At 57.0% G+C, this 272314-nt stretch overlaps 18 protein-coding genes across 30 annotated transcripts in view; 7 read left to right on the top strand and 11 right to left on the bottom strand.

Moving 5' to 3' along the window:
* The first annotated feature begins 186 nt into the window (after positions 1-186).
* On the top strand, positions 187-3107 carry TMEM134 (transmembrane protein 134). 2 transcript variants are annotated; one of them, XM_004598211.2, is made up of 7 exons: positions 187-443; positions 1032-1096; positions 1229-1318; positions 1406-1482; positions 2669-2713; positions 2864-2917; positions 2989-3107. In XM_004598211.2, the coding sequence occupies exons 1-7, from the start codon at positions 270-272 to the stop codon at positions 3069-3071; spliced, it is 588 nt and encodes a 195-aa protein (XP_004598268.1). In that variant the 5' UTR covers positions 187-269; the 3' UTR covers positions 3072-3107. The 2 variants fall into 2 exon arrangements, with proteins under 2 accessions (XP_004598268.1, XP_004598269.1); XM_004598212.2 differs by lacking the exon at positions 2669-2713.
* A 6796-nt stretch (positions 3108-9903) lies between these two features.
* On the bottom strand, positions 9904-13339 carry LOC101535656 (calcium-binding protein 4). The gene is made up of 6 exons (XM_004598250.2): positions 13013-13339; positions 12768-12798; positions 12542-12685; positions 11724-11833; positions 11333-11480; positions 9904-11240 (listed from the first exon to the last, which is right to left on the bottom strand). The coding sequence occupies exons 1-6, from the start codon at positions 13337-13339 to the stop codon at positions 11212-11214; spliced, it is 789 nt and encodes a 262-aa protein (XP_004598307.2). The 3' UTR covers positions 9904-11211.
* Positions 13340-14984: 1645 nt separating this feature from the next.
* On the top strand, positions 14985-16625 carry GPR152 (G protein-coupled receptor 152). Its single transcript, XM_036493236.2, has one exon. The coding sequence runs from the start codon at positions 15006-15008 to the stop codon at positions 16596-16598; it is 1593 nt and encodes a 530-aa protein (XP_036349129.2). The 5' UTR covers positions 14985-15005; the 3' UTR covers positions 16599-16625.
* A 3590-nt stretch (positions 16626-20215) lies between these two features.
* Positions 20216-24953, top strand: CORO1B (coronin 1B). Of its 5 annotated transcripts, none has more exons than XM_058662740.1 (11): positions 20216-20334; positions 20903-21105; positions 21391-21513; positions 21613-21742; positions 21835-22016; positions 22099-22218; positions 22522-22626; positions 22709-22854; positions 23043-23100; positions 24124-24402; positions 24484-24953. In XM_058662740.1, exons 2-11 carry the CDS (start codon positions 20905-20907, stop codon positions 24610-24612), a joined length of 1473 nt encoding a protein of 490 aa, XP_058518723.1. In that variant the 5' UTR covers positions 20216-20334; positions 20903-20904; the 3' UTR covers positions 24613-24953. The 5 variants fall into 5 exon arrangements, with proteins under 5 accessions (XP_058518723.1, XP_058518725.1, XP_058518724.1 ...); XM_058662742.1 differs by having other exon boundaries at positions 20222-20327; XM_058662741.1 differs by having other exon boundaries at positions 20230-20334; positions 20861-21105.
* A 284-nt stretch (positions 24954-25237) lies between these two features.
* On the top strand, positions 25238-26977 carry PTPRCAP (protein tyrosine phosphatase receptor type C associated protein). Its single transcript, XM_058662743.1, has 2 exons — positions 25238-25359; positions 26173-26977. Exons 1-2 carry the CDS (start codon positions 25357-25359, stop codon positions 26800-26802), a joined length of 633 nt encoding a protein of 210 aa, XP_058518726.1. The 5' UTR covers positions 25238-25356; the 3' UTR covers positions 26803-26977.
* A 54-nt stretch (positions 26978-27031) lies between these two features.
* RPS6KB2 (ribosomal protein S6 kinase B2) lies at positions 27032-31731 on the bottom strand. The gene is made up of 15 exons (XM_004598209.3): positions 31480-31731; positions 31134-31174; positions 30924-31044; positions 30646-30714; positions 30317-30464; positions 29189-29246; positions 29001-29101; positions 28807-28897; positions 28629-28719; positions 28404-28511; positions 28095-28157; positions 27925-28002; positions 27730-27837; positions 27510-27622; positions 27032-27385 (listed from the first exon to the last, which is right to left on the bottom strand). Exons 1-15 carry the CDS (start codon positions 31555-31557, stop codon positions 27202-27204), a joined length of 1452 nt encoding a protein of 483 aa, XP_004598266.1. The 5' UTR covers positions 31558-31731; the 3' UTR covers positions 27032-27201.
* Positions 31732-32558: 827 nt separating this feature from the next.
* On the bottom strand, positions 32559-37924 carry CARNS1 (carnosine synthase 1). 3 transcript variants are annotated; one of them, XM_004598208.2, is made up of 9 exons: positions 37875-37924; positions 37390-37663; positions 36599-36688; positions 35877-36364; positions 35585-35759; positions 35418-35503; positions 34983-35214; positions 34631-34911; positions 32559-34167 (listed from the first exon to the last, which is right to left on the bottom strand). In XM_004598208.2, exons 4-9 carry the CDS (start codon positions 36357-36359, stop codon positions 32941-32943), a joined length of 2484 nt encoding a protein of 827 aa, XP_004598265.2. In that variant the 5' UTR covers positions 36360-36364; positions 36599-36688; positions 37390-37663; positions 37875-37924; the 3' UTR covers positions 32559-32940. The 3 variants fall into 3 exon arrangements, with proteins under 3 accessions (XP_004598265.2, XP_058518727.1, XP_058518728.1); XM_058662744.1 differs by lacking the exon at positions 37875-37924 and having other exon boundaries at positions 37403-37525; XM_058662745.1 differs by lacking the exons at positions 36599-36688; positions 37390-37663; positions 37875-37924 and adding an exon at positions 36477-36500.
* Positions 37925-41580: 3656 nt separating this feature from the next.
* Positions 41581-46684, bottom strand: TBC1D10C (TBC1 domain family member 10C). 2 transcript variants are annotated; one of them, XM_004598207.2, is made up of 10 exons: positions 46451-46684; positions 46028-46273; positions 45628-45727; positions 45386-45493; positions 45186-45292; positions 44954-45068; positions 44678-44743; positions 44379-44568; positions 42191-42345; positions 41581-42022 (listed from the first exon to the last, which is right to left on the bottom strand). In XM_004598207.2, the coding sequence occupies exons 2-10, from the start codon at positions 46177-46179 to the stop codon at positions 41681-41683; spliced, it is 1335 nt and encodes a 444-aa protein (XP_004598264.2). In that variant the 5' UTR covers positions 46180-46273; positions 46451-46684; the 3' UTR covers positions 41581-41680. The 2 variants fall into 2 exon arrangements, with proteins under 2 accessions (XP_004598264.2, XP_058518729.1); XM_058662746.1 differs by having other exon boundaries at positions 46434-46684.
* Positions 46685-47505: 821 nt separating this feature from the next.
* Positions 47506-50955, top strand: PPP1CA (protein phosphatase 1 catalytic subunit alpha). The gene is made up of 7 exons (XM_004598205.3): positions 47506-47664; positions 48731-48862; positions 48949-49179; positions 49453-49557; positions 49981-50204; positions 50290-50424; positions 50499-50955. Exons 1-7 carry the CDS (start codon positions 47610-47612, stop codon positions 50607-50609), a joined length of 993 nt encoding a protein of 330 aa, XP_004598262.1. The 5' UTR covers positions 47506-47609; the 3' UTR covers positions 50610-50955.
* On the bottom strand, positions 50674-56243 carry RAD9A (RAD9 checkpoint clamp component A). The gene is made up of 11 exons (XM_004598203.2): positions 56093-56243; positions 55940-56010; positions 55534-55662; positions 55307-55421; positions 55117-55216; positions 52810-52922; positions 52615-52724; positions 52465-52529; positions 52264-52377; positions 51422-51632; positions 50674-51340 (listed from the first exon to the last, which is right to left on the bottom strand). Exons 1-11 carry the CDS (start codon positions 56124-56126, stop codon positions 51245-51247), a joined length of 1158 nt encoding a protein of 385 aa, XP_004598260.1. The 5' UTR covers positions 56127-56243; the 3' UTR covers positions 50674-51244.
* Positions 56244-64497: 8254 nt separating this feature from the next.
* Positions 64498-72536, top strand: CLCF1 (cardiotrophin like cytokine factor 1). 2 transcript variants are annotated; one of them, XM_004598202.2, is made up of 3 exons: positions 64498-64700; positions 69680-69846; positions 71531-72535. In XM_004598202.2, exons 1-3 carry the CDS (start codon positions 64685-64687, stop codon positions 72023-72025), a joined length of 678 nt encoding a protein of 225 aa, XP_004598259.1. In that variant the 5' UTR covers positions 64498-64684; the 3' UTR covers positions 72026-72535. The 2 variants fall into 2 exon arrangements, with proteins under 2 accessions (XP_004598259.1, XP_058518730.1); XM_058662747.1 differs by lacking the exon at positions 64498-64700 and adding an exon at positions 65167-65306 and having other exon boundaries at positions 71531-72536.
* A 5854-nt stretch (positions 72537-78390) lies between these two features.
* Positions 78391-79661, top strand: POLD4 (DNA polymerase delta 4, accessory subunit). Its single transcript, XM_004598201.2, has 4 exons — positions 78391-78637; positions 78788-78877; positions 78969-79080; positions 79245-79661. Exons 1-4 carry the CDS (start codon positions 78541-78543, stop codon positions 79267-79269), a joined length of 324 nt encoding a protein of 107 aa, XP_004598258.1. The 5' UTR covers positions 78391-78540; the 3' UTR covers positions 79270-79661.
* Positions 79662-90235: 10574 nt separating this feature from the next.
* SSH3 (slingshot protein phosphatase 3) lies at positions 90236-95908 on the bottom strand. The gene is made up of 14 exons (XM_004598247.2): positions 95704-95908; positions 95239-95276; positions 94605-94821; positions 94070-94188; positions 93918-93989; positions 93693-93758; positions 93422-93610; positions 93252-93345; positions 92905-93033; positions 92766-92812; positions 92028-92174; positions 91668-91868; positions 91305-91566; positions 90236-90689 (listed from the first exon to the last, which is right to left on the bottom strand). The coding sequence occupies exons 1-14, from the start codon at positions 95767-95769 to the stop codon at positions 90423-90425; spliced, it is 1914 nt and encodes a 637-aa protein (XP_004598304.2). The 5' UTR covers positions 95770-95908; the 3' UTR covers positions 90236-90422.
* A 1231-nt stretch (positions 95909-97139) lies between these two features.
* On the bottom strand, positions 97140-103368 carry ANKRD13D (ankyrin repeat domain 13D). The gene is given in 12 exon segments (XM_058664146.1): positions 97140-97335; positions 97399-97532; positions 97632-97759; positions 97810-97967; positions 98683-98775; positions 98832-98930; positions 99059-99138; positions 99421-99485; positions 102050-102095; positions 102665-102738; positions 102814-102949; positions 103279-103368. Coding segments are annotated over 12 exon segments (1299 nt in total).
* A 2591-nt stretch (positions 103369-105959) lies between these two features.
* GRK2 (G protein-coupled receptor kinase 2) lies at positions 105960-120149 on the bottom strand. Of its 2 annotated transcripts, none has more exons than XM_058662748.1 (21): positions 119786-120149; positions 111974-112050; positions 110644-110717; positions 110434-110535; positions 110278-110352; positions 110134-110195; positions 109563-109614; positions 109342-109433; positions 109030-109129; positions 108857-108935; positions 108636-108766; positions 108106-108200; positions 107919-108026; positions 107735-107801; positions 107436-107536; positions 107233-107299; positions 107052-107147; positions 106719-106881; positions 106490-106626; positions 106266-106376; positions 105960-106182 (listed from the first exon to the last, which is right to left on the bottom strand). In XM_058662748.1, the coding sequence occupies exons 1-21, from the start codon at positions 119896-119898 to the stop codon at positions 106018-106020; spliced, it is 2067 nt and encodes a 688-aa protein (XP_058518731.1). In that variant the 5' UTR covers positions 119899-120149; the 3' UTR covers positions 105960-106017. The 2 variants fall into 2 exon arrangements, with proteins under 2 accessions (XP_058518731.1, XP_004598257.1); XM_004598200.3 differs by having other exon boundaries at positions 106266-106379; positions 119786-120147.
* A 6765-nt stretch (positions 120150-126914) lies between these two features.
* On the bottom strand, positions 126915-220859 carry KDM2A (lysine demethylase 2A). Of its 3 annotated transcripts, XM_004598199.2 has the most exons (22): positions 220605-220859; positions 219586-219681; positions 214157-214278; positions 184616-184754; positions 183873-183951; positions 183417-183463; positions 170759-170937; positions 165787-165893; positions 165370-165463; positions 163528-163681; positions 161901-162016; positions 157551-157677; positions 153613-154007; positions 137798-137881; positions 135733-136002; positions 135102-135233; positions 134075-134164; positions 130591-131300; positions 129103-129266; positions 128526-128684; positions 127578-127793; positions 126915-127277 (listed from the first exon to the last, which is right to left on the bottom strand). In XM_004598199.2, the coding sequence occupies exons 4-22, from the start codon at positions 184743-184745 to the stop codon at positions 127096-127098; spliced, it is 3435 nt and encodes a 1144-aa protein (XP_004598256.2). In that variant the 5' UTR covers positions 184746-184754; positions 214157-214278; positions 219586-219681; positions 220605-220859; the 3' UTR covers positions 126915-127095. The 3 variants fall into 3 exon arrangements, with proteins under 3 accessions (XP_004598256.2, XP_004598255.2, XP_058518732.1); XM_004598198.2 differs by lacking the exon at positions 214157-214278; XM_058662749.1 differs by lacking the exons at positions 214157-214278; positions 219586-219681; positions 220605-220859 and adding exons at positions 192500-192645; positions 197384-197556.
* A 30802-nt stretch (positions 220860-251661) lies between these two features.
* On the bottom strand, positions 251662-260135 carry RHOD (ras homolog family member D). Its single transcript, XM_004598197.2, has 5 exons — positions 259929-260135; positions 254847-254934; positions 254295-254404; positions 252457-252591; positions 251662-252220 (listed from the first exon to the last, which is right to left on the bottom strand). Exons 1-5 carry the CDS (start codon positions 260058-260060, stop codon positions 252053-252055), a joined length of 633 nt encoding a protein of 210 aa, XP_004598254.2. The 5' UTR covers positions 260061-260135; the 3' UTR covers positions 251662-252052.
* Positions 260136-263721: 3586 nt separating this feature from the next.
* SYT12 (synaptotagmin 12) overlaps positions 263722-272314 on the bottom strand; it is an 11102-nt gene continuing 2509 nt past the window's right edge. Inside the window, exons 2-7 of the mRNA XM_058662375.1 lie at positions 271015-271208; positions 267540-267932; positions 266259-266474; positions 265540-265660; positions 264736-264869; positions 263722-264145 (exon numbers count right to left, since the gene is read on the bottom strand). Of these exons, the coding sequence (XP_058518358.1) occupies positions 263972-264145; positions 264736-264869; positions 265540-265660; positions 266259-266474; positions 267540-267932; positions 271015-271208 (1232 nt within the window). The 3' untranslated portion in view covers positions 263722-263971. The remainder of the gene's footprint in view (positions 264146-264735; positions 264870-265539; positions 265661-266258; positions 266475-267539; positions 267933-271014; positions 271209-272314) is intronic.

Genomic DNA, 272314 nt, shown 5'->3' on the forward strand with positions numbered 1-272314 from the left:
CGTCGTCGGCTCGGCGCTCGGCAGTTCTGGTCTGCTGGGGCGGGGCTTCGGTAATGTACCCGCCCCCGGAGGCGGGAAGGGGTGGGGTCTGCTGGCAGGGGCGGGGCCCCGTGTGGGGGCGGCCTGTGACGGTGGGGCGGGGCCTGCTGGAAGGGCGGGGCCTCTCGGCGGGACGGCCCACGGGGGCGGGGCCTCGTGGGGCGGGGCCGGCGGGCGCGGATGGCGGCGGCGCGGCGCGCTTGAGCGGGCGCCCTGGGGTTGGGGGGGCCATGAGCACCTCCCGGCCCCAGTTCAGCATCGATGACGCCTTCGAGCTCTCCCTGGAGGACACGGGTCCCGGACCCGAGTCCAGCGGGGTCGCCCGCTTCGGGCCGCTGCACTTCGAGCGCCGGGCCCGCTTCGACGTGGCCGACGAGGACAAGCAGTCCCGCCTGCGCTACCAGGTGAACGGCCCGGCGGGCGGCCCACCTCACCCTCCCCGGTCCGGGCCGAGCCCTGGAGGACTCCCCACACACCGGTTCCCGACTGGTTGAGGGAGCCGCCCCCACACGTCCAGTCCGGACCTTGATTTCAGAAGCCCCAGATGGGACAACAGCTGCTCTCGGACAGGGCACCCAGTGCCTGTCCACCCTGGCCCCGTGCCTTACCTGGCCCCGGCCCAGCACACTCCCACCTGCCTAGCTAAGGGTTCTCCAGGCAGGCAAGGCCCCCATTCACATGACTGGTCCTCAACCACAGGTTGGTTTTTAGTTGGAGACCACCTCCTGTGTCCCTGGGAGGGTCCTTTCTCGGGGTTGGGCCCCTGACCTTCCCTCCATGCTGGGAGCCCCCACCAGGGACCTCTGCCTCTCCTGCTCCCCGAAGCCCCCAGCTCCCCTTACTCACCCACCCAGCCCTCGCAGGGTTTCAGTTTCTGCGACTCATCAAACCCGTTCTGCTGGGAGGGCGGAGGGCCGGGGCCAGGGAGCTGTGGCAGGCCGCCTGCCGCAGCCTGGACCGCGCCCCCTCTGAGCCCCTCTGTCCTGGACCAGAACCTAGAGAGCAGTGTGGACGGAGCCCAGGCCCCACCTCAGCTGGACAGCCGAGTCAGCACCAGGTCAGGGCTCCAGGCAGGGTGGGGTGGGGAGTGGGCACCCCTCACCGGTGCATCTAGCCGCGGCACCTACAAGGCCCCACCCGAGGCCCGGCCTTGCCCCACCTCCCCATCCCCACCCGCCTGCACCTGCAGGGATTCTGGCCGGACATCCGTGCGAGGCTCCCAGTGGTCCTTCAGCACGGGCAGCACCAGCACCCAACGCTCCTATAATGCCTGCTGCAGGTGAGGCCCCCTCCCCGCCAGCCACCCGCAGTCCCGCCTCACCCCTGCCTGCCTGGACCCCTCTCACTGGGCTTTCCTGCCTTCCAGCTGGACCCTACACCCTCTAATCCAGAAGAACCGTCGTGTTGTGCTGGCCTCCTTCCTGCTCTTGCTGCTGGGGCTGGGTGAGTGGCCCCCGGGGGAGTGCCCTGTCAGGGGCCACTGGCTGTCGTCACTTCGCCCCCATTGGACAAGCCAGGCAGCTGAGGCCAGAGGGGTGGGCTTGTGCACCTGGCAATCCTACAGGCTCAGCGCCCGAGCAGCTTGCCCTTTTACTCCATCCGGGGGCCAAGGAGTGAGTGTCAGCCACCACTCACCCTGGGACTGCTTCAGGCAGTCAGGGCAAGTTCATTGTCAGGGTAGTCATATGGTTGGTGAGGCTGGGCTGGAACCTGGGTGCCAGGGCAGGCATTCATGATGTAGTGGCCCTCTGCCTGCCGCCAGGCTTCAGCCTTGAGTGTTGGAGCGTAGGGAGGGACAGCCGCTATGCCCAGCTCCACGGCTGGCCTGGCCCTCTGCCCCCGCTGTCTCCACACTCGGGCACGCAGGCTGGGGCAGGCAGGCCCATCAGTGGTCCTCGTGGAAATCAGGGTGCTTGGCCCCTGTGAGCATGCAGGGTGTGCTGCAGCCCCCAGGTGGCCTTTTGCTGGGCCTGGTGGGCCCTGAAGCCCCCAGGCTGCCTGGCAGCCCCCAGCACTTCCCCACTGGGGTGGAAGAGTGGACGTGACCATGGCTGTACCTGCCCCACTGCCCACTGCCCACTGCCCTCTGCCAGAGTCCCCATCCGTCCCCAGGGTCCCAGGCCCCTCTACTCAGCCCCCAGCCACTCCTGGGAAGCTCCAGACCCTGGGCTGAAGCAGGCCAGCTGCCTTGGGCCACAGTCCTCCTTCTGCCAGGACTGTGCCCATGACACAGCGTGGTGGGTGGCTGCCCCCCTGGGCCCCACGTTCACCTTCAGTGAATTGGGGGCAGTCAGGATTCTGGGTCAGTAGGGCAGCTGGTTAGGGCAGTTCCCCAGGCCTGCACGTTGCCCGTCTGATGCCCGCTGTGCCCTAATGACCAAGCATTGGGCCCTGGCTGGGTGCTCCACCAAAGCCAAGCCAGGCATGCGGTGGGCCTTCCACAGGTGTTGGTATCTCCTGGGGCCTGCCAAGTGCCCTGCTCTGCACACAGAGCTTGGTGAGGCAGCCGGCAGGCCTCAGGGTCCAGGGGCGCCCTGGCAGCGGAGACCTGGCTCCTGCTGGTGTGGTGGGTAGAAGGCCCTGCCTCGGTGGGCCTGCCCTAATTCCCCGCGGCCCCATCTGTGTGCAGTGCTGATCCTGGTTGGTGTAGGACTGCAGGTGGCACCCTCTCCAGGTGAGTGCCCCTCTTCCCGCCCACGCTGCACCCCTGAGTCACCTCACACCTGGAAGCGGCCCCTTTTTCAGCTGAGAGCCAGGCTTGCCCAGACGGGACCCAACCGGGTTACCCCGCACCCTGACCCGGCCCCGCCTCTCCCTCCCACAGGTGTCTCCAGTGCCATCTTCTTCGTTCCTGGCTTCCTGTTGTTGGTCCCAGGAGGTGAGAATGGGTGCCGTGGGCGGGGCCTGGGCAGGGGGTGGGGCCTGACGCTGACAAGCTCCGCCCCACAGTCTACCACGTGATCTTCATCTACTGCGCTGTCAAGGGCCACCAGGGCTTCCAGTTCTTCTACCTGCCCTACTTTGAGAAGTGACGCGGGGAGCCTCGCACCCGGGATCCGGGCTCGGAGCAGCCCTGTCGCCCACCCAGTATCTGCAGCCTCCAGCCTCAGGAGAGCACTTGGCTGCGGAACTAGGCCGCCGGCGGCCTGCCCTGTGCCTTACCCTAGTCTCCGGCCCCAGGGCCGCCCCCGGACAGTGAGTTTGCACTAATAAAAGGAGACTTCACAAGCAGGAACGCGGTTGCTTTTTGCTGTCCCGGTTCCTGAGGGTGGCAGAAAGAGCTCCCAGGGCTGCAGACCGCCCCACAGCACATGCCCTCACACAGCACAGCCCTAGGTCCCAGCACGCTGGGGACAGAGCTGACCCCGGCCCTCCCCTGCCCCATCAGCCTGGAAAAGGCTTTCCAGGCCGCCCAGAGTCCTGGTGCCTGCCTCGTAGCCTGGCCACAGGCCTGGGCCCTAGAGCCTGGCTCTCTGCTTGCTCCCAAACTGGCTTGGGGCCCCTGGGCAGCCACTGCAAGGCAACCACCCAGCCCTGTCCAGCTACCACCCTGCTGCCCAGGCCTGAAGGTGAGGCGGGGCGGGGTGAAAACGGGGCCTCTGAGATCCAAGATAGAGACCCCAGAACTGCCACCTGGGAGGTGCATCTCAGAACCCTAGAATGTTGAAGAAGCCTGGGATCTGAGCTGTCAGAAGACTGCACTGCAGAGGCTCTTAGAAGGGTGAAGCCTTTCGGGGACTGTGTCCATGGGCTGCTTGCCAGCTCAGGGCCCCAGACCTGGGCCCAGGCCGAAGGAGAGACAGGGTTCCCAGGCCCATTGAGGAGGAGGAGGGATCACCCTGGCATGGTCCCCTGGTGGCTGCACAAGTACCGGCTGCCCTTCCCTTGTCTGCTGTCTGGTGTTTTTTTTTCCAATTTTTTATTATAGTTTTGATAGTCGTTACATAATTTAAAAGGTTCAAGGGCTACAGAAAAGTGGATAAGACTATTATTTCTATATTGTTGTAGGCTGAGGAGTTGATTTACATTCCTTTAGATGAGCACTCACCTGGCCTTTCCAGACTCTTTGGCGTCCTATTGTCCTGTTAATGGGCTTGGGGGAAAAAGCATAAATTAGGGTAATAAAGAGGCCTGAGAGAAGGCTACTCCCACCACCATCATGGTCTCCGCGTGTCGGTGCTGGACGCTCGGACATTCACCGTGCCTACTATGCCGCCTCAGCTGGCCGCGACACGATATTGTTTCCTTCATGTATCTGAGATAAAGGGGGATGTTGAGGGAGAAGCCCCACCCAGTCTCCCACCCTCCCCAGGTCCCAGATGTGGGGCATGCTCTGAGGGTCCTGCTCAAGTGGTTTTCATAGTTCATCAGTTATGAATCGCTGCCAGTCTCTCCATTCCAAGCACAATGAGGTCGTTGAAGAATCCCCTGATTGACACAGTCCATCTTAGAGTCTCTGTTTGCCCAGTATTTCACTGCCAACATATGGCTGGGGTAGTTGGTTGACTTGTTCTGTCCTCTGTCCTTTCTTGGTTAGGGTTCTGAGTCCGGCAGTTCAGTCGGGGAGATCCCAAAAGAAACTTTGTCTGAAGTGTTCCCAGCCCAGATTCTTGTGTGTACTTGCAAGTACAGGGCCCAGCACGGTCCATCACCACGATCAGCTAGCTGGTGGTTGCAATTGCTGGGTTGGTTCTGTTTTCAGCCCTGTCTTCCACTGGAACCAATGGGTGTTGCAGTCCAGCCTGGTTCTGCCCAGCACATACTCGGCCCTCGCATAAACCAGTGGGAGCTGCAGCCTGTCAGAGCGACCCACAATAACCCCCACCAGGCCTGCCCCCTGCCCTGATCTACCAGTATGTGCAGCAGACTAGTCCAGTCTGTCCCATATCCCATTTGGCTCTCGTACATGTCAATGGGTATTAAAGCCTAGTTCCATCTAACCAGCTCCACTATCCAGCCCACACAGATGTTGTTGGGTGCCTCTCTGTCTAGCCACCCCTGCCCCTGTCCTGGTTTTCGTGCCCTCCAGTGGGAGTGGTAGCCAGAGAAGGAGGAGCCCACTATTTCCCTTCTAGGCCACTCCCACTGCCAGATTATGCACTCTCCAGGTGGTTCTGCAGTTTAACTTGGTCTGCTGTCTATTTTTACTGACCGCATGCTGCCCCCCACTGCCCCGACCACTCTGATCTCCAGCCCAGGTGCTTTGATGGCCCCTGCTGGGTGCAGGGCCCCCCTCCAACAGTGGTCTCCAAACCCGCTGTGACAAAGTCCCATTTCTGTGGACTGATGCAGTGTGCGATAAATCCTGTCTCAGGTGAGAAGGACATAATGGGTACACGGGCTGTGAGCCCCCAGTTTGTACTGTCAGGTGAACAAGCCCTGGAATTCCATCCCAAGACATGGGACGGGAACACGCATGGCGGGGGAGCAGGCACATCCCACACCCCGTCCCTGGCGGCGCACGGATGAGCAGTGGATGTGGGCACTGCGTACAGCCGTCGGTGACATCACAGTCTTCAGCAGATGCTTGGAATCCCTGTCAAAAGGCAGGGAGACAGAACCACAGAGCCAGGGTGGAACACCCATGGGTGGCAGGGACCCAGGGACCTGAGCCAGTTGCCTCTTGAGGTGTGGGGTGCGGGCATCCTCAGCTGCACCCCAACCTGGGCAGTTTTTTTTTTTTAAAGATTTATTTTTATTTTTATTACAAAGTCAGATATACAGAGAGGAGGAGAGACAGAGAGGAAGATCTTCCGTCCGATGATTCACTCCCCAAGTGAGCCGCAACGGGCCGATGCGCGCCGATCCGAAGCCGGGAACCAGGAACCTCTTCCGGGTCTCCCACGCGGGTGCAGGGTCCCAAAGCTTTGGGCCGTCCTCGACTGCTTTCCCAGGCCACAAGCAGGGAGCTGGATGGGAAGTGGAGCTGCCGGGATTAGAACCGGTGCCCATATGGGCTCCCGGGGCGTTGAAGGCGAGGACTTTAGCGGCTAGGCCACGCCGCCGGGCCCTACCTGGGCAGTTTTCACAGGGCCACAAAGCTGGTGGTTTTCCTGGCCACTCGGAGTTGGATTGAGAGCAGATTTGGGCAATAAAGACCTAGGCTCTAGGTTCACAGATGTGATGTTAACGTGAAGGTACATTAGTAAAACATGGAGATTCCCTCAGGGCATCGTGACTCGGTCATCAGAGGCTTTCGCCTCATAGTCCACCTGTCCACTCTCTAAAAAATAAAAGACTTATTTATTTTTATTACAAAGTCAGATATACGGAGAGGAGGAGCGATAGAGAGGAAGATCTTCCATCCGATGATTCATTTCCCAAGTGAGCGCAATGGCTGGTGCTGTGCCAATCCGAAGCCAGGAGCCAGGAACCTCCTCCAGGTCTCCCACACGGGTGCAGGATCCCAAGGCATTGGGATGCCCCCCAGTCCACAACTGCTTTCCCAGGCCACAAGCAGGGAGCTGGACGGGAAGTGGAGTTGCCAGGATTAGAACCGGCGCCCATATGGGATCCTGGCGCGTTCAAGGCGAGGACTTTAGCCGCTAGGCCATGCCGCCGGGCCCCACCTGCCCACTCTTGTGGTTACACTAGCCGCCTTCTGGCTTAGGCCTCTCCCAGAAGGCCTTGTTCCCAAGTCATTGCCTGCAGCCTGCTGCTGGGGGCCCGCCATGTCTTGCCATGTCTTCTGCACCCGTCACTCAGCTGTGAGCGACACCCAGCCCTCCTCTGTTGTACCCCCACTCTGGTCTCAAAGTTTAAGCACCTGATAGTGTTTCTCCTTCTCTTTCTCCTTCTTGTATTTATTTACTTATTTGAAAGGAAGAATGGAAGAGATCTTCATTGCGGGTTCACTCCACAAATGCCTGCACTGGCTGACGCGGGGTCTGGCCAGAGCCAGGAGCTCCAATCCGGGTCTCCCCGTGGGTGGCAGGGGACCTGGGGGCTGGAGTCAACACCTGCTGCCTCCCAGGGAGCTTTGGCAGGGAACTAGACAGGAAGTGAAGCACCCGGGACTAGAACCAGCACTCAGTGTTACAGGGGGAGTCTTAGCCCACGGCACCAGCACAGGCCCCGGTAATATGTCTAACCCTGTCGACTGCTACGCTTGCTGGTCGGTGTCGGCAGGCAGCTGCGTAGGGGTGTGGGTGTTCCACGTGGACTGCGGGCATTGCGAGTGGTGGCTTAACTTGAGCCCTGGTGCCCTCACCCGAGGTCATGAGTTAGTACACACACTTCCTTCTGATCTGTGCACTGAAGCCACGCACCCCTTCAACAAGGGTGTGTGCAGGGCCACCCCCGTCGCTTCTTGTGAAAAACAACCATCTCTCTCTTCGCTCCCCAGCAACGAGCTGAGTCATTTCCTGGCATTTGCTGCAGCTGAGCAAAATCCTCAGGTCGGACCACTGCCCCCACGGCACCAGCATCCCATGTAGGTGTCTGTGTAAATCCTGGCTGCTCCGCTTCCCATCCAGCTCCCTGCTACTGTGCCTGGGAAAGCAGCAGAGAGGATGGTCCAAGTCCCTGAGCCCCCTGCACCCACAGGGGAGACCAGATGAAGCTCCCAGCTCCTGGCTTTGAGTAGGCCCAGTTCTGGACACTGAGGCCACTTGGGGAATAAACAACAGATGGAAGATATCTCTCTAACACTCTGTTATCTCATTCTTTCAAGTAAATAAACCTCTAAAAAGAAGTCTCTCATTGGCACGGAGACCCTTGAGCTGCTGACAAGAGCTGGGTTTTGTATCCTGCGCCCTCCCTCGCGGGGTGCAGGTGAGCGGGGGGCAGGGCTTCATGGACGCCCTCTCTTCCTGTCTTACCTGAACCTCACCCCCCACACCGCCAGCCCTACAACTGTTCCCCTCAAGGTTGCTCACGACCCTTAACTGAAGTTTCTAGTCTTTCTGACACCCATCCTCCCCTAACGGTTGTTAAAAATCCCGTCTCATCTGCGGCTGAAAGGACCCATCTGACCTGCGGCTATTTTAAGTCTTCCGGTTCCATTTTTCACCGCCGTCCCTGGGGACTCGTCTCCCGTCCTTCTCACTTTCTCGCTCTCACGCTCTCTCGTTCTTCTCTGGCTCGCCACCCACCCCACCCCCACCCCGCTCCATTTTGGGCTGTTTTGTAATGTTCCGATTTGCATGTGCCCTGTCCCCTCGCGGCGGGCAGTCCCTGCTGTGGTCTCTGTCATTTTCTCCTGGGTTCATCTTGGGGCACAACCGAGGTTTCTCTTTATAGAAGTTCCATCAGCCTCTCTCTCTCTCTTTTTTTTTTTTTTTACCAACTCAGTGGTTTTTTTTAAGTTCCTTTTTCCTAAATTGTTTTACTTTTTATTTATCTGAAAGCCAGAGAGAGAGAGAGAGATCTTCATGCACTGGTTCACTCCCCAGGTGCCTGCAACAACAAGGAATTCAATCCCTGTGGCCCGCCGGGATAAGTGTCGGCAGGCAGCTGCACGGGAGTGTGGGTGCTCCACGTGGACTGGGGGCATTGCGAGTGGTGGCTTATCTTGAACCACGGTCCCCTCACCCAAGTAACTGTTGCTTCCTTTTTAAATATTTATTTTTATTGGAAAGGCAGATTTTACATAAAGAGACACAGAGATGTTTCATTCACTGGTTTACTCCCCAAAGGGCCACAAAGACCAGAGCTGAGCTGATGTGAATACAGGAGCCAGGAGCCTTCTCCTGGTCTGCCTTGTGGGTGCAGGGTCCCAAGCCTTTGGGTCATCCTCTACTGCTTTCCCTCTTCTCAGCCTCTTCCTTTTGTTGTTGTTGTTTGTTTATTGTTACGGTTTTTTAAATTGTATAAATTTTATTTTTGATCACGTTTACGTATTTGATTCGGGTGCAGGGGTCAAGGGCTAGAGGGGAGTGGGTGAGACCATTGTTTCCCCATTCTCTTTTTCCTTCCTGTGTCTGGTGGGAGGAGAAGTGGGGAGGTAAGGAGAGAAACCACACCCAGTACTGCAGTTTAACTTGACAGAGTTTCCCCCGATGCCAGCATCTGCCAGTTGATGCTGTGACAAAGCTCAACTAACTCTCACCCACTCTGGCTTATACATGTACCAGCAGTACAGTCTGCCCAGCCTGGCATTTCCCTAATCCAGCTTGCATGTGGGTCAACAGGTGTTATAGCTATGCCCAGCCTAATCTGCCCCCAATCCCAGCTCTCAGACTCACAAGTGGGAGTAGTGGCCCAGCAGGGGAGCTCCCTGCAGCCCCTCTACCAGGTTCACTCACTTTGCCCAAGGTCTTAAGCGTGCTGGTTGGGCACTGCGGCCCAATCTGGAATGGCCTGCCTCGCCTCGGCATTTGCCAATGAGTGCTATAGGCTGGTAGGGATACAGCTTAGCCAACCCAGCCAGCCCCCAGTTTCAGCCCTAATGTGAACTGGCTGGTATTGCAGCCCAACCTGGCATGACCCACACACCATCTGGCTCTCGAATTTACCAGCGGGTGATATGAACTGACCCAGCCCGTGGGTACTGTAACCTGGCCTGGTCTGGGCTGCTCCTTTACTTATTTCTTGTGCTCACCTGCAGGGATTGTGTCCCAACAGAGGCGTTCCCCAAGCTCCTCCATCAGAACCCTTCCCAATGCCGATCTCACACCCACAGGTGGGTCCATAGGCCAGCCCTACTTAGTCCACCTCCAGTCCTAGTAGGAACAGTAGCCTTTCTTGACTGGCCCTCACCCATTCTGTTGGTTGCTACAGCCCAGCCAAGCCTAGTCCACACCCAGACACAGTTCACACATGATTCAGCAGTGGCAGAGACCTAGCCCAGCCCATCCTGGTTCTCACGATCACCAGTGGGTACCAGAGTCTAGCCCAAAAAGGCACACCCCAGACCTAGTCCACACCCATGCCGAGGGAGACTGTAGCCATCTCCAGACCACACCACAACCCCTATTCCAGCCCCCGCACTCACCAGTAGGACCCACTACCCACCCAGGGCATCCCCTTATCTCCCCAGCCAGGCCTGATCCCAGCCACAGATCTCACATATGCCAGTGGTTGCTCTGACCTAGCTTGGCATAGCCCCTCCCCTGTCTTGGTCTTTGCCTTCAGATACTGCAGCCTGGCCTGGCCCAGCCAGTCCCCAGTCCTAACTCTCACTGGCAGGTGCTGCAACCTGGCCCTACTCAATCTACTCTCATCCCTGGTTCATGCAAACCAGTAGGTATAGCAGCCTATCCTGGCATGACCTTCACTCCATCCTGGTTTCTGCACTTCTCAGTGGACTGTGGTTTGCTCAGCCCTGCCCAGTCTGCCCCCTTCCAAAACCAACTTACATACTTGCTGACAGATGGAGCTACCCTGCCCAGCCTGCCCAACACGCAGGCCTGGACCACATGCTCATCAGCGAGAGCTATGACCCACTAGGGGAGTTTCCCAGGTTCCCCCACTCAGGCCACTCCCAGACCCAGGTCTCACACATGCCAGCTAGTCCTTGGCCTTACCCAACATGGCCTGCCCCATCTGTCCCGACCTTTGTACAAGCTGGTGCGGCCCAGTCTGCCCCACACCCTGTTTTAGAGTGCTCATGCGGGTGCTGCAGCCTGGACCTGCCCTGCTTGTTCCCAGCCCCAGTACCAGTGAGCATCTGAGTTCCATGGTCACACCTAGCTCAGCCCATCACCATCCCAACTCTCAAGCTAACCAGCGGGACTTGTAGTTCCATAGGGTTGGGCCCACATATCCCCCACAGAATCTACCCTGGACCTAGTTGTTTTGCATGGTGGTTGGTGTCATAGCCCGGTCTAATGCTGGGTCAGCCTCTTCTCCTGAGTTCATTTTTTCAGGTAGCAGTTTTATGCAGCCTCAGAAGTGCTGGGGGCTGGCCACCCTGCCAATACACTGTGTCTCCAGGATGCCCAGCACAGTCCCGGTCTCAGCTGTTATTGCTGTCGGTGTTGGGGAGTTCCAAGGGCCTCAAGAGTCCTGGATCTCACTCTCATGGGCCGGCAGGCAGCAGGGCCCAGGGTTCCTCCAGGAAGCTGGAGGTGAGGATGAGGATGGTGGGTATCCTCACAGGCTCACTCTGCCAGATGATGTTCCCAGGTAAGAAGTCTGAGCCTCGGCTCCATCCAGGGGCCCAGAGGGGGCAAGGAAGTGTAGCCTGGGTCCGGGATCCCACAGCAGGTGACAGGTGGCCCTGCTGATGCCTCATGGGCTGAAGAGCATCATGACAAACTCTGCAGGCAAGCAGAGGGTGGGCTCAGCCCAGGGCCGGCTTCCAGCAGGTGCTGGGCACTCAGGGAAGGGACGGGGGAAGGGGGGGACTCACCATCAAAGTCCACTGTGCCGTCACCATTGAGGTCCACTTCTCGCAGCATCTCATCCAGCTCCGAGCCCTCCAATGGCTCCCCGAGCAGGGCCGGGGCCACCTGCCGCAGCTCTGCCACTGTGATTCGTCCATCCCTGTCCCTGTCAAACTGAGGCCCAGCAAACCTGCTGCCTCGGCCACCGTCCCCACCCCTCCCGTCCTCACCCCTCCTGAGCCACCTGCTCTGCGGAGGCTCTGAGATGGATTCTCTTGCTGGAATAAGCCCAACCTTCTAGGATCTGTCCCTGTTCCCTGTGCCTCTGGCCCTGCCCCCAGCACCTATGACCCAACACCTGCACCCTGGCCCACTCCCTGAACCCCTGACCCCGCCTCCCCGGCCCACACCTCACACCTCTTGGAAGGCCACGCGCAGCTCCCGCACCCCAAGCATGTGCGCCGTCTCCTCCCGCAGCTTTGGACCTATCAGTTCCACAAACTCCTCGAAGTCCACGCGGCCGCCCACTGCAGACCAGGGCCAGAGAGGCACAGTGGCGAGGGCCACACAACACGTTCCCTGTCCACACCCGCAGGCGCCAGCAGGTGGAACCCCCATCCCACATTGCTGAGGTCTGGGCTGTTCTGGGCTCAGCTAGGGCCTCCACGGTAGGAGGAGGAGGCCAGGTTTGCCACAAGCGTGTGTCCACACAGGGCCCGAGGTGACTGTCCTACCACGGGGTGCTCCCACAGTTAAAAGTCAGGACTACAAATCCACTTTCAGACTCTGGGCCCCACACAGGCCCAGCACAAGACACAGGCAGCAGCTGCAGGCCGGAAGCCCCAGCCACATCCCCTCACAGTAGGGCCTGGGGCAGGGATCCCAGGACAGAGGAGAGGTGAGCACAAACGGGCGGCACCACACATGATCGCCCATCCTTGGTCACAGGAAGCAGCCCAGAGCACCCCAGAGGGCTGGGGGCTCAGGGTGGGGGCCAAGCCACAGACAGCGGGAGAGTAAGGGAACCAGGGAGCCGGCACTTGGCTGCACAGGCCACTGGGTCTCCAAAGGCCAGGCCAGGACAGCAGGAAGGGCTGGGGGGCAGGGCAGGGTGCAGAGAGCCAGCATCCTGTGGCATCTCCAGAGCCAGTGTGGGTCTGCCCGTCTCTCCCCGGAGATGGTCCCCCTCCCCCACTCCCCATAGACCCTCCCTGTTCCCAGTGAGCATCACTGACTGCGCATCTTGACATGTTGTGAGAGTTCTAGAAGCTCCATCTCCGTGGGCATGTAGCCCAACGTCCGCAGGCATTCACCCAGCTCACGGTGGCCCATGTAGCCGTCACGGTCAGTGTCGAACTCCTCAAAGGCAGCCTGCAGCTCTGTAAGGAAGGGCAATCAGCAGGGTGGGGGCAGGGAGGGGAGGCTCAGGAGCCCTGCCCCCCCTCCCCCCCCCCCACTCACCTTCCAGCTCCTCTGCACCCAGCTCCCGGTCCTACAGGTGGAGAGCGAGAGGTGAGGCCGGCATGTGCCCAGGACCTCACTGGGGCTCCACCAGTCCATCCTGCCTCCTCCAAGCCCTGCCCACGTTGGGCACTGGGCAGGGCCTCCAGACTGACCGCCCAGATCACAAGGGTGCTATAGGGCCAGGGTGGGCTGCCCCTGAGCCCGGGAACCTGCACCTCACCCTGGCCCCTGGCCCCCCTGACCTTCCCGAAGATCCGGTTGAGCAGCGGCCCATATGTCCTCTGAGCGGCAATGTCACAGTGGTCCAGGCGGTGTCGGGAGCGGCGCCGCAAGGCCGACCCAGGGACAGCTCCAGCAGATCCCGGGTGGCCCTCTCCCGGCTTGCCACTCCCAGTAGGCTTGGGGCCCTGGGCGGAGGGCGGCTCCTTGGGGCTGCTGACGCCTTTGCGAGACCTGCCGAGTCCTTTCTTTTTCTTGCTACTCCTGCTGGTGGCCAGGGGGCCCTCAGCCTGACTCTCCACAGGGGGCTGCTGGGGGCCTGACTGCCCACTGCACTGCTCCGCAGCCATGTGGGGAGGGCTGGCAAGCACCCTGAGCCGCTCAGCTCTCCCAGGACCCTGAAACTGCTTTAGACACCTGCCCCCTTAGCACCTGGGCCTGGGCCCTGAGTGGGATTAGGGTAAGTGAGGGTGGCAGCCCAGGCCCTAATCCTAGGGAAGCCAGGGAAGGGCCCCCAGCAGATCAAGAGAAGTGTCCTTAGTAGCAGGATCCGCACATCCTTCAAGGCCATTCCTTATGAAGCAGAGGGGATGCAGCTGTGGGCCACGGGTGCAGAGCCAGACAGAGAGGAACCAGGGAGGAGTGTGGACAAAGGCTGGAGCACAGGAACAGATGTGACGGGTGTCATGCCAATGAGGCTGAAGCCCAGACCGCAGGGGCCTTGAGTGCCCAAGTGAGGGCCAGGAGTGACCTGCAAGGATTCTGCTGTCCCGCAGTAGCTGAGGGGCGCCCCAGGTGGAAGAGGGCTGCATGGCCTGGCCCTGGTGGCAAGAGTGCAGTGTGCCGGTCACTCGGCCTCAGCGGGCAGGGGTTAGAGTTTCCTGGACAGCAGCCCCATGAATGATTGATGTGCCCACAGCTTGGGTTTCCTGCCTGTCCGCCACAGTGTCGCCGGGCGCCATGCAGCAGCAGGCCTCAGGCTGGGGCCGTGGACGGCCGCCGGACCCCCAGGCACGCAGGTGCACCCCACTCCTTCCGGCTTTGGCTCTGTGCCTCAAGGGTAAGCCGGGTCTCCCGGACGGAGTCCTTGGAGGGGAGGGAGGGACATCCCCCAGGCTCTGGCCCCACAGCAGCTGGAGCTTGCACAGGGAGGGGAAGGACACCGAAGAGGCCTGCACTGTCCCAGGCTGCCAGGACCCGAGCTCAGGCCTCCCTGCCTCGCCCCCAGTCCAGGAATGGCACTGGCTTGGGGGGACCCTCGGCCTCCCGCGGGCCCATGGGCCTGGAGCCCGCCTCTTTTGGGCCCTTCACATGAGCCCCAGGTTTCACCTTGTTCCCGAGAGCCCTGGGGTCCCGCCCTCCCCCCTTCCATTGGAGTCGCCCCTCTTAGGCATAGGAGAGCCTCACTCTTTATTTATTTATTTATTTTTAAAAATATCTATTTTTATTCAAAAGGCAGAGTTACAGAGAGAGAAGTCTTCCATCTGCTGGTTCACTCCCCAAGCGGCCACAGCAGCCAGAGCTGGGCCGGTCCCAAGCCGGGAGCCTCTTTGTGGGTGCAGAGCATAAATACCTGAGCCACCCTCTGCTGCTTTGCCAGGCACCTAACAGGGGCATGGACTGGAAATGGGCAACTGGGACTCGAACGGGCTCCTTGTGGATTGCTGGCACTGTGGGCAACAGCCCTAAGTGGGCCAGGGTCCCCATCTTAATATTCAGTTTAAAAGTGCAAGTGAACAGCTTTTTCTATCAGTGGGAGCCTCCTGGCTGGGCATATCTGGACACATGGGCATTTCCGAGGCAGGACTGGTCAGCTGGGTGTGAGCTCCAGTGCTCTAGCGTGTCTGTGAGTGACTGAGACACCCCCAGAACCTTCCTCTCCTCCCCCATCAAAGGCACGGGGGGAGGGTTCATGCTTAGGCACACGCTGAGGACTCCAAAGCCAGTGACGACAGCCCAGAGAGGACGGTGAGTTGCCGGCAGAGGCACAGCCCCCTCCCTCACACCACACCACTCATGCATCGCTTGGTTCAACAGGTGCGCATGCTACATCCAGCTGTTCCCTGGAGACCCCAACTGGACACTGCTATGGAGGCCTACTTGGGGGCCGCTGACTATGACCCTCACACACAGGTGGACGACGATGAGGACAACTCCCCCCAGGGTGGCTGGGACACGGTCTTCCTGGTGGCCCTGCTGCTGCTGGGGCTGCCCGCCAACGGGTTGATGGCATGGCTGGCTGGCTCGCAGGCCCGGCACGGGGCGGGCACGCGGCTGGCATTGCTCCTGCTCAGCCTGGCCCTTTCTGACTTCCTGTTCCTGGCGGCAGCCGCCTTCCAGATCCTGGAGCTCCAGCACGGAGGCCACTGGCCGCTGGGGACAGCCGCCTGCCGTTTCTATTACTTCCTGTGGGGCGTGTCCTACTCGTCAGGCCTCTTCCTGCTGGCGGCCCTCAGTCTAGACCGCTGCCTGCTGGCCTTGTGTCCGCGCTGGTACCTGGGGCGCCGACCAGCCCGTCTGCCCCTGTGGGTGAGCGCTGGAGTCTGGGTGCTGGCCACGCTCTTCAGCGTGCCCTGGCTGGTCTTCCCTGAGGCCACCGTGTGGTGGTACGACCTGGTCATCTGCCTGGACTTCTGGGACAGCGAGGAGCTGCCGCTGCGCATGCTCGAGGTCCTGGGCGGTTTCCTGCCCTTCCTGCTGCTGCTGGTGTGCCATGTGCTCACGCAGGCCAAGGCCTGCCGCCCCTGCCGCCGCTGCTGCTGCTGCCGCCGCCAACCCCAGCCCCCCGTGGGCCACGGCTTCGCCCGCGTGGCCGAGACCATCTTGTCGGCCTATGTAGTCCTCCGTTTGCCCTACCAGCTGGCGCAGCTGTTCTACCTGGCCTTCCTGTGGGACCTGTACCCCGGCTACCTGCTCTGGGAGGCCCTGGTCTACTCCGACTACCTGATCCTGCTGGACAGCTGCCTAAGTCCGTTTCTTTGCGTCGTGGCCAGCGCCGACCTGCGGGCCCTGTTGCGTGCACTGCTGTCCTCCTTCGCCGCAGCGCTCTGCGAGGAGCAGCCGGGCAGTTTCACGCTGCCGCAGGACCCGCACAGCCAGGAGGCCACGGGGGCTGTGACTCCACCAGGGCCAGAGGCTGGTACCCAGCTATCATCAGACTCCGTGGCCCAACCTCCAGTGAACCCCACGGCCCAGCCTCCTGCAAACACCAGTGCCCAGGTGTACATGGATTCCACTGCCCAGCCACCAACAGACTCCGTGGTCCAGACCCAGATAAACCCCGTGGATCGGCTTTCTGTGAACACCACAGCTCAACTACACGTGAATGCCACGGCCCAGCCACATGTGGACCCCCCAGCCCAGGCACACGTGGATCCCACGGCCCAGCCACCATCAGACTCTGTGGTCCAGCCTCAGCCCAACACCCAGGCTCAGACTTCTGAACCCATGGCGGGCTCAGCCCCTGGCCCCGATGCCCCAGCCTCCCCTATCCCTTCCTCAGACCCTATCCTGGGGACCCCCGAGGCCCCCGCTGAACCAGCAGCCCCTGAGGGACACAGCCTCAGCAGTGTCCCACTGGACGAAGCTCCCAGCGCAGGCCCCACGTGAGGCCCAGCCAGGCCCAGGCCCACGGGGCAGAGGGCCAGGAGCATGGAGGATGATGCGGAGGAAGACTCCAGGGCTGCGTCCCCTCCCTCCACCCCTCTCTCCCTCCCTTCTTCCCTGCTCTGTCCTCCAGTCCGGACAGCTGGACACCAAACCAAATGTCTCCGCAGAAAGAGGGGACTTCAAGGAGCCAGCCACCCCAGCTCGATTCCAAGGCCCTAGTGGCCCGCCAGCTGGCCTCGGCATGGCCCAGCCCTGTTCGCCAGGCCCCCGTGGGCAGTGGGGGCTCGGCAGGACTTACCCCAGCAGGGTGGTAGGAGAGGAGGCAAGAGCTATGCCCACAGGCTGCTGCCAGCCCAGCTCAGCTGCATCCTGGCTGGGTGCCTTGGACAAGCTCTTGGCTTCTGAGCTCATGACCGTGGACGTTGAGGGTGATGTCGTGGGGTGGGGTGGGGTGCAGATGTGAGGCACCCATAAGGGCCTGGCAGTAGTAGGCATCTGCTTCCTTCTCTAGGAGGCAGCAGCAGGAGAGAGGCGAGGAGAGGCAGGCAGGCGTGCCACCTGGCAGCTCTGGGACCTGGTAAAGCCACGCGACCTGTGTATTTTATGCAGAGGTTCCATGTGTCTGCCTGCGTGACACCCCAGCCCCTCAGCCGTACCCCCCGACACAGAGCGCAGCCAAAATGCTACGCGGGGGCTGTGGGAACAGAGTATCCTGGGCCCAACCTCCCAGACCCAAGCCAAGGTCAGCAGTGGGAGCTGGGCAGGCACAGAGAGCTCCGGGCACTGGAGGTGCCAGGAAGGGCAGTTGGGGCCACACGGCCACCCAGGCTGCCTGCCCTCACCCATGGCCCTTTCCACACCCCACCCTCTCCCACCAGCTCCCAATGACCATGTCCCAGACACTCCTCGCTCCTCTTTTCCCGCCGCCCCCAGCCTTTCTCATTGACTCCCGACAAGCCCAGCAGGTGTGACTGACCCTGACACATGGGCTGCCCCTCCCTGGGCGAGCTTGTATTTTCCCAGGTGGCAGAGGTGGTCAGCCAGTCCTGGAGTTTGCCCCTCTCACCTTAGCTTGCTCAGGGCTGCCGGCTGTGACCCTTAGCTGACCCCAGGGCTGGGGATAGCACTGGGGACCCCAGAAATGTGACTGCAGCATTTATCAGGGATGGGATAGTGGGTACCAAGCAGGTGGCAGAGAGATTTCTGGGCAGGTATGGGCTTGTAGAACACAGTCACCTGGCACTTTTCTGGCCAGCCTTCTGTTGCAGGGACCCATGGGTGGACTTTAGAGATCCCCTATCGTGACCCACCACTCACTAGGTGTGAGGCCCTCAGTAAGGCTCTGCAGACTCGGTTTGCCTGTCTGTAAAATGAGCTTCATAAACACACTTGATCTCCATGCCATGGTTGAATCCTTGCCGGGCACAGTGGAAGTCCTACCTGCCCATTCATCAGATCATAACTAGAGGTGAGGACCAGACTACATGACAGGCAGCCCAGCCATCTGGCATTGTCCCTGTTGGATTCTCAGGACTTTAGGTCCCAATAAGGCCAAACAAAGGCCATTGGGCAAGCTGGGAGAGTTTTGTTGAAAATAGTATCCCAAAGGGGCAGGGAGGGTAAGATATGGGCCTAGACAACAGATGGCACACAGGACCACTGGAAACCCAGAACCCACCGGGGATGGTGGGAACGCGTCCTCTTACACACATGGCCTGGAAAAGGGTCATGGATACTGACAAAGACCCCCTCCCATACACACACGCAGCCTCCAGGTGGGCCTGACAGGCGTTTATCCATGCAAGCAGTTGACAGTGTGGGGCCAGCTATCCTGAGCCAGGCTGTGGGAGCCCCAGGGTGGAGGCTGAGTTCCATGAGGCACCTCATCCCTTTAGACCTCTCCTCTTGGAGGCAGTGGCCTGGCACCCTAGAGGGCAGCAGGGAAGGAGGCCTCGGCCACCTGCCTTAGGCTGTCCTCCACGCAGCAGCTGCCTGCCCCCAGCTGTTTGACCCCTGCCACCCTCGGGGAGCCTCACCCCTTCCACAGACAGCAACCCCCATCCTGGTCCCAACCTTAACTCCAAACACCGTGAACATGAACATTTTTTAAAAAGTCCTGGGCCCAGCGCTGGAGCTTAGCACATGCCTTGCACGTACCGGGATCCCATAAGGACTCCAGTTCTAATCCCGACAGCCCCACTTCCCATCCGGCTCCCTGCCCATGGCCTGGGAAAGCAGTCGAGAACGGCCTGCACCCGTGTGGGAGACCCAGAAGAAGCTCCTGGCTCCTGGCTTCAGATCAGCTCAGATTTGGCTGTTGTGGCCACTTAGGGAGTGAATCATCAGACAGATCTTCCTCTCTGCTTAAAAAAAAAAAAAAAAAAAAGCTCTTCAGAACTGCCTGCTGTCCATTCATTCATATGGGCGCACCACACACTGGGCAGTCCCAGAGGAGGGGGCACAGGCACGGAGAGCGACAGAGGGGCATCAGGCGGTGACCGACACTTGACAAAGCAATGAGAGCAAGCCGGGGCCAGGGCGGGGTGGGGCGTCCCAGGAGGAGGTGACCAGGGGCCAGGGCGGGGTGGGGCGTCCCAGGAGGAGGTGACCAGGGGCCAGGGCGGGGTGGATCGTCCCAGGAGGAGGTGAGGAGGAGGTGACCAGGGGCCAGGGCGGGGTGGGGGCGTCCCAGGAGGAGGTGACCAGGGGCCAGGGCGGGGTGGGGCGTCCCAGGAGGAGGTGACCAGGCGCCAGGGTGGAGTGGGGGCGTCCCAGAAGGAGGTGAGGAGGAGGTGACCAGGCGCCAGGGCGGGGTGGGAGCATCTGAGGAGGAGGTGACCTTGGAGGAAGTGAGGATGGATCCTTTGGGAGAACTTGGAGAAGAATGTCCAGAGAGGACACAGGATGTGCCCACATTCAGGTGGGCATGAAGATGGCCTGTTTATGGGCCTTGAGGGCCAGTGTCCCCAGAACACATGCAGGGAGAGGGCAGGGGTGGGACTGTGAAGAGCCAGAGAGTGGGAGGCACTTTAGACAGGTGGGGTCCACCAGCCCCAAGTGCTGCAGTGGCACAGGGGGGAATTCTGGCTGGGTGCCTTCCGGCAGGCAGAGCCAGACATCTCAGTGCAGCCCAGCCCTGTGCACAGCCAGGCTGCCTGCAGGCCTGGGCGGGGTCCCTTTAGACTTCTCTCCCACTCCCCATCGTGTCCTCCTCTTTTTGAAAAAGGGACTCTGCTGTTACCCCTTGGTCACCCGATGCGGGGGAGAAGGGGCACGGCCTGAGGGGGAAGCGGACAGCCCCTGCTGTGCCACCTGTTCCCTGGGCTTTCTCATTTAACCTCGGACAGTTTCTTTTTATCTTATATGGGAAGAGCACCCCAATAACTCCAAAGATTGCTATGGAAAAGTAGATCAGATCATGAAAAGCTATGCATGACTTTGAAACGGCCTTTGCAACACCCGCAACAGTCTGACCTTTTCCAGCCGCTTCCCGCGCCCCTTTTGAAGCCCCTGCCACATTCGGGAGCGGAGTGAGGGCGTTGGTAGTGGGCCTCCGGGGGTGCCGGCTCCCCCGGCCCCGCCCCGCTCCGCCCCTCCGCGCGTGACCGCGGCCCCCGCCCCGCCCCCGCCCCGGCTCCTCTGTCACTTCCTGATTCCCGCTTCCTGCTTCCCTGAGGAGGCCGGGATCGGAGCCGCCCCAGGCCGGTGCCGCAGCCCCCGGCGCCCCCGGTGAGCGGTGAGCGCGCAGGGAGGGAGCTGGGGGCGCGGGGGGCCCTCGGGAGCCTTCCCTCGCTGCGCCCCTCCTGCGGCCCCCCGCCTTCCCTGGCTCTAGCCTCGTCCCCTCCCAGCCCGGGGTCCCTGGAAGTTGGGCCGCGGTTCTCCTCGGACGCAGCGACATCCTCCTGGCCCCCACCCTGTCCTGCTGAGCGGCCAAGCGCCCCTGGGCCGCTCGAGGCTGCACAGTGCCGGCCACTCAGAACTGGGGCGCAGCGCGGGAGACTTGCCCTGCCTTTTCTTTCCTTTGAGTGGCTGGCCCCCATCCGCCAGTGTTCCAGCAAAGAGCTTGCTAAGCTTTCTCCAGCAGGGACACTTCCCACCAGTCCCTCTCCCCAACACACACACACCCACCTGCCCAGAGCTGGGCAGGGGCCTGGGGGAGGTGCACGGGCGGGGGTGTGGGGGAGGGGGTGCCCCTGTGACTCCCCACTGTGTACCTGGGGGTTAGAATGTCCAGTGTCTAGTTTCCCCATTTCCCCTCCTAGCCCAGCAGGTTCCGTGGTGGACCCCTAGTCTCTGGCCTGCAGACATGTCATTCCGCAAGGTGGTCCGGCAGAGCAAATTCCGGCACGTGTTCGGGCAGCCGGTCAAGAATGACCAATGCTACGAGGACATCCGAGTGTCCCGCGTCACCTGGGACAGCACTTTCTGCGCTGTCAACCCCAAGTTTCTGGCAGTGATTGTAGAGGCCAGCGGCGGGGGTGCCTTCCTGGTGCTCCCCCTACACAAGGTGGGCCCTTGGGCGTGAGGGAAGAGGTGGGGAAAGGAAGGCCGAGGCTCCTGGGCCACACCTGCTGGCCCAGCCCTTCACCTGCCTCCTGCCTACACGACAGGTGTCTGAAGCCAGCTTTACTGCCCAGAGGTGTCAGCACAGGTGGAAAAGTGTTTTATTGCCCCTAGAGTCAGAGCCAAAGAGTGGGTGGGCCCGGTCCCACAGGTGCCAGTCCCAGGACAAAGGGTGGCCCCTGGCCTACCGTGGACCTGAGCGCCCCGTGCCCGCCCCTCCTACCTGCAGACAGGCCGCATCGACAAGGCCCACCCAACAGTGTGTGGGCACACGGGACCCGTCCTGGACATTGACTGGTGTCCCCACAATGATGAGGTCATTGCCAGCGGCTCAGAGGACTGCACGGTCATGGTAAGGCACGGGGACCAGTTGGGCAGGGCGGTGGTCGGCAGTGGGTGGCAGCAGGGGCCAGCTCCAGGCCTCAGCATGTTGCCCCCACCCCACTTGTAGGTGTGGCAGATCCCCGAGAACGGGCTGGTCTCCCCGCTCACCGAGCCCGTGGTAGTGCTTGAGGGTCACACCAAACGAGTGGGCATCATCACCTGGCACCCTACTGCCCGGAACGTGCTACTCAGCGCAGGTCTGTGCTGCCCACCACCCACCCTGGCCACCCTCATCACCTCCCCCGTCCAGGAGCCAAGGGGCCTGAGCAGCTAGTTCCCCCCACCACAGGCTGCGACAACGTGGTGCTCATTTGGAACGTGGGCACAGCCGAGGAGCTGTACCGCCTGGACAGCCTGCACCCCGACCTCATCTACAACGTCAGCTGGAACCGCGATGGCAGCCTCTTCTGCTCTGCCTGCAAAGACAAGAGCGTGCGCATCATCGACCCCCGCCGCGGCACCCTCGTGGCAGTACGTGTCCCTCCCCGCTCGGTCCCTCCACCCCACCCGGAGGGCCCAGGTGGCCACGCACTGACCACTCTGTTGCCCACAGGAGCGGGAGAAGGCCCATGAGGGTGCCCGGCCCATGCGGGCCATCTTCTTGGCTGATGGCAAGGTGTTCACCACGGGCTTCAGCCGCATGAGTGAGAGGCAGCTGGCGCTCTGGGACCCGGTGAGTGGCCGGAGTGGGGGCCAGGGGAAGGAGCAGGAGTGGCTGGTGGCTCCCGGGTTCCCAGATGCTGTCCTTGGCAGCCCACTGGCCCTCCCCCGCACACCACGGTAGCCTCCTGTCGTCTCCCTCTGTGACTGGGCCTTACCTAGTCTGTGGCGCTGGGCTGTCCCACAAGGCAGGGGGCACAGGCAGGTCCAGTGAGCACCTGGACTGGTGAGAAGTGTCCCCCGTGGTAGCTGGCCAGAAGCAGGAGGCCTTGGCGTGTGTGGCCTGATCTGTCCCCTCCCCTCTGCCTGGCACTAGGGCAACCTTGAGGAGCCCATGGCCCTACAGGAGCTGGACTCGAGCAACGGGGCCCTGCTGCCTTTCTATGACCCCGACACTGGTGTGGTCTACGTGTGTGGCAAGGTGGAGTGGCTGGAAGGGTGAGGTGGGGGGCAGAGGGGTAGGGGCTGGCTGGTGCTCAAGGCCCTGACCCGTCTACCAACAGGGCGACTCCAGTATCCGGTACTTTGAGATCACGGATGAGCCCCCCTACATCCACTTCCTGAACACCTTCACCAGCAAGGAACCCCAGAGAGGCATGGGCAGCATGCCCAAGAGGGGCCTGGAGGTCAGCAAATGCGAGATTGCCCGGTAAGGGAGCCCCACCCACCTTGGGACAGCGTGTGGACGAGGGCATGCAAGGGAGAGGTCAGACTGCAGGAGGGGTGACTCAGGATGGGGGAGCCTGGGGAAGGGTCCAAGTCAAGGATTGGCGGGGGAGGGGTGTGCTGAGAGCCCAAAGGGAGTTCAAGTTGCGGCTCTACCCTGTCTCACCCCAGGTTCTACAAACTCCATGAGCGCAAGTGTGAGCCCATTGTCATGACCGTGCCAAGAAAGGTGAGGACGCCTCGTGTTGCCACCCACTGCTAGCACAAGACTCAGAGTAGGGTGTGGCCAATGGGCTGGACACAGGCCAGCGTGTACCCAGACACAGCTAAGTGTGGTGCCCTGCTGGGCGGGGGCAGCTGTGCTCTGGGCAAGCCTGAGAGGGAGAGACCAGCCACTCTGGAGGGCTTCCCATAGGAGGTGGGACCCACAGCACAGCTGGGATGGTGGTGTAAGCCTGATGGGGAGGGAAGTGGAGAGACAGCCAGGGAAGTCCCATCTGGAGGGTCCCATCTGGAGTGGCCTGGCCTCAGCTGCCCAGCCAGGCGCTATGGACATATTTCTTTTTTTTTTAAATATTTATTCATTTTATTACAGCCAGATATACACAGTGGAGGAGAGACAGAGAGGAAGATCTTCCGTCCGATGATTCACTCCCCAAGTGAGCCGCAACGGGCCAGTGCGCGCTGATCCGAAGCCGGGAACCTGGAACCTCTTCCGGGTCTCCCACGCGGGTGCAGGGTCCCAATGCATTGGTCCGTCCTCAACTGCTTTCCTAGGCCACAAGCAGGGAGCTGGATGGGAAGCGGAGCTGCCGGGACTAGACCCAGCGCCCATATGGGATCCCGGGCGTTCAAGGCGAGGACTTTAGCCGCTAGGCCATGCCGCCGGGCCCGGACATATTTCTATTTTTCTCCAGCCAGAACTGGCCGAGCACTCTGGTCAGCATGGCAGGCACTTCTCAGAGTAGAGCCGGGAGCCTGGTTGGTAGGGGCTGCCCCTGGAGCCCATACACGTGGCCCCTGGATGCCATGGAGCCCTGCCACGGTCAGGGAAGGTGGAGCCAGGGGCTCATGCAGTGTGGCTGGGTCAACTTCAGAAGATGCTGGCCGTGGGGTCCAGAAAGGGGGAGAGAGAAAGGGTAGGCATGGGCTGGGGACTGCTGGGGGAGGTGCTAGCAGACCCCATGCCTGGAGGCCAGGAGGGGTCCTCCTCCCACTCCCGCAAGCTCATCTTGACCTCCAATCTGTGCAGTCGGACCTCTTCCAGGACGATCTCTACCCAGACACAGCTGGGCCCGAGGCAGCCCTGGAGGCCGAGGAGTGGGTGAGCGGGCGGGACGCTGGTCCTGTCCTCATCTCTCTGCGAGAAGCCTACGTGCCCAGCAAACAGCGGGACCTGAAGGTTAGCCGGCGCAACGTGCTGTCCGACAGCCGGCCCACCAGCACCGGCCGCCCAGGGGCCTCCGCAGCCGCAGCCGCCCCTGCCCCCGTGGCCGAGGCCACGCCCAGCAGCATGCTCACGGGAGCCGGGGTAAGTTCCTGCCCACTGGCGACCCTCGCTGGACCCCAGGCCTCTCTCTGATGGCCCTTCTTACCCCTCGCCGTGTCCCAGCAGGAGGCTGGGAAGCTGGACGAGGTGATGCAGGAGCTACGGGCTCTGCGGGCGCTGGTGCGGGAGCAGGGTGAGCGCATCAGCCGCCTGGAGGAGCAGCTGGGCCGCATGGAGAACGGGGACGCCTAGTGAGCGTGGCCCACGCCTACTGACCCGCTGCCGCAGTCCCCCTCACCCGTCACTCAGCTTCTGCTGGCAGGTCACACCAGGCTGCTGGCCACGCGGGGCATGGAGGGGGTGCCTGGAGCAGGGCAGGGGCTGCTCTGTGCCCACCCACCCCCTTACCCACCGCTGCCGGGGGCCTGGGCTGGGCTGGAGGGTTTTGTGACCAAGGAACCAGCTCATTGCACCCCTAGGATCCCCTTCCCCTGCCCACCCAGCCCTGAGCGCCCTCCCTCAGGGGGTGGGGGTGGGGTGGGAGCTGGCTGGTCTCTCTATTTTCATTCCAAATAAAACTTTTCTTTCTAGAAGCTGCGTCTGAGTGTGGGGCTGGGAGAGGAAGTCGAGAGAGCTGGGGGTAGACAAGGGAGGCCACAGCATTGCAGGCGGGCAAGGTCCTGAGCAGTGCACAGCCCGGGTCGCCCTCCTCCGAATCCTGCCAGACAGGGAAACCAAGGCAGGGGCCCACAGGGCTGCATCCTCTCCTGAACCGGGCTACAAGTCCCCAGCCCAGCTTCATCCCCAGAGGATGTGTGTGTGGTGTGGGTCGGGTGGTCCTGAGAGACCAAGGGCCCCATGCAGGGCTCCGGGGCCAGGGAGCAGAGGGAGGGGTCTGTGGCAGGAAACGGAAGTGCCCCACTGCAGCTAAGCTCACTTCTCACTTGACGCGGCCCGAGCTGGAGGTGGGCGCCCTGCGCAGCAGCCAGCACACCGATGGTGAGCCTCAGAAGCTGGGGTACTGGGGTGGGGCCCTAGGAAGTCGGGGATGGCATTTTCTGGGCTCTGAACCATCCCTCCCCCTAATAACCTTGGAGAGAGACCAAGACTTAGCATGAGCGCCAGGCCGGCGGGGGCGGGAGGGGGGTGCTGGCCACTGAACCAGCCTCCTTCCCAGCAGCCCAAGCTCCAGACCGGGCCTCTGTGAGACCCTCAGAGGGGACCCCTCTGCTGTTCCTCCCCGGGGGCCTGCCCTGGGCACAGCTTCTGTCGGCAGTCCCACAGCTGGGGTGGAAACCTGCGCCCCCAGCTCCCCTCCCCCTCCCCACCTGCCCGACCGCAGGCTTCCTCTGGCAGCGCTGCCTGTGCGCCTGAAGCCCGCCAGAGACCAGAGAGTGGGATGGAAAGCTTGCAACTGGGGCAGCCCCGGGGCTGGGAGGAAGGAGGACCTGGGGACCCTCCTGCAAGGACCCTGCCTCTGTCTGGCTCCTCGCCTGGTCGCTCAGGGCACTTGCTAGGCACCCCCTCATCCCTGCCTCCCCACAGCTTTTTCCTGGTGGCAGAATTAGTCCAGTGTTGGGTGTTACGGGTGAGCCTGGTCTGCCATGCAGTTCCTAGCAGCATCTGGGATTCCCACCGGAGGGAGCAGCCATGCCCCGGACAGACTGCCTGCCCACAGGAGGGATCAATCGGAGGGCCAGGACCCCATGGCCCCTGCTTGGCTGTCCTCATCTTGCACGGAGAGCCCACTGGAGAGGGGAGAAGTCAGGGCGTCTCTGGCTGGCAAGTCCTCCACCTGCCTGTCTCCTGCAGGCTCTGCCCTGCGCCCTGGGGCTCGGGTCGCTGTTGTTCCTGCCGGGAGCCATGGGCAGTGGGACGGAGGACAGCATGGGCTCCAGCTCCATCACCGTGGTCCTACTGCTGCTGCTGCTGTTGCTGCTGGCCACCAGCCTGGCCCTGGCCTGGCGCCGCCTCAGCCGTGACTCAGGGGGCTATTACCACCCAGCCCGCCTGGGCGCTGCACTCTGGGGCCGCACCCGCCGCCTGCTCTGGGCCAGCCCCCCAGGCCGCTGGCTGCAGGCTTGGGCCGAGTCAGGCCCGCAAGACACCGACCCTGAACAGCGACCAGAGGAGGATGAAGAAGATGCTGATCCTGAAGATGCTGAAGATGCCATAGACGGTGGCCCAGACAGAGCCGGCCCCTGGGAGGGCGGGCAGCAGCCAGGAGCAGGGCCCTGCCCTGAGCAGGTCCCAGAGCAGGCCGAGGAAGCCCAGGACAGCGACACTGAAGGTAGCCTGGCCCTCGGCTCCCAGGGGCCAGCGGGCGCAGGGGGCAGTGCCGAGGCCCTGCTGAGTGACCTGCACGCCTTCTCGGGCAGCGCAGCCTGGGATGACGGCACCGGGGCGGTCGCGGGCCAAGGCCTGCATGTGACTGCGCTGTAGTGTCCCACCCATCATAGCCGCCCTCACTGGGTCTCCGTTTCCAAGCTAGACACTGCCTGTCCCGGACTCATTATCACCCACACCCCCACTGTGGAGCCCCTGTGACCATCACCACCCCCACTTTCCAAAGCTCTGGGTACCCCCTGCACTGGAAATAAATGCCAACACATCCTCACAGTGCTGTGGTCCCGCCCCCAGCCCCAGGTTCAGCAGGAGAGCCAGCGGAGGCCATGATGAAGGGCTTTAATTCAGGGCACAGGCCTAGAGCCAGTCACGGCCTGAAGCCCTTTTGTGCTCATGATTTGAGTCCGGGGGACAGCCACACTCACCCCCAACAGTGACATCCTGGAAGCTGGCCCAGGATCTGGAGGGGCCTCGACAGCCTGCCTCCTCCCCCTCCTAGCGCCCAGGCCTTCCCCGGCCCCTCTTAGACTTCTTGGTCCCTGAGGGGGGGCGGATAGGGAGGGGGGCCGTGCTGGAGGAGGGTGGAGGTGGCGGCAGGAGCGGGGGCAGAGGCAGCTCCGCGGGCTCTGGGGGGCCAGGGCTAGGCCGAAAGCCCTCGAAGGGGGAGAACTTGAGAGGACTGTGGGGGAAACCAAGGCAGAGTCAGTCTCCCTAGCACGCCCCCCAGCCAAGGGGGGCACAGCTGTGGGGTCCACACCCTCCCATCGTGCAGGGAGAGGGGGCGCTCCTCTGGCCTGGGTTACCTGACGGGGGTTCGTGGACTGCTGTGGAGGCGTCGGGGTGAACGCAGCTTGGGCTGGAAGGAGAAGCCTTCCTTGATGCTGTCCAGGACAGAAGGTGCCACGTAGGTGAAGCCCTGGGGGCAGCAGGGCCAGCTGGCTCAGTCTCCATCACTGCCCATGCACCTCCACCACCAGCACACCTGCCAGCCTGCCCAGGGGCCCCCAAGCCTCCAGGCCTTACCAGGAAGGCCTGGTTGGCGCTCTCGCTGAGGGCCGTGTCATCTGGGCTGTCCACTGGCGTCTGGCGCGTGAAACGGGTGTCAAAGTGACTCACATCTTCCTCAGATTGCTGCGGAGGTGGGACAGGGTCAGGTGGCACCACCCGAGATGGGGTCCCCCCTCCCCCACTGCTGGGTCCTGGGGGGCCTCAGCTCACCAGACAAGGCCTGAAAGGGGGGTCCACGCGGCAGGCCAGGAGGTCGTCCCAGTTGATGTGCCGGAAGAAGGGGTGCCTCTGTGTGGGAAACAGAGCACCCCAGACATGCCCACGGCCATCTTCCACGGCTGCCCCGGGCCCCCAGCCCTCCACGGGGGTCCCAGACCCACCTGCACATCAGCAGCGTCCCCGGGGCCACCCCCAATCCGTTGGCTGGGATTTCGCTTCAGAAACTGCGGGACCAGGGTGGAGGTGAGGGCTGGGGCGAGTGTGACCTCCACCTGCTGATGGGGCCGAGGACGCCCCCTGCAGGAAGCCCTTGGAAGCCACTGCCTGGTTTAACACACGGCTCCTCCCTCCCCCACCCCCTGGGGAGCTGCTGCTGTTTGGGACTGGGACATGGGGCGTGTCCAGGGACAGCACCACTCTGGGTGTCGAGCTCAGGGTCCTGAACCCCAAAGCACCCCTCCAGCCCCTACCTTCTTGACAAGGTCCCGGGCGTCGGGGGTGAGGTAGGGGGGCAGCCCCAGCTTCCCCCGGATGATCTTATCCATGGTCTTCTTGCGGTTCTCTGCGGTGAAGGGCGGCTGGAGGAGGAAGAGGGTGAGAGAAGCCTGGTGGGCCTCCCCCACCCCCCTGGCCTGCCCCGTAGGGTCTCTCACCCCCACACTCCCCCACCCTCCTCCCCAGGAGGCGGGACTTGCCGATCCAGTGAGCATGTCATACATCAGCGCCCCCAGACTCCACCAGTCCACCGCCCGGTTGTGGCCGCTGCGCACCAGGATCTCGGGGGCCCTGGGAGGCAGGAGGCGGGGCAGGGGGCACGGTCAGTCCCACCACAGCCCTCCCTAGCTGTGTCCTGCGCCCTCAGGGGCCACTCACATATACTCAATGGTGCCGCAGAAGGTGTGGGTCACAGCATCCTCATGGATGGACTCCTTGCAGAGACCAAAGTCTGTGAGTTTGATGTGGCCTGGGAGAAACCATGCAGAAGCGGGGACGCGGTGGCATCAGGGCCGGCCTCGGCACCATCCTCCCCTCAACCCCACCCCGTCCACACTATGGCACCTGCGTACCCTGGCTGCTAAGCATAATGTTCTCTGGCTTCAGGTCCCGGTAGATGATGCCCTGGGCATGCAGGTGGCCCAGGGCCAGCGTGATCTCAGCCAAGTAGAAGCTGCAGAGATAGGACAGGGTGACGACACAGCCGGGACTGCCCCCATGGGGCCAGGGGGATGCCAGGGAGGACAAGGGTAACACCCACCAGGCCGTGTCTTCCAGAAAGATGCCCTCTCGCTCCAGCTGCATGAAGAGCTCGCCACCTGTGACACAAGCCGGTCAGCGGCCGTGGCGCCCAGGCCTGGCCCCTCGGTTCTCTGCATCTCTGTTTCCTCTTGGGGTTCAGGGATTGGGGGACGCAGGGCTCCTCATTCCCATACCACCTGCCTCAGAGCTGCCATGAGGATTCTATTTGGCAAACATCTGCTGATGCCTATGCAGGGCACAGCAAGAGGACCAGGGCAGGGCAGCAGAGACCCTAGCCACTGCCCTCAAGGAGACAGGCTGTGAGGGCTGCCCCCCACCCCCTGGAGATTCACAGAGGAGGAGGCGGGGAGACATGGTAAGTGCTACCCAGCAGCAACAGAGCTCGGGGCATGGCAAAGGAGGCAGAGCGGGGCCCAGCAGGGAGGAGGCAGAGCGGGTTGCTGGCAGGGTCCCGTGGGTACAGGCGAGGAGGCAGAGCAGGGCGCTGGCAGGGCCCCGTGGGTACAGAGGACGAGGCGCTGGTGGGAGAAGCGGCCCAGACGAAGCCAAGTGGGCCAGGAAACCGGTGGCTCTGAGCGCAAAGCTGGGCACAGATGCCTTCTAGAAAGATGACCCAGCGGCCACTGGAGGAGATGCCAGAAAGCAGGTGAGCCAGAGGCCTGGAGCCCGGTGGGGAGACAGCCGTGCCACCACCACCCCCCGCCAGAGGACAGACACAGCCGCTGGATGTGGGTCCTCCGGGGACCAGGACAGCATGGGAAAGAAGGAGCAGAGAAACCCACTAAGCCACCCTGGGGGGCCCCCACAAGGCCCCGCCCCCACCCCACAGCCAGCCACCCAGACACAGGGGCGGGAAATGTAGGTATTGGACAGTCGGCTGCTGAGTGAATGGAGGGGCAGGGGGATGCAGTGGTGGGTGGGTGGGTGGGTAAGTGCATGTGGGCTCCCACAAGGCCCCGCCCCCACCCCACAGCCAGCCACCCAGACACAGGGGAGGGACATGTAGGTACTGGACAGACAGCTGCTGAGTGAATGGAGGGGCAGGGGGATGGAGCGGTGGGTGGGTCTGGGCTCCCTGTGCTGGTGCCCCGGCCCCATTCCCTGCCCAGCACCCCCACACCCATACCACTGAGGCACTCAAGAATAAGATAGAGTTTGCCCCCCGTCTGGAAGGCGTAGGCCAGTTCCACAATGAAGGGGTGCTTCACTAATTCCAGAATGTTCCTCTCGGCACGCGTGTGGGCCGTGTCCTTGGCATTGCGCACGATTTTGGCCTGGAGATTCACGTGGGGGCGGGGTGGGAGGAAGAAGTTAAAGGTAGGGCTCCCGCAAGCCAGGAGTCACCTGCATCCCGCAGCGAATAGCTCCTGGCCACATCACGGTCAGAGCCTTGGCCAGGGTGGGACGGCCACTGGGAGTGCGGGGGAACCCAGGCCGGCCCAGCCCATGCCTCACCTTCCTCAACACCTTCATGGCGTATATTTTACCCGAGTTGCTGCCTTGCACCTTTCGCACCTGGAACACCTGTAGGGCAGGGACGACAGGCTCAACCTCCCTCCTGTGCCCGGCCCACCCCAGGGAGGGGCTGTTGTTTGATTCAGGGCAGGGCACAGGGCCCTCCCTTCCTATCTCCCAGCTCCAAAGCCTATCCCAGGGGCCAGTTGACAAATCTCGTCTGTTTTGAGGGTTGCTGCTCCGTGTCCCCCACTCCTGCCCTAGGGGAGGGCCACTACCTTGCCATAGCCTCCCTTGCCCAGCACTCGGAGCAGCTCAAAGCAGTGCGGCCCAATGCGCTCGGGGCCCGGGTTCACGCTCCTCTCGCCCAGCTCCACCTCCTCGTAGTGTCCCACGGGCCTAGGAACGCCAGAGTTCACCAGTCGGCGAGCTGCTCCCTGACTCCGCGCCCCATCCTCACTCCCAGCCTCAGCACGACCCTCACTCACTCCAGGCCAGCAGCCTTCAGCTCAGCAAGGGGACACACGTCCTGTGGGAAACCGGGGGGGGAGGTCAGAGCCCTGGGAGGTTCAGGTGCCTCCCCACCCCCACGCCCCCTTGTCCCCACCAGCTGGGTCAGCTCGGCCCAGGAGGGCTCCCGGCTGAGGCCGTTGGCGGTGGAACCGGCCCCGGCCGGGACGTAAGACCGCGATGCCCAGGACAGGGGAAGGAATGGAGTGAGCTTGATGGGCGCGGGGAGCTGGCAAGGATCGGGAACCGCGCGCGGGGCTCCGGCGGCGGCTGGGTAGTCGGCATCAGCTCCGGGATCCTGACGCGCCCGGGAGCAGCACTCACCGCGGGACTCAAGTCTGGCTCGCCCTCGCCTTCGCTGCCTTCCTCCGTCTCCAAGTCCAGGTCGAAAACGGCCGCCATGGCCGCGCCGGCCCCGCGGGCCCCTCGGGCCGCGTACCTGCAGTGCTTTGACTGACAGCTGCCGGGCCGGCTCTGTACCTTCTTACTTCGCGACCGCCGCCGGGCGCGCGCGAATGACGTTCAGAAGCTTTGCCCTCTCTCGGGCAAGCCGCAAAGCCTCTCGGGAGTTGTAGTCCCAGAGTGCCCGGGCGCTCTTCTTAAAGCCTGCAGAACCCGCTGCTGCCCCAGGGTTGGCACTGGACAGGAGGGACCTGAAAGGTGCCCATTTTGGCCTTGGGAGAGAGTTGGGGTTTTGATGGAGCAGAGATGGAAGTGCTGCGTGGCCAGAGGCAGGTGATCCCCTCTCTCTTGGGCCCACCATACGCCCTGGCTGGGCTTTGAGACCAAGCTCCTGCCTGCAAGGTGTTTTGGGCTCACCCCAAAGCCAGGCAAAGAGTTTAAACTGGAAGGACACTGTCGCTGGATGGAGCTCTGCTGGGGTGAACTGGGGCCAGACCTTGGTGTGAGTCTGCCAGCAAGTGCCCCCACCCCACCCTGTTGCTGAAGGGAAACTGGGGGTGAGCTGGGATGGACAGCTGGCAGACGGCCATCCAGCTGGACACAGCCCCCCAGGTGCAGGCGTAGGACAGGCTGATCCGTGGGGTCATTCCCCTTCTTTTTAGCAGAGCCTGGGAGTGGTCTGGGTGACAGAACCTTCTGGAGACTTCACTATGTCAGCATTTATTGGGGGAGGGAGGTTTGGGGCACTGCACACCGCAGTATTTCTGAACTCACGGGGCTGGGGAGGGTAGCATGGCCTCCTCTGACAATGCTAGTTAAACCTGGACTTGGCATCGTGACCTATGACTCCAGTCCACCATGGCGTCATCTGAGGGCAGTGTATTCCCTATCAGGATGGGGGCAGCCGTGGTCAGCTGGCCACAGTCGGGACATACATGAGCACTACCGGGTGCCCTTGGAGGACCCTACCAGAAGTTTCCAGCGTATTCTAGAACCAGAGGGACTTTTAGCCACAGATTCTCCTGAGATTTGTGCAAAGCCAGGAAGCCAGGCAGGTTCTGTCTTCCCATAGGTTGCAGGGAGAGATGGCCCTGGAGGGGTGGGGAGGAGAGGCAGGGGGTGGGTCTGTGGGCACCTAGGGCAGAGGACAGTAGCAGTGTGTGTCCATATAGCTGTTTTCTTTGCAAGGCTAGGGTTCTGGGGCAGCTGTGGGCTAGATGGGGCCTCTGGCTTTGGCTAGCCCTCCAGCTGCAGGGCCCAGGTCAGAATAGCAGGCTGGCCTGGGGCAGGGACAGGGGCAGGGGTGGGGCCCAGGGGAGAGACAGAGGGAGCTGTCCTAGCGCCCCTCCCCCAGCACTTGGTCCCTGCCCCCTGGCCCCAGTGCTATTTGAAGTGAGACAGGAAGTGGTCGACAGGGTAACTGGGCTTGTGGATGCCCAGGCCCTGGCAGAGGCCCAGTAGGCGGAGGCGGGCTTCGGTGGGGTTGGGCCCAGCACAGGCCACACTGCAATAGGGCTCCTCATATTCACCAGGCACCAGGGCCTCCTCCAGCAAGTTGAGGCGCAGCAGGCCCTGGTCGTGCAGCGCCTGCAGGGTCTCACGGCTGGCAGTGGAACTCAGCGTCTTCAGGTGCTGGGACACCAGGCACATGACCCCCACGAGGTGGCCCCGGGCACGGGGGTGGGTGGGCAGTGCCGGCCGCAGGCCGCAGGCCACCATGGCAGCAGCCAGCAGCAGATCCACCCCGTACAGCTCCAGGATCCAGTCGCGCAGGTAGAAGCCTCCCATGCGAGGGTTGATCTCGATGAGTCGAGGCCCGGCCCTGGTCAGCTTCAGCTCCACGTTGAAGACGCCGTCCAGCAGCCCGCAGCCCAGGCAGCAGCGGAAGGCAGCCTGCACCAGCTGGGCCTCCTGCTCTGGCGCCAGCCCCGTGGGCATGCAGGCCGCCGTCTCTGTGAAGCCAGGCAGCCGGGTGGGGCCGTTGTCGGAGACGAAGGCGGCCAGAAGGCGACCGCCGAACAGCACGAGGTCCACATCATGCTCGGTGCCCTCGACGAACTCCATCAGCAACATGGCGTTGCCCCAGCCCAGCCCGATGCCTGGGTGGTCGGCCTCGCCCTGCAGGTCGCGGGCGATGCGGGAAAAGTGCTCGTGGCACTGGGGGGCATCCTCCACCAGCCGCACGCCCACCGCGCCTGCCCCGAACTCCAGCTTCATGACGCCAGGCAGGGGCACCTGGTGGACGGCTCTCTCCACGTCAGCCTCGCTCTCCAGCGGGCAGCAGGGCACGGCGTGGAGGGCGGGCGCGGGCCAGGGCGGGCCGCGGCAGCGCAGCAGGTGCAGCTGGGTCTGGCTTTTCTGTTTGGCCAGGCGCATGGCGGCCGGGGGGCTGCCAGGCAGGCCCAGCTCCTGGCAGAGCAGGGCTGTGAGGACCAGGCAGTCGTCCCAGTAGGAGAAGCAGCCGTCCAGCTGCAGGCCACGCGCCCGCACCAGCTCAGCCAGCAGCCGGGCGTTCTCCTCATCCCTGCGGTGCTCGGTCACGTCGAAGTGGATGAAGGTGTGCACCAGCTGGGACGCAAAATGGTTGGGGTCCGACTCCACCAGGTGCAGCTGCAGAACCACATTCCGGGTCAGCAGGAAGCACGGGGCGGGGCCTCAGGGAGAGACCCCTCCCCGGTGCCCAAGAAGTAATTGCTGCTGATGCACGGAATAGTTGGGAAGCGGGGAGTTGGCAGGGGAAGGGAGGAGTCCTAGGGGAGTCGGTGGTGCTTAAGCTGGGAGCTGAAGTGTGAGCGTGAGAAGCCATTGGAAGCCAGGCCCCGCCCCCGGGGCAACTGACCACGCCCCGCAAGGTCCCGGCCCCAGGACTGCTGTCTCCGCCCCCAACGACGGCTCCGCCCCTAGAGCCCGCCAGGACTGATGGAGGCGCCCCGCATAGGCTCCGCCCCCAGGGCTGCTGGCCCCGCCCCCGACGACGGCCCCGTCCCTAGAGCCCCCAGGACTGAAGGAGGTGCTCCGCAAGGCTCCGCCTCCAGGGATGCCGGCCCCGCCCCCGGCGCTCGGGTCCGCCCACCTTGAGTCCGTAGTCGCGCGCCGCCTCCCACACGAACTTCTTGCTGACGCCGCCCGCGCCCACCAGCAGCAGCTGCTTGCCCTCCATGAGGCAGCGCGCCGAGCGCCGCAGCATGGTCTCCACGAGCGGCGCGGCCGCCGGCTCCTCCGCCGCCGGGCCCAGGCGCGGCGCTGCCCACAGCCCCTCGAGCGCCCCGCACGCCTCCAGACAGCGGCCCCCGTTCAGCTTCAGGATCACGGGGGTCAACGCGCCGCCGGCCACCGTCAGGGCAAAGTCCACGCCTGGCACAGACAGCGGGCTCAGCGCGGGGCGGCTGGCCTGCAGCGCTCGCGCCCTCCCTCCGCGCACTCACCCAGGACGTCCGTGCGGGCCCAGCGCCCGCCGCGCTGCTCGGCGCTCAGGCCGGCCTCCAGAGCCAGCACGGCGGCCATGGCGGCCTCGGCCGCCGCCTTGACGCGCTGCCGCACGGCTTCCACCTGGGCCGCCTCGCCCAGACCGCACTGGGCCAGGGCCACCTCCAGCTTCCTGGGCAGGGAGCTCTGGTGCCGCGGGGGCCTGTCCCCGCGGCCCACACCACACACCACCTGGGCAGGGAGCTGCTCAAGGGGCTGGCCGGGGAGGGGCGCTCCCAGGACCACCCCGACCCGGGATTCAACAGCCACAAATAAACTTGTGTCTTTCACCCAGAGACAACCCAGGGGACCCGCCCCCAACGAATGGGGGGCAGGGTGGGGCTGGGGTGTGACAGGCAGGGTCACTCCCTGGACCCCTCCCGGGCCACACTCACTTTGCTCAGGAGGGGCCTGTCCCCCTGGGTCCGACACACCACGGTGCAGATGCGCAGGGTCATCGCGGGACCCGGCAAGGGGCCGCCTGAGGGAAGACCAGGGGCTGCAGGCCTAAGCCCAGCCCAGCCCAGCCCAGAGCAGGGCGGCCACCGGCCGGATTATTCACCTGGGCAGGGCAGCCGGGCGGGCGGGCACATGGCCTCCACCAGGACGCTCTCCTCTTCCTCGAGTTTCTCCAGCAGCACCAGCACCGTGCCCACCACAGCGCCCTGCTCTGCCCGCGGGTGCACGCACGAGGCCTGCTGCCCGCCCCAGCGCCAGCCGCTGAGCCTCACGACCACCTGCAGCAGGGAGAGGAAGGTGTGGTGGGGGGCACTCCTCAACACCAGCCCGAGTAAACCAAGGTCGGGGGATGGCGGCACAGCAGGGCAACCGCAGGGGCTCCTCGAACTTGTTACCTGCTGGGCATCGCCCAGGGCCTCGGAGCGGAGAAAAGCCCCTACTTCTTCATTCACCAAGGCATCCTGGCCCTCTTTGCCACTCAGCTCCACCAGCCTCAGGCCCGGACTGGCATCCCCTCCCCTCAGCAGACCTGGCGGCTTGTAGGTGAAAGCTAGGGTGGCGGGTACAGCCACGCCACCCTGCTGGGCCAACAGGCACCTCATGAGCAGCCGGTCCTCCAGCAGTTGGGTCAGCTCTGCCGAAGCGCCTGTGGGGCATGCCAGGTTGCGGGCAAGCTCAGCTGCCTCCCGGCCCAGGCCTGGCCCCAGCCCCAGGCCCGCCAGGAAGTAGGTGGCCCGCCGAGGGGGGACAAAGTCCTCCAGAAATGTCAGGCCCCCCGGATGGAAGCTCACAGCCTTGGACACCAGCAGGGCTGCCTCCCCCGGGGACCCAGGGGCCGGCACCTTCGCCAGCCAAGCGGGGGACAGGCAAAGGAGCATGTTTCCTGTGGGCAAAAAGAGGAGGGGGTGATTTGCCAAGAAGGACTTCATGCCCCAAGCCCTGGCACCAGCCCCGGGGGCCTCTGTAGTGTCAGGGGAGCTGCTCCCGGCACCTACCCTCCGAGGAGGGTGGCAGCTGGTCCCCTGGAATGCCGGCAGTTGCCAGGGTTGGTGGGTATTTTGGGACGTGGCTGCCCTTTGCTAGGAGGTGGGGGTGGGGACACTTGGGCCACACTCACCCGGACTCTGCACCCCGCCCTGTAGCAGCACTGAGAGAAAGGTGCTGGGGGATCCCAGGACGCACAGGGTAACTTCTGCCCCCGGGCAGCCTCGGGGAAAGAAAAATATGGCCCAGTTCACTGGGGGTTCCTCTTGCATTTGCCTGCCCACCTCCCTGCCTGGACATCCTTGTCCCCGGGGGCTCCAGGGCCTCTGTGGATGGGGATCCAGTGCATAAGGGGACACACGGGAAACTGAATGAGCTAGGGAGCTGTCGCCCACCTTGCCTCACCGGGTAGGCCCCCTGTTCCCTGCAGCTGACCCCCGGAGGCACTGCAGGCTGGGTGACCCAAGGCCTGGGTTCTGCCCAGAAAAGGGTTTATCTCTCTATGCCTCAGGTTTCCAGTCAGTGCAATGGGTCTGGAGCTGTGATGCTGTGAGCACTCTGCCCAAAGAAAACGCTCCACTAGATCTGTGACCCAAAGCAAAAAACGGAGAGAGTCTAGCTCAGCTACCTCCCCGGCAGCCCCTGAGGCATTTTCCTAACAGCTTCCACTCCTGCAAATCCTGGGGCTGGATCGTGCATGTGTGTATTGGGTGGCGGGAGGGGCGTATAGCCCTGTCCTCTGACCTCCCTGCTGCTAGTTATCTTTGGAAAGCTGCCTGCCAGTGTACCCTGGGCTGACCTGGTTTCACCTCCAGCCAGCCAGAGCGTGGGAGGAGGAGCCCACTTGGGCAAGGTGGGGACGCAGCTCACCTGGCTGCAAGGTGCCCACCTCCCCTGCCTGCCCTCCGCGGAGTCCTTGGGCACCTGTGCGTGGCACCTGGCTGCGGTCCTGGGTCTCCGGCAGGCCGGCCTGCTGCAGACAGCTCTGCAGGAGGCTGTAGTGGTAGGCGGTCCAGGCCCGGGCCTCAGCCCCCTCCGGCGAGCCCTTGCACTCCAGGCCCACGTCCCGTCGCCAGGAGCCTGCCAGGCAGCTGGTGGGCGGCAGGCTGCAGCCCCCTCCCCACGGACCCTCGTCTTCCTCCAAGTCTTTGGAACCCAGTGGGCGGTCCCACTCAGGACCCAGCGAATCCAGGGAGAGCTGAGGGGGGACAGAAGCAGTGGGTCTTGGGGCATCGTGGCGGGGGGTGTGCATTAAGTCAAAGAAGGGGTCTAAGCCCTGACCCCCACCCCTTGCAGCCTGGGGAGTAGGGGAGTGAGGGCACGTGGGTGAGAGTGCTTTCTAAACTGTTGGGTGTGCCGTCCAACAGGCACTGTCCTCCTGGCCCTGCCACAGTCAGCTCCCATCTCACGAGGTCTAGCCGGGCTGGGCTCACAAGGGCGCTGTTTTTTCTTTTCTTCTTCTTTTTTTTTTTTTTTTTTTTTTTTGGCTGTTCTGTTCATCGGGACATCGCCCATGTGACTGGCGGTGGACCCACAGGCAGCCCAAGCCATCACTGTCTGCCTGGTTCTGCCTCCCTGGGCCTCCTTGCCCCTGCCATGGAGGTGCCTGTTTCACTGTCACCCTCGAGTAGGCCCTGAAGACCCACCATGCATGGGGGACGGGCAGGGGAAAGCTGGTGTGGCTGGCTTTCTCCGTATGAAACCCAACACCCCCACCCCCTCTGGGGCTGGCTGGCTCCTGACCTGGACAAGGCCTGCCCTCCAGGGGACAGCATAGGCCATCTTGGGCACCCTGCAAAGTCCCCCTGTGCCCTGTGGGTGACACCACCTCAGGGCTTTGAAACCAGCTGCGGGGGCAAACTCCGATCCCCATCATGATCTACCTTAGAAGGACCTGCTGTAGGGCCGGGAGATGGTGAGCCCCTGAGTTCAGGGACTAAGGAGGGGCAATCTCTGAGTGAGTGACAAGGGACTGGCAGTGCAGCCTCCCCCAATGGGGCATACACTTGGTGCCTGACATGCAGGAGTCGCTTCTCTATGGCACAAAGGTGAAGGTGGGGCATGGGGCACACCAGTCATACATTCAAGAACTTGGGCTTTGGGGGGACAGAGGCCACAGGGGACTCACCATTAGGCAGATGGAGAGGCTGCAAGACTGATGGCAGAGGCAAGGACCAAGAGAGACAAGTTAGGAAGTCAGTACCCTCTAGCCCCCAGAGACTTGGGTACCCAGAGCACCTCCCTCCCACTGCCACCACCTCTGTACCCCTCCGGCCAGCAGCAAGCCAAGGCTCCTCACCCCCTACCAGCACCCCAGGAGCTGGAAAAAGGTTTGGAGCTGCGGGGGACCTGACCCCGTGGGGACCTGCTGCAGCCCTGTGCACGCACACACTCCAGGCTCGCTCCCCGCTGGCCTCAGCTACGCTGGTACGCGAGGGAGAGGAACATCCCAGCTTAGCATCTCTGAGTGGAGGGTGCCCCGGGTCCCCGTGAATGGAGTCGGGGTACCTGGACGGCGGCAGCGGCTCTGCCGGGCTCTGCGGGTGGACGAGCAGCGGTCGAGGCGCGGCGGTGGCTGCGGTGGGGGCTCCCGCCGGGGCAGCACTGCTTTATATAGAAGCGCCCGGGGCATGCCCAGTGCGGGCCTGGGGCGGCGCTGGGCGGACCCGTAGCCACCACCAGGGACCCGTCGCCAGCGGCCCGCCCCGTCCCTCCCCACCAAAACTGTCCCTGACCTGGGGACACGACGGGGGACGGTCGGACCCGCCGGAGTTGGGGACACGGACAGCCCCGGGTACGGGCGGAAAGCTGCGGAGCCGCCGACCTGCCAGGGGCCAGGTATCCACGGCTAGGAGCTGTCCGCATGGCTGCTGCACCGCGCTGCGCCCGGAGAACCCGAGTCACGAAGGGAGAGCTGCAGTGGAACTGGCACGGAGAGCCTGGTACTGCGGGCGCCCTGGGGGTGGGGTAACCACAGGCCTGGAGCGGGGCCCTGCAGCTGTCGACCCGTCTGCAGCCCTTTGCCCTGTAGCGCACTACCCCCAAAGGCCAGCCTGGGTCAGGGTCTCTGTGCCTCGGTGCGCCCAGCCCCGCCTCATCACCCCCCGCTGACCGCACCAGAGTGCAGCTGCCCCAGGAGGGGGTGCAGGCGTTCCTGGGAGCAGGGAGGGGATCCCCCTGCTCTTCCCGAGAGAGGGGGTACCCTGTGCATCCGCATGTACAAGTCAGTCCCTGCCCACACCTGCACACCCGGTCCTGGCTGTGCCCCAAGTCTTGGAGTTCCCACACCTCCCAGCCTTACTTTGCTCTTCCTCACGCCTGGCTGAGCTAGCAGCCCTATGAGGCACAAGTTCAAAATGGTCCAGGGTCCCCCAACCTGGCCTCCACGCCACACCCAGCTCTCCTGGCCTCCCTGCTGCTGGCCCAACTCCTTGGAATAGGGTGCAGTGCCCGGGACAACCACACCCTCTTGCACAGTGGCCTCAGCTGCTGCATGACTGCCTGGGGGTGGCGGAGCGTGGACACCACCCAGAGTGTGTGGGCTCACCTACTTCCTGAGTTACTCAGCTCCCTGGACTGTTTGCTGGGCATTCATTGGTAGCATAGGTCTCTTTCTCTCTCCCTCTTTTTTTTTTTTTCCTAAATAGCCACTTTATTTTTATTTGAAAGGCAGGCTTAGAGAGCAGGCAGAGAGACATCTTTCATCCACTGATTCACACCTCAAATGGCCACGACAGCCAGAACTGAACCAATTCAAAAGCCAGGAGCCAGGAACTTCTCTGGGTCTCCCACATAAATGCAGGGGCCCGAGGACTTGAGCCAACTTTCACTGCTTTCCCAGGTCAGAAGTAGGGAGCTAGATAGGAAGTGGAGCAGCCAGTACTTGAACCGGTGCCAGTGCAGGGATGCCAGCATGGCAGGCCAAGGATTAGCATGCTACACCACTGTGCCGGCTCTTGGTGGGCACACTCTGGGGTAGGTGACAGTGCAAGGCGAAAATGCGAGGTAGAGATCTCTTTGCCCTTTGTGGACCCCCCACTTGGGCCCTCTTGGTTGATGGAGGCCAGCGGGGGAGGTGCTGGTGCCACCCCAGCTTGGGCCAGGATCAACTCTGGGGTTGCCACGGAGCCCTGAGGCTTTCGCCAAATTCCCACCACTGCTGAAACCCCTCCCACCCCCATGCCTGGCCAGGCGTGGAGTCAGGGTCACTGAGTAGGTTTAGGGCCGGCATGTTTACTGCTCACAGCCCCGTCACCAGAACATTCCGAGTCTGGGCTCTGACGGTGGCCATATCAACATTCCACCACCACCCTTGGGATGTGTGAATGGAGCACCCCACCGTGTAGGCCCCCGTGTCCTGGTGCCCTCCTGCATGCCAGCCCCGGGTTCCCATGTGCCGGGCAGTGGCCAGCAGGCAGGACGCAGAGGCAGGAGCTGCAGGGGCACAGGAGCCAGTCCTGTTGTGACAATGGCTTGTGGCCCGGCACCCACAGGGGGCAATTAGTGAGTGTGGGAGGGGGTTTCCATGGTGGCTGCCCCGAGGGGGCACACAGGGGCTCAGGGGGCCAGGGCTGGCGGGACCTTTCTCCTTTGTTCTGGGCACAGTGGGCTTTTGTTCTTGCTGGGCTCCCTTTTGCAGACGGGACCAGAACCAGGGGTGCGGGGTGCAAAGGGGGGAGCCCCCACCCAGGGTCTCCTGGAACAGCCTGGGAAAAGGGAGAGGTGGGGCTGGGTAAGGGGGGAGGGAAAGAGGCGGGCCCAGCACCCTTCCGGGAGCCTCACCTGCCCCCAGAGGCTGTCGCCAGTAAACAACGCCCCCAGCAGCCAATGGGCCGACTCGGGCATGTCTCCAGGGCAGGACCAGGGCTGGGAGGGTGTGGAGGACGGGGTGGGGGGGGAGGCGGGGGGGGGAACCAGGGGGCAGTCCTGAGGAGGGGGCGGTGGGGGAGGTTGAAAGTGAAGGGCATTGGACTCACATCCATCCAAAGTATCTGCTCGGCCCAACTTTATTCCAGGTGTCCTAGCAGCGCTTTCGGGACGCCTCACTGCCCCTCCCTTGGTGTTGGCTTTGACCCTGGACAAGCCCCCGGGAGGGAGAGAGAGGAGCCAGTCTGGGTTCCCACCCGAGAGAAACACCTTGACCAGGGTCCCCGTTTGCGGCGGCTGGCATCAGCTTGGCCCTGGGTGGGTGGGGAGGATGGGGTCCGTGGCACCCTCAGAAGCGGGTGTCCAGGAAGGAGGTGGAGCCACGGTGGGCCCTAGGCGGGCCTTCGATGGGCGGGCCCCGGGCCCGCATCAGGAGCCCGTGGAAAGTCTTACCCCGCGTCTGGGGTTTGCGCCGGTTGGGCGTAGGCTCCTCAGGGGGCTGTACCACAATGCGGGGCACCTCAGGCTGGGAGCCTCCTTGTGCACCTGCCAGCTGCTGGGCCTCGAAGATGGCTCGGGCCCCAGGGAGACGTGGCCTGGGGGGCGGTCCCGGTGCTGCCTCGGCCAGCTGGGCCAGCTGGACCCGCGTCTCCCGCTGCAGGTCCCGCTCAGACAGGGCCACACCATGCACCTGTCAGGGAGCGACCGCAGATGAGCTTGAAGGAGGCAGGAAGTGGTGACATCAGGGTGGGGGGGGGCACACAGCCCCAGGAAGTGGCTGAGGGCGCAGGGGTGCACACACACACACACACACAGAGGCTCTCTGCAGGCCAATGCGAGGGGAAGGCATGTTACCCACCTGTGCCATGAAGCCCTCCTCCTGCAGCTGCGAAGGCGGGATGGCTCTGAGGGCACCAAGTGTCTCCAGGAGCCCAGGGCAGGCAGTGCGCTGCTCTGCTGTGCCCAGCGCCAGGCGCACCAGTGTTAGCCCCACTCGGAACAGGACCTTGGCACCTGTCAGCCAAGAGGGGCAGGGAAGGGGGGCATCATTCACTCACAGGACCAGCCCAGCCCCTCCTCGGGTCTACACCTGGACCCAGTCCTATTTCTGTACCCTCCAGGTTGGAGCAGGGCAGATGGGTGTCCACTAAGGTCAGGCCATCTTCTCTGCCCTACCCCAACAGCATAATGTTTGTGTGTGTGTGTGTGTGTGTGACTGTGGACCTATCCTGCACTCTCAAGACCCCTTCCTGGTGACCTCTGGCCTGCTAAAAAGCAGCCAGGGGATCTCCAAGGCCTGGGGCGTGTGTAATCTGTGTGAGGAGCGACTCCCTCAGCCACGTGGTCAGGCCCCTCCCTGAGTCTGAAGCTGGAAGGCAGGTGACATAGGGCTGGTGACCTGGCCCGTGGCCCTGGCTCTAACAGTCGGGAAGAAGCAAATTTCAGAAAACCAAGGGCTGGCGTTGTTGCAAAATGGGTTAGGTCACTGCCTATGACACCAGCTTCCCATACAAGTCCTAACTGCACCACTCCCCATCCAGCTCCCTGCTGATAGCCTGGGTATGCAGTGGAGGACAGCCCAAGTTCTTGGGCCCCAGCATCCATATGGGAGACTCAGATGGAGTTCCTGGCTCCTGACTGTGGCCATTGGGGGGTGTTGGATGGGGGGTGAAATAGTAGATAAAAAATTTTTCTGGAACCCAACACAGTAGCTTAGCGGCTAAAGTCCTCACCTTGCATGCATCGGGATCCCGTATGGGTGCCAGTTCTAATCCCGGCAGCCCCACTTCCCATCCAGCTCCCTGCTTGTGTCCTGGGAAAGAGGTCAGCCCAAAAGCCTTGGGGCCCTGCACCTGCATGGGAGTCCTGGAAGAGGCTCCGAGCCCCTGGCTTCGGATCGGCACAGCTCCAGCCATTGTGGCCGCTTGGGGAGTGAATCAAACGGATGGAGGATTTTCCTGTCTCTCCTCCTCTCTGACTTTCCAATAAAAATTTTCAAATAAATCTTTAAAAAAAGATTTCTCTGTCTCTCTTTGCAACTCTGCCTTTCAAATCATCATCATGATAAAATCATTCTAATAAATAATAATAATAAGCCCCAGTAAGTCCTAGAGTCTAAAGCTTGGCTCTGTTCCCCACCATGCCTCCCCCTACACACACACACAGCGCACCAGACCCTGTCATCGCATTTGCTTTACCGTCTCCATGGCACATGTAAAATCCAGTCTCAAGATGGAGTCACTTTGGTTCAGGCCTGCATAAGTTTGCTAACCTGCTCTTTATGCTGCTGTACAAAACGCTTTGCCAGTTTCCTGCTTTGTGGGCCAGATCACTGGGCTAACATGCCCTGCCAGCAACCCACAGCTCCAGGAATCTATGCTGCATGATTTATTCACCCATTGTTCCTATGGCTGCCTCCTGTGGCTGCCCGAGGCCACCCACTGTCCCCCAGGGCAGCCTCCTGTGGCTGTCCAACTCACCTGCCTCCCGGGCTGTATAACTCACTCTTTATAAAAACCCACCTAACCCTCAGCTCAGGGTCACTCTTTGAAGGAAAGGAGAGCTGGCCCCAGCTGGTTGGTTTGCCTGCCTCCTCAATGAACTTTGCTGCCCAGCAGAGCTGTCTGGGCTGCACTTCTTGAGCAGAGGCTCAGGCTGGATGCAACACACAGACCCCACGGATTTGGATCCAGCCCCCCACACTCCATAAGAACAGAGGTGTCAGTCACCCAGGTTTTCCTGGGAAAGCAGAATCGTGCCCCTCCTGGCCGGGCAGCCACAGCCTCACCCAGTCTCCCCGCCACATGGGCCTCCATGCATCCCACATGTCCACTTTCAGCCCAAAGCTGCCTGACTGCAGCCCTCCTAAGGGGAAGGGGAGGGCAGTCGTTCCCCTGGTGACGAGCCAGAGCCAGGGGCTGGGCTGCTTCTCCTGAGCCAGGCCACACATGCCTGCAGCTCACCCGAGGGCCACACGAGAGCCACAGGGGACAGTTGCCCGGCAGAGTGAGCTGGCGTCCACCCCCCAACACGCACACACCACTCACCCTCACTGAGAAAGGCATCCCAGACGCGCAGCACGGTGGGGAAAGGCAGGGAGCGAGCGAAGACACACAGGAACCACTCGGGCAGGTAGAGCAGGGGTCCGACGCCCACCTGCTGCAGGTGCTTGTACACACGTGGAAGCAGCCGGCGCAGCAGGGCTGTGAACACCTCAGCATCCAGGTGCACGGCCTCCTGCGGCCAGGGCCGTCAGCATGGCTGGCAGGTGCCCCAGGACCTCTGCTCCCACGCCTTTGCCTCCACACCCCCTCACTGCCCCGCCCTACCAGCCCCAGCCCCTTACCATTTGGGGCCCGTAGTAGCCAGGGAGGTAGACCTCACATATCTGTACCAGGCACCAGAAGGCCTCCTGGGGGGGCAGGGCACAGGCCTGAGAGTTCTCCCAACCTCAACACAGGGACCAGGCAGGGGGTGACAGGGAGGGGACACTGCACAGTGTCTGCCCGAGAGAAAAAGGGTCTGCAGGGGGGGTGGGGGAGGTGGGCTTGAGGGTTTCTGGGGTCACTAGGGTCAGGGGTCACGGTCATGCCAGGGCTTCCTGGGTCACCAGTCTACTCACCTCCGGGGGCAAGTGCATGAGTAGCACAGCGGCCACGGGGCCCTGGGCCTGGCAGTAGCCCAGGTCAGGCCGGTACAGGGTGTAGGCCTTGAGCACCTGCAGGAGCCCCTGCTGCCTGTGCCAGGAGACCCCATCAGGGCCAGCTCCCAGACACTGGCACGCCCCATCCCGCCCTCGGTGACCCTCGGAGATCGGGCATAACGAGCGTCCCTGGGCATTGCCGGCCTCGTACCCGTGCCCCTGGGGTGACACAAACATCTCGTGCAAGGGGAACTGGCGGTGCAGGTCCCTGCCAATGGTCTCCATCCACTGTGGGTCGCCGGGGGCCTCCACCAGCTTCTGCAGGGCCGGCAGGAAGGTGGCGTAAGGGCTCGGTGTGGCCAGGCTCTCCGGGAGAGGCAGGTGGTGGTGGCAGACCTGCCCACCCCTCACCTGGTAGGTGCCGGGTTGCTCCCTCTGACACACGTGGGCCCCGCACAGCAGGGGCCAGCAGCGGGCCCGTAGGGCCGATGGGATGCCCTTACGACACTGCAGCTTCACCTAGAGGAGAGGCGGGTCCCTGGGTGTGGCTTCTCAGCAGCTGGGGGGGGCACTGTGGGTGCAGGGGGCCAGCAACAAAGCCAGCAGGTGCCTGGTGTGGAGGGGCGGGCAGAGGGGAAGGCCTCTCCCCTTACCTTCTTATAGCGCCGGGACATGGTTTTCTCCCAGTGCAAGGTCATCTCCACCCACTGCATCTCCCGCTGCCGGATCAGCTCTGCTGGGGGGTGGTCTGTCCTGGGGGCACAGGGCACAGGTGTCCAGGCTCCAGGCAGCCACACCTGCGCCCCCTCCTGGCCACCCAGGTGAGCCCCGCCCAGGGCTCACAGTTCTAGGGGAATCTCTGGCAAGCCCCCTCCCAGAGACAAGAAGAGCCATGGCCTGTATGGAGGGCAGAGACAGAGGCTGAGGGCTGAGTGGGTGTGGCTGGGGGAGATGCTGGGAGCGGTCACCTCTTGGGACAGGGAACATGAATGCCCAGGCAGCTGGCTGGACAGAGCCCAGCCTTCTACCCTGACTCCCCCGAGCCTCACTTACCCTGCCTCTGCTGAGCTGCCCCCGATGAAGCCATAGCGGTCAGCCTGGCGGTATGGGCCGGGTCCGCTCAGCTCCGAGTCAGACCCCAAGGAGCTCGAGTCGTCTTGCACCTCGGAAGGCTGCCCCAGCTCCTCTCCAAGGGCTCGGGCCATGGCGAGCCCAGCACCCCCAAGGCCACAGGCTGCAAAGACTGGAGGACAGACAGCGGGAGGGGCCCCTCCCCAGGTCCCCAGTGCTGGGGCCCAGCTGTTGGGTGGGGGAAGGGAAAGTTTCAGGGTCTGTCACCAACCCTCCCACTGGTGGATGGGAGATGGTGGTGGGCAGAGGGGCGCCCTAAAGCCCCAACAGGCCAGGCCTGGGCATTCAGCCCCAGGCCCGGCCCCGTCCCCACCACGACCCAGCTCACCTCCAGCGGCACCTCACCTCCTCCTCCCACTTCCTCCTCACAGCGGCGGCTGGGGGCCCCTCCCAAGTGTGCGTGTGTGTTGGGGGGAGTGTCACCCCTTCCTCTCAGAGGTTCTTCCTGCCTGCCCTGGTGCCCCAGAACCACCAGCTCCTCCCATCCTCTCCCAGGCCAGTGGTTGCCATGGAGATGCTGTGATGGATGTGTTGACAGTTCTAAGCTGCCTCAACCCAGGGTACCAGCCTAAGAATTCTTAAGGATTCAACACTTCCTCTTTACAACATGCAGCCAGGGCCCGGCGGTGTGGCCTAGCGGCTAAAGTCCTCCTCGCCTTGAACACCCCGGGATTCCATATGGGCACCAGTTCTAATCCCAGCAGCTCAACTCCCCATCCAGCTCCCTGCTTGTGGACTGGGAAAGCAGTTGTAGACAGCCCAAAACCTTGGGATCCTGCACCCGTGTGGGAGACCTGGAGGAGGTTCCAAGCTCCTAACTTCGGATTGCCACAGCACCGGCCGTTGCGCTCACTTGGGGAGTGAATCATCGGATGGAAAATCTTCCTCTCTGTCTCTCCTCTCTGTATATCTGACTTTGTAATAAAAATAAATAAGTCTTATAAAAAAAAAACAACAACGTGCAGCCAGGCACAGCAGTACCTTGTGCCTTCCAAGGCCCTGCTGGGACTCAGGGCCATTGTGCACTAGGGACAGGTGTCCCGGGGGCCTCTGAGCTGCCTGAGCATGGGGGGTGGCAGTCCCTTGCTAGCTGAGTCCCCAGGGTCCGGGGAGATGGTTGTGGCCGTGTTTTCTGCAGCACCCTCCCACCCAGGGCAGGGGTGGGCAAGGCAGAAACCGCCTTGCGGAGAAAAACAACTTCCACTCTGCTTCCGGTCCCGTGTGAGCCGAAACGAAGTGGGCGGGACCTCCGGGAGAGGCGGGTCCAGAATCTGCCCCGCCCCGGCAGCTCCGCCCCGTCGGCCGAAGCTCCGCCTCCCGCGCCGCTGCGCCGCTCGTCCGGAGGGGGCGCCCGAGCGCGGGGTGCGGCGGGAAGGCGGGGCGCTCGGCCGGCCGGGGGCGGCCCGGGGCGGCGGAAGCAGAGCCTGGCCGGAAGGAGGCGGCTGCGGGCGGGCGGGAGGCCGGAGTGGGCCCGGAGCTGCTGGGCCGGAGCGGCGGCGCCGCCATGTCCGACAGCGAGAAGCTCAACCTGGACTCGATCATCGGGCGCCTGCTGGAAGGTAGGCGGAGGCGGAGGGAGGGCCGCTCCCGCCGCGTCCCGGGGACCTTCCAATTCGCGGGGTCCCCAGGGGCCCCCGGCCCGGAAGTGGCGCGCGGGCGAGCCTGCCCCTCCCGGGGCCAGCTTGCACTGGGCGGGGACGGGGTGCCGCGAGGTCCCGCGGCCATAGCCGCCCCCGGGAGGCGGGGGGCCCGCTCCGGGCTTTGGGGCGCGCCCTCGGGGGTTGGGTGACGGCCGCCGTCCCCGTGCGCACCGCCGTCCCCCCGTGAGGGGCTGGGGTCCCGCTTGGGGAGACTCGAGGCGGCGCCCATGGAAAGCGCCGTGCCGGCTGCCTGCCTCCAGCCCCCAATCCCAGGAGGCCCGGGCGCCCCCGCAGGTGCCTGTGTGTGAGCAGGGGCGAGGGTTGCCCGAGTCACCTGCCTCCTGTCTTGGGGTTGGGGTGCTTAACCCCATACTGGGGTCCCCCAGTGCAGGGTTCACGGTCACCTCCCTCCTCATCTCCTGTCCTGGGGTTGGGGTGCTCAACCCCATGCCAGCCCCCCCCAGGTGCAGGGTTCGTGGTCACCCCCCTCACCTCCTGTCCTGGGATTGGGGTGCACAACCCCATGCCAGCCCCCCCAGTGCAGGGTTCATGGTCACCCCCTCCTCATCTCCTGTCTTGGGGTTGGGGTGCTCAACCCCATGCCAGCCCTCCCCAGGTGCAGGGTTCGTGGTCACCCCCTCACCTCCTGTCCTGGGATTGGGGTGCACAACCCCATGCCAGCCCCCCCAGTGCAGGGTTCATGGTCACCCCCTCATCTCCTGTCCTGGGGTTGGGGTGCGCAACCCTATGCTTCCCCCACAGTGCAGGGTTCGTGGTCACCCCCCTCACCTCCTGTCTTGGGGTTGGGGTGCTCAACCCCATGCCAGCCCCCCCCAGGTGCAGGGTTCGTGGTCACCCCCTCACCTCCTGTCTTGGGGTTCGGGTGCGCAACCCCATGCCAGTCCCCCCCAGTGCAGGGTTCATGGTCACCCCCCTCACCTCCTGTCTTAAGGTTGGGGTGCTCAACCCTATGCCGCCCCCCTAGTGCAGGGCTCACGGCCTGGAAAGAATGTGCAGCTGACAGAGAACGAGATCCGGGGTCTGTGCCTCAAATCCCGAGAGATCTTCCTGAGCCAACCCATTCTGCTGGAGCTGGAGGCGCCCCTCAAGATCTGTGGTGAGCGCCTTCCCCCGTCCCTGCATCTCCTCCTGCGCCACGCCCGGGCCCCCACACTGCCACTCACTGGGGTCTCCTGCCCACAGGTGACATCCACGGGCAGTACTACGACCTCCTGCGACTCTTCGAGTACGGAGGCTTTCCCCCTGAGAGCAACTACCTGTTCCTGGGCGACTACGTGGACCGGGGTAAACAGTCACTGGAGACCATCTGCCTGCTGCTGGCCTACAAAATCAAGTACCCCGAGAACTTCTTCCTTCTGCGCGGCAACCACGAATGTGCCAGCATCAACCGCATCTACGGCTTCTACGATGAGTGTGAGTAGCCTTGGGGCACCTGCGTCCCCCCTCCCTGGGATCCCCACCTTGCCAAGCCACCTGTCCTTGCTGCCAGTGCTCCCCCTCTGCCCAGGCAATGCCTGTCTGTCCAGCCTGCCCTGGCATAGGGAGATGGGCGGACACCTCCCGCAAGGCCTCTGTGCATCCATAGCTTGGGGGCTCCGATCCCAGGGTGTGGGGACCTGGGGTTAGGTGCTGTGGCAGGTAGACTGCTGTGCTGAGGACAGGGCCATGACTGCGTCCCTCTGACAGGCAAGCGGCGCTACAACATCAAGCTGTGGAAGACCTTCACTGACTGCTTCAACTGCCTGCCCATCGCGGCCATCGTGGACGAGAAGATCTTCTGCTGCCATGGAGGTGAGGCAGAGGGGCCAAGACTGCCAGCTGTGGGCTGTGTCCTCTTGTCCCTGCTGGGCCCTGCCTTTGGCATCCTGCATGGAGCACACTAGCCCTGCGAGGGTGGCCACTGGGACCAGGACATGCTGTGTTGCCCCGGGAAGGGCAAGGCTGACAGCCTCCCAAGAGGAGCAGGCCTTGTTTGCTTATTTGTAAAAGATGGATTCCTTGGGAAGGCTGAGTTACAAAGAAATCTTCCATCTGCTGGTTTACTTCCGACAGCCACGATGGCTGGGCCAGCCAGGCCTAGCCAAAGGTGGGAGCCGGAACTTCTTCCAGGTCTCATACTTGGGCCTCCTTCAGCAGGAGTTGGGTGGAGCAGCAGCGGGGACCCCAGCCCTGGGAAGGGAGGGGCCTGAGGTCCTGACTCTGTCCACCCCCTAGGCTTGTCCCCCGACCTGCAGTCCATGGAGCAGATCCGGCGCATCATGCGGCCCACGGACGTGCCTGACCAGGGCCTGCTCTGCGACTTGCTGTGGTCTGACCCGGACAAGGATGTGCAGGGCTGGGGCGAGAATGACCGCGGGGTCTCCTTTACCTTCGGTGCCGAGGTGGTGGCCAAGTTCCTGCACAAGCATGACCTAGACCTCATCTGCCGCGCACATCAGGTGGATGGGAGTGTGTAGGGTTCAGGGCGGGCTGGAGCGGAGCGGCAAGCACCACAGCCGTGGGACTGACCACCCGCATCCACAGGTGGTAGAGGACGGCTATGAGTTCTTTGCCAAGCGGCAGCTGGTGACCCTGTTCTCAGCTCCCAACTACTGCGGCGAGTTTGACAACGCAGGCGCCATGATGAGTGTGGACGAGACCCTCATGTGCTCCTTCCAGGTATGAGTGAGCAAGGAGGGGCCCCGGGCCCAGGCTGGGAGCGGCCCGCAAGCCTGACCTGTTGTGTCTTGCAGATCCTCAAGCCCGCAGACAAGAACAAGGGCAAGTATGGGCAGTTCAGTGGCCTGAACCCCGGAGGCCGGCCCATCACCCCACCACGCAACTCTGCCAAAGCCAAGAAGTAGCCTCTGCGTGCGGCCCCCGCCCCCGATGGCCTCCAAGCACGGCCCCGCCCCTGACAATGGATGGATTGTACAGGAAGTAGGCAGCCCAGGGCTGCCCACCATGGGGAGCACGGAACCCTGGTGTTTTTTGTTTGTTTTTTTAATGAATCAATAGCAGCATCCGATCCCCAGGGTTCCTTTGCCTGCACCTGCAGAGGCTGCAAGCAGGGTCCCGGGGCTAAGGCTGCAGCTCAGGGCAACAGTAGGCCAGGTCACAGGGCTCCAGTCTTGCTGGGCTGCCGGGCTGGTGGCCGCATCCTGGGGCAACCTGTCTGGTCTCTTGAATAAAGGTCGAAGCTGGATTCTCGCCACGGCCTCCGTCTCCCTTGTTCCAAACTAAGCCTGGCAGCTGCCAGGAAACCCAACTCCACCAGATGCAGGTCCGGCCACAACAGCCTCTGTCACACACTTGGGTTCAGAGGTTCTTAGAATTCCAACCCAGAGCTGGAGTATTAGGGAAAGCCCTGGACACCCCCGAGGTGTGGCTGGGATGCGGTGGGACCCACTGGGCTTTTGTCTAAGGAGTTCCAGCTCAATGCAGGCAGGCAGCGGCTTGGTGCCCAGCCCGGCTCCGGCACAGCCGCTCACTGCCCTGGTCAGCCCTCCCCATCGCTGTCTTCTGCCAGCACAGGGCTGGGGCCCTGGGGCGAGTGTGCAGGGGTCAGGATGGAGCCGAAGAACAGGGAGCGGAACTGGAAGAACAGGAAGCTGTGTGAGCCCCGGAACCTGTTCCCTCCCCTGCCCCTGCCTCTGCCACCAGCCCCTGCCCCTACCTTCTTGGGTGGTGGGGTCCCAGGTATAGTACTAGGCTCAGCTTCATCACCGTCCTCCTCGGAGGACCACACAGGGCTGTCAGAGCGCTGAGGACCAGGGGAAACAGAGATGGAGGGCAGCACCCGTGAGCCCTCACTGCCTACAGTGGTTTCCATGGCGATCATGTAGGCGTCCATGTCATCACTGGTGAAGTCCTCCTGGTGGGGAGTGCTGTGGGCAGAGGCGGCATCCACAAGTGATGGAGGGGGAGGGCAGGTGTGGGCACAGTCCTCCCCTGGGAGCTTCCCAGAGCACTTTGGGGACCTCAGGGTCGCTAAGGTGGGAGACAGGAAGGGATGCAGGCACGGCTAAGTGGCCACTTCCTGAGGAGGTGGGTCGGGCATCTGTCAGGTGGGTGGGTGTTGGGGAGGTGCACAGGAGGCATTCCAGGTGCTAGCTTAGCCCTGCAGGAGGAGAGGAGCAGCAAGCTGGTCACCAGGGGCCACTCCCCCCACCTCCTCCCTGTGGGACAGGAACTGGAAAGTAGGGGTGCCCAGGGACTTGCTGGGCGGGGGGCCAGCCCCAACTTCCTCTACTTCAGCTCTGCTGGGTCCCTCCTCCCAAAGCCACCTGCTGCCTCCCCACATCCTTTCCTGGCGGGCCTGGGAGGAGGCTCTGAGGGGAGGCCCCAGCCAGCTTTGAAGCCAGCCCACAGGGCCTGGGGGAGGCTTCCCTGGCTGGGAGGGGTCACCAATACAGCTGAGCAGGAAGGCTGAGCCTGTGGGGGCCTGGGAGCCCAACAGGAAGTGTGCTGGGGGGAGGTGCAGAAGCTGCAAGCAGCCAGCTGGGGGGATACCCTCACCTGTGAGCCTGGAGCGGGGGTCTGCGGGGCTCCAGTTCTGCCTCCGCCTCTGACAGAGTGGCCAGGACAAAGTGGCCATCTAGTGTGGAATCCTCGACAGTGAAGATGGCCGGTCTGGGTACGGGATGGGGCCCATCAGTCACGCTGGGGGGCTCCAGCCAGTCTCCTGCACCCCCCCCCCCAGTCAAGGCTGGGCATTACCTGCCTGGAGCATCAAAGTGCACACTCAGGGGCAGGTTAGCTGACTCAGCAAAGCTCAGGAGCCCCTGGAAGGAAGAGGCGGGCAGTGAGGTCCCCTGGCTGGCAGCCAGTAACATGCAGGGGGCTCTTGGGGAAGGGATAGGGGCTCACCCGGAATTCCTTGAGGCAGAAGGTAACAGCCACCCCTTCTCGGGCCTGCAGCTCCTGGAAGTCAGCCTCACCCAGACTCATCTCGGTCACCATGGTTTTGGTGTTGCTGTCTGTGGGGAGCAGGGAGGAGGACTCCAGGAACCTGGGATCCTGGCCCAGCCCCCCCATCGCAACCAGGCTGGGACCCGACCTCACCTGCCTCGTCTTCCTCCTGGTAGCTGCGCAGCACGACTCTGCGCCCCTGAGCAATGCCCAGCGTTACCTCTGACAGCGCCTGAGGAAAGGGCAGTACGGCCTCCCCCAGGACCCTGCAAGGAAGGCGGTGTGTGACTCCTACACTGCATTCTGCCTGACCTTGGGGAAGGCAGGCCTGGTATGGCCTGGGCAGCAGAGGGCGACATGTGGAGCCCAGCGTGAGAACAAGCCAGACACTACAGGAGAGCAACTTACCCGCCCTTAGAAGCCGCAATTTATTCTTTCTTTTTAAAGCTTATTTATTTGAAAATCAGGGTTACACAGAGGAGAAAAACAGATCTTCCATCTGCTGGTTCACTCCCCAAACGGCCACACCAGCCAGAGGAGGACTGTTCTGAAGCCCGGAGCCAGCAGGACCCAGCAGCCTCGCCCAGGTCTCCCATGTGGGTGCAGCGGGACAAGGACTCGGGCTGTCCTCCCCTGCCATCACAGGTGCATTAGCAGGGAGCTGGATAGGAAGGGGAGCAGCTGGCACTCACACAGAATGCCAGCACCACAGGAGGAGGCTTAGCCTAAACCACCTAAGGACACACATCAGCTACAACGGCTAAACCAGAGCTGAGCCCATCTGAAGCCAGGAGCTCCTTCCGGGTCTCCCACATGGGTGCAGGGTCCCAGGGCCTTGGGCCATCCTCTACTGCTTTCCCAGGTCACAAACAAGGAGCTGGATGGGAAATGGAGCAGCCAGGACACAAACCAGTGTCCATATGGTATCCCAGTGCATGCAAGAAAAGGATTTAGCCATCGAGCCGTTGTGTCGGGATCAGGTATTTGCTTTAAGACAACTGTGCGGAGCCGACACTACGGCAGTTAAGCTGCAACCTGCAGCACCAGCATCCCACACAAGCAGTCCAGCCGTCCCACATGGGTGCAGCTCCCTAGGTCCCTGCACCCGCGTGGGAGATGGAAGGAAGCCCCTGGGCTGGGCCTGACTCAGCCTCGGCTGTGGCAGCCATCCAGGGAGTGAGCCAGTGGATGGAAGAGCTCTTTCCCAGCCCAGCTCCTGCCATTACTTATTTATTAGACAACAGGGAGCAGGAGCTGGACGCTGCTTCTCTATGGACTTGAAATTAGTTGCCCATGCTAAATAGCTACTGGGATCAGGCATTGTGGCACAGAAGTCAAATTGCCTACTGTGACAGCAGCATCCCTTTTGAGCACTGGTTCTAATCCCGGCGGCCCCACTTCCCATCCAGCTCCCTGCCTGTGGCCTGGGAAAACAGTCGAGGACGGCCCAAAGCCTTGGGCCCCTGCAGCTGCATGGGAGACCCGGAAGAAGCTCCTGGCTTCTGATCTGCTCAGCTCTGGCTGTTGTGGCCGTGTGGGGAGTGAACCAGCGGATGGAAGGTCTTTTCTCTATTGCTCTCCTTTTCTCTGTAAATCTTGAAAGTAAAAATCTTGAAAATAAAAAACAAATAAGTTAATCTTAAAAAAAAAAAAGGAAGAAACAGTGCTAGAACGGAGACTGAGGGGACAGCCTGCGCTCTCTGCCGCGCCAGCCCCACAGAGCCCAGGAAAGCGCTGTTGACACCTGAAGGGCCCATCTTGCATTCACAGGACATGGAGGGGCCGGGGCTGCCGGACGCCAGCCCGTGCCAGGGCAGGGGTGGGAGTCACCCGAGCTGCTCCTCCTGTTGGACCTCCTACCTCCAGCAGAGCCCACTTTCCTGTCTTACATGCCCCGTGGAGTGCCACCCTCACAGACCATCTTTCTGGGCACGACCTTTGGGCCCTTCAGCAGAGACTGGGCCTCCCTCAGGTGCAAGATGCCTGCAGTTCGAACAAACCAGAGAGGGGCCGGACCTTCACAGTTGCTTGAGCCAGCAGTGCTGGGGGGGTCTGAGGGCCAGACCAGCGGAGGGGGCAGAGGCCGGCCCCCTAGAGACCCAGTCAAGGACCTGGGGCTGGGGACATCCTGAAGGTCCACAGAAAGCCTGCAGCCAAGGTGGAGGCGGTACAGTAAGCTTAAACCACCATCAGATCCAGGGCCTGGCTGCTCCACTTCTCCCACTCCCTGCCAAGGTGCCTGGGAAAGCAGCGGGGGTGGTCTAGAAGCTCTGGCCCCTGTGCCCTGTGGGAGACCCAGAAGGTCCTGGGTTTGGCTCAGTCCCCATCGTTGCAACCATTTCGGTGAACCAGCCGATGAGAGCACCCCCAGCCCCAATTCTGCTTTTCAAATAAATCTTTTTTTTTTTTTTTTTTTAAGAAAAGGAGGCCTAAGAGGAAGCTGGCCAGTCCCGAGCTCACCGAGCGGGGGCGCAGAGCTTGTAGGGGCATGAGGCTGGGTCGAAGACGGCCTGCAGGGACTCACAGTCCTGGAAGGACAGGTTGTGGGTCTTCCGCACCCCTGCACGGGCAGACAGGGTCTCAGCAGCCATCCCCCAGTCCCACTGCCTCCCGCAGGGCGCCCTCCGCCGGCCTGCCGCCGCCCACGCACCAAACCGGCAGTGCAGCTGGACCACCAGGCGGCTGCTCAGGCCATTGAGGGTGATGCAGCACCTCTCCACCGTCTTCTCCAGCATCGCCAGCGAGCGGAAGACGGACAGGAAGGACTGCAGGGGGTGAGGGAGACGCATCAGCCAGCCACCCGGCACGCAGGAAGCCCAGCTCGCCCCCTCAGCACCCACCGTCGAGCCCTTCTGGGCAGGGAGTGTCCGGCCTCACCTTCATCAGGATCTTACAGCGCAGAAGGCCCTGGCCCGGGGCGGCCGCCTGGTACTGCTGGAAGAAGAGTGGGGCGAACAGAAAGCAGGCATAGGCCGAGCGCGAGGAGTTCACCGTGCGCAGGGAGAGCTGCGGGAGGCAGGACAGCGAGGCGCCGGCGCCATCAGTCCGCGCTGCTGCCCACTCCCCCACCTGGGACCCTGCCGGCGGCCGGCACCTGTGACCCATGAGGCCCCCACCCCAGCTTATCCCGCCCTTACAGCTGAGAGGCGCACCCCCTGCCCCTCCTCCTGGTTCTAACTCAGACCTCCCAACCGACACTGGACACTACTCCCGGGACCTGCCCACCGCCATCCCGCCTGTGCGAGGAGCCCAAGCCACCCCCCCTCACGCCCGCACCCCTCACCCCGTCCTCCAGGGGCTCCAGGTAGAGTTCGTCCCCAATGCGGGACAGGGAGTGGACGGCCTTGCCCAGCACTGCGGAGTGGAGAGCAGGGCGGATCAGCCGCGCGCCTCTGGCGGGCTCGCGTGCCCCGCCGCCAGCTCGGCCCCGACTCACCCTTGATGTTGCCGCCCGTGATCAGGCACCTCATGCTGCCCGCCGCCCCGACCCCAGGCCTGGCCGGCCCGCCGCGCGTCCCCGGAACAGCCGTCGCCCCGCGCTTCCCGCGCCCGCCCCCCGCCAGCACTGCTCCCGCCTCCTCATTGGCCACCGCGGGGCGCCTTCGTCACGTGAGAAAACGCTCGCCGGCGCCGCCGTCACGTGACGCGGCCGTGGCTGGGGGCCGTCTCCGCCACGTGACCCGAAGGCACCCCGGCGGGCAGATGGGATGCGGGCAGATGAGGAGGGGCGCTAGCGGGCAGAGGATCCCCAATTCTGCAAGGCTGGGGCCTCCTGTGGAAGGAGTTGCTGGTGCCTGGTTCCCTAGGTGCAGCAGACCGGCCCTGGGCGCTGTGCCCTCCCGCCACCCTCTGCCTCTGATGGGGGGAGTCCCTTCCACCTCCCACACGCTGGCTCGTCCCTCCCCTGTCCCCCAGTTCTCTCTGGCCAAGCCCTCACCCTGGCTGGGCCCTAATGAGGCTCACAGTTGACCAACCCCATGTGCCTGGGGACCATCGTGGTGGTTATAGCCTTGTGGTTCGCACAAGGCCTGACCCTCCGTGGGTGACCAGTAAGTCAGCAGGCATGAAGTTCATGAACGTGTTGAGGACTGTGGGGAGAGGAACAGGTGGCTTGCAGCGCCCCACCACCACCACCACCACCCACACAGGGCAGCCCTCTCTCTCAGGACAGCACAGCGTTAGCCATCTCCTCCCTCTCGGCCCGGTGCGCAGGTGGTGCCGCTTCGCATCCATCCATCCCCCCTCCCTGGCTGCGTCCTCTGTGTCACACAAGGAATGCGGGTACTGCAGCTACTGCTTCGGAGTCCCTCCCTGCTGTGCCAGGGGCCATGGTCTGCTCTTCTGGCTGGGACTGCTCCAGTCCTGGGGAGGGGTGCTTGGCTGCGTGGGGAGGAGGATCCCTTGGCATTGGGCCAGGCGTGGGTCCAGGGGTCCCCAAGAGGCCTGGAGGTGGCTAGAGCAAAAGAGGTGGGGGCGTGTGTGCGTGGTGGGGATGCAAGGCGCAGGAGAGGTCTTCCCGACGACTAGGCAGGTGGCAAGGTGCCCAAAGCGTGGATGGTGCTTGGTGCCTGGTATGGAACTGGCCATGGCAGGGACGTCTCCTTGACAGGGGCAATGGCTAGAGGCCAGCCCGGAGAGGGAGACAGTGTCAAGGGAGAAGTGTTGCTGCTCAGAACAGCACAGCAGGTAGGCTGCACTAGGACGTGGGCATGGAAGCCAGTGCCAAGGGAAGTGGGTGTGCCAGGTCAGCCGGCTGGGGCAGCGCCGAGTGGCAGGACCCGGCCAACTCCAAGGCCAAGAGCAGAAGCTGACCTGGCCAGTGGAGGCAGCTGCAGGCCCGGCTCCTGAGCACACCTTTGAGAAGGGCTGGGTTATGGAGACCACACCACTGGGCACACCTGGACAGGGCATTGGGGTGGACTTCCTGGAGGAGGGAACAGGTGGAGTGAGGCAGGGGGACTGAGTGGACACTTGCTAAGGAGCTGTGGGTGAGAATGTGTGAGGCACCGTTCTGTCTCCCCAGTGTGGCCATGTGGCCCGTGGGGACATAGGAGTACGGCTCAGGAGTTTATTCTGGTTTGCCCTGCCCTAGTCTGTGCACACACAGAGGAAATGGTACCCTAGGCTTACTTGTGGGTGGGGAGGGGGCACTCAGCAGGCCAGGGGGCTGAGCCTGTGAAGGTGTGTGCCACCCCCGGTGCATACCCCAGCCCCTCTGCCCTTGCCAGCACATGGCACAGGCTGGGGAAGTCTGTGTCAAATGAAACAAGACCTGAACCCAGGATTGTCTGTCACGACCAAGACCAGGTTGCTGGGTGCCAGCTGCTTTCTGAACCCGGGCTCCATCACCGAGGGCTCATGGGAAAGTAGACCTGCTGTGAGTCGGGGTCAGGTATAGAGCCCACGGCACAGTGGCGCCTTGTCTCTCCCCAGCTGCACAGGGCCAGAACATCCAGCCCTGGAAGGAACAGACGGACAGGGCAGCTTGTAGGGCACCCGCGCACAAGGCTGGCATGGGCTGCTGGGCACCACTGAGGGCCCAGGGTGTCCCTGGCTCCGGGATTGGCTGCGTGGAGTGGAGCTGGGCTGGAGTCTGTTAAAGCTGGCGGGGTGGGGAAGGGGGGGTGCTGAGGCTTGTTCACCACAACCTGGCGCACGGGTGTTACAGGCCCCTTGGAGCGCGCGCGAGGTAAGTTCAGGGCGAATCAAAGGCAGTATGCCGTACCCAGCGGGGGGCCCCGATGGAACTCATTACCCCAAGATGTGGTCTTGGCTGGAAATATAAATAGCTTCACAAAAGGTTTAGATAAATCCATGGATGACAGCTCCATTCATGGGTTAGGAGGAGGGGGCTGCTCGGGCCTGCCGTCTCCTGGGGAGCCATTGGGAGGCGACCCGGGCTCTGAGAGACCACCCCTCAGGGCCCCAGTGGGAGGCAGTTTCTGGTGGCGGGGAGCCTCTGGCCCTTTCCCCCACCTGCCCAGGGGGCGACACACGGGCCGCACGCTCGACGCATCCTGGCGGGCTGTCCCCTGAGGGACCGGCAGAGGGAGACAGACACCGCATTCAGCCGCAGCTCCCAGGCCAGTCTGCAGGCTTTTACGTATCAAACAGATTCAGGGAGCCCCGAGGGGGCCCGTGTAGTACCTGATCCTGGGCTAGGCTGCTCTGGGCTCTCTGCTGGAGGAGGGGCAGGAGGAGAACTGGGAAGGGGCTACTGACCAAGAACAGGGTAGCCAGAGCCTGGCTGCCCGCTGCTAGGAGACCTGGCATGACTCCATGCCTCAATTTCTCTGCAGTGAAGGGTGGTCCATGTGGAGTTGGCAGTACTCGCCCATGGTGCCAGGCATTGGGGTACCTAGCATACTGTGGCCGGATCCTCCATAGGAGCACCAGAGGTTGACACATCCCCTAGGGTGCCATGGCTCTGGCCTTTCGGGTCCCTCAGAGTTCCCTGCTGGGCTAGTCCAGCAGGCTGTACTCCCTCACCCCCAGCCCTGAGGCCCTGGCAGGAAGCAGGGTGCCAGTGCCTGTCTGGGTCCACAGTGTTGGACCCCACAAGTCTGAGTGTCAGCCCCTCAGCTTTGCACCCATGTGGCTCTGTCATCTTCCAGCTTCTCCCTGCTCTCCTGGTCGCCCCCTGCCCCGTCCTGCTGTGACCCCCTCCTTTCCCGCACCATCTCAGGTCCCCATTTCAGTGACTTCGGTCTGGTGGTCAACAATGAACCCGCACCGTGGGCAGAGTGTCTGTACAGACCCCGGGGCGGGGGGGGAGTCTGTTGTCCCTGGTTCCATTCTGTGGAGGGAATACAGCCATGGAGCCAAGCAGGGAAGTGAGGGGCCCAGGGTTCACATGGCTGGTCCGACAGCAGGAGGGGCAGAGCACTGACCTCCAGCCCCCCCGAGATGCCTGAGGGAGGGGTGCAGCCATGAGTCAGCAGAGCAGGATAAGGATCTCCCGGTCCAGGGAGAGGTAACCCCAAGCCTGTGCCAGGGGAGACGGAGTCACAGGCCTGCGGCACGGGTGGGTCGGGGCAGCGGAACAGCCTGGGAGGAGGGGAGCCCTGGGGCGTGGGGGAGGGGGCTGTTCTTGCCTTCTTCATACACCCGGCACCCAGACGCCCTGACAGGTGGGGAGACAGAGCCCCGGGTATGGGTGTGGTGGGTGGGGCAGGTGGAAGGGCCTGGCTCCTCCTGCCTCCCCTGCTCTGGCTCGTAGGCTGGGGTGGGGTGTCCTCAGGGAGGCCAGAGTGAGGCCAGGTATGGGCTGGGGCAGAGGTAAGAGAGGCCTGTGCTCCGGGGTTTCCGCTGGCATCAGGGCCAGCTCCGGGTGAGGCCCGGCCCTGGAGCAGAGGAAGCGCTCGGCTGCCATCTCTCCCGCCTGCTGGCTCCAGCATGTGCACGCAGGCAAGATGGGGGGGTCCTAGAGATCTGGGGCTCCTGAGCCTACAGCACCAGCACCTGGCCCTTAAAAAGCAAAGGGCAGCCCTGGCCCTGTCAGCTGGTGTCCATGGTGGGTACTGGGCAGGATCTTCCAGGCACACAAGGGCACTCTGTAAGTCTCAGGGAACATCTACCTGGGTGACCTGAAGAGACCAGGCAAGGGAAAGGCACGCAGCCTCTCCTCCAGGGCCCGTGCTCCTGGATGGTTCTAAGGGAATCTGGCTGAAGCTGGCCACTGACTTCCCATCCTGGTTCTCCCATTCCTAGGACGCAGGGATCTGTCACAAGGGGTTCGGTGTGCTCCTGTACAAACGAGGCTGAGCTGGCTCCTGCCACCCAGAGCCTCGGAAGTTAAGGGAAGGCCCGTTGTCAGCCTGCAATGCGCTGGGACACAGCCCGCATTAGGGCTGGCCATTGCCCAGCGCCGTGGCCCCTCGTGGCTCCTCTCTGCAGTGTCCCTGTCCCTGACGTCAGGCATACCAGAGGGACCGATTGGGGAAGGTCCCTGCTGACCTCTCTGAGCCCTCTGCCAGGAGGGGACCACTATCCTGCAGTTGTGGGAACATGGTGTCCTTGGGACCCCACGGCTGCCTTTCCTGGGTCAGGCAGCAAACTGTGGATAGGTGGTAAGCGCAGTGTGGGGCATTTGCCAGCCCGGGAGCCAACACTGTCTCCCCCAGCCATGGCTCTCGGGGCCTTGAGCGCCAGCCAGCAAACCAGCACTCCCCTCAGCAGCTTGCTCCGCGCCCACGGTGCCAGGAGGAAGCAGGCAGAGGACAGACAGGCTGGTCCCCGGCCACACTGGCCACCTGGAATTGGGCTTCAGGCTCCTATGTGGCCTCAGCCAGCTCCTGGTGGCCAGTGGGCCAAGCCGGTGCTGTTCTTGCGGTCTGCCCTCACAGCGCACCCCTTCAGAGCTGCTGTCCCATTCCTAGCCTTGGACATGCTTACTACCACCTACAGCTGGGCTTGGTCAGAGCGAGTGGCCAAGACTGCCAAGTTTCGTTCTTTTTTTTTTTTTTTTTAAAGATTTATTTTATTTTTATTACAAAGTCAGGTATACTGAGAGGAGGAGAGATAGAGAGGAAGTGGAGCTGCCGGGATTAGAACCAGCGGCCATATGGGATCAAGGCGAGGACCTTAGCCACTAGGCCACGCCACCGAGCCCCTCGTTCTTTTTTTTAATGTAAAAAATATATATATTCGGGCCCGGCGGCGTGGTCTAGCGGCTAAAGTCCTCGCCTTGAAAGCCCCGGGATCCCATATGGGCGCCGGTTCTAATCCCGGCAGCTCCACTTCCCATCCAGCTCCCTGCTTGTGGCCTGGGAAAGCAGTTGAGGACGGCCCAATGCTTTGGGACACTGCACCCGCGTGGGAGACCCGGAAGAGGTTCCAGGTTCCCGGCATCGGATCGGCGCGCATCGGCCCGTTGCGGCTCACTTGGGGAGTGAATCATCGGACGGAAGATCTTCCTCTCTGTCTCTCCTCCTCTGTGTATATCTGGCTGTAATAAAATGAATAAATCTTTAAAAAATATATATATATATATATATATTCACTGGAAAGCCAGACTTGCACAGAGGAGAGAGAGAAGGAAATCTTCCAGTTTTCCATCCACTGATTCACTCCCCAAAGGCCACAGTGCCCAGGGCTGGGCCAGGCTGACACCAGGAGACTCGGGGTTTCCCACTTGGGCCATCCTCCACTGTTTTTCCCAGGCACATCAGCAGGGAGCTCTATCGGAAGCGGAGCTGCCGGGACACCCACAGGCATCCACACTGGATGCTGGCGTCACGGGTGGTGACTGAACCCCAAGACCGTGGAGGCCTTCTGAAGGCAGGGCGTTTTCCTTGTCCTGTTCCCTGCAGTGTGGGCTGCTGAGCGTGCTGGCTCAGTGCACAGGGGCCAACAGGATACTCTCTCCCCTTCCCTGGGGTATGCACCTGGGCCTGGGACCCACACAGCCCCTGGCCTCTGCCCTCCCCAGGGTGCTGGGTTCCCGAGCTGGGAATCGGAGGACGCCACCTGTCCTACCCCATGGCACAGAAGCCCTGCTTGGCTACCCCTGCTCTGCCCCGCCCTTCTCCCGCAGTTCCAGCAGCCCCCTCCCATGGAGCCTTGGCAGAGGCCTGGCAGCCTGGACTCCAGCCCCCACCCCACCCCAGCTGGCAGCTCCTGGCCTGCTGCCGTCTTTGCCCAGACATGGCAGAGGGCACGGGCGGCTTGGGGAAGGCGTGGACTCTCCCTTTGGCAGTGTGAAAAGGGGGAAGGGAAAAGATGGCCCCTACCTGGGGAGGGGGGGTGAGGGATACAAGTCCAGACAAGAGCGCGGGGTGAACAGGTCCTCCCTGGCTGGTGGGGTCCCTCCCTCAGCATCCGAGGCAGAGCAGGGGGGCCAGAGCTGCTGTGTGCAAGACAAGTGTCCCTGCACCCACCGGCACTCGGTTCTCCTAGAGCCACACTTCCTGGCCTGGGGAGGCCCAGCCTCTCCCCCTCTCTCTTCCTCACTCCCACCACTCCTACCTCTTTGTGTCTCCTTTCCTCCCTGGTCCCTTCCCTCTTCTCACCACCCCCCAGCTTCCCGGACTCCCCCTCCCTCCTCCCGCCCTCCCCCGGCCCCTTCCTCCGCTCAGCTTTGGGGCTGTTTTCTCCCTGACTCAGCAAGGTGCTTTATAAGGTGCTGAGGGGGCTCAGCCAAATCCAAACCACATTGTCTGAGCAGGCACGGGCTCTGGGCGAGGAGCCGGCCTTGGGCTGCTCCCCTCTGCCGGGGCGCCTCCTCGCTCCATACCGGCCTCTGGGCCAGGCACCCAGGGGCATCTGCCGCCGTGACCCTGGCATGGGCATAAAAGGCGGTTGGGCTCCCCAGCCAAGAATGTCATTGGAACTCCAGAGTCTTGGCTGGTGGGGGGTGGGGAGGAGGTGGGGGGTTGGGAGGCCCCTCCAAGTTGTTACCAATGCATCATTAAGCCCCTCGACCCCCCACTCCAGCCCGGTCCTCCATCCCCCAGCTCTTTTCCTCCTGGTTTGGGGGGAGCGGAAGAGAAAGGAAGGAAGAAAGGAGAGAGAGAGGGGAAAAAAACCCAACCCAACAACAAAGTCTGTCCCACTCCAGTGAGGTAATTGAAAACAAACTTCTTCCCCACCCCCCCACCCCCCCACCTCAGCTCTCGCGGTGCAGAAAAGGGGAAGAGCTGCCCAGGGAGCCGAGCCCCGGCCACGGCTGACCGACCCTTGGGTTGCGGGAGCTGGGGCGCAGCTGGCAGGGTGCCCTGGTACTGGGGTGCAGGGTGGCCATCACCTTCCAGGTTGGGCCCACCACCGGCCCCTCCTGCTCTGCAGCAGCTGCACACACAACACAAAGCCGCTGACTGCCATGGAGCCACCAGGCGGCCCAGCTCCCACGCTTAGGGAACCGAGGGGCTGCGCCCCCAGGAGCCCCACAGGACAGCTGCGTCCATGCGCATCTCCCTGGCAGAAGGTGTGGAGAGCTGTTTAGTCCCCCTGGGCAACCCGCCCATCCCACCAGCCCCAGCCCAAGCCTAAGGGCAGGAACGACAGAGCGAGAGTGCTCCACGGCCAAACCAACAGCCCCAAGCCCCAAAGGACAGAGGGTGCCAAATGTCCTCGGGCGGGGGACGGGCACGCGCTGCCCAAGTGGGGCCCTCGGTCTGTCCGGAGCCCGGAGTCGGAGCGTTCCCCCGCTGAGTCACCCACAGCCTCTGGTGTTGAAACTGGTCTGGTGCCGCCTGCTGATTAATGAATTACAAGTCCCCCACCCCTCGCACTCGGCCTGGTCACTGGGAGGAATGGAGGACCTTGTGAACTTGAGGGGGCGCTGGGCAGTGGGCCCTGCCTTGGCTCCTGCCCCACCCGGGGGAGGGGGGCACTGTCAGCCGGTCAGTCACCTGTCGGGGCGCCGCGCCTCCTGGGGCTCGCAGCCCGTTGGAAATGGGACAGGCAGCGGCGGGACAATAGGCAAAGGGGGCGGTCAGCGCAGACAAAGGGCAGCAGGAAAAAAGCCATCACTTGCTCCGAGGCCAGTTCGCTGGCATTTGGGAGAATGTGTCACTGCATTTACTCAAGGGGGAGGGGGAAGGTCAGGGATGAGGAGCAGAGGTAGTCTGGCACCAGGGACCCCCGCAGCCGGCCGGGGCAGCAGGAAGCCCACCCCAGGCCACGCACGGCCCCGGGCCGCGGGGAGGGGGGGCTGTGCAGGGACCGGCGCCCGCCCCGCCCCCGGGAGGCCCGGGTGGTACCCCGGCAGCCTCGCCTCACCTCACCCCCCCCTCGGTGCTGTGGGAGGGAGACGAGCCCCAGAAGCCCTCCCTTCCCTCCTCCCCCCCGCCTCCCCCACCCCGGGGAGGGCCGCTACAATTTGTGGTTACAGCTTTACACGTCAGAAAAAAAAAAGTTTGCAGAATGTCCCACACCGAAAAAAAAAAAATCCGAAACCGAGTGAAAAAAACCTGCGAGTGGGCCTGGCGGATGGGATTATTCCAGCCTCGCCGGAGCCGCGGCTCGCCCTCCCGCTCCGCCAGCCTCCGGGAGAGCAGCCGCGCCCGCCGGCCCGGCCCCCAGCCCCATGGACCTCCGAGCAGGTAGGAAACCAGGCGTCCGAGGCCCCGGCCCCCCGCCCCCGCCGAGTAGCCGCGAGATCCGGTTCCCGTCCTCCCGCCCGCCCCCGGGGAGCCCCGCGCCGGGGCCGGGCCGGGGAGCAGGGCTTGGGCCGGGGGAGGCACTGCCGGGCGCCCTCGAGAGGGGCCGGGCGGGGACGCGGCATTCCTGGGCTCCGCTCGGCAGCGCAGGAGGTGGCGGCGAGCGCGGCGGGCAGCCCGGACGGCCTGCAGACCTGGGGAGGCGGCCACCTGGAGGGGACCCCGCGGGGCGAGCCGGGCGCGCCGGTCGGGGGGGACGCAGCGCGCGGCGAGGAGGGGGCTGGGCGGGGAAGGGGGCCGAGGCCGGCCGGCGGGCGGCGAGGGGAGGCCGACACCTCGGGCCGCGCAGCGCTCCCTCCCCGGCCCGCCGAGAGGCAGAGGCGAAGGCGGGCGGGGAGGAGGGCGGGCGAGAGGCGCGAGGAGGGCGGAGGGCAGCGCCGAGCCTGGCCGCGCCGGGCCGGGCCGGCCGGGCCGCGCCGCGGGACACTTGGCTGCACGTTGCGCGGCCGGAGCCCTGCGTGCTGTCCAGGGCCGGGGCGACGGCGGCAGGTAGGGGCCGGGCGGCGGCCGTGAGCCCCCGGCCCGCGGGGGCCTGGGAGTGATTACCGCGGGGAGTGGGGTGGGGGCGGGCGCAGCCCGGCCGGACCCGGCAGGAAAAAGTCCGTCACCGGCCGGCGGAGCGTCGGCAGCGGCAGGAGAGCCGCTCGGCCCCGCGCTCCGCGGGAGGGAGGCGGGCAGGGCAGGGAGTTGTTGCGCGGGAAAGGGCAGCGCCGGGCCGAGCCCCGGAGCCCCGTGCCCCGGACCCGCCCCCGCCTCCGCCGCCGGGAAGGGAGCGACCGGGCGGGAGCGGGCGGGGGGCGGGGCCGGGGGCGCCGGGGCCACACAGGGGGAAGGCGCCGGCGGCGGGAGGTCACCGGCGAGGAGGAAGCGCGGGCGAGCGGCCACTGCCGCCGCCCAGTCCCGCGAAACAAACCCGAGTCCCCCCTGGCTGCGCCCAAGTCGCCTCGCCTCTGCTCTCCCCACTTTCCTTAGCTGCTCCACCCGCTTCGGGAGCCTTCCCCGAAGGCGACCCCTGCTTCCTCCCGGGCCGGCCTGGCCCACGGCCTTCGGGTGGGAAGGGGCTGCCAGCAGAGGAGGAGGGAAGCCTGGCTGGTGCTGGCCCAGCTCCGGTCTGGGCGGCGGAGAGGGGCTGCGGCTGGGGGGTGCGGGACACACCTCTCCGGATGGGGTGGGCAGGGCACACAGCCCAGGGACATCACGGGGTTCACTGGCCCCAGCACATGCTGCTGCCCTCCGGGGACACAGGGACTTAAACGCCTTGAGATCGAGATCAGAAGCGCTGCCCCCCACCTCCCGCCCGTCGTCCCGTGCCGCACGCTGCAGCTGGGGAACAGGCAGGCAGAAGAGGCAGCAGCTTGGTCAGCCTGCCCTCCCCGCACTCGGTCCCCCGCGCGCAGCCACTTCACATTCCTCGGCGCAGGTGGCTGTCCCACCTGCCGGCCGCTCCGCCCCGCCGGCCCTCCCGCCCTGTGCCACACACTCCAGACACCAGCGCTCACCCACACACTGGCCTGGGCAGTTCCCTGCTCGTCCGCCCCTGCCTCCGGCTTTCAGCTGGCTGCCCCCCCACAGCACACCCAGGGCCCTCTTGTGGCACAATCGAGAACCCACTCCCTACTCCCTCCGTTGGAGAGCCGGTCACAGCTTTCCAGGGTAGGGCTGGCCCGCCCTCTGCGACCTGCCCTGGTCCTAGTTGGCTCCCTTCACTTGGGCTTGGCTGTCACGGAGCGGCGCGAGGAGATGCTGCAGCGGACAGCACAGCTGAGCCAGGGCCTCAGGCATCCCTGCTGGGGAGGGACTTTAGCCTGCAGCCTCCTCAGGCAAGCCCTGTCACCAGATGGGTTGACAGGGAAGCTGGGTCTCCTGCCTTCCAGACCATGTGTCCTCACTTCTGTGGGGCCGGGGAAAGGAGAGGAGGGAGGGGTGGGAGCTGACCACGAGGCGGGGGAGAGATGGGGGAAGCAGGGCAGGAGGTACCCCTGGTCGTCCCCTGTACTCCCAGGGCTGGGGTCCTACCTCCCCCAAGCCTCTCCAGTCCTCCAGTTCCCACAGCAGAGACGCGCCCCCATGATTCCCACCCTCAGATGTCAGTGCCAGTCGAGCTTGAGGACACACAGCCTTTGCTGTGGCTCTCATATTGGGCCCAGCCTGCGGTCCCTGTGCCCCACCTCCAGAGCCCCCAGGCCCAGTGTAGTCAGTGATCACTGTTCTACCCAAGCCCACCACCTTGGACACCCCTGCCTTGTGCCCAAGTGAGGTCAGCTTGGTGTTAAAGAGGCCTGGACAAAGGGCAGCCAGCTAACTTAGGACATGTGCAAGGGTGTGCCTGCCTGTGCAGCCGTGTCAGGGTGGCCCTGCGCCCACATAGGCTGAGACTGTGTGTGTGTGTGTGTGTGTGTGTGTGTGTGTGCGTGCACGAGGGGGGCCTCGGTTCCCAGGGCCCAGGGATCTGGATGGAATTAGGGCCTGGCCCGGGTGGGGGCCGGGGTGGGGGGCTGCAGCAGGAAACGTGAGCTGCGCTCATTAGCTCCTCACGTGCTCTGCCGGATTTATAAACACAAGGAGACCAGGGATGTAAACAATCAATGGAGCCGGGCTGGGGGCTGGGCCTGGGCCAGGGCTGGGGGAGGGGCCCACGGCGGGTCCACCTGCACACCCCAGCCTGGGCAGGAGGCTGGACCAGGCTCCAGAGAGCCCACAATGCACTCCCTTGACGCTCACCCCAACCACAGGTGTTCCCTGTGGGGGCAGCTTTGCCTGTGGTGCCCTGCGACATGGGCATGCTTTCCCAGAGTGGCAGCTATCACAGCCCTATCCTGGGGTGTCACTTTCTCCTCTCCCTGGGGATTCCAGAGCTTCCTTCCTCCTTTGGGGTTCTCCAGGGCCTGCTCCCTCCTCTGCCCCCTCCCCCCACCACCCTCCAGCCCTGCGGCCTGCAGTGACACAGTTACCTCAGAACTGAAATATTCCTGGAAACACCGGCCTCCCTCTCGTCTGGTTAATTTCATGAGCCGTTTTTCTGCCCAGATGACTTAGCTCGTGTTTATCCAAAGGCTTCTCCCTCTGCTGTCCCGGTGCAGGGAGCTGGTCTCCCCAGGGGTGTCCTGCAGCGCCCAGGAGGGGCAGCAGGAAGCACAGCTCAGTCAAGCTGGGGTCCTGGCCCCACTTCCCAGCTCCTGTGTTAGCTAGGATGCCTCACCAGGCCCCTGGCCTAGCAGGGCCACACTGGCTGCTGCTGCCCCTCTTAAGCCGATTTGCCAGTGTTCAAAGCTCCCAGGGTCCCGGGGGCTCGAGGAGCCCCAGCTGAGGGGTGGAGGGCCTGGGACAGCCCCTCAAGAGCTGGCGACAGGGGGGAGGGGATGGAGGTGGGGGACAGAGATGAGGAGCTGCAGCAGGGAACTGAGCGCAGCCCATTTCCTGGGACAGCAGAGTCCCTGACCTGCCCTGTCCCCCAGCCTCGAGGCCAATACCTTCTTCCCAAAGAACAGGAGCCTTGTGACTGCTGGGTACCTGCTGAACAACCATCCAGTCCTGCACCTGAGGGCTAAGACTGGCCTGTGAAATGTCTGGTGCCTACTGAGCTCTCAGGGCCCCTAGTGCAGAGCAAGGCCCATGCCCAGCCCTACCTCACTGTTAGCTGGCGCTTCACTCTGACATCGGCCTGCTGCCCCGGCATAACCCATTTCTTCCCATCGAAACCTACAGGATAACCCAGAGGAATGGGGCCACTCCTGACTCCACACCTCTCCAAGCTGAACTCCCAAACCAACCAACCCTGCGCTCCACCTCCTGACAGCGACATCAACAAACTCACAGACCCGTAGCCCCAGCACACCCCCTGCCAGCCCACACCTAACCACATCCCTCGGCTGGACTCAAACCTCAACCACACTTAATCGAGCAGATCCCAAGTCTAAACTAATCCCAAACTTTAAAAGTAACCCAGTCCTTAAGCCTAACTTAGACAACCGCCAATCATGTGCTTCCCCACCCTGACCCGTGAGGCAGAGAATCTTGACTTGGGATCGCACCGAAAACCTGGAAGGTGGTGTTCCCCAACCATCAGTGTCAGAAACAGCCACCTGCTCAGACTGGGTGGGCGAGGCCATTCTCTCCTTCCTGTGTCAACGTCCACGCCCCCAGTGCCACACTGACCGGAAGGCCTCACAGAGATGAAGCCACTAACACTCGCCAGAACCCAGGTGCTGCCCACCGAGCCAGACAGAGCCAATGCTAACCTGCCTTCATTCTACACACCCCACGGGGCCCACGCCCACCAGTGATATCCAAGGGCAACCCACTGCTGGCTCCAGCCACCAGCCTGTGTCCTTGTCACCCCCCTGCCGCCTCCTGTAGCCTCTCCATAGCACCCCTAGCTCCAGGCTGCTACTGGCAGCATGCCAGTTCCGCTGCAGGCTAACTCTCACCCATGGGGGCGAAGGGAGGGCCGAGGGACGGCTGGTGTCCAGCTGGAACCCCAGCTCACTGATTGACGGCCCTGGGCCTAGCCCGCTGCTCTGTGTACACACATATTCATGTTGGCACACATATAGTGACACATGTGCCAAACACTCAGTGGACACCGATCCACGTGCCACTATCTACTGACAGACACACACCGGTGCCAGATCCTGTCCTCAGACAGACATGCCTACACACACACACACACACACACACGCTCCCGTCCTCCCGCTCTCTGGCCAGGAGCGTTTCCCCTCCTCCACACCCTCTTCCTCCCATCTGGTGTCCCACCCTCACCCCCCTTCCCAGCCCAAGGTGGGGACAGACACCTGAGGGCCTGCCAGCTGCTTCCCCACTCCGGCCTGGGCCCGCCCTCACGTGCTTTGCCTGTCTGTCCACAGGGGACTCGTGGGGGATGCTGGCTTGCCTGTGTACCGTGCTCTGGCACCTTCCTGCGGTGCCAGCTCTAAATCGCACAGGGGACCCAGGGCCTGGGCCCTCCATCCAGAAGACCTACGACCTCACCCGCTACCTGGAGCACCAACTCCGCAGCTTGGCTGGGACCTACGTGAGTACCCCGCTTGGAAGTCAGGGTGTCGGGCAGAGTGAGCAGAGGGGTTAGGGGGAGGACAGAGATGGTGGAGGGTATAGCAGGCTTGGGGCAGGGGTTGCTTGAGCTCCAAGCAGCCTTCCTGCTGGCTTGTCTCCTGCCCTCCCCTCAGAGGTGCCCCCTCCCCATCTCTGGCCTCAGGACTAGGCATGTGGGCAGGACTTGCACCCGCCTTGGCCCACTGCCCCACTGGCTGCCAGCCCAGGCACCCGCCTCCCCCTGGGGGCTGGGGAAGTCTCTTCTGTTTACATGGTGTTGTGGTGTCTCTTGCCCGGGTGGGGCTGGGTGGGGCTGGAGGGGCCCCACCTCCCATGCCTGTGTTCCAGCTCGCCTCTGCCCCCAGACCTGGGGCCCTGCTGCGTGGACCCATGGACCTCCCCCTGCCTCTCCCATCCTAACTGGGCCTCCTAAAGGGGTCGGGGGAAGGGGCTGCAGGGTGCGGGGTGGTTATGCCGTAAGGATTTGGGGGCAGTCCAGAGGTGTTCAGGGAGCCCAGGAGGGAAGGAGGAGGGTCAGAGGAGCTGAGGACCATGGGGAACAGGCCCTTCTTCCCGTGTTCCTCTCCCACATCCCAGACCCTACTCTGGAGCCAGGGAAGGAAGAGGGAGGAGGTGGCGGGGGAGCTGGCTCCAGCCCCGGGATACACCGAGGAAATTAGTTTGTCTCTGTGCTTGTCAGCGTGTGAACCTCCCCCTGGGCCCTTGCCTCTCCCAGGCCTCGCCTCTCCACTTACTCTCCCATCACACTGCTCCCAGCCTTCTCCCTGGGCCCCGGGGGCTCCCCGGAGGGCTGCCAAGAGCCTCGACTTCTTCCCTGCCCCACAGCTCTTTACCCCCTTGCTGCTGGCCTCCCTCCCAAGACTGCCTCAGTTTCTTCCCTCTGTAGCCAGGTCCTTCTCTAGGGTTGTGAGCAGGACCCTCTGCCACCCATGGCCCACTCAGCCACTTGTGGCCCCCTCTGCCAGTCGTGCCCCACTCTGCCACCCGTGGCCCACTCTGCCTGCTTCTCTGCCTTGGCTCCTCTGTACAGAAAACCTTTGCTTCACTCACTTGCTACCTCCTGGAGTTCCCGACCCTTCTTGCCTGGCTTCCCCTGCCAAATTTCTTGAAGGAGTGGTCTACACCCTCTGCTTCCTCTCCACCCACTCACTGCTTAACCCCCTGCGATCTGGCTCCTAAGCGGGCCTGCTGTGTTCCCTCCCCAGCTGGTCAGCTGGCTGGTCGGTTGGCAGACACCTCTGTCCTGCAGACCCAGGCCCACGGCACTCCTAAGCTCGGTCTCCGTGTTGTTTTGCAGCCATGCTGACCAGGCTTCTCCATCTGCCCCTGGCCTCTGCACTCTCCTGGGTCCCTCCTGCTCCTGCAGCCTCCTGGCTCTTTGGACTCCTCTTCCTCTCTGCTCTGCCTGCTGCCCACTGGCCAGCGGGCCTGCATGAACAGGCCAGTGCTCTGTGTGGTCTCTACACTTCTCTGTGTCTCAGGAGGGGAGCTCAGCATTCCCACTGCTTCAGCTGTCACCTCTGTGCAAACGGCAGCCCTGGCAGAGAAGCCTGGGGGAGCCCAGGGTCAGGGAGACTGGGACAGCTTGGGGGCTGGCTGGCTACCCTGCCCCCTCCTTCCCCATCACCCTCTCCTTCTCACAGCTGAACTACCTGGGGCCCCCTTTCAACGAGCCTGACTTCAACCCCCCTCGGCTGGGGGCAGAGACGCTGCCCAGGGCCACCGTCAACCTGGAAGTGTGGCGAAGCCTCAATGACAAACTGCGGCTGACCCAGAACTACGAGGCCTACAGTCACCTCCTGTGTTACCTGCGGGGCCTCAACCGCCAGGCCACCACGGCTGAGCTGCGGCGCAGCCTCGCCCACTTCTGCACCAGCCTCCAGGGCCTGCTGGGCAGCATTGCAGGTGTCATGGCAGCCTTGGGCTACCCTCTGCCCCAGCCCCTGCCTGGGACTGAGCCCACCTGGGCCCCTGGCCCTGCTCACAGTGACTTCCTCCAGAAGATGGACGACTTCTGGCTGCTGAAGGAGCTGCAGACCTGGCTGTGGCGCTCAGCCAAGGACTTCAACCGGCTCAAGAAGAAGGTGCAGCCTGTGGCGGCTGCAGTCACCCTGCACCTGGAGGCCCGTGGCTTCTGACCCCTGACTTTAACCACCTCCTCTCCGTTCCCTCCAGAGGAGAGGGAGCCCCGTGTGCCCACGCTCGTGAGTCCGTAGACAGACCCACGAGCCTCTGGCCTTCTCCTGGTCTGGGGAAGCTGGGATGCACTGGGCCCCATCCCCTCCCCATTGCCCAGAGTCCTTTGGGGCTGGGGAAGAGGTGCAATAGGCCTGTTCCCACAGGAGGTCAGGCTCAAGGGATTCCAGAGGGCTTCAAGTTGGTGCCCCAGCTCTCATGGCCTCTTATCTCCGGCCTACCACTTGCCTGTGCCAACCTGGCTCCTGCGGCAGGTCTTCCAGAAGCACATATGGAGGGCAGGGTTGGGGATACCCTAGCATGTACCTTCTTGGGGTGAAGCCCTTTGGCTGCCTCACTTCCTTGGGTTGCTCCCTAGCTCCCAATAACGATACCTGCACGTTAGGAGACATACACGGCTGTGCGTCTAACAAGAGACAGGATTCCTGGGGGAGAGGAGAGGCTGCCCTGCAGGTGGGCTGAGGGCTGAGGGCAGTCGGGCACAGGGGGACACCCAGATCCTGCCTCTGGTTCTCTTGCCAGTATCATGGTGCCTCCCCGACCCTCTTCCAGGGTGTCTGTGGGCTGTCCAGGCTGGGGAAGGCAACGAGGGCCACGGCCACAGATTTCCTGAAAGTTTACATTGCAGTAGCATTTTGGGGTTTGGGGTGGCAGCTCCCTCAGGCCTACCCCCTAGCCCACCCACTCATGACTCTTTAAGTTTGTTGTATTAATATTTATTTATTTGGAGATGTTATTTATTAGATTATATTTATTGCAGAATTTCTATTCTTGTATTAACAAATAAAATGCTTGCCCCAGAACGTGGCATCCGTGCTTGGCTTTCCCCTTCGCCCGCCCTCCCGACCCAGTCAGTGTCCATCACTGTCCAGGGTCTTTGTCGGCCCGGCCCTCCTCTGCCCTGGGTCAGGGTGGGGTACGGAGGGCGTGCCCTCCACATGCACCTGCAGCAGGTCCCGGCCCGCTCCCACCCCTGCCTCTGCTCAGGCCGCCCCACCTCAGGACTGCTTTGCTGCGCTCAGGTCTGGCTCCTGCCTTGACTGTCTCCCCGGTAGCCGGTCCATCAGCCCCCTCGGGGTGGGGGTGGGAGGATCTCCCAACGTGGCCTCTCCTGCCTGGGGGGCTCAGAAACATGCACTTCGTCTCAATCTCCTTCGCAGAGCGGGCAGGGAGGACTGTGCTGGACGGCTGGGGGGCCGGCTGGGTATAATTCAGGGCGACCAAGCTCCAGCCAAAGCCTCCTCACCTTGCGTCCCCCAACCTGCACGGCGGTGCAGGTGCGTGTCTCTCGGGAGCTTGTGCGAAAGTAAGACAGAAGTGGCAAAAGAGCTGGTCGCAGTGGCAAGATGTGTAGCTGACTGGCTGGAAAATTGGGGGTCGAGACCTTCTAATTGTGGGGCACTCGGGAAGTAGATGGGGCAACTGCTCTAAGCTAACATGGATTTATTTGAAAGAGTTACAGAATCAGCGAAATCTCCCATCCACTGGTTCACTCCTCTGGGCCGGGAGCTCCACCCTGGTCTCTGCCAGGGCTGGCACAGGCTGAATCCCTGGGCTCCCCACTGCCATCCCAGGTGTATTAGTAGGGAGCTGAATCAGGAGCAGAGCTGTGTTCTGGTACGGGACGGTGGCATCGCTGCACCAGGGCTGTTTTCTGAGAGCTGGAGGCGTGCCTCAACCAGGAGGTAACACACAACAGTGACACTGAGTGAGGAGCAAGCGGCCCGTCCCAGGGCTCAGGGGAGAAGTGTAAGATCCAATCCAGCGTCCAACCTTCCTGAGGAGGAAGCAGCCCTCTCTCCTGAACCCCCAAGGGAGGAGCCGACAGGGAGGGGCAGCCAGTGCGGGGACACAGGCAGGGAGTGTGCAGGTGCGACCAGCCCAGACTGGGGGACGTGAGCCCCTCTCTAAGAGGCCACGTTGGAGGGCACCTGGGTCACCCCAAGCCTGAACAGGAGTAGTGGCCTGTGGTTGTGGTGCTAGAGGCTGTCAAGGACAGACGGTGGAGGATCGCATAGCAAAGCACTGGGTGCTTTGCCACAAGCATTCCAAACTCTCAGGGCCGTGTTTTTTACTCTGGAAGTAGAGGAGAGCTTGAAGAGGAGTCTGATCAGCTAGTTCAGTTGGCCTGGTGGAGCAGAGCTGACAGCGGGAGAGAAGCCCTGGGGAAGCCACGGGGACCTGAGAGTGGGGGCAGACGCCAAGTGGGGAGAGAAAAGGAGACAGGGCGGGGCTTGCTCCTGCTACTCAGGGTCTGCTGGGGCAGAGGTGGTGCAGGGGTGGGGTGGGGCTGCTACCGCCCAGAGGAGGCCAGCAGAGACCCTGAAGGCGGCAGGTGACATCAGCAGACACACGTGGGTCAGGGGCAGCAATGGAGTGAGGAGAGGGCATTTCCCGAGGTGCGGGCTGGCCAGGCAGGGACGACAGACTATCACAGGAGGTAAGGGGTTTTAGGGCATTAGAATCCCTACTGTTGGGGGGGTACTGGGGGGGGCAGGGACGGGGAGGGGAGGGCAGGCAGAGGGCGTGGTTGGGGGCTTACCCCAAGGGGCAACTCCTCCAGGTGGCCTGTAGGGTGTTTGTTGCTGCTGTGAGTCCACTTCAAGGTGGCCTGGCCTTGGAGTCCAGGGCCCAGGTAGCCAGAAGACTGTGACATGAGGGCCATCATCTCTCCTAGTCTCGTGTCCCCAGGAACGCCAAGAAGTATAGGAGGGACAGAGAGAAGGGCTTGTTCCCCATCATGTCAGATCAACACGTGTGGGACAGAGATCTTGCCACCTTGCGTGCTCGGAACCAGCCCAAGATGGAGAGCGGTCAGACTGGAGGGGGCCACTCCCGAGAGGGCCCATGTGGGCACAGAGACGGCTCTGAGCAGGCCTTGTCAGCCCGTCACTGGCCAAGTCACCCCGGGGGGGGGGGGTGGGCACTCATCCCAGCCACCCTGCGCCCACCCATGGCTGCCCTTGCCCATGGCCACCCTGTGCCCACCCTCCGCCGTGGCCGCCTCAGTATAAGTGTGGGCGGGTAGGGGGCCTCTTCCCCAGCCAAGCATGCGAGGGCCGGTGACTCAAGCCTGGCTGGGGCCCTGAAGGGCAGCTCCCAAAAGAGAGTCCCCCTTCTCCTCCAGAGCCACAACTGTCCCTGCCTTTGTCCCTTCAATTCTTGAATCCCCTGACTCAGCCGGGTACCCACATTTCCCAGCAGGGGACAAAGCCCTTGGTGGAGGGTGGAGTGGGGGTCTGAGGAAGTAACTGAGAAAGCTTTGAGCCCAACTTACAGTCCTTGCCCCAGTGTCACCCTTTGGGGTCCCCCAGGCTCTTGGTCCAAGGTCACCTCTAGGGCGCTCCCCAACTTGCCCCATCTCCTGGGCCTGGCTGGTGGGGGAGGGTTAACCAGGGCCTTCTTCCCGGTTGGACAAAGTCTGACACCTGGTGGCCAAGGTGAGCAATGGCTATAGGGAGCCTTTTCAAATCTCCCTGCAACTTTTTCTGCAAGGGCTCCAATGACCAAGGTGAAAGAGGGGTGATGGGGGGATGCCTGGCGGGAGAGAAATAGGATTAGGGGAGCCTCTTCCTCCCCCCAGGTCTCAGCCCCCTTAGCCAGCTAAGCCAAGAACCTGGCCCAATGGGAGGGAGAGGTTTGGGAGTGGGGTCCTGAACTGGCCCCATCCTGGCTCAGAATGAATAGCCAGGTCCAGGGCCTGGAGCGGGGAGGAGGGCTGGACATGAACCACAGCCAACCAAGCGCCGGGCAGCAGCGGCCCTCCCACTGTCTGACCCCAAGCCCCACTGTGAGCTGGGGAGGTGATAGTGGGAGGGGTTCTTGGGACCCCAGCACAGTGCTGAGCCCCTTATGAGCGAGGATGGGCCTAAGCCCCTTCTGCCCCACAACAGGCAGCCTTGGGCTTCGGCTCTCAGCAAAGAGCTAGCTTCCCAGTCCAGTTTGCCTATGGGGCTTCCAGAATTTAGCTCCCAGCCCAGAAGCAAGGGCCTTGGATGCTCCCAGGTTTACAGGCCACCCTGCAAGTGCCCATGTCCCCTTCCCCCAAAACACAAACTCAGCACCTTGGCATCAGGGCCAGCACAAGGAACATGCCTGAGTCTCAGGCAACCTCAGGGAGTTCAGTCCCCATTACAGCCCTCTAGACTGACCGTGCTACCCAAGCCCCAAGCTCAGAAGGCTCCATTAACAGCAGTGGAGGGCGGGGACATGAGGCCATCTCCATAGTCCAGGGGTTTGAGGCCCGATGGTCACAGGAGGCAGATTGGGCTAGGGAGTGCAGGCCAAGGTCCAGTCCACCTGCCAGTGCCCTTTAGGGAGTCAGACGTGGGACAAGATAAGGACGTCAGTGGGACAAGGTTGGTTCAAAATGCCAGGGCATTGCTTCCCTTGGGGTCCGGCCCTGCTGTCCCCAGAGCCTCCTGTAGGGGCGTCCCTGCAGCCTCTGCCGTGCTTGCCCTTAGCTTGACCACTCTGATCTTGTTCCTGCAGCTGAGAGGTGCCAGAGCCCAAGGGCGACCCCTTCCCTTCCTGCCCAGGTGGATGAGGCTGGCAGGGCCTGAGCCAGGCAGGGCTGGGGGCAGCCAGCAGGAGCCGCTCACAGGGAAGGAAGGACAGGGCCTGGGCACAGGAGAAGCCGCTGTGGCCTCCCAGCGGCACACCCCATTTCACGCTCCCTGGGCGGCGGCGGGCCCACGGCTATCATCTTTCAGGGGTGGGAGGGCCCAGGAATGAGGAGGGGTCTGCCCCACCCAGGACTTCCCGATCCCTCAGGGCGTGTGGAGGCGGATGACACATGCCAGCCTCTCACAACAGCCCAGAGCCCCTTGGAAAGGTCCCTCCACAGGGCCCCAGGTGACATTTCCCCACAGGAGTGCTCTAGGCCCCACCATCCCACACCTGAGGCCTCCCCTGCACCGGAAGGGCCCCTGATTCCACCACCTCCTCCGCTCAGCAGGGCCCTACTCTCAGCCTGTGACAGAGGGAGACATTTGGGCCAAGCCCAGTGCCAGCAGAAAGGCAGGGCCGGCCCTCCAGCCCTCTGGCTTGCCCCAGCATCTCCCTGCTTAGCCTCAAAGGGAGGTGATGGTGAGGACGCAGGGAGGAGGCCTCAGGAGATGTGGCCTGTCCTTTCTCCTCCCGTGAGGTGCACACTAGTCTGCCATGTGGCCTCCTTTGGGGTTCCCATGCAGAGCCGGGTTCCAGGGCCCAGGGCAGTGAGGCCTGCAGAGGCCGCTGGCAGCATCACCCTCATGGCCCTGGAAGCAAGGACCGGATGGGCGCTCTGGAGGGTGATTAGGGCTGGGCCGTGCCTGTGCTGGTTCCCAGACTCCCACTGGCCAGTACTCGCGCCTGCTGCCAGGAAATTGGTGAGGGGGAGGCAGGCTAGGGTGAGTCAGCCGTGACAGGAGCCCAAGGGACAAAGGTCACACACACGGGTGGAGAACGGGGAGACACCTCCCGCAGGAGGCCTCTGGGTGCAGTCTGACCACCCCCACCACCCACCTGCTGCTGCCAAGGAGTCAGTCTCCACCTCACAAGGGCATCTCCTCCATGCCCCCCATCAGCGGCCAGTGGGTATTTTCTAGACCTCCTGCTTGAAGGTCCCTGAACCTGCTTTCATTGCCTTAGGATGTGGGGAAAGGCCTAGGGCGGTACTGGCCCCACCCCACACCGACCTGTGTGTGAGGGTGCACCGTTTACAGCACACTACTGCAAGCCAGAAGACAGAGATCTGGGGCGCCCCGGCCGTGTGCACCCCTATCGGCAGGGTGAGCAGGGCCAGGCTTCCAGTGCCCTGGAGAGCGCACAGGCCAAGGCCTGCCTCTGCGGACAGTGTGGGCAGCGGTTGGGCACAGACTGTGAGAAAGGAACCTGCGGAGCGCACGTCCCCCGCAGGCTCTCCTGGGGCCGCCTTAGCCCCAGCTCCCCTCGGCCCTGTCCAGACCTGCCCCCACGACGCCGGGGGCCAAGCGCCCACAGAGGCCGGTTCCAGTTGGGCTCTGGGGAGTTACAAACCCGACACGGGGATTAATGAGGCAGAAAAGAACATTTGCCTAGGAAGGGAAAACGGGAAGTGAGAGGCCCAGGATAACGCTCGGCGGGTCCCCCGGGAGGCGCAGCAGACCAATGGAGGGCAGGGGGAGGTGGTGAAGCCGGGGCGCCCTGACACCCCCTTTCCAGCACAGCTGCGGCAACCGTCCCCCATTGGCCCGGACCCGGGTCCCGCCCCGCCGCGGTGGCCGGCCATTGGCCGAGGTCCGGGCCCTGTCGTGTTTGTGGGGGAGGGGGACAGGCGTCATCCTCTGGAACCGCGCGACTTCCTCTCCGCTCGTCTGGGTCGCCGTGTCTGCCCGTCGCTGGCCCGTCTCTCTCTCCTAGCAGCTGTCCCGCGCGCGCCCGCTGGCCCGGCTCTCCTACCCTGCTGTCACCTTCTCCACCCGCCTGGGTGGCCGCCATGAGCCGGAAGGGGCGCATCACCGACTCCTACCCTGCTGTGAAACGGAGGGAGGGGCCTGCCGGGCATGGCAAGGGGGAGCTGGCACTCGAGCTAGGTCTCTGAGGCGCGGGGGAGGCCGGAGGATGGACTCGCAGGACCGGACAGGCTGTGGGCGGGGGCAGATGGCAGGGGAAGGGTGGCAGGCCCTCTCCTTCCGGCCGCCGCAGGCTGGCTGCCGCCTGAGGAGCAGTGTCGCTCGTTGCAGGGGAGGAGCCCCAGCCGGCCGGGGAGGAGGACGCCGCGCTGGAGCTGCTGCGGCAGTTTGACCTGGCCTGGCAGTACGGGCCCTGCACAGGTGAGCGCCACCCTACCTCCCACTGGCGGGAGGACTGCGAGGCTCCGCGCACAGTCTCAGGGTTGGGGGGGTTCCTCTGCCTGCCCCGCAGGGATCACCCGCCTGCAGCGATGGCACCGAGCTGAGCAGATGGGCTTGCAGCCCCCGCCCGAGGTGTACCGGCTGCTGAAGGCTCACCCCGGAGATCCCCGCTTCCAGTACAGGTCAGAGACAGGCCGCAGGGTTCTGGGCCCAGCGAGGAGGGCTAACTGGGATGGGGGTGGGGGTAGGAGGACCCAGGGCCCAGAGCGGGGTCTGGGCAGCAGTAGGGTTGCCAAGAGCCCATCGAGGGCCTTCAGCAACTCTGGCGTGTCCCCATTTTCCACAGCCTCTGGCATCTGTACCCGCTCTGAGGCGTCACCGAGTCCTGCCGCCAGCCAGCTGAGAGCCTCACACCAGGAGCCAGCGCCGGGCCCCTGTTGAGCTCCGCTGCAGAGGGAAACTCTGCAGCCGGCCTGGGGCTGTCTGGCTTAGTGCCTCGGCCTCCGTCCACTCTGACTGGCCCCTCAGGCCTGCACAGTGCAAGCTGAGCTCCTTCTGCACAAAGTGTGATTTGTGGGGCCAAGGACCTGGCCAGGGCTCTGGCTCTCCCTTCCTGACTGGCACGACGGTCATTCAGGCTGGGTGAGACACAGGCAGATGGCCTTGAGGCTGAGCAGGGGACCCGTGGGCAGGACTGGCTGAGGTCTTGGGGTGACAGGATGCACTCCTGCTGACCAATAAAAAAACAACTGCACTCCTTGAACGTGGCCCTGCTGTGGCAGGCAGCCCCAGCGCGTGAGGAGACCACCAGCACCAGGCTCTGCCTTTCCTGCAAGGAGCCCTCGGCCTTAGACAGGGAAGGAACCTGGAGACCAAACTGTGGTCCTCCAACGGCTGAAGGTCCTCCCCAGGCTGGCGGTCCTCCCGGGGCTGAGGGTCCTCCCAGGGCTGGCGGACCTTTAGTGCCCTCTGGGGGCGCACAAGAACTACTCTAGTCATTCCCTGGGCCCAACCCCCAAAGCTTGCCTCGATGATCTGCTGCTGGCTGGCTCCACATTGCCACAGGCCCACCCAGTCCAGACAGACCTACAAGTTCCCACCAAGCACCTGTACTTCCCACACCAGCAGCAACCCGGAGCCAGGGCAAGGCTGGAAGGTCTCAACCTGCAGGATCTGCTCACACATGGCCATGTGGGGCTGGGGATGAGGGGGAACTGGCTGGAGACGGCATAAGGCACGGGAGACCCTGGGTCACTGTGTGACACCCTGTGACAGGATACAACATACTGGGTCTGTGTGTGACACTGAGGGTGCAACCTGTTGAGTCTGGGTGTGGACACACTGGGTTTGTCTGTGACAGGCTGAATCTGGGTGTGACACTGGGCCTGGTGTGAAACAATGGGTCCGTGTATGACACGCCAGGTCCCAGTGTGACCTGGAGAATGCAGGGTGTAACTCCTCCGGCAGCCCTGCCCCAGGGCTGCAGTGCCCCTTCCCTAGACCTGCTCTGTAGCTCCCATCTTGCTGAGCACTGGCCCTGCCTCCAAAGGCTCGCGGCAGGAACATGGCTGAGTGGGCCCTGAGCCAGCCCTATGCCTGGCGCCCAAGGTCCCTTGGATGTTTATGAACCAGTCATTGCAGGTGCTGGTTAGTGGTTAGCAAGAGGAAGACTAGATGAGGCCCACAGGGGTCAGAGAACACCAGGCATGCCCTCCTAGAGAGCCCCATGGCAGTGCCACACAGGAACCGTAAGGCAGTCAGGGCACAAGGCTTGCACATACGGGAGTGTTCCAGACGGAAGGCACAAAAGACAGAAAAGCTCCATGAGCCAGCACGTGGCAGAGCATGCTAAGCTGCCTCTTGCAGCACTGGTGATCCCCATGGGCACCAGTTTGTGTCCTGGCTGCTCCACTTCCCATCCAATGTCCCGCTAACCTGGGAAAGCAGTGAAAATGGCACAGGTCCCCGGGCCCTTGCACCCATGTAAGAGACCCAGAAGAGGCTCCTGGGTCCTGGTTTTGGCCTGGGCCAGCCCAGCTGTTGTACCCATTTGAAGAATCAGCGGTTGGAGGAGCCTTTTATCTCTCTAACTCTGTATTTCAAATCAATAAAATCCATCTTAGAAAAGAGAAAGCCCCATGCAGGGGTTCAAGGAATAGGATAAGGAGTCTGGATCTTATTCTGAGAGAAGGAACTGGAGGGTTTCAAGCCAGTAAGTCAAGTGAAACTTAGGCTGTGGACTCATCTCTCGGCTGCTGGCGGAGAGCAGGTGCCAGAGAACAGAGGCAGGGTGATGGGGGCTGCTGGGGTCCCCCTCATGAGCACCAGTGGTGACGTGGACCCAGGCAGGGGGGCAGAGCTGGTACAAAGAGGCCAGATGACGGGACTGTCTTAGCAGCTGGCCGTGGGAGCATGGAGGGCCGCCGAGTCCCAGCATGTGTGACGGGGCAGAGTTGCCCTCACAGACGGCACAAGATGGCGGGCATATGGCGTGGGGCGGGAGTGGAGGGGCAGCTGTGGACAGGGTGGACTGGAGGTGTCTGACACACTCCAGTAGAGAGTTAGGGTTCTGAGCATCTCAGAGACTAGAAGATCTACATTTGAGAGAAAGTGGCACTGGAAGCCATGAGTGGATAAGCTAGCCCTGTGGCCTCCATACTCGGGGGTCGGAGAGAGGGGCCTGCAGCAGAGGGGAGTGAGGAGTGACGGGAAGGATGCATGGAAAGCAGGAGAGGGGAGGGCAGGCAGGAGGTGGACAGGGAAGGGAAGGGCAGCCTGTGGGGTTGGCCATGCCTAGGGCTGCCCCTATACCTTGACACGGGCAGAGCTGCTGGGGTCGGGCCACAAAACCGCATGCAGGGTGCCCCAGGGTTGTGGGGAGCTTGTGCCAAGGCAGCAGAGGAGGGGTCCTAGGGCAGATGCAGCCTTCCGAAGGGGCCGTGATGCCATGGGAGTCTTGGGTGGGGGAGCAAGCAAACGAAGGCAGGAGCCTCCACTGGGACAGGGAGTGTGGGAGGGATTATGCCCAGGGACGGGGGTATTTGAGAAGCAGATGTCTGTCACCCCTGTTAGCTGCCTCACTCCCCAAATGGCTGCAATGGCTGGAGATGAGCCAATCCAAAGCCAGGAGCCAGGAGCTTCTTCCAGGTCTCCCACGCAGGTACAGGGTCCCAAGGCCTTGGGCCGTCCTCGACTGCTTTCCCAGGCCACAGGCAGGGAGCTGGATGGGAAGTGGGGCCGCCAGGACACAAACCGGGGCCCATATGAGATGGCGGAGTTTGCAGACAGAGGATTAGCTTATAGTGCAAATCCAGCAGAGGGACTACAGGGGAGTGCCTCACACAGCTGCCCTCACACCTGGGAGAACAGAGAGGTGGTAGGAGGTGCTCCAGAAAGATCTGTTGAGGGGGCTAGCCCCGGTCAAAGGTCTGCCTGTCTCACCTCTGCCCCGTCCCAGGCCTGTCCATCCCATTTCTGCCTGGTGCCAGGCCTGCCCAACTCACCTCTGTCCTGGTCCCAGGCCTGCCCGTCCTGCCTCTGCCCCAGTGCCAGGCCTGCCATCCCCTCTGCCCCACTGGCTGCTCTGGGCACTCCAGCTGTTAGGCGCTGCTGGCCCCACTGTTCCTGATAGGTGTGGCACGTTTCCCCACTCTCAGAAACCCTTCCCAGTGGCCTGAAGTTCCATGTGCTAACTGATCAGGAAAACACACAGGGAAAGAGGGTACTTCTGAAGCAACTCAGAATCAAAGGAAAGGGACAACAGAGCCAGCTCACAGGAGAGGTGGTTGGCATTATGCCCTGGACTGGGGGCATTGCAAGGATTCCAAGCTACCCCTGCAGGTTGGCCCTGAACAGGGCACAGCTGCTGTGTGCCAGCCACGGTCAACACAATGATCAGCCCAGAGCTTCCTGTGGCAGCAGAGACAAGCAGGTATGGGACGATGACTCAAGCACTTGGGCCCCTGCCACCCACAGGAGGGAGCTGGAGGAGCGCTGGGCTTGCAGCCTCACACTGGCCCAGCTGTAGCTGCTGCCGGCATCTGAGGGGGGTGAACCAGTGGACGGGCTGCGTCTGTCTCCCTCTGTCATTCTGCCTTTCAGATAAATAAATTGAGAAACCTTTTTTTTTTTAAATGGATACAGTTCTACTTGGGTGAGGGCCGCTATGCCACCTAGCGAAGGACACTTGGTCCTTGCAGGCCATGCTCTGCCATCCAGGCTCCAGTCCCCTGGGAAGCCGCCTCTCCTGGTACAGGCTCACCGTCAGGCACCTGTCGGGTAACAAAAAGCTTCGCAGGAGTGCGAGCCCAGCATCAGTGCCACCTACTAATGGGAGGAGTTTGTGGCAATGTTTGGCTTGGGTTCCAACTCTTAAGCAGCTTCAGCCTACACCTCCATATAGGAAAAGACGTTCAACTTCACTCTAATCAAGACTGGTAAAAGTCAGGAGACAGAAACGGCGTTGGCAGGGCTTGGGGCAAACAGGTGAGGGTGCGGAACAGCACGGCTTCCGCAGAGGAGAACCTGGCCTAGTCCTTACCAAGACATAGCACTGACTGACCCACAGGCTCTCTTCCAGTAATCGGCCTGGAAGATGTGTTTGGGCAAACATAAAGCATCATCTAGCATATTCGGTGCCTCTTGTGAAGTGTTTTTGTGGCCCAGCTCCTCCCCCAGCTATCCGGCTTCTAGATGTATATCCTGGGGGGGCAGGCGTTGGCCCAAGTGCTTGGGTCCCTACACCCATGGGGCAGACTGGGATGGAGTGCCAGGCCTCTGGCTTTGGCCTGCACCAGCCCTGGCCATCACAGCCAGGTGAGGCGTGAGCCAGTGGGCAGAAGACGATTCTCTATCATGCTGACTTTCAAATAACTAAGTCTTTTCAGAAAGGTTGATATTATGGACCTGGCGCTGTGGCCTAGCGGCTAAAGTCCTCGCCCTGAAAGCACCAGGATCCCATATGGGCGCCGGTTCTAATCCCGGCAGCTCCACTTCCCATCTAGCTCCCTGCCTGTGGCCTGGGAAAGCAGTCGAGGACGGCCCAAAGCCTTGGGACCCTGCACCGCATGGGAGACCTGGAGGAAGTTCCTAGTCCTTGCTTTGGATTGGTTCAGCGTCAGTGGCCACTTTGGAACTGAACCAGTGGATAGAAGACCTTCTGTATTTCCTTTTCTCTGTAAAACTGCCTTTCCAATCAAAACAAATAAATCTTGAAAGAAAATAGAAGATGTATAGGAAACATGCAGCAATGGGAAGTGGCGGATTCTCGGGATGCGGAGCCGAGCAGCTGGGCCGGCGTGAGGGAGCCCTTGCTGGAGCGCCAAAGCAAGCCACGGGGCCGGTGCCGTGGTGCGGCAGGTGCGCTGCGCCCGGGACAGCCGGCGTGAGTGCCTTCACTGCCCCAGCCTCCTGTCGGTGCCCGGGTGTCTTGGGGTGTGAGAGAGATCACACTGGACCCAAGTGTAGGATGTCAGGAGTCTCTATTGCCCAAGCTTGCCGACAGCAGCTCCGGCTACATTCCAGGAGCCCCTGCATCACACAGCAAGTCATCCTCCAATCAGATTGAGAGCCACGCAGTACAGTTAGCACGTGCAGGAAGGGCGCTACCAGAGCCCAAAGCTTTCCTGTAGTTATTAACCTGATCCAGTATAATAGGAGGCAGGAGGGGCCCGGGTCGTTTCTGTGCTGTCAGCTGACCTGAATGGTGCAGAAGGCAGGAGGGGCCCGGCAGCGGAGCCGCTGGAGCCGTTTCCGCACCTGCCAGAGGAGCAGCAAGGGCAGTGTGCAGGGTCCGTGCTGGCCGCTGTCAATTAGCCCACAAAGCGGGTGTGAGCCATCAACGGCTGCGCCTCATCACAGGAGCGCTGTCAGGGCACGGGCCCCACTGCCCACCTGTGAGACGTGGATGGAACTTCCGACCCTGGCTTCAGCTTGAACCAGCCTGGGCTGTGGTGGGTACTCGGCAGTGAACCAGCAGAGGGAAGGTCTGGCTCTCTCTCTTCCCTCCATCTGTCTTCCTCCTCTCCCATCCTCCATTGCAATTTCAAGTAAAAATGAATCAACTTCACAACAGAGAATAATCATTTCAACGATTTATAACACGCTGAATAAACAAGATGAATCACAAAGTGTTACTCACAAAAGGAGACCAGAAAACTTTCTCTTCAGTGCAGAGGAACTTGAGGGAAGGATTCAAAGAGTGACACAAGCAGGAGTCACACACTTCCAGGGACACGGCGAGGCAGCTCATCTAGGGAATGACTTCTATCACACCAGGGGTTCACAGGCCTGGGGGAGAGACAGCGTGAGGGCTCAGCGTCCACCCTGATGTCCTGAGACTCCCAAGGGACAAGGGACAGCTGGCATGTGAGCCAGCTGTAACAAAATACAGTACCAGTAGAGAAAAGTTAACAGCACACACTACAGATGCCACAACAGGAAAGACACGCTCTAGGTTATTCTGGTATCATCTAGTATTCCTGTAGGAAGGCCTAACCTGACTAATTACAAGGAAACGTTCCAACAAACCCAAAGTCAAGGCCGTTCTGCATGACAATGAATCCGGACTCAGAAAGGTCGGCATCACGGAGACAGGCAGGAAGAATCAAGAGACGTGACAACCAAGTGCAATCTGTTATCCCTGATTGGACCCTGAACCACATTTTTTTGAAAAGCTGTAATGGAAAATGTAGGGATATTTAGAGAAACGCAATTATGGTCCGTTGTCTAGATAGTGATGTTGCATCATTATTTCCTGGTCACTATGGAGAGCAGTTTAGCAGTTCCCTGGAACATCAAACACACAATTGCCATATTGGGGCAGGCTCTGCGGCACAGTCAGAGACCCCCATCTCGCAGGAGACTGCGGGTTTGAGCTGCAGCTGCTTCCTGCTAATGTACCTGGCAAGCAGGGGCTGACGTCCAAGGACACGGATCCTCATGGCCCAGGCGGGAGGCGCAGCTGGAGCTCCCGGCTCCTGGCTCCCGGCTCCCGGCTTCCAGTTCCCGGCTCCTGGCTTGGCCCTGCCCTGGCTGTCGCAGACTGAACAGGCAAAAGATCTCTGTCTCTCCCTGTCTCTGTCACTGTGCCTTTCAAACAAATCCTTAAAATCATAATTTAAAAAATACTATATGATATAGCAATTCCACTCTAGGTATGGAAGGTAGATAAAAATGTACCTGGTGTATGGGTGAAGTGGTCATTTTTTCATTCAATTATAGTTTGTAGCCATTAGCTATACTCCCAATAAACTAGTGTCTTTTTTTTTTCTTGCTTTTGTACTCATTAAACCTCTTTTTTGGTAAAGTACTAAGCCTTTTTAATGTATTGTAAATTTAAAAGATGTTATCTAAAAACTGAAAAAAAAAAAAAAAAAGGAAAGAGGGGAGGGAGGGAGAGAATGCCTTAGAATTGTAGCTCCAGCACCGCACACGCTGGCAGGCGCGGGAAGCAGGGCTGCAGGGCGGCCGGCGGAGGCTGCTGGGGTTCCCTGACTGGCCCGGCGGAGGCTGCTGGGGTTCCCTGACTGGCCCGGTGGAGGCTGCTGGGGTTCGCTCAGACTGAGCTGCAGCTCCTGCCGGTACACGTGAGAGCCGAGTGTGTGGTGGACAGGGTTGGGCTGGGCCGAGGCACCCAATGGGTTCCACAGTACACGGGGCTGCGGAGATTCAACCTAGCAATGGCCCACTCTAGGGGAGAAGCCCCAGTCCAGCGTATGCTACACTAGGAGAGGGGGTTCCCCCACCTGCTCCCAGTCTGTCCACCCTAGGGGAGAAGCCCCCAGTACAGAGTATTCTACGCTAAGGGAGGGTCCCTCCACAAGAACCCAGACAGCGCACCCTAGGGGAGAAGTCCCACACCCACACCCAGTTGGCCCACCTTAGTGGAGGGTCCCCCCACCCACCCCCAGATGGCCCACCCTAGGGGAGAAGCCCCAGTCTAGGGTATTGTGCCCTAAGGGAGAGTCCACCACGTGCCCCCAGACAGCCCACCCTAAGGGAGGGTCTTCCCACCCTCCCCAGACGGACCAGCATAGAGGAGTGTCCCCCACCAACTCCCAGACGACCCACCCTAGAAGAGGGTCCTGCCCCCACCCCCAGACAGCCCACCCCTGGGGAGAAGCCCAGTCCATCCTATCTTGCCTTAGGGGAGGGTCCCTCACCTTCCCCCAGACGCCCCACCCTAGTGGAGAAGCCCCTGTCCAGGGTATCCTGCCTAGGAGAGGGTCCAGTACCTGCCCCGAAACAGCCCACCCTAGGGGAGGGTCCACCCACACGTACCCTGATGGCTGACCCTATGGGAGCGTCCCCCACCCACACCCAGACAGCCCACTCTAGGGGAGAAGCCACATTCCAGGGTATCCTGGATAGGGGACAAACCCTACCCACCCCCAGACAGTCTATCCTAGCGGATGGTCCTGCACCTGACCCCCGACGGCTGGCCCACCCTAGGGGAGAAGCCCCAGTACAGGGTATCTTGCCCTAGAGGAGTGTCACCCACTCACCCCCAGACTGTCCACCCTAGTGGTGGGTCCCCAACGCGCCCCCACATTAGGGGAGGGTCCCCCTCCACCCCAGACGGCCCACCCTAGGGTAGAAGCCCCAGTCCAGGGCATTCTATCCTAGGAAAGGGTCCCCCACCCAACCCCAAATGGCCAACCCTAGGGCAGGGTCCCCCACCCACCCCCAAGACGGCCCACCCTAGGGGAAGGTTCCAAACCTGCCCCCAGAAAGCCTACCCTAGCGGAGGGCCCCTCATCCGTCCCCAGACAGCGCTACCCTAGGGGGAAGACCCAATTCCATGGTATCTTGCTCTAAGAAAGGGTCTCCCACTTGCCCCCAGAAGGCCTACCCTAGGGGAGAAGCCCCAGTCCAGGGTATCCTGCCCTAGGGGAGTGTTCCCTACCAGCCCCCGAACGGGCCACTCTAGGGGAGAGTCCCCACACTCATCCCCAGAAGGTCCACCCTAGGGGAGTGTCCCCCACCAGCCCCCAAACAGCCCACTCTAGGGGAGAAGCCCCAGTCCAGGGTATTCTGCCCTAGCGGAGGGTCACCCACGCACCCCGGACGGCCCACGTGCCCCCAGACGGCCCACCCTAGGGGAGAAGCTCCAGTCCAGGGTACAGTCCAGACCCAGTCCACGCACCCCAGACGGCCCACCCTCGCGGAGCAGCCCCAAGTTTCCTCGTCGGATTGGGCGTACAAAAGAAGCCTGCCTAAGAAGCTGGGTTTGACCAAAAATAAAGGAAGTGATCTCAAAAATTAGAAACAGAGCTAAGGAATTTTTTAAATGATCAGAAATGATAGCTGGGATTAGGAAACATGTACAATATCATAAGCACACTCTGGACTAAAAATTTACATTAGGGCAGGGCCTGAAGGCGTGGCCTAGCGGCTAAAGTCCTCGCCTTGAACGCCCCGGGATCCCATATGGGTGCCGGTTCTAATCCCGGCAGCTCCACTTCCCATCCAGTTCCCTGCTTGTGGCCTGGGAAAGCAGTGGAGGACGGCCCAAAGCCTTAAGACCCTGCACCAGCTTGGGAGACCCAGATGAAGCTCCTGGCTCCTGGCTTCAGGTATATCTCTATGTATTTGACTTTGCAATAAAAGTAAATAAATCTTAAACACACACACACACAGATACACACACATACACACACATACAGAAACACAGAAACAATTGCGTTTTAAAGTCACAAATCCAAGTTTCTCCGCCCTGGATCCCTGCCACTCAATTCGCCCTCTCCCCTCCTGCCCGCGGCTGCAGCGAGGGACACTGACCTCGGCCTGAAGCGACTCAGTGGTCAGGGGTCCCTGCGGCCAGGGGCTGGGGGTGCCCCGCCGCGGGAGGCCCGAATCCATACCCCTGCGACGCCCCCTCACCCGCGTCCACCTGTTCCCGGAGCTCCTGTCGGCCTCCCCGTAGCCGCAGCAAGCCCTCAGGCCGCCCTGTACCCCCTCAGCCGCCTGCGACCCCGACCCCACTGAACCCACCTCAGCCCGCCTCAGGGCGCCAGGTTCCCATGGAAACCAGGCAAGGCTGCTGCGCAGGCTCGGAAGCGCGGGGCACCCTGGGAAGTGTGGTTTCCGCGTCGTCGGCCGCATTCTGAAGGAGCGGACGGACGCAAGATGGCGCCCGAGCTTCGCCGTTGGCGCCGCTGCCACCACCCCGGCCTCTCCCTCGGGGTGGGGGGCCCAGCTCTGGAGCTAACTGGCCAGGAACCAGTCCGTCCCCACTCCAGGACTCTGCACCTGGAAGCCTGGGGTGGGTGTGGTTCAACCGTGACTTCCCGGAGCCGCCCTTCCTCAAGTTATAAAAACCGTGCAAAGTATCGGAAGGAAATTAAACAGATTTAAAAATGCACACAAGAGCCGACATGATAGCTTAAGTGGCTAATCCTCCACCTGCTAGAGTCAGCATCCCATATAGGTGCCGGTTCGTGTCCCAGCTGCTCCACTTCCCATCCAGCTCCCTGTTTGTGACCTGGGAAAGCAGTCGAGGACGGCCCAAAGCCTTGGGACCCTGAACTCGTGAGGTGAGGGAGACCTGGAAGAGGCTCCTGGCTTCCGACTGTGTCTCAGCTTTGGCCGTGTGGCTGTCTGGGGAGTGAACCAGCAGAAAAAAGATTGTGTCTCCTCCTCTCTATAAATCTGCCTTTCAAATAAAAATAAATAATTTTTTTTTCCTTCCGGAGGCAGAGTTTTACATACACGTCTATGTTGGGACCACTGACTCTTGGTGGTGGACGCTGCGTTGGGCAGATGGGCACCTCGCAAAGCCAGGCTCTCCGCGTTCAGCCCAGAGGAGGCGCTCCCGAGGCCCCCAAACTGGCAGGGGCGCCAGCGCCACTGGCCTCCACGCACTCCCGACTTGAGGGCAGGTTCAGTCTTGTCCAGATAGGCCGCCGCAGCCATGCCAGGGTCTGCTGCCTGGCATGCTGGCTCCCTGCCAGCCTGGGAGAGGTGGGGGCCAGCAGGCATGGGGCCTGGCCACGAGATAGCACCAGGCTGGCCCTCTGCCCTTCCCGCTTCTCCTGCCCACGGTGCTCCCCCAAACGGTTCCATCAGAGACACCTGACAAGCACAGGTATGGGAGGGCCGACTCCTCCCCGGAATACAGGGAGTCAGATGGCCGACATACTAACTCCTACAGTCACTTAGTGTGAAAATGTTTATTTCCCAGTACAAAGCCATGAAGACAGAAAGACTGTCCAGAGGCCAAGGAGACCCTTTGCCTGGTGCCCTGTGACCCAGCGCAGGGCTGCTGCTAGGAGAGATGGGTGCCGGCCAGTCCCTGCAGAGCCACCGGGGGCCGGGGCGTGAGGAGGCCAATTCTGCGGCTGGTGGATGGGCCAGGCTGAACACCTGAAAGCCCTGTGATTGGCGGCTGTTGGTGAGTGAGGGCAGGGGCTGAGGGCATGGCCACGTAGTCCGTTATGGCTGCAGGAGGTGAGGCTACAGTGCCAGGTCAAGCACCCGCTGGAGAAAGTGGCTGCCAGGGCCAGGGGTGCTCGAGCCGCCATGCTTAGTTCTCGCTCTCCCCTCTGCTGTCGTCCACGCTGGCCTGCCTCACCACCTTCCGCGGTCTGGGTGCAGGGGATGGGCTGGCCTCACCCTGACCCTGCTCCTTGAAGGCCTGGGTCCGGGCAGCCACCAGGGCGGCGCTCTGCAAGGCAACCACTGACTGGCGGGACTTGAGGGCAGGCCACGGCCTCCGGGGGGTGCGTCGGACTCCTTTGGCCCTCGAGGGCTGCGGGGGCTCTTCGTCTGAAGACTCGTGGGTGGAAAAAACCTAGGCACATGAAAAGGTGAGGGAGAAGAGTTCTCCAGGCAGGGGCGATCGGCATCCAGCCAGAAGGGGAGGTGCGGAGCAGTGTTCGTGGACTGAATACCCGAAGGCAGAGCTCCCTCAAGAGGGAGGACAACCCCCAGCCTGGAGTGCTCCAAACGCCCCTCACCTGCCATTCCCATCCTCTGCTCCTCCCCGTCCTCTGCCTGGTCAGCCCAGCGAGCCACAGCTGAAGTACCCATAGCAGCCAGCCAGAACGGTGGGGTGCTGGGTGGCACATGGGGGCTTGGCTGTGTGTGCCCCATGGCTGCCACATACCCCCCCAGGCTCGGCAGGAGCTGGAAGGGTCCCTGCAGAGCTGGCCGCCCCACTCTTAGGAGAGCAGGTTATTGGCCAGAGTGGAGGGGTGTGGCTGCTGCTTGCCCCCTGCTCCAGTGCCCTCACCTGCCCTCGCTGCTCTACAGGGTGTGGGGCGATGCCCACGATGAGGTCCCTGTCTCCAGAGAGGCTCAAAAAGGGAGACAGTGCAGGGGCACTGGGCGCATCTGGGGGGCTCCGGGTCGTCTTTCCTCATCTCCCCTCTTCCTGGTGCCCATGACCACACAGCTGCACACCTACCTCCGGCAGGTCGCTGTCCCCGGGAGCGCCCTCTGGCTCCAGCAGGCTGATGGAGCGCATGACCCCTCGAAGGTTGATCCGGGGCCGTGGCCCAGGCTCGCACTTGGGTGCTGCCTGCTTCTCATCCGATTCCAAAACCGGCACCTCCCCACCACCCCCTGGCTCTGGTGGGAGAGGTGGTGATGGCGTGGACACTTCAGGGGCCAGGGGCTCCTCTGGGGAGATGCCCCCCGCCTTCTGCTCCCACAGGTGGCTCTGCCGGCTGCGAGGCAACAGCTGAGTCAGGTCTGTATGATCTAGTAGCCACCACTACGCTCTGTACGCTGCCCATGCACCCCACACCCCACGGCCTCCTCTCCCCACCTGGCTGTCAGGATGCCCTGGTAGGTAAGCAGCTGGCGCAGGAAGCCGGGGTTGGGGCGCACGACGGGACGCAGCTCCTGCACGTGTCGCAGGGCCTGCTCCAAACTCCAGCCATACTGCTTCATGGCGTAGGCCACCACGGTGGCACCCGAGCGGCTGACGCCCATCTTACAGTGGACAAGGACACATGTGCCCTGGGTCCTATGGGAGCAGGAAATAGCAGCAGCATCCCCCCACCCTGTCCCCCCCCCCGCTGGCAGGGCCAGGTTCAGGACCGGTGGAGTGGAAGAAATGGAGGAAGGACAGCTGGGTGCCACGCAGGTGGGCTAAGGGGCAGCCAGGGGCCAGCAGGGGCCTGACCTCGCGGCTTCAATGAAGCGGTGTGTCTCCTTCCAGTGTGGGAGCAGCTCGGCCGTCTCCTCGTCCCACAGGCGCACGTTGTGGTAGGTGAAGCGATCGGGGTAGAAGTTGTCAATCTCCCGGGCCATGTTCAAGATGTGGCTGACCCTAAACCAGAGGGCCCGAGGCCATGGCACCCGGCATGGCCCCGGGTTCTGTGAGAGTCAGGTGGGATAGCTGAGCCAGCCAGGGGGAGAGGTGGGGTGGGGCGGGGGAAGGGGACCATGATTTGCTGGGCTTGACCCCAACCTAGTATGGACAGCAAAGGTCCCCTGCATCACTAACCCTTCCGTTTTCCCGGAAGTGAGAGAGCTGCTCTCCGGCTAAGCTGAGAACGGCAGCTCAGCAGCGGGGTGACGGGGCCCTGGGCACCCACTGGGAGAAGCGTAACTAACTCTTTCTCTCTGGGGACAGGGTCAGCCATGGAGGAAAAGGCCATCCGTGACACACGCTGCTACCCCCACCAACCCCCCTTTTTGCACCTGCTGCCCATTATGGGGAGCAGAGGCTGGGCCAGGGCTGGCCTGCCAGGCAGCAGGTTGCCAGCGTGACCCGGCAGGACAGCTTGCACAAGGGCCAGCAGCTACTGAGGGAAGGTCTAGGGGCTTCTGGTGCTCCCCGGGCTGCCTGCGACGGGGGGGCAGGTGAGGTGGAGGGAGAGAGGTAGGCACGTCTGAGGGCTCGCCGTCCTATTCCTACCTGTTCCTCTGCAGCTCCTCCAGGTTCGCGGCATTCCATTCGGAGCCCTGTGGGAGCCAGAGATGCATGTCCACCCCGGCAGCCCCGGGCCAGCTGCCTGGTCTCCCCACCCTGCCCCGGCCTGCAGTGGGCAGCTCACCAGGTAGAGGTGGGGGAAGATGCGGGAGGCCCTGTCCTGCTGGGCCATGAGCAGCAGCGTCTGGTTGTCGATGAAGTCTCGGTACTGCTCCAGAGGACAGCCCAGGCGCCGCTCCAGGGCCTGGCGGATCTGCAGTGGGGAGCCAGCGGGGAGCGCAGGCTTGGTGGGACTCCCAAGTTCCTGACACCTCTCCCACTTCTGCCCCACCCTGTCCCTCTGGGGCCTCCCAAGGAGCACAGTCCCCATCAGGGCATCTGGGAGTGGGAAAGCAAGGTGGCAAGGTTTCCCAGGAGAGGCCAGTTCACAGCTCCCAGCACCAAGTCCCTATGCCCTGGCCTCCTGCTCACCTCCTTGGAAGTGATGCTCTCCAGGTCACAGGTGTCTAGCACCTCCCACAGCTCTGCCCGGATGGCCTGCTCCATCTGCTCCTGTTCAGAGGGTCTGGCAGCACAGCCCTCAGTCAAGGACTCCCCTCCGCCTCCTCACTGCACCCCCCCCAAAGGCCTTGCCCACTGACCGGCCGGGCTCGGCGCTGGGAGGCCGTAGAGACTCCAGGTCGGCCATGGCCATCCACTCATTGATGCTGTTCTGGTCAGAGTTGAGTCTCTCTTGATAGTGGGTGGCCCAGGCAAGGGCGCTACCCCCAGGTACCAGGCCGCCACCCAGTGCTGCCTCACAGGCTTGGTGCAACACCTGCAGTGTGGCCCTGGCATGAGAGGGACAGTATGGTCATGCTGTCCTCACTGGGAACCCCGCAGGCTTCTCCCAAGGCAACACCCAGCCCTTACCACATGGTCTGGATGGAAATGGGCTTGAAGATGTGGCTCTTCCCCCCGGATGTCACGCTGAAGCCCCTGCAGGAGACCAGGTGCGGGTGGGACAAACTCCAGGTGCGTGACCCAGAGAGTCTGCCCAGGGCCAGACCAGGTGGCTGGGCCAGCAGCAGCACAGCAGACCGGGGCAAGGGGAGCCAAGAGAGGGCCCAGGCGCCCTCTCCGGGTGCCACATCTTACCCATCTCCATCTAGGTACACCTGGGTGTCACTCCAGAGGGGCAAGACCAGGCCGAGGGTGCAGCTGGGGGAGCTGGCAGGGGACAGAGGGAGAGCTGTGGCCCCTCGGCTCCTCACATCCCTGCTCCCTGTCCCCTCCTCCCCTGCTCCCACCTGTTGTCTGGGAAATCCAGCCCCAGGAGGACGGTCTCATCCTGGCTCGAAGGTTCCCGCGTGGAAACCACCAGCAGGTAACGCAGCCGCGGGGGCCGGGCTGCCTCCAGCTGCGCCGCCTGGGAAAGATGGGGCATGGCTGGGGGGCACCCTTGCTTCCTGTTTCTCCTACTCCCCCACCTCCCAGATCAGCGACAACAATCCAGCAGTTCTCAACTCTAGGACTGAATGGTCCTGGGGGGTGGAGGGCCCAGAGGTGGGGGCATGTATCCCAGGTACACCTGCTGGGGAGTCCCTTGGGCTTCATCTCCACGCACACACTGCCACAGGGCAGCGCCCTCCCCCCACCCAGAGCCCACCCCTCTGGGAATGCGAGTCCATGTTGCTGCCCACAGGGACAGAGTCAGCTCTGAGCCCCCACCCCCAGCCGCCGTGTCCAGCTCCTGGCCCTAGTGTGGCCCCACTGGCCCCAGCAGACAGCATCACTGGGGCCTGCGGAGTCACGGTAGGCGGAGGGCGGGTGGGGGGCCCTCACCAGGCGGATATCATCCTGAGGCCTCAGCAGCTCCACCATGTGGTGCAGGTGCTGGCTCGGCCCCCGTTTCTGGGACCCCTGCCCATCCGTCTGGTCTGCAAGGGGCTGCTCCTCGCCCGGCTCCATGCTGGCCTCCTCGGTGGCATCCTTGCCATGGTCTCCATCATCGTCGTCTTGCAGTCCCAGGACGGCCCCACGCAGTACAGCGAAGCTCTGCCTGGCAGAGGGGTGGTCCATGGTAGGGGGAGAGGACGTTAGAAAGGGGATGGGTAGGAACACCTGGGCTCAAACTCAAGCTTCCCCCCCCCCCCCAACACTTGCCCCTTGGGACAAGCCACACATTTGGCTGGGGGCAGGAGTCCACTGGCTCTGCCTGCCCTGCCTGCCCTGCCTGCCTTCCTGGTCCAGGCCCAGTGGGTCAAAGAGCACAGGTAAGGAAGGAGACAGGTGTGAGCGTAGGGAGGCGGCCGGGCCGGTTCCATGGCAAGCCCGCCAGGCCCACCAGCCCAGCTCCAGCTGACACTCCTCCGGCAAAGGCTTCCGTCCAGAACCCTGAGAGTCCAGGAGGGCAGTGGCCAGGCCCAGGGCTGGACGCGAGTGGAGGTTTCTGTGTGGGCACAGGGTGCCAGCTCACCTGCGTTGGAGCCGGCTTCTCTGCTTGATGGGCTGGTCCTGTGAAGAAAGTAACCCCATGGGGGGCAAGCAGTGGGCAAGGGCCCCTCCTCTCTCCTGCCAGGACTGCTGGGGTGGGACAGGATCGTCCTGCTCTTCCAAGCAGGGTGTCAGATCCCAGTTCCCTCCCCGCCACCCCTCCTCTCTCCCCTCCAGGCCCTGTGGGAGCGCCAGTGCCTGGTCAGTGTGGGTAGGGTTAGCCCAGCTCCGGGCCTCCCTGCCGGCCCAGGTTGGCTGCCCGCCACGGGGTGGAGCCCCTTCTGCCTCTACAATCCCCCCACTCCCCTCCGGCCTGAGCTTTGAAGCCCCCCGACTCTGCACACCCCAGGCTCCAGGGGAGGCCGTCCGTGGGCAGGGTGAGTTTCCCCACGCCCAGGCCCAGCTGGCAGCCAACTGCGTGGGCAGGTTCACAGCGGAGCAGACTCACCGTGGGCCCTACGGGTGTGGAGTGGCCGCTGGCCGGAGGCGAGCGGCTCACAGTGACCAGGGCCATGGGGCCAGCCCGGGGCGGCCACCGGACACGGCCTCTTCCCACGGTCCCACGCACAGTTCTTAGCCCGCAGGACCAGGAAGCCCAGACCGGAGCCACAGGACCTGGCACCTCCTCGAGGGCGGCCCTTAAAGGGCCAGACTCCCGCCCAGCTCGGCCTGCCGAGCGGCCAGTTGGGCCGCGGCCCCTCCCCGCCGGGGGGCGGGGCGTCACGGAGGCGGGGCGCAGGTGTGGAGCCGGACCTCGCACCAAGAAGCCAGGAGGTGTCCTTGCCTCCCCGAGCCGGCCGGATCACCTGAGCTATTCCTAACCCCTGCCCAGCTAATATCCAGCAGAAGTGCGCCCCACAATCAGTAGGGGGTCCCCAAACCGACGCCTGCTTGCTGCGGGCTGTAGATTTTCCAGCCTGCACCAGTCAGGAAGCTTTAGAGGAAATCTCCCAAGACGCGGAAACAACCCTTGAAACTCCAAAATCCCCAAGGGAATCTCAGGCCCACCTTGGAGGTGAGCGGGGCACGGCTGACCGCCTCCCCCGCCCAGCCGCGCCCTACACAGTGGCAGGAGACAGGGGAGGGAGGGCTGCTGAATGGAGTTGAGGCCCAGCCTCTCTCCTTGTTAGGTGCCTGGGAAGAAAAGCTGCGTCTCCAGCGGGTGGCCGATGGGGAGGGGAACAGAGGCTCCCTAGGTCAGCTCCCGGAAGGGGGTGTGTGGGAGCTCCTGGACGTGCTGCTGAACAAATTGAGGCTTAGAGACATCAGGGAGATTCAAGGCCCGGCAGGTCTGCCCATGCCCGCCCCGCTGCAGCCCACCGCCAGCAGTCTTTCTGTCTTTGCTCACTGCCCGCCGGCAGGGCTCCAGTCTCCCAACGCTGCTGCCATTGCAACAGCAGTTTACAAATAAACAGTTTGCAAAAGCAGGCAGGAACAGGCGCCCTAACTCATCTCCAGGGATCCGGGCCTGAGCTCAGTGCTTGGTGAGCCACAGCTGCTGGACCCGCTGCCGGTCCTCCTGCTCCTGAGCAAAGCTGCTCCTCAAAGGTCGGCAGGGCCTGGGCCAGGGCCAGGGTCGGGGGTGTCTTCTGGGGGGGATGCAGGTTCCCTGGGCCCCGTGGACAGCTGCAGGCTTTCCTGGAGTGACCTGTCAAGCCGAGGTGACAGGTAGGGCACAAGGATCCGGTGGCAGCTGGGTGGGTGGGCAGAGGAAGCCGAGGGGGTGATGGGCAGGTGCGGGTGGAGGATGGAGGACCAGAAGAGACAGGAGGGTTTGGCTCTGGCCCTCAGGCCAGCCTTGGTGGTAGCCTTGGGAGAGGGCTGACCTGCTCCTGGGGCTGGCACCTCCCAGTGACCCACTGTCACACAAGACAAAGTGTTGGCTCAAGGCAGTGTCCCCATGGGCCCCGGAAGAGTAGGTGGTTGCAGAAGTCCCATGGGTCCTGAGAGGGCCTCACTGCTCCAGCTGCTCCTCGTAGCCACAGCCTGGGGCAGGGGCTGGGCGTCCAGCCGTGTGTTGCTCAGTGCTTCCCAGACAGTCACCTGCACTGGCAGCAGAGTCCAGATGGTCCCCTGGGTCCTGCCAGGCAGGCACGGCTACAGCAGTCAGCCCTCGTCCTGCCACCTGCCCCCCCACCCCCACCACAGCCCACCTGCTCGGTCTCTGTGCAGTAGCTTGTTGTCATCCTCACACAGGGGCTCGCTCCGATCCGTGCCCAGCATGCTGTACCCCACAGGCACCTCAGACACGGTGGGGTCCACCTCACACGGAAAGGGCTCGCCACGCGGACAGCATGGAAAGTGGGGACACTCCCACTCCGCTTCAGGGAGCATAGGAAGGGGCCACAGCTGCATGGCCCCGCTTGGCCTCCCTGCAGTACCTGCACCTGCTGTGGGTGGGCTGGAGGCCGGCGCCCACACGGAGCTCAGCCGCTCGTCGCAGCCGCATAGGTTACAGAAGGTGGTGTGGGCATTGTGCAACAGAAGATGGCCAGGGCTGACCACTTGCAGCCCGGTGGACCTCAGGGGTCCCCACCCTGGTCTGCCCACTCACCGATCTTGACGGGAAAGCCTGGTGGGAGGCATAGCTTGATGAAGTCACATAGTTTGGCAAAGTGGGCATTGGTGATGGCCATGAGGTCAATGATGGGTGTGGCCTGGCCACCCAGGGATAGTGGGTGCTCCTCGCTCAGCCATAACGTTGCCCAGAACCTGCCCCACAACCTCAGCACAGGGTCAGGGGCTGCTGGCTGCCCGCCTCCATGAGGGGTTCACTGTAGCCACCCAGGCTCGCCTGCCCACATTTGTACCTTCCTTCCCCTTGTCCACTCAGTTGCCCCACACCCCCGGCCCTGACTGCTCAGGGGGGTCCGGGCCTGTTCATTTGGTCTGGAAGAGGAAGTCGGGAGCCAAGCTGAGGCTTCTCACTGGGCCCCTTCCCAGCACCCCTCCCGGGCTCCCTCCTCGGCCTGGCGCCTCACACTCTGCCCCATGTTCACTGTCACAGGCACTGCCGGGGCCAGAATGCCGGCCGCAGCACGGGGTGACCACGAGGACGCACATGAGCAGGCCAGGAGAGTGCCTGTCCACTGTAGACGCTGACACCCACACACCAGGAACTCGTGGGGGTGGCGGGCAAGTGTGTGACTTCTTGTTCCACAGGGAGGGAAATGAGCTTTGCCTTGTGGTGGGGAGAGTGCTGCATGCCCCCCACCCCGGTGCTCAGTAGTCAGAATCACAACCCCACATGGCCAGCCAGACACCCGCTCATCAAAGTGATCCTGGTTTACTGGCCAGGCTGGGCTGTGGACCACCCAGTCCAGGGAGAAGTGGGGTGCGTGAAGAGGGCCCTGGCTACCCGGGCACAGGCCCAACTGGAGTCAGCAGGTGCCCTGGTGGGTGTAGTGGGGGCAGTTGTAGGTCTCACCTCTGTACTCTGCTGGACACCTCAATGGGGCTGAAGCTGGGGTCCAAGTACTCCTTGGGGGAAATGCCTGTGGGCTTGGTTGGGCTGGCGGCCCTAATGTAGGGACACCTGCGGGGATCATAGGGTGGCACTCAACTCCCAGGACGTACATCCGGCACCCTGCCAGCCCTGGCGCCGCCTGGCTCACCCGAGGGTGTAAGGAGTGTTGCTGGGCCATCTGCAGGGACTGCAGTGGAGTCTTGTTCCCTACACATGGGGAACGGAGCCAATGAGGGTTCAGAGCCCTGGCCTTGGGGGCAGATGAGAACAGTGGAACCCAACACCCCAGCCCGGGGCAGGGGCGACCAGGCAACAGGCAGCGTACTTGCGTTTATCTTTGCTTCTCAATTTGTCCTGATCCGACAGGTGCTGTGTGCAAGTGCGTGTCACCAGGTCCACATTGGTAGCACCGTAGACCTGGGAGCGGGGGCAACACAGGGAGCTGGCAGCCACAGCGTGCTCCCCACACATGGGCTCTGCAGTCAGGACCTTCCCATCCCCAGGGACAGACAAGATCTGCCCCCCCAGGCAAGGGGGTCATGAAGGGCTGAACCTGGGCAAGCAACAGCTCAGGGTGGGGCCAAGAGTTAGGTCCCAGGCCTTCCCAGAGACACACAGGGTCTCTCCCTCCGCATTCAGGGATGAGGCGGAAGGGCGGAGCCAAGCGCCTGCACCTTGCCAGCCCTCATGTACTCCCACCCTCTCACCGCCACCTCTGACAGTCTCCATCTTTGACCGCCACCCCACAGATACGGCACTTGTTTCTGAAACAGACCAGGACAAGGTGTGGGGCATGGCTTAAACACTTGTTTTCCATAGCCCAGTCCCACCCTGTCCCTCCCACCTGTCCTGGCTGCCCAACTCCAGGACTCTCTAGGCTGAAGTGGTACCTGGACAAGCTAGAAGCAGCTCCTGACTCCTGCCTTCAGATTGGCTCAGCTCCGGCTATTGGGGCCTCTCAAAAAAAAAAAAAAAAAAATCAAAGGCAGGTTCCGTCTGGGAGCCGCTGTTAGGGTGCAGCTCCCTGCTAAGGCACTGGGGAAGGCCACATGGCTCAAGTCCCTGGGCCCCTGCCCACATGGAAATCAATGAAATGACCCCAGGGGAGTCACACTAGCTCAGGTCTGCGCCTTGCAGCCATTGGAGGGTGAGCAGCAAACAGGATGTCCTTCTTTCTCTCTTCCAAATCTGGCTTTGAAACAAAGTTTCCAAAATAAGAAAAGAAAGCTTATCTGTGCTGGAGGCACCTGTGGAAGGCTTCCCTGTTGAGATGCAACATCAGCGGGTGGGGGACGGGAAGGACAGCAGGTCCCTCGGGTCCCTGAGGGGACATCGATAAATGTCGACGTTGGATGATACGTCAGTGCGTGTTCTTTCATAAATACTTGAAATTTCCCACGGTAAAAAATTGTGAATGCAGGTATGCAAATCCGCTGGCTTCCTAAACAGCTGCAGGGCCACACACAGAGCAAGAGGTGACAGTGGCCGGACAGAGAGAGGTGCACACTGGCATGGCCAGCAGCTGACTGCAGTCCACACCTGGGCCTCGAACTCTCGGCCCAACAGGGGACACTCACTCCCCTGCACTGCCTGTGGGGGATGCCAAAGGAACCTCTAGGATGAGAAAGGCATAGGTGCCTGGCACGCAGTCCTTTCCAACCAGGAGGAGCAAAGTTAGCAATCAGCCACAAGAGAAACAAAATGGAAATTCATAACTCTGTGAAAGGTGAACCATGGACACCCAAATACTAGCCAGGGGCTCCAGAAAGTCCGTCAAAGGAGAAGGCAGCAAGAGCCTCACATGAAGACACAGCACGTCAGGATTTACAGGACGCAGCGGAAGCTGAGTTTCAGGGGACATTTATACTGTGAATACTCACATTGAGAAGAAAGATCTCAGGGCTGGTGCTGCAGTGTGGCCACTTCAACTGCCACCTGCAGTGCCAGTCTCCCATATGGGCACTGGCTCAATTCGAGCCAGCTCCACTTGTAATCCAGCTCCCTGCCTATGGCCTGAGAAAGCAGTCGAGCTCGGCCCCAGTGCTTAGACCCCTGGTGCCCACTCGGGAGACTTGAAAGAAGCTCCTGGCTTTGGACTGGCTCCGCTCTGGCTATTTGGGGAGTTAGCTAACAAGCAGAAGATGTCTCCAGAATATATATAAAATTCTGCTTTTCCAACAAAGAAATCTTCAAAAAATAAGCATGAGTAAAATCAATGGAATCAATAAAATCAAAAGCCAATTCTTTTTAAAAATTTTTTATTTATTTTTATTGGAAAACAGATGTACAGAGAGGAGAGACAGAGAGGAAGATCCTCTGTCCACTGGTTCACTCCCTAAGCGGCCACAATGTCAGAGCTGAGCTGATCTAAAGCCAGGAGCTTCTTCCGGGTCTCCCACGCACGTGAGGGTCCCAAAGCCTTGGGCCGTCCACAACTGCTTTTCAGGTCACAAGCAGGGAGCTGGATGAGAAGTGGAGCTACTGGGATTAGAACTGGTGCTCATGTGGGATCCCGGGGCATTCAAGGCAAGGATTTTAGCCACTAGGCCACCGCGCCGGCCTCAAAAATAAACCTCTTTACATCCCAGCAAGAATACTGTACATGATAGAATTATTAATAAATACACTTTGACAATAATAAAAAAATAAACCTTAAAAAAAGACATCCTCCTCTCTATATATCTGACTGTTCAATAAAAATAAAATAAATCTTAAAAAAAAAAAGACAACAAAAGAGAACTACAGACTGTTATCCCAGGAATACAAAGTTGGTTCAATATCTAAAATCAACTGATATGGGCCTGGTGCAATGGCTCAGTGGTTAAAGCCTTGCCTTGCAAATGCTAGGATCCCATGTGGGTGCCAGTTTGTGTCCTGGCTGTTCCATTTTTTTTCCAGCTCCCTGCTTGTGTTCTGGGAAAGCAGTCGAGGACGGCCCAAAGCCTTGGTCCCTGCACCCATGTGGGAGACCTGGAAGAAGCTCCTGGCTCCCAGCTCTGGATTGGCTCAGCTCCGGCCATTGTGGTCACTTGGGGAGTGAACCAAGAGGTACGAGATCCTTTTCTCTCTCTGCAAATGTGTCTTTCCAATAAAAATAAATCTTGAAAAAAAAAAAGTAGGAAGAGGAAGGAAATGCAAACCTCAGCCATGAGACCCTGCAGAGTGGTGTCCACTCACAGGCTCTGCACTATTCCACACACAGCACACAGCACTCGGCAAATCCTGGGCACCAGAAGCACTGTGTGGGTGTGTGTGTGCTGGGGGTCATCAAGGTGTCCTCCTCCCAGTCCCCTCACCCCCTGTGGCCCTGGGAACACATTGGTCTCACCCCAGCTGGCGAATTCCCACTTCATCTCCATACAGAAATCCGGAGCCTGGGAGAGAGAGAGGGAACGTGGTTGTTCATCCAGCTGTGCCCTCACCCCAGCCAGACCCAGTCCAGGAGGGTGGGGCTGGGCGGAACCCTAAAACAGCAGGTGTATGGCATGACCTGGCTATAAACTGGTGTGGGAGGGAGACACAAGGACCCCCCTCCAGATCTGTCGGTGGGAGGGAAACATGAGCACACAAGCCAGGCTGCGTGTGTGTGTGTGCGTGCATGTGCCCCCCCGCAGGCTGGCAGGGGCAGGGGGAGAGGAGGAGCAAGCTCTTTTGGGTCCAGGCTTAAAGCATGTCCCCAGCCTAATCCCCCTTTCAGCTCGACTAAGATCATCACCATCAGAGCCTCCTTTTGGGCTGGGGAGATTTTCCTGGGCCCTGTAGACGGGGGAGTGGATGTGGGCCAGGGTCAAGACACAGATAAACTTTGCCAGAAGTGGCCAGGTGAGCAGGTGCTACAGGATGCCCCTCCCGTGTATGCCTGTGTGTGTGTGGAGGGGGGACCAGGTCCACCCCTGCACCTCCCCTATACCTGGTGGAGTTTATTGAGGCACTTTCAGGTGGCTCTCTGAAAGTTCTGCTCTGGCAGCACCAGCTGTGCCATCTCTTGGTCCCCTGTGCTGATGGACTCCTGCAGGACTGGGGGGCACCAGGCTAGCCCAAGGGGACCTTGCCAGCCAGTCAGACCCAAGGGGAAGCATGTCGCCCGCACACCTGCCCAGCTCTGCCAGCTCTCCTTGCCCATGTGGGCATTGTGCCAAAGCAGGACCCTGTTGGATTCCAGGTTACCCCAGGGACACAGCCAGCTCCGGTGTGCGCACCCCAGGGGGTCTTTCTGCTCAGTGTTGTGCTGGGGGTAGACAGGAGGTGCGTCAGAGCAAGGGCTGGTGGGCCACAGCTCACCGTGGGCGAGGAGGAAGAGGAGGGCAGGCAGTCAGGCCAGAGAGGTGGCACGGGGGTGGGGGGGGCACAGGGGTGCTGGATATACAGGGTTTGGAGTCGCGCACTTGCTATCAGCCGGAGGAGGACACACCACGTTCAGGGACTTAATGCACTGTGTTGGGACAGGGACGGCGCTGGAGCGCCAGAAGCAGGTGTCCGAACTGAGCAGGGGAGGGTGGCCCGGGCGCGGAGGACCACAGCCTTGGGGGTGGGGACCCAGTGCCCAGCGGGCCTCACCTGGCGGCTGTGCAGCGCCACCTCCAGTTCACGCTATTGGTTCGCCCAGACGAGCCGGTGCAGTGGGAAGGTGCGGCCCGGGCCGGCCATGCTGGATCTCCCTTGCCGGCGGCACCCCAACAGTGCCCACGGTGCCCCCTGAGGTGGCTGCAGCAGCAACGGCTGCGCCGGGCCCGGGCCATGCGCCCCCTCGCCACCCGCACCCCTGGCAACGGCGCCCCAGGTCTGCGAGCGCCCGGCGTGGCCAGGCGGCGCTGCTGGGCCATGCTGGGCCGCTGGGCCACGGGCGAGCGGGACCTGCACGGGGGGCGGCCTGCAGGAGGCGCCCCAGGCCCGGCTCTGACACCCCGCTTTCCTTGTGGGTCCGGAAGGGGAAGGAGGGGGCACGGGGACGGGGCGGGGCGCACCAGTGCGCGTGCGTGCGGTGGTGGTGCTGCCGTGGTTGCCGCCGGGGAACTTGAGTTGGACCTACGCAAACACCGACCGTGCCTTCCTGTGAGGGCCTGGGGGCGGCTGGTACCCCAACGGCCTCATCATCCCCGCCCGAGTGCTGCGATGAACGCGGCGCAGAGCCTCCGGGCTGGTAGTGCGTGCAGCACCTGCTCCCAGGACCCCCGTGCGAGCAGGGGGCTAGCAGTGAGGGAAGACAGTTCCCTGGGGTTCCGCAATGGGAGCGTTGGGTCAGGGGCGTGGGGCCCGCTGTGCTACTCGTAGAGGCTGCACTTTGAGGCCAGCGCTGGAGAGTTTCGAAATCGGACCTCCGCCCCCACCCACGCCACCGGAACTAGGGTGCAGGCAGGCTAGCTCCGATCCCCAGGGGCCCCAGCCTGTGTCTGGGAGCTGCCACCGGCCCTGCGCAGGCTGACCATTGGACCCTCGACCCCTTGGTTGCAGCTTTGAAAGGGGCCTTGAGTCGGAGTCCTTGGGCCAGGTGGCTCCTCTGCCGGGTGGGACCCCTTTGCACTCCCACCCTGGGGACTGAGCATCCAACAGGCTCAGCTGGCCTCCGCTGGCCTCAGCCAGGCTCCCTGCCCCCACCCTCAGAATAGGACCCACGCCCAGCGGCTCCTGAACCCACAGACCATGACCCCGTGGCATCTTCTCAGTCCTTTCCCACGGGCCCACTGTCCCTGCTGGGGTTCTGCCTGGCTGAGCACCTGCTTTGCCCTGTTCCATCCCAGGTACCCTCTGCTTCACCCTGTCCTGCATGGACTCTTAACCTCTCTTCCTGGACACCTGTGCCATCCCTGGTGCCCTATCGTGGACCTCTGGCACACAACGGCCTGCCCGACTCCACCACAGCCCAGTGAGGTGCAGGTGGCCTGTCCCCTCATTCACAGCCACCATGGCACTGCCCCCTCCCCCGAATCCCAGTTCTGTGCTCAGCCAAGACTGGTGTTCAGGGCCCCCACTGTGGTCCCCCTGCAACCTGAAATGTCCCCACTCTCATGTGCCCGGCCCATCAGCCCATCAGAGCAGGCAGGCACCTATCCAGGGCCTGCAGGACAGGGAGTGTGAAGGTGAGGTGCCTGGTACAGGGGACCGGCCCCTCCAAGAGGCTGTGGAAGCCGTACAGCGAGGCCAGAGCTAAAGGGAGGGTCCCCTGCCTCGGCCCCAGCCCAGCGTCAGTCCCCAGGTGCAAGAAGACTCCAAGGCAAGCAGTCAGGCACCATTTTTTATAAAAACGCATAGTCTCATTCTCCACTCTTTAAAATCACATTCAAAAATCGGCAGAGACACCCCAGGGAGTGAGCAGATGGGGTGGGGGGCACGCCGGCCCAGCTCCAGCCCGGGGGAAGGGGCGCGACACCACACACAGCTGCGCGACTGGCACGAGGGGGCATGCGGCGGGCGAGGCGGTGCCCTCGGGCGGTGGCACTGACAGGACACGGGCTGCGGAGCTGGGCAGCCGGAGCAGAGGGGTACCGGCTGGCCCCTCCCCCCCGCTGACTGCCCAGCCAGGCGGCGGGGGGAAGGAGAGACCTTGAGGCCAAGCTGGGCCAGTGTGGCCCAATCTGCAGTTCCCTTGCTGTGGTCCCTGAGCCCAAGTGCTCAAGTGGGAGTGGGGGAGGGGCTGAATATGTGTTGGGGAAGGGGCAGCAGCACCTGCTGTCCACACCTTCCTCCTGGCCCGAGCCACACGATGTCCAGGGCAAGGTGGCAACTGGAGGGAGCCAGGGACATGGGGGCTTCTCCTGAATAGGGCGCCGGTGCCCAAGTCACCGCTGGTGCTGACCGGTCCTCTCCCGTGGCCAGTGAGCAGGACAGCAAGGGGGCCTGTCCCTCTGTCACAGGAAGGGCTGCCGTGGGCAAATTCAAGTAAAATCCCTGTACTGGGCTTCCAGTGGGACAGCCCCCAGCCATGCCCGTGGGCACAGCCAGGCGACGAGCCAGAGGCCCACTGTCTGTCCCCCAGGAGCAGGGGGGATCCCTGGAGGCTGGGGGGGGTGTGGGAAGGGTGGCACATGGACAGTGGCTGGGCCAGTGGCAGTGGGAGCCAAGGCAAAGCTGCCAGGCGGGGGTAGGAGAGAAGGGCTCTCAGGAGGCAGGGGTTGGCAGGGAAGGGCAGAGGTGGTGCTGGTGGGGTTGGGGGAGGGGCTGGGCCAGGCTGGGGCCACAGGAGACCACAATAATTACAAAATAAAACCTTTTCCGCTTTGCGGGAAAACAAATAATAAAAATTCGACAAAATAAATTAGAGGTTTATAAAAGGCGGGTGGGCGGGCGGGCGGCGGCGGCTCAGAGCCCGTTGGCACTGCCACGCTGCACCAGCGGCACCTTGCTTAGCTCCACCACTGGCGAGCGTGGCTTGTTCTTCATCTTGGGCACCCGCTGTACCAGCTGCTGCGCCTCCCGGTAGGCATCCCGCAGCTCCTTCTTCCACTGCACCAGCTCTGGGTCGCTCTGCGCCGGGCGGGATGAATGCCAGTCAACCTGGGCCACCCACACGCGCCCTGCACCTCCAGTCGCCCGGGAGCCCCACTCACGTCGCACTGCAGGATGAACTGCTTCCCACCGCGGATCTTGAGCAACAGGCATTTGCGCTCCTTGATCTGCGTCTCCTCCACCGACTGGATCTCCTCCATGGTCAGCAGGCTCTGCTGCAGGGGTAGCGCGGCAGATGAGGCCGGGCCGGGCCGTCCGGTCAGGCGGCCACGCCCCTAGGCCCAGCTCCCGCCCCTGGCCGCCCCCAGCGGCACCTGCTGCTTACCGGGGCCTCGCCCTCGCCCCGCCATTCGAGCCGGTTGGGGAACAGGTAGAAATACCGCCGCTGCCACTGGGTCAGGAAGGGATTGCCCATCTTGGACATGTACCCATGCATGATGCAGTCCTTGCCCAGGGCGTAGTCTGACCGGACAGAGAGACAGAGGGCTGGGACCCAGCTGGGCCTCACCCCAGACCACGTCCCCTGCCCCTCCGGCAGACGCCAGCCCTCACACCTTCCTCATGGCCCAGCTGCTTGTTCTTGGCTTTCTTACGAGCCTCCAGCCGGTCCGTCTCGGCGTTGATGGTGTCGAACACCGTCTCGGCCACCTCCTGCTGCCACCTCTCTGAGATGGTGAGCGGGAAGTTCCGGTAGAGCTCCTGGTCGCTGTCCAGTAACTTCACCAGGACGGATAAGGGTGGGGAAAGGCCATCCATCAGCCACAGGCTGGCCCAGGCCCAGATCTGACAGACCTGTGACCCCTGGGAAGTCTGGGGGGAGGCTCTGAGAGCCAGAGGCCATGGGGGCAGGGCGGCGGGCAGGGCAGAGACCGGCCGGCCCTCCGTACCTTGATTCCTTTGGTGTCTTCCTCATCAAAGGAGCCGATGTCGAAGGCATCAGCTGCATTCACCTCCCCTCGTGGGGGGATCAGGGGGGGAGGGTACTGCAGCAGAACGGGGCATGGCATGTCAGCGTGGGGTGTGAGCTGGGGGCGCTGGGGCCCCGCCCCACCCCCGGCTCTCCAGCACCTTCTGCAGGAAGACCATCTGCCAGTCCAGGGAGCGGAAGAAGGAGCTCTCCTTTACCTCCTGAGCGCTGTGAGGGAACACCGGTCACACCCAGGCTCTGACAAGCCCCCCTGCCAGCCCAGACACTTCCTGCAGGTGCCCGAGATGCCTGCCCCCGTGCTCTGCCAGGCTAGTGCGTCGCACCCAGGAGTGGGGACACTCACCCACGGCCCAGGCAGCCCAGCCTCCGGTTGACATCCCGCTGCAGCAGGCCCTCCAGCAAGGAGCGCAGCTCCGGCGAGAAGGAGTCGGGCAGTTCCACGGCCTGCAGGAGAGCCGAGGAGGAGTGGGACCCTGGCTCCCCTGGCCTGGGTGTGGGTTTTGGGGACCCCATAGGGGTCAAGCTGGGGTTCCAGCAGCTCTGGAAGCTCCGAGTGATGCTGGGGTAGGGGAGAGGCCATGTGCCTGGCGCCTTCCACGGGAGACCCCAGCCTCCCCCATGTCCACTGTGGCCAGCACTCACCATGGTCAAGGTCATGCGGTCAATCTCGTGCTTGTCTTTGGTCTTGTGCTGCCGGAAGGGGCTGTGCCTGAACGTGAGGCAGAAGTGGGGAACTGAGGCCGATGGGGCAGGCATGTGGCGATGAGGAAACCGAGGCAGGTGGCATGCACACGCCTCCCCCGTGCCCAGCCAGGACCCCACTCACCCCCGCAGCAACTTGAAAAGCATGCAGCCCAGGGAGAACCAGTCGGCACTGCTGTCGTAGGCCACACCCTTCTGCAGGACCTCAGGGGCCATGTAGCCATGGGTTCCCCTGCAGGTGTGAGGCGGGATTGTTGAGGGGGTGAGGTGGGATGGGGTAGGGTGACAGTGAGGGGAAGCGGGTCACTCACACGCTGGCGTGGGGCTTCTTCTTGGAGAAGTCGCAGGCCAGGCCCAGGTCTGAGATCCGCACGTGGCCATGTTCGTCCAGCAGGATGTTGGCAGGCTGAGAGGGAGGCACAGTGAGCTGCTGCCAGCCCAGGACCAGCTGGGGCTGGCTGGGGGCGTGTCTGCCCCGCCCCCTCCACCCAGAGCATTGCAGGCATGGGCACTCAGGGAACAGGGCACCCCAAGCCTAAGTTGAAGCCAGGATGAGGCTGGTACCAGCAGGTGGTGGGGGAGGCGTGGCACCGGCAGGGGGCAGGGGGCGGGGGGAGGCGTGGCACTGGCAATGGGCAGGGGGAGGCGTGGCACCGGCAGTGGACAGGGGGAGGCATGGCACCAGGGCAGTGGGCAGGGGGCAGGGGGAGGCGTGGCACCGGCAGTGGGCAGGGGGCAGGGGGAGGCGTGGCACCGGCAGTGGGCAGCGGGCAGGGGGCAGGGGGAGGCGTGGCACTGGCAGTGGGCAGCGGGCAGGGGCAGGGGAGGACACGGCTGGCACCTTCAGGTCCCGGTAGACAACGAAGCGGCTGTGCATGTGCTCCAAGCCCAGGATGATCTCGGCCGCGTAGAAGCGCATGTCAGCTTCGGAGAAGACCCCGTGCTGGGACAGGTGGTAGTGCAGGTCCCCGCCTGAAGGAGGCAGCCCCGTGGGGCACTCAGCTTCCCGTGCCCTCCCTGGCCCCTGGTCCGCGGGCACCCAGGGGTGGGACCTGCCCTCACCATTCATGAGGTCCAGGATGAAGCTCAGCTTGTCCGGTGTGTGGAAGGCATAGGACATGCACACGATGAACGGGCAGTCCTGCAGCGGGGGTCGGGGGTCGGTCAGCAGCGGGTGCCGAGGCTCCGGTGCCCACAGCTGCTCTGGGGGCTCCCCCTGCCCAACCCCAGCTCACCCCGGTGCTAACGAGGGAGAGCATAATGCGCTCATTCAGGGCCAGGGTCTCGCCCTGCTTCATCTTGATGCGTTTCTTGTCCAGACACTTCATGGCGTACCTAGGTGGAAGGCAGTGCGCCGGGTCAGAAGTGACTGCTGGGGCAGGCCCTTAGGGCTGCCTCAGAGTGGTAGGGGGTCCCTGTGGGTAAGACTAGACACGAAGTGGGGCCTCACAGAGGGTGGGAGACAGCCAGCATACAGTCCCCACTTCCCCGGATGCCCTGGCCCCGCCACAGGTGCCCGGCCGCCAGCAGCGGCGGAGCGCGCGCACATCTTGCCCGTGTCGGCCTTCCGGCAGCCGTAGACCTCGCCGAAGCCGCCGCGCCCGATGATGCGATGCACGCTGAAGTCGTTCATGGTCAGCTGCGGAGCAGAGGAGTGGCATCGCGGTCACTGCAGGCTGCCCTCGGTGCCCACGGAGGCCTGACCCTCAGGGCCACACTTGAGTCCTGACCCCCTACTCCCTGGCCAGACCTGCCTCACCCCACTCACATGGATATTGAGTTCCACGTTCTTCCACTGGCAGAACCGGGTGAACTTCTCGCTGGGAGATGAGAACCGGGCTCAGGCAGGCTTGGGCAGGGCACAGCAGGGCTGGCACAGGCCTGCACCCCACCCCCAGCCCACTGCACTGGCCAGCAGGTCCCATCAGAGGGTGGTCGTGACAATGCCCCCAAGCCTGTCATCCTCTTCTGGGACTACCCAGAGAAATGGAGTGCCAGCTTTACCTGCCCCCTCTCTGCCCCCAAGGGAGGCAGCTGAGCTGTGGGTTCCTGCTGGGAGCAGATAAGCTTGGGGGAGGACACCTCCCATCCTAACCCAGACTTCCTGCCACCATGGCTTGGGGGCGGGGGTGGGGTGCACACGGTCCGCCTGCAGACCTCACTCCACAGCCTGGCACAGGCGACCCCAGAAACACTGCACCTCGTGTCCACTGAGATCTGCCCCGCCCCCTCCCCACCAAGCTGCCCGGCACAGGCGAGCCTGCAGCCGCCAGGTCTGTCAGGAGGGTCCACCCCAGGCCAGGCCCAAGCGGGCCACCTCGGGCCCCTCCCTTCCTCACCTCTCGATAAACTTCTGGAACACATCCCCTCGGAGGTTCTGACAGATCTCATCGATGTAGGGCTACAGGAGGGAGGCGGGGTGAATGACCGAGACCCCCGGGGTGAGGGATGCCCAGGCCCCGCCCCGGCTGCCTGGCACACACCTGGAAGAGATCCGGGGGCACCAACTTCTTCACCAGGTGGCCCTGCACATGCTCAGTGGCACTCTTCGAGAAGGGCTGGGGGATGGGGGGGGCAGGTGAACTCTCAGTGGGGTGAACTGTTGCCCCCACCCGGCCCTGTCAGCTGGGGGCACTCACGTGTGAGCAGGCCAGCAGCTCCTTCATGATGTACGAGTCGAAGATTTCCCGGCTGCGGGCCACGCGTTCCTCCTCCGTCTCCAGTTTCTCGTACTTCCTGATCTGGGGGCAGTGTTCCCAGGTGACCTCCAGGCCCCCAACAGGTCCTGGGGGGCACCTGTGCCAGCTAGGTGTCATTTGCCGGCTCTGCCCAACTGCCCCCCTCCTCACCTCCTCGTAGAACTCTACCAAGGGCCTCGCTTCCTCCAGGTGGTTCAGGCAGAAGTCTCGGAACAGCAGGTATCCTGCAGGCCAGCCGGGACAGGTGCTAGTGAGCCACACTGCCCAGAGCACAGCCGACCAGGGTGGCAACAGAGGGCTGTGGGAGAGGCTGGCACCCCGTGGGGCCTTGTGATGATCTGGGCGCCTGTGCCAGGTGGGCAGGCTCTGAACGGGGCCCACACTCCCTTCGCTCCAACCCTCCTCCATCCCTCAGGGTAGTCCCAGAACATGGTAGGGGAAGCAGTCAGGTAAACTGAGGCTCAAGGAGACCTGCTCTTCACAAGTGGGTGTGGGCTAGAGGTCCAGGTGGCAGGTCCCTAAGGCCAGGCCAGAGGGCAGGGCATCCATGTAGGAGGGCCTGGACAGAGCATCCCACCCCCGAGGGAGTGGGGCTGAGGCTGACACCTAAGCACATGTAGCAGGACGGGGCAGACCCGTCCCCAGAGCACCCAAGTCCTCCCCTGCCTGGGCGCCCCCACCAACAGATCCAGCCACTCTCTCTGGCCTTTCAACCAAGCCCTGGTAGTTTTTAGGGGAAGTTGCGGGCAGCTCCCCAATGTTCTCACTGACACTACCCGACCCAACTCTGGGGCTTCCTGAGTCCCTGTTCCTGGAAGGGGGCGGGGTCATCACCAGGCTCAGAGAAGTGAGGCACCATGCCCGGGCCACAGAGCGAGGGACGGGGAGCCCTAGGATGTGTCCGCTGATACTCCACCTGCCTCTAGAGGGCTGGCCTGCAGCCCCCCACCCCTCCAATCCCATTTCAGAACTGGGACTCTTATTCTGCTTAGGGCCATGATGGAGCTGTGCCAGGTGGGAGCCTGCTGCCCCTAGATGCGTCTGCCCCCAGGGCCAGGCCTGGGGAGGTAGGCCACACTGGTGCTCCAGCACAGACACGTGTCTGCCTCCAGGCCCAGGCCTGGGGAGGTAGGCCTCACGGTGCTTGCACCGACAGCTGGGCCAGGCCTGCTGGGCAGCAGTAAAGGCAGGTTGTGAAGAGACCCTGGGGGCGGGGCGGGCTAGCCACAGGAAGGGCCCCGCCTCTTCCTGCCTGCTCTACCAACGGTCCTGAAGCAGCTGTGGCTGTGTCGGGGAAGCTGCAGCTCTCAAAAACAAAAACCCCAAGGAGGAACTTCCCTGGCGACCCCAGAGGACCAGGGCTCCCTGGGCTGATGGCCAGGGGCTGGGAGGCACTAAGGGGCGGGGCCGGACCCAGGGCAGCTCCAGGCTGCTGGGGCCAAACCTTCCTGGGAAAGCACAACCCAGCTGTGGTACTCACCCAGCTTCTGGGAGAAGATCTTCTCAAACGTCACTTCTCCCCGATCCTCCAGGTACTTGTGCATGACACTCCGTATGCTGGGGACAAGGGGTAAGCACAAGTCATGCTGGGGGCAGTGGTGGGCAGGAAGCCTGGGCCCAACCATGAGGGCTCCACGCACCCCCCCACCACACCCCCAAGGCCAAGGTGACCAGCAGGTGGCCTCCTGCTTAGAAGCTCTGCTCCCTGAAGAAGTTTGGTTTCCCAGTACTGCCAGGTGCTGGCTTCGGGAAATTGGCCAAGTTGCAAAAGCCAGGCCTCCCGCACCAGTGGAGGAACAGACACACTCACTGGCTGCCCCTCCAATGGCACACGCCGTGACATGAAAGCACGGTACGGAGGCATGATGCTGAGCCAGGGTGCCTGGCACAGAAGGCCACGGGTGGAATCCTCAGTTCCTGGCACAGCTGGAGCTGGCCACCCTGGGGACATCTGTGTGCTGGGGGAACTGGCCACCCCAGGGAGGGGGGGGAACCACAGGAAGCAGCTTAGCCAAGGCTGGGGCTGTGACAGAGGGGAGTGGTTGCCCCGGGAGATGGGGTCCTATCTGGGCTGTGGCCAGACAGGGATCAGGACTGCGCCCCTGACTGTACATGGTAAGGAGTCTCCTGTTTTCTGAATTATCTCTCAACTTAAGCAAAATCAAATGTTTAAAAAGCCAAGTCTCGGGCCCAGCGCGGTGGCCTAGTGGCTAAAGTCCTCGCCTTGAATGTATCGGGATCCCATATGGGTGCCAGTTCTAATCCCGGCAGCTCCACTTCCCATCCAGCTCCCTGCTTGTGGCCTGGGAAAGCAGTTGAGGATGGCCCAAAGCCTTGGGACCCTGCACCCGTGTGGGAGACGTGGAAGAAGTTCTAGGCTCCTGGCTTCGGATCAGCACAGCACCGGCCACTGTGTCACTTGGGGAGTGAATCATCAGATGGAAGATCTTCTCTGTCTCTCCTCCTCTCTGTATATTTAACTTTGCAATAAAAATAAATAAATCTTTAAAAAAAAAAGCCAAGTCTCAATTTGAGACTTTTCAAAAAAGAATGTTACCCCAGGGGCTGGTGCTGTGGCATAAGAGGTTAAGCCACCACCTGCTGCAACGTCAACATCCTATATTGGGGCCCGGCGGCGTGGCCTGGCGGCTAAAGTCCTCGCCTTGAACGCGCCGGGATCCCATATGGGCGCCGGTTCTAATCCCGGCAGCTCCACTTCCCATCCAGCTCCCTGCTTGTGGCCTGGGAGGGCAGTCGAGGACGGCCCAATGCTTTGGGACCCTGCACCCGCGTGGGAGACCTGGAGGAGGTTCCTGGTTCCTGGCATCAGATCGGTGCGTATCGGCCCGTTGCGGCTCACTTGGGGAGTGAATCATTGGAGGGAAGATCTTCCTCTCTGTCTCTCCTCCTCTCTCTGTATATATCTGACTTTGTAATAAAAATAAATCTTTAAAAAAAAATCCTATATGGGCACCAGTTCATGTCCCGGCTACTCTCCTTATCCAGCTCCCCACTCATGCGCCTGGGAAAGCAGCAGAAGATGGCCTAGACTCCTGGGCTCCTGCACCTGGAAGAAGCTCCTGGCTCCTGGCTCTGGCCTAGGCTGTTTGGGGAGTGAATCAGTGGATGGAAAACCTTCCCTTGGTAACTCTGAGTTTCAAATAAAATAATAATAGTAAAAAAACCAAGCTATCCCAGCTCCATAAGAGAGTGGCTGGCTGTGGTGAACCAGCCAAGACTCACTGCCCGGTCCATCTCCCCTCAGCCCTGAACAGGGCCTGGGAGAGCTGCACGGAGTTCCTGTCCACACCTCAGACACAGGCCTCGCCTCCCCTCCCCGGCGCCACCTTCAGCTTTGCCATGCCTACCCTGCCCAGCCCCAACTATGTCTGCATCTGGCCAGCTGCGGCTTCTGGGGTCACTCCACAGCAGGCCGTGCCCAGGGCATGTGCGTGGCTGGGGAGCTGCTGGGCCACCACGCCGAGCACCGCTCCGCTCCCGCAGCCCTGGGGCATGCGGAGGCTGCCGCATCACCCCCTCAGCAGGCACCCACGCAGAGACTGTGTCTGGTAGCCCCACATGGGCTGACCAGCTGGCCAGGTCACCCTGGCTACAGTTGCTGGGGTACGGCTCCCGCAGCCCACCCAGCCCACCAGCAGGTCTGACAGCACACAGAGTGTTTTGAGCCTGGGGGTCCCCACAGTCAGTGTTCAGGGGGAGCTTGAATGCTTGGTCCAGGGCACCGCAGGAGGAAGCCCGACTGCTGGCACTGCCACTGGGTCTGCAAGAACAGCAGCAGTGCTGAGAAAGCAGGGTGCAGGGCGGGGGGAGGGGGCTCGTGAGAGGGTTAGGTTGGGGGGCCACTCCTGTCCACGACAGAGTGGGGTTGGGAGGAACCCAGGCACCTGCAGGGAACCAGCGCCCTCACCAGCCCTGGGCTCCACTCTTTCTGCTGATCCTTGGGCCGTGACGTCTGGGGACACAGGACTGACGTGGGGGGATATGTCACCAAGTATCCACTCCCACGGCAGGTACGTCAGGTGGAAGGTGTGGCAGGTACAGGCAAAGCCATGTTGGCTCTTGGGGAACCCCGCTGGGAATGAGGGGGGCACAGTCCTCGGGCTTCATAGAGAAGCCCTCCCGAGTTGAAGACGGGGCCAGCTTGGCTAGCTCGGCTAGCTCGGCAGAGACTGCCCAGGTGGGAGCCAGGGGTCACTTCCTACCATGTGATCTGGGCCAGCCGGAAGCCAGACCCGCACAGGTGTGTCCCCGACCCGCCGCAGGGCAGTGTGCCTGCAGCCACTGGGACACCTGCCAGGGCTCCACAGTGACCCAGGCCCCCCCAGGAGGGGCCAGAAGCTCAGCCCTGGGTTCCGGGGCTGCTCCCCGCCCAGGCCACGCCTGGCAGCTGCCACAGCATTCTTCCCAGCCCACAACACTTCGTTTTTTTCCCATAAAAAGAACCCCTCCCCCCAAATACCCACACCAAGCATGAGACAGGGCCTGAATGGAAGGCCCCCAGTGAGCAAGGGGAGCTGGGACTGTTCCCGCCGAGTCACCTCCTGGGCCGGGCCACCTACCTCTGCTGCACCCACTCCCCGATACTGCCAGAATCCGGATGGCAAAGTGCCCAGATCACGCCCTGCCCCCACACAGGTCACTCAGCCCCACGGGGTCAGAGGGGGTGGGAGGAGGTGGGTGTCCTCAGGTGATGACAAAGCCCTGAGGTCCCCACGCCCAGGGGTGGGCCCCAGGGGCCCCCACCTCCTGGCAGTTGGATGGGCGCCCAGGCCTGGGTCCCCAGTGCCCTCCTGGGAGGCCAAGTCACAGACTTTAAATATCCGGTTTCCCCACTCGTAAGCCGAGGACGCCCACATGGTGCTGAGTGGCTGCCGCTGTGCCGCCGGCCGCAGAAGCCATGGGAACAGCACAGCCACCGGCTGGTGGCCCACTTCCGTGATGACGGACGGGACACGCCTGGCCAGGCGCCCTGCTCCCCAGCACCCCACAGCCCCTCATGGAGCCTGATCGCGTGCTGATGCCACGTCCCTGGGGCACGGGGCCTGCAGCCAGGGGCAAGAGCTAACATGTGGGTGTCACCCTCCCCAGGGCCCGGCGGGTGCCTTGGCACAGATGCACTCTGTGCCCAGCTGTGCCCCCCACCCCACGCAGGGGCAAGGTGTGAGGTGTTGGGGGAAGACGTCCCCTGGGCTCAGTCGCTGAGGCTCACTGGTCTGAGCCTGGATCTCACGGGTGGCCCTGCTCACGCAGGCGTGAGAGCCGAGGCTGGCGGGCTCCGGGCCCTGGCAGTATGCAGGGCTCGTGGCTGCGACCAAGCTCCCCTGGGTCATTTCCAGGAAACCTGGCATCGAGGTGGCAGCCAGAGGAGGAAGTCCCCTGGGGCTTCTGATTAATTTTTGTCAATGACCCTCCCTAGGGCCACCCGTGTCCACGGAGCCAAGGAGAGGGCCCGTGGAGCAGTTAGCGAGGAAGACCACCCCAATGGCTGCGGCCAGGGTAAGAACGAGACAGCTCCCTGCGTGTGCTGAGCCGGGCATGGTGGCCACAGGCACAGTGCGGCTTTGTTGAATGTCATAGCTTTTTCACAGAGGTGCTGCAAGCACCCAGCCCCTGCAGCTGACAGCTCCGCATGGTGGTCACTCCCTCCCTGACCTGCCCCTCCATCTCCCCTCCCCCACTCCAGTCAGGGGGCCAAGGGGCTTGCTGACACGCGATGGCCCCTCTTGTAGGCAAGCTGGAGGCGAACATCTTGGTGTCCAAACGGGACTGGAAAGAGTGGAGGGGAGGAGGAGCTGGAGAGAAGGGGCCTGGCGAGGCAGGGCAGGTGGCACATGCTCCGGGCTCTTGCTGTTACGCCAGGGAGCGTGGCTCAGCCCCTGCACACAGCAGACCCGCGGGTGCAGGAGAGCGGGCTGGGGCGCGTGCCTGCCCCTGAGGTCGCTGGTTTACTACCAGGAATCCAATGTGCAGTAATAGGACGCATCATTGCCGCTGACAGGGCCTGCATTCCCCTGCCCGGATTCCAAAAAGCAACACTGGCTCTTGCTGCCTGCCTGCCTGCCGGTCTCAAAATCTGGCAGGTGGCAGGTGAGTGGGGTGGGCTGAGCTGTGCAACTTGGTGGCCAGAGACCTGCTGCTCCTCGTCCCCCACCAGACAGGAAAGCCGAGATGGAGGCCCAGAAGGGAGAAGGCAGCTCAGGGGCAGCAGGCAAGAGGCAAGCTCCGGCTGCGGACAGAGGCTGCAGACGACGGGGCCCCCACAGGCATGGCCAAAGCGGCGTGGGGGTGGGGGGGAAACAGAGCCAGGAAGTCCTGGCTAGGAAGGGTTAACAGGAACAGGCAAGCGGCAGGAAGGAGGCAACTTGCGGCGGAGGGGAGGGACCAGGAAGCAGCAGGAGAGAATGGGAGGCTGCAAGAGGCCCCCCCTCTGCAGCTGGGACAGTGTCGCAGGGAGGGCTGAGAGTGCCTCCTGGGACCGCCCAGGCAGCACGCCTGACCCACAGCACCCAGGGTAATTGCCCCAGGGCCTCCAAGGTCACATTATGCCAACGACTACAGTAATTAGAGACTGTTGCCTGCTGCTGCGGAAGCAAGTGCCTCTGTGGGGCAAGGCCAGGACCCCATGCCCTGTCCACAGCAGTCCCCAGTCAGCGACCATGCCCCCCAGCAGTGACCGTGGTGGAAACTGAGACAGCTGTGGCGGCGAGCGGGCCGGGTTCCTGGGTGCATTGGTAGGACGCCAGCTCTCCTGCCTCCTGCTAGAAGGGGACAGAATGGGAGCCCCCATGCCAAATCCAAGTGGTACGGTGCCCAGGTGCTCCCCCTGCCAAGCCTGTGATGCCAGCATCAGCTCCTGGCCAAGCTGTAACCCCTGACACCTGCCATGGGGAGGCAGCCAGGATGGACCACCTCAGGGTGGAAACAGCTCCCAAGCCACAGCCCTGGCTTGTGGGCATGACGGAGCCCCTGGGGGGAAGCTGCTGGTCCCCACGCAGTCTCTGTCCCAGCCAGCCCAGCCAGGCAGAGGCCTGGGCTTCGTGCAACTAACAGCTGTGCCACTGGACAGTACAGGTGCACAGGATGGGTGGCAGAGACCCAGTTCCGGTTCCAGCCTGTCCCCTCTGTGACCCAAGCAGGTCTCCTCCGTTCTCTGGGCCTCAGCTGTTGAATGAGGGTGACCACCACCTGCCAGGCCTGCTGGCCACAGTGGAGCAACACATCCAATGGGACCAGCGGCCCGGGGAGGCGTTGGACACACATAGCATGCCATCTTACCACTCAGGGCAGCAGCCTGGACCCCAGACCAGCTGTGCCCACGGTGGGGTGCTCGGCACACCCTAGCCCAGGGGTCTGGGGTTGGGGTGGGCCGAGCGCCCAATGCCACCTGACCCGGCCGTGCAGCCCGGTTCCCTGTAAGACTGTGTCCCTCCGGCTCTCGGCCGGCTCGTGTCCACTAAGACCACCCCGAGGCGATGCACTACGCCGGAGGCAGGCCTGGGGCAAGCTCCGAGATCAACCGAGATGACAACAACGGCAGGATCAACAGGAACGGCCACAACCCTGTCACCATGCAGGTCACTGCCACCACGGGCAGGCAGGCTACACGAAGGAGCAGGGCGTCTGGTTCCTGGCGGGAAGGAGGGCTCCAACACCTGCAGAGCCACCCCAGGCGGACCAAGGTGCATTCTGGGGGAGGGATCACCCCAACACAGAGTTCCGGAAACGTCCCGGGGGCACACACTGCCCAGGGTTCTGGAAGCTGCGGCCACCAAGGACCGCTTTGCTCAGTTGGGCCCTAGAGGTCGACACCCCCGTTTCCTCCCTCGCGGTTTGTCATTTCTGAACTCACTTGTGTTCTGTCGCTGCTCCATGGTCAGCCAGCCCTGGCTGACAGTCATTCTGGTTCCTGTTTTGACAGATCCGATTGCAAACGTCTTGGGGGTGGGGTGGGGGACCCTAACGGCCACTCAACACCTAACCCTATGAGCGAGACTCCTGAACCTGCTGTTCAGTTAACCTGAAACCCCATGTGAGAGCAGGGCCCCCACAGCGGGAGGGGGGCTGGGAGAACCAGCACAGGGCACCCAGCTCTCTCTCTCTCACACACACTGGCAAGCTGGGGCTGGGGAAGGGACTTGCCCAACGTCACATGACAAGGCTGCCTTGTCCCCAGGCGCTGGGGCACACTGGAGTTGCCTGGCCACGTATCACAAATCGGAACCCCATGGGCAGCCACATCTGGTCCACGTAGGGCACCAAGGCCCCCACCCACCGGCTCAGGCCACAACGGAAAGCCAAGAGCTAGAAGCCCCGGGCGGGTGGCCAGGTGTCGCTGTGGGTTACCTGGATGAGTGTTGGGGTATCAGCTACCCCCACCTGTTCCCTGGGACCCGGGAAGCTCACAGGATGGGAAAAAATACTCAAGAGCAGATGAGCCGGGCCACCATCCACAGTCCGAGTCGTCCTGGACCCCTGAACTTTGTGTCCAGCTGCCTAAGAGACGTGGCAGTCCTGAACCAGATGCCTCAGGTGTATTGGACTGTCCCCGGATCACCAGTACCCCCAGAAGCAGGCCCCACGGGTAGGACCCGCCAGAGCAGGAAGGTGGATGGGAGAGGGGGCAGGCACAAACATTTCCCCCCAGCAGAGCTCAGCCTTGGGGGCGCTGCACCCCCACACTGGGGGCCCCCATCACCACACCAGCCAAACGCACTCCCACACCCGGCTCGGCTCCCAAAACAGGAAGCCCACCAGCGGCGAGAGTTCCAGGGCTCCACGACACCCCCAAACCTCACTCAAATGTGACCCAAACCCCAAGAGAGAGCTGGGAGCGGAGGCAAGCAGAAGGATGGGTGATCGGGCCGGGCAGGCGGAGCGCAAGGGACCCCCACGGGGATCGGGGGCTGCGCGCAGACGGCAGCTCCAAGCCCCGGTGAGGAGGCAGGAGCCGGGGTGCGCGGGGCTGGGAGAGACGGGGTGCTGACAGCGACGGAGGGGCCCGGCGGAGTGTGCCGAGGGAGAGGGCGGAGGGCGCGCGGGGTGGGGGAGGACGCGCGAGTCCCGGGCTCCCGGAGTTGGGCGCTCGGCGCTGGAGCTGCTGGGGCCGAGGAGGGTGAGGCGGGCGGAGGGGTCGAGCGTGGGGGGCGCCAAGGTCTCGGGCAGCGGGATCGAGAGGCGCCCCCGGGGTGGTGTGTGTGGTGGCGGTGGCGGTGGGGGGAGGTGGGGACAGGACGCGCCGCCGGGCTCGGGGCGCGAGCGCGGCCCCCCTCACCTGGGCTCGGGCAGCAGGATCTTCTTGCTGGCACGCGCCGCCGGCGTGGCCTTGCTCTTCTCCATGGCCATCAGGTAGCTCACATCGGCCAGCACCGCCTCCAGGTCCGCCATCTTGGCGGCGGCGGCGCTGCCTGCTCCCGCCGCGGCCGCTGCTGGCGCTCCCCGCTCGCTCGGCTCGGCGCGCTCGGCCCGGCCCGGCCCGGCCCCGTCCTGGCCTGGCCGCCCGGCCTCGGCTCGCCGCGCTCACAGGCGCCGCCGCCCCATGGCGCCGGCTCGGGCCCTGCCCCGGCTCGCGCTCCGCTCCCGCCGCCGGGACTGCAGTCGGGGCGCCGCCGCCGCCGCCGCCCGCGCCCCGGAGCCGCCGCCGCCTCCGGCCCCGCCTGCCGCGCACAAGCGCCAGCGAGCCCGCGAGGGGCCGAGCCGGGCGGGCAGGCGGCGGCGCCCCCTGGAGGCCGCGCGGGCCCGACCCGAGCCGGGCTGCCCCCTGCTCCGCGCCCCCGCGCCCCCACCCAGCCCAGGCCCCGGACCCGCGCGATTCCGGACTCCAACCTGGCTTCGGCTGTCCGTCCCGGACGCCGATTCCGGGCCTGGACGCGACAGGGACCGAGGGGCCAAAGCGGACCCCAGCCCCGGCCCCCGGGCCACAGCCTGAGTCCCCACATCTCCGGATCCCACACTTGACAGTCGGACGCACCCTCCGTCATCGCTGGCCGAGGACCCCGGAAGTGGACTTAAGAAGTGATTCTGGGGCCTGGATTTAAGGCCCTGGCTATAACCCGGAGTGGGGGACAAGGAGAATCCTGACCCCAGACTCCAGACCTCAGACTGGGCCCTGGGAACCACACCCTTGGGTTCAGGCAGCCATGACCCCAGGTCTCCAGCCGGCCCCCCACCTCTCCCTGGGAGGTTTGGTCTGTGAGACGGACATCATCCTGATGGGCTCCTTCAGGTGCTGGGCCCCTCCTGCCACAGTCAGACCCCATCCCTGCTGGGCATCAGGTGCTGGCTGGCCGGCTCAGTTCAGCTTCCTGGGGGACACAGGGGTCTCAATCCCAAGGCGTGACGGGGTGTGTCAGGGCACTCTCCCAGCTTGAGCAAGCCCCCTGTCTAGAGCCCATGCCATGGGGACTGCCACCCTGTCCCTAGCAGGACCAGGGCATGTGTGGCAAGGCAGGGGGCAGTTCTGGGCTGGGCCAAGCCTCGGGACAGCCCGCAGCCAGAGCACATGGATTCAAAGTGGCACCCCAGATCCTCACAGTGGACCTCCAGCTTTCTTTTCCTAGATATTTCCCTCACTACACCGCCCCCGTCAGGCCTCCTGAGAATTTTCTGGAACCTGCCCACTTCCCCGGGCTGCTGCCCTGGGGTGCCTTTGGGGGTGCCAGCTCTGACAGGGGTCACTGCAGGCCGCTGCCCCACCCATTCCTGCCTCACACTTGTAGGTGGACAGACCCCTAAACCTGCAAGAGAAGGTGTCTCTGCCTGCACTCCGCCCCCACCACTCTCTGTCCCAGGTTGCCCCCCAAAATCCAACCATCAGTTCTCACCTCTGCACCCCTGCCCTTCTGGGTGCCTTCTCTCCCACCAACTCTCACTCAGTTTGTCGCAGCACCTCCTCCAGGGTGTCCACTTGGACTCCAGCCATGTCTGTTACTAAGTCTTGTTACCTATAAGGACCTGTTTGCTTGATTGGACAACATCTCCTCTGATAGCGTCAAGATAGATACGCTATGGGTCCGGCACGGTAGCCTAGCGGCTAAAGTCCTCGCCTTGAATGCACCGGAATCCCACATGGGCACCAGTTCTAATCCCAGCAGTTCCACTTCCCATCCAGCTCCCTGCTTGTGTCCTGAGAAAGCAGTTGTGGACGACCCAAAGTCTTAGGACCCTGAACCCGCGTGGGAGACCTGGAGGAGGTTCCAGGCTTCTGGCTTCGGATCGGCGCAGCACCGGCCATTGGGGTCACTTGGGGAGTGAATCATCAGACAGAAGATCTTTTCTGTCTCTCCTCCTCTCTGTGTATCTGCCTTTGCGATAAAAATAAAAGAGAGAGAGATAGATACACAATGTATTTGAAAGGCTGGCCAGTGCTGCATCAGGCTAACTAACCCCTCTCCTCTGTGGTGCTGGGTCCCACATGGGCACTGGTTTGAGTCCTGGCTGACCCACTTCCCACCCAACTCTCGGCTTATGGCCTGGGAAAGCAGCAAAGGATGGTCCAAGTCCTTGGGCCGCTGCACCTGCATGGTCCCTTATCACCCATTTTTGGGGTGAGCAGAACTCTGTGGGAAGATGTTGCAAATGCTGAGATATGGCGTGGAGGGGGGAGCCCCGCTAACTCTCCCTGAGTCAATCCCATGGTAATGGGTGAGTGAGTTGGGCTCTGGAGCACACGGTGGCATTAGCGGCAGAGTAGGCCCACTCAGATGGCATACCAGGAGCCTCTGTCCCCTCCCACCTCCCAACCCTCCATGGTGTGGGCACAGCCTTTGCCTTTCAGAACCCCTGTCTAATGACCTGGTCAGACCAGGATCCAGGTGTCCCCCTTGCCACTCCAAAACCCTTTCCACCACAGGCCAGGTCTGGCGCTGGAGTGGGGTCCATCTGGGGTAGTCCTCCTTGGTTCCTGGGATGGGGGATGATGGATTGGTCTTTGGAGCCCCTAAGACCTCTGGGTTAGAAGGGGTGAGAGGGTGTGTGTGGGGAGGTCATGGTTTTTGGGACGCTGGTGCCCTCTGGTGGTTCTGCAAAGGTGGATGAAAAAACTAGCCTTTTGGGCCAGCTTCCCTCAACAAACTGCTGCCTGCTGCCCAGATGGGCCGGGCTGTGGCCAGGATGCTGGGAACTCGGAGAGGAGTGGATCATGGGCGAACCCCGCCCAGCTGGCAGGCTCAGAGACACATCACTCCTGGCATGTCCGCTGGGTGACTCATACGTGTTGCAAACATCAGGGCGTCCCACACGCAGCTCCAGCTCCTGCCAGCCAGCCTCTGTCCAACCTGCTTCTCACCAGTCTCCCCCTCCGCCCTAGCAGGCTCCTACCCAGCACCCCAGGAGTCCTCCTGGATTCCCCTCCTCCTGGCCCCTCCCCTCCGCGCGTGCACCTGCTGTTGTCCCTGGGCTACCTGGTCTGGCTATGGAGTCTCCCTGGAATCCTGTCATGCCTGGATGTACTCTTTCCCACGGTTGCCCTGGCCCACTCTGGGGTCCCCTCCTTCCATCATGGAAGACCCTGCTGGCAGGGTCATATGCTGCTCTGTCTGCAAGTTAGAGGTGGTCAGGGCTCAGTGTGGGCTTGGTCTGCCTTCACATCTGTCTCCTCCCAGCAGCTTGGGCTTCCCTACCTCAGCAGGGGCCCTGGCAGGTTGATGTGGTGGACGGCTCCTGCTGAGGGTGCCCACACAGTGCCAGGCTCTGGCTGCCCTGCCGCCTTCACTTCCTTCCTCCGTGTTGGCCAGGACTTGCCATGCTCCTCCTTCCTGGTGCCAGGCACTGCCATTTGGCCTTGGGAATCCAACACGGCAACCTAGATGTGCCAACATGGCAACCCAGATGTACCAGTCACTGCTGTCACTCACTGGAGTTTCCACCGTGCGTGGGGCACGCAGGCCAGATCCCGTGAAGGAGCCTCCACCACGGCGAACAATTCCACTAGGGCCAGAGGAAGCAAGGCAGGGGAGTGGCTGTGTTAGGGGGGCAGCAAAAAAGAACTTTCGAGACACGTGGTTCAGTGAAGCTGAGGCTCCGTAGAAGGTAAGGGTGCTGGACCCCTGGCTTTGGCAGGCAGCACCACCCGGGCGGGACCCTCCGAAAGGTCGCTTGCTTTCGGCATGGCCAACGGCCCCAGGCTCCCTTCCCGGACCTCCGAGGCTGCATCTGGGTGTGGAGCCCGCAGCCGCCAGACCCCCGCCAGCCCCTCCGCACCCCAAGCCGTGCCAGCCCGGCCGGCGCGCGCATGTGCTCGTGCGTCCTCCACGCGGACGGTCCTATGGACAGCGATGGACTTTGTGCTGCGGTCTGCCCTGGGACCTCGGGCCCGTCCAGTGTCGGACCCCCAGGCCACCTCCTGCTCCTCTTACCGCAGCGCCCCTTGGGCAAGTTGCTTCGCCTCTCTGAGCCCTGCCTCCGTGGGCTTCTTTGAGATTAAAATGCGTGGGTGTTAGGCCGAGGAGTGGTTGGCTCGCTGGAACGCTCCTTTTCTCCTGAGGTTTTCTAGGTCTCTCCCGTGTCTTTGTGGCATTGATTGGCTGAGATTTTCTTCCTGGGAGCCACGGTGTTTGAGGATATTGAACAGGCTTGGGGGGCAGCTGGGACCTCCCCCTCAGCCCCAGATACTGGCTATGTCATGTGCAAAGGTCTGATGTGGAATTCACAGGAGCTGCAAGCTCCCCTCCCACGTCGGAGGGCTTGGTCTTGCTTCCGGTCCGCCCAGCCCCTGCCATAGTGGACAGATGAAAAACTACAGGGTGCTAGCGGGGCCACAGCTGGGGTCAGGCTGCTGGTGGCTGCAGGGGCCTGGCCCTCCAGGCTGGTCCTCTCCACTGGGGAGGTGTGAGTTGGGGAGTCCCAGCCCAGCGCCAAACTGGGCCCCACAGGATCCGTTGCTGCAGGACACTATGGGCACACAGTGCTAGGGTAGGGCCTGGGCTGTATGGTCACTTAGGGACATGGGCAGGACAGTGGTGTCATGCCTGCCTCCCTGTGGAAGTGAGCGGATTCCCGGCTGTACAGGCCTCCCATTCTGCGGCCACTGGCCTTGTGGCCAGCATCCAGCAGGCTGACCTGCACTGCTTTCTTAAAGATTCATTTTTCATTCCGTCCTTTGGTTCACTCCCCAAAGGCTTGCAGCCGAGCTGATCGGAAGCCATGACTTTTCTCTGGTCTCCCATGAGGGTCCAGGGTTAAGGCTTTGGGCCATCCTCCGCCGTGTTCCCAGGCCACAAGCAGGGAGCTGCAAGGGCAGCATTTTGGCACCAAGCCACTGCACCGGCCCGACCCGTGTTCTCTTGCTCTCACACACACCCCAAAGCAGAAGAGGTTTAGTTTTTATTTTTAAAGCCTTTTTTTATTTAAAAACAAAAGAATCAAAACCCAAATCAAAATATCTCCCACTGGAGGCTATTTCTTTTTTAATCTTTAAAAATTTTATTACACAAATATCTCCCATTCCCACGCATCAGAGGAAGGACGGCCCTGCCCTTCTAAAACCAACAGCTGCAGGTGCTGAGGAGCAACCCCAGCCAGCTTCCCTCGTCCCTGGCCTGCTGAGCCCAAGGTCAGGTGCTGAGATAGCTGAAGACTCACCCCCTTAATGCTTACATTTAATTTAAAATCTTTGAGCACAACATTGGAAATCGACTCTAAATCGGCAACAAAAAATATATATATTTACAATATTTCTCTGGAAAAAAAAAAAACACAACCAAACCCTTTAAACATAGTGACTTTAGGAGTTTTATTTATGGAGCAGTTATTTTTAATCACCAAGTGATTTTATATTATATATATATAAATTTCCTTCCTTTCCCTTGCGTTTTTCCGCCCTGGTGCTTGCAGATGGAGCCGGAGCCGGTCCTGCAGTCTGAGGGCCCGGCCCCGCCGTGTGCTTCCTCCACGTGGACCAACCCTCTCCCCTAAAACCATTTCCCCCTCACAGTCCAAACCGAGTCAAGCCCACTGGGGCCTCGGGCTGTGGCGGCCTCCGCTCCTCGCTCCACGGTAAAAATGCTGCTTGTTTTTCCAAATAAACAAACATCAAAATCCAAAACCCAAAATAACCCATCAGCTTGGAAATCTCTGCGGGTGACCCGTCCTGAAGGCTGAGGCACTCTCCAGGCACAATCCCTGCTCCAGGGGGTCTCCCCCACCCCCCTTGTAAAAGACAACCCAACAGAACCAAGTCACCTCTGCGGTGCTTTCCACAGGAGCAAGCAAAGGCGGGGGCTTCCAGGGGCAGGTCGTCAGCACCCGGCAGGGACTCCGCTCCACACCCAGGGTCCAGGACTGAGGCACTCTGGGTAAGTCCCCGCCTTTTCTCCACATGGCAGCCCGGACCCAGCAGATGGGAAGCAGACACAGTGACACCCACGGGGCCCGGGGGCAAAGAGGGTGTCTATTGCTTTGCAAGTGGCGGGGGCAGGTGGTGGCTCTCCTTGGGGCAGCAGCGGGGGTGGGGGCGGGGGCGGGGAAGGCCTGAGACTGGGCTCTGTGGAGGGGCAGGCAGGGGCAGAGCAGGCTTGTGCTATCAGCATCCTTCCCAGGGGAGCAGAGTGCAAATTCGCAGCGCCTTCCTCAGCCCAGCCCCAGCTGCGGCTGCCTGGGATCCCCCACACATACACACTGACCCCGGCATTCCCACCCTTCCTTCCGTCTTTAAAGTGCAAAAGCTCTCCGCTGCCCTAGAGAGAGGGTCTTTGGACAGGCCGTTGAATGCAAAGTAAGAGGGGCAGCTGACGGGGCTCAACAGAGGGCGCTGGGGTGCACTCCCCCTCCCCGCACACATGTAAGACACTCAGCCACACACACCGAGGCACATGCACACCCCCTCCCCCGACTGCAGCTCCAGGGCTGCACCCAGGCCTTTGAGAAAGTTCTGTGCAGGCAGGAATGAGGACAAGTGGAGAAGGGCAGTTGGTGGAAGGTGAGAGGGGGCACTAGGAGGTGGTGCCTGTCTCAGAATCTGCCTGGGGCAGGAGTGAATTGGGGTGTCCCTGGGGCAGGCAGTTCTCGCTCCTTGAAAGAGCTTCAACCCCAGTAAGTGCAACAAGGGCTTCCCGGAGCCTCGGTGGGCAGCCTGGGGTGGGACCGGCAGGGACAGCTCATCGTGTGAAGGAACGGGCACCGGACAGTGCCATACTCGGGGAGGGCGAGTCAGAGCACGCTCTACAGCACCAGTGTGACCCGCCGGGCCTGCGGGCCCCTTGTGCACACGCTGGGAGTGGCGGGAGAGTGCCACGCACTGGAAGCCACCCGGAGAACTGCTTTCTTCCCTGGAGTCTGCTAGAACCAGGCACTGCTGGGACCTGGGCAGGGAGGCCAGGTGACGCACGCACAAACACCCCGCAAGGTGAGCCTGGCCTCTGGACAGGATGGCAGGCGGGCGCCACAGCAGCCCGCGCTCCCCCTCTCCTTAGCCCTGTTCCTGAGGAGGGGGAGCAGGTGGGTCAGCCAGTCCCCCACCCTCTCTACCTCACCTACAGGGGAGTGGCTCGAGGGCCAGGGAGCAGAGAGGGCGTGTGCCACTGTGGGAGGGCGGGGCGGAGCAGCACTCCTGGGGAAGCTGGTTTCCTGTTCAGGGCGGGGCGTGCCTTAGCTGATCTTCTGTATCAGCTTCTCGTCAGACAGGCAGTAGAGGCTATTGATGGACAAGTCTGAGATGAAGTGCTCGCAGGCTTTGCGAGTGATCTGCTTGCAGCCGCGAAGGTCGATCAAGGTCACGTTGGCGATGCGCCGTAGGTAGATCAGGGTCTGGTCTGTCAGCTTATTGCAACCTGCAGGGAGAGTGGTGGTGAGGAAGAGTGGGCGCCCACGCACAGCTGCACCAACGCCCTGGTCTCCTCAGCGAGCCCCTTGAAAGCACTCCTGGCTCCAAGACCAGAAGTACCATCAGCAGCCCCTAGCTCAGGGAGTCCCAGGCCAGGCAGCAAGCAGAGCGGCCAACCACGCAGCAGCTGGGGTGACACACTGTGGGCAGCGGCTAAACACTCAGTCTCCCATTGTTACAGCAGAGATCCAGGGCCTTGCTCGGATGCGGAGGACGGAGCCAGCGAGACCCAGCTATGGCAGCTCACCTGCCATGTTGAGCTCGGTGAGAGAGTAGCGCGTGGAAGACCCGACGGCGGTGAGGAGGTTGGAGGACTGGTCGGTAAGGTGGCTGCAGTGGCTGAGGTCGAGTCGGGACAGGAGGGGCATGTGGCGGATGATCAGGCGGAGCGTGGCGTCTGTGATGTCAAGGCCTGCCAGCCGGAAGTCAGTCATGTTCCGGAGCTTGCTGCGATTGTCCTGACCTGCAAGACCAACACTGTGAATTCCCTAAGCCAGCTCCAAAGCTGCAGGTGGCAGCGGCTACTTGCTGGCCAGGCTCCCCGGACCGGAAGGGGTTAAGCAGAACTGCCCACACCCAGCCCTGCCTCCAGGGAGGGAGCCTGTGTGGGGGTAGTTTCTAGGAAACGCAGCTGCTAGATTGTGTCTCACTTAGGCGGGCATGCATGGAATGCTCCACCCCTTCCTACACCCCCACACTTTTCCAGACAGTCTCACAAACGGCTTCTGACACTTCACCTCAACCATGAAGCCCTCCGAGACTTGCTCAGGCTTCTGTACTCTGGGCAGTTACCTGTACCTACACGGAGCCCGCCACTCCGGGCAGTTACCTGTACCTACACGGAGCCCGCCACTCCGGGCAGTTACCTGTACCTACACGGAGCCCGCCACTCCGGGCAGTTACCTGTACCTACACGGAGCCCGCCACTCCGGGCAGTTACCTGTACCTACACGGAGCCCGCCACTCCGGGCAGTTACCTGTACCTACACGGAGCCCGCCACTCCGGGCAGTTACCTGTACCTACACGGAGCCCGCCACTCCGAGCAGTTACCTGTACCTACACAGAGCCCACCACTCTGGCCTCATTTTCTCTTCCAGGCTTTCGCAGCATCATTCCTAAGATGGCCTGAGTATCTGAAGACCAAGTGTGCCCCACAACATAGCCATCCCAGCGGGAGGCAGACCCACAGCATACCTGGCTTGTCGGCTGGTGGAGTCAGCAAATCCCGGATTTGCGGGTCCTTAATCCCTACTGCCCACCGAAGATCGAGGGTCCTGAGAAGGGGGCAGCTGGAGGTGCTAAGGGCAGAGACCGCAGACCAGGAGCAGCCAGCTAGCAGGAGGTCTTTCAGCCCTGGGGGAGCATAAAGAGAGGCTTTCAGCTACACACACGGTTTACCAGCACGCCCAAAGCTCCAACTGACCAGCTGAGCCCAGCCAAGGGAAGGGATGCCCAGTGCAGGGGACTATGCCCTAGTCTTCCCCTGGTGTTCCATGGTGCACCATGGAGTCTGGGTGTTATGGTGACAGCTTAGCTACTACCAGAACAATGCAAAAGCAAGGGACTTCCTGTCTTTGGGGGCTTGCCCAAGGCTACAACTGACTTGCGCTTCCTCTGGAGTGACTGCCGCATGCTGTGGAGACCTGCAGGCTGGCCCTAGCACCCAACCCCATTTCTGTGCTTATCCCTGGGGGTGCCCTGCAGAGGCGGGGTGTGGGTCTCTCACCAGAGGGCCGCAGCGGCACAGGCTGTGGCCTGGGCATTCACCCACCTGGCAGCCTGTTGACAAGCCACGTGAGCTGCTTTTTGGAGATGTTGGTCCAGCTGAGGTCGAGGCTTACTGGCTGCCTCTTGATGATGCCACTGAGCGCCTGGGGCACAATGGCCTTACACCTACTTAAGTCAATTTTTGTCCAGAGTCTCTTGTCACAGCACCTGTGCCAGAAGGGAAGAAGCTGTTACTCTAGCTGATGCTCCCCGCAGTGGAGTTCCCACCACAAGCCTCTGGAAAGTTCTGGGGAAGCAGAGCACCTGCATGGCCTTCTTCCCCAGGTCCTTGTCCAAGCCCAGCAGGATCACACCCTGTCACTGTGAGTCAGGGAACAGGCCAACATGGCCATGCTCTCTGGATACCCAGTGTCAGGTAGTAGTTCAGCCCATCGACTCTGGAGCAGAGCTGTGGGGCACGCCAGGCCAAAGTCTGGCATCAGCATCACAAGGCTCTTTCTAGAGAGTGACTGGCAACTGCCCGAGGCCAGCAGGTGTCCTCTGAGAAGCAGGAGCGACTCAACCAAGCGGTCTCAACTCTAGCCTGGCTCTCTCCTGACATTCCAGCCAGTCCACACCCAGTGTGAAAGGGAGAGGCCTGCTGTTCCACTGTGTCCACAGACCGCTGTGCCCTGCAGGCCTCCGTTCACACGATACGGTCCCCGAGCACCCAGGTGCCTAGGCTGCTGGCCAGAAACTAAGGGCAGAGCCAGGCATGTGGGAAATACGCTTGGGTTTGCAAAAGAACAGGTCTTTTAAAAATTTCACCAATGGCCTACGTTACGACCTGCGGCACAATCAAGTTGCCAGCCCAGAGCAAGGGTTCTTAAAGCAGCAAGTCCTGGAATCCTCTGGAGAATCTGCATTTCCAGCAGGTTCCGAGGTGAGTGCCGCTGGTAAGGATGTCCCCGAGAACTCCTGTAACAGGGTGTGACCCACACAGGGGACAGAAGCTGCATCGATCCCCGCAGAAAGGCCTTCGCTGCTGACCAGCAGCAATGGTCAAGCCCGAGTGTTTACCATGCAGCAGGAAAAGAAATGTTAGTTTTTGTGAAAGAGACCCAAGTCAGCCAGCTGCGCAACTGCACCTTCCGGTCCCTGGGGGAAGCATGCCCCGCTCCCTGCTGCGCAGACAGCCTCAACAGCAGGGGCTCAGCTAAGGTCACTGCATGACCCTCAGGCACAGGGGCTGAGCTACCCACACCAGAGGGGCGCAGCCAACTCGATGCGAGAAATGCAGTCTGTAAGACTCCGCAGTTTTAGTAAAAATGGTACATGCCTATTCCCCAAATCAGCTGCCCTCCCCCAGCAAAGACAGATGGGGAAGTGCGGAGCAGGGAGAGCGGGCAAGGGCCCCATCTCCCTAAGGCCATCGGCACCTGTCAGAGGGCCCACAGCCTGGGCAACAGCCTGGGTCCCGGGGCTCCGCAGAGCCTGCTGCTCCACACCTGCTCCCACAGCCCTCTTCCTGACCCCCTGAATCCCTGCTCACCATTTATACCACGTCTTGCACACTCGCATACATTCACAAAGTTCTCTGCGGCTGAGGTAGCGGAAGACAGACATCCAGACCTCCCGCTGCATCCAGCTTTCGTCTCCATCCTGAGCCCAACTGCCCCGGCCATTCAGCCTGGCCACACCCCCCTCCTCTGCACTGTCATCTTCCTCCTCCTCCTCCTCGTCCTCCTCCTCTCCCCCCAGCCCCTCCTCATCCCCACGCTGTGGGGTTCGGGCTGGGCAGTGCTGCACTAGCACGCGGGGGGAATGGCGCGGGTTGGCAGAGGAGGCCGTGATGGCCTGCAGCTTGGGCACAATGGATGTCCCGTGGAGCTCTTTGCTGGGCCTCTGCAGCGTGACAGTGAGGTACGATCCCCGGATCTTGGCTTTTTCAACTTCAGACAGCTCCTTTTTGCCGCTGGGGTTGTTCTCCTTTTCCCGTACCATGGTGCGCTCTGTGGCCTGCAGCCGCAGCAACTGCCGCCGTTTGAAGCGCTCATCCCGGCTGGCACTGTGGTGGTCGCTGGGGCCAGCCCCAGGGGATGACCGAGTCACCATACCCCGGGGGGAAGCCGGGTCGTGGATGAGCTGCAGCATGGAGGTGGGGGAGTGAGGCGGGGGCGTGAGGGGCTCGTCGCAGCTCCGCAGGGGCCGTAGGACTTTGGCTTGCACGGCGTCGTCGTCGCCCTCTTCCATTTTCCGCTTCTGAAACCCGGCCCAGAGAAGGGGTATCAGAGCCGTCATCCTCCAGACCCCCAACCACGGGGGGGGGGGGGGGGATATGGGAGAAGGGCTTTCTTATTTTCCTGCCAAAGATCATTCATGGGCCACACAAAGCACCAGCTTCAAAACCAGCCTGCTGTAAACTGTTTGAATTTCCAGGCCTGCCTGCGGCGTTGACTTGTCAAGGTCAGCCCAGGTGATTTTGTGGGTCCTCTACGGCATACGGGCCGGTGGCTCCCCAACCTGGCACACCCACAGGGTCTCACTGCTGCTCCCAGGGGGTTAGAGAGAAGCAGGCCACTGGCGCCGAGTGCTCAGGCTACTTGACTCAACTTCACAGCATGCTGACGCGAAGCCTAAAGCCCTCGCATGCATCACCTGGGAAACCAATCTGTGACAAAAGGTCCATATCCAAATCCTGAGGAGGGAGACTCAAATTTGGGCCACCTGGTTCCATATAATACTCTAATCAACATCCCCCCCCATTTCCAGATTCTAATTCCCAGGATAAAAGTATTCTTTAAACAGATCATAACTCCACCCCCATGAAGTCTGGTCATTTTTAGCTCTTCTTCCCAACAGAAGTGCTTTCTTGTTTTTAAAGATATATTTTTAAAAATTTAAAAGGAGGAGGGAGGGAGGGGGAGAGAGAGAGAGAGAGAGAGAGAGAGAGAGAGGGAGTCTTCTATTGGTTCATTCCTAAACGGATGCGACACCCCAGACTGAGCCAGGAGCTTCCTCCAGGCCTTTCTCCTGGGTGGCAGGGGCCCAAGGACTTCAGCTATTGTGTGCTGTCTCCCAGGTGCATCAGCAGGGAGCTGCATTGTTAGTAGAACAGCTATGGCTCAAAGTAGCATTCATATGGGAGGTCTCATCTGCTGGTCATTCCCCAAGTGGCCATAATGACTGGCCTGGGCCAGGACAAAGCAGTGATCACAGAGCTTCATCTGTCTCCCATGTGGGCGCAGGCGTGCCCAAGGACCTAGGTGCATTATCAGGGAGCAGGACCAGAGGTAGAGTAGCTGAGGCGCCAACCGATGCCCATACAGGATGCTGGAATTAAGAGGCTTAACCTGTTATACCACAGTGCACCCCCTCCTTTTCTTAAGGAGGTATTTTGTGTTCCTAAGCAACAATTCTGCTCTCTGCTCCTTCCCCTTGCTTGATCTCTGAAGATGGACGAGGAGCTAAAGGCATCCCAGAACACAGTATCACAATCAATGTGATCATGCAGAGCCCGTGACATGCACGGCAGGGTGAGCTCGTGCCTTTGATGCTGGTATTTCCAGTAACAACTAGTTCAAGTCTCATCTGTTCCACTTTCAATCCAGCTTTCTGGGAAAAGCAGTGAAAGACAGTCCAAATATCTGGGCCCTACCACTCATGTGAGAGTCTTGAATGAAGCTCCTGGTTCCTGGGTTCAGACAGGCCCTGTCATGGCTGCTGTCACCACTCGGAGTGTGAAAACCAATCTTACTCAAAACAACCAGAAGTAGTTTAAAACCAGTAAGCCCCAGAAATCCTTGCCCTCAAATGAATTTAGGGTTGGGTGTTTGCCACAGCTTAGGACACCTGCACCCCAGATTTGAGTCTTGAGCTCAGCTAAATCCGATCCAGCCTCCGGTTACTGTGTACCCAGGAGGCAGCAGGTCATGCTGCAATAGGTGACCCACCAGGGAGACAGACGGGGGTGATCCTGGCTCCTGGTTTTGGTCCAGCCCAGCCCGGCCCACTGCAGGCACTGAGAGTGATCCAGTGATCTCTTGCCCTCTGCCTCTCAAATAAGGAAGACATTTTCTTGAGTCTACTTCCTGGGTGCCGTGGTAGATCTCTGCAGAAAACCCTGGGGCCTGAAGACAGACACTAGGCCAGTTGCTGCTTCTATGAGTGCCAGGCCAGTAACCAGAATCCTTCTGGTTCATCCACACTGTTGGCATCAACTGGGCTGGCAGCTGTGGCTGATCTGGGACAAGGTCATGGTGCTACACCCCTCTAAGGGAGAGGCAGAACTTTCTGGAAGGCCACAAAGAAGACAAAAAATGTGGACTTGCTTAACTGGAAACTCGGGCACACCACCTGTACGTGCTGGCCATGGCCTCTGGCCTCCTCCCATAAACTTACATTCCTCAGTAGTGTCAGCTGCCCTAACTGCCCTCCTCAAACACGCCAGATGCTTTCTAGGCCCCAGAAAGCACTAAAAATCTCCAGAATTTGGGCTCGGCGGCGTGGCCTAGCGGCTAAAGTCCTCCTCGCCTTAAAAGCCCCAGGATCCCATATGGGTGCTGGTTCTAATCCCGGCAACTCCACCTCCCATCCAGCTCCCTGCTTGTGGCCTGGGAAAGCAGTCAAGGATGGCCCAGAGCACTGGGACCCTGCACCCACGTGGGAGACCCGGAAGAGGTTCCTGGGTAACGGCTTCAGATCGGCACAGCACCGGCTGTTGTGGTCACTTGGGGAGTGAATCATCGGACGGAAGGTCTTCCTCTCTGTCTTTCCTCGTCTCTATATATCTGACTTTGTAATAAAAGTAAATAAATCTTAAAAAAATCTCCAGAATTTTCAGATACAAGTTGACTTCACCAAAAAAAAAAAAAAGTGGTAACAATGCAAACAGCGGGAAAAAAAAAAAAAAAACACCAAAAAACAAATTAACAAAAGGAAAAAAAAAGATATCAAACCAGCCCAAAATAATCTCCCTCAACATCGACATGGCATGCCGATGGAGCAGCGCAGTGCAGTTGGGAAAGGTCTGTTACCTGAGCCTTCTCCGAGGTGTCCTCCTGGTAGCACTTAGGGCACTCCCAGCAATTTGGCAATTCCTCATTCAGCAGCCCTTCTCCATCCATCTACAGGGAGACAGGGATGGTAAAGCAAGAGAAAGGCTTGCTCTCAGTCAGCACGAACAAAGCATACAGCCGAGAAGTTGGTCATTATCACTTCAAACATGCGCATCTGTGTGGGGAGACTAACTCCTGCTGCCCTGCCTGCCGGTGGGTTATCCGATCAAAGTGAAGTTCCATGAGGAGTGCCTGTGTTGGTCTAAGGTTTGCTCTCCTGAAAGTCTCATGACAGTGACACCAAACTTGGCCACTGCCAGTAGGCCATAGCTGTGCTTGGGTTCCAAGAATGCAAAATGGGAACGGACACCCCACTCACCTTAGTGGGCTGTGGAGGATGAATCCTACATCATATACATATCAACCAGCGCCCACAAAGCACCTGCTACTATCCTGGCTGCCTGGTCTTGACCACCAGGGTCATCGGGGACATCATGTTCTCAATTCTGAGATTGGGCTGCTTCTCACCAACTGACAATGCTTTATAATCATGCTTGGCCTGGAAGCAGTCCTATTGGACACTTCCTGGCCAAGAAAATTCAAGCCCCAGGTACTTCAAAAGAAACAGGAAGAAATACAACAAGTCAGTTGCCAGGGCTGTCTTAAAGGTTAAGCTGTGAATATACGTGAAGCTGCAGTGCCCTGGATGGCATATCAAACACCACACAAGCATCGCTGAGAATCCGTGGGAAGCCAGGACCCATGCCACGCCAACTGACCCCACCCTGGAGGCCAAGGCCTCCAGGTCCTTACTGCTTTTTAAAGCTCCTCGGCTACACACTGGGCCTGACCCTGAGCGCGCAGCCCCATGAGGATCCAGGGAACATACACGCAGGAGCCAAGTCTACTTCCTGTCCCCCCTTACCCTGAGGGTGTGCAGACAGCCCCCACCTCCCCAGGCAGGTTGGGGGCAGCCTGCCCCCACAGGGTCCCGGGCCCTCCTCACTTGCAGGCAGCCAGGATGAACGATCTCGTTGCAGACGCAACATTCCATGAGCTTCTTCTCGAAGTCCTGGGTCTCCTCATTCTGGTCCACCTCCCCACAGAGGGAACACGTGACCGAGTGAGGCAGCCTCGGCTACAAGGGACAAGACAGCAGACTCAGCCACATCATCTCTGTCTGCCTGTAACTAAAGGTGGGGAATTTCCTTTGTCTGTCTCTATAGGGTGGAGCAAACAGAGGTTTCTGGGAGGAAAAAAATCCCTGGGGACGAGGCGGGGACACACACAACTGCACAGGAATGAGAGACCAACAGACTGTTTTCCAGCTGGCATGTTCTGGCCTTAACAGGTCCTTCTGATCTGTTTAAACAGGTCCTCTCTAAACCACTTAAAGAGAGGGGACAGTAGTGATTCGCCATTCAAAAAATAGTCCCTTGTTTAAAAACAGGGCGAATAAGGCCAAAGTATTAATCAGATAACTTTACTAATAGATCCTTTCCTTCCGATCCAGGAAGCACACAAAGGCAGCATCACCGTTTTCTCCAATTCTGGACTCTCACCGACCACTGCGTGCACTGCAGGGCCTCTGGCGTTGCCACCCGCCTCCCAAGCTCTTTCCCCAGCAGACCACTCACTGCCAAGCACTGCCGGAGGACACAGGACTGCTTCATACGCCCAGGTCCCCCGAACTTCTTCATATCCCTGCAGTAGTGGCAGACGCCGCACTCTCCTTGCACGCAGGCCTTGCACTTTCGGCATCGCACTCGCCGCCGCCTGGCTCCTGACGCGATCGGGGAGGCAGCAGCTGGCCTCACAGGCGTCAGCCGCGGAGCTGCTTTCATGGTGTGAGGCTTGGTGATGGGGATGGTCGGGACCCGCACCTTCGGCCGGGTGGGGAATTTAAGCTGGGAGAGAGAGAGCAGTGAGGTCAACTCTGTCGAGAGGGCAATCTATTACATGGTAGTGTACCCACACCCAGGCTGGGCAAACGCTGGGCTGCTGTCACAGAAATCAGGACTGCCTACACGTGTCAATGGTGGACCTGAGAAGTTGCGCCTATGGCCTGCAAAAACTCCAATGTTCTCCACCTCAACTTTTTTTTTTTAAAAAAGATTTATTCAGTTTATTACAAAGTCAGATATACAGAGAGGAGGAGAGATAGAGAAGTAGATCTTTTGTCCGATGTTTCACTCCCCAAGTGAGCCGCAACGGTCAGTGCGCGCAGATCCGAAGCCGGGAACCTGGAACCTCTTTCAGGTCTCCCACACGGGGTGCAGGGTCCCAATGCATTGGGCCGTCCTCCACTGCTTTCCCAGGCCACAAGCAGGGAGCTGGATGGGAAGTGGAGCTGCCGGGATTAGAACCGGCGCCCATATGGGATCCCGGGGCGTTCAAGGCGAGGACTTTAGCCGCTAGGCCATGCCGACGGGCCCCACCACCTCAACTTTTACAGGAAGATCTGCCAGCCCGTCAGGTGCTCCCCTCCTGGAGTTCCTCATCGACTACTCAGAATAGGACCCCTAGCAAAGTGAAACCCACCTGATGGAGAAACTGGCCTTGCTCATTTCAAGAGCTCTGCACCCAAGCGTGTGGCCTGGTACAGGGCAAGTGCCGGGCTCCATCTCTGGGTAATGCGAGGGCCGGGTCTACACCTTCTACCTTCTCCACCAAGCCTCCGTCATCAGAAATGTCTAGACTGTTCTGAGGTTATGTGGGATTCCTCTCCCAGGAATGAAGGAAGAGGAGGGTTCTGAATGAGCCTGCTTTGCCAGCACACCCACGGAAGGGAACCTGCGAGGGAGGCCTCATTTACTTCCTGGTCAGAAAGAGACACTATCATTTATTTAATATATAAGCCTGGCAGAGCATAATAGGAAAATACAACTGTAGAGGCCCGAGGGGCTACCAGCTGACGGTGAGGCTTTTCTTCACTTTCCAATTCCAAATTGAAAAATCTCCATTCCAGGAATCCTGAAAGCATGGCCTCCCTGTAGCAAAAAACAAATCTCCCCTCATCTTTTAAAAACATACAGGTGATTATTTTAAATAGGTTTAGACCACATCCGTGACCATAGCTGAGTCACTGGGTCAGAGAGGCGCTCACCCACTGTGTTGAAAAATCTCCAGAATTTGGGCTCGGCGGCGTGGCCTAGCGGCTAAAGTCCTCGCTTTGAATGCACCGGGATCCCATATGGGCGCTGGTTCCAATCCCGGCAACTCCACTTCCCATCTAGCTCCCTGCTTGTGGCCTGGGAAAGCAGTTGAGGACGGCCCAAAGCCTTGGGACCCTGCACATGTGTGGGAGACCAGGAAGAGGTTCCAGGTTCCTGGCTGCGGATTGACACAGTGCCGGCCGTTGGGGTCACTTGGGGAGTGAATCATTGAACAAAAGATCTACTTCTCTGTCTCTCCTCCTCTCTGTATATCTGACTTTGTAATGAAAATAAATAAATCTTTAAAAAAAGAGAGAAATACAAAGCTCGACATATGAATCTACAGTGAGCCCCCCCAGTTTGACAATTCTGTTAGGGAGACACCTCTGACGGACAACCACCCTGACCTGGGAGCGAAAAACCAATCGAATCAGGAGGTTCTGACTGCCTGTGTCAATGCACCAAAAGCTGCCTGCTTCTAGTCCTCCCGCCCCCCACGCACAAACCTGAGTCTGCAGCCCAACAGCCAATGAAAACAGTCTCTTACCTTGTCCCTTTTTGGCCACTGTACTATAGGGACGCCAGTGAGGGCTAACTTGGGATCGCTGCTGGCAAGCTCCTCCAGTAAAACCTAGAGGCAAGAGTGGGGCACAGTGAGCACCGAGCCATGGACCCCTCCACCCCAGCTCCTCAGCCACAAAAGGGGACGACAGCCACTGCTTAAGTCCCCCTCACAGATTCTGCTAAAACTTGTGCTCCTATCCAGAGTTCAAATTGAACCTTTGCCCCCAACTCACACCGAGACAACTGGCTAGTGGGTCAAGCAATGCCACACATTCACACTGTCGCCCTCAGGTTCCTAAGTGGACTCTATGAAGTTTTGCTTTCTGGTGCGGCAGTGAGCACACTGACTAACACTGAATTAATGAGAGGAACACCAGAGCCTGAGGAGTCGTGATTCAACCCAGGATTTGTAGTTCTAAGGCTAATCACACTCAATCTCCCATCTCTCTCACACACCTCTAACCGGGTAGGAGCAATCTTACAGGTAACAGTTTAACTAATCAAGTCTGAATGACTGGGAACAATGTTACAAAGTAAAGTAGTTACTACCACTTAAGTGTCTCACACTGGTCAACTGTTATTTTGAAAGAAACCTTTTATGTTTTAAAAATTTCAGAAGCCCAACCTTCCAGCAGACTGAAATCTCTCTTCCTCTGACCGGAGCAGCCCTAAGGCAAGGCCAACAGCAAAGGAATGCAAATCCTGGCGCAGCCTGCCCAGGCGGTGCCCAGCACGGGAGGATCTGACTGAGCAGCCCGCCGGCCGCCCCGTGTTTACGCCAGGACTCGCTCCTCCTCCACCTCAGAGGCCTGTGCCAGGCCGGGGGCAGGGACCTGGAAGGACCCTGCAGCTAACCCTGGAAGCTTCCCAGGCAGACCCATTTGGCCAAGTCTCCAGATGCCGCTCACCTTCCCCCAAACTGACTCCATCTGCAGCCGGTTTATTTACTTCGTGTTGCTATGGCACCCTATCCTGGCACCTCCTGCGGGCTCCACACTGCGTGGGGGGTGAAGAGGTGGGGTGTGGTGCCACGTGGCACGGGGCTCCAGTATGGACTCCTTATCTTTCTGGGGTGAAAAATTCAGGTCCATTCAAAACGTGTGCTGGGAGCCAGGGCTCCCCTCCCCCCAGCGCCCCGCTGGAGCAGGACTCTGCCCATTTCCTCTGTGGGAGCAAACCGCGCTGTCCACAAACAGGGACTTTCCACTCTCAGCGGCACAGAAGATAGGCGAGTAGAAGAGGAACTTAACTGCACATTGGCAAAAGCAGCCTACACCTCGCTGTAAGACTCCTGGCGAGAGGGACAGAGAAGGGGGTGGGGAACTGACGGAGGTGGGGGGCCCGCTGTTCACACAGACCCGACTCAGTCCCCGGGCTCTGCGTGGGCGTGGAGGGAAATGCAGATTTCCTTCCAAGCCTTTTTCGCAGGGCCATTCGAGCCAGCACGCCCAGCTTTCACCCAAAAAGGCAGACTCCAGCTGAGGCCCTAGAAGCCGGAGAAAGGCGCCACCACCCCTCACCAGAGGGGGTTTGGGATGGGAGAGCGGGGGTGGAGTGCGGAGCGGCTGACGCCTATCTGGGCTCCAGGCACTGAGGAACATTCAAACACAGGCCCACATCCCACAGAGAGAGAAGGCAGGAGAGGGGGTTCCCCAAAGACAAGCGACTCCTTTCCGCAGCGCGACCCGCCAGGTGAGGGTCCCGCCAGGTGAGGTAACAAGTGCACCGACCGCTCGAGCAGCCCCAAGTCACAGCAGCATCGTCCCGGACTCGCCCTCAGGCAGTTCTCCCCCCTCTTGGCCGAGACAAAGTCCCTGCAGTTACACACTCCCCACACCAGCGAGGCTTTGCCAACCGCCCGCCTGACCTTGCGCTTCTGGTCGCTCGGGCGCTGCCGAGGCTCCTGGCTGAAGTTTCCCCAGCGTCTTTGCTTTGTTTTCTGTCTTAGAAGTTGTGCTGAAGGAGTTAGGTTTTCTGTCTCTAGGAAAATCCTGATTTACTTGAAAATCTTGGAAGCTCTCAGAACACACAAGGCAGGGCGGTCGGGCTGGAACCCTCCCGCCCGGCCAGAGGAGCGGCGTGCAGCGCTCCGAGCTCCCCCGTGAGCCCTTCAGCTCAGCCGCGGCTTCCTGTGCCTGCGAACAATGCTGCTGCGTCACCCACATGCAGCTCCCAGAAATGCTTTGCAACGGAAGATGGCAGGAGGGGGAGCCGAGCTCGAGGGAGCGAGCCAGGCAGAGGGCCCAGCCGTTCTGCTGCAGAGCCGCCGGGGGTGGGCACGGCGCCCGCTCCGCTCCTCGGGATTGGCCGAGGCCCTGCCGGGGAGGGCCCGGGCCGCCTCCGCCCCAGCTCCCGCCCACCGCCGCCGCCGCAATCCGAGAGCCCAGGGCCGGCCCCCGGAGGGCTCCTCCGACTTCGGAAGGCGCCGGGCGCAGGCACGGCTTTAACCCGTTCCGCCCGCCGCCGCGCGCCGGCGCCGCGTCCACGTCTGTCCTTGACGAGTCCACACCCTTCCCCTAGGGGTCAGCTCTCATTGTTCCAGCCAGGGCCCTCTCTCCACTCAGCACACACACGAGCGCCCACAGTCGGGCCTCCCCGGAGGAAGCGGGCTGCGGCCCCTCCGAAGTTGCCTCCTCTCCCCGCCGGCGCAGAGCCCACCTCACCTGCCGTCACAGACGCCCATGCCAGAATGCCAGCCCATAACCGACAGCCAGCCTGCGTGTCTGCAGAAAAGCCTTCAGGAAGGCACATTCCAGCCACTCCCGAGCGCCGCCGACCCACGCGCAGCCGCGGGCCTCGGATCCCCGGGCGGCCGTTTCTCAGCAGTTCCGTCGTGACCCACTTGCCAACCACAGGGCGAGGACAAGCGAAGGTCAAAGCCTTTGCCTCCACGCCTCTCAACATGGTGCTGCAAGTCGGCAGAGCGCGGTCTGCCTGTGCGGCCCAGCAGAGGGCTCCACCCTCGGATACCAAGTACCCGGTTTCCACTCCCCGCGTCTGCTCGGGCCGCCTCATTCCTGCCATTCCCTAGATGAAGCAGCCAGCTTCACGTCCTGTCGGACACCGAACGCCACTTCCTGGCAGTCCCTGTCTGCCACTTGTGGCTCACACCTCCAAGCGCTGACCCCAGCCAACAGGGAACTCCGCCCGCACGCGGGGAGGCTTCTGGGAGTCCCTTGGCACTGCAGCACATCGCAGCAGGAGCTTGGCAGGAACTTCTACCTTCAGATCCTCTCAAGTGCTCCGTGGCCTTTGGGAAAGGACACAAGCCCACCACGTCTGGCTCCCAGCAGAGGCGGCAGCGGATCTACTCTGAGGGGTGGTGTCCCAGGCTTTCTGGGGCTGGGGGCTTGGTTACTCATTGTTAGGGTAGTTTTCCAAGGAGAGGACGAATAGCCTTGGTCAAGCTCTCCCAGGAAATGCTTAGGTGACCATCCTAATCTTACACCTTTCCTAAGAAAACGGAAACAGCAGGTACAATCAGCTTATTTTGTTTTTCTTTAGAGGGAACTGACTTTGCAGAAGGCTCCTTGGAAAATGTTTATTTTGGACTTCAGTGCTCTGACCCAGAAGGATGATGAGGCTAAGTACTTATGAAAGTATGCTATTTCAAAACAAAACCACAAAATATAGGTTCAAGTCGTGGCAAGTGCAAGTTCTAGAAGCCACTGGATAAGAGCACTAAGAAATTCACTCCAAGGAAGTTTCCAAATCTCAAACTAAAGAAAGGTTAATTTTGCCAATAAACATATGGCATCATATGACAGAGCAAAATCACGAAAATATTTTAAAGAATTGCATACATTTAAAAATAACTTCTATATGCCTCATAACAACAAACTTTATTTAAAAGTTTCTGTTCAGCAACAATGTGTATATTACAAATATTTTGTTGGTAAGACCTCCAGATGAAATTTAATTTGCACAGGTTAATTTGGCTTACTGACTTAAGAGTTGATTATAATGGGTCTTCTACCTGTTTTCCTTAGTAGAGTCACCCACAAGGCAACAAAGAAAATTCCTATGATTTTTTTTCCTTTTAAGATTTATTATTTCTACTGGAAAGAGGGAGACAAACAGAAAGATCTTCCATTTGCTGATTTACTCCCCAAGTGACCACGACAGCCACAGCTGAGCCGATCTGAAACCAGGAGCCAGAAGACTCTTCTGGGTCTCCCAAGTGGGTGAAGGGTCCCAGGGTTTGGGCCGTCCTCGACTGCATTCCTAGGCCACAAGCAGGGAGCTGGATGGGAAGTGGAGTATCTGGGACACAAACTGGTGCCTACATGGGAATCCCAGAGCATGCAGGGCAAGGATTTAGCTACTGAGCCATCGTGCTGGGCTCTATCACTTCCACAGCTGCTCTAACTCAGCCTTAGTTCCATCACACTGAGAAAGGGCCAAGGGTAAAGTTTTATAACCTGCTGTATTACACACAGAAAGCATCTTCAACATGCACACCATTTATATAGCACTGTGGTCATGGATCTGAATCTTCAAGCAGGAATGAGCATGAGCTGGGGAGTCACAGTGGCCCTCTTCCTGCAGGACGCAGGACCTCCCCTGGCTCTGCTCTGTCTGGTGTCACACATGGAACCCAGTACCTGTGCTCTGCGTACAGCAAACAGCATTACCCCTAACAGTGGGAACAATCAGTGTCATAGGTTTGTGATGTCTAATTTTTTGCCATAATATTACTAAGTACTTTAGTAACATTATCATTTTAACAACAACTCCATGTAGATGGTTTGCAGAAGAGAAAACAAACTTTCATAAATCATTCCAAAGGATGGCTGGTGGATTTTTCTATGAAAGTATATATATATATATATACACTTTGTGTGTATCGAAACTTTATATATATATATAAAACTTTACATATATATGTAATTTATGTGTGTAAGGAAAGAAACAATGTGGCTAGCATTGTCATGCAGCAGCAAAGCCATCTTCTGGAATACCTGCATGACCCTGTGAGCGCCAGCTTGTGTCGCAGCTACCGCCTGAGGACTGGCCCCCCACGGCCCGGCCTGCTGTAGCCGCCTGGGGTGAACCAGCAGATGGAGGGTGGCTTTCTCCATCTTTATCTTTGTTCTCTCTGTAACTTTGAATTTCAACTAAATAAACATATAATATACATATATAAATCTAAAAATAGAAACAAAACAATAAATTCCTATGAAAACATTCTTTCAGCTGAGTTTTCTCCTCACCGTGCTGTGCAGCTTAGGGGACACGTTTGTACTACATACACACAAAGGATTGGACCGTTCATGCTGCCTCGTTAAACACCCATAAAGGGCACAAGTTTTCAATTTTAGAAATACAAGAGTCGTCAGGCCGGGGCGTCTCATGTTCGGATCCCTGACTCCAGCCACCACGTACACGTGGTGAGTTGTCCCCGGGCTTGCCTGGGATCCCTTTGGGGTGAGTACACCGAAGGGGGAAGTGTCGTTGAGCCCTAGTTGAGCAGTGGATGGGATTGTGGAGGGGCACGACCTTGGGCTTGGGGGCTTAAACCTCCTGCAGCCTGCCAGCTGCTGGTGGGTCTCAGGTCGGGGTGTTTCATGCTCTGATCCCTGACTCCAGCCACCACGTGCACAACCTTGGGCTTGGGTTTAAACGTCCTGCTGCCTCCTGGCTGCGGATGGGTCTCAGACCGGCCAGGAGCTCTAGGGTTTTGGTTCTCTGAATAGCTGCTGAGGTAGCTCCAAGTTAAACCCACTGCGCTTCTGAGATGTGAATCAATCCTAAAGATTCCCAATGACAGTAACTTTTCCTTTGAAGAATCTATAATCACTGAACAATGCTGACCACCAAATACCAGTCCACACAAAAGCTAAGGCTCGGGGCTTGTCTAGCAGGATATCTTATTACCTGACATAATAATGGATCAGCAGAGGGGTCACAGTAGGCAGGGCCATAATATTAATTAGCATTCGAGAACCATATCTGGGGGTAGATTCTGTGTGGGATGTGTGGGCCACACCCTGTGATAATTCTAGCCCCACTGGTTAGTTAGCTCGAGAGTTGGGGTGGTGATGGACTAAGCTAAGTGTGATCAAGGAGCCTGCCATCAATCACAGGTAAAGGAACCGACAACAGTCTGGACTGGTCAAGGCAGCGGCACCTGAATGTGCATCCTGAATAGGGTGTGGGGTGGGCCAGGCTGTAATGTTCACCAGCTCATACAAGGCCAAATGGAAGGCCAGACTGCACCAGGAACTGGCCTAAAACCTACATTGGCGTATATGAGAACTGAGTCTGGGAGTGGATCAAGTGTAGGAACTTGGGAAACTCTCCTGGCGAGTCATAGCTTCTGCTAGTGAACATGTAGTCCAGACCTGGGGGTTGGACATGCTGGGCAAAGTAGCTCCAATGGCTGGCCAATGTGTGAATTGGTAATGGAATGGGATGTACTGGGCAGGACTGAGCAAACCTTAGCCCACAAGCAAAACTAGAAACCAGGATGGAGCACAGGTCATGCTGAGCTAGGCTCTTGCACCTAATGGTCTGCGTGAGTCAAGGACGCTAAGCCACAGTGTCTAAGGCAGAGGCCAGTACAAGTGAGGGACTGAGCCAAGCTGAGTCAGAGCAGCCACTGGCATGAGCATGATCTATGGCTAGGAACAGGCCTGGTTGGGGAGCTAAGGGGGACACCCTAGCTGCGTGGAGGTTCCCACCAATGGGTGCGTGTGCTGGAATGGGGGCTGCGTTCTGATCAGGATAAGGTTGTAGTCTCCCTTGGCACTAGTGTGGACTGGGACTGGACACACCATACTGGCCGGGCCAGACCCCAACACCGTCTGGTGTCCTGGAGGACCAGGGTGGATGTGGGATGGACTAGGCTAGGTCTCAACCCCAACTGAACTATGTGTGAGCCGTATGTGGGTATGGACGAGTCATGGCTGGGCTGAAACATCCAACAATAAGAACCAGTTTGGGTTGAAGGCCAGTCAGGAAAGGCCACTATTCCTGCTAGGACAGGAGGTGAACTGAGTAGGGCTGGCTCATGGACCCCCTGGTATATGAGCAAAATCTGGCATTGGGAGAGGTTCTGATGGAGGAGCCTGGGCAACTCCTCTGGCAGGACACAGTCCCTGCAGGTAAGTGCATGAAGCATGATAGGAAACAGTCCAGAATAGGCCATGGAAAGTTTCCCACTGGCAAACATTTGGCATGGGTTGAGGGCAGACCAGGCTGAATCAGTACACGTCACCCACTGGCGAATCCAAGCACAAGCACCTGGACAGAGTGTGGGTCGAGCCAGGTTTGGTCGCAACAAAAACCAGTACACAATACGGAATGCCAAGGAGAGGTTGCCTGTACTGGATGTGACCGCAGTGCCCAACCAGCATGCGTGAGAACCAGGAAGGGAGGGGGCAGAGCCAGCAGGGAGAATGTGGGGGAGTTCCCTTGCTGGACAGCTACTCCCACTGGAGAGCATGGGCTGGGATGGGGGCAGACCAGACTAAGCAGGGCTACAACACCTGTGTGCCTTATGTGGACTTGATCAGGGAAAAGCCAGGCTAGGCTGACTAATCCTACTGGTGCAAACAAAAATTAGAGTGGGTGAGGGATGTTGGGCTTTGCCGCAGCATCTGCTGGTAGAAGCGGACACTGGGGGCTAATTCTGACAAGTCAAGCCACAGAACCACCTGGAGAGTGCATAATCGATGAGAGACCTGGGAGGGAATTAGTGGGCTCCTCCCTTTAGGGTTACCACTCCCACAGGAGGGCACGAAAACTAGGATGGGGGCTGGGGTGGCTAGACAGAGAGGCACCCAACAACATCCGTGAGGGCTGGATAGTTGAGCTGGTTAGATGGAACTAAGCCTTAATACCCACTGACATGTACGAGAGCCAAATGGGATGTGGGACAGACTGGACTAGTCTGCTGTACATATTGGCAAACCAGGGTAGGGGGCGGGCCTGGTGGGGGTTATTGTGGGTCGCCACGACTAGGCTGCAGCTTCAATTGGCTGATGTAAGGGCCGAGTACGTGCTGGGCAGAACCAGACTGGACTGCAACACCCATTGGTTCCAGTGGAAGACAGGGCTGAAAACAGAACCAACCCAGCAATTGCAACCACTAGCTGGATGGACTGTGCCGGACCCTGTGCTTGCAAGTACACACAAGAATCTGGGCTGGGAACACTTCAGACAAAGTTTCTTTTGGGATCTCCCCAACTGAACTGCCGGACTCAGAACCCTAACCAAGAAAGGACAGAGGACAGAACAAGTCAATCAACTACCCCAGCCGTATGTTGGCAGTGAAATACTGGGCAAACGGAGACTCTAAGATGGACTATGTCAATCAGTGGATTCTTCAACGACCTCATCGTGCTTGGAATGGCGAGACTGGCAGCGATTCATAACTGGTGAACTATCAAAACCACTTGAGCAAGGATCTCGGAGCATGTCCCACATCCGGGACCTGGGGTGAGTGGGAGACTGGGTGGGGCTTCTCCCTCAATATCCCCCTTTACCTCAGATACATGAAGGAAACAATGTGGAAATAACAGTCTTACCCACTTTCCTGTAGCCCTTGAACTTTTTAACCCTAATTAACTATTTAAAGATTGTCAAAAATATAACAAAAAATGGAAAAAAGAAAAAATAAATAAATACAAGGGTCTCAGGCTGCCACGTTGGTTCAACTGGCTAATTCTCTAGCTTCCAGGGCCGTGGCAGCTTGACAGTCGTGTCTAGCCTGCCCTGCTTCCCATCCAGCTCTGTGCTTATGACCTGGGAAAGCAGTAGAGGACAGCCCAGAGCCTTGGGACCCTGCACCCATGTTGGAGACCTGGAAGAAGCTCCTGGATCCTGGTTTGGATTAGCACAGCTCAACACTGGCCATCATGGCCATGTGGAGACTGAACCATTGAAGAATTTGTCTCTCCTTTTCTATGTAAATCTGCCTTTCCAATAAAAATAAAATAAATCTAAAAACAAAACAAAACAAAAAAACCATGAGAGAACTAAGAAGCCCATTCTGCGTTTAAAAACGAAACAAAACAAACAAACAAGCAAACAAGTGTCCCAAACTCTGAGCAAACAGAAGTGCATACAGAAGGGCTCATTAACTGGGCGATTCTGCGATTTCTTTTCCTTTTCAAAAAAGGTTTATTTTATTTTATTTTTATTGGAAAGTCAGATATACAGAGAGGAAGATGTTCCATCATCTGCTGGTTCACTCCCCAAGTAGCTGTAATGCCAAAGCTGAGCTGATCAGAATCCAGGAGCCTCTTCCCAAGGCTTTGGGCCGTCCTCGACTGCTTTGCCAGGGTACAAGCAGGGAGCTGGATGGGAAGTGGAGCAGCCAGGATACAAAGCAGCAACAACATGGGATCGCAGCACATGCAGGGCAAGGACTTCAGCCAGCAGGCTACTGCACCGGGCCCTCAACGTCTTTCTAAATCTATATTCTACGATATTTTGTCAATATGCAGACCTTTTACAATTTTACACTTTACACTTTTTGATACCCTTTTACAGCAGCAATACAATGGATTTTTTTCCTTCCGGGGGAGGGGAGATAGGTAAATTATTTTTGAGAACCTGAAAGGTTACAACAACAAACAAGTCCTCTCTGGCAGGGAAGGGCATGGCTCTGTGCTGGCACAGTTCCCAGGGCACCAGGGCTGCCAGGGCAGCCAGGATGCAGGCACCGAGCACTGAATCCTGGGTGATGGAGGCTCCTCATCAACATACTCCAATGCTTTCTTCTTTAAGCAAAATTGTTTATTTTTGCTATCTAAAAGGCAGAGATAGTGAGGGAGCCGCCTCCCTGGCCCCATTCTGCTGCTTCACACCACAGATGCTGCTCAGCTGGGAAGGCAGGCCGCCCCCCGCATGGAGCTGTGGGGCTTGAACTAACCCCTCTGATGTAGCTGGACCCAGGACAGGAGCTGGGGCTCAACTCCAAGTCACGGGCATCCAAAGTGGGGCCTTAACCACTACACCAAATGCCTACCTGAAGATTTTCTTCCCCTTCTTTAGAGAGATAATCAAAATATCCAAACTCTAAACCCACCAATCTCAATATCAAATTAAACAACTACTCACATATAGGAATAATTAAAGAACTTGGTTTTCCTTCCCTGAGTGATACAGCAGAACCCAAGGAGTGTGACGATGACAAGCAAACCACTGTTTTTAGGTAAAAGCCACTGTGAAGCTGGGCTGTCATGCTCTTCTCTGATACTGGCTATGTTGTTGACTGCACAAGGACCACTCTCCTCCTGCAGTAGGAACACTGCTCTCTCTTGCATTCCTAAACTAAAAAGTTGTCTCCTCGGCTACTGCTGTCGCATAGTCAGTAAAGCTGCTGCCTTTAGTGCTGGCATCCCACGGGGGTTCTGGTTCAAGTCCTGGCTTCTTGTAATGTGCCTATCAAAGCAGGGAAGGATGCTCCAGAACCTTGTGCTCCTGGCTGCAGACTGGCATGGGTCTGGCCAGTGTGGCCATCTGAAGAGTGAGTTGGTCAACAGCAGCTTTCTCTCTCTGTGAAAGTACAGCTTTCGGGGCTGATACGACAGCTCCACTGGCTAATCCTTCACCTTCAAGTGCCAGCAGCCCATATGGGAGCTGTTGCATGTCCTGGTTGCTCCACCTCACATTCAGCTCCCTGCTTTGTGGCATGAGAAAGCAGTGGAGGATGGCTGAAAGCCTTGGGCCCTTGCACCTGCTGCATGGGACTGTCGTGGTAGCCTAGCACATTAATTCTCAGCTGGTGATGCCAGCATCACAGATGGGTGCCAGTTCTTGTCCACACTGCTGCACTTCTGATCTAGCTCCCCACTAGTGGCCTGGGAAAGCAGCAGAGGATAGTAAAAGTCCTTGGGATGTTGTATCCTCATGGGAGACCTGGAAGAAGCTCCTGGCTCCCAGCTTCAGACTGGCATAGCTCTGGCTGGTGCAAACATTTGAGGAGAGAGCCAGCAGATGGAAGACCTCTCACTCCCTCCAGGTCTGACCACCCTCCCCCTTAACATTGAAGGAAAATACACAATCTTTATATGGTAGGAGTCCTTTTTAGATTTCTCTTCTTGCAACCTCCATTTTACTCTGTTTACTCTGCTTAGCATTTGGCCCAAACCTCTGTGCATTCTTGTCTCATGTGCCGTCGCAGCCCCATCCTGAGCTCCCATCACACGGCTGTTTCCTTTAAACCTTCCCGATGGCTCCACTGCTAGCATTCCTAGACCGTGCGCAGCAGCAGTGGAGCACAGGCGGGTCTTGTGCAGACCAATCCCTATGACAAGCCTAAGGACCGGAAGGGCATTCTGCTCTCCCCATCCAGCACGCAGATACTGAAGGCCGAAAGCTCACTCACACACACAGAGTGGTTTATGCATACTGCTGCCATCTGTGTGTCACAGCTGCTGCTTCTTGTTCTGGCTGCTCCACTTCCAATCCAGCTCCCCTGCTAACTCACAGGCAGAGGAAAGTGGTCTAAAGCTCAGGGCCCTACCCACCCACATGTGGGAGCTGTGTGAAACCTGCAGTCACTTGGGAAGTGAACCAGTGAATAGAAGACTTTTCTCTCTCAACTTTAACTTTTTTTTCCCCTAACAAACTAATGTTATTCTAGATTTCTTTTTCTACACTCCAACTGCAGTGCTTAATCATATCCAATTAAAATAGAAAGATTTTCCCATCTGCTGGTTCACTGTTGAAATGGCCACAACGGTCAGAGCTGAGCACATCCTACGCCAGGGCCAAGAGCTTATTCTGGGTCTCCTGTGTGGGAGCAGGGTCCCAAGGCTGTGGCCCGTCCTCAGCTGCCTTCCCAGGCCTCTGGATGGGAAGTCGGGCCGCTGGGGTATTATGCGGCGCCCATATGCGGTCCCAGCACATGGAAGGCACGGAATTCAGCCACTAGGCTATGGCGCCGAGCTCCAAATACATAAATCTTATATAAATTTATATATGTATAGTCTTAGGAATGCTAAAACTAGCAATACAAGCTGGTGTCCAAAGTCACAACATTTTCCATGTATTCAAAATGAAAGGAGACAACCATAGAAAGGATGTCGTACTCAAATTCTCAGGATTACATAACCAGCTAAAAATTAAAGATTTATTTATTTACTTTTTTTTTTTTTTTTTTTTTTAAAGATTTATTCATTTTATTACAGCCAGATATACACAGAGGAGGAGAGACAGAGAGGAAGATCTTCCATCCAATGATTCACTCCCCAAGTGAGCTGCAACGGCCGGTGCACGCCGATCCGAAGCCGGGAACCTGGAACTTCCTCCAGGTCTCCCACGCAGGTGCAGGGTCCCAATGCATTGGGCTGTCCTCAACTGCTTTCCCAGGCCACAAGCAGGGAGCTGGATGGGAAGTAGAGCTGCTGGGATTAGAACCGGCGCCCATATGGGATTCCGGGGCTTTCAAGGCAAGGACTTTAGCCACTAGGCCATGCCGCCGGGCCCTATTTATTTACTTTTAAAAGAGCTACAGACATGGCTAACTAGTTAACCCTTCAATCTGCAGTGCTGGCATATATGTGTGTCGCTTCATATCCCAGAAGCTCCTGACTCCAGCTTTCAGATTGGTTCAGCTCCGGGCAGTGTAGCCATTTGGGGAGTGAACCAGATGATGGAAGATCTTGCTTTTCCACTGTATAAAAATAAATAAATAAATAAATCTTACTCCCCCCCCCAAAATAATAAAAAATTATTTCTTTAAAATCAGAGTTACAGGAGAGTTTTCATCCACTGGCTGAACCTGGGCCATCCAGGCTGCTTCCCAGGCTATTAGCAGGAAGATGGTTTAGAAGTAGAGCATCTGGGACACAAACTGGTACCCATATAGGATGCTGGTGTTACCATGATGATGGCTCTATATGACAGATTTAAACAAGAAAAAATGTTTATCTACTTGCACGGCAGTAACGGAGTGAATGAGATGGACAGACATCTTCAATCTACTGGAGTGTTCCGCAAATGTGAGCAGCAGTCAGGAGTGGACAGGCCAAGGCCTGGTGCTAGGAGCTCCAACTCTGCTTCCCATGAGCCTGGAAAGGGCCCAAGCACTTGATCCACTATCTGCTCCCTACATCCCACAAAGCATCATCAGGAAGTTGAACTGCAGCGGAATGACTGGGACTAGATCCACACTCCTGATACGGGATGCAGGTGTCTGGAATAGTAGCCTAACCCAGGGCACCACAATGCACACTCTTATGGGACAGATTGGAGGCTAGCTCTCTAATACACATCCCCAAGACCTGTACTTACAAAATAGCTCTGAGTGCTGATTCATAAAGCAAATATTCATACTAATGGATATTTGGCAGGAAAAAAATTACCTTCAGTTCATATAGTTCAAACTGGATTATTTAAAAACAAGCTCACTTCTCTGAAACAATAAATAAAGGTTAGGATGGTCTTACAAGTTCTAACATTGGGAGACATTTTACTACATGAGAAAAATATACAATGTGAAGAAACTCATATCTAGTAGCATGCTATTTAACTCATGGTGTTGTTAATTTACTTTTTTTCCTGCCGTGGTTGATTTTGTATTCTGGCTTTTCATTTAAGGGGATATATAGTAACTGTGTAATGGAGACTAACATTTGCAGATGTGAGGATACAATGCAGTATGCATCTCTACTTCCAGACAAAGATGATCTATCTCCCAATGAAACTGTTTACTCAATCTTGACAATACGATGCTGGACTCTCTGCCATTGTCCATGCCTGCAATGATGGACATACGAAAAACTATACTAAAGTATAGCATGAAAAACTATACTAAAGTATAGCATGAAAAACTATACTAAAGTAATTATACAGGGAAACTCAGTGAGAAGGGAGGGGATAAGGGAAATCCCAGAGCCTATGGAACTGTAGCATAAAATGATAATCACAAAAAGAAGTAAAACTGGGCCAGCTGCGTGGCCTAGCAGCTAAAACCATCGCCTTGAACGCCCCGGGATCCCATATGGGCGCCGGTTCTAATCCCCGGCAGCCCTACTTCCCATCCAGCTCCCTGCTTGTGGCCTGGGAAAGCAGTCAATGACGGCCCAAGGCTTTGGGCTTTGGGACCCTGTACCCGCGTGGGAGACCCGGAAGAGGTTCCTGGTTCCCGGCTTTGGATCGGTGCAGCACCGGCCGTTGTGCTCACTTGGGGAATGAATCATCGGATGGAAGATCTTCCTCTCTCTCTCTCCTCCTCTCTGTATATCTGACTTTGTAATAAAAATGAATAAATCTTAAAAAAAAAAAAAAGGAAGTAAAATTGTAAAAAGATTTACTTTTGATTAGAGAGACAGACAGACAGAAGCCACTCTCCTCTACCGGCTCAGTCCCCAGGTGGCCACAATAGCGGAGCTAGGCCAGGGGAATCCAGGAGACCGTCACTCCATCCAGGGTTGGCAGTCGCAAGACACTAAGTACGGGACCAATCCCTGACGCCTTTCCTGGCTGGGCAGCAGGGAATGGTCCTGGAACCAGAGCAGATGGGACTGGACAAGGAGCTCTGACAGGAAATAAAAGTGTTACAGATAGTGGCTTAACTCATTGTAAAGACATTTTTCTAACAAGTTGCCCTAAAATGTAATTTTTCCCCAAAGATTTTTTGTTTATTTGTATTGGAAAGGCAGATTCACAGAGAGGAGATACAGAGAGAAAGCTCTTCCACCTGCTGGTTCACTGCTCAATTGGCCCCAGTGGCCAGAGGAGTGCAGCTCCTGGCACTGGCTTCGGGCTGGCCCAGCCCTGGCCACTGTGGCCATGTGCGCAGTGAATGAAGGTGTGAAGATTTCTTTCTCTGTCTTTTCCTCTCTCTGTAATTCTGCCTTACAATAAAAATAAATGCATCTTAAAAAGAGAGAGAGAAAGAGAGAGAAAAGACAGAGAAAGAGAGAGAGAGAGATTAAACTAAAAATGCAAAATCTATTCAACATGAACCAGGGATGAATCTGCTCAGGCTGAGACTGCTATGGGCACTCCTGGCCTGGCCCATAATTGCCCTCTTTATCTGAATTGTTCTTCATATTTTTTTCTTTTAAAGATTTGTTAGAAAGGCAGAGTTAGAGAGAAAGAGGGATAGATCAGGAAACAGAGAAGTTTTCCATTCAGTGTTTGACTGTTCAAATGACTGCAACACTCTGAACTGTTCCAAAGCCCAGAGACACGTGCAGGGTCCCAAGGCTTTGAGCCATCCTCTGCTGCTTTCCCAAGGCACAAGCAGGGAGCTGCATGGGAAGGGAGCAGTTGGGACACAAACCTGTGCTACTCGGAATCTTAGTGCTTGCAAGTGGAAGATTAGCTAATTGAGCCATTGGGCAGACCCCGCAAGTACAAGCACTATGGGAAAAATTTTCTCGTTTCTTAAAAAATGTACTTGAGAGAGGGAAGGAGAAAAGGGAGGTAAACAGAAATCTCCTCCACTGCCGAGATGTTTCACTGGGCTAGGCTGAAGCTGAGACAGAAACGCAACACCGGGGCCGACGATGGTGTCGGCTGGTAGGCAGCTGGACTAGGGAGTAGAGCTGGGACTTGAACCCAAGCCCTCTTCTACGCGACATGGCTTTCATTCTGCCTGATGCTGTCCCTCTCTTTTACAGGTCAATCTGAAACATGTTTTTAGGATTAAATTTAACTCCACAATGAACATACAGATGTTAGTATTTTCCCATCAGGGACCTAACCTCACTCCAGTAACTGAAACAGAAAGCAGTCGTAATGAAATATGCACACACTCTTTCTCTGTCTCAATCAGAGGTTATCGAGAACTCTGACTGCAAATACACACTGCTCTCTCACCCGACAAGCTCTTACCTTCACGTCAGCGATGAGTGCGTCTTCGTCTTCTATCCCCGTGGGGACACACTTCTTATGCAGGGGAAGAGATTCCAACTTGTCAACAAGGCAGCGAAGGCCTTCGAGCTCAAAATGGGTCAGATGCACAGGCCTGTCCTTGCGCGGGCTGCACTGGCCGTCCCAGGCCTGGCCATTGTGGGAGCCCCGTGCAGAGTCAGAGGAGGCATCCCCAGACAAAGTCTTCTTCAGACTTGGAAGATTCCGGCAAAGTTTGCCCAATCCGTCGTAATCCAGGTTGACCCCGTTGGCCACTGGGCTGGTGAGGACGGAGCGCCTGCTACTGAGGCGCCGGGGCTCCCGATCCGCGGCGTCCTCGTCTCCGTGTCCAGACTCAAGCCCATTTAACTCCAAATCTACCAATGTGAAGAGCACACACTCAGAACCTGCCAGCACAGCAGGGGCCCTGAGGTCACACGGGACAAAACCGTCACACTTCAAACACAATTGCTGCTCATTCCACTCCATTTGTTCACAGCCGAAGGTCATTGTTTTAATGACAGAAACAGAATCCTGACCTGGCAGACCATGGAGGGAACAAGTCAACTGGATTTTCAACAAGTTGAAGAGTGGGCCCAGTGAGGTGGCCTAGTGGCTAATGTCCTTGCCTTGTAGGTGCGGGGATCCCATAGGGCACCAGTTTGTATCCTGGCAGCCCCGCTTCCCATCCAGCTTCCTGCTTGTGGCGGGGGAAAGCAATCGAGGACGGCCCAAAGCCTTGGAATCCTGCACCCTTATGGGAGATCCAGAAGAAGCTCCTGGCTCCTGGCTTTGATCAGTTCAGCTCTGAATACTGTGGACATTAGGGGAGTAAACTGTCAGATGGGGGATCTGTGTGTCCTTCACTATGATCTGACTTTCCAATAAATACATATACATATATTTTAAGTTGGGGAGTACCCACTCTTTCAACTATGTGCTAAGAAAGGGTAATGATGAAAGGGGTTGTAAATTTGTTCCAACTTTAAGCTTAAATTCTGGATTATGATGTCACTATCTTTTAACAGCATAAACTATGAAATATATATATATATATATAAGAAATTTCATAAACAGTTTTGATTAGAGGGGCAGTAGCAGTGGTATAGTAGGTGAATCTTCTGCTCTGCGGCACTGGCATTCCTTATGGGTGCTGACCCGTGTCGTGTCTTTTCCCCCCGATTCCACTCCGAGCCTGTGGCCTGGGAAAGCAGTGGAGGACGGCCAAAGGCATTGGGACCCTGCACTCACGTCGGAGACCGAGAAGCAGCTCAGCTACGGCTGTTGTGTCCATTCTGGGATTGAACCAGCAAATCAAAGATTTGTCTTTATCTCTTTATATCTGTAAATCTGCCTTTCAAACAACAACAACAAAAAAAATAAAAAACTCCACGAAGTTTTTGATTATAAAAAGCTCGCATGAAGTTGGCATCATGAACAAAAGGCAGCCAGATGTGGGCATGGGCATCTCCACCAAGATTTTTTTTATGATAAAGCTGAACTTTAAAAAAAAAAAAAAAATTATTTTCATTAAAAAGTCAAATTTACAGAGAGAAAGATCTTCCCTCTACTGGATTACTACACAACTAGCTGCAACAGCCAAAGCTGAGCTGATCTGAAGCCAGGAGCCAGGAGGCTCTCCAGGTCTCCCAACAGGTGCAGGGTCACAACTACTCGGGGTATCCTCGACTGCTTCCCCAGGCCACAAGCAGGGAGCTGGATGGGAAGTGGAGCTGCCAGGATTAGAAGCGGCGCCCATATGGGATCCCGGGGCGTTCAAGGTGAGGACTTTAGCCGCTAGGCCACGCTGCCGGGCCCGTCATGAAGTTTTTCAAGGGTCCCGGCGTGATGGCCTGTCGGCCAAAGTCCTGACCTTGAACAAACTGGAATCCCATATGGGTGCCGGTTCTAATCCCAGCCACCCTGCTTCCCATCCAGCTCCCTGCTTGTGGCCTGGGAAAGCAGTCAATGATGGCCCAAGGCTTTGGGCTTTGGGATCCTGCATCTGTGTGGGAGACCCGGAAGAGGTTCCTGGTTCCCGGCATCGGATCGGCGTGCACTGGCCCGTTGTGGCTCACTTGGGGAGTGAATCACCGGATTGAAGATCTTCTCTCTGTGTCTCTCCTCCTCTCTGTATATCCGGCTTTCCAATAATAATAAAATCTTCTTTTTTAAAAAAAAAAAAGAAAAACTTCAAGAAGATACTTTACTTAAAGGCAAAGTGACACACAGAGAGACAGAAAGATGCCTCTGGCCTGCCACTTCACTCCCCAGCCAGCCAGTTTTGGGCCAAGCTAAAGCCAGGAGCCACAGCTTCATTCTGATCTCCAAAAGTGGTGCTAGAGCTCCAAACATTTGGGCCATTTTCTGGGGCCTTCCTAGGTACAGGAGCAGGAAGCAGGATTCCAAGTAGCCACCACACAAACCAACGTTGCAATAAGGAATGAGATGAGCTTAACTTGCTGCTCTACAACGCTGCCCTCCTGTTTGCTGTATACAATGGGGTACCCTCCCACCTGCTGTATACGCAACTGGGTACCATCTTTTCATATATCAAGTGTTTTTCATTTTCAAATTACAATATAAATCCTAGCAAAAATTAAGCAGGATCTGAGGCTCGGCGGCGTGGCCTAGCGGCTGAAGTCCTCACCTTGAACACACGGGGATCCCATATGGGCGCCAGTTCTAATACCGGCTGCTCCGCTTCGCATCCAGCTCTGAGCTTGCGGCCTGGGAAAGCAGTCGAGGACGGCCCAATGCATTGGGACCCTGCACCCATGTAGGAGACCTGGAAGAAGTTCCTGGCTCCTGGCTTCGGATTGGCATAGCACTGGCTGTTGCGGCTGCTTGGGGAGTGAATCAATGGACGAAGATATTTCTCTCTCTCTTTCCTCCTCTCTGCATATCTGACTTTCCAATAAAAATAAACTAAATCTTAAAAAAAAAAATTAAGCAGGATATTACATGCTGTTATAAGTGCTAAATCAGAAACTAACTTGCCTAAATCGAAGATCCACAAAGATGTCATCACAGGGTATTACAGTCTTGGCTGCTGCCCAGTTTGAAGGCATGGAATGGGAGGGAAATGGAGCGACAGAGATGGACGGTCAGCCCCAGAGCAGGAGGGTCTCCAAGGCTGACCAATCTGGTTCAAGGTGCAGCACTGTCTCGCACTACTGTCGCAATGGACAAGCTTTTTTTTTTTTTTTTAAGATTTAATTACTTCTATTACAAAGTCAGGTATATAGAGAGAAGGAGAGACAGAGAGCAAGATCTTCCATCTGATGATTCACTCCCCAAGTGAGCCACAATGGCCGGTGCTGCGCCAATCCAAAACCAGGAACCTGGAACCAATTCCAGGTCTCCCACGCGGGTGCAGGGTCCCAAAGCTTTGGGCCGTCCTCGACTGCTTTCCAAGGCCAAAGCAGAGAGCTGGATGGGAAGTGGAGCTGCCGGGATTAGAACTGGCGCCCATATGGGATCCTGGTGCGTTCAAGGTGAGGTGGACTTTAGCCGCTAGGCCATGCTGCCGGGCCCGGAATGGGCAAGCTTTAAAGCCACTGACCTTATGTTGCCACTTGTGATATGGAAGGTGGGAATCAAAGCAGTGATGTGGGATATGTGCTGTTAACCACGTCCCACCTAGCTCACTGGTGTTAATGAGAACTGAATGTGTTTAAACCGCTTTTCAGTGACTAGAAGATCTGATTCGAAGTATTTAACTTAGCACCGTAATTCAGAGCTGCCAAGGAAGCCAGTGTACCACTCCAAGGCACAAGTTTGCTCCTTAACAGAGAATTAAAAGGTAGCTACTTCTAGTGTAAAAAGTGACTCCAAATAAATAGATAACTACTGAAGAGCAGTCTACATGGTCCGAGGTGCGCTCCTGCTGCCGAGAGCCCCCGGGGGCCGACACTTACCCATGCTGAGGGACTCTTTCTGGAACTCCTTGGTCAGGTGGGAACGGTTGGTTATACAGTACACATAGCGCTCCAGGACGTACCAACACATCTCATAGTAGAAGGGGTAGCGAAACTTGTTTGGAACCTATGCAGACACAGGATAAGAAACAAGGCGAGGATGGTTTTCAATCAATGGAGAGTAAGACAAACGAAACCACTGTAAGGACCCAGAAAAAGTTCTTGCTGACCCATCTGCAAATCCAGCTTTGCATCTGAAATTAATAATTTTAAATTGATCCATTAACTCAGAAAATTCTGGCCCTGGGAAACAATCTGTGTAGATAAAAAGTACTTGAAAAGACCATTCCCAGCACCAAGAAGCTATGTCGGGTGAGTAGGAAGAGATGAAAAAGAAATTACGGCTTTCTGGATAATACAGAGTAAGATGTATAAAGTGACGTTGCTTTATGGTCTTTAGAATAACAGATCTTGTTTTACTACAGTTCAAAAGCCCATGGGACAAATTCACATGTCCCGATTTTTAATGCAATTTATCCTCAAGCTGTATCTACTCGGAGGGCAGACTGGGCAGCTTCCTTAGGATCAGCTCTCAAGCAGCCAGCATTGCACCTTGTGCTGTGCCAATATGGCAGGTCCTCACTCCCCAATAAAGCTGTGTTGTTGACCTACATGGCACAATACTTAGAAGGCTAGTGGAACAGTGAGGAACCACACACTGTGGTGTAGCTGTGGCTATAGCTGGTTAAGCCACTGCCTGGGGGCCAGTGTATCTAATCCAGCTCCCTGCTAATGTGCCTGGGAAAGCAGCAGAGGACCCCTGCACTCACATGAGAGACCCAGAGAAAGCTCCTGGCTCCGACCTGGCACAATCCCAGCCATGTGGGAAGTGAATCAGTGGAAAGAGAGATCTCTAATTCTAATTTTCAATATGTAAAATAAATCTTTAGGGCCCAGCTCAATCGCGTAGTGGTTAAAGTTCTCGCCTTGCACACGCCAGGATCCCATATGGGCACCGGCTCTAATCCAGGTGGCCCTGCTTCCCATTCAACTCCCTACCTGTGGCCTGGGAAAACAGTCAAGGATGGCTCAGATCCTTGGGACCCTGCACCCGCGTGGGACACCCAGAAGAGCTCCTGGCTTCGGAATGGCTCAGCTCCAGCCGTTGTGGTCACTTGGGGAGTGAACCATCGGACGGAAGATCTTCGTCTCTCTCTCTCCTCCTCTCTGTATATCTTTGTTGCTGATCGAGGTGACGCTCTGCTGGCTCTGCCTTCAAACCTGAGAGGGCCTCCCTAAGAGGCCGTTGAACTTGAACTGGACAAGTGGGATGCTGGACTCTGTATGGTGTGAACTTTTAATTAGGGAATCTCAACGGAACTTGAGCTGTGGTTATGCATCAAGGTGAAGGAATTCACCATGGGGGAAGGGTTTGGGGTGAAGGGGGTGGGGGGAATCCCAGTACCTATGAAATTGTGTCATGTAATACAATGTAATTAATGAATAAATGAATATATTTAAAAAATAATAATTAAAAAAAAATAAATCTTAAAAAAAAAGTCCACCTCATTAGACCCTGAAGAAACACTCTGCAGTTTTCCTTGCAAGGAAGGAGCAAATCAGCACAGACTCACCAGTGAGGAAGGCTAACGATGGGATGACCCTAAGCATTCAGCACTGCCCTCTTGCACAGGAGGCCATACTGCACACAGAACTTGCCGAATGTTTATCTTCTTTTCATCTACTTCAAAGGCAGAGTGGACAAGCAAGGGAGACTCTTCATCTGCTGACTCACTCCTCAACTGCCTGCACCAGCTGCAGCTGGCCTGGCCTGGCTGGGAGCCTTCGGGCTGGGGACACACGTCTGGAGCCATCATGCCTCCCAGCCTGCATCAGCAGGAAGGGGAGATGCCTGGCTCCAATGTGACAGCTCGGTGGCTCTGGTAGAGGCTTACCTGGCTGGCTGCGCCCAACCAACCCCTGCAACAGTTCTTCATTCAGGCTGCTCTGAATACACAGCTCAGGACACTCCATCTCCTCCCATTTTGGGGATGCCCTCTTCTCAGTGTCCCGTCATGTCATCTTCCCAAACAGTGGAGGACGGGATGGAAGTCTCCTTCTGAAAGCCCCTCAGCAGGTGCCAGGCCGCAGGTGCAGAGCAAGGAGAACACTCCTCACGGGAAGGCTGGAGAGAGCATGCGCTGCCCAACAGCCAGGTAAGAGTCTGAACTGGGCCTTCCAGAAGAGGCTTCTCCTTCACACACGTGCAAAATCAACCACTACTGTCAAAAGCATGTGTGGGTGGACGTGCTTGGTCCTCTCACTTCAACTGTTTCACAATGTGCTTTTCCATTAGCCTTCTAAGCATCTTTTTTTAAAAGATTTATTTATTTTTATTAGAAAGATGTACAGAGAGGAAGAGAGACAGAGAGGAAGATTCTCTGTCCAATGATTCGCTCCCTAAGCAGCTCCAACAGCTGGAGCTGTGTTGATCCGAAGCCAGGAGCCAGGAGTCTCTTCCAGGTCTCCCACGCAGGTGGGGGTCCCAAGGCTTTGGGCCGTCCTTGACTGCTTTCCCAGGCCACAAGCAGGGAGCTGGATGGGAAGTGGGGCTGCAGGGATTAGAACCGGTGCCCAAAGAACAAACAAAGAACTGGTGCCTATAGGGGATCCTGGTGCCCAAAAAACAAACAAAGAAACACAAAACAACTATAAAAACAAACAAACAAAGAACTGGTGCCTATAGGGGATCCTGACATGTTCAAGGCAAGGACCTTAGCCACTAGGCTACTGAGCTGAGCCCACCTTCTAAGTATCTTAACATGTAGGCCAAAACACCTACTCCCCAATCTTTTTTCCTTGAGATTCATCATCAAATCGTATTAATAAAAGCCATCATACTGCAAGCCCAATGTGCTCACAATGCACATTAATGCTGCTGCCAAATTATCATGAAGCATACCAGATTATTATTTCATAACATCTATTTTCATTTGAAAGGCAGATTTATAAAAAGGAGACACAGAGAAAGAGGGAGATCTTCTATCATCTGGTTCACACTCCAAATGGCTAAATCAGCCAGAGCCAGGAGCTTCTTCAGGGTTTCGCACACGGTTCAGGGTCCCAAGGACTTGGGCCATGCTTTGCTGCTCTTCCAAGCACACAAACCAGTACCGATATGGGTGCCAGCGCCGGCATGTCAAAGACCCACAGCACCAGGTTTGAACAGAGTTGGTTTGAATTTTTGCGAAATGCCCTGAACTGTGCAGCACGATGGTTAAGGGAGCATGTTCGCAGCAAGCAGGCAAAATTCTTCACCAACTGGTATTTCAAAATGTTTAATACTTTTATATTGACCAAAAAGTTTCAGCATTAACACTAAGAACACGTCTATGTCCCGTCTGAGATTCTCTAACCGCTGCCAATTCCCAGGGCTTGCTAATCTCTATTCACGATTACTGTCATTATTTTGTACACTACTTGGGCATAAATTGTAACGTTATAACCTTCAAATACTAATCGCTATTGACTGTCAATGCTACTTACACTTTAATCATACATAATTCAGTCCTTATCAACCAGAATGCTGCTTAAAAAGTTTTAAGTTTGAGTTCCCTGAGTCACAAGCGGCTAGAAAGGCAGCTTCTTTGCGTGGCTTGTGCCATTTCAGGGAAGCCTCTAAAGTATTGGTATTTTTTGCATTCTTGTGATTTTTTTCATTATTGCAAAGTCAGATATACATAGAGGAGGAGATGATCCACTATGGTGATGAAAACTTCAAATTTTCATGTCCATGAACCATACTCTTTCACTAGTATTTCACATTACAAAGTTGGGTTGAGTAAGATTCTGTATACTCAAACTCTGAATTCTTCATCACATGGTCTTTCACAGAAAAACGCCACCTGCTCTTGCCGTAAGGGACCCAGCCTGCAATGAGCTGCCATTCTCCCTTTGCATCTAGGATGGCGCCACACATCACGGCCCACCCGAGAGAAGACTAAGGACAGGAAGACTTGCAGACATAAAAACACAGCTTCACACATTAAACAGAACTGGTTCAAGTGTTAGACAGTAATGACAAATAAATAAAAAAGGAAAAGGAAAGAAAAAAGTAACTTCCATGTGAATCCCTACAAAAATCCAAGATACCAAGAGTCCCAAACAACTGGCCTGGGCCTCTCAAATTGTTAATTCTGTTAAATTTTTTCTCTGTGGCTCTCAAAATATGAACATTGCATCTTAACCTAGAGAAAACTTTTAAGTTTAGACAACTGACAACAATTTCTTGTAATACCCGTCTTCAAAGGAAGAAACTTCTTAACATCCAAAAGTAACAAAATCAGTTACCCGTGTGCGATCTTCAATGTTGTAAATTTTCAACTGCATAGGGATGTTGAAGCTATGCAAAAAATTGCCGCCAAACACTAGTGTGTCTGTAGGAGTGTACACAGCATGAATCCAACCTGAAAGACAGGGGGAGGACAACGACTCAGTACACAGGTGCCAGCAGCACAGCCCAGACGGTGTTCTTACAGTCAAGCTGCCATTCAGTGTCTGGTCAGCTGACTTAATTGCTCACTCTGTTTCCTCCAAGATAAATTAACCTGGTTGTTGGTAATCATTACATAAGAAAATGCATAAAAGATGGTTCAAATAGTGTGGGATGTTTAGTAGTGGGTTGGAACTGAAGTACGTCCTAGCTGCTCCGCTAATGGCAGGGGAAGGCAGTGGAAGCTGGCCCCCCTGCCACAATATACGGGACACCCATGGAAGCTCCTGGCTTCAGCTTGTCTCAGCACTGGGTGTCTCCATCTCTAACTCTTTTTTGTTTGTTTTTAGGATTTATTTATTTATATTGGAAAGGCACATTTATAGAGAGAAGGAGAGATAGAGAGAAAGATCTCATGCCTACTAGTTTACTCCACAAGTGAGCCGCAATGGCTGGAGCTGAGCCAACCCGAAGCCAGGAGCCTGGAGCTTCTTCTAGGTCTCCCATACAGGTGCAGGGTCCCAAGGTTTTGGGCCATCCTCGACTGCTTTCCCAGGCCACAAGCAGGGAGCTGGATGGGAAGTGGAACAGCTGGGACTCGAACCAGTACCCACATGGGATGCTGACGTCTTAAGAAGACTAGCTCACCATCTTAACTGGCCCACAAAGAAAAGTCAAGTGCTTCCAAGGGATCTTTCAAATAATAAAGCTTAAGAAAAAAAAATATAATCGTTAGGATATAACCTTAGGATAAAACCTTTGTTTTAATATAATCTAACTTAAATACATATATTTATCTATTTAAGGGACTGACGCACTGGCATAACTGGCTAATCTTTCACATGTGGTCACTTGGGGAGTAAACCAGCAGATCAAAGATCTTTCTCTGTCTCCTCTCTCTGTAAATTCCCCTTTCCAATACAGATGAGTACATCTTTTAAAAATTATCTATTTATTTGAAAGGTAGAATTACAAGGAGAGCAGGAGACACAGAGAGATTTTCCATATACTGGTTCACCCCCTACAGAATCCAGGATCTGGCCACGAAGATGCCAAGAGCTTCATCATGGATTCAGGGGCCCAAATACTTGGGCATTCTTGCACTGCTGTTCCAGGAAGCAAGGAGCGGAATGAAGTAGAGCAGTTTAGACTTGAACTAGACACACAGGGGATGCTGCCACCACAGAAGTTTAATTACTGCACCATAGCACCAGCCGCGAAACTGTGAGGGAGGGAAGAAAAAAAAAAAAGATTGCTTCTTCTGGGTCTCCCACATGGGTACCAAAGCACTTCACTCATCCTCCATTTCTTGCCCAGTCCACGATCAGGAAGCTGGACTGGAAGTGGAACAGTTACAACATGACCTGGTGCCCACACAGGATACTGGCACTACAGCCAGAAGCCGATATGCATCGGTGCCAGTCCCATCAACCTTTACCTTTAGGAAAACACAGTGGCTAAACAACTTGTGTCTATCTTGCTTACCTGAGGGAATGACGAAGGTATAGCCCTGCTTGAGTTCAATGCGCTGGCAATCTGACACCCGGTCACCCAGGAAGATGTCTCCCTGTTTCCCTGACAGCAGCCAGTTCTCGTACAGCTCCAGGTTGTGGGCTGTAGGGGGGATGAGCCAGAAGACCTGTGAGTTAAAAGACTTCAGTCTGTTAACAGCCACTGACATGCCCCGGTCGTCTCCGTCGCGTGATGAACAGGTACACCAGGGAAGCCCATCAGGAAAAAGATAAAAGCAATTCCACCAGCCTACAGAGCTGCACTAGCTGTGAGCACCCCAGAAAGTTAGGCTTCCTCATCCTTGGTGGGACTGAATGGCACTAAGACTTCTCTGAAGTTTGATGGCAGAATCCAGAACACCCAAGTCCAAGACTGAAAGAATACAGCACCCAGCTCATCAGGCAGGCAAGGCCTCCTACAGCTCTGGCTGTCTGGCCTCCAGAGCCCTGAGTAGCACAGTGAGTTAGTGCACTTTAATACTCTACTTCTTAAAACACCACTTACACAGATATAAGGGAGGCTAGTATTTTTCTAGCAAGTTACACTACGGCTGACAGTGCTGGCATCCCACAATGCTGTGTTGGTTTGAGTCCTTGCTGCTCCATTTGTAACCCAGCACCCTGAATGAGCCTGGGAAGCAGCAGAGGATGGCCCAAGCACTTGCAGCCCCTGCCGCTCATGTGGGGGACCAGGATGGAGTTACAGATCCCTGATCTTTGTTTGGATTGGCCCAAGATGCTGTTGTACCTACGTGGGGAGTGAACCAGCAAATGGAAGAACCCTCTTTGTCTTTAAATACACACACACACAATCACACACAACTGTGTTGAAAAACAAGATTTCACATTTTAAGAACTATCTGGGGAAAAAATTTTGACACACTGCATTAACCAGCTGCCTGCAGTGCCAGAATCTCACACAGGAGCTGGTTCTGGTCCTGCCTATGCCACTTCCAATCCAGCGCCCTGCTAATGCACCTAGAAGGCAGCAAAAAAAGTGGTCCAAGTGACTGGGTCCCAGACAGCAGTGTGAGACCGAGCAGGAGCTCCGGACTACCCACGCTGCCTGGCCCAGGGCCGGCCTTTGAAGCCACACGTGGAATGAATCAGCACACAGAATATCAGTGCGTGTCCATCTCTTTCTCTTCTTCTCCCACATAACTGCCTTTCCAACAAATAAAATCTTTCAAAAGCACTACTTTCATTCTACATCTAGTTTTCTTTGACAAATGCATTCACTTTTAAAGGAAAACATGGGTAAACTGCCAATTCTGTAACTCTCTGGAATTAATTCTCGATTGTAGCTCCCACATACCCTCAGAATATTCTGAAAAGCTGGCATAGAATTCTTCCTGCACCAGGATCGTCTTTCCTATTCTATGGCTGTGTTTCACACGGAAGGCTGTGTCCCACAGTGAAAGCTGGCTTGGATCCCAATTTGTATGTTTATTTCCACTACACGAGCCATGTAATTACCACAACTAAACAAAAAATTAAGTCCATTTAAACATGGATATGATTCTACAGGTTCAGAAACACTTTTGTCCTCGGAAAAACACTTCATTTTCTTGCTTCAAGAACTGTTGGAAACTAGAAACAGGATTGTTGAGGTGTTGTGCTAACATTGGTCTCATCACAATAGATTAAATGAATGTTATTTAATACCCAACTGTAGCCAAACGGTGATCTCAACCTTCCATTCTCTTTACAGGAGAACAGGGATAATTTCCTAACAGGTTCATTTCCAGGGTATGGTAAGTTTGCAAGAACTAAAACAAGGCCAGGTAACCAGCTTTCAAAGTCACCACGACCATACCTTTCCCCCTTGATGGATGTGATACCAAACTGAGGTACCACCAAAGTCCACATGGAAGTCGGTATAGCAGCCTCGAACACTCATGAGACAGTACCTGAAACAAAGGAAGGCAAGACCATCAGAGCAAGAATGAAAAGGAGGAACAGCTTAGCAAAAGGTCCATGCCCCTGTCTCTGGGTATGGCCCAACCCAACCCCTGACCCTGCCCAGCAGGAGGAGGGACCACATTGTCAATATAGCCTTTCCCCTTAAACATGAGATCACACGCTGTGGTTCCTGCACACATACTCCTTTTAGAACTGTAAAGCCTGCTCCATTTGATCATTCAGAACAAAGCAGATGATGTCTACGGGAGGAGTGCATTTCAGTCTCACTCTGGCTTTCCCCAGCACCAAGAACTGCAGGGAAGTCACTTACTTTTGCACTTTAGGGTACTGCATCTCCAAGATGGCATTCGTAGATTCAGTCTGACTTTCTTTTAAATGCCTTGGCCACATGTTGTCTACCCAATCAATGAAATCCACCTTAAAAAAAAGGAAAAAAAAAGGACATTTAAGATCCAAGAGGATCGCTGGACTTAAAGAGTTTTAAATGCAAGAAAAGCAGAATTCCACATATTCCCTAGCCCCTTTCTCTGTCAATGCACAGGCCATGTGCCCTCCTGGGAGGAGGGAGGACAGCTGAGGGAGTATGTACAAGTGAGGACTTCCGAGGGATTTCCATCGACAAGGCCACTCTACTTGCTGGCCATGGAGTGAATGTGTCAGAATTGGACCTCCTCAGTGGCTTAGACAGAGCAGAGGACATCTGGTACCATACTGAAACTGGCTAACTACATCAGTGAAGCACTGACAGTAAATCTCCGGGCCACCAGAGACTCCAGGGAGGAATATGTCAGCCACTGGACCATGGCAGGAGCGCCTCATCCGGGGAACGGCAAGATCAACAGCATTTCAGAACCACTTGAGCAGGACCTGGCGCAGGGCCCCCATTGGGGACCCTGGGATAACATCCACTGGCCATCCCCATCTCTGGGTACTCCACAGTGAGAACCTGGTGCAGCTCATCCCCTTATGTAACCCGCCCCCCACCGGACCAAAAAAAGGAAACAATGGTCTTACCCACCATCCTCTAATTCCTCAACCTTTCTCACCCTACTCAACTGTGTAAAATCATCAAAACTCAATAGTTCAAAAAAAAAAAAATAAAAAAATAAAAACACGATTCCTTGAAAACTTTACAAGAATGCCACAATTTCCTCAAAAGTGAATTAAACCAAGCTGTGGTGAATCTTAAGCAACTAAAAAAACATTTTAGAAACAATTTTTAACTCAGAATAAACAACAGTGGTTCCAGCAACACAACTGTAAGGACAACACTGGTCAAAATGGAGTCACTGACAGAGAGTGCAGGGCAGCCAAGAAAACTTCTTCAACACGAATACAATTTGCTCCTTTTCTTCAATCCAAGAAAAGCTTAACTTCCGGAAGTAACTAAAACACTCAGGGCATACTACTAAGGGTAGCCAAGATAACATCCCATATGGGCACCATTTTATGATCCAGTTGCTCCACTTACACCCATTTCCGTGCCTGTGACGTGGGAAAGCAATAGTGGACGGCCCAAAGCCTTGAGGCACCATATGTAACTTCTACAGGCAGCTCCTGGCTCCTGATTTCCAATCGGTAAAGTTCCAGCCATTGTGGCCATGTGGGAAGTGAACCAGTAGATGGAAGATCTTCCTCTCTTTTCTCTCTCTCTCTTTTTTTTTTTTAAGATTTATTTATTTTGGGCTTGGCGGCGTGGCCTAGTGGCTAAGGTCCTCGCCTTGATCCCATGTGGCCGCTGGTTCTAATCCCGGCGCTCCACTTCCTCTCTGTCTCTCCTCCTCTCGGTATATCTGACTTTGTAATAAAAATAAAATAAATCTTTAAAAAAAAAAAAAAAAGATTTATTTATTTTTATTACAAAGTCAAATGTACAGAGAGCAGGAGAGACAGAGAAGAAGATCTTCCATCCAATGATTCACTCCCCAAGTGAGCACAACGGCCGGTGCTGCGCCAATCCATGAACGGCACCCCTGCATGGGGCCTCTGTCCTGTGTCTAACCTCTATTTCTAATCCACTTCATACGTTCTACTCTTATTTCTTATGATTCCACAAACTCCTAGTTTTTATAAATGAACAATGACAGGAGTACTAAGGAAATGCATTTATAAACAATGTTGAGTTCTTATAACGTTCTTTTTTGTTGCTGTTGCTATTGGAAAATCAGATATACAGAGAGGAGAAAAGATAGAGAGGAAGAGCCTCTGTCTGCTGGTTCACTCCCCCAGTGACCACCATGGCTGCAGCTGAGCCAATCGGAAGCCACAAGCCACAAGAGTCTCTTCCGGATCTCCCACATGGTGCAGGTCCCCAGCTTATGGACCAGCTTCCATCGCTTTCCCAGGTGCTCTAAACGGGAGCTGGACAGGAAGTGGGGCCACCAGGATTAGAATTGGTGCCTATGGGCCCGGCACGGTAGCCTAGTGGCTAAAGACCTCACCTTGAATGTGCTAGGATGCCATATGCACAACGGTTCTAATCCTGGCTGCTCCACTTCCCAACCAGCTCCCTGCTTGTGGCCTGGGAAAGCAATCAAGGATGGCCCAAGGCTTGGGGACCCTGCACCCGCGTGGAAAACCGGGAAGAGGTTCCTGGCTCCTGGCTCTGGATCGGCACAGCACCGCCTGTTGCCGTCATTTAGGGAGTAAACCATAGGACAGAAGATCTTCGTCTGTCTTTCCTCTTCTCTGTATATTTGACTTTCCAATAAAAATAAAATGAATCTTAAAAAAAAAAAAATTTAGTGCCCAGATGCAATCCCAAGACATGCAAGGTGAGGATTTTACCCACAAGGCCAATGTGCTGGGCCCTCTTACAACATTCTTTCACTGCAATATGTATTTAGATAAAAAAAATTGCAATTACGATTGGTGCCCCTGCACACACGTGGACGATCAGGATGGATCTCTTGCTCAGCGCAGCCCCGACCTGTCTGTTGTGACAATTTGTGGAGCACACAGTAGATGGAAACTCTCTTTCAAATGAATGAATGAATTTTTAAAAATTCTTAGAAGATTTACATGCTTAATTTGAACAACAGTCTGGAGGACAGGAGGAGAAAAATCTGATTCTTCACTCGAAATGGCCACTAGAGCCAGAGCGGGGCCAGACGGAAGGAGCCGGGAGGCTGCTTCCACGTGTCCCCCGCGGCTGGCATTTGGGCCCTCCTCTGCTGGCGCCCAGGCACATTCTCAGAGAGCTGGACTACAAGTGGAACAGCCAGGACTTGAATGCGGGCCCACAGGTGATGCTGCCATTACAGGCTGTGGCTTTACCGGCTTTGCCATGGCATACACCCCCCAAAAATAAATCAAAAAAAAAAAAAAAAAAAGGAAAGAAAGAAAGAAAGAAATGTCAAGAAACTATAGTTTCTCCAGACAGTGGTGAACTACGAACAGCATTTTCTTTCTTTGTCCACATGTATAAATGCATTAAAAATAATTTACCTCTTAGTCGGGTGAAAAGGTATACGTTTAAATATAAAAGCAATTACCACATTTCAACTTTGAAACTGAATATAACTAGGGTAATTCCAATGAAAACTGGATAAAACCCTGAGACCTTTACTTCAATAAAATGACAAGAATATTCCAAATCCAGCATTAAATAGAACACTTGACTCAATCAAGTCCAGCGTCAAGGATTCAACGGAAAAAAATGGTAAAAGGAAAGTGACTGTGGACGGCCAGGGGAAGCCACTGCAACACAGGCATCCCATCTCAGAGCACCATTCAAGTCCCAGCAGCTCTGCTTCCAACCCAACTCCATGCCAATATTTCTAGAAACGCAGAAGATAAGTCACCCGCGTTTCTGGCAACTGACACTTATGTGGCAGTCCTGCCTGGAGTTCAAGCTTCCCAACTTTGCAGCAACCAACGGAGCAGCACACTACTAAACAGGAAAATCCCTGTGCATCGAGTCCTCTGTGACACCCGGTGTACTGGCTACACTGGCTAATCCTCTGCCTGCAAGTGCCAGCATCACACATGGGTATTAGATCGTGTCCCAGCTGCTCCACTTCTCATCCAGCTCCCTGCTTGTGGCCTAGGAAAGCAGTGGATGATGGCACAAAGCCTTGGGAACCTGCACCCCATGGGAGAGACTCCAAGGGGGCTCCTTGTTCCTGGTGTGAGCTCTGGCTGTGGCAGCCATTTGGAGCATTAACCAGTGGAAAGAAGATCTTTCTTCCTCTTGCCATGTAAATCTGCCTTTTTTTTATCTACTATTTTTTAAAGATTTATTTTTTTTTTTAAAGATTTATTTATTTTTTTTGGAAAGGCAGATATACAGAGAGGAGGAGAGACAGAGAGAAAGATCTTCCGTCCAATGATTCACTCTCCAAGAGGCTGTAACGGTTGGAGCTGAGCCAATCTGAAGCCAGGAGCAGGCTCTTCCTGGTCTCCCATGTGGGTGCAGGGTCCCAAGGCTTTGGGCCATCCTCAGCTGCTTTCCCAGGGCACAGGCAGGGAGGTGGATGGGAAGTGGAGCAGCCAGGATACGAACCAGTGCCCATATGGGATCCCAGCACATGAAAGGTGAGGAGTTTAGCCATTAGGCTACTGCAATAGGCCCTTAAATTTGCCTTTTCAATAAAAATAAATCTTTAAAAAAGGAGGGGCTGCCACCTTGTGTAACTAACCCCATCCAACCACATCATCTTATCAAGTGCTTACTGGTTCTTTTTTTTTTTTTTAAAGATTTATTTATTTTTTACAGAGTCAGATATACAGAGAGGAGGAGACACAGAGAGAAGATCTTCCATCTGATGATTCACTCCCTAAGTGAGCCGCAACGGCCGGTACGTGCGGATCCGAAGCAGGGAACCAGGAACCTCTTCCGGGTCTCCCACACAGGTGCAGGGTCCCAAAGCCCAAAGCCTTGGGCCATCCTCGACTGCTTTCCCAGGCCACAAGCAGGGAGCTGGATGGGAAGTGGAGCTGCTGGGACTAGAACCGGCGCCCATATGGGATCCCGGGGCATTCAAGGCGAGGACTTTAGCCGCTAGGCCATGCCGCTGGGCCCATGCTCACTGGTTCTAAGCAAACTTCCATGAGTAACTTTCTCATCAAGCGAGGTAAGACTGCTTTCCATTATATGCAAAAGTCTAGGTCTCTAAATTCAGTCACTGGCGAAACAAATCAGACTGCCCCTGTCCAATAACACAGTTAACCAATTTTGGAAAATGAACAGTCTTCTAAAAATACACATTATTCATACCAAACAGTACAAGAACCACTCTTGTGGTTACACTGACAAACACGGACACAATGGCCACACTTACTGTGGTGGGCCTCTGCACCATGTTTTCCAGCCTGGTATGGCTGAACTCAAGGCTGATGACATTATACAGTTTCTCCCGCTCCTCTTCTGGGGTCTCATAGTAGCGAGTCCACTGGGCCATGGTCATCTCAATGCCTTTCTGTGTGTTCACATCCATGACGTCCACCATGCGGCGACTCCCTGCCCGGAGAGACAAACTAATTAATTATACGGAGCCATTACTACTTTGAAAACACTGAGATAAAAATATGAAGCACCATAGAAGGAAACTGTCCATTCTTCTGCAGGGTATCAGTAATAGAAAAGAAATATCGCTTCAGATGGATAATCATAATCAAACCTCAGAATGTGTAAGGAGGCAGCTCTTTTTTTTTTTTAAAGATTTATTTATTTTATTACAGTCAGATATACACAGAGGAGGAGAGACAGAGAGGAAGATCTTCAGTCCGATGATTCACTCCCCAAGTGAGCCACAACGGCTGGTGCTGCACCGATCCGATGCAGGGAACCAGGAACCTCTTCCGGGTCTCCCACACAGGTGCAGGGTCCCAAAGCATTGGGCCGTCCTCGACTGCTTTCCCAGGCCACAAGCAGGGAGCTGGATGGGAAGTGGAGCTGCCAGGATTAGAACCGTTGTGCATATGGGATCCCGGGTCTTTGAAGTCGAGGACTTTAGCCGCTAGGCCACACCACCAGGCCCAGCTCTTTTTTTTAAAACAATTTATTGCAAACTCAGAATTACATAAATATGAAGGTGCAATCTTGGGGAAGGAAAAGGGGGCGGGAGATAGATGCACAGATAGATAGCCAGAGAGAGAGAGAGAGAGAGAGAGAGAAATATATCTTCTATTGGGCCTGATGTGAGGGCGCAATTAGATGATCCTATCCTTGAAAGCACTAGGATCCACATGGGTGCCTTTTTGTGACTCAGCTGCCCCACTTCCCATCCAGCTTCCTGCCTGTGGCCTGGGAAAGCAGTCGAGGACGGCCTAAACTCCTGGGACCCTGCACCTACGTGGGAGACTCAGAGGAGGCTCCTGTCTTTGGACTGACTCAGCTCTGGCCACTGCAGCCATCTGGAGACAGATTTATCTCTATTCTGCTTCTCCTCCTCTCTGTAAATCTGATCTGTCTTTCCAATAAAAGTTAAAAACAAACAAACAAAAAAACCTTCCACTGGCTGCCTTCCTGAGATGGCCAAAACAGACAGGGCTATGCCAAGCTGATGCCAGCTTTATCCAGGTCTTCATGTGGGTGGCAGGGGCCCCAAGTACTTTCCCCATATTTTGGTGCCTATCCCAAGCCATTGGCAGGGAACTGAATTGGAAATAAGAGTACCCATGTGGAATGCTGTTGCTACACCACCCATGGAATCTTATTTAATCTCACTAAAGCTTGAAAATTCTCATGTTCAGTACTAATTTTCATTATGCATATGAAAGGTACCTTGTAGGACAGGAATCTGGGCACCTAACTGTCCGGTCAAAGCTCTCGCGCTGTAGCCCAAGCCCGGGGGAACTGCAGCTCTCCATCCCGCGGTCCCCCATGTGCATCTGTCTGCCACCACCACACGGAGTACACGTAACCTTGTGTACTCAGGACATGCGAGCTCTACCAAGCTTTCTCTGGGTCCTTTGTGAGGCCAAAATAATTTTTATATGGGTTTTTCTATTTTTGAAAATAAATAAAATAAATAAATAAGTAGTGCGTGGAGTGGAAGCCTAGAGGCTAAATCCTTGCCTTGCAACAACTGGGATCCCATATGGGTGCCAGTTCTAATTCAGGCTACTCTGCTTTCCATCCAGATCCCTGCTTCTGGCCTGGGAAAAAGCGGTTGAGGATGGCCCAAAACCTGTGTGGGAGACCCAGGAGAAATTCCTGGCTCTTGGCTTTGGATTGGCTCAGCTCCAGCTGCTGTGGCCACTTGGCAAGTAAACCAGTGGATGGAAGATTTTTTTTTCTGTCCTCTCTGAATCGGACTTTGTAATAAAATAAATAAACAAATAAATAAATAACAGATACATATATAAATAACAGATATATACATAAATAACATATTTTTTTATTTTAAGGAAGGGGTGACATGCACACCACTTTCAATCTGTTAGTACCTTCCCAAATCAATGGGCTCCAATTACCAGGATGGGGACAGGGGAACCTGGGAGCTTGCAGCTCCATTCGGGGTGCACACATGGGGAAAGAGGCATACAGTACAATCACTGGACCCTGCAGCTGCTGCCTCCAGGGAAGCTGGATCAGAAGTGCAGCCGGTTTGGGACACAGTGGGTAAAGCTGCTAGTAGCAATGTTGGCATCCAATATGGATGCCAGGTTGTGTCCCGGTTCTAATCCCCTCCCTGGAAAGGTAGTGAAAGATAGCCTGAAGCCCTGCACCCACATGGGAGACCTTGAACAAGCTCCTGGCTTCAGGCCGGTCAAGTCCAGCCATAGCGGCCGTTGGGGCAGTGCATCAGCAGCTGAAGGTCTTCTCTGATTTCCTTCTCTGAGGAATCCTTATCAACAACAACAAAGTAGCACGTAGCTTACAACACCCGCCTCTGCCCCATGGCCTTCCACAGGGACTGTAAAGTGCTCCAGGTGATCATGACATCTTAGCAACACTACCACATCATGCACAAGGATCTAGTTATTCACCTTTAATTTGTTTTCTCCAAGCACTGCAATTTTCATAATACTTTAGTTGCCATTGCTCAGATACTAATGAAGTAGTTTATTCTCCTTGTATGTAACTGTAAAGGGAACTATCTGTAACTTTTTTTTTGTATTACTACATGTTAGTACAAATGAAATTTGTTTTTGAGTACCAGGTGTTACTATTTTTGCTGAGTTTATGCTTTTTCAACAACTGTGAAATCCCGGCACTAGGCCGAGGGTGGGCTGTCCTCCGTCCCCTGTGACTCCCTGATGTCCCACAGGCCTGTGTCCTCCCTCTTGTTGTCAGTGTGTGTGACTCTCAATTTCCCTTTAAGGAGTGCTTCTGCTACATTCAGGTAGGCTATTTTTGTAGTCACTTATCTTTAAATACTTTCTCTTGAGACTTTTTCAATTCATTGGTTTGAAGAGATTTATTCCCAAAATTGTCAACTTTCAAATTGAATTTCCTTATTGATATCTAATTTGATTCCATGATGCTTAATAAGACATTTTTATTTATTTATGTTGAAGACCCCTGAGAAAACACTTTGATGTCATTCATTTAAATCTGACGTGACTTGGGGGCCAGTTCTGTAGTGTAGCTGCAACACCGGCTTCCCAGTGTGCACGCTGGTGTCCTGCTGTCCACTCTGATCCAGCTCTGGGCCAATGGCCTCGGGAAGCAGCAGAGGACGCCGAGTACCTGGGCCCAGCACACCCTCATGGGAGACAGGGATGGAGCTGCAGCTCCTCCTGACACACCTTGGGCTTTGGCATCCATCTGCTGAGTGAAAAAACATGCAAGATGTTTCTGTCTGCCCTACAACTGACTTTAAATTAACAAAGCTTCGGGGAGAAAAAAACCACCCCACGAGAGAAGTGACGGAACCCTAGGCTGCAGCTTAGCTCAGTGCTTCCTGGCTGTACTGACCACCCTCATGACGTCAGCAGACGAAAGACCTTCCCATCTCTGTAACTCCACATCTCAAAATAAATAATTTTAAAAACACATATTCATTCCCTCAATATCCCCCTTTATTACCTCAAATACAAGAAGGAAACAAAATGGAAATAATAGTCTTACCCACTTTCCTATAGACCTTGAACCTTTTTACCCTAGTTTGGTATGCAAAGATTCTCAAAAATAAAAAAAAAATTAAAAAAAAGGAAAAAGTTAAATTTGTATATATTCACTTTTGTAACAAAAGGGGAAAAATCTGGCAGGAGGTGGGAGTTTTGGGGGGAATCCCAGCCTATACAAAAATGCGCCACATGATTCAAAATTCAAAATAAAAATATATTTTAAAAAAGAAGAAGAAAAATGGACATATATTTATTTACAGGGCCCAGGGTGATAGTGTAATGGTTAAGGTCCTCATCTTGAATGCCCCGGGATCCCATATGGGCGTCAGTTCTAATCCCGGCAGCTCCACTTCCCATCCAGCTCCCTGCTTGTGGCCTGGGAAAGCAGTTGAGGACAGCCCAAAGGCTTGGGACCCTGCACCTGTGTGGGAGACGTGGGAAAAGCTCCTGGCTCCTGGCTTTGGATTGACTCAGCTCCAACCATTGTAGTCACTTCGGAAGTGAATCATCAGACAGAAGATCTTCCTCTCTCTCTCTCCCTTCTCTCTATACATATCTGACTTTGCAATAAAAATAAATAAATCTTGAAAATATGATTTATTCCTTTTTATTGGAAAGTCAGATTGACAGAGAGGGAGAAACACACAGAAGCATCTCCTGTTGCCAACTCACTCTATGTGGCAGCAACGGCAGGAGCTGAGCTCATCTGAAGCCAGGAGCCAGGAGCTTCCTCTGCATCTGCTGCGTGGGTGCAGGGTCCCAAGGCTTTGGGCCGTCCTCTGCGGCTTTCTCAGACCACAAGCAGGGAGCTGGATGGGAAGTGGAGTGGCCGGGACACGAGTTAGCCACTGAGTTATTGTGACAGGCCTGTCACTGGGTCTCCTACAGAAAGCACACACTCATGGATCCTAATTTTTGAATTCCTCACTTCAGGCTGCCACAGAGCTTCGGACTGGCACTAGCAGTCCATGTGGTGGATCCAGCTACGTGTTCATAGTCCCTGGGCCCTTGTGCCCACGTGGAATGGAATGCCCAGTAGAAGCTCCTGGACCAGCTTAGCTCCGCCCTTGGTGCCAATCGGAGGTGTAAATCAGTGGATGGAAGATCTTTCTACCTCTACTTCTCTAACTCGCTTCCCAATAAAAATAAATAAATCTATGTCATTTTACCATTTTCCCCCTCATTTCCTTACTAGCATATTTTATGTATAAATATTCTAATTTCATAATGAAAATAATACATTTTTCCTTCACTTCCAATTTTACATAACTCTTTCCTTTTTGAGTTACCATGGGATTCTATTTTAAATTAATACCCTTTTCTGTTTGATAACATACAAAACTCCGGTCCTTCAGTTCTTGCGCCTACCCTTGTGGCTGACTGATGATGTAAAATAAAGAAAACCTTCACCTTACTTATTTTGCATTCATAAACACAAAATTTTGTCAATGCATAAGCATAATATACAGAGGTACATCAAAAATGTGAATGATACTAGCTTTTATTTGATGACTGTCCTTTTAAAAAATTGTTTTTTGGGGGCCCGGCACAGTAGCCTAATGGCTAAGTACTGGCCTTGCATGCTGTCTAGGATCCCATATGGGCACTGGTTCTAATCCCGGCAGCCCCACTTCCCATTCACCTCCCTGTCTGTGCCCTAGGAAACCAGTTGAGGACAGCCCAAAGCCTTGGGACCCTGCACCTGCGTGGGAGACCCAGAGAATCTCCTGGCTCCTGGCTTTAGATCAACTCAGCTCCAGTCGTTGCAGTCACTTGGGGAGTGAACCATTGGTGGGAATATCTTCCTCTCTGTCCTCCTCTCTGTGTATCTACCTTTCCAACCTAAATAAATAAATCCTAACAAAATAGAGAGATAAGGACTGGGGTCTGGCAGGGTAGCTAATACCTATAGTCTAGCCCCACACACCCAGAATCTTAAATGGGCGTCAGTTTGTATTCTAAATGCTCCCTTCCCAACCAACTCCCTGCTTGTGACCTGGGAAAACAGTGAAATATGCCCAAAGCCTTGGGATCATGCACCCCCACAGGAGATCCCGAGGAAGCTCCTGGCTCCTGGCTCCGGATTGGCTCAGCACCGACCGTTGGGGATACTTGAGGAGTGAACCAGGAGATGAAAGACCTTTCTCTGTTTCTCTTTAAATCTGTTTGTCTGACGTTCTGATTAAAAAAGAGAGATAAGGCCTAAGTAGAAAGTAAGGAGGTTACCAGGAGCAGTGGCCTCAGAGCAGGCCTGATTTTCTCACACTTTTGTCCTTGACATGGACAGCCTCCCCAGGGCCTGAATGGACAGATGTCCAGTCTGGGACTCTCAGCCTCCAAAGCTGAAAGCTAAGTATGCAGCTTCTCGCTATAGCAATACAATAAAAGCTAATACACTGCTTATAATCTTACTAACGATCTACTTACGTAATGAGAAACTTCTCCAATGCTTTGAAGAGTCTCCTTGCCTTGGAAAGTCTGACCGTAACATGTTTCGGGTACGGTTTCTGAGTTATATAGAGTTTCTTGAGTTTTTCAAATGTTCACTCCATGCCTTTAATCAAATCTGGGAATGTGCTTCAAATATTCCGTCTCTTCTTCTGGTACTTGTAAAATACATATTGTAGTCTGCTAATTGGTGTCCCACACATCCCCTCACGCATTCCTACTGTGATGCGTAGTGCGAATTGACAGAATAGCTCAAGAGCCACTGAAAATGGACAGAAATTTCGTATAGATCTGATGGGTGGGAAACCCTCTACCAAGCAGCAGGCATCTGGCCAGGGCCATTTATTGTGTCATCACACAACAGAAGCAGAGCAAGGCCGACCTTGCCCTGTCAAGAAAGGGAAGCAATCACTCCAACAAGGTGGGAGCGCTGAGCCCAACACCTATCAAAAACTCTTATTTATTTTAAGATTTGTTATTATTGTAGAGACAGATCAGATTTACAGACAGGAAGGAGAGGCAAAGAATTTCCAGCTGCTGGTTTACACCCTAAATGGTCCCAACAGCTGGGCTGAGCTGAACCAAAGCCAGGAGCAGGAGCCTCTTCCAGGTATCCCACACGGGTACAATGCGCAACGCCTTGGCCGTCCTCTACTACTTTCTGCATCCACAAGCAGGGAGCTGGATGGAAAGTGGAGCAGTCAGAACTTGAACCAGTGCCGTATGGGATCCTGGCACTTACAAGATCCCAAGACTCCACTGTGCTTCTGGGATCTAAGTCAATGCTAAACATTCCCTATGGCAGTAACTCTTCCTTTGAAGACCTTGTAATCACATAACAATGCTGAGCGGTGAACACCAGTCCATGCAAAAGCTAAGGATGGGGGCTTGTCCAGCAGGATATCCTTTTACCTGCAAGGATGATGGATCAGGAGACTGGTCACATTAGGCAGGGCCATAACATTAAGCAGCACTCGAGAACCATATCCGGTGGTAGATTCTGTGTGGGATGTGTGGGCCACACCCTGTGATAATTCTAGCCCCACTGGTAAGCCCAAGAGTTTGGGTGGTTTTGGATTAAGGTAGGTGTGAGCAACGAGTCTGCCATCAATCACAGGTAAAGGAACCGACAACAGTCTGGACTGGTCAAGGCAGCGGCACCTGAATAGGGTGTGGGGTGGGCCAGGCTGTAACGTTCACCAGCTCATACAAGGCCAAATGGAAGGCCAGACTGCGCCAGGAACTGGCCTAAAACCCATTAGCGTATATGAGAACTGAGTCTGGGAGTGGGTCAAGTGGAGGAACTTGGGAAACTCGCCTGGCGAGTCATAGCTTCTGCTAGTGAACATGTAGTCCAGACCTGGGGGTCAGACATGCTGGGCAAAGTAGCTCCAATGGCTGGCCAATGTGTGAATTGATAATGGAACGGGATGTACTGGGCAGGACTGAGCAAACCTTAGCCCACAAGCAAAACTAGAAACCAGGATGGAGCAAAGGTCATGCTGAGCTAGGCTCTTGCACCTAATGGTCTGCGTGAGTCAAGGACGCTAAGCCACAGTGTCTAAGGCAGAGGCCAGTACAAGTGAGGGACTAAGCCAAGCTGAGTCAGAGCAGCCACTGGCATGAGCATGATCTATGGCTGGGAACAGGCCTGGTTGGGGAGGTAAGGGGGACACCCTAGCTGCGTGGAGGTTCCCACCAATGGGTGCGTGGGCTGGAATGGGGGCTGCGTTCTATCTAGGAAACAGTTATAATCTCCAGTGGCACTAGTGTGGACTGGGATTGGATGCACCAGGCCAGCCCAGACCCCAACACCGTCTGGTGTCATGGAGAACCAGGATGGATGTGGGACTGACTAGGCTAGGTCTCATCCCCTACTGAGCCATGTGTGAGCTGTATGTGGGTATGGACAAGCTGTGGCTGGGCTGAAACATCCAACAATAAGAACCAGAATGGGGTGAAAGCCAGCCAAGAAAAGCCACTATTCCTGCTAGGACAGGAGGTGAACTGAGTAGGGCTGGCTCATGGACCCCCTGGTATATGAGCAAAATCTGGCATTGGGAGGGGTTCTGATGGAGGAGCCTGGGCGACTCCTCTGGCACAACACAGACCCTGCAGGAAAGCACAAGAAGCATGATAGGAAACAGCCCAGAATAGGCCATGGAAAGTTTCCCACTGGCAAACATTTGGCATGGGTTGAGGGCAGACCAGGCTGAATCAGTACATGTCATGCATCCACTGGCGAATCCAAGCACCAGAACAAAGTGTGGGTCGAGCCAGGTTTGGTCGCAACAAAACCCAGTGCACAATACGGAATGCCAGGGTGAGGTTGCCTGTACTGGATGTGACCGCAGCGCCCAACCAGCATGCGTGAGAACCAGGAAGGGAGGGGGCAGAGCCAGCAGGGAGAATGTGGGGGATTAAGGGGGTGGTCCCCTCGCCGGACAGCTACTCCCACTGGAGAGCATGGGCTGGGATGAGGACAGACCAGACTAAGCAGGGCTACAACACCTGTGTGCCACATGTGGACTAGATCAGGGAAAAGCCAGGCTGGGCTGATTATTCCTACTGGTGCAAGCATAAATTAGAGTGGGTGAGGGATGTTTGGCTTAGCTGCAGCATCTGCTGGCAGAAGCTGACACTGGGGGCTAATTCTGACAAGTCAAACCACAGAACCACCTGAAGAGTGCATAAACCGGGATTGGGAGAGACCTGGGAGGGAATTAGTGGGTTCCTCCCTCTTGGGTTACTACTCCCACGGGAGGGCATGAAAACTAGGACAGGGGCTGGGGTGGCTAGACAGAGAGGCTCCCAACAACATCCGTGAGGGCTGGATAGTTGAGTTGGTTAGATGGAACTAAGCTTTAATACCCATTGACAAGTACAAGAGCCAAATGGGATGGGGACAGACTGGTCTACTGCTACACATACTGGCAAACCAGGGTAGGGGGCGGGCCTGGTGGGGGTTATTGTGGGTCGCCACGACTAGGCTGCAGCTTCAATTGGCTGATGTAAGGGCCGAGTACGTGCTGGGCAGAACCAGGCTGGACTGCAACACCCATTGGTTCCAGTGCAACTCGGGACTGAAACCAGAACCAACCCAGCAATTGCAACCACCAGTTGATCGTGGAGATGGACTGTGCTGGAGCCCTGTGCTTGCTAGAACATACCAGAATCTGGTCTGGGAATACCTCAAAGTTTCTGTGGGGATCTCCCCAATCAAAATGCTGGACTCAGAACCCTAGCCAAGAAAAGACAGAAGACAGAACAAGTCAATCAACCACCACAGCTATATGTTGCCAGCGAAATACTGGGAAAATGAAGACTCTATCAATCAGGTGATTCTTCAACGACCTCACTGAGCTGGGAGTGACGAAAATGGCAGCGATTCATAACTGGAGAACTATTAAAACCACTTGAGCAAGGATTTCAGCACATGCCCCACATCCGGGACTTGGGGAGGGTGGGAAACTGGGTGGGGCTTCTCCCTCAATATCCCCCTTTACCTCAGATACAAGAAGGAATCAATATGGACATAATAGTCTTACCCACTCCCTATAGCCCCTGAACCTTTTTACTGTAATTAACTATGTAAAGATTGTCAACAATATAATTAAAAAATAATTAAAAAAAAACTATTAGAAAGGCAGAGTGTATGTGTGTGTAGGAGAGAATGAGAGAAAGAATGATCTTCCAACTGTTGGTTCACTTTTCAAATGGTCACTAGCTGGAAGCTTCTGATGAGTCCCCCACTTCGTCACAGGGCCCCAAGTCCTTGGGCCATCTTGCACAGTTCTTCCAGGCACGGTAGAAGGGAACTCTATCCACCATTGGTTCTTTCAGCTGGTTTCCGCCCTCTGAACAGGCCTTCTGTCTTATTCCATCACATGCCATTGATTTCCTGGTGAATACTGGGTATCTGCACCTACAGCCAGCCTCTCCCTCCTTGTCTGGGCTGGCCATATGTCGTTACTGCTTGTTTCATTTTGTCTTGCTTTGCCTTCATTTTCATAGCTGCAGGTTGTCTGTGTATCAAGCATCAGCTTCAAGTATGAATGAGAAGTTTTCTCAGCTCTTTCAGATCCCTTCTGGGGGCATACCGGTCACTTTCTAATGGCCTCTCCCACACACACAGCTTCTCATGAAGAGAAGAAAAATGTGACAGGGCACTAGTCCTTCAAACCACCTGGGAATCACTCTCGCCAGAGAAAAGGGCAGGAAACAGGCCACCTGGGATCATGGCACTGCTCCCCAGTACCTGGAGGACTGGGTCCGTTCTGCCCAGACTACCTTCCAAAGAGCTCTGTCCCAGAACAAATGTGGAGCTGCCTGCCCAAAGCCTCGCTGGGGGACATGGAGCAATACGAAGACAGGGAGATAGCTAGCCCTCAGCACACTGACACCTGGCGTTGTCTGGATTAATTTCTGGACCAGGCCTTCATCTGGAACTTGCCGGCTCTCACTAGACCCCAGGGCACTAAGAACAGCTCCATCTGCGAGATTCTGCCAGGTAACTGCTGTGCAGGGGGGAAGTTATGTTCTTGGAGCTTCCCACTCAGCCATCTCCCGACAATGTGCTGCAGGAAGCTCCACTGTCAGTGACAATCAAAGAGGGTTCTGCTGGGGGCTGGCGCCATGGTGTAGCAGGCTGTGTCCACCTGGGCTGCTGACACCCTACACAGGCACTGGGATTGGACCCCAGCTGTACAACTTCCAGTGCTGTGAACAAACCAACGCAAGATCTCCCCCTCTGTCCTTGGTTCTATACCTGTCCCTCTCAAATAAAAAAATTGGAAGAAAACAAAAACCAAGGGTTCTGAGGCAGGTCACTTACAGACCGTAAACTGAACGGATGCCTAACCAAGAGTGAGCAGGTGTGGCGACCTGCTGCCATAGGGATCCTGGGAGTTCCTGTGCACAAAGTCCTTGAAGAAAAAGTCAAGGGGTCGGCACCATGGCTGAAGGGGCTAATCCTCCGCCCGGAAGTGCTAGCATCCCATACTGACGCTGCTTCATGTCCCGGCTAGCCCACTTCCCTTCCAGCTTCCTGCTTGAGGGTGTCAGGGATGACCCAAGCCTTGGGACCCTGCATCAACGCGGCAGACACAGAAGAAGCTCCTGGCTCCTGGCTTCAGATCGGCTCAGCTCTTTCTGTTGTGGCCACTTTGGGAACGAACCAGCAGACGGAAGATTTTTCTTTCCCTCCTTCTCTCTGTAAATCTGCCTTTCCCATAAAGATAAATAAAAATCTTAAAAGAAAAAGTCAAGTGATGGATTCTAAGTAGTCAAGTAGTTATACTAAGACTTAGGTAGGTCAGCATTTTAATCACTGAACAGACTTGCTACACATCTACTATATCCTAGGGACCGTGGCAAGTCTAAGGGAGCACTCAGTGACGGGCAGATGGCTAGACTCTAATAGGGGAACGGAGATGAACAACAGGAGTTAAAGACTGGTTCAGGGCTCTCTGCAGTGCTCACCTCTTGGATAGAGAGTTCACCCAGAGACTTGACAGGGGCCCTCACGTGGCCAACAGCCAGCACTGCAAGACACAGTTCCTGTGTATTGGGAGCCTTCTTTAGTTCAGCTTCATTCTTTAGTAAAGCGCTCTGCTTCATGCTTCAAAAGGCTGTCCTGAGCTGAAGTCCACCTATGCGCCCCGAAGCCTGGGGGCAATGAACACCAAGCAGAGACGACCACGCCAGAGCTTCACTAACCACAGGGAGCAGTCTTCTTTACTAGATCCTTCTAGTTTCAGCTCTTTTCAAAAATGCCGAGTAAAATCAAATGTAATTCATAATAAAATAATGGGCCTGGTGCAGTAGCCTAGCGGTTAAAGCCCTGGCTTTGCACACGCCAGCATTCCAGTAGCCCCCACTTTCCATCCAGCTCCCTGCTTGTGGCCTGGGAGGGTAGTCAAGGATGGCCCATGAACTTGGATCCTGCACCTGTGTGGGAGACCAGGAAGAGGCTCCAGGCTTCTAGATTCAGATCGCCCAACTCCAGCCGTTGCAACCATTTGGGGAGTAGTAAATCAACGAACAGAAGATCCTTCTCTCTGTATATCTGACTTTCCAATAAAAACAATCCAAACTTTAAAAAATACTGAATTTAGTCACGGACTAAAGAGAAATTTTAATATATCTATTTCGCAACGTTAGGAAATTCAAGCCTTAGACAAGTTACCAAATGGAGCCCTGGCAAGGATTCCCTGGGGATTTCCTACCACCCTTAACGTACTGAAAAATAAAGTTTCACGGCTTAGAGATACAAGTCTTAGTTTCATGGGCAGATTTCCCCACAAGCCACATTCCTCACAGAGATATGGACAGATATGCAATGATAAAAATGGCAGACAACAAAACAGGTAGAGATTGAAATGTCCTAGTGAATATCCCATCAGGCACCCCTCAGGTTCTCGTCAGTCTGTGTCGCCGCTCTGAGCCTCAGAGGGCGCGGCGGGCAGCACTTACCCACACACATTTTGACATCATTCACAGTGAAGTCCGGATCTGGCATCCTAGAAAATAAAGACCACTAAGTAGAAGCAGAAAGTGCAATTTCTTCAATCAAAGTAGTTCCTGAAGGTTCTGAGAAACCCGCAATCACATCCAAACGTCACTCCGGTTTAGAATTATTTTCTAAGAATAATTTGTCATACGTTAACATACATAACAGGAAAATAAAATACAACAAAACGGTTACAATAATTATCTGAGAAAGGTGGATAAAAGGAGACTTGAGCTATTCTGTTTTTCAGTTCATCTATATTGTCCCATTTACCTGGAACACAAATCATTTGTATAACAACAGCAAGAAACTCCTATATTGTCTAAATACAGGGGGAACTGTTTTCAGTTACCTACTGGCTTGTGTCAGACTATAACAGTCACTCTGCAGCTACATCCAGCCAGGCCAAGAACACTTACTTTATTCCAAGTCCATCGGAATTCTTGAAAATTAGAGGGTCTCTCAAGCCACCACGCTGGATATACTCTACATTAAAATCTGTAGCCACAAAAAAACAGTTATTAGAAGGACATGAGGTATTTCTGGGAAAAAGACACAAAAACCAGAAAAGGGACTCTAAGCAATGAGTTAATAAAATGTTTTAATTCTGCGTCTACAGCTGTGTTCTGCCAATCAAGGCATGCTTGCTACTTCAACGCATGCAGTAGGCAGAGCAAGCGTAGAGGCTGGGCTGTAGGGAGTCTGCGAAGGCGGAAACGCACAGCTTCAACTACAGGAAGTAGCGCCATATAAAATCTAAGAAGAAATTATTATTATTACCTTGTTTTAGCAGACAAAAACATTAATTCTGATCATAACACATGCTACATCCTTGTTAGTTTGGGAAGGATCAAGGGAAAATGGCACACACCAACTTGAACCTTGTTAAGGGTGGGTGGGTAGATCATGTGCTTTTTTTGGTTAACTATTTTTAACTACACCCAAACCCAGCGATGGGAGAAAGGATAGGCCGTCAGGGGAAAACAACGTCAAATTCCCATCTTAACAAAAGCGTGCTTCTAATCCAGCCAAGAGGTCGCAGGAAGGACAGTGCCGCCTGCACAGTGCGCTCATAGGCAGCCCCAACAGGGACACTGCCCACACGACAGGCCCACGGGTGCCAGAATCTAGGACTTCAAATCTGAACCAAAACTATACTTACCTTTGCCTTCCATAAAAGTAACAAAATTGGCGTTGTATTTGTTGGTATGGAGCTTTTCTTCCAAGTCAAAAGTTCTTTTCCCTTCAATTTCATCATCTGAGATGCCATCGTCTTCGTAGCGCCGTCTCATGGTCCCACGCTGCGGAAGAGGGACACGTGGGTAGGGCCTCCCCGAGCCACCTGGGTAGGGGGGCTTCCTGAGCGCACAAAGGGCTGCCACTTATCAGCTGCCCCTGTCCTACATGACAAACCTTTTCTTCCTTCCAACTGCAACTCCTGACAGTCTCAGGTGAATACAAAAAATACAGCAAAGTTCTAATAAACCATGTGTCCCCCACTTGCGGATTTGACTTTTCTTAGATCTTACATCCTAGAGACAAAATCAGAATAAATATGTCTGAACGGGGTTCACTAAATATTTCATGTATCTATTTTAGCTTGGCTTTAAAGACATTTTGAGCAAGGATACAAAACAAAAGGGTGCTTTAAAAAGTTCATTTTGGTGTAAAATTTTTTGAAATCCAAACATGGCTTTTATATGATCCAAGGGCATCAGAACAACAGCCAGGAGCCCTGAGCAGTCCACAGAAACAGAAGAACAGTAAACCTCCTTCAGGACTAGGGAGGGGAGCTCTCTCTGGTCCTCGCTTGGTTCCAACTTTGGGTCCACCCACTCTCTAGCAATGACCATCAGGATCGCTCCGGAAACCCCTCAAATCAAACAAATAATGAAACAAACAAACAAAAAATCTAGAGTAGATAGAGAACAACAACAAGGAGAGCCTAGCATCAGACAGGAAGCGGTCAGCGTGGACTCAGTTATAGCTCACTGGGTGGGACACAAAGATCAGCTACTCCCCACTAGGACAATGAAGATTTCTCTGCACACCCCTCCATAAAACTGTTCTGCACCTAAACTGTTGACATATGTCTTGTTAGTTATAAGCCAGTCTAGACGTCCCAAAAAAAAAAAAAAAAAAAAAAAAAAAAGCCAGGTTCACCAAAACTATGCTTTGACGCTATAAAAAGCTAAATACTACACTGAAAATAGACACGAGACAACTAAGTAATAATCTATAGCCATTTTATGGTGTATAGGACCCGGGTGTATATAAACTAAAATCGGATTGTCAATGAAGTCACAGGATGTGGTTAAGAACTTGCTTTTTTTTTTTTAACATATTGGTTACTCAATACTATGTCCACTAATTCCATAACGTTATAAATTGTTGCTGGTGTTATGTGGGGGCTTGTGATTGATCGGGATGATACTCGGCCGGCTCTACCTTCAGACCAGAGATGGTCTCCCCAAAAAGCCATTGAACTTATCTAGACAATAAGATGCTGGACTCTATGCTTGGTATATGCTTACAATGAAAGAATCTCATGTGAGCTTGAACTGTGGTAACGCAACAAGGTGGAGGAATCCACCATGGGGTGGGATTTGGAGAGGGGTGGGGGGAATCCTAGTACCTATAAAACTGTGTCACATAATGCAATGTAATAAAAAAAAGTTCATTTTGGTGTAAAATTTCTTGAAACCCAAACATGGCTTTTATACGACGCTTTAAAGATCACTCAGCAAGGATTTCAAAAAATTTGAAATGAAAATGAACTGACCCTCTGAGCCCCATTCCACACGTGCCCAGGACACCGGCACGTGCCTTGCGTAACTCCTTTGTTTTTTCATGGGGGAGACATGAATGTAGCACGAGCTTTTGTCAGACAGCCTCAGGAATACACTACAAGGGCTTGGCAGCATGGCCTAGTGGCTAAGGTCCTCGCCTTGATCCCATATGGCCGCTGGTTCTAGTCCCGGCAGTTCCACTTCCTCTCTATCTCTCCTCCTCTCAGTGTATCTGACTTTGTAATAAAAAAAAATAAAATAAAATAAATCTTTAAAAAAAAAAGGAATACACTACAACATGAACTGCTAGACACAAACACCTCCGTCTCAGCAAAAGGCAGAACAATAATCTACACAACAGCATTCCAGAGCCGACAATCCCGAGTCAGCTTTAAAGATGACATACCTTTTCAAGATGGACAAATGACCAGTGAGCACCTGCAAAGATGCCCCATGTCCCCGCTGCCTGCTGGGGAAAGGCACACGTCCCAAGCGCCGGCTGAGTGTGCAGAACCCGGAAACCGTGTTCATATGCTGCCGGTGGTGATGCTAAACAGGGGCCACCTGGCAAAGAATCCTGAAACTCCCGAAAAATCCAATGACCCAGCTGACTCACTCCTAAGTACAGATTGAGAAACAGGAACCACATGCCCTGGATTGTAACCCTGACTGCACAGACACAAGTTCACATTAGCATTATCCTAACAGCCCAGAGGTACCAACCACCCCAACGACAGCCAACTGGTGAAGCAATTCACAAAGCGTGACGGAAGTATCTAACAGACACAGATCACACAAGGAATGAGGGCCTGAAACACAGTGCCCAGTGAGAGACAAGCACAAATCACGGGCTAGGGCCCAGCGTGGTAGCCTAACGGCTAAAGTCCTCGCCTTGAATGCACTGGGGTCCCATATGGGCACCAGTTCCAATTCCGGCAACCCCACTTCCCATCCAGCTCCCTGCCTGTGGCCTGTGAAAACAGCCGAGGATGGCCCAATGCTTTGGGACCCTGCATCCGTGTGGGAGACCTGAAGGCAGTTCTTGGCTCCTGGCTTCGGATCAGTGCCTCACCAGCTGTTGTTGCGCTCACTTGGGGAGTGAATCATTGGACGAAGATCTTCCTCTCTGTCTCTCCTCCTCTCGATGTATCTCACTTTCCAATAAAAATAAATAAATCTTAAATCACAGACTGTAGGATTTCACTTACACAAAGTGCCCAGGAAAGCCCCAGTCCATCCAGGCAGCAGACGGGCAGTGGAGGGCAGTACAAGGGAGTGGCGACAAGGGCTGAGAACGGCACAGATTCCATTCAGAAGTAGAATCTAGCACCTCACAGTGTCAATGTGCGCACAACTCCGTGGACACACTAAAAAAGAAAATCCCACGGAACTGCATATTTTTTTTAAGATCATTTATTTTCATTGGAAAGTCAGTTACAGAGGAGAGAGGAAGATCTTCCATCTGATGATTCACCCCCCCAAGCAGCCGCAACAACCGGAGCTGCGCTGATCTGAAGCCAGGAGGCAGGAGCCCTCCCGGACCCCCACGTGGGCACAGGGTCCTGAGGCTTTGAGCGGTCCTTGGCTGCTTTCCCGGCCACAAGCAGGGAGCTGGAGAGGAAGAGGGGCCGCTGGGACTAGAACTGGGGCCCACATGGGATCCTGGCGTGTGCAAGGACAAGACAAGGACTCCAGCCGCTGGGCTACCGCGCCAGGCCCTGAATTACACATTTTTAACCAGCAAATTTTACAATGAATTCTATCTCATAAACTATTTTAAAATTTCTCTTATGCAGCCAATTTACTGTCATAATGTAATCTACATTGTTAAGATTTGCTTATATAGCTTTAATATGTAGGCAATGGACAACTGGGAACAGGCAGGGGTGAAGCAGCTCTACCACTTCCAATCCAGAACCTGCTACCAGCCTAGGAAAGCAGCAGCAAGCCTTGGCTCCCTGCACCCAGGTGGGAAGCCCGAAGCAGCTCCTGGCTCCTGGCTTTGGACCAGTCCAGCTCTGGCTGTCACGATCATTTGGCAAGTGACCAGCAGACGGAAGAGCCTCTAACTCTCCTTCTGTATTGTAACTGTGCCTTTCAAATTAAATAAATCTTTTCTTTTTTAAAGTAGCCCTACCTTCGTATATGCCAGAAAATAAATCCCAGAATTTAAAGTTCGGTATTAGTTATTCAGAGCTGCTACTGTAAACACCTAGTGAGATATCAGAGACTGTTCTCTCAGAAAGTGAAGGCCTGTACAGTAACTAGAAAAATAAAAAATCAGGAGCCTGCGTTGTGGTGTAGTGGGCTATGCTTCTTCCTACGATGCCAACATACCATATGGGCGCCAACTCATGTTCCAGCTATTCCACTTCCTGTCCAACTCCCTGCTATTAGTCCAGGACAGCAGTACAAGAGGCCCAAGCATCTGAGCGTCTATCACTCGTGGCGGAGACCAGGATGATGCTCCTGGCTCCTGGCTGTGGTCTTCGGTTAAGCCCAGGACTGGCCATTGTGGTCTTCCGGGAACTAAACCAGTGGACAGAAGACTCTCTTCTCTCTCTTCCTGTTAGCTCCGTGGACAAGGAACAGCAGGCTAGGCTGCCCCTGCAGTGCTACCCCCCACTTGTGCTCCTGCTGCCCAGGAACGCTGAGGATGGCCACGGCGCACAGGGGCCGGGACCTGGGGTCACACTGGGGAGCCCACCAGGCAGAGGCTGGCCCAGGACCAGCTGCCAGTCATGGGACGTGACCCAGTGGATACATGAGGTCTGCCCACCAAATGACTCTCTTCCAAAACTTCCCTGTGTGTGTTTACACTTCCCTATTTAAAAATCTATTAAAAAGCTAGAATAATGAAGAAAATGTGGTACTAGCATAGAGACATAAATGAATGGAATAAATATAAACCCTTAGTTGGATTTTCAAACTAGGCCAAGAAAATTCCATGGAAGTCTTTAAGAAATAGTATCCCCGGGCTTGGCAGCGTGGCATAGTGGCTAGGGTCCTCGCCTTGATCCCATGTGGCCGCTGGTTCTAATCCCGGCAGCTCCACTTCCCATCTAGCTCCCTGCTTGTGGCCTGGGAAGGCAGTTGAGGACAGCCCAAAGCCTTGGGACCCTGCACCCTCATGGGAGACCTGGTGGAGGCTCCTGGCTCCTGGCTGCAGATCAGCGCATTTCTGGCCACTGCAGTCACTCTGGGAGTGAATTAGTGGACAGAAGATCTTCCTCTCTGTCTTTCCTCCTCTGTATATCTGACTTTCCAATAAAAATAAATATTAAAAAAAGGGAAAATTTTGTTTTGTATATTTATAATTTAAAAAATAATACACCAAAAGATATCCTTTGAGAACCACTGCATAATTTCTTCATTTTAACATATAGTTTCTCATAGGTAAGTTAATCACCGTATGAGAATGAGGAGGTATAATGGAATTTTTTTAATAAATGAAGAAACAGAAAAGTAAAATTGATCTAAGCATTAGCCTTATGAAATAAACAACAAAAAAGCAGAAGGGCCAAAGGAGAGACCTTCCCAGGTATCAGACGTACTCCCGCACAGCCGTGAGTGGTGAGCAGCTGACAAGCCAGTTAACCTGTCTAAATTCCAACTTCACTCTGGGATAACTACCCTAAGTCCCTCTGTGCTATAAAATAGAACCCTCCCTAACCTGATGCTAACCCAGACCTTCTAGTCCTGCTCCGTTTACATTCCAGCATACAACAATCCGCTCCGGTCTCCTCCCCACGCACAGGTCCATTTTAATCCCACTCAGCCTCTGGCACAACCAGGAAAGAGACCAGGTAGTGGGCTGACAGGTGGCTCTTCTAGACACTTCCATATCTTCCTCCCATCCTCCCACAACACTCCCCACCCCAACAACAGCAAAGCTACATGTCCATGCACCACAAGTTTGAGTCAAGCAGCTATTCAGAGCAGTCCTTTCTGGGGAGCCAAGGCCACCTGCTGCCGCTGTATGAGGGCAACTCTCCCTAGGTGCCCGGGCCGTCCCGTGTGTACACCGTGGCAACTACCTAACACATTCATTCACACAAGCACACATACTTACAAAGGACTGACACAACAGAACAGTCTCTTCTAAAACAAGTTTTTTTGCTGTTTTGTTTTTTAATTTACTTTATTGGAAAGACAGATTCACAGAGAAAGATCCTCTGTGTGCTGGTTCACTCCCCAAGTGGTCACAAAAGCCGAAGCTGAGCTGATTCACAGCCAGGAGCCAGGAGCCGCCTCTGGGTCTCCCACGCTGGCACAGGGTCCCAAGGTTTTGGACCATCCTCCACTGCCTACCCAAGCCACAGGCAGGGAGCCGGATGGGAAGTGGAGCAGCTAGGACACAAGTCGGTGCCCACACAGGATCACAATGTTTGCAAGGAACCACTGCGCCATCACACTGAGCCCCATCTGGAACAAGTTAGACCAACTTCCAGTGAGGTAAACAGTGCAAAGAACACTTTCCATTTAGGAAAAACACTACCAGGGGCAGCAGGTGGCAGAGCTGCATAAGATGATGCCTACAGGACGCCATGCATTGGCTTAGTGGCCGAATCCTCACTCTGTATGCACCGGGATACCATATGGACACCAGCGTGGGAGACCCGGAGGAAACTACTGGCTTCTGGCTTCAGATCGGCTTAGATCCAGCTGTTGTGGAATCTTGGAGTGAAGCAGCAAAGGAAAGACTTTTGAATCTGTCTCTTTCTCTCTGTAAATCTACCTTTCCTATAAAAATAAATAAATCTGGAAGGAAGGAAGGAAGGAAAGAAGGAAGGAAGGAAGGAAGGAAGGAAGGAAGGAAGGAAGGAAGGAAGGAAGGAAGGAAACTTCCTGCAACACTAGCATCCCACATCAGAGCACTGGTTCAAGTCCTGACTGCTCCACTTCGATCCAGCAGCCTGCTGATGCACCTGGGAAAGCAGCCACAGGGCCTGGGCCCACGCCACCCACATGAGAGACCAGATGGAGTTCCAGGCTCCTGCTTTGGGCTGGTTCAGCTTTGGCTTTTGCTGCCTTTTGGGGGAGGGAACTCATGGATGGAAGATCACTCACTGTCTCTCCTGCTATATATAATTCTGCCTTTCATATAAATAATATGACCACCTCCCCGACACACAAACACTGGAAGATCACAGGAATTCCAACAAGACAGCTTTGTCTTTATAGACAGTATCTATAGCCATCTCTATAGCTATCACCAAGAAGATGACGGAATGCTTGAGAGAAAATGACTACTTAAGCAAAACTAAAGCAAAGAAAAACAACAAAACCCTTCCCCAGAAGCTCCCTATGAGGCTGAGCAACTGGACTTCTCAGTCACCACATCAGGGTACCTAGACTTGTCTGAGTGCCATCTCCCGATTCCAGTTTCCTGTTAACGTACACCCCAGAAAACAGGAGTAAGAGATGGGGTTGGAGCAGAACTGACCAGGCAGCTGCATCCGCTGCTATGTTCACTGGATGTGCAGGCGAGGGAACAGACTTGACCCGCACTGCTGGCGCACACAAGTCAGGTCACACAAGGAGCAGCTTCTTGGAGGATTCCCTAATCACACTGTTGAACCCAAACTCCAGCCACAGGGAACAACACAACATATGTGGGCTGACCTAGGAGTGCATGTATCGGGACTGGGCCTCCTCAGCTGCACATGAGAGCCAGCTCATCAAGGCCAGCAGGGGACGCCGACTACCACATCAGAGGATGAATAGTAGGACAGGTTGAACAATTCTCCTGGACAAGCTTTGCAGCACATTCTTGGGTATGTAGATGAATTAAGGTGGACTTGGTCAGCTAACAGATCCTGGAAAGATTTTTATCAATCCTGGAGCAACAATGTCAACAACTGTTCAGAACTATCAAAACCAGAGTCTTGACGGCTCGGGACCCCCTTGGATGTTCTCAGCCCGGCAGCCATGGCAGGTCCAGTCCAGGCCGCTAGGCCCTGGACCTGATCCAGACTTTGCCACATGTGAGCCTGGCCAACTTAAAGCCCAATCCCAGCTCCAGGAAGCCAGCGCATGGGTCCACAGGTCAGAGAAGAGGTAGAAAATGTGGCAGGGGCCATAAAGGAGAACAGTAGAGGGAAACTCGGCCCCTACTGGGCTTTGAGAGGGACTGTTTTACATCCCAAAGTACAGGTTTAACGAAGGACACAGCTTCAGACGCCAGTGTTGGCCTCTGAGTCTCAAGAAACTGCAATATCTTTAGATTTGGGACAAGTAGACCCTATACAACTTACTGACTTAACACAGCTTATCAATGGGAGAGGTGTGACCATCCGGCCACTTAAAAGGGATTATGCTGTCCAGCTAGTAGAGGAGGGTGTCAATATCTTCAAGAGAAAAGTAAATATTGAAGTGCAGATGGCTTCAGAACTGGCCATTGCTGCAATTGATAAAAACAGAGGTGTTGCCACGACAGCCTTCTGACCCGAGGAGGCTGGAAATCCTCTGCAAGCCTCTTCCATTCTGTCTGCGTGGACAACCCATTCCCAAGCAGATGCTTCCACCCGAAGCACTGGTGCCTTACTACACAGATGCCAACAACCATGGTTACCCTGCGGATCCTGCCAAATTCCCTGAAGCAAGACTTGAACTCACCAGGAAGTATGGCTATATTTTACCTGATATCACTAAAGATGAACTCTTCAAGATGCTCAGTACTTGGGCCCAGCGTGGTGGCCGAGCAGCTAAAGTCCTCCCCTTGAAAGCACCCGGATCCCTTACGGGCACCGGTTCTAATCCCGGCAGGTATTAAAGCTCATGAATTTCCTTCTGAGAACGCAGAGTGTGGAGGAAGTATCAAAAAGAGACTAAACCATGGAGATCTCATTATACTTTCCTGATGTACAATTTTTGATGTCATTTTTCAGTGCAATCATCTCTTTTTGCTTCTCATGTAAAATTAAAATAAAGCTCCAGGAAAAAAAATAAAACACTCAAGTAACACCCTGGGAACACTCTTCCCCACACTGGGTTCTCTATGGTGTCATCAAAGGACCGTCCCCTATCCTTGGGTGCTGATGTAGTTGTACAACAAGGAGTAACCTCTCCCATCACTCTCCTCCTCCCCGCTCAAGCAGACACAGCACCCACCTTCCTCCGTATCTGACCATCCCTACCTGGCTGTGGCTGGGGCTACCTGTGCTGGTCCAGGCTTCCTGCTGGGGATCCTAGCTCTCCATCCATCTCTGCTAGGCAGGGGGAGGGTCCTGAGCTTACACTTGGCCAGAGTGAGCTCCAGAGTCTGAATTATTGCCTAGGGACATCCATGGATAAGGCCACAGTACACGCAGATGAGGAATGAATCCTGAGGGACACTCAACAATAGGGCCATTGTAGTTGCAGGTACGTGAGGGGACTGAGACCTGGTAGTCTGGAGGGAGGAGACTATAAGATGTGTGTTGGTCAAACTCGAGCATCAGCCCACGTGGAAATCTGGAGTTGTGCTTACTGAACATTACTGACCACCACACACTAGTCTACGCGAAAACTAGAGCTGGGGGCCTGGTTAGCAGGACTAGATCTCAGCACCTAACTGAATGTTGGAACAGTGTATGGATCACATTAGGCAGGGCCATGACACTAACCAGCGCACAAGAGAACCAGGTCCGGGGGTAGATTCTGTGGGAAATCTGTGGGCCAAACCCTGTGGAAATACAAGTCCCACTGGTTGGGGCAGTGATGTGCTGAGCTAGGCATGACCATGGAACCTGCCAACACTCACAGGTACAGGGACCAAGAATAGTCTGGGAGGTCCAAGCTGCAGCACCCACACGTGCATCGTAAAACAGGGTGGGAAGCAGGCCAGGAAGCAACCTTCACCAGTTCATACAAGGCCAAGAGGGAGGAGTAGACTATGCCGGGCAAAGATATAGCATGCGCGAGATCTGGGTCTGGGAGTGGGTCTAACGGGGGAACTTGGGAAACTCCCCTGGTGGGCCACAGCTCCTGCTGGTGAGCACGTGGCCCAGGCCTGGATGTTGGGCAGCCTGGGCAAGGTAGCTCCAAGTGATGCCAAATACGTGGGTTGGTGTTGAAAGGGGGCAGAACAGGCAGGGTTGGGCAAAGCTTAGTCCACTGGCAAGTGCAGAAACCAGACTGGAGCACAATCTTGCTGGGCTAGGCTGTCACACGTAACGGTAGGACAGAGCTAGGGATGGGAGCAGACTGAGCAAGGCCGGGTGGCAGCACCCAGCAGTGGGAGTTGGGACTGGGGGCCGGCTGAGTCAGGCCAGGCTACAGCACCCAAAGGCAAAGGCCAAGACAGTGGAGGGGCTATGCCAAGCTGGGTCAGAGCAACCACTGCCACACACAAGATCTATGGCAGGGAACAGGCCTGGCTGGAGAGCAAAAAAATGTCCTGTCTGGGTTGTGGTTCCCACTGGTGAGTGTAAAGGCCAGGGTGGGGGCTGTTGTGTAGTCTGCACATGGCTGCAGGGTGCCTTGGCACAAGTGTGGACTGTATCTGGGGTACACTAGACTGGGCTAGACTCCAGCACCCACTGGTGCTCAAAAGAACCAAGGTAGGTATAGGACAGGCTAGGCTAGGTCTCTGCCCCTTCTGAGCCACGTGTGAGCTGTGTCTGGATGTGAACCAGGCTTGGCTGGGCTGTAACACCCAAAAGTAAAAGCCAAAATGGGTGAAGGCCAGTCAGGAAAGGCCACTGTTCCTTATAGGGCAAGAGGGGGACTAACCAGGGCTGGTCCATGGACCCACCACTGTGTGCGAGACCTGGCAATGGGAGAGCTTCTGATGGAGGAGCTTGGGGAACTCTTCTGTGAGCACACAGTCCCTCTAGGTGAGTGATAGAATCACGACATGGAGCAACCCAGACCAGGCCAGGGAATGGTACCCAGCGGCATACATTTGGCCGAAGTCGGGGCGAACCAGGCTGGGCCAGTTCCTATCACCTACGGATGATTCCGAGCACCACAATGGAGTGTGGGTCAGGCCGGGTTGGATCACAACATAAGCCAGTTCACATGAGGGCCAGGACTGGGGGCTAGATGGGCTGAGCTAGGCTTTAGCCCTCACCAGCATGAGTTGGAACTGGGGGTGGGTCGGGCCCACCCAGGCTACAGCACCAACTGGCATATACCAAGGAGAGACAGGCCATGCTGCAGTACCCAACCAGTACACGTGAGACCTGGGGGTGGGGGTGAGAGGGGAGAGGGGAGAGGCTAGTAGCGGGGATGTGGATTGCCAGACCACAATACCCACTGGAAAGCATGAGCCAGGATGGGGGCAGACCAGACAAAGTAGGGCTACAACACCTGTGGGCCACATGTGGCCTGGATCAGGGAAAAGCCAGGCTGGGTTGACTATTCCTACTGGTGCAAGCATAAATCAGAGTGGGTGAGGGTTGGTGGGGCTTTGCTACAGCATCAGGTGGCAGATGCTGGCATGGGGAGGCTAATTCTGTCAAGTTAAACTGCAGAACCACCTAGAGAGTCCAAGACCTAGAAGTGGGAGTAGGCCCATTAGAGAAACAGTGGGCACACCAGTTGGCTGGTTGGGCTGAACTAGGCTTCAATGCCCACTGACATGTATGAGAGCTAAATGGGATGTCGGATAGACTGGACCAGTCTGCTGTACATACTAGCAAGCAAGAGAACCAGTGCGGGGGATGGGGCTAGGGAGGATTATTGTGGGTCGCTGAGCTAGGCTGCAGCTCCCGCTGGTTTGTGTGAAGGCCGGGTGTGTGGTAGGCAGGATCAGGTTGCACTCCAACACCCATTGGTACATGTAGAAGACAGGGCTGGAAACAGAACTAACCCAGCAATGGCAACCACCAGCATATGCATAAGCTGATTGAGGAAATGGACTGTGTCAGACCTTGTATTAGCATGCACACACAAGAATCAGGTCTGGGATCAACTCAGATGAAGTTTCTATGGTAATCCACCCAACCAAACCACTGGACTCAGAACCGCAACCATGGAGAGAATTGCAGGTTCCCTGGTCTGACCATAGAGTACATGTGTCAGAGTTGGGACTCCTCAATGGCTCAGCCGGAGCAGTGGAGAGCATATCCAGGTGCATGTGGAGTATATGGCAGTCCACTTAAACCTGCAGAAGACATCTGTCACCATAACAGAGGACGGAGGACAGAACAAATTGATCAACTAATCCAACCACATGTCGGCAGTGAAAATCTGGGCAAATAGAGACTTTAAAGTGGACTATCTCAACCAGTGGATTCTGGAGAGATTTTATCGTGCTTGGGAGTGTCAAGATTGGCAGTAATTCAGAACTGCTGAACGATCGAAACATCATGAGCAGGACCCTCAAAGCATGCCCCACACTGGAGACCCTGGGGTGGTGTCAGTTGGCTACTGTCCATCCCAAAGCGCAGAGCATTTGGGAGGCTGGGTGTGGTTTCTCCTCTTATTTCTCTCCTTCCCCCAGATACAAGAAGGAAAAGCCTGTAGCCTTTGATCCTGATCACCCTACTCAACTATGTAAAAATCATCGAAAATTAAAATAATTAATAATAAAAAAAGAAAATAAGAATAACCTTAAGGGCCCGAAGGCGTGGCCTAGCGGCTAAAGTCCTCGACTTGAAAGACCCGGGATCCCATATGGGCGCCGGGTCTAATCCCGGCAGCTCCACTTCCCATCCAGCTCCCTGCTTGTGGCCTGGGAAAGCAGTCGAGGATGGCCCAAAGCCTTGGGACCCTGCACCCGCGTGGGAGACCCAGAAGGGGTTCCTGGTTCTCGGCTTCGGATCGGCGCGCAGCAGCCGTTGCGGTCACTTGGGGAGTGAAATATCAGATGGAAGACCTTCCTCTCTGTCTCTCCTTCTCTCTGTACATCAGACTTTGTAATGAAAATAAATAAATCTTAAAAAAAAAAAAATAACCTTAAAAAAAAAGATTTTTAAAAGTTTATTTCAGGGTCCAGCATGGTAGCGGACCCTGGAAGAAGCTCCAGGCTCCTGGCCTAAGACAGGCACAGCTCCGGCTGTTGCGGTCATTTGGGAAATGAATCGATGGGAGATCTTCCTCTCTCTTTCCTCCTCTCTGTATATCTGACTTTCCAATAAAAATAAAGGATTTTTTTTTTTAAAGTGTATATCAAAGGCAAAATTACAGGGGTAGGGAGAAACAGAATCTTTCACCTTCTGGTTTACTCCCCAGACGGCCACCATGGCCAGGCTCCATGAAGCCTCTGTGGGGCTCCTTGTGGGTACCCATCTTCTGCTGCTCTCACAGACACCCGAACAGAGGCAGCTCCACTCGTGACTCTGTACTGTCACTTATCTGGTTCCCCCATCGGCTGCCAAGGCCAAGGCTGCAGCATACACAACCAGTCATCTGCAGACAAAGCTAAGCACTGTGACACTGTGTCTACAGGAAGATTTTAGACAGATACAATTTCTGTAATAGAAGAAGATCAAAGTTCACCTTACTGTGGTAACATACTGCTAACATAGTTGTCCCCACTCTAAGTCTTTTCTAGCAACACAGCGGAAGTAGGAAGAAAACCAAGCTCCATCCGCCATCAGGGCAGTCCTTCCCTCTCCACAGAGTGTCTCGGGAGGACTGAGGACACAGGTACCCCAAATGCTAGTGCCCAGGAAACAGCACAGCCTTGCTGCCAATTCAGCTCCTTGTCATTGAAGGCTCAGTACCCGGGTTGCTACCAGACACGGGAGACCTTGACGGAGACCTCTACCACAGCCGCGTGTTGGCAGTGACAATCTGGGCAAACGGAGACTCTGAAGTGGACTATGTCAACCAGTGGATTCTGGAGAGAGTTCATCGTGCTTGAAATGGCGAGACTGGCAGCAATTCAGAACTGCTGAACTATCAAACCCACTTGAGCAGGGCCCTCGGAGCATGCTCCACATTGGGGACCTGGGATGCGTGGGAAGCCGGGTGGGGCTTCTCCCTGCATCTCCTCCCTCTACCCCAGACACAGATTAAAAAAGAGATAGAGAGAATGTGGAAACAATTGTCTAAGCCACTTTCCTGCAGCTCTTGACCCTTTGTGCCCTAATCAACTATGAAGATTCTCAAAATAAAATAATCAACAAAAATACAAAATACATGTAGTTACATGTGACAACAGAAACTAAGTGAAGAAGTAATTAGCAACCTCAATGAAGGAACTGAAAGTGATTTACACAAAAAAGAAGAGATCCCAGAGAAACGACAGCAAGAAAAACATCCACCTAATTCACAAAACTGAAAATGCAAAGAATAAAATGCTATAAGCAAAGGGATCTAAAAGATGTTTGCTCAAACTTGTGGCATTGTGAAGTGGGCTAAACTGTATCAGCAACAGCAGCACCTTACATGGTCACCAGCTCATGTCCCAGCTGTTTCACTTCCCATCCTGCTCCCTGTCGATGGCCCGAGGAAGCAAGAGGGTGGCCTGAGTTGTTGGGGCCGCTCCACCCACGCAGGAGACCCAAAAGAAATTCCTGCCTTCGGCCTAGTCCAGCCCAAGCCACCACAGCCATCTGGGGAGAAAAACAGCACATAGGGTCTCTCCTTCAAAATCTGCCCCATAGTATATACACACATATTTTTTCCTCATTATTTTTATTGGAAACACATATCAAATTTTACACAGAGAAGAGTCAGAGAGAAAAGTCTTCCATCTGCTAGTTTACTCCCCAAATGGTCACGGCACGAGAGATCTGAACTGATCCAAAACCAGGAGCCAGGAGCTTCTTTCGGGTCTCCCACACAGCTACAGGGTCCCAAGGCTTTGGGCCATCCTCAACTGCTTTCCCAGCCCACAAGTAGATGGATGGGAAGTGGAGCAGCCAGGACATGAGCCTGCACCATATGGGACCCTGGCATTTGCAAGGTGAGGAATTATCTATTGAGCCAGACCCTCTCAAAAGCTTTTTAATAAAGAAATAAAATAACAGATTCAATATTCCTAACATTTTAAATTATGGTGTCTGGGGCCTGGCGAGATGGCATAGTGGCTAAAGTCCTCGCCTTGAACACACCAGGATCCCATATGGGTGCTGGTTCTAGTCCCGGCAGCTCCACTTCCCATCCAGCTCCCTGCCTGTGCCACTGTGCCCCAACAATGTTAACTTTTTAAAATCTTAATAGAAAGGTCCAGTGCGGTGGCTCAGTGACTAAATTCTCCCTTTGCAAATACCAGAATTCCATACAGGCACCCCTCTGTGTCCGAACTTCTCCACTTCCCATGTGGGAGACCCAGAAGAAGCTACCGCTCCTGGCATCAGATCGGCTCAGCTCCAGCCACTGCAGCTGCTTATGGAGTAAACCAGTAGATGGAAGATCTTGCTCTCTGCCTCTCTCTGCAAATCTACCTTTCCAAAAAGCCAGGAGCCAGGAACTTCTTCCAGGTCTCCCACATGGGTGCAGGGCCCCAAAGCCTGGGACCATCCTCAACTGCTTTCTCAGGCCATAAGCAGGGAGCTGGATGGAAGCTGTATAGGCAGGACACAAACTGGCACTCATATTGGATCCTGGCCACTGGAGGTGGAAGATTAGCCAACTGAGCCATCATGCCAGGCCCATAAATAAATAAATCCAAAAACTAAACAAACAAAAGAAATGTAATGGCCAAAAAAACCCACCATGACACACACACACATTAAAGAGAGAAACATGAGGCTGGTGTTACGGTGCGAGGCATGAGGCCTGTGGTACTGACAGCCCACATGGGAGCCGGTTAGTGTCCTGGCTGCTCCACTCCCACCCAGCTCCCTGACAATGCATCTGGGGAACGAGACCCTGCACCTGTATGGGCAGAAGCGCCTGCTTTGGATCAGCTTTGGCCATTGCAACCATCTGGCAGTGAACCAGAAGAGCTCTCAGCTCGCTCTCTCTGACTCTCTTTCCGACTCTGTAAATATGCCTTTCAGATAAAAATAAATAAATCTTTTTTAAAAAGAAGAGAAAAGAGCAACTTGTCCATGGCAATACAAATCAGACAAGGCTGGAAAGAACATGAACTGTAAGGCGGCACCAGGGAACTTTGGGCAGGGATGAAAAATGTCCTTTTTGCTGACTTCATTTTAAGTTGTGATCAAAGTAAAAATTCCTCCCACTGAGCACTCAGGGTCTGCACACTTAACTGTTTCATATGTTCCATTCTGTAAAATGACATTGTGGGTATGCAACTTACAAAATCCAGAAAGTTTGAAATTATACATGGCAAATGACCAGATTTTTTTCTTAAGCAAAAAAGGAGTGAATTTACAAGTTAACTGGGTTTCACACATCAATCAAACATTTCTAAAAATAGAAAGGTGGGGAAATTTCAGCAATGGACACTAGGAAAATGTATCTCGTTTTACTGTAACAATTTCACTGTACTTTTAAAAATGTCATTATGTTCAAAATCAAGAAAAACGTACTTCTAAGGGCAGCAGCCGTCTCCACCGGGGAAGAGCCAAGAGCCAGGACTGAGTTGGGAGGGTCAGGAGGCGGCTTCGGAGGCAGTGCCCCCACCACACCCCGACTGAACAGCAGCCCCACAGGCCTTTGCTGGACTATTCCCTGATACACACCTGGTCTGTGCACCCTCCTGTGTGAGCACTACTCCACCAAGAGTACGTCTTCAGAAGCCAAAAGGTAACAACGCCACACCTAAGACACGACTCCTACTGCTGCCAAGACTTCATCACTTCGCTCTGTAATAAACAATTTCCCTTCAAGTACACATTATCAGCTTGCCATTCTATTCCCTCTAGTTCTATCAAAAATCAACAAATCTTGGGCCCAGTGCTGTTGGGGTGCTGGCTCTGTCCCTCTGTCCTGACCACAATTATTCCCAACCACCGTTCTGCTAATGACATGGGAAAAGCAGAAGCTGCCCCAGCACCCAGGCCCCCGGCACCCACAGGAGACTCCTGGTTCTGGCTTCCATTAGGTCCAGTCAATTCGAAGCCAGGAGCGGAGTTCCCTCCAAGTCTCCCATGTGGCTGTAGGGGCCCAAGGTCCAGGGCCATTTTCTCCACCACGCAGGCTATAGCAGGGAGCTAACAGAAGCAGAGCAGCCAGGATGTAAACAGGTACCCACAGGGGAGGCTGGCACTGCAAGCAGATTATCCTGTTATGTCACCATGTTGGGTCCAATGTCTTTCTAATACCGCAATACATTCTTACCTTTTTTTTTTTTAGATTTACTTTATTTTGGGTCCGGTGCGACAGTGTAATGATTAAGGTCCTCGCCTTGAATGCTCCAGGATCCCAAATGGGCACCGATTCTAATCCCAGCAGCCCCACTTCCCATCCAGCTCCCTGCTTGTGGCCTGGGAAAGCAGGAGAGGACGGCCGAAAGCCTTGGGACCCTGCACCCCCATGGAAGACCAGAAAGAAGTTCCTGGTTCCCTGCTTCGGATCGGTGCAGCACCGGCCATTGCGGTCACTTGGGGAGTGAATCATCAGACGGAAGATTTTCTTCTCTGTCTCTCCTCCTCTCTGTATATCTTCAAAAAAAAAAAAAAAAACAAATCTTAAAAAAAAAACAAAAACAAAGATTTATTTTTACTAGAAAGGTAGACCAGATTTCATAGGGAAGGAGAGACAAAGATCTTTCAACCGCTAGTTAACCATCCGAATGACAACAGCCAGAGCTGAACCGATCCAAAGCCAGCAGCCAGGTTTCCATCAGTAAAGTACGCGATTCCTGCTCGAGGAAGTAAAGCATACACACCCTCCGTGTACTGGAATGAGACAGATGCCTACTGCCAACAGAACTCCACGGAATAGCAGGCAGCTAAATACGTTTATCTGCTGTGAAAAAAAGAAAAACAAAACCAACCCCTACTTTTTTGAAAGACTTACTTATTTTTATTGAAAAAACAGATACACAGAGAAAAGGGGATACAAAGAGATCTTCCATCTGCGCATTCACTCCTCAAATGGCTGCAACAGCTAGAGCAGAACCCATCCGAAGCCAGAAGCCAGGAGCCTCTTCCAGGTCTCCCCCGCGGGTCCAGGGTCCCAAGGATCTGGGCCGTCCTCGGCTACTTTCCCAGAACACAAGGAGGGAGCTGGATGGGAAGTGGAGCAACTGGGACACGAATAGGGACCCACATGAGATCCAGCAGATGCAAGGTGAGGACATCTGCCACTAGGCTATGGTGCCGGGTCCCTACCCCTACTTTTGGACACTCTGGGTTCACCTGTACTGTACCTTCCCTTAGCCACTCAAGATGGGAAAGTGTCCACTAACAGAAAGGACTTGCACACGCACACACACCCCGACAGTTCTGTCTTGTGCACTGCAGCAGAAGGTGAAGCTGCCAGCGAGGACAACAGCATCCAACCAGCTGCTGCTCCCTGCTGAGTCCTGAGAGAAGTCACTGAACACAACTCAGACTCCTGGACCCCTGTCAGCCATGTGAGAGCCAGAAGAGGCTCTGTCCTGGCCTTGGCCTGTCCCAGACCCTTACTATGGCCACCTGAGGCGTCAACCACAGGATGGAAGGTCTGTCTCTCCCTCTCTCTCTGCAACATTTAAATAAACAAGCAATGAGGGAGGGAGCTTCGGGAAACAGGCACTTGGAGCACACCCGCAATGCTGTTCTCCACACAGGAGCAGTGGGGGTTCACACCCCAGGTATGCCAGTTGTCAACTCCCAAGGACCAGCAGTGACAGCTCAGTCAGGCAGAAGCTCGGGGCCTCACCTTGACCACACTGCACCTACGACGGGAATCTAAGGCATGAACAACTGGATGGGAGCTTCCTCGACCAGCTCCTCTTCCTTCCTTGCATCACAAAATGAAAACAAAACACAGGAAAAAAATCAAACCAAGCAGCAGCACTGCTGAACAGCTTCTGAAACCACTACCCTCAATTGAAGACAGCCCTGTCCAAGACCATCTGCATACTCATAATGGCGTTCACAGGCAATGCGTAACTATAAATTTCAAAACTTACCTGTTACACATTCATTGAACTTCAAGTCCCTCCCACAGTTGTGGCAGGACTAGGTCAGATGATTCTGCGGGCCTTATTTGGCTCCCAGGAGAAACATCCCCACCCTTACTATCATCAAAATTTTCAAAAATTGTCGGGCCCAGCGCCATGGCCAGACTCTAAAGTCCTCGCCTTGAAAGGCCCAGGATCCCATATGGGCACCGGTTCTAATCCCGGCAGCTCCACTTCCCATCCAGCTCCCTGCTTGTGGCCTGGGAAAGCAGTCGAAGACAACCCAAAGCCTTGGGACTCTGCACCGTGTGGGAGACCTAGAAAAGCTCCTGGTTCCCAGCTTCAGATCGGCGCAGCGCTGGCCGTTGTGTTCACTTGGGGAGTGAATCATCGGACGGAAGATCTTCCTCTCTGTCTCTCCTCTGTATATCTGCTTTGCAATAAAAATAAAATAATTTTTTACAAAAAAATTGTCAGCAAATTCATCTAGGATTAAGAAACATAAAAGAAATGTTGGATACTGGCCACCAACGTGCAGGTCCTAGTAACTAAATCCCACCCAGTACAACAGCTCAACTGACTGATCCATCCTTAAATTCCACTTTTTTTTTTTAAAGATTTATTTTTATTACAAAGTCAGATATACAGAGAGAGGAGGAGAGACAGAGAGGAAGATCCTTCGTCCGATGATACACTTCCCAAGTGAGCCGCAACGGGCCGATGCGCGCCGATCCGAAGCAGGGAACCTGGAACCTCTTCCGGGTCTCCCACGCAGGTGCAGTGTCCCAATGCATTGGGCCGTCCTCGACTGCCTTCTCAGGCCACAAGCAGGGAGCTGGATGGGAAGTGGAGCTGCCGGGATTAGAACCGGTGCCCATATCGGATCCCGGGGCGTTCAAGTCAAGGACTTTAGCCGCTAGGCCACGCCGCCGGGCCCTAAATACCACTTTCAATCCTGCTCCCTGCTTGTGGCCTGGGAAAGTAGTTGAAGATGGCCCCAAGCTCCTGTGCCCAGCGTGGTAGCCTAGCAGTTAAAAGTCCTCACTTTGCACACACCAGGATCCCAGTGGGTGCTGGTTCTAATCCCAGCAGCCCCGATTCCCATCCACCTCCCTGTTTGCAGCCTGGAAAGACAACTGATAATGGCCCAAAGCCTTGGGACCCTGCACTCATACAGGAGACCCAGAAGAGGCTCTGGGCTCATGGCTTCAGATCCTCGCAGCTCCGGCCATTGCACCCACTTGGGGAGCGAATCAACAGGCAGAAGAGTTTCCTCTTTGTCTGTCCTACTCTCTGTTTATCTGACTTTCTAATAAAAATAAAATAGATCTTTGAAACAAAAAAAAGGAGCAGTGGCAGCAGCTCCTGGCTCCTGGCTTCAGACTGGCTCAGCTCCAGCCACTGCAGCCACCTGGAGTGAACCCTATAGGCTCCTGGCTTCAGACTGGCTCAGCTCCAGCCACTGCAGCCACCTGGAGTGAACCCTACAGGCTCCTGGCTCCAGACTGGCTCAGCTCCAGCCACTGCAGCCACCTGGAGTGAACCCTCCTAGCTCCTGGCTTCAGAGTGGCTCAGCTCCAGCCACTGCAGCCACCTGGAGTGAACCAGAAAGGAAGATCTTTCTGTCTCCTCTGTGTAAATCTGTCTTTCCATGCATTCTGGTTCAAGTCCTGGCTGCCCCACTTCTGATCCAGTTCCCTACTAATGTGCCTGGGAAAGCCACAGAAGCTGGTACAAGCCTGCTTCCACATGGGAAATGCAGAAAAAGCTCCCAACTTCAGTGTGACTTGGCCCTAGCAGCGCTGCAACCACTTGGGCAGTGAACCAGCAGATGGAAGATCACTCTCCCTTTCTTTGTAACTGAGACTCTCAAATAAGTAAAATGAATGCTGAAAAAACAGGGCCCTGCGCGATGGCGTAGTGGTTAAAGTACTAGGCTTGAACGCGCTGGTATCCCATGTGCGCTGGTTCTGATCCCGGCGGCTCCACTTCCCATCCAGCTCCCTGCTTGTGGCCTGGGAAAGCAGTCGAGGACGACCCAAAGCCTTGGGACACTGCACCCGCATGGGAGACCTGGGGGAAGCTCCTGGCTCCATCTCCTGGCTTCGGGTCGACTCAACTCTGGTTACTGCGATCACTTGGGGAGTGAACCAGCAGACAGATCTTCCTCTCTGTCTCTCCTCTTTGTAAATCATTCCAATAAAATAATCTTTAAAAATGTTTAACCTATTAGCTTGGTTACATCTTCAACATCTTAAAAAAAACAACAACCCTCAAAATAGAAAGATCTGACCAAAAGAAATACTTTCCTGGAAAAAAGCTCTGAGGTAAGGCATGACGCCTGCCTCAGCACACCATACGCCATGTCTAAATCCCCTTCCTGGAAACAGAGGGCCCTAAACAGGAAGTCTATTAAAGATTGATTCATTGATTGATTGACTGAATTTTTATTGGAAAGGTGGATTTACAGAGAGTAGGACAAACAGAAGATCTTCTGTCCGGTGGGTCACTCCCCAAGTGACCGCAACGGCTGGAGCTGAGCCAATCCGAAGACAGGAGCCAGGAGCCTTCCCCAGGTCTCCCACACGGGTGCAGGGTCCCAAGGCTTTGGGCCGTCCTCCACTACTTTCCCAGGCCACAGGCAGGGAGCTGGATGGGAATCAGGGCCACCGGGATTAGAACCAGCGCCCACATGGGATCCCGGAGCATGCAAGGCGAGGACTTTAGCCACTACACCATGGCGCTGTATATACCATTAACGCTAGTGGCATGGCTCCGTCTCCTAGAGTCCAAAGGCGGGTTCCGCGTAGGCCAGCACTTGGCTCTGCAAGGCAAAGGAGCTGTCTGCACAAAGTCACCCTGACTATGACTGCTTAAGACCATGACCTTGCAAACAGTTTAGGAAATCCAGCTCAGTACGCCAGCAGCTTGGGGAGCACAGCATGAAAGCAAGCGGAGCCACAGTCATGGGACGGCAGCCTGTCCCCTGCTTTCCCTGACGCTCAGGACACACGGGGTGGCCCGATAGGACCACTTCCTGTTCCTCAGCCCACCTCCTCTGGACCCAGTGCAGACCACCATTTGAATCTGGGAATGCACTGCATACTTCATTGCATTCTTTGTTTTCAGAAGACCAGGCAAAAATGCACTGCTGCCCTCCAGGGAGAGCACCGCCCTGACGGCAAGCTACCCTCCAGAAATGTAACGACCTTGTTCCCAGTGTGCTATCTGCAGAGCTAGGGAGAGAACACCAGATTCAGCTTAGAGGTTTCCTTCAACACCCAGTACTGCAAAGGGGCTCTGGAGGGCAAGAGGGAGGGGGAGCACAGGGGGACAGCACCTCCCATTTGGAAAAACCAGCAGGCTAAGGGTTAAGAAACGCAAGGCAGTAGCCTAGTGGCTATGTCTTTGCACTGCATGTGCAGGTGTCCATATGGACCCTGGTTCAAGCCCCAGCTGCTCCACGTGCCATCCAGCTCCCTGCCCGTGGCCTGAGAAAGCAAAGACGGTCCAAAGCCTTGGGACCCTGTACCTGGGTGGGAGAGACCTGGAATTAGCTCCTGGCTCCTGGCTTCGGAGCTGCTCTGCTCCAGCCATTGAGGCTACTTGTATCTCCTCTCTGTAAAATCTGCCTTCCCAATAAAAAATAAATGTTTTTTAAAAATTCAAGTAAAAATCCCGCGGGAGGGCATGAAAACTAGGACAGGGGCTGGGGTGGCTAGACAGAGAGACACTCAACAACATCCGTGAGGGCTGGATGTTTGAGTTGGTTAGATAGAACTAAGCTTTAATACCCATTGACAAGTACAAGAGCCAAATGGGATGGGGGACAGACTGGTCTACTGCTACACATACTGGCAAACCAGGGTAGGACATGGGCCTGGTGGGGGTTATTGTGGGTTGCTCTGACTAGGCTGCAGCTCCCACTGGCTGATGTAAGGGCTGAGTATGTGCTGGGCAGAACCAGACTGGACTGCAGCACCCATTGGTTCCAGTGCAACTCGGGACTGAAAACAGAACCAACCCAGCAATTGCAACCAGCAGTTGATCGTGGAGATGGACTGTGCTGGGGCCCTGTGCTTGCTAGAACATACAAGAATCTGGTCTGGGAATACCTCAAGGTTTCTTTGGAGATCTCCCCAATCGAACTGCTGAACTCAGAACTCTAACCAAGAAAAGACAGAAGACAGAACAGGTCAATACTTGATCTCAGCTGTATGTTGCCAGCGAAATATGGAGCAAACGGAGACTTTATGATGGACGATATCAATCAGTGGACGACCTCATCGAGTGAAAACTGGCAGCGATCCATAACTGGAGAACTATTAAAACCACTTGAGCAAATATCTCAGAGCATGCCCCACATCCGGGACTTGGGGTGGGCTTCTCCCTCAGTATCCCCCTTTACCTCAGATACACGATGGAAACAATATGGACATAATAGTATTACCCACTTCCCTATACCCCCTGAACCTTTTTTTTTTAACCGCAATTAACTATGTAAAGATTGTCAACAACAATACAATAAAATTAAAAAAAATTCAAGTAAAATGAAATCAAAAGGTAACTTTATTTTAAAAGGACTAAGAAATGCGGCCATTGGAGAAGTAAGCCGACGGATCAAAGATCTGTCTGTCTCTCCTAGTCTTCAAATCTTTCAAAAAGAAAAAGAAAAAGAGCGCCCTGCGCGATAGCATAATGGTTATGGTCCTTGCCTCGCATGCCCCGGGATCCCATATGGGCGCCGGTTCTAATCCCAGCAGCTCCACTTCCCATCCAGCTCCCTGCCTGTGGCCTGGGAAAGCAGTCGAGGACGGCCCAAACCCTTGGAACCTTGCACCCGCGTGGGAGACCTGGAAGAGCTCCTGGCTCCTGGCTTCGGATTGGCTGAGCTCCAGCTGTTGCAGCTGCTTGGGGAGTGAATCATTGGATGGAAGATCTTCCTCTCTCTCTTCCTCTCTGTATATCTGACTTTGTAACAAAAATAAATAAATCTTTAATCAATAAATAAATAAGTCTTTAAAAAAAGAAAACAAGCTTATAAATCAACTGAGGTCTCTACCAGCCAACAAGCTTGTTCCTACAATGGAAAAAAAAACATTAAAATTAACCAAACACTTATACACTATTTCCAAAAGGTCAATTTCACTTTTACTGTTCATCACGGTTAATCTATCCAAATATCACAGAATTTCCAGCTGACATCAGAGCCAGGAGTCACAGAGCCCAGTGTTTGTCCCACATCACCACTGACTTTACCGAGTGGGAAAATGATCCCAGGCAGGGACGGAGGGCTGGACATGCAGGACAGTAAGTCATGAAAAGACACACCCTCCTCCCTACAATAACCCAGGGTCCATGGCAGTGAACTACAAGGAGAAGGATAGGAGAGATTTAAAATTAAGTCTGAGTTAAATCTGGATTAAATGTGGGGGATAACACAGAGCAGGGAGTCTCTAATAATATCATTAAGCGGGGCCAATGCCATGGTGTAGTAAGCTAAGCCTCACTCAGCCCCTGGCACCAGGATCCCCGTAAGTGCCATTTCCTGCCCTGGCTGCTCCACTTCTAATCCAGCTGTCTCTCCTCCTCTCTGCATTATCTGCCTTTGCAATAAAAATAAGTCTTTAAATAAAAAGGACACAAACTAAGGTGCAGCGCTGCTGCCGCTAGGACGGCTGCCCTGCGACGCCCACAGCCCAGCCCTGGCTGCTCTGGCCATCTGGGGGTGAACCCGCATATGGAGATGGATCTCTTTCTGTGTAACTCTTTTCAAATAAACACGAATACATAATGGGGCACCAGTGGCAGTGGTGCAATAGGTTAAACTGGCACTCCTTTTTCTTTTTAAGATTTATTTGCTTTTATAGGGAAAGTCAGATTTACGGAGAGAGGGAGAGACAGACAGAAAGCTCCTCTGTCCACCGGCTCACTGCCCAAGCGGCTGCAGTGGCCGGAGCTGAGTTAAACCAATCTGAAGCCAGGAGCCTCCCCCAGCTCTCACATGTGTGTGCAGGGTCCCAAAACCATAGCAGGGAGCTGGAAGGGAATGAAGCAGCAGGGACACGAACCAAAACCACATGGAATCCCGGCACACACAAGGTGAGGACTTTAGCCATGAGGCTACTGTGCCCGCTGGGCCCGGCTGCTCCTCTTCTGAGCCAGCTCCCTGCTTGTGGCCTGGGAAAGCAGTGGAGGACGGCCCAAGGCTTTGGGTCCCAGTACCCACATGGGAGACCCAGAAAAGGCTCCTGACTTCTGGCTCCAGATCTGCCATTTCAGGAATGAACCAGCAGATTCAAGATCTCTTTATCTCTCCTTTTCTCCGTAAAATCTGCCTCTCCAATCTTTTTTTTTTTTTTAGATTTATTTATTTCTATTGGAATGTCAGATATACAGAGGAAGAGAGAGAGGAAGATTTTCACAAGCAGAGAACTGGATAGGAAGTGGGGTCTCTGGGATTAAAAATCTTTTTTAAAAAATTAAAAATACAGGGCCCTGTATCAAATCTTTTTTAAAAAAAACCTGAGGGGGCCCGGCGGCGTGGCCTAGCGGCTAAAGTCCTCGCCTTGAAAGCCCCGGGATCCCATATGGGCGCCGGTTCTAATCCCGGCAGCTCCACTTCCCATCCAGCTCCCTGCTTGTGGCCTGGGAAAGCAGTTGAGGACGGCCCAATGCTTTGGGACACTGCACCCGCGTGGGAGACCCGGAAGAGGTTCCAGGTTCCCGGCATCGGATCGGCGCACATCGGCCCGTTGCAGCTCACTTGGGGAGTGAATCATCGGATGGAAGATCTTCCTCTCTGTCTCTCCTCCTCTGTGTATATCTGGCTGTAATAAAATGAATAAATCTTAAAAAAAAAAAAAAAAAAAAAAAAACCTGAGGGCCCAGCGCGGTGACCTAGCATCTAAAGCCCTTGCTTTGTATGTGCCGGTATGCCATATGGGCACCAGTTCTAATCCCGGCAGCTCCACTTCCCATCCAGCTCCCTGCTCGTGGCCTGGGAAAGCAGTCAAGGACAGACCAAGGCCTTTAAAAAAATTTTTTTCAATATTGACTGGAAGCTGTATTTCTCCAACTGTCCACGCGGGCGCAGGATCCCAAGGCTTTAGGCTGCCCTGGACTGCTTTCCCAGGCCACAAGCAGGGAGCTGAATAGGAAGTGGGGCTGCTGGGATTAGAACAGGAGCAAATATGGGATCCCAGCAAGTACAAGGTGAGGGCCTCAACTGCTAGGCTACCGCAGAGGGCCCTCCTTTACTCTTGGCACATTCAATGAACCAAGTCCCATGTTTCTATTTCCTAGTTTTCAAACTATTTCCCCTGTGACTCTGTCAACATACCACAATGTATCTTACCTAAACTGCTGCAGAAGGTTCTTCCCAATCCTTCCTCCTCACTCAGCCACAAACAACAGCAGAAATGGATCACTCCTCTGCTGAACTGCTGAACTCTACAACCCACAAGGTAATACCGCTTCACAGGTCCCCTGACCACCTTTGTCCTCCACTCTCATCCCTCCACACTGTTCTCGGTGTTCTGTGGGGTTGTTGACTGCAGCAGTGTGGGCTTCAGCTGAGCTAACAGTTACTCCTTTGCCTGATTACCTGACTCACCTGCAGGGCCTCGCTCCGCAAGTGTTCACAGACGCCTCAGCCCGCTTCTGAGGTCCAGATGAGCTCACACTATGATGCTCTCACTGCACCCTGTATTCACGGCCGGAGCTCTGCACCAACTGTAATTCCCATTACTGCCGTAGGAACTAGCTTCGCGTCTGACCTTGCCCCTACCCAAGTGCTGTGACAGGACCACTGAGCTACCTCCCTCATTCCTCTGGGCTGAGAGCTTCCTGAGGCCGGGGATGGAAGAGCACCTTCTCAGTTCCCCTCACTTCACTTCCGCCACTTTTCCCACCTCGAGAGTTCTCCTGATCCAGATCTGGGCCCCTTGAACACAAGGTTGGCTGCTCACCCCCTTGTTTTCTCGGGAGATCTTTGATCCGTGCCCAGAGTCTCAAGGAGTAATCGCCATTCTGCAAGCATCACACTTGGAACCTCAAGCCCTTCAGTGTTCTCTGAAACTACAGTTATCTCAAAGTTCTAAAACAACAATCATTAAGTAAATTGCTGGGCCTAATTCATCAGCTATACATTTTTAAAAACTGTGCCAACAGATCAGAGGAAGTACAGTTTAACACGCCTGGAAACCCAAATCCCAGCTCCATCCCTTCTTAGCTGGATCATCTGGAGCAAGTTATGAACTATACTAGGCCTGTTTCCAAGCCTGTAAAATGGGAATCACAGAGCCTACCTCAAATTGCAGTTGAGAGTCAAGCTAGCACATACAGCTATGACCACTTCCAAGCACGGCCAACTTCTGAGAACGGTGCTGCCGGGCAGTTCTGTTGCTATGCCAGCATCACGGAACTTACTTCCACACACTGAGAGGGCTCAGCCTGCTCTACAGCTAACCCACACAGGGCACACTGCATGGGCACTCTGCGGTAGTCATGCACTGTGTAGGCCTCAACATACACTGCAGACACGTGGTTTGCACAGTCTTCATGTGCAGCTGGCTGACCGCAGGCCAGCACCCCCAGACACGGCTGACGGTGCACTCAATGAACGTGGGTTACTTCTCATGCTTTTCTCCCGAGTTCCTCTGATGTCCTCGACCCCTGGGCCATGGGCCACCACCATGGACTGTGTGCTGCAGGACCAGGGGGAACCTTTCACAGATCGACACACACCAGGGCCATGTTCTGGAACTGTTTAATACAATAGCACTGTTCAACTTCTCACAACGCCGAGAGTTATGATGAACATAAAACTAAGACAATAAAAACCAGAGGCGACACTGGAAGTACACCGGGAACAGGACACCACACAATACTACATTTACAACTACTTTCTCTGAAGCTCACGGTCAGGGCGACAGAGCGCGCTAGCTATATGACATCTGTGACTCAGGGATTTAAGAGGCGGATGGGGGCTGGGTGACGCTGATGTCTCCCCTAAGTGCCCCAGACACTGCCTCATAGCAGCATTCCACACATATGGCACTTCACAATGCTTCAGTATTTACTCACATTAACACCACAGCTTTTATCTCAATAAATAACTTATTTTTATTTCCAATTAAAATAAATAGCTTATTTATTATTTATTTTATAAATAGCTTATTTATTTATTTTTATTGGAAAGGCAGATTTACAAAGAAGGAAAGACAGAAAAAGAAATATCTTCCATTCACTGGTTCACTCCCCAAATGACTGTGATGGCCAGAGCTGAGCTGATCTGAAGCCAGAAGCCAAGAGCCTCCTCTGGGTCTCCCATTTGGGTACAGAGTTCCAAGGCTTTGGGCCATCTTTTGCGACTTTTTCCTGGACCACAAGCAGGAAGCTGGATGGAAAGTGGAACAGCCAGGGCTTGAACTGGCACTTGGGACACTGGTGCTTACAGGGAAAGGATTAACCAACTGAGCCATTATACCAGTCCTTATCTAGGAGTGATATAGAAAGAAATCCCTTGCTCCTATTTAGTTATCAGTAAGACACTGCATGCAGGGCCAGCAGGTTAAGCTGATATCTGGGATGCCAGCTTCCCCATATGGACATGGCTTACATCCTGGCAGCTCCACGTTGAACCCAGCTTCCAGATGCTGTACCTGGGAAAGCAAGGGCAAACAGGCCAAGCGCATGGGCCCCTGCACCCACAGCGGAGATCAGGAAGATGCTCCTGGCTTTAGCCTGGCCTAGTCTTGGCTGTTATGGTCACTGGGGAGTGAACCAGCAAACAGAAAGAAGTTCTTCCTCTCTTTTCCTCTCCCCTAACTCTGCCTTTCCAATAAACAATTTTTTTTAAAGATACTCAGTGCTTAGATTACTGAAGTAGGCTGACCCTCAGCTATGTTAAAAGGAGTAACAAGAAAATCTGCAATCAGGTTAAGGATTTCCATGACCATAAAGTTTGTTTGGGGAAAATTCAACCAACACACACTTCATATTTCCTTTAGGCAAAGTCTCAGACAGCTTCCATGGGATTTTGGTTTAGGTCTAAAGCTGTAACAAGACATCAAATAAGCAGGACAGAAATGCAGACACAACCTCTCCTAGATGTCTTTATCTCCGACGTTTGGGTCCAGCTAACTCTTTGGGGGCAGGGGCATGGAGTTCTGTGCCTGACAGGACACTGTCGGCATCCCTACCAGGTACCAGGGCCATCTCCCACAGTCAGTCAGAAATGTTTCTGTGTCTAGGAACTCTGCTAACGCCTCTAAATGTCAAAAACCCTGCGCCCTCTCCCTTTCTCGTCCCCCTTCCAACCCTCTCCTCTGGTGTCCCAGGTGAGCCAGATGGCCCTTACTGCACTGCCTGTCTAAAGGCCTCACAAGGCACTCGGTCCAGTTCCCCGTCCTGTCCCCGTCCACAACCACAGCTGCTAGCGTGGCCGATACAGGACTCACGGCTTAGTCCCCGCGTTAAGCCTTCTTTTACACCAGAACAGGCTAGTATCCATTACAGCCATCAGCTGGTGCCCCTTCTTTGCTCTCAACACGACTGGCTCTATCTCTTCCTTTCTGCTTGGTTCTATCTGCACCTCGGAGCAGTGGCTCTCACTTGCTCGCAGACTTCAGAGTCAGGCTTATTCCAACACGGAGGCTGGGCCCCAACTCCAGAGTTCCCAACTCGGCAGGCTGGAGAAGGGCCCTTCCAGCATGTCCGCAGAGGTGCAGGCAATGGCGATGCGCCTGCCAAGAGCAGCACCGCTGGAGAACCAACTCCCAGTACCTCAGAAGGTGACCCATTCCTTCTGGACACCTCCCTGACAGGAGCCTGCCACAATTACTCCTCCAACAGGACACTCCTGTGTTGTTCAGAACGCATTTCCGGCATTATCCAGCGCGCCTCCTGCACAGACCTTCCGCTCTGGCCGGGCGCCTGCAGGACAGGCCGAGGTGCCACTGCGGCTTGCTCTACACCAGAAAGGCCACCCTCATCCCTCCTCCTCGCTACCTACCTGAAGGAGGCCTTCACCACTGTATCTGGCAAACCATTCGTGTGGTCACTACTGGCTGCCTTTTATCTTTAGGGTTTAACTTTTTACCAAGTACTCAGAGACAGAGAAAACCCCCAAAGAACCTAAAATTTAAAACAGAAAACAGGAAAATGAATGACATGAAAGAATAAAAGACTGGATATACACATGAACTGCACAATTCTGCTGCCTGACAGATCTAGTGCAATAAGCTCCAAGTCTGCCAATTTTTTATAACACTAGCTATCAAATGCATGAGGCTATCTCATTGAGGGTGTGAAGAAAAAAAATTTTCAAGTAGTCTCAAAAAAGAGAAAGTATTTAGTCTCCAACTTACCACAGTTAACAGTGGTGTAATTTGTCTTTTGTAGGAAATACACTGAAGACGACGTGCTGGTCTGAAGGGAAACAACTGGGAAACCTGGGCCTAAGGATCGCTGCTACCCCTGCCAACTCTGCCTTCTTGGCCAAGCGCTAAGGGATGGCCCATCCCCAAGACTTGATCCCCACAATCAAAGAAATCAAGGGTCTGTAAAACTCTACTACCTGGACAGGCCCTTGGTGGAGTGATTAAACACCTCTTACAAGGTTCACACTGTATACCTGAGAATCAGCTCCCTGGCTCACGCTGGGGGGCAGCAGAGAGCTCAGGTTCCTGGGTCCCCACTGTCCAAGAGGGGCCTGGACTATCGCTCCCGGGCTCCAGCCTTGGCCTGGCACGGCCACTCAGGGAGCAAACCAGCAGAAGATCTCCAACTCTTCCCCTCACCCTCTGTCATTCTGCCTTTCAAATGAATTAATTAAAAAAAAAAATCCCCAAACCCAGACACTTATGCTCAACCCATATCCCACACTCTTCTCCATCCAGTGGCCTATCCCTAGTGCTCAAGAAACTGGTGACAGGAGTATCTGAAGGTTCAACAGAAACAAGTATTTCCTGAGTGTGCTGTGTGTGGACACTGCTGGAAGCACCTAACAGCCCAAGCGGGTAAAGGCCCACCTCCTTGGAAGCGTACATCCTAGCCGGAAGCTATACACAAAGCCCGGGTATGGTAGCAGAAAAGGGCTGGGCAAAGCACCAGAGAAAGCCCAGGGCTGCAGTGTGGTGTCCAAAGGTGTCCTACTGCAGAAGGATGGCAAGCCGACTCCCTCCCACTGCACTGTGGAGCACCCAACAAGGCACTCGGGAGAGGGCACGCCCCCAACACCTGCGGGCGCAGATGACATCGCCAGCCAGCATCTTGCTAGTCCTTAAACAAATACCGCACTGTTGCGCAGGAGGGACACAGCTCAGGCAGTCACCTTCCCTCATCCATCCCTGGCTGCAGACCTGAGTGTGACCAAACCAGGAATGCCTTGGAATGTTGTACTTGGCAGATGATATTGAATTTGGGGCGACAATTTCAAGAGTAACCCAAGAAAAACTTGGCATTTGACCAGCATGTCAGGGCCCCAGCACCTTATAACACACAGATAATTCAGGTACTTTATAGATGATCATAAGTAAGGCATGTTAGCAGGATTTAATGTGTGACAAGGGAAAATCTCTCAATCTCATCATCAAGACTGACAAGCAAACTTAATTTCAAATAAATCAGCATCTCCCTCTTCAGATAAAGACCACCAGGCTGAGTGAACTTCAGAGAAAAAAAAAAAAACACCCGGACAACATAACTGCTTGTACCGAAATACAGTGTCTTCACTTTTACACTGATTTGAGTGTTGCCTTTGGTAGAAGCCAGGAAGGTTTTTCCAGACTAAACGAAATTACATGTGCTACAATTCACTATATAAAAATATACAACAAAGCTGATCTTTTCCAATAAAAATTTTAAAAGTTCCAAGTTAAAACAAGTCAACATTTTACACACTACACAAAACAGAACTCCTAATTTACACACTTACTTTAGAAATGTATTTTCCCTTTCACTTTTTAGGCAATAATTATGCAGAATTACTGGAGTTTCAAAACACAGAATTCACCAATTACAAATGATACCTATCTACTACATCAGAATTAAAAACTGGGAATGCTGATCCTTCTCTGTACATGAATTCTTAAATCCACAGACAGTGAAAAAGACCCACACCACCGCAACTGCACAAACAAAAAAGTTCCATTCCTAGTATCTGCCGGTGTTCCTCGCCCAGACCCTACAAGTGAATCCTTCCAACAACACTGAACTGAACCTCCACATCAGGACAACAAAGCCACTGCACACCCTCCGGCATGTCGCCTCCTGAGGCACACACACTGAGCCGGAGACAACTGCTCTGGGAATCCATACATAAAGGACTCCAGTTTTCACCAGGAAAAAATCACAGTCTTAAGAGAAGCCAAACATTGTTCATTCACTCTGATCATGTTTTAGCACCAACTGCAGCGCTGCAAAGTACTCCAACTCCAAAAGGGGCGGCACGGGCCCAAATCCATCCACACACACACACACACACACACACCCCACAGGTGCAACTCTTTCCCATGTGTCATAGGCCAGCAACAAAGCCAGGCAAAAGACAAGACAACATTTTCAATTAGGTATTTCTGATTTCTAAAAAAAATGACTTGTAGGGCCTGGTGCAGTAGCCTAGTAGCTTAAGTCCTGGCCTTGCATGCCTGGGATCCTATGTGGACGCCAGTTCATATCCCGGCTGCTCCGCTTCCCATCTAGCTCCCTGCTTTTAGCATGGGAAAGAAGTGGAATATGACCCAAAGCCTTGGGACCCCTGTGGGAAACCTGGAAGAAGCTCCTGACTCCTGGCTTCAGATTGGTTCAGCACTGGCCATTGTGGCTACTTGGAGAGTGAACCAGCGGATGAAAGATCTTTCTCTCCTTTTCTCTTTCACTCTATCAATCTAACTTTCCAACAAAAATAAAATAAATCTTAAAAAAAAAAAAAAAACTTATTGGGCCTGGCATGATAGCATAGTGGGTACGGTCCTCGCCTTGAATGCACCGGGATCCCATATGGGCGCCACTTCCCATCCAGCTCCCTGACTGTGGCCTGGGAAAGCAGTCGAGGACGGCCCAAAGCTTTGGGACCCTGCACCCATGTGGGAGACCTGGAAGAGGTTCCTGGCTCCTGGCTTCGGATCAGCACAGAATCGGCCACTGCGCTCACTTGGGGAGTGAATCATTGGACGGAAGATCTTCCTCTCTGTCTCTCCTCCTTTCTGTGTATCTGACTTTGTAATAAAAATAAATAAGCCTTTAAAAAAAGATTTGCTTCACCAAACTCAGTTATGCACTTAACAAAGTTACATCACTAAAACAAAGGTTCTCACAGGGATCCATGCAAACGTCAATTCTCACTACTGTTATGTCTTCTAGGATCAGTACTGGATCCTGGGTCATTTTTGCCCCAAAGGAATTTAGACTTGACTTTGAGCTGGAACTGCTCTCCCTCCACATTATCCAGAGCTACGTGACGGGGAGAGGCCACTGACTTCACGGTGGCCCTTCCTGCACGGCAGGAAGCAGTAACACCATCACATGCCATGTTAGACTACCCTACACAGACATCCTGCAGGACCCACACACATGGGAATCATGAGGCCAAATTAAACTGTCACTTTGTTTATCTTTCAAACTGTATGTTCCACAACCAATTACTTGAAAACAAAGGTAAGTTCTATCCCTTAAAAAAAACACACATCTATACATGGTTAACAACTATAAAAGATGAGTATTTACTCTGTAGACAAGGAAAAACAAAGTTTCTCAGTACTTTCATTTAGTGTCAGTTCTTCATCCTGTGTGTCAGTCTCACAATTCCTATCTAAATCATTCAAGAACTCTAACACGAGCGCTCCCCACCTGAAGCTTCAGCAGGCAGACTGCCGCGGAAATAAGCTGCCAACACACTCTCATTCAAGTTATGCTATGTAAGGGAATCACACTCGAGGTGAAATTGTCAACTACCTTAGGAAGCACCAGCCACCCCTTCACTGTGAGAGCACTGTTCAACACAGAGACGCATCAGGTGCCCGGGCTCGTGGTAACACTGCTGCCATAGGGTAACCACATAAAACACACAGGACGAGGAAGGGGCTGCAGTGTGCAACAGGTAGCCATCACCTTGAACTGAAGAACACAACCGACCAGGACAGGAGTCATAGCCTCGATGCCTCACAACCGCACCTACCTTGCTTGCCGAGAGGCTCTTCTGGGCTGGACCCCAGGATTCCAGGGGTCCAGCAGGATCCTGTAGGATCTTTCGGGTCTACCTAACAATTCAACAACTCTGTAACCTTGACCTGACAAGAACAGATTCCCTATAGGACAAACCACTAGTGAGTTGCACAGCATCCTTATTTTTTCTGTTTCCAAAGAAAGCACACTTCAAGAAACATCAAAACAGACATAAGCCTTATATGGGCAAATTTCCACTATTGAGACTCTTAATTTCTTAAGTTAGAGGTAAAGAATCAGAACTGTGACAACACGGATGGCTCAGAGAGGAGCCCAGGCTCGGTGCGCACGTGCCTGGGGGGCACACTTGCCTCAGTGAGGCCAGAGCGGCTCCTCAGCTCCGTCAAGAGGTGGCAAGGGGGGTCTCCGAGAGTAGCGAACCTCAGAAAATGGCTTAGAGTACCAAATCTCTTTCCCTCCAAATTCAGTCTAAATTACAGAGCCAAATAAAACCATCATAAATTCCTTCAGCAATCTTGCAGGCCTTTCAGTTGAGCACATTTCACATACTCCATCCTCACACCCTACCATGCAAACACAACCTCAACTGTTGGACACGAATAAATGCTAACAGCACTGATAATGGTCTCTGGCAGCTCTTGGGTCTCAGCAGTACCCGGCCACGGCAGCTCCACGCGTGAATCAAAGCCTTTCAACAGGGTCCGGCTAAGCCGGCCCCCTCCCCATATACAGACTTTGGTCAGCACGGGTATTCTACCTGTCCTCACTCAACACTCCAACAAACCTCCCACGTTGCCAAAGTGCTCATTTTCAAACCAAAACAATCCGGGCTTCTCTCCACCTCAGAGTCCCAAACCCAACGCAGCTATCTTGAGAAGTTACCCCGGAGCCTTCCTCTCTGTTCTGCCACAGAATTCCATAGCAGTCAGTCTAACTGCTGACAGTCCCAGCACTGAACACGCAGGACATTGGTCACACTGCAATCCACCAATCCCTCAGGTGTGCAAGGGCTCCTATCGAGGCTAAATGCTGCTTACAACTCCATTTCCACACAGGACAGACACCAAGGCTCTGACGGCAGGACAAAAAAATAAAATAAAAATAACAACAACAAAAAAATCAGATGAATGTGCCTTCCCCTCTCTCCTGTGATGTGCAAAAAAAAAAAAAAAGCCACTTGAAAAGTTCTAATTTAGCATAGGTTCAAATGGAAACATATTAGTGGTCCTGGGCGCTGCGGGCACAGCTCTCACTCACCAGTCTCTGGCTGTAGCGGACGCGCTCCTCCTCCGGTTCCATCTCTCACTCTGCTGTTGAAATCCCCGCCACTCCAGGGCTGCCTTCCTCTTCCTCCTGGGCGACCAGGGCAGCGGGGCGGTGAGGGCCCCTCCTCCCACCGGCCAGGCCTCCCCCAGCCCGGCCCGCACGCAGGGTGCCCGGTCCAGGTCGGCAGGGCCTAGGCAGAACCAGCAGGACGAGGCTGCGGGGTTGCAGTTCCCGGGACCTCCCCCACCTCAGGACTACACCTCGCCAGGCGCCTCTTCAAGGCGGCAGCACCACACCAGCCAGATGCCCACCGCGGGAATTACACGAGGGCAGAGGCGAGGCTGGTACAGAAACAGGACCGCAAAGCAAGGGGGCACAAAGAGCTCCCCCCAGCGCACGACCCTCCGGGACCCGCGGGGGCGAGGGCCGGACGTCCACCCCACAAGTCGCCGCCTCCAAAGCCAGCCCCAACTCCGTGCCCCAACTCGGAAACCAGCCCCCGAGAGTGGCGAGCTGGGGACAGAAACGCCACCCCTCTCCTTAGGATCAAGTCTTTCTAGAAAGGATTACGATCTAAAGGCATGAGTCAATTACACCTTTCCCCTCCCCACCCCCCAAAATTAAAGACCAGCTGGCGCGCCGGCCAGTCTCCAGCACCCAGAAAGCGCTTTCATTTTTTGTCTGTAGACCTGGATGACGGCAACTACTACACTTCAAATGTTCCTCGCATCCACTCCAAAGTGCCGGGGACACCCGAGGACCCCACGACACAGTTTGCAGGCGCACGTCGCGCCGGGAGGAGGCCCCGGACCGGAGTTCGGGAGCAGCCAGGCCCGGGGACCCCGCCAAAGTTACCCCAGCCCCCAAAGACTGCAAGCAATCCCCCCACCCACCACCCCGGGAAAGGCCAGCTCCAGGATTCACCCCGACGCAAACAAAAAAAAATAAAAGAAACTTAGTCTTCGGCTAGCCCAGGGACCCAAACTTCCCGAGGAGGGGGGGAGGCTCACCGGGGATTTTGCTCTTGAGTTCTTGTCCAAGTGAGAAGATTCCAAAAACTACGAGGGAAAAAATTAAATCCCACACGTCGTCTTCGGGTTTTTTTTTTTTCTCCCGTAGATCAAACCCAGTATCCAGAGAGGGTCAGAACGACCCGGAGGAAAAAAAAAAAGAGAGAGGAAATAGTTGCTGAAATCCAACCTCCTCTTCGGGCGTTGGAGAGCGGCGGTCGGAGGCGTCAGGACAGGGGAGCAGGACCCCCGGCGCCCCGGCCGCCCCCGGGCCGGCGCTCAGCGCACTTGAGTCCGAGTCCCCGGCTCGTCCCCGCCGAGCACCCTCCTCGCCGAGCTGTCGGCCGGCAGCAGCCCCCGGGAGCCCCCCGGGAAGCGGCGGCCCGATCAGCTGAGAGCGGCCGGGCCGAGGCTCCCCGCGCCGCCCCGGGCCCCCCGGAACGCCCCGGGGGCGGAGAGGGCGAGCCGCGGCCGGGCTGGGGGGAAGCCCGGGCTCCCCTGGCGTCGCCCCCTCAGCCGGGGGGCTCCGCGCTGCGGGACGAGCACCCCGGGCTACTCCCCCAGTCGCAGAGGAGGGGATTCCGGAGGATGGGCCCCCTTGGCGTGGCCCCCCGTTCCTCCCGGAGCGCCCCCTGCCCAGGAGAGATGAGAGCGGCGACGGGCCTAGCCGCTAGGAAGGTGCTCTGAGAGCCGCCGCCGCCGCCGCCGCCGCCGCTGCCGGGGAGGGGTGTTGTTTCCCTCACACAGGAGGAGCCGCCGAAGCAGCCGCCGCCATTTTGAACCCGTCAGACTCTCACATACACACAGCTCCGGGGCGGCGCACTGCGCAGGCGCCGCCGCCGCACTCCCCACCCCCACCCCCTCCCGGCCTCCCTCAGCTGCTGTACCGCTCTCTCTCCCCGGGCGCGCACGGGAACGCGCACGCGTCACTCCCCGCCCCCCGCCCCCGAACGCGGACCCACCGCCGACGCGCGCACGCGCGGACGCGTCGGCCTCGAATCGCCCGCGCCCCGCGACGCCGACGCGTCAGCCCTCCCGCCCTCCCGCCGGCCTCCTGGCAAGGGCTCGGGCCGGGCCGGCGCCTCGCGCCTGCGCGCTGCGCACGATCCTCCTCCTCCTCCTCCTCCTCCGCGCGCCCTTCCCCCTCCGCAGCCTGCCCAGCGCGCCGCACGCGCGCGCGCACACGCACACGCACACACACACACACACACTCGCAGCCTGGCTCCGACACAAGCCACTTTGCCTCGGTGACCCCGCCCCGCGCCGGCCAGCTGCTCCGGGCGCCCTCCCCCACCTCTCCTGGGAGGGTGCTGACACCCTCCCCGCCCGCTCCCGTACCCCCCCACAAACAAAAGCAAAACCACCACCCACGTACGCACACCCCCAACACGCGAGCAGGAAGGGAAAAGCGCCCCATTCCCCTTTCAACCGTCCTGGGCCCCAGGCGGCCCGTCAGCCCGAGGGCCATGGCGGCCTGGATCAGGACAGCCGTTGCCCACCTCAGCGCCGGGGGGCCTCTTCCTCCTCGTCCTCCTCGTCCTCCTCCCCCGCTGAGGTCACGCCGCTGGGCCAGGCCGGCCTGACCTGGGCACCCCATTCGCGTGTGCCCCCTTGGCGAGGGGACGCGGAGGAAGGGCGCATTGCCGCCGGCTGCCCGCCCCTCGCGCGCCGGCCGGTGGGCCGAGGCCCGCATGCCCGCCATCCCCCGGGCAGGCCCGGGTGCCCCTGCCGCGGGAGGGCTCGGCCGCCCTCGGTTCCAGGGCGGGGGGAGCCCCTCGGTGCAGCGGCCTGGCCCCCGCCTCACCCGCTCCTCGCCGCTCCGAAGGGGCAGGACTCGGGAGAAGCATGTCTGGTCGTGGGCTCGGCTCCCCCTGGGAGGGGGGCAAGCTGCAGGCGCTGGACCAGGGCGTCCACAGGTAGCAAGCACGCCAGTGGTCTTCGCGACGGCCTCCGGGGAGGCGGGGGGCGGCGGCGGCAGCCAGCGCGCCCCACAGCGAGCCGGAGGCGCCCAGTGAGGTGGCCCAGGAAGCCCCCCGTTCCTCGGCCATGCTCAGGTTTCCGCAGCGCCGGTGCCCCCGGCGGGCCCGGGTGGGACGTGACCCCGCCCCCGGCGAGTCGGGGCGCCCCCCACGGAGGGGTGCGCAGGGCCGGCGCCCCTCTTCTTCACCCCAGGCCGACCCTGCCGCCCTGGCCTGTGGGCTGGCGCGGGAGGCCCGGCCGGGAAAGATGTCTCCTCTTGGTGCGCGCAGCTTCGCGCGAGGGTCAGCGACCGGGCAGCAAGCGGCCCGAGGCGCGCCAGCCCTGCCCACGGACGGCTCCCGGGGCTCGATCGCTGCCCGACGGGGTCAGCAGGCTGCGGACGTCGACGGAGCCCGGCCGGAGGTCTCAGCATTGCCATGCGTGGAGCCCAGCCGCGATCCGGGCATTTCCCCCAGCCAATCTCGTGCTTTGGGGCCCGTTTAAATTCCAAGACCCGGTAAAGGACCGTGGCTTGGGCGTTACACAACGGGATTGGCGAGTTGGGCTTGCCGGCGCGATTACTTGGTTTTCTCCCAGCCTTGGTTTCCCGCACTCCTGAGCCTCGCTCTAAGTCCTGGGAGCCAGAAATGCAGGGGGAGAGGAAAGGCAAGGACGCAGTCCCAGAACTTGGCACCCAGAGCCTACCGTTCTGACGAACACGTCAAGGAATGCCAACCTGCAATACCTTCTGTCCAGGGTTGAACTCGAATGGGTCGAGTCGTAAGCCCAAGGTATTATCACTTATTGTCAGCTAAGGCTTTTTTTCTACCTGCGAATCTCGGGAGTTTGTAACCTACATTCTCTGCTTTGTTTCACAGCATCCTCCCGAGACCAGCTGAAGTGCTTGCATGGTTCTACTCATGGCCAAGGATAGGTGATTCAAGTATCAAGTTGAGCAGCTTCTGTCATTACTCCGATAGAGAGGCATCCAGGGTGCTGCCTAAAATACCTTAGCAACAGCAACAAAAGCTGCTAAGAGGGGTTTGCCATCTTGTATTCAAGTCACTGGGAAATAGCCTGAATTCTGATACCAGTTTCATTCGAACTTGGAAGATATTCAGAGCAAGGAGACAAAAAAAAAAAAAAAAAATACCATCAATCTTCAAACTCTAGATAGATGTAGGCCGCGGTCAGCTTTCCAGTTGGCATTGCCAGCTAGGGTCCCCTGGTCGGCAGGCTGTTGTGTTCCTAAGTGCTAAAGATCTTTGTGGATGTTGGATGCAATGTGCGGCCTCCTTACTATTGACACAATAAACAGCTTTAGTTTCTTCCCACTCATCCTAAAAATACAAGGAACTACTTGTGGGGAAGAGAGGGGATGCAGAGAGAGAGAGAGACTGTGGGCAAGGAGCTTAACTTGGTTTTGTCCTTTTTTCTAAGGTCCCAAGATTAACTAAGTCTGCGCTGGGAGCAAGGGACATTGAGAGAGACCCGTAGTGCTGGCTACACAGGCAGGCTTTGTTAGCATTCCAAAGCAGATGTGCGGGCTGAGATAAGAGGCACATGGCTGGTGATGCCCCTTCTGCGGATACGATGGTTTCCACTGGCAGGGCCGATCTGCAGTGGGGAGAACCTGGATAAGTCATTGTCAAGGAGAATTGGCTGGGGATGTGGGGGGTCTTGAAGACCACCAAGATTATGCCGCATGGCTGTAACTGTGGGGTGAGGAAAGAATAGATGATGAAGAGGAAGTTTCTTCTGGAAGCGTTGACGTCAAGCTCTCTGGCTGAATAAGCAGGTGCCAGAACAAGACAGAAACAAATGAATACCTGCTTGGGCTAAACTCAGACCCAACCAACGTTGGAAGTCATACAAATCCAGATCTCTCACTTCTTTTTGGCTCACGTTGAGGGAAGAAAAAAAAAAGAACTCGGTAGCCTGGTTAGCCAAGTTTCACTGTTTGAGTAAGTTAAGGAGGAAGTAAGGGTGTCCCCAGTGAGCATAGGTCTAAGCCCAGTCAACATCGTCCATACCATGAGTGCCAAAACACACCTGACTCTTGGGATGAAACGGATCGTGTCTTAGAACACCTTGTCCCAGCACATTGTCACCCATGTTCTGTCGTTTCGGGTCTCTAAGGAAAGTTTGAAGTTAAGTACTTAGATTTAAAAAACAAGTGTTTATTTATTTGTAAGGCAGAGCTGCAGAGAACAAGAGAAGAAAAATATCTTGTATCTGCTGGTTCACTCCTCCAGTGACTACAACAGCTGGGCCTCAGCCAGGCGGAAGCCAGCAGCTGCAGCTGGGTCTCCCATGCTGGAGAAGCAGCAAGGCTCAAGCACTCAGACCCGTCCTCTGGTGCCTCAGGAAGGACCTGAATCTCAAGTGGAACAGTGGGGACTCGAACCAATGCTCAGGTCGGGATCTAGACAGCAGCTTAACCCTCTGTACCACAATGCTGCTCCCAATATTTAAGCAAACGAAAGTTTTCCTAGGGGGACCCAGCACAGTAACCTAGCAGCTTAAGTCCTCACCTTGCACATGCTGGAATCCCATGTGGGCACCAGTTCTGGTCCATGTGACCCTGCTTCCCATCCAGCTCCCTGCTTGTGGCCTGGGAAAGCAGTCGAGGACGGCCCAAAGCCTTGGGACCCTGCACCCGCGTGGGAGACCCGGAAGAAGCTCCTGGCTCCTGCTTCAGTTTAGCTCAACTCCAACCACTGCGGCCATTTGGGGAAGGAACCAACAAATGGAAGATCTTTCTATCTCTCCTCTCTGTACATCTGCCTTGCCGATAAAATAAATAAAAATAAAAGAAGAATTTCTCAAATCAAATTTTTATACTTTTGAAAATCAAACTCACATACCTCCAGAGACTCAAAAAGGAGGCATTGCATGTGGTTGTTATAAGCATTTGGGGGTTTGGGCACTTTTCCTTTCTTTGTGTGCTTGTTCCTCAGTCTGTGAGTAGAACTGATTGGAAAATAAATGAAACGGGAACAGTCCCGCCAGTTTAGGCCATACACAAGCATCTTGCAAAGGGCACGCCCATCCCTTACTTAGACCCACAACCCTCACTGCCTGGGCGTCTCTCGCTGCCACCCTTCCTGGAGGAGACTGGTGCAGGCCCGCTCCCCCGAGCTCTGTGTGAGGCCAGCAGCGGCAGCATCTGGGGCCCACCTGTTCCTTCAGCCACCGCAGCTTCGCCTTTGGGGCGGGCACCCTCACTTCTCATTTCTAAAAAGGGTCGGGACTTCCTGCCCTGCCATGGAGTGGGACCGAAAGCGACCAAGCCCTTATGCCTCTCCTATACCTGTGCTTCCTGGAGGGGGGGGAGGATTTCTGACACCCTGGGGCCTAAGGCGTGGAGCGGTGCAATCCTGTGCCTTATTTGCCAGCGGGGCTGGTGGTAATGTCCGAGCCATCTGCATCCAAATTCCCCAAGAGCCCAAGCCCTTGAACCTGTTCCCTCCTCAAGAATGCCCATTCCCCTCTGTCATCGTCTGCTAAGGCTAGCCTTCTTTCTGCTGCTTTGACAGGGGTGCTGACCACCTGTGCCTTATTAGCCCTGGCGCTTCGTTGGTGAAAAACTCCCTTCTCAGGCCTGGCACAATGGCTCCATTGGCTAATGCTCCCCTCACAAGCGCAGCATTCTATATGGGCACCGATTCATGTCCTGACTGTTCCACTTCCCATCCAGCGCTCTGCTTGTGCCTGGGAAAGTAATTGAGGATGACCCAAAGCCTTGGGACCCTGCACCCACGTGGGAGACCTAGAAAAGGCTCCTGGCTTCTGGCTTTGGATAGGTTAAGCTCTGGCCGTTGTGACCACTTGGGGAGTGAATTAGCAGATGGAAGATTTTTCTGTCTCTCCTCTGTGGAAATCTGCCTTTCCAATGAGAATAAATAAATCTTTAAAAAAGAAAAGAAACTCTGCTTTGGGGCCTGATACGGTGGCCTAGTTACTAAAATCCTCACCTTGAACGCGCCAGGATCCCATATGGGCACCAGTTCTAATCCCGGCAGCTCCACTTCCCATCCAGCTCCCTGCTTGTGGCCTGGGAAAGCAGTCAAGGACGGCCCAAAGCCTTGGGTTCCAGCACTCATGTGGGAGACCTGGAGGATGTTCCTGGCTCCTAACTTCGGATGGGCATAGCACCGGCCATTGCGGTCACTTAGGGAGTGAATCATCACACAAAAGATCTTCCTCTCTGTCTTTCCTCCTCTCTGTACATCTGCCTTTTAAGTAAATGAAACACATGTTAAAGGAATGAATGGCTTGGCTGGAGAAAAGAAATTTGAAGAGTTAGAAGACTCAGCATTTACCCTTGACACCTTCAAATCCCGGAGAAGACACGATGAGGACGGGACATGCTCAGAGAGGATGGTCACACAGTGAACAATGCAGACCGTACAACAGTACAATGGCATGCAGAACTCCACGGGGAGGCACTTCACCCGGGGAATCTGTCCCTGACCTGAGCTGGCCTGCGGCAGAGGGCAGAACAGCTAAAGCCCCGACCGCGGACCTCGCGAGGAGTGAACCTGTAAGTCCGGGGCCCCTTTTATACTTGCCTCTCATTCCGCTTTCTCCTGTGATCTGTTTCTACTCCATCTGTCTCTGCTGCCTCCAATTCCAGGATGTTGACTTATTGAGGTTTTTAAGGTTTATTTACTTGAAAGGTAGAGAGCTTTCCTCTGCTGGTTCCCTCCCCAGATGACTACAACAGCCAATGCTGCACCAGGAAGAAGCCAGGAACCATGGGTCTCCAATGTGGGTGGTGGGAACATGTGGATTTCGGTCTTCACTTGATGGCTGTCCATCAGTTGGAAGCTGGACAGGAAGTAAGGAGGCAAATGAATGTACACACTGCCAAGTGGGAAGCAGGAGCCCCAGCAGTGGCTTAACCTGCTATACCAACAATACCTGCCTCAAGCTGTTGTCTTTAGAAAACAGTTTTGATGTCTCATCAAAACCTTCTTGTCTCCAATTTTTTTAGAGATTTTATTTTTATTGGAAAGGCAGATATATAGAAAGGAGGAGACGCAGAGAGGAAGATCTTCCGTCCATTGACTCACTCCCCAAGTGGCTGCATCGGCCTGAGTTGAGCTGATTGAAGCCAGGAACCAGGAACCTCTTCCAGGTCTCCCACACGAATGCAGGGTCCCAAGGCTTTGGGCTGTCCTCGACTGCACAGACCACAAGCAGGGAGCTGGATGGGAAGTGGGGCTTCCTGGATTAGAACTGGTGCCGATATGGGATCCCAGTCTGTGCAAGGTGAGAACTTTAGCTGTTAGGCTATCACACCCTCCAAATTTTTTTTAGTAAATACTTATTTATTTATTGGAAAGGCAGATTTACAGAGAGAAGGAGACAGAGAAAGATCTTCCAGCTGTTCGTTCATTCCCCCACATGGGCATAATAGGTGGAGTTGGACCGCCTTGAAACTGGGAGCCTGGAGCTTCTTCCGGGTTTCCAGGATGGGTATGGTAGCCCAGACACTGAGGACAGCCCCCACTGTGTTCCCAGGCCACAAGCACAGAGCTAGATCAGAAGTGGGACAGCTGAGAGTTGAAGCAGCACCCATATGGGATGCTAAAGATACAGGTGGAGGCTTAGTCAACTATTACGCCATCGCACAAGTCTCCAATCTTTTTCAGAAAGCATCACTAGTTATGCTATTCATTGTATTTGAAGTATGTAATTTTAAAAGGTCTGATTTTTTGTCTTCCTTTCCTCTCCCCACCCCATCAAAAAATTCTTGGTAAATACGTGAAATGGAATATTTTCTGACTTTGATTACTTTCAGGCCCTATCTATTTTTTTTTTTTTTAAGATGTATTTATTTTAGGGCCCGGCGGCGTGGCCTAGCGGCTAAAAGTTCTCACCTTGAAAGCCCCGGGATCCCATATGGGCGCCGGTTCTAATCCCGGCAGCTCCACTTCCCATCCAGCTCTCTGCTTGTGGCCTGGGAAAGCAGTGGAGGACGGCCCAAAGCTTTGGGACCCTGCACCTGTGTGGGAGATCCTGAAGAGGTTCCTGGTTCCTGGCTCTGGATCGGCACAGCACCAGGCCATGGCGGCTCACTTGGCGAGTGAATCATTGGACGGAAGATCTTCCTCTCTGTCTCCTCCTCTCTGTATATCTGACTTTGTAATAAAATAAATACCGCAACAGGCTGGTGCGCGCGGATCCGATGCCGGGAACCAGGAACCTCTTCAGGATCTCCCACACAGGTGCAGGGTCCCAAAGCTTTGGGCCGTCCTCCACTGCTTTCCCAGGCCACAAGCAGGGAGCTGGATGGGAAGCGGAGCTGCCGGGATTAGAACTGGCACCCATATGGGATCCCGATACATTCAAGGCGAGGAATTTAGCTGCTAGGCCACGCCGCCGGGCCCCCTATCTATTTTTTGCAATACCAGAGTCTACAAGAAAATGGTAATGGAGGGCCTGGTGCAATAGCGCAGTGCTTAAAGTCCTTGCCTTGAACACGCCAGGATACCATATGGGCACTGGTTCTAATCCCGGCAGCCACATTTCCCATCCAGCTCCCTGTCTACGGCCTGGGAAATCAGTCAAGGACGGCCCAAAGCCTTGGGATCCTGCCCCCGCATGGGAGACCTGGAAGAGGTTCCTGGTTCCCGGCATCGGATCGGCACAGTACTGGCTGTTGTGCTCACTTGGGGAGTGACTCATCGGATGGAAGATCTTCCTCTCTCCTCCTCTCTGTATATCTGACATTGTAATAAAAAAAAAAAAGAAAGAAAGAAAGAAAGAAGAACTGGTTGGGGAGGCCAGCATTGTGGCATAGCAGGCTGGTTCCAATTCTGGCTGTTCCATTTCCAATCCCTGCAGCCTCCTGAGAAAGCAGGAGGTGATGGGAGCTCCTGGCTTCAGCCTGGCCCCAGCTCTGGCTCTGGCCACTGTTTGGGGAGTGACCCAGCAGGTGAAAGATCTCTCTCTCTCTCTTTTTCCTCCTCTGTAAGTCTTCGTTTCAAATAAACAAAAAACAAATACTTTTTTTTAAATTACAGAATAGGAGTGGGAATTTGGCCTTGTGGATAAAGACGATGGTTCCTACTCCCAAACGTGTGCCTGCACTTCCCGCTGAAGCTTCCTGTTGATCCCCTGGCAGACGTTAGCAAGGAGCTGGGTCTGAAACAGAGCAGCCAGAACTCGAACCAGTGCCCAGTTGGGATGCTGGCGCCATAGGCAGAGGCTTGGCCCATCTGCAGTGGGCTTTTTAGGCTTGGATGCAGAGAGCTGTCTGTGCAGCCGTCGGGCACAGCGAAGCCTTGGCAAGAATGAGATGGCCTGAGGAAAGTGTCCCGGGGCAGCTGTGGAGAGGGCACCTGGGCCCAGCCCACTGCAGCTGCCCGTTAGCTGTTCTTTTTCTTTTTTTTTTTAATTGAAAGGTGAAGTTACAGAGAAGGAGAGGCAAGTTCCTGCTGGCCCATCCCCCATGGCTACTCCAAGAGCCAGAAGCTTCGTCCAGGTCTCCCATGTGGGCAAGCACCCTCCACTGTTTCCCAGGTGCATTAACAGGGAGCTGGATGGGAAGTGGAGCAGCTGGGACTTGAACCAGCGCCCACGTGCGGCACTGGCTCTGAACCTCTTGTGCCACAACATAAGCTGTTGAAAGATGAATGGGGGTCAGGAGAGGCAGATGGTATGACAGTGGGTTAAGCCGCTGACTGGGACGCCTGCATTCGCTAGCAGAGGGCCGGGTTCTGTCTGTCCTGCTTCCTGCCTAGCTTCGCACCAGGCTGTCTGGGAGGCCGGCAGCACACCACGGCCCAAGCACTCAGGTTCCTGTCACCGGCACGGGGGCCCTGGAGGAAGCTCCTGGAGCAGCCCTGGCTGCTGGGCCATTTAGGAAGCGAAGCAGCAGCTGAAAAACAGCCCTATGCCTCTCTGCCACTTTTGCCTTTCACACAAATAGATTTTTGTTTAAAAAAAAAAAAAAACACACACTGAAACATTTGTCCTGTCCACCTCCCTCCTCATCTGTGTCTCCCCAGTCGAATTAGAGGTGCTCAAAGCCTGCACCCTGCTCAATTAGATAAACAATATTAAAAAAAGAAAATGAAAATTTCAAAAAAATTTTAAGGTTTATTTTTTATTGTGAGTCAGATACACAGAGAGGAGGAGAGACAGAGACGAAGATCTTCTGTCCAATGATTGATTCCCTGTCCAATGATTTATTCACTCCCCAAGTGGCCGGAACAGCTGGAGCTGAGCCAAGCTGAAGCCAGAAGCCTTTCCGGGTCTCCCATGTGGCGCAGGGTCCCAAGGCTTTGGGCCGTCCTCCACTGCTTTCCCAGGCCGCAGGCAGGGAGCTGGATGGGAAGCGGGACTGCTGGGATTAGAACAGAAACCCGTTTGGTATCCCGGCGTGTGCAAGGCGAGGACTTTAGTTGCTAGGCCTCTGTGCCAGGCCTGAAAATTTTTTAAATAAATTTAATTTTGCTTTGTAAAGAGCAGATGTACACAGTCGCCAGCAGAAGACACAAAGGAAGAAAAGCGACAGAGGCTCAGAGGAGAGGTCCAAGGGAACAGGGGGGCTAGACAGCACCCCTGGCCGGAAGCACTGTGATGTCATCAGCTGGGGAGGCCTGGAGCATCAGAACGTGGCAAACCAAGGAAGAATGGCAGGACGAAGATCGCACGTGGACACGTCAGTCAAGAAACTTGGCTATGAAGAGCAGAGAGAAGGCAGAGCTTGTACGATGGGGCTCGAGCGGTGTTGTAGCACGTTAAGCCTGTCCCTGTGCCGCTGGCATCCTGTATGCGCACAGGTTCGAATCCTGTCTGCTCCACTTCTAATCCACCTCCCTGCTAATGTATCTGGAAATCCAGTGAAGGATGGCCCAGTTCCTGGGCCCTAGCTGTTGTGGCTACCTGGAGAGTGAATCTGCACATGGAAGATTCTCTTTCTCTCTTTCTCCCTTTTTTTTTTTTTTTTTTTTTTTTTAATAAGGTTATCTCTTAATTCCTTTTTCCATAAGCTTTTTTTTTTTAGATTTATTTATTTATTTATTTTTTTATTACAAAGTCAGATATACTGAGAGGAGGAGAGATAGAGAGGAAGTAGAGCTGCCGGGATTAGAACCAGCGGCCATATGGGATCAAGGCAAGGACCTTTGCCACTAGGCCACACTGCTGAGCCCCTCTCTTTCTCCTTTGTGACTGCTTTTCAAATGGAAAAAAAAACCAAACAAACAAAACCTCAAAAACAGTAAGAAGTAAGAGGAAGCTGGGATCAACAGAGAGGACTTCAAGCTGGAAGCTGCACAGAATAGGGGCTGGAGCAGAGGCGCTGGGGCTGCAGGCCGGGAAGGGGCTGGCCCCAAACCGGCCTCAGCTCCCGGAGGCATGGCCGGGGTCCCTCACGGGAACTTCACCTGTCGAAAGATTGATGCTTTTCTTTAAGATGTAGACTCTCAGAGAGGGATGGTGTAGACAAAGGGAAATCTCCCAACCACTGCTTCAGTCTCCAGATTACCTGAATGGCTTGGGCTGCAGCAGGCAAAATGCCATCTGAGCTGCCACGTGGGTGGCGTGGACCCATGTACCTGAACTGTCATCAACAGCTGCCTGCCCAGGAGCCACGTGCCCCACGCCGCTGACCCCGGCCACCTCGCTTCCTCTCCCTCACTGTTGCCCTTGGACACTTGGCAGTCAGCTCTTCTCTCCCTCTTTCACAGTCACACACAATCAGATGTCACCTCCGTGGGCTCGGCTCCCACGGTGACATGACCTTGACCTTCCCCCCACTCCCTGGCTAGCCACTGCCTCACTTGGAGGAGCCCCTGGACTCCCTTGAGAGAAGGCAGCTGGCCCTGTGCCTGTTTCCTGCAGCTTGTCTGAAAACAGCCTGGAAAAGCCACTTCCTCACCCACCAGAGGCAAGCCAGCTGCCATGGCTGCACAGACCAAGAAAGTTCGCCTGGGGTGGGGCAAGGGTTGGGAAGAGGGAGACATGGAATTGGGGGTGGACATTGTGCTTCAGTGAGTTAAGCCACAAGCCTGGAGCGCCTGCATTCAAGTTTGAGTGTGGCTTTATGTCCAGGGTACTCCACTTCTATTTTTATTATTATTTTTTTTAAAAAAGATTTTTGAAGAATTTTATTCTTATTATTTTCATATTTATTTATTTTTACTGGAAATGTACATATACAGGGAGGAGGAGAGACAGAAAGGAAGATCTTCCGTCCGATGATTCACTCCCCAAGCTGCCGCAATGGCTAGAGCTGAGCCAATCCGAAGCCAGGAGCCAGGAGCCAGGAGCTTCTTCCGGGTCTTCCACTTGGGTGCAGGGTCCCAAAGCCTTGGGCCGTCCTTGACTGCTTTCTCAGTCAACAAGCAGGGAGCTTGGTGGGAAGTGGGGTTGCCAGGATTAGAACCGACACAATATGGGATCCTGGCGCGTTCAAGGCGAAGACTTTAACCACTATGCCATTGCGCTGGGCCCAAATTTTATTATCTTTATTGGAAAGGCAGATATGCAGAGAGGAAGAGAGATAGAGAGGAAGTTCTCTTGTCCAGTGGTTTACTCCCCAAGTGACCACAATGGCCAGAGCTGAGCTGATCCAAAGCAAGGAGCCAGGGACTTCCTCCAGGCTCCCAAGTGGATGCAGGGTCCCAAGGCTTTGGGCCATCCTCCACTGCTTTCCCAGGCCACAAGCAGGGAGCTGGATGAGAAGCAGGGCCACTGGGATTAGAACTGGCACCCATATGGGATCCCAGGGTGTTCAAGGTGAGAACTTTAGCTGCTAGGCTATCACACTGGGCCCTAAAAAAGATTTATTTATTTTTATTGGAAAGTCAGATATACAGAGAGAAGCAGATACTGAGATAAACATCTTCTGTCCACTGGTTTACTCCCGAAGTGGTCGCAATAGACGAAGCTGAGTCCATTTGAAGCTAGGAGCTTCTTCTGGATCTCCCATGCAGGTGCAGGGTCCCACGACGTTGGACCATCCTTGAATGCTTTCCCAGGCCCCAAGCAGGGAGTTGGAAGGGAAGTGGAGCAGCTGGGATATGAACCAGTGCCCATATGGGATCCCAGCGCATGCAAGGTGAGGACTTCAGTCATTAGTCTATAGTGCCAGGCCACTCCACTTTTGATCCAGTTTTCTGCTAACGTTTCTGGGAAGACAGTGTCATCATCCGGGAGTTTAGGTCCCTGCCACCCACGGGAGACATGGATGGAGTTCCTGGCTCCTGACTTTAGTTTCATCCAGTCCCAGCCCTAACTCTTTGTGGCCATTTAAAGGTTGAACCATTGGGTGAAAGATAGCTCGCTCTCTCTGTGTCAATCTGCTTTTCAGATAAAAATCTCAAGAAAGGAGCGGCCGCTTGTGGGTTTGTGCTGTAGTGTGCTGGATTAAGTCTGCCTGCAGGACCAACATCCCGTATGAATGCCAGTTCCAGTCTCAGCGGTTCTTTTTTTTTTTTTTTTTTTTTGAAATGAGTTCTTTATTTTTTTTTTAAGTTTTTCTTTTTTTTTTTAATTTATTTTATTGTATTGTTGTTGACAATCTTTACATAGTTCATTACGGTAAAAAAAAAAAAAAGGTTCAGGGGGTATAGGGAAGTGGGTAATACTATTACATCCATATTGTTTCCATCGTGTGTCTGAGGTAAAGGGGGATACTGAGGGAGAAGCCCCACCTGGTTTCCCCCCCACCCCAAGTCCCGGATGTGGGGCATACTCTGAGATATGTGCTCAAGTGGTTTTAATAGTTCTCCAGTTATGAATCGCTGCCAGCTTCGCTCGATGAGCTTGTCCACTGATTGATATCGTCCATCATAAAGTCTCCGTTTGCCCAGTATTTCACTGGTAACATATAGCTGAGATGAAGTATTGACCTGTTCTGTCTTCTGTCTTTTCTTGGTTAGAGTTCTGAGTCCAGCAGTTCGATTGGGGAGATCTCCAAAGAAACCTTGAGGTATTCCCAGACCAGATTCTTGTATGTTCTAGCAAGCACGGGGCCCCAGCACAGTCCATCTCCACGATCAACTGGTGGTTGCAATTGCTGGGTTGGTTCTGTTTTCGGTCCCGAGTTGCACTGGAACCAATGGGTGTTGCAGTCCAGTCTGGTTCTGCCCAGCACATACTCGGCCCTTACATCAGCCAGTGGGAGCTGCAGCCTAGTCAGAGCAACCCACAATAACCCCCACCAGGCCCATGTCCTACCCTGGTTTGCCAGTATGTGTAGCAGACTAGTCCAGTCTGTCCCCCATCCCATTTGGCTCTCGTACTTGTCAATGGGTATTAAAGCTTAGCTCCATCTAGCCAACTCAACCATCCAGCCCTCACGGATGTTGTTGAGTGTCTCTCTGTCTAGCCACCCCAGCCCCTGTCCTAGTTTTCATGCCCTCCCTCGGGACTAGTGACCCAAGAAGGGGGAACCCACTTTTTCCCTCCCAGGTCTCTCTCAGTCCCGGTTTATGCACTCTTTAGGTGGTTCTGTGGTTTGACTTGACAGAATTAGTCCCCAGTGCCAGCTTCTGCCAGCTGATGCTGTGGCTAAACCCAAACATCCCTCACCCACTCTAATTTATGCTTGCACCAGTAGGAATAATCAGCCCAGCCTGGCTTTTCCCTGATCTAGTCCACATGCGGCACACAGGTGTTGCAGCCTTGCTTAGTCTGGTCTGTCCCCATCCCAGCCCACGCTCTCCAGTGGGAGTAGCTGTCCGGCGAGGGGACCACCCCCTTAATCTCCCTGCCAGCTCTGTTTCTCCCTTCCTGGATCTCACGTGTGCTGATTGGGTGCTGCAGTCAAATCCAGTACAGGCAACCTCAGCCTTGCATTCCATAATGCGTACTGGTTTTGTCGCGACCAAACCCGGCTCAACCCACACTCTGTTCTGGTGTTTGGATTTGCCAGTGGATGACATGTACTGATTCAGCCTGGTCTGCCGCTGACCCATGTCGAATGTGTGCCAGTGGGAAACTTTCCATGGCCTATTCTGGGCTGTTTCCTATCATGCTTCTTGTGCTTACCTGCAGGGACTGTGTCCTGCCAGAGGAGTTGCCCAGGTACCTCCATCAGAACTCCTCCCAATGCCAGATTTTGCACATACCAGGGGGTCCTCGAGCCAACCCTACTCAGTTCACCTCCTGTCCTAGCAGGAACAGTGGCTTTTCTTGGCTGGCTTTCAACCCATTCTGGTTCTTGTTGTTGGATGTTTCAGCCCAGCCATGGCTCGTCCATACCCATATATAGCTCACACATGGCTTAGTAGGGGATTGAGGCCCATCCTAGTCAGTCCCACATCTACCCTGGTTCTCCATGACACCATTTGGTGTTGGGGTCTGAACTGGCCTGGTGCATCCAATCCCAGCCCACACTAGTGCCTCGGGTGACTACAACTGTTTCCTAGATAGAACACAGCCCCCATTCCAGCACACGCACCCATTAGTGGGAACCTCAATCCTGTTGGGGTATCCCCTTACCTCCCCAATTGGGCCTGTTCCTAGCCGCAAATCACGCACCTGCCCGTGGTTGCTCTGAGGACCAGTAGGTGCAAGAGCCTAGCCTGGCATGACCTGTGCTCCATGCTGGTTTCTAGTTTTGCTTGTAGGCTAAGGTTTGCTCAGTCCTGCCCAGTACATTCCGTTCCATTACCAATGTACACATTTTGGAGCTACTATGCCCTGCTTGTCCGACCCCCAGATCTGGACCACGTGTTCACCAGTGGGAGCTATGACTCACCAAAGGAGTTTCCCAAGTTCTTCCACTTGATCCACTCCCAGACCCAGTTCTCATACATGCCATTGGGTTTTAGGCCAGTGCCCAGCGTACTCTGGCCTTCCGTTTGGCCTTGTATGAGTTGGTGAATGTTGCAGCCCGGCCCACCCCACACCCTATTCAGGATGCACAGTTGGGTGCTGCTGCCTTGACCTACCCAGACTGTTTTTGGTTCCTTTACCTGTGATTGATGGCAGGCTCCTTGGTCACACCTAGCTTAGTCCATAACCACCCAAACTTTTAGGTTTACCAGTGGGGCTAAACTTTCTACAGGGTGTGGCCCACACATCTCACACAAAATCTACCCCAGGATAAGGTTCTAGAGTGCTAGTTAATATTATGGTCCTGCCTAATGTGACCAGTCTCCTGAACCATCATCATGTCAGGCAAAACAATATCCTGCTAGACAAGCCCTGAGCCTTATCTTTTGCATGATAGGTTCACAGCTCAGCATTATTAAGTGATTAGAAGTTCTTCAAAGCAAGAGTTATTGGCATTGGGGATCTTTAGGATTGACTCAGATCCTGGAAACAGTGGGATCAGCCTGGAGCTAATTCAGCAGCGATTCGGACAACCAATAACCCAGAGCTCCCCAGCCAGGCGGCCAGCAGGCACAGCCTGGCGCCAAATGGCGCCCGGGCCCAGCTCATCATGAGCACATTGTGGCTGGGAGCGGGATCCGAGCAAGACGCTCCCTCCTGCAGCCCCCCGGCTGTGGAAGTTTAAACCCGCAGGCCCAAGGTCGTGCCCATCCCAATTCTGTCCACTGCCCAATGAGGGCGGTGGGTGGGCCCTGGACCCACCCAGTCCCGAGACTACCCCCCTCGGCGTACTCACCCCGAAAGGAAGCAGTCCCCGAATCCAGGTAGGCCCGGACCCAGCTTATCATGAGCACATGGTGGCTGGGAGTGGGATCCGAGCAAGACGCTCCCTCCTGCAGCCCCCCTCAGCTGTTCTAATACAGTTTCCAGCTAGCTCACCTGGGAAAGCAGCAGAGGATGACCCTCGCATTTGTGCTCCTGCACCCACATGGGACACCTGCAAGAAGTTCTTGGCCCCTGGCACAATCCTGGATGTTTCAGCCATTTGAAGAGTGAATCAGCAGATGGAAAATTTCTCTCTGTATGTCTCTCCTCTCTGTAACTCTGATTTTCAAATAAAAATAAAATAAACGGAATTTGCATCTGTGCGGAGACTGGTGGGAGTGAAATGATGGGTGGGGTTGCTGTCCGAAAAGCCTAGGCAGGAGGTGGGCTTGGAGGAGCGGAGGGCAAGAAGAAGGGTACCTGGGAGAAGGAGCCTTCGGTGAGTGCAGAGCCTAGAGGTAGGCAGGCTCGAGAAAGCGCAGTGTGGCACGCTCTTGGCAGCAGATGGCAAAAGCAGTCTTGGCCGTAGCACTGGGCACCTGGCAGACAGCTGTGGTGCTGGCTGCCTGGAGAAGGAGGCGGGGATGGGCAGGCAGGACTGAAGGTCAAAGACACCCATGAAAGAGCGGGGCACAGAGTCCAAGTGGGGCAGAGGAGGCACAGCGCTTGGCCGAGGACCACAGCAAGGAAGCAGGAAGACCTGGACGGGCCTCAGCGCTGCCCTGCGGCCAGCAGACAGAGATGGAGAAACAGGAGGTGACTTGCAAAGCCTGGGGGCCTGCAGCCCGCTCAGGGAGGTTGTCCTTACACGGACACAGGTCTCTCTCTCTCTCTTCCCTGGGGGGCCTGCAGCTCACTAGTGAGACTTGAGCTTGACCAGCAGACCTTTGGAATGCTGCTGCCTGCAGATGGGGGAAGATGGAGGACCTGGCCACCTGCCTGTCTGCCTGCCTCCAAAGCTGTCTGGGCTGTGGACCACGGGGCTCCCTGGCTTCCGGCCTGTCCACGTCTGCTCTTCCAGCTCCAAGCAGTGTGAGGAGTGGCCTCCATCACCAGCACCCACACTCACCCACATACACACCCACACTCACAAGAAATCCATGAAGCACACAGGAGGCACATACACACATGTGTATACATACAACGAGCACAGATTCATGTACAGGTACACACTTGGGTGCATGCAGGCTTTCACAGCACACAGGCCCCTGGGCTCACATTCCCATGCAGACACACACTCACACACATGCACACGCAGGAACAGGCACCTCTGTAGCAGGTGTCAGACTGTCTTTCCGTTGCAGGAGTTTCCCATGGGCCACCTGCTACCTGCTGGGCACTGGCGCAAAGACAGACCAACATATCAGGCCTCAGGATCAACACATCTTGTGTAGCATCCATTCAGAAGCAAACAAGAGGTCAAGAAGCCAACTGTTTACTTGGGAAATGGTCCCAGGGACTGCCCACAGTGGAGTGGGAAGCCAGGAAGGCGTCACAGAGCAAGTCCACCAGCATGATCACTGCTGTGCACGCAGGTGCAGAGGTCTGGCAACACCACTGTGGAGAGCCAGGCCCAGGACCCCAGAAGGGGAAGAATGGGTGTTTTCTGCTTTTGTGATTCCTGCCTTAATGGCCTGGCTGGGGGCGGTGAGAACTCCAGGCCTCACAGTCTACGTGACACCTGGCAGGTCTCGTAGGCGGAGCACTCCCCAGGAAGGAGTCCCTGGTGTTTGATAAGACCCACTACCCCATAGGCCATTAGTTTGTACTTTTTGAAAGTTACTTGCTTCAAACCCACCAATAGAAGCCTGCCAACATGATCTTTTTGAAAGTTAACAGTGAAACTGACCAATCATGACTGCATAATTATATGGAATTGTCCTGAAATGTATAAGAACCCTGTGCTGTTGAACCCCGCTCCTTTTTCTGCCTTGTTATTCCCGCCGCATCCTCGGCTGCAGCCGCCCCTCCCCCCTCAGCCCTGCTGGGCTGGGAGACCTAGGTTAACCTGAATAAACTGACCTTCATGTGTTAACACTGACTTCAGACTAGATGATTTTCTGGGGATCTCAAAAGTCCGGCACAACAAGGGCAGGGGAGAGTCCCTGGGCTCCCGAAGAGAACCAGGACGGGGCACAGCGGGCACTGGACCAGAGCAGTGTGTGTCAGAAGCAGTGACGTCAGACTGACTGACCGGCACCTGCGCTCCGTCACGTTCCAGCCGGAAGGAGGCGGTCCCAGATAACAGCGTCTTCTGACCTTGCCCCGCCCCGGGGGCCCCATCCCATACCAGCCCGGTCTCCTCCGGCGGGAGCAAAGTCCACCTTTCTTTTTGTTTTGTGTTGATTGGAGAGGCGGGGACAGAGTTCCTATTCGGCTCCAAGGTTCACTGCCCAAAGGGAAACAGCCTCAGTGCACAGTGCTGGCAATTCAGGGATGGCTGTGAGTGCCAGGCTTGATGCCCACCCAGGGGTGTCCTCACGGTCACTCACAACCCACTCTGTCCCAAGCCCTTCGCACCGAATCCTTAAAGAAAAAAGTTGCAGAGACAGAGAGAGAAAGTACATTCATGTGCTGGTTCACCTGCTGCAATGACCACATGGCCAGAGTTAGGCCATGTGAAAGCCTGGAGCCAGGAACTTCCTCCAGGTCTCCCACACGGGTGCAGGGGCTAAATAAAGGCTTTGGGCCATCCTCGACTGCTTTCCCAGGCCACAGGCAGGGAGCTGGATGGGAAGTGGAGCATCCAGGACTAGAACCACCGTCCGTATGCAATGCAGGTGACCCACAGGCGGGGCCTTAATTCCTGCACCACTGCAGTGAGTTATCACCCTGAAAACTTGGCCCCCCAGGGAAGAACATTCAAAAGATTCCAAAGGACCTGAAATTCAGGCACACAGCGGCCAGGATTTGAACCCAGATGACAAAGCTCCAAGCCTGCTCCAGCTGCCCCAGAATTAATTTAAAAACGCAAAGATTGTGTTTCCACTCTGTTAACTCAGCTAAGGCCAAGTGTGTGTGAATAGTGTTAGTGGATTGTGTCTGGGGAAGTGTTGTATTTGTGTGATGTGGCGGGTGGGTAAGTGCACCTGTGTGGGAGGTGCTAGCTCTTTAGACTACAAAGGACGCCTCTGCAGGAAGGTGAACTTGAGAGAAAGAACACCGATTCACTTTTTTTTGGTTTTTTACATTTTATTTATTTGAAGGGTTGAGAGAAGGAAAGACAGAGAGATCTTCCATTCATAAAATGGCTGAAGCTGTGCCAGGCCAGTAGCCAGGAGCTTCTTCTGGGTCTCCCGTCCGTGTGCAGGGGCCCAAGGCCTTGGGCTGCCCCCGACTGCCTTCCCAGGCCACAGGCAGGGAACTGGATGAGAAGTGGGGCCGCTGGGATTAGAACGGGAGCCCATATGGGATCCTGACCAATGCAAGGTGAGGCCTTTAGCTACCAGGCTATCGCGCCAGGTCCTAAATAAAAATATATTTTGTAAAAGAGCATGTTTTGATCAGGCTGTTAGAAGCTCATTCCTCTTATCTTTGTTTTTGTTTGTTTTTTAAGAAATGTAGATTTACAGAGTGAGAGGGAGAGACACAGAGAAAGTCCCTGTGTGCACTGATTCACTCCCCAAATGGCCGCCGGAGTTGAGACACAGTCTGAAGCCAGGAGCTTCTTCTGGGTCTCCCACATGGGAGCAGAGTCCCAAGGCTGCGGGCCGTCCTCGACTGCTTTCCCAGGCCACAGCAGCGAGCTGGATGGGAAGTGGAGCAGTAGGGATGTGAACTGGTGGTGCCCATTGGGGATTCAGGCATGTGCAAGGTGAGGATCTAGGCACTGCGTCATTGCGCCAGGCCCAACTCTTTTCTTTGAAACAAAAGGTGTGTGTTGGGGGGAAGAGCTGGCAGGATCGCTCAATGGCTGAATCATTAGCTGGGCTCTGGCTTTTGCGGCCATTCGGTGAATGATCCAGTGGATGGAAGATCTTTCTCTCATCTCTCTGTGAAAAAGAATCTGATTTGTTTTTTCATTAAAAGCCAGGTTAGCTGCACAGTGCCAGAAATACACGTTTTTGTTTTGTTTTTTTGCTCTTTAACATGGCCCCAAGCCAGAGCCTTCCTGGCTGGGGCTGGACCTCCTCGTCTCTTTGGATACAGAGGTGGTACATGAGTCAAAGCAGCCACCCAGGGATTGTTCTTCGGTTCTCCACGGTGGGCACTGGGCAGGAGCACCCACCTGAGGTCCTGATGATTTCAGAGAGGGGCACCCCTGTCAGGGGCTGGGGTACCTGTGTGGATCTCCTGTGGCCACGCCCATGATGAGCCAAGGGGCAGCTCTGAGGGCTGGGCGGGGGAGAGGCGAAGCCTGGCTCCTGCTGCTTGGAGCCTGGGGCTTGGTGCTGGACCTGGACTAGTCTTGACCCAGGGTGTACAGTTCCGCGTCCTGCATCTGGATGGGCATCTACCTTTCTTCCTGTCCTTCCCTGGATTCCCGCCCTACTCTTCCCTGGGTCCAGCTGTGAAAATCCTTTAGTGTTCCTAATCCTGCCCTCATCCCTGCCACCCACAGCCCAACCCCTTGTCTGGGTGACCCTGTGCTCAGGTGACCTCGTGCCTGGGCGCTTGGACCAAAGGCATGGGACAGAATAGGATGTGGATCAGTGTCCCTTCTGGTCAGTGGGCAGCTCGACCTCGTGCCCTTATAGGTGCCCAGGTGTCCATCACATAGGCCGTAAGATCCCTGCCCTCATCCTGACCTGCTTTTTTTTTTTTAAAAGATTTTATTGTTATTGGAAAGCCGGATATACAGAGAGGAGGAGAGACAGAGAGGAAGATCTTCCATCCGATGTTTCACTCCCCAAGTGAGCACAACGGCCGGTGCTGTGCCGATCTGAAGCCGGGAACCTGGAACCTCTTCCAGGTCTCCCAAGCGGGTGCAGGGTCCCCAGGCTTTGTGCTGTCTTCAACTGCCCTCCCAGGCCACAAGCAGGGAGCTGGATGGGAAGTGGAGCGGGCAGGATTAGAACCGGTGCCCATATGGGATCCCAGGGCTTTCAAGGCGAGGACTTTAGCCGCTAGGCCACCCCGCCGGGCCCCCTGACCTGCTTTTAATGCTTGCTGCCATAATCTCCTTTGCTGACAGGCCGGTGACGAGGTGACCAGAGCTGCTGGGGAGCTTGGAACGGTGCTGAGAGACCCAAGAGGGTTGGCTGTGGCCCCCTGGCTGAAGGAGGGCCTGGGAAGCAAGTGATACCTCGGAGGAGTTCCCATCGGATTAGGGGCAATGTGGCGCACCTGTCGCCAGTGGAATCTGGGATGTGCCCAAGTCATTGGTCAACAGCACTGACCGGCGCTTACTGACTTCCCCCCAACCAAAGGACCCCAGAAGGAGAACACCCCAGCAAACCCATCAAGGCTGTTCACATTTCTGTGGTCTCCCACCCTGATCAGCCATGGGTGGCTATGGGTAGCCAGGGCATCCGGAATGAGAGTATCCCAGAAAGGTGTCCATTGCACCCATCCTGCCTGGCAGGACATTGGGCTAGCTCGGCCTGGCACAGCCAGCGTGCAGTGATGGGTTTCTGCCCTCAGCTGGAGGGCCCTGTGAGCAGGAGCCAGACAGCAGGAGCAGGAGGAGCCCATGGCAGGTGCAGCTCAGGCTCTGTTTTTCATTTATTTTGTGGAAAGAGTTGTTTTATTTGAAAGATTTACAGAGAGAAGAAAAGACAGAGAGGAAGATCTTTCATCTCCAATGACAGCCAGAGCTGAGCTGATCCTAAAAGCCAGGAGCCAAGAGCTTTTTCTGGATACCCCAGGCAGGTGCAGGGTAGGGACTTGGGCCGTCCTCTGCTGCTTTCCCATGCCACAAGCAGGGAACTGGAAGGGAAGTGGAGCAGCTGGGACATGAACTGGTACCCACATGGGATGCTGGTTCATGCAATAGCCAGTTGAGCCATTATTCCCACCCCCGTTAGAAACTCTTTTTTTTCTTAGATTTATGATTTATTTCAATTGGAAAGTCAGATATATAGAGAGGAGAGACAGAGAGGAAGATCTCTTCTGTCCATTGATTGATTCACTCCCCAAGCAGCTGTAATGGTTGGAGCTGTAACAATTCGAATCCAGGAGCACGCTGCCTACTCTGGGTCTCCCACACGGGTGCAGGGTCCCAAGGCTTTGGACCATCCTCCACTACTTTCCCAGGCCACAAGCAGGGAGCTGGATGGGAAGTAGGCCTGCCAGGACACGAACTGACGCCCATATGGGATCCCGGAGAGTGCAAGGTGAGGACTCTAGCCGCCACTGGGGCACAGGCTCCTGGGGATCACAAGGACTCATTTGCTTCTCACTGCAGCCCCCACCCTGTGTAAATCTCTCCCTTTTCTTCTGATTTTCTTTTCTGTCCTGACATCGTGGCCAGGGCGCCGCTCCTCTTGGTGGGGTCGGTGTCCCAGGCGCCTGGCAGGTAGCTGGTTTTATCCAATATGCCACAAGACTTGACAGACTTGTGACAGGAAGATGTGGGGCATCATCAGAATGGACGTAAATGTCTGGTTCGAGCCCCGGCCACTTCACTTCCCATCCAGCTCCCTGCTTGTGGCCCTGGAAAGCAGTCGAGGATGGCTCAAGTCTTTGGGTACCTGCACCTAGGTGGGAGACCCAGAGGTCGCTCTAGGCTCCTGGCTCTGGATCGGCTCAGTTCCAGTGTTGCCGTCATTTTTGAAGTCCTTGACACTTTGAGAAACTGATGGGACACATTGTAGAATGTTCCTTGGCTGAATTCATCGGAAGTTTTTTCTCCTGATGAACAGCTACAGAGGTAAAGTAGTTTAATTATCTAGTGATATAAAAAGAATCTCCAAAATGATGCATTTTCTCTCCCCTCACTCAAACCCCCCCTTTTTTTTTCTGGGAGGCAGCTGGCGATGGCCCAAGTGGTTCTCTGCCACACACACAGAGACCTGACTGAACCTCTGCTTCCCTGTGTTACAGACATATGAGGTCCGAGAGAGAGACCTTCCACCTGCTTGTTCACTCCTCAAATGGCTGCAACTGCCCCGCCGGTTCAGCTAGGAGCCAGGAGTCAGGGACTCCATCCTGGTTTCCCACAAGCTCTTGGGTCATCCTCCACTCCCCTCCCAGCTGCACTAATGGACACTTGGACAGAGGCGGATCAGCTGGAACCTGAACCAGCTTTCTGATAAGACATGTGGGTGCCTGCCGCAAGTGGTAGCTTAACCTGTTGCACCACAATGCCTGTCCCATTTGTGGTTTTGGTAAGTGGTTGTTGACACAAAAAGAAACCAGGTGGGGAACTGGTAGGGACTTGGAGTGCAATTTTTTTTTTTTAAAGATTTATTTTTTTTTCCACTGGAAAGGAAGATATAGAGAGAAGGAGACACAGAGAAAAGAGCCTCCATTTGCTGGTTAATTCCCAAAGTGGCCTCAGTGGTCAAAGCTGAGTCGATCTGAAGCCAGGAGCCAGGAGTTTCTTCTGGGTCTCCCACTCGAATGCAGGGTCCCAAGGCTTTGGGCCGTCCTCCACTGCTTTCTCAGGCCACAAGCAGGGAGCTGGATGGGAAGTGGAGCAGCCAGGACACAAACTGGTGACCATATGGGATCCCAACGCATGTAAGGTGAGGACTTTAGCCACTAGGCTACCATTCCAGGCCCTGGAGTGCCATTTTACGTATCTTATTTAAAGGTAAAACAATATTAAGGGGGCCCGGCGCAATAGCATAGTGGTTAAAGTCCTCGTCTTTCATGCCCGGGATCCCTTATGGGCACAGGTTCTAATCCCGGCAGCCTAGCTTTCCATCCAGCTCCCTGCTTGTGGCCTGGGAAAGCAGTGGAGGACAGCCCAAGGCCTTGGGACCCTGCACCCGCATGGCAGACCTGGGAGAGCTCCTGGCTCCTGGCTTCGGATTGGCTCAACTCCACCCTTTGCGACCGCTTGGGGAATGAAGCATCAGACAGAAGATCTTCATCTCTGTCTCTCCTCTCTGTATAACTGACTTTCCAATAAAAATAAATAATAAATCTTAAAAAAAAGATAACAAAGTAAAAAGCTTTTTTTTTTTACACATTATGCCTGAGTTATATAGAAAGTTTAGGCTGCACTATTAAAGAAAGCAAATTCAGAACTACATGGTGTTGTGATTACAAGTCTGCATGAGTTGTTTTCCTAGAAAAGGAGAAAAGATATAAATTATTAATAGTTGGTTTGAGAGACCATGAAACAGAGGATTTGCTTACTAAGTCATTTTTAATTTATCAAGTTTTACTTAACATGGAATATGCACCAATCAGAGCTCCTAAAAGTTTTGGAACATCAGAGGGGGGCTTGTGGGAAAGCGTTCTCCTGGCTCTGAGTCAGTGAGTGGGCTGGGGCGCAGGCCCCCCACGACCCTGGCTACCCACCACCAATGTGTCACTAAGGTGTCATTCACTATTTTGTGGCCTCATGGCTCTTTTCAACTTATTAAAACATTTCTTTTAGGTCTGGTGCAATGGACTAGCAGCTAAACTTCTCGCTTTACATGTGCTGGGATCCCATATGGTCACCAGTTTTAATCCTGGCAGCCCCATTTCCCACCCAGCTCCCTGCTTGTGGCCTGGGAAGGCAGTCGAGGATGGCCCAAAGCCTTGGGACCCTGCATTCGTGTGGGAGACCTGGAGGAAGTTCCTGGCTCCTGGCTTCAGATTGGCGCAGCACTGGCTGTTGAGATCACTTGGGGAAATGAATCAATGGATGAAAGATCTTCCTCTCTGTGTCAACTCTTTCTAGATATATATCTGACTTTGCAATAAAAATAAATAAAATCTTTAAAAAATAATTCTTTTGATGTAACCTAAAAGACACAGAGGTCTTCCATGTGATGGTTCAGCCCTCAGCTGGGCCAGGGGCAAGTCAGGAGCCCAAGTCCATTGAGAGCCCCCAATGCTGGCATGTGATCCAATGCTATCGGACCCTCCCAGGCTGCCCCGCAGCAGGAAACTGTGTCAGCAGCTGGGACTTCAAGCTGGCTCCCCCGCAAGGGAACGTGGCTCCTCCAGGGGTGACTGAAGCCACTGAACGCGCCTCCCTCCATTTCCTCATCTGTGAGATGGGACTGTACCCACCTGTCCAGGGGTGATGAGGGGCCAAAGAGGAGGGATGGTGAAGACTGGGAGGAAGGCAGCAGCCACACATGCCTTAAGCGCAGAAGCACAGGGAAAAGCAGACCCAGAGAAAGATTTTTCCTTCCGCTTGTTCACTCTCCAACGGCTCACAATGGCCAGAGCTGAGCCCACGTGGGCGGCTTTGGCCCATCTTCTGCTGCTTTCCCAGCAGAGGAACTGCATGGGAAGTGGAGCAGCAGGGACACCCGCACGGCAGAGTCAGGAGAGAATAAAGGCCTGGCTGCTGCTCCCACCTGTGGAGAGGGACGGCACAGCCTCCTGCAGAGGGACCAGGGAGGGGCCCCAGGTTGGGGAGGGAGGCTGTGGCTCAGTAACAGTGGGATGCCAGTAACAGTGGGATGCCGCAGACAGAGAGAGAGAGAAACAAAGACTGAGCAATCAAGATAAATACAATGACAATAGCCCAGGAATGGGGGACAGGAAGGGTGAGGTGGAGTGTCTGGAGGTCACACTGGGTGGCCAGTGGCCTGGCGGGAGGGCCCTGGGGGCAGAGCCGGCACCACCTAGGTGAGTGAAAGCTTGTTGGAGGCCAGGCCTGCTGGGAAGTATTTTCTTTTCTCCTTCTTTTAAGATGTGTTTATTTGCTTGAAAGACAGTTTTGGAGAGAAATTTTTTTCCCATTGTTTCACTTTCAAATGACTGACCACGCCGGCCAGGTGGAGGCCAGATACCGAAAGCTCCAACCATCCGCCCCTTCCTTCCCGGGGAGCAGCGCACGGATGGACAATGCAGTAGCTGGGACTGAAGCTGTGTCCTTACGGGACACCACTGCTGTTGCAGGTGGAAGCTACAACCGTTTCCCTTGGGCCCCCGCCGTTTTGCGGGATCTTCCGATTCCAGGGGAAGGAGATAGGGTGAAGATGCTTTAGCATTGGAAGATTTGGTGTGTCACCTCCCGGTAGGGTGCCACACCCTTATGTATGGAGAGCTGGTAGCTCAGCTGACCCTTCCTGGCACCCTGGCAGGGTCTGTCCTGGGATGGGTCCAGGTTACGTCTCCAGTAAGCCTCCCCCTGCCAGGGGCCGGTACCCACCCCTTCATCAGGGAGCTATCTGGTAATTTTGTTCGTCTCCCTGGAGTGTGCAGGAGCCTTTTCTAGGGCAGCACAGCTGTGACCCCGGAAGCCGACCCAGAGCCCAGGGCGCTCATTGTACGCCACCTGCATGGGCTCCGTCTCTCCCAAATCACGCACTAGCAGGTAAACTCAGTAAATGGTAAATTGAGCGCACTGGGTTTGCCACAGGCTCCCAAAAGCACTGGCATTATTCCTACTCAGACTCACTTAGTGGCTCAGTGGGTGGCAGCATTTTCAATAAAATGTGCCCCAGCAGGGACCTCTGCCTCTTCCGCGCAGCCCCAGCCCACAGTGGCAGGGAGCCACTGTGCGAGGGACCCTGGGCAAGGCTCCTGTGCTTGAGCTCTGCCGCCCTCTGCTGGTCGAGGTCCAACCGCACGGCCAGTTCCCCCACCAGGGACCCTGGCCGGGCTGGGACTGAGCCACTGGTTCTGACTGGTCTTGAATCTCCGTGCCCAGCTCAGCCACTCAATGCTTTCACTCCCACTCCTTTATCTATCTCCTTGAACCCCAGTTTCTTCATGTGTAACAGCTGGGGTGGGGGAGGCTGGGAACTGAACAAGACCGGAAGGACAATGTGGGATTACTTGGCCCGTTTCTGAGCAGGGGTGAGGTGGGCCGGTAGGGCCTCAGGCACACCAGCAGCCATGCCCGCAGTGGGAGCTGGCGTCTTTGAGATGCCAGGGAGGGGGTACAATGCTGCATACTCCCTTCTCTGAACTCTCAAAGGGCTCTGTCACCTTTGCTGCCCCATCACATCCTTCTTGGAGCTCAGTGGTTGTCAGAATCTGGAGCAGCTGGGACTAGAACTGGCGCCCCTGAAGGATGCTGGTGCTGCAAGCTGGAGGATTAGCATGCTGAGCCACCACTTTGGTCCTAGATTCCCCTTCTTTCTACAACCTGATGGATGGCTCAGAAGCATGGAGTGTGCAGACCAAGCCTCACCCATGAGAGGGGGGCTTGACCGTCCTCCCCGGATCTCAGGGCTCCCGCGCCAGCTGTTGGTTTTGTGTATTCTCAGGGAACTTCGAATGCTCATCCTCTCAAGGAATGGCGTGGAAGTGGGTCTGCAGGAGTGGGGCGGAGATGTACCAGCCGCCAGCCTCTCCCTGTGCCCAGACAAGGAGAGAAGGTGACTCAGGGTGTGTGCCCCACCCACCTGTCCTGGGCACACCTGGGTGTGGCCAGGACCCCAGCTCCTGCCTGCCTGGCAGAAAACTGCAGGCGGTACGGGGAAACGGACACCGTGACTTGCGGCTCTGCGCCCCCAGTGGCCTCTGACCAGGACTTCTAGCTCCCACTTGTCTTGCCTGGTCTACCAGACTGGATTGTGAGAAAGGGGGGACGTTGGTAGAGGAGGAGGTAGGGGAAGTGGAGGGGCAGGGATCCAGCCTCTCAGGGCGCTGCCTCTGCAGAGCCCGTGCGGGGCTGGCCAAGCTGGCCAGTGGGATGCATTCAGGAGGCCAGCGGCAGCGAGGCTAGCTGCCTTTGCTCTCTTGGCTTCTCCTGGGGGGACAGACTGTCTCTCCTTCACTCCTGCGGGTTGCAGGGGAGGCTGGGCTGGAAGGGCATGGCCACTGTGTGGAACAGCATCAAGCGGGCCAGTGCCCACCCCACCCCACCTCCCGGTGTGATTGCTGAATGTGGCCTGTCCCCCATGGGCCCCTTTAAATCTCCTCTGGGCAAGGGGCTGGGAAGGGAGAAAGTGACCCCCTGTTGTCCTGTTTGGCCGCAGGTGAGGAGGGTCTGATTAACCACTCTCACTCTTCTCCCCGCCCTCCCCAGTGGCTTCACACTGACCCCAGGCTAGGCCTTGTTTGAGACCAGGGAATTCGCACAAACCCCACCTGTGCTCTCTGGGCTGGCCTGCAGGGAAGGTTAGACAGGACAGGGGAGGGGCGGGGCAGCCAGGAGGGTAACTGCTCCCTGAGGCCATGAGCAAAGGGCTTTCAGGGAGTCCCCTCCCCTCACTCCTCTGCAGTCTTCAGCTTCCAGAACCCATCCTGCTTAACCTGGGGCCAAGTCTCCCTCCACCCCTTGACCTTGAACTCAGTATCACCAGTGAAGGGCAATGGTTCAGGGCTCTCTGTCCTACTGCCCAGTGTGCCAGGCCTAGGACTTTCAGTAGGCTACTTCACTGGCACGGGGCCAGTGTTAAGTGAATGTGAACTCATTAGAACAGGGGGTCTGCAGGGCAGCCCACCCAGGATCCACAGCTCACTCCCACCGCCAACACTTGGAATCTCGCAGGAGTGATGGGGGAGTCATGCCGAGGGTGCCTGAGTCCCTTCCTTCCTGACCACGCAGCTGGCCAGGCCACCAGGTCAGGGGGCCACAGATCACCACCTGCTTCGGCCTCACTGAAGAACTTTCACTGGGGGCTTGGCTGCAACCCGACACAAAACAGAGTTCAACCCATTGCCGCTTGCCCAGGCTTGGGGCTCAATGTGGAGCCATTTTCAGGGGTATGACCCTAAATACATCAATGAGTGGATACTATTTACAAATATTCTATAAAATATACATTTGTTTATAAGTTCTTTTTCATTTAAACAATTTTATAAACGATATTTATTTGGTTAAAATTTTTTTTTTTAGAAAGGCAGATGTACACAGAGAAGGAGGGACGGAGATCTCCCACCTGCTGGTTCACGCCCCAAGTGGCCACAACTGAGCCAGGAGCCAGGAGCTTCTTCCGGGTCTCCCACGCGGGTGCAGGGTCCCAAGGCTTTGGGCTGTCCTCTGCTGCTTTCCAGGGCACAAGCAGGGAGCTGGGACAGGAACCAGCACCCATATGGAATACCAGGCTTTACAGGTATAGGATTAGCCAGTTGAGGCATTGTGCTGGGCCCAAGATATATTTATTTGAAAAAAAAAGTGAGAGAAAGGCAGAGGGAGGGAGAGATGAAAGAAATCGGTGGCAGAGAGAGAGAGAGATCTTTAATCCACTGGTTCACTCCCCAAATGCCTTCAAGAGACAGGGTTAGCACAGGACGAAAGAGGACCCAGCACTTGGGGCATCACCTGCTCCTTTGCAGGTGTGTTAACAGAGAGTAGAGGCAGAACTCAGTCCCTGGTACCCAACGTTTCAAGCAGCATGTCCCAACGCCACCCGGCCGAGCCACAATGCTCCTCCCCCCCACCCCCGAGACAAGCATTTTCTTTTCTTTTCTTTTTTTTTCTTTTAAAGATTTATTTTATTACAAAGTCAGATATACAGAGAGGAGGAGAGACAGAGAGGAAGATCTTCCGTCCGATGATTCACTCCCCAAGTGAGCCGCAACGGGCCAGTGCGCGCCGATCCGAAGCCGGGAACCAGGAACCTCTTCCAGGTCTCCCACGCGGGTGCAGGGTCCCAATGCATTGGGCTGTCCTCTCCTGCTTTCCCAGGCCACAAGCAGGGAGCTGGATGGGAAGTGGAGCTGCCGGGATTAGAACCGGCGCCCATATGGGATCCCGGGGCTTTCAAGGCGAGGACTTTAGCCCCTAGGCCACGCCACCGGGCCCGAGACAAGCATTTTCTAACACTGCTGAACCAGAGGGCATCCGGGACATGAGATGACCCCTGGATCTGGATGGTGCCCTTTGGGGCTGATGCATGGGGCACACTGAACCGCCAGACCTACAGTCCCACCAGAAATGGCTGGGTGGCAGCAGTGGTGGGCGAAAAGGCCAAAGGCACCAAGTGGGAGGATGCAGCCAGCAGCAGGGAGTGGAGGAGTGATGGGTGGGCAGCTGGCAGAACCTCCGCCAGGAGCAGCTGCGCCCTCCTGTCTCTGTATGGCAACCTTGAGCCCCGCCCGGGCTCCCAGCCTGCCGCCCCGCACAATCCAGACTCGAGATGGCAGAACCAACTCACCTGCGTTTCCAGTGCCCCACAGGTGTCAGACTCGTTGGTCCTGCTATGCTCCATGGCTGGTGAGTCAGTCCCTTCTCCCCATCCTGCCTCCACGTTTACAGCCCCATCCCATGGCGGAAAGCTGACTAATACAGAGAAACACGCACTCTGGCGGACACCTGTCAGGTGCCAGGTACCTGCTGAACTCCACGGGAGCGTCACAACCCTCTTCCTTTCCCCAGTCTGTGACTGAACCCACTTCCCAGGTGAGGATGCTAGCTGAGGCCCAAGAGCTCGCCCCAGGTCCTGGACTCAAACAGGGTGGGATCCAAGCCCTCCTACCTCCCCAGCTTGCACAAGTTGTTTTGAAACTAGAGACAAGACACAGGTAACAACTCATGGTGATTTAGTTGTTACACTTACGGCCGGGACAGACAAGGCCAAGGGGTGCTGCAGGGGCAGGCTGGGGGAGGTCAGTCCAAAGAGCACCCATGGGTGTCAGGTGCAACCCGGGGGACAGCCACGAAGGGGGTGCCAGGTGCAAGGCCCCCTGTCCGGGCCTGGGTGCCGGGAGCCCTGTTAACAACCCCAGGGCCGGGAGGCCGCCAAGTAATGCCTTTCTCAGTTCAGGGTTCAAAGTCTGAGGCCTGGGCTCTAGGCTGCGCCTCCCTGGAGGTGCAAGTGGGGGCCAGCCTGGTGGGGCAACGCTCTGCAGGGGAGCGGCAGTTGAGGGGTGATACAGGGGCACCCCTCCCTGCCACAGCCCCGAGCTGTTCAGATCACCACACAGAAGCTCTGGGTAATCCTGCGCCAGAAGTTGCGGCTGCGGCTGCTGAGCGCCACCTCCACCGCCTCCTGGAACACTGCGTCCACGTTGTCATGGAGCCGAGCCGAGCACTCGAGGTAGGCCACGGCGCCCACGGACCTCGCCATCTCCTGGCCCTGAGAGAGAGGCGGAGGTGGTGGGGACACCGGGTGATCCTCCCGCCTGCTCCCCACAGCCCCCTCCTGCCCTGCCTTCCTGGGGCATTTCCGGAACAACTGTGTGTGTGTTGGGGTGTCCAACTATGGCCAGTTCCCTAAGCCCTGGCAGCCTCCGAGATGGCCCCCCTGGACAGGCCACACACCCAAGGCAGGGGTTGAGTCCTGCCCGCCCCTGCCCTGCTCCGGCATCCTACCCTGTGGTATGTCACCGGCTCCACCCCACTCTTGCGCAGCCTGTTCACCAGCGACCTGTCCTTGCGCAGGTCCGTCTTGCAGCCCACCACAATGATGGGCACTTGCTTGCAGAAGTGGGTCACTTCTGGGTACCACTGCAAGGGGTAGCAGCAGAAAGGTGGGGTGGGTGTGGCCCGCGGGAGTGTCCTCCCTCCCCGTGAGCCGCCTCCTCCCTCAGGAACCTCACAGTAAGCTCTACAGCAAGTCCATTGTGCAGATGCTCTAATGGAGGTACATAGTGGATACTCAACCTTGCACGGAGGTTGCTTACGCAACCGGAAATGACAGGATGTGAGCCTGCTGCCCACACAGGAGATCCCAGTGGAGTTCTGGACTCCTGGGTCCAGCCCTGCCTGCTGTGCACAATTAGGAAGTGACCAGCTGTTTCAAAAATGAGCAATAATCCACCCAAAGAACGGTGCTGGTGGCTGCCTTGGGGTGCAGCCCCACCCTGTGCCACCCACAGGGTACAGTGGGTTGCCTCACCGGGAATCCCCCAGGTCCCAAGCAGGCTCCTCGTGCCCTAGCCCCGCGCACCCACACTGCCTTGGGGGAGGGTCCCACTGGTGCCTCCACCTGAATCCAACTCCCAGAGGCCTTGACGGCCAACACCAGGAGGCGCTCGTCTGCCCAATCCTGGTACCCTGTCCCCCCTGGCTCCCAGTGCCCTCCCCTCCCTTCTGCCAAGGCTGGCTGGAGTTATGTCTGTTCTCACTGCCCAGGTCACACCTGTACCCCTGCTGGCAGTCCTAAGCCTGACTTTTCAGCCTAACCTGACACCTGCACCGGAAGTCCACCTGGTCTCCCTCCCACATCCAGTCCCTCAGAAAATCCCAGCGGCTCTGCCTCCTCACACCACCCCACTGCCAGCCAAGGGACCCCGGCACTACCCCAACACCCAGAATTTGCTCCACCAACATTTCAGGGAGCCACAATGGTTAGGCTGCTGGCTGGGACACCCCCAGTCTCAACCAGAGAGTTCTCTGGGAGGTAGCAGGGGATAGCTCAGGATCCTGGGGGAGACGCAGATGGAGTTTGGGGTTCCTGGCTTTGGCCTGGTACAGCCCTGGCTGTTGCTGGTATACGGGGAATGAACCAATAGGATATGTCTCTGTTCTCCATAAAAAAACAAAGACCCTGCTCTGAGTGAGAGGCTGGCGTTTGGCTGAGCAGTGAAGATGCCAGCATCCCACATGGCGGTGTCTGGTTCGAGTCCCAGGTCTGGCTCCTGGGACAGACACAGATCCTGGGAGGCAGCAGGTAAAGCCTCAAGTAGCCGGGTGCCCGGCGCCCATGTAGAAGACCCAGATCAAATTCCTGGCTCCTGGCATTTCCGGCTGACTTGGCCCTGGCAGGTGGCAGTACTTGGGAGAGTGAATCAGTAGATGGGACGTAGAGTTTCACGGAGAAGAGAGACAGAGATCCCTTATCCATTGATTCACTCTCCACATGGCCACAATGGCCAGATGAGACACTTCGAAGCCAGGAGCTTTTTCTGGGTCTCCCATGTGTGTACAGTGACCCAAGCACTTGGACCGTCCTCTGTTGCTTTCTCAGGTCATAAGCAGGGAGCTGGATGGGAAGTGGAGCAGCTAGGACATGAGCTGGTGCCATGTGGATGCTAGCACCACAAGTAGAGGATTAGCCTACTGTGCCACCGTGCCAACCCCAGCAAGTTCTTAACAAACACTACTAGTGTTTTGGTGACTGTTGCTGCTAATGCTGGCGCTGGCTGTACCTTGGGGCGTCTCAGGACTAGCTGGGTCTCCCTCCCGCCTCACTAGCCCATCGTCCCTACCCTGCTGAAGACATTGTCAAAGCTGCTGGGGCTGGTGACATCAAAGCAGAGCAGCAGGACATTGGCGTCAGGGTAGAACAGAGGCCGCAGGCGGTCATAGTCGTCTTGCCCTGCACAGACAGGTGGGGAATGTTATCCTTCAAGGCTCCCCAGTAGGGTGGTCACCCATCACTCAGGGGGCCTCAGAGTCAGCCCTGAATCTGGCCCTTTGTCGGGGGCTGCTCTGCATGGCACCTGCCTTGGCATGTCCGGGGCTGAGAGGACTGCTTCCTGGGACAAGGCAGAGGTCAAAGGTACACAGAAGAGCCAAAGCCAGTGAGGGGGGCTGGGGAAGCCAGGACAGTTGCTTCTGGAAAGCAGAGAGTCCAGGGCTTAGTGGGCTGTCCTGCAACGGCAGAGGCAGGCAGGGAGGGCCCCAGCCCCGGCCAACACCTGTCCCTTGAGATCCCTTGAGACCGGCTGGGTTCCCTGGTTCAGAAGGAGGTAGATGAGGCTCCGTCCCTGGGCCCCTGCTCTGCCCCAGCTCCTCCCCCCCACAGGCTCCCCACGCACCCGCGGTGTCCCAGATCTGCAGGTGCACTGGTTTACCCTTCATCTGCCGGCTGGCGGAGTAGCGCTCGAACACGGTCGGGCTGTAGTTCTGAGGAGGAAGGTATGGGGTTCGTGAGGGGTGAGCCCCAGGAAGGCCATAGCGCAGCTAGCCCCTCCAGACCTCCCTGGCGTGGCTCCCCCCACAGGGATATGCAACAGGGAGGAGAAACCACCAGTGCTCCTCCAGTCCCACCTGCTGCTCCGTGGGCGGCCCTCGCGCGGGGTCTGGCCCCACTCAGAGCCCCCGCGGGTGTAGCGTCTGTCGCTGTCACCCCACTCCCACTTCCTCGTGCCTGCTGTGTCTGCCCTGCTCCCACATTACCTGCGTCTTCCTTCATCTGTTCAGTCATCTCCGTGGTCAGTCAAGGTCCCAGGTGGACCCTGCTGCAGGAAGGGGGCTCACAGCTGTGCCCCCACTCCCGGCCTCTCAGCCCCCTTCTGTCCAATGTCCCCTCCCCCGGGGGCCTGGCCTGATCTGGCGGCCAGCTTCGTCCTTTGGCCTCTGACTAGCCTTTGTGGCCTGTGGCGGGGCCTGGCCAGAGTCCACATCACCAGGACCTGCGTGGCCGGAGCGCCTTCCTCCACAGGCTGGGCAAGCCGGCGATGGACAGCTATGTTTGTAAAGTTTTTTTTTTTTTTTTAACTTATTTATCTGAAAGGCAAAGTTACACAGAGAGAAAGAAGAGATCTTCCCTCCTCTGGTTTACTCCCCAAATAGTCGCAGTGGCAGGGGCTGGGCCAGGCCAAAGCAGGAGCTCCTTCCGGGTCTCCCAAGCAGCACCTGGACCACCCTCCACTGCTTCCCCAGGTGCCTTAGCAGGAAGCGGAGCTGGATGGGAAACAGAGCAGTGGTCGGAAGGAGAGCCTCTGTGGGATGCTGGTGCAGCAGCCGGGGGCGTTATGTGCTTGTCACAATAATTTGCATATAGATGAGAATCCAGGAATGGGGGCCGGTACAGTACATGTAACATGACTCCTCTGCCTGTAACACTGGCATCCCATATGGGTGCTGGTTCGTGTCCCGGTGGCCCCACTTCCCAACCAGCTCCCTGCTCGTGGCCTGGGAAGGCAGCAGAGGATGGGCCCAAGTGCTTGAGGCCTTTAGGAGACCTGGGGAAGCTCCTGGCTCCTGGCTTTGGGCCTGCCCGGTTCTGGCTATTGCAGCCATTTGGGGAGTGAACCAGTGGGTGGAGGATCTGTTGCTCTCTGTAACTCTGGTTCTTAAGCTTAAAAAAAAAAATCCTAGACAGAGAAAGAAAATCTAGGAATGGACAATAAGTGAGATTTTCACGGCTGCCACCGCTAGTGCCAGGTGCCCTGGGGGCCTGGAGGAGCTGCCTGCTCCTGTCCCCTGCCCCGCCCCCAGTGGAGTGGTGGGTCACAGTCCTCTCCCCTCCTGCCACACCAGGGAGGGCTCTGGCTGCCCATGACTCAGGAGGACTTGGTGCCCTCCCGCCTGCCCCCTGGACCTCAGTCACTCTCAGGCTAGCTGGGAGGGCTAGTGCCATTTTCCAGGGTGCCCAGGAGGCTGGGCAATGCAGCATGGGCAGGGAGCTGGGTCCCCTGGCATGGGCAGATAGCTTTGGGATCAGCTGTGCCTGGCTCAGAGCTGGCTCTGGTACCCACGAGCCGTGTGACCTTAGAGTGAGTGCAGAAGTGGCCACGGCTGCATGGGAAGTGGCCACCCCAGCCTTGCTCCTGTGTAGCTGCCCTTGGCCCTGAGCTGGGGGCGCTCTGAGGTGGGCCCCTCCTGACATGAGCTACAGGGTGGTGGGCTGCAGGGATGCCTGCCACGTCCAAGTCTTCTGTGAGTGGCCCCAGATCTGCACCATTCTCCATCTCCCTTGCAACCCCACAAGGTCTGCATGGTCACTGCCTTCCTGAGGGGCCCAGAGAGAGGACATGATGGCTCACCCCCCGACTCTACTCATGATGGCTCATGACACGTGGACCCTTGGTCAGTGACGGAGCAAGATCTGTCAGTCCCCAGAGGTCAGGCTGTGTCTGGTCACCCGTCTTCCCCGAGGTCCTGATGCCAGGGAAGTGGCTGGCCATGTTCTGCTGGGTCATCCTGGAGACTCCGGCCTGAGCTTTCGGTGAATTCTTTGCTTCTTGGGGCTACCCTCATCTGCGGAGCTGTCTGTGGCCGGGCTGTGGCGCACCTGGTCCTAGGTGACTCAACCCTGGGTCTGCCCCCCCATGGGGGTTCTCAGAGAGGCAGGTGGATCATTCCAAATGGCGGACTCAATTCCAGACGGGGGGCAGGGAAGCCCTAGGGAGTGCAAGCGCAGACCCAAGAAGGACTCGACTGCTTCTGGCCCGGACACTGGGCGCTCCCTGCCCCTCCTGTCCCTACACCAGTGCATGGACCACATGGACCAGATACCGTCAGGATGGGGCCTGAGCTGCTCAAGTCGTCCTGGGGTCCCTCCCTGGCTCAGGAGCTCTGTGTACCTAGGAATCCACAGGGACCCACCACCCCCAGACTCTACTTTTGCCGTCAGCAGGAACCCTGGGTTTGGGGCTGCCCAAAACAGGAAGCTGTGGGCAGCAGATGGAGTACTGGTGGCCCCAGAGTGCCCAGGCTGAGGAACACCCGGGCTTCCGACCAGCCCTGCAGCCCCAGGCCAGCACCTCCCTCCCTCCCTGGCCTTGTCCTGTAAGATGGACACGTTGCAGCCCTTGGCCTGTGGTTTTGTAGATGTGCTCTGGGGGCCGACCTCTGGCCTAATGGTTAAGAGCTTGTGTCCAGCATCATTAGGGCCTGGGTTCAAGCTCCAGCTCTGCCATCTGATTCCAGCTTCCTGCTACCCTACACCCTGGGCAGCAGTGGCACTGGCACAGGTGATGGGGCGAGGACTGCTACGGGTATCTGGGGAGCAAGGCAGCGGCTGGGCGCTCTCTTTGCTGCACAAATAAAAATAACTTTTATTTTACTTTATCTTTTTAAGGTATATTTTCATTGGGTCTGAGCCGCTGCCTCAATGGCTGGAACCTCACCTTGCACGCACCAGGATCCCATATGGGTGCCAGTTTGGTATCCCAGCTGCTCCACTTCCCATCCACTTCTTGACTGTGGCCTGGGAAAGCAGTAGAGGACGGCCCAATGCATTGGGATCCTGCACCCACGTGGGAGACCTGGAAGAGACTCCTGGCTCCTGGCTTGGGATCGGCTCAGCTCTGGCCGTTATAGCCTCTTGGGGAGTGAACCAGTGGACAACTCTTCCTCTGTGTTTCTTCTCCTCTGTATATCTGACTTTCCAATAAAAAATAATTAAATCTTAAAAAAAAAAAAAAAAAAAAAAGGATTACAGAGTTCCAGAGAGGAGAGACAGAGAGAAGGGTCTTCCATCTTTCATTCACTCCCCAAGTGGCTGTAACGGCCAGACCTGAGCCGAGCTGAAGCCAGGAGCCAGGAGCCTCTTCCAGGTCTCCCACATGGGTGCAGGGTCCCAAGGCTTTGGGCCGTCCTCCACTGCTTTCCCAGGCCACAAGGAGGAAGCGGGATGGGAAGTGGAGCAGCCAGGATATGAACCGGTGCCACGTGGGATGCTGACATCTTAAGCCCAGCTTACTATGCTGTAGTGCTGGCCCACAAAGAAAAATCATTTTAAAGGAGGTGAACCAACCCTTTATGTCCTTTTAGTCACTCCCATTTCATCACTGCAAGATGCCTATGTCCCGCTAAGGATGCATCTTGGACAAGAGGTGTTCCTCCTGTGGGCTCCCCCGTGTTCCCAGCATAGCATGGCGGTGGAGGGGAGGCAGTTCCGGAAGCCCCACCCCTCTTCCAGCTGAAGAATGTATAACTGATAAAGGAGGGGATGGACAGTGACACCACCGGCCACAAAGCCAGAGCAGCTCCGGCCAGCGGCCAGGGGGCCAGCGGCCAGGGGGCTGGGGCCAGCGGCCAGGGGGCTGGGGCCAGGGGCCAGCGGCCAGGGGGCAGGGGCCAGCGGCCAGGGGCCAGGGGGCAGCGGCCAGGGGGCAGGGGCCAGGGGGCAGGGGCCAGCGGCCAGGGGGCAGGGGCCAGGGGGCAGGGGCCAGCGGCCAGCGGCCAGGGGGCAGCGGCCAGGGGCCAGGGGGCAGGGGCCAGGGGGCAGGCGGCCAGGGGGCAGGGGCCAGGGGGCAGGGGCCAGCGGCCAGGGGCCAGGGGGCAGGGGCCAGGGGCCAGGGGGCAGGGGCCAGCGGCCAGGGGCCAGGGGCCAGGGGGCAGGGGCCAGCAGCCAGCGGCCAGGGGGCAGGGGCCAGGGGCCAGGGGGCAGGGGCCAGCGGCCAGGGGCCAGGGGGCAGGGGGCAGGGGCCAGCGGCAAGGGGCCGGGGGCAAGGCCTCCTCCAGCCGGCTGCCCGGTGCCTGCACAGCCTGGGAGCTGGGGGAATGTGAAGGATGCTGGGAGAGGAAAGGAAGAGAGGGAGGGGTTGGAAGGACACCCCACCCCTGTCGCCTCCTTCCAGGGACTCACACTCCTTATGGGACACCCAGGGGACACAGCGGGTGGGGGCACAGGGTACCCCCTCTGTTTCTCCTCAGAACCACCTCACCTGGCCATCGTGGGGAAACTGAGGCTGAGTCTAAGCAAGCTCCTCCTCCTGCGTGGGGCAGACCAGGGGAGCCTAGCTGCCCATCTTGGCCCCCGGACGCGCGCGGCAAGACAAGAGATAGGCCAGACAGGACGCCAACCTCCAGCAAGTTGGTCCCGTGTTCTGAGACCCCCTACCTCCCCAGCTCTCCCCCACGGGCTCTCACAGTGACCCTGTGAGGTGGGCACGACCCTCACTCCTCCAGCAAAGAGCGTGGAGACCTGCCCCCCACGGGCCCACCGCTCCACGCAGACACCCTGACCGTCCCTCCCCTCGGCCCAGAACCGGTGACAGCGCAGCGGACCCTTCCCCCTCCCTCCCTCGTCCTCCCCTCGCGCGCGCGCATTCAGCCAATGGACACTTGTTGAGCGCCTGCTGTGTACACTGCGGGGAGCGTGTGTCTCGCCCCAGGCCGGAGGAGGCCGCGGTGGGCCAGGCAGGCCCCGGGGCGCCCGCACTCACCTCGGGGAAGTCTCCCTGGGTGAAGACCAGCAGCAGCGACGTCTTTCCGCAGCCGCCGTCGCCCACCAGGACCACCTTGACGGAGCGCGCGCCGGGCGGCGCCTCCTCGCCCCCGGCCGGAGCCGCCTTCATCCCGGAGGCCGGCGGGAGGCGGCGGCGGGCTGCGCGCGGGGCCGGGGCGCGGGGCCGGCCCGGCGGGGCAGGAATGTGGAAGGGGCGGGGCGGCGGGAGGAAGTGGGAGCGGGGCGGCGCGTGGCCGGCGCGGGGCGGGCGGGCGGCCTGGGGACCCAGGTGACAGGCCCAGGCCGGGATGGGGGCTGGGGGGTGGTACCTGCCGGCCGAGACCCTCCCCGTCCCCCCCCGCGCGCGCGCGCGCGCGGTCAGCCAGCACACACTTGTTGAGTGCCTGCTGTGTACGCGGCAGGGAGTGTGCGGCTGGCCGGGTGACAGCCGGGTGGACTGAGGCAGGAGGAGGCTCCCAGCCCCGGGGGCCGCTGGGATGAGGGCCCCGAGGTTCCTGCCTGCCAGCCTGGCAGACCCCTAGGGCGTCCCTGGCCCTGAACAAGAGCCACAGACCTGTGCATTTGAATGAATGAATGTGTGAATAAATGAGTGAGACCCTCCCCAGGGTCCCCTGGGGCTCAAGGGTTTCCCGCCGGGTGGGAAGTGGGTGGCTCTGCACGTCCTATGGGTCAGTAGGTTTCGCCTGCTGGTCTAGCCTGGCCTGCCCTCCTGCTGCTGGGGCGTGGCCGTGACCTGGAGAGAGCCGAGAGAGAGCCGTGGAAGCGTCCATCTACCATTTGGAAAGTCTTGGGGCGAGGCCAGGGTCAGGGGTGGGTGTTCTCAGGTTGAAGGAGGGGACACAGACAAGCAGGGGTGTGGACCTGTTAGCTCCCTGGAAAGGTCAAAGCCGGGCAGGGAAACACCATGCCCCCCTCCCACCCCCTGCCCTGTTGTATCTCACTGTGGTCCAGCGTGGCAGCTGGCGGGGGTCAGAGGCACTGCCCCCTACTTCCTTCCCACTCCAGGCAGAGCCGGGCTCCCTGACATTCATCCCAGGCTGACCCTCCCCGGGACGGCTCCACCTGCCAGCTGTCCCGTCCTCCCCGAAACTGCCTCAGGGCTGGGCAGTGACTTGGCACTGGACTGGGTGTCTGGCCACTGAGCAGGGTTCCCCGCCCCGAGGAGGAGCCCCATGCCGTGCCCCATCAGCACCCTCTCTGTCTCTTTCCCACTCGCCATTGTCATCCATGGTGAGGCTGGGAGGTGGGTGGGGCTGGCTGGGGGTGGAAAGCCTCAGCAGTGGCCTCGGTTGCTATGGAGATAATCACGCTCCCGACACACCTGCTGGCCGTCATGGTCTCACAGAGATGTGTGGACTGCAGGGCACAGGAGGACTCCGGGCCACCGTGAGCCCGCTTTGTGGATGAAGAAACTGAGGTCCAGCCACACACTGCTCTTGCCCAAGACACACAGCGGCAGACGTTGACCTGGAATTTAGCCCTGGAACTGGCTGGCCGTGCCACCTGCGTGGTGCACTCAGTGTTCAGACGTGAGGCGGGGGTAGAGCCTCATCTCTCTGCTCCCTCCTTGGGGTCGGGGTGGTCAGTAATGGGGCTTTGGGGACTGAGCCCCTGAGAGAGGCAGTAGCTGGACTCAAGCCAGCCTCAGCGCCACCCCAGACTTCAGAATCTCCCACATTCTTGCCCCCTCCCAGTTTTCCTTGAATTTATTCTCAGGCCAGGGCAGGTGGCCTGGTCACACTGGCTGGCCAGGGCCCTTGTATATTGTGACTGACCACTTCCGGCCCACACTGACCCCGTTCCCTCCAGTCCTCTGGAACCCTGCCCAGTGAGAGGCCACCCTACAGGCCCCGGGGGAAGCAGAGGGGTCCGGGCCAGCCTCAGATGGCAGCTAAGCCAGGACCCCCTGAAGGGCAGGGGCCAAGGCTGACCCCTCAGTGTCCCCCACGCTTCCCTGGCAGGGGACAGTTTGGCTCCGGCTGGCACCCTGTTGTGGCTCAGGATGTTATGTCCAGCTGACCGTCTGTCTGGATAAATAAGGCAATGAAAGAGGGAGGCAGGGACTGAAAAGGCTGCCCCCAAGAATGAATAAACCCGAGAAATGGATGACCGGATATCTGCTGGTAGGAGGGAGTCTAGGGAGTTCAGGACTTGGTGGGGGGCCCATGACAGGTGAAGGGTCCACTTTCCAGCCTCCTCCTGCTCCCATGACCCCCGGAGCCTGGACCACCTCCCCCCACACCCCTCAAATCTGGCACTCAATCCCCCCCATACCCCTCAAATCTGGCACTCAATCCGCTTGAGCCGGTCTGTCCTGGTCTGTTCTCCGCTGCCCCCGTGTGGCCACTCTGCTCCCTGCACCACCAGGGTTTCAAGGCTTCTTGGCCAGGAACAGTGGCTGAGGTCCAGGTGTGGGATCCAGAGAACGTCCTCGCCCGACTCACCATGCTTCCCAAGGCTGCTACAGAAACTCACCCAGCTTCCCAGGGCTGCTACAGAAACTTCTGGGTGGGCCCCAGATGGGCTGGTGGGGCAGTGATGGAGTGTGAGAGGGAGCCCCGTTTGACGAGCCAGAGGTGATGCTAGGGGCTGCTGTCCCCTGGGGATGCAGCTGTGACCCTCCCGATTCTCCCAGGGAGAGCCACTGGCCAGGGTGGTGGTGGCTCCATGCAGGTGCCCTGGGGAGGGGCTGGGTGAAGGGGCAGTGTTGTTGAGTGGTCAGGAGAGGGCAGGGGGCACCTCTGGAGCCAAGCAGTCTGAGTCGGCAACCCAGCCGTGTGATCTTGGGCTTGGGCACTTAGCCCCTCCAAGCCCCTAAACAGGGGCAGGAGGAAGAAGACAGAGACCCAGATGATTGGGCTGAGCGGGGCTCTGGGAAGCCCCTCTTTATTTAAGTTTCCAAATCATTCCAGTCGGCATACTTGGTCCCCACCGCGGCCACGTAACCAGGCGACATTTCATGCAGTGAGAGGAGGAGAGGGAAAGGAGACCCAAATGCCCCGTATGTGCACGTGCTGGGCGCCCTTCTGGGCTGCAGAGGCTTGCTCAGGCCCACGGGTCCTGCTCCGAGCCGTGCTGGGTTCCCCGCGCTGGCCGTGGCACACACGACCTGTCTCAGGCCGGTGCTGGTCTCAGATCAACAACGGAACAGCCTTCAGTCCTGGTTCTCATGCCATCCCCCATGGCGCCGGACGCTGGCTGGGCCTGGGTCTCCATGGCTCATCAGGACCTGAGGGTGCCTCCAGAACAGCCACCTTCCTGGCGTGGCCTCACTTGTCTCCCCATTCCTTAGCCACCTTCCATCTTGCCTGCCTGTGCTGGGGTGGTGGCCACCTGGTCGTCCCTTTGCCCTGCCCAGCCTGCTCCTGGACCTAGTCCTGGGATGCTCTTGGCTGCCACGTCCTGGTCATCTCTGATGCCTGCCCTGGGCCCACCTACTCCACCATGCTGACCTCCTGGACTGAACCAGCCCCAGGCTTCTCCTCCCACAACTGCCAGGCAAACCAAGGAGCCTCATTGCCCCTCTGGGCTTTGCAGTGGCTGAGGCTCATGGGAATAGCTGTCAAAGAGCTGAACTCAGGACCTGGCCAGCAAGAGGAACCTGCTAGGACTTGGACTGCCCACCCCCCAACACCCCACTGGGATGCTTCCTTAACTCGTCTCTCCCCTCCTGCCACCCTCTCCCAGTTCCCAGAAACCCCCGAAGTCAATATGGCTGCCACCTCACGGGGCAGGGGAAGCTCTCCTGATGCCCTGGGTGGTATCTGGTTCTCATCACCTCTGCCAGTGCCTGACATGGTAACCAGCCCCCCAAGACCTGCTGTGTCCCTGTTGGCTTCCCAGGAAGTGAGAAGCGAAGGAGGGGGCGCCCCTGGTTCTCAGTGGCCGTGGACACAGAACCATGCCCGCCCCCTTGCTGTAGTCTGCACAGAGGGCCTGAGAGGACCAAGGGAGAGAAAGGCGGCAGGACCCCAGGGCTGGCGCGGGGGCTCTACCACCGGCCCTAGGCCACACGGGTCGCTAATGTCGCCGGACGGGGTGCCACATGGACACAGGCTTGCGCAGTGTGGCCAACATCTGGTTCCAGTGTGTGGTACCCATGCCGCTGGCCGCTGGCCCGATGATGACATGGCCCACGTTGTCCCCACGGCCGTCACTGCTGCTCTCAGCCACCGTCACACGGAGAGATAGGTCCTGGGGGAGGAAGCAAAGTGGTTGCTGGGGGGACCAGGAGCTGCCAGGGGTCTGAGTTGCAGGTGCCAGACCTCAGCAGGTGCAGGCGAGGCTGGGGGCACTGGTGGGCATGGATTTCAACAGTGGTGGCACTGACCACCAAACTCATGGCCTCCTTGTGGTGTAACTTTGGCTCCTGCAACTTCAGCGTCTCCACCTGTGCCAGGTGAGGACAAGGCCTCACATGTGGCAGAGCCGCTTGCTGGGAGTGTGTGGGATGTGATGCCACGCATGGGTCAGCATGTGTGGGAACTGCTGTGTGACTCCTGCCTGGGCAGGGAAAGCTTGAGACTGGGACTGAGAAGTGGAAACTTGACCCTAACCGACTTCCCCCGCCTCCTGCCAGAACCAAGGAAGAATCTGGGGCCTCTCCAGGCGTTGGCTGCCCAGGGCAGGCGGGGCTCGGACACCTGGTCTCTGGGGACACGCAGGAGGCTATGATACCCACGGCCAGTCCTACTGAGCCTGGGCTTCCCAGCAGGGAGGGTGCCCCCATGGAAGGTGCCCCTGGCCCTTCCCCTCCGTGGCTTTTCACCGGCCCCACCCCTCACCTGCAGTACAATGGCCGGCACGGAAAAGATCATGGCTTCGTTGAACACAGGGTTGGGGTCGTCCCTCTTCACCGCCGTCTTCTTTTTGCTCATTTTCCTCCCGTCCTGTAGCAGGTACACTTTGACGAAGGGATCTGTGGGCAGGGGTGTGTGTGTGTGCACGGAGGGGAACGCTACATGCCCGCCGGGCACAGCCCTGCCTCCCCCTCCCCCAGTCCCACTGGGCACCTGCCCGCCTCGTCAGCTCCTCCTGCACTCGGTCCCAGGTGGCAGATGAGAAAACCAAGGCTCACGTGACAACCAGGAGGGAGCCAAGCCTTGGACTTCGGTGGCTACCTCACAGCCTGCCTGCCCCCTCCACCATGGTGAGCCGGAGGGGGCTAGGCAACCCCGCCTCCTTCATTCTATAAATGGCCCTGGCATTCCCACCATCCCCCCCATCAGCACAGACGTCAGCCTGAGTCACGGGCATCCGCCTGCGCTCCAGGGCCTGACTCAGTGGTGTGGCTCTGAAATACCAGCTCAGTGCCTAGCCACGCCCCTCGCCTACCAGGTGCACCTGCTTGGGCCCAGGGTGCCTGCAGTGGTGGGGTTCCCCCAGCCCTCTGTCTTCAGCTGCCTCTATGGTCCTGCCTGGCACCCACCCCCACCCGATGGCCCTGGTCCTTTGTCGGGAAGCAGGTGTCTCTCGCTGCAGGGCTGCTCTTACTGCTCTTACTGGCCCAACTGTTGCCCCAGCCCCTGGGCTCTACGGGAGCTCCGAGGGGCCCTGTGTCCTGATGCCTGCCAGCACCAGGGCCTTACCCGCTGTGGTCTTGTCATTGTTCCAGACGAGGTTCTTGGCCTTCACCACGACCACAGTGAGGCGTTCGGCCGTGGGCAGGTAGCTGAGGGACAGCAGGATCTCCCCCACGGCGTCAGCCACCTGGGGGACAGCCAAGAGACTCAGAGAGCTTCTCCCTGCCTCCCCGTCCTATCTGCCCAGGGAGCCCAAAGGCCTTGATCTCTCAGAAAACCAGAAGCTTCCTTCCCCAGGCAATAATTCTGGGGTGGGGTTAGGGCACTGGTGTGATGGAGAGGACGAGAGAGCTGCCTCCCCCCGTCGCCCTGCCATTGGGCACCACACCAGTCAAACTTGGCAATCAAGTGCAGCTCTGTGCCGCCTTCCAGGCCCAGGAAAGTGCTGGGACATAGAGAGCACTCCTCCCTTTGTAAAGAGGTGACCTTGAGCCTGACCTCTGTCTACAACAGGCTATGACAGGGTCAGGGGCACACCTCCCTAATGGGCAGAAGCTCTGAGGGTGTGTTCCCAGGAGCAGCAGCCAAGCTGGGGTCAGTGGTCACGGGGAGTCGCTCCCTGTACGTGACGGACAGGTCTCTTCTGCTCCCCTCATGCTGTCGGGGCCGCGCTGCTGTCCCAGGATGGTGGTGGTGGTGGCATCCCTCCTGGACGGGCCCTCGTCCCCGACGGCGGCAGCAGTGGTGGTGAGGTCCCTCCTGCATGGGCCCTCGTCCCAGCTCACCTTGTTCTGGTCCTGCAGGTAGAGCCAGCCGCTGAAGGGCTGCAGGGAAAGGTCCAGCACTGACAGCTTGAGCTCCACCACGCCCGTGCTCACGGTCCGCTCGTCCTCATCAATGCCGAACACAGAGAACCGCAGGCTCTTCTCCTCCAAGGCTGCGGGGTCCAGGGGCACGGAGAACTTCTCGTCGAAGAAGATGGAGTAGGCGTTGCGCTGCAGCTATGGAAGTGCCGGGCGGGGAATGGCATGTCAGGACTGGGGAACAGGTCCATGGGCAGGTGGATGTGTGGGTGTGCAGCTGGGAGGGGCACAGCTGGAGGGCGGGCAGGAGGACGTGTGTGGTGTGTGCGTGGTTGGATGGATGGACTGGCAGGCGTGTGGGCAGGCGAAGGTATGAGTGCATACATGGATGTGGAGGTGTGAAGAGATGGATGGATGGATGGGTGGGTGAATGGGGGTGTGTACAGTTGGGTGGGCAGGCACACAGGTGGGTGCATGGGGGGCACACTCCATTTCACAGCACACCCTGCCTGTGGAATCCACCAGCCTCCTCCCAGGCAGTGGTGGGCAGGCCCCTGGGAAGGTGTCCCGTGGCAATGCTTGCCTGTAGCACTGGCTGCCTCCCCTGCAGCTTGACGGTATAGAGGGTGCTGTCCCCTGTGCCCACCCTGGCACCTCACCAAGGGGTCTGCCCGGTGGGACTGGCTCACATGTGGTGCTCAAAGCTCTGCCTTCCAGAGAGCAGAGCACCCATCAGCGCACCAGCAGCCCCACACAACTCTCATGTCCCTGCCTAGGCTCTCCGTTCCTGTGGGACAACCGCCTTGTCCCAACCTGGCCTCAGTATCCTAGCTCCTCCTGGTCTTTGGGCTCCATCTCGCTTTGCTCTGGCCACAGTGTCCTGCCCAGAGGGGCCTGGGCCCCCACACCTGCTCTGAGCTGGCACTCAGGTGGACAAGGGTACCCTGCTTCCTGCCTGGGGTTGACCTTGGCCCTAGGAGCCCTGGGCTAAGGGCTCCTGCCCGATGTGGCTGAATCCATCGCTTCCTCCATAATTTCAATGCGCATGGCACACTTCAGCCACTTACCCAAGGTCACCCTGCTAGGCAGTGCCAGGACTTGGATTTGAACCCTGGCAGTAGGCAGGGCTCTGAGGTCCCTCTCCCAGCTACTCTCGTCCATCCTCACAGAGGTCCAGTCTGTAGACCCACGCTCCAGTGCCCTACCCCTGCAGAACACCCAGGCCATGCCCCCTGCTCCCCGCCCCGGGGAGGCCCCACTCACCCTGGAGATGCCCACGATCTGCTCGTCGGGCAGCAGGCTGACACGCATGAAGCAGGACTCGAAGTGGGCTTCCTCGCGCTCCAGCAGGTCTCTGCCCTGCAGCACGGCCACGTGCAGGGTGTGGGAGGCAGCAGCATAGTCCATGCTCACCTCTACCTGGCCCAGGGTGAAGTCCTGCCCGAAGGTGTTGCTCACGGAGGAGATGGAACTGAGCGAGTCAGCCGACTGGGACTTGCGCAGCGGCCCATAGGGGGCCAGGTCCAACTCGCGGCCCATCAGCTCCAGCGGCCCCAACTCGCTGATGCTCTCGAAGGTGTCCTCAATGCTAAGGCTGCCTTTGCGGCTGGGTGGGCCCCGAGGGCCAGGCCGCTGGGCATTCCAGGTGGGCGTCCTCTGCGGAGGGGAGGGTGAGCAAAAGGGACATGGCCAAGGTCAGTAGGGGACCACCAAACGCTGCTGTAAGCTAACGCTAGGATCTCCTCAGCGATCAGGCTAAGGCTTGGCCCCCGAGTGTTGGGAGATGGGTGGTGGGGCTGGGGGTGGCTGAGAGGTGTGGAGGAGTCGCCAGCAGGGGTACGCTGCCACTCCTGGGTATAGGAGTTTTTCTTCTTACAGGACTTGGGTAAGGACAGCTGTTGGAGGTGGGTATGGTGGTTCAATAGGCTAATCTTCCACCTTGCAGTGCCAGTATCCAGTACAGGCACTAATCCTGGCTGCTCCACTTCCCATCCAGCTCCCTGCTGAGCCTGGGAAAACAGCAGAGGATGGCCCATGTGCTTAGGTCCCTGCACCCGTGTGGGAGACCTGGAAGAGGCTCCTGGCTTCAGATCAGCTCAGCTCTGACCACTGCAGCCGTCTGAGGGGTGAATCAGCGGATGGGGGATATGTCTCTGACTCTCCTAGGCTGTCTCCTGTGCCCACCTCCTCTGACACTTCCTTATGTCCACAGCCGTGAACACGCGAGACCCCCATTGCTTATTGAGTCCTTGAGTCGGGATTCCGTCACAGCCGCAAGGAGCTGAGACAGTTGGAAGGCTTCTCAGTCAATGTGGTTTTAGGTCACTTCCTTTTCTCTCCTCAACCAGGAAGCCAGCAATGTCTTTTTCAAAATAGTTTATAAGGGCCCGGCGGCGTGGTCTAGCGGCTAAAGTCCTCGCCTTGAAAGCCCCGGGATCCCATATGGGCGCCGGTTCTAATCCCGGCAGCTCCACTTCCCATCCAGCTCCCTGCTTGTGGCCTGGGAAAGCAGTGGAGGACGGCCCAATGCTTTGGGACCCTGCACCCGCATAGGAGACCCGGAAGAGGTTCCAGGTTCCCGGCATCGGATCGGCACGCACCGGCCCGTTGCGGCTCACTTGGGGAGTGAAACATCGGACGGAAGATCTTCCTCTCTGTCTCTCCTCCTCTGTGTATATCTGGCTGTAATAAAATGAATAAATCTTTAAAAAAAAAAAAATAGTTTATAAACATGGATTTCCACATATACAGAGATGGACATCTACAATGAAAAAGTAGTAGGCAAGGAAGTGTCCAGCTGGAGGGGATCCGGCAAAAGACCTAGGTGACAGGAGCCAGTTGGTGGTGTAGGAAGCTAATCCTCCACCTGCAAGCACCGACACCCCATATTGGCGCCGGTTCAAGTCTCAGTGCTCCACTTCCCATCCAGCTCCCTGCCTGTGGCCTGGGAAAGCAGCAGAAGATGGCCTAAAGCCTTGGCACACTGCACCCCCATGAGAGACCTGGAAGAAGCTCCTGGCTCTTGGTTTCAGATCGGTTCAGCTATGGCCATTGCAACCACTTGGGGAGTGAATCAACGGATGGAAGATTGTTCTATGTCTCTTTCTCGGTTCCTCTGCCTTTCAAAGTAGTAAATCAATCTTTTTTTAAGATATATCTATATATATATATATATTTTTAATTTATTTTGAATTATGTGTTACAATTTCATATAGACTGGCATTTCCCCCTAAAAGTTTACAAGACAGCTCCATGTTGGGTAACACTTGCCCAAAATTTTGGGTTTCTTTCTCTAAGTGAACTTTGCCTGCATTGTCGTGCTGTGATGCGCACTTGCTCGGCCCCCGCTGCTGCACACGGAGGCCTTTCTACGTCTCCACACACACCCACAGCAACGTGGAAGCAGCTTCCATGAAATGCTGCCTCAGAGGACTCAGTTCCCCCCGAAGGCCATCACCCGTGTTCGACAGAATGCTCTTGGAACACCCGTGCCGGTTCACACGGCGCCTGGCAGTGTGCAAATCCGTCCACGCAGTTGCCTGGCACGCGGGAGCAGGTGGCATGCCTATCTGCTAGCAGATCCTGGCTGTGCCCGTTGGCCTCTGCAGAGGCTTGGCAAGCACGCTGCCAAGTGCCACATGGTGTCAGGTACGGCAGATTCAGCAAGATAGAGCAAAAATGACAGCCCAAGAAGGGCTGGCACCCCCTTGCAGGGCACCCACGCCCACTCAAGGCAGTGCCCACTGCACCGCCCACTGTGGCACTCGGCGATCACCACAATGAATGGTGTGGTAGCTCGTGAACACAGGGCTGGTGTGCGAGTGTGTGTGATTTATCCGAGCACAAAAATGCATGCCTCTGTGTGCGTGTACACGAGAGCTTCCATTCACCGGTTCACTTTCCGAACGCCTGTTGCGGCCAGGCCGAGGCCAGGAGCCAAGAACTCTGAGTCTCATGTGGATGCAGGAACCCAAGGCCGTGGACCAGCAGGGGTGTCAACAGGGAGCTGGTTTGGAAGTAGAGTAGCAGGGACCCCAATTGGGTGCTGATGTGGGATGTGGGTGTCGCAGGTGGCAGCTTAGCCCACTGTGCCACAGCACTGGCCCCTGAACTCAGGCATGTGCTGCTTGGTGCTTGACAACAGCGGTGAGTGAGGTGAGGGGTGCAAGATGCACTGAAGGGCAGAGGACAAAAACTGGGAAGAAAAGCTGTGAATGGTTAGAAAGCCACAAACAACTGCTCCCCCACCCCGGGGGTGGCATGTGGGGGAGATGTTTCTTTTTACTTGCACTTTTAAATATTTGTTTGTACGATCTGAGAGACAGATGGAGAGACCCTCTCATCCACAGGTTCGCCTTGCCAAAGTCAGCTGTGGCCAGGGCTCGGTCGAGATGGAGCTGGGAGCCATACCGGACTCCATCGTGGGTGGAAGGAGACGACGTGTTTGAGCCTTGCCGAGCCTGCGTTAGGAGTCAGGCGCAGAGCCAGGGACAGGGACCTGGGCGCTCTGACGTGAAATGGGACCCTCGTAAACACCCCGCCCCACAAGCTGGTTCTGAAGATGGAAGCCGGCCTTCCTTCCCTCCTTGGCGGGAGCTGCAGGTGCATAGGATAAGGTAGGTCTGGGCCTCATTCCTAGAGGGAACATTAATGGGGAGGGCACGAAGGCTGATGCTGAGGGCGGGCAGCAGGGATGTGGGGGCAGCCTGGGGCGCACCTGTGGGCACAGTATCCTTACCTTCCTCCCGGCCTCCGCAGAGGCCTCGCCGTACTTCCTCTGCAGGTACCGGTAGTCGTAGTTGGGGAACGGCGAGGGGCTGGGGAAACTGCCGGATGCCCACAGCCGCCACAGGCTCACTGCCGCGATGCCCAGCAGTGCCAGTGCCCCCGCGGCGTAGACGCCCACCTCCCAGCCCGGCGGGCTCTGGATGACTGCAAGGCAAGGGAGGTCTCCGGTGAGCGGGAGGTGGGGCGGGGTGGTCTTGTTCCTTGCTTCACACTCCAGCCCGCATAAGCGGGGCTCCATCACCCGATGACCGCAGACACAGAACGCCCCACACCCACCCTACAGAACTGGGGTCAGCGCAGTCAAAAGGAACCAAGGGGACGGCTTGGAAGAAACCAGGCACATACCCCGTGCGGAAGATGGAGGAGCAGTGTCGCACTAACTTAGAGCCAGCCCGCTAGGGTCCAGCCGGTGGTTTCCCTACGAACGGAGCGTCAGCATTCCTCGCCCCCACCCAGACGAGGTCAGGGAGGCCTCACCCAGCCTGGGGCTTAGCACAAGGCCCTGCCTTGCTTTGAGGAGCAGGAAGTGCAGTGGGGAGGGGGGCAGGTACACAAAGCATTGCCACCCAGGGTCCCACTGGGCGAGTTTGTTCTGGGGGAGATGAGGGAGTGAGTCACTGGCTGTATTTATAACAGCAGAAAACAGCCAGAGGCACCCATAGAGGGGCTGGCGGCGGGTGGCCGAGCGGCCTGGGGAGGAATATGTCACTGGCCCGCAGAATGAAAATTGAGGTCACCCAAATGGCACCGGGACAAGAGGAGGAAATGCTTCCAGTATTGCTAAGAGAGAGAGAAAAAAACAAATATCCCACAGCGTGCGATCACACAAGATCATGATGCAAAAATCAGATAGTATGTAGGTGATCTGGAAGATGGGTTCAGAAGAATGGGGTACAAGTAGCACAGCCCCCTACTTCTGTTGCCACATAAAACCATCACCAGGACCTCTGCAGAAGGTCCCAGGCCAGTCCTGGCAGGGTTCCAGAATGTTCCGAAGAGCAGAGGAGTGACTGGTTAACTGCAGAAGGCTACATGGGACCAAGCCAGTGCTGAGGGTTGGTGAGAGGCCTGGGCTGGAGCCTGGGAGAGGGCAGGCAATGGGTCAGGTGGGCCAGGGCAGAGCATGGCCAGGCCTGAATGGGAACACTAAGGGAAAAGGAGACTGGTGTTCTTGTCCCCAGGCCAGAAGAGAGAGGCAGAGCGGGGAGTGGGGCAGGGAAGGGCCCAGGAAGGTGGACATTCGCTGGCCA

This window comes from Ochotona princeps, chromosome 4 (assembly GCF_030435755.1).
Source record: "Ochotona princeps isolate mOchPri1 chromosome 4, mOchPri1.hap1, whole genome shotgun sequence".
Taxonomy (NCBI): Eukaryota; Metazoa; Chordata; class Mammalia; order Lagomorpha; family Ochotonidae; genus Ochotona; species Ochotona princeps.

Excerpts from the sequence above, each read along its gene's own strand:
- TMEM134 (XM_004598211.2), top strand. The coding sequence starts at position 270 with ATGAGCACCTCCCGGCCCCAGTTCAGCATCGATGACGCCTTCGAGCTC. Across the intron at positions 444-1,031 it reads AGTCCCGCCTGCGCTACCAG|AACCTAGAGAGCAGTGTGGA; the intron begins GTGAACGGCCCG and ends GTCCTGGACCAG. Across the intron at positions 1,319-1,405 it reads TCCTATAATGCCTGCTGCAG|CTGGACCCTACACCCTCTAA; the intron begins GTGAGGCCCCCT and ends CCTGCCTTCCAG.
- LOC101535656 (XM_004598250.2), bottom strand. The coding sequence starts at position 13,339 with ATGGCTGCGGAGCAGTGCAGTGGGCAGTCAGGCCCCCAGCAGCCCCCT. Across the intron at positions 12,799-13,012 it reads TCAACCGGATCTTCGGGAAG|GACCGGGAGCTGGGTGCAGA; the intron begins GTCAGGGGGGCC and ends CTCCACCTGTAG. Across the intron at positions 11,241-11,332 it reads CGGCACAGTGGACTTTGATG|AGTTTGTCATGATGCTCTTC; the intron begins GTGAGTCCCCCC and ends GCTTGCCTGCAG.
- GPR152 (XM_036493236.2), top strand. The coding sequence starts at position 15,006 with ATGCATCGCTTGGTTCAACAGGTGCGCATGCTACATCCAGCTGTTCCC.
- CORO1B (XM_058662740.1), top strand. The coding sequence starts at position 20,905 with ATGTCATTCCGCAAGGTGGTCCGGCAGAGCAAATTCCGGCACGTGTTC. Across the intron at positions 21,514-21,612 it reads CAGAGGACTGCACGGTCATG|GTGTGGCAGATCCCCGAGAA; the intron begins GTAAGGCACGGG and ends CCCCACTTGTAG. Across the intron at positions 22,627-22,708 it reads TGGTCTACGTGTGTGGCAAG|GGCGACTCCAGTATCCGGTA; the intron begins GTGGAGTGGCTG and ends GTCTACCAACAG.
- RPS6KB2 (XM_004598209.3), bottom strand. The coding sequence starts at position 31,557 with ATGGCGGCCGTTTTCGACCTGGACTTGGAGACGGAGGAAGGCAGCGAA. Across the intron at positions 31,175-31,479 it reads AGCCAGACTTGAGTCCCGCG|GACGTGTGTCCCCTTGCTGA; the intron begins GTGAGTGCTGCT and ends GGTTTCCCACAG. Across the intron at positions 29,102-29,188 it reads TTTCTGGAAGACACGGCCTG|CTTCTACTTGGCTGAGATCA; the intron begins GTGGGTGTTACC and ends CTATCTCTGCAG.
- CARNS1 (XM_004598208.2), bottom strand. The coding sequence starts at position 36,359 with ATGCTCCTTTGCCTGTCCCCCGCTTGGCTGGCGAAGGTGCCGGCCCCT. Across the intron at positions 35,760-35,876 it reads CCCTGGGCGATGCCCAGCAG|GTGGTCGTGAGGCTCAGCGG; the intron begins GTAACAAGTTCG and ends TCCCTGCTGCAG. Across the intron at positions 34,168-34,630 it reads CGCGCGACTACGGACTCAAG|CTGCACCTGGTGGAGTCGGA; the intron begins GTGGGCGGACCC and ends GTGGTTCTGCAG.
- TBC1D10C (XM_004598207.2), bottom strand. The coding sequence starts at position 46,179 with ATGGCCCGAGCCCTTGGAGAGGAGCTGGGGCAGCCTTCCGAGGTGCAA. Across the intron at positions 45,728-46,027 it reads GGCAGCTCAGCAGAGGCAGG|GACAGACCACCCCCCAGCAG; the intron begins GTAAGTGAGGCT and ends CTGTGCCCCCAG. Across the intron at positions 45,293-45,385 it reads AGCAACCCGGCACCTACCAG|AAGCTGGTGGAGGCCCCCGG; the intron begins GTGAGGGGTGGG and ends CCGGCCCTGCAG.
- PPP1CA (XM_004598205.3), top strand. The coding sequence starts at position 47,610 with ATGTCCGACAGCGAGAAGCTCAACCTGGACTCGATCATCGGGCGCCTG. Across the intron at positions 48,863-48,948 it reads GGCGCCCCTCAAGATCTGTG|GTGACATCCACGGGCAGTAC; the intron begins GTGAGCGCCTTC and ends TCCTGCCCACAG. Across the intron at positions 50,425-50,498 it reads CCCTCATGTGCTCCTTCCAG|ATCCTCAAGCCCGCAGACAA; the intron begins GTATGAGTGAGC and ends TGTGTCTTGCAG.
- RAD9A (XM_004598203.2), bottom strand. The coding sequence starts at position 56,126 with ATGAGGTGCCTGATCACGGGCGGCAACATCAAGG. Across the intron at positions 55,422-55,533 it reads GCTGTAAGATCCTGATGAAG|TCCTTCCTGTCCGTCTTCCG; the intron begins GTGAGGCCGGAC and ends CACCCCCTGCAG. Across the intron at positions 51,341-51,421 it reads GGACCCCACCACCCAAGAAG|TTCCGCTCCCTGTTCTTCGG; the intron begins GTAGGGGCAGGG and ends CTGTTCTTCCAG.
- CLCF1 (XM_004598202.2), top strand. Across the intron at positions 69,847-71,530 it reads GCAGCTTGGCTGGGACCTAC|CTGAACTACCTGGGGCCCCC; the intron begins GTGAGTACCCCG and ends TCCTTCTCACAG.
- POLD4 (XM_004598201.2), top strand. The coding sequence starts at position 78,541 with ATGAGCCGGAAGGGGCGCATCACCGACTCCTACCCTGCTGTGAAACGG. Across the intron at positions 78,638-78,787 it reads GGAGCTGGCACTCGAGCTAG|GGGAGGAGCCCCAGCCGGCC; the intron begins GTCTCTGAGGCG and ends CGCTCGTTGCAG. Across the intron at positions 78,878-78,968 it reads GCAGTACGGGCCCTGCACAG|GGATCACCCGCCTGCAGCGA; the intron begins GTGAGCGCCACC and ends CCTGCCCCGCAG.
- SSH3 (XM_004598247.2), bottom strand. The coding sequence starts at position 95,769 with ATGGCCCTGGTCACTGTGAGCCGCTCGCCTCCGGCCAGCGGCCACTCC. Across the intron at positions 94,822-95,238 it reads AGAAGCCGGCTCCAACGCAG|GCAGAGCTTCGCTGTACTGC; the intron begins GTGAGCTGGCAC and ends CCCCTCTGCCAG. Across the intron at positions 93,990-94,069 it reads CTGGATTTCCCAGACAACAG|CTCCCCCAGCTGCACCCTCG; the intron begins GTGGGAGCAGGG and ends GTCCCCTGCCAG.
- GRK2 (XM_004598200.3), bottom strand. The coding sequence starts at position 119,898 with ATGGCGGACCTGGAGGCGGTGCTGGCCGATGTGAGCTACCTGATGGCC. Across the intron at positions 110,353-110,433 it reads AGCTGCTGGCCTGCTCACAC|CCCTTCTCGAAGAGTGCCAC; the intron begins GTGAGTGCCCCC and ends CCCATCCCCCAG. Across the intron at positions 108,936-109,029 it reads TCTCCCTCGTTAGCACCGGG|GACTGCCCGTTCATCGTGTG; the intron begins GTGAGCTGGGGT and ends CCCCCGCTGCAG.
- KDM2A (XM_004598198.2), bottom strand. The coding sequence starts at position 219,627 with ATGGAACCGGAGGAGGAGCGCGTCCGCTACAGCCAGAGACTG. Across the intron at positions 136,003-137,797 it reads AGTGGCCAAAAAGGGACAAG|CTTAAATTCCCCACCCGGCC; the intron begins GTAAGAGACTGT and ends TCTCTCTCCCAG. Across the intron at positions 131,301-134,074 it reads ACACCTCGGAGAAGGCTCAG|AAGCGGAAAATGGAAGAGGG; the intron begins GTAACAGACCTT and ends GCCGGGTTTCAG.
- RHOD (XM_004598197.2), bottom strand. The coding sequence starts at position 260,060 with ATGAAGGCGGCTCCGGCCGGGGGCGAGGAGGCGCCGCCCGGCGCGCGC. Across the intron at positions 254,935-259,928 it reads CCCAGGGAGACTTCCCCGAG|AACTACAGCCCGACCGTGTT; the intron begins GTGAGTGCGGGC and ends CTTCCTCCTCAG. Across the intron at positions 252,592-254,294 it reads TTGACAATGTCTTCAGCAGG|TGGTACCCAGAAGTGACCCA; the intron begins GTAGGGACGATG and ends TACCCCTTGCAG.